This window comes from Carettochelys insculpta, chromosome 26, assembly GCF_033958435.1.
Source record: "Carettochelys insculpta isolate YL-2023 chromosome 26, ASM3395843v1, whole genome shotgun sequence".
NCBI classification, from domain to species: domain Eukaryota; kingdom Metazoa; phylum Chordata; order Testudines; family Carettochelyidae; genus Carettochelys; species Carettochelys insculpta.
The window spans coordinates 11,834,226-12,079,969 of record NC_134162.1 but is presented as its reverse complement, the minus strand read 5'-3'; the positions used below and the strand labels follow the sequence as shown (position 1 = coordinate 12,079,969).

The window sequence follows — 245,744 nt, the reverse complement described above, 5'->3', positions numbered from 1 at the left end:
GGCTGCCAGAAAGTGTGCTTGGCCCAGAGCGATAGTTTTCAACCTTTTTCTCCCCCGCCCCCCCCCCCCCATATTTGTGGCTGTCCCTAAACATGTTCAAATGGGGAGGTGGGGGGGTAGGCTGCTCTGGAAGGAAAGCCATGAGCAGCACACGTAAGTAAATTCTAATGACTCCCCCCCCCCCCCACCCAGTCTGTCTTTCACGGGCTTTTTAGACATTGTCCAGATCCCCCAGGGTACATGAACCACAGGTTGAAACCCACTGATTTAGAGGCAGGGTGCCTGCTGCTGGCGGGTTGGGCAGGAGTGCTAAATCATGCCTGTGCATTTGGGCGTCACCTATGCTGGGTTTGGCTGCTGGTGGTTCAGCCTGAGCATGGTGCAGAGCAGCCCCTGGTTTGGCTGCCTGCGTGTGGATGCAACAAATGGCATCAGAAACTGGTGTTCAGTGAAGTTGTGCTTCAGCTAAACCTCCACATCCCACCATATGCCTAGTACACACACTGCTCTGCAAATTCCTACAAGAATAGTAGTGGGGGGGAAGTAGACAGTCAGCTACCACCACTATACTGCTGAGAAGTGCAGGGGTGAATTGGGGTCTCCGATTCCTGTATGCTTCTACCATGGTTAAAGTTTGCCACACAGCACCATGGGTATACAAACAAGGCCCAGTGCTGGTGATCCCAGCAGTGGCCCCTGAGCTGCATGTGCTGCAGAGCTGGAATGCAAGCTCACCCTAAATGTCATGCATATAGACCAGGTTTGTGACGCTTGGTCAGCGAGCCATTGGGAGGCTCTCCAATCCCCCTGTTTAGTCACATTTAATTGGAAAGAGCTAGAAAAATAGCACAGGAAGCTGCGCTCAATGTAAGGTATTACTCAGCATGAGAAATGATGACTAGAGGCTCATCCTGACTTACTCTATGTCCTCTAGGTACATGTCAGCAGAGAAATCCTCATTTGTATCATAAACCCATGATGGGAGCGCAATAGAGCTGTAAGTGAAGTAAGGCTCAGTGAAATTAAATGTAGAGTCCACCCAGAATGGCAAAATGGTATTGAGGAAAGGGTTCACTACTTCGCCACTATACAAGTGGGACCGACAGACAGCTTGGTTAACCCCAAAAGTAGACTAGGCAGCCAGAAGTGGTCAAATTCATCTCTGTTATGTTGGCAAGCTGACTCAATATTTCCTGCTCTTTAAACACAAGTAGTGATTCCAGTGCAATAGTGCCATAGACTGATGTTTCCTGAAATTCCACAGACCAGGTACAGCACTGTAAGCAGCAAGACAAGTTGTCTTATATATATATATATGTTTCAACTTGAACTCTCCTAGCTGAGAGAAGCTAAGCCAGTCTTCATTGCTCACTGAGTCCTTGAAGGTTGAGACAGTTTCCCACTCATGAGGAAGAAATAAGGAGCCTTTAAACACAGCGGGGCTTTTTGTCTTTTAGCTAGTGGGATAAAGTTATAAAAACACAGACGCTTAGCAGTTATAACAATTGAATTTTATTGTAGCTCTGGAATACAGGAAAAATTAGTTGGCTCACAAAGGTACAGCTGCAACTTACTCCAAAATATCTGCTAAGAGCCCAGTAAGCAGTGGAAGTGTTGGTAATGCTGCTGGACAACTTATTAAGCAATTGGAAAAATGGCTCAGCAAGTTGTTTCTCTACAGTTAAATCTCTACCATCCATTGATTAGATATCAAAATGCTTCAGGCAATAACAAAGGTATCAAAGCTAGATCTGGTCTGATTGGGAAGAAAGGCTATGAGCTGACTTGGAATCAAGAGCACAACGAAGAGAGAATTGACAGTTGCCACTGAACGCCGCCCCCCCCCCGCCCCCCGTACGCCCACAGCAGGGCTTGCTGCCCCTGGAGGGGAGAGTCTCGCCTGGCGGCTAAGATGCATGAGGGCTTTCTGGCACTGTGGGCAAGTCTTCCCCATCACATACAGAGGCTTGCTGCCAGTCATTGCACTTGTGTTGGCAATATCTGTATAGTGAGTTAGGAAACAAAAACAAAAAAAAAAAATTCCTGCGCTTTTCTATCTTCTTTCTTCTCACTTTAAAATTCAGTCTGGGCCTCTGTATTATTTTCAGGGATCACATGCATGCAATGATGGAGATGGGACACTCAGTGAATAGCCAGTTGAGAACACAGTCATTGAACGGAAGCCTTAGAGTGCACTGGAAAGCCAAAGACTCTCCTCAACACCAACACAATAAACAGGGAAACCAAAAATTATTTTTTCCTACACTTTTCTATTCTTTATTCTCACTTTAAAATACAGGCTGGGACCCTGTATTTTCAGGGTTTACATGCAATGATGGGAGGTGGGACACTCACTGGAGAGCCAGTGGAGAATACAGTCACTGCACCCATGTTGGCAATGTAATATGGGGGAAAAACCAAAAATTCTTTTTTCCTACACTTTCCTATCCTCTTTCTTCTAACTTTGAGGGTCTCTGCATTATTTCCATGGATTGGGAGGGGAATGAGGAAAATGCAATGTGGACGATGTCAAGACCAATGAGCATACACAGAATGCTACGGGGATGAGGGAACTTTGGGATAGGTTCCCACAATGCACAACTGCAACAGTCGATGTTAGCCAATTTGAGCATGGCAGCAATGAGTCAACTTTGTGAGAATCACGTGGGAAGTGAGGCTGGTCAAATACGAACTTTTAAATTCCAGAATTACAAAACTGATATTCAAGAATTCGAATTTATCTCATAGCGTAGACACAGCCTTAGCTTTTCACCCTGCTGCACAGAGAGCTATAATCCTAAAGGTAGAGATGTTTAATGCACATGAAACAGTAGAACCACACACCCACTCTAACTATATGTGTTAGAATTCATAAATGCTAAATTTAAGCAGCAACTATGGGATGTTTGCAAAGCTGAAGGTAGGCGGCATAAATTTCCACATGCAGAAGGTCTGAAGTGTGTATGAAAATCAGCCTTCAGTTGATACAGTTCAATCTAATTCTGCGGTGTCCAGCCAGTTCTGAAGCAGCAGCCACTAGCAAACTTGCCCCATTATTCTGAAAATATATTTATTGTTTAGGCCAACAAGGCTCACTCAACTGGCCAAATAGCCATATGCAGCTAGTGGCTAGCATGTTAGACACCACAAACTGGTTCCTCTACTTGCTTTCACTTTCCTCACTAAAACAACCTCAATTTAATCACTTTGATTACAGTCCAAAACTTGCCAGAGGGCCTGAAATAACCAGCATAAGAAGAGCAGATTTATTAGATTATTTCTCCCACTTTCTCCCAGGGTTACTAGGCAGACAACTAAGTTCCCTATGAACAGTAAAAAAAAAAAAAAGCATCTCAAAAATATATTTGCATTAGAAAAAGTTCAAAAAGGGCAACTGACATGATTAGAGGTTTGGAATGGGTCCCAGATGAAGAGACATTAAAGAGACTAGGACTCTTCAGTTTAGAAAAGAGGAGATTAAGGGGGCAATATGATAGAGGTATATAAAGTCATGAGTGGTGTGGAGAAAGTCACAAGGAAAAATTATTTATTTGTTCTCATAATATCAGAACTAGAGGATAGCAAATGAAATTAATGGGCAGCAGGTTAAACCAAATAAAGGAAGTAGTTCTTTACACAGCTCACAGTCAACCTGTGGAACTCCTTGCCAGAGGAGGCTGTGAAGGCTAGGACTATAACAGGGTTTTAAAAAGAGCTAGATAAATTCCTGGAGGTAAGATACATTAATGGCTATTAGTCAGGATGGATAAGGAATGGTGTCCCTTGCCTCCGTCAGAAGCTGCAGATGGATGGCAGGAGAGAGAGATTGCTTAATTGGTACCTGTTCAATCCACTCCCTATACAATAGAATTACATAGGTTGAACCTCTCTAATCCAAAACTCTCTCACCCAGCAAACTCCATAATCCGGCATGATTTGAGTTAGCCAGACAACCACTTTCTCATGGGTGTGGCCAAGTTTCCTACTGTCCCATAAAGTTTGTTTACAGCCACCAGTCCTGGCTCTCACTGTTCTGTGCTATTATTTAGCTGTAAGTTATCCCTAAATGTTTTCTAAGAGCCCACCAAGCAGTGGAAGTGTGGATAATGTGCTAGACAATATGAACCTCCCATGGTTGGGCAAATTCTCTTGTCTGGCCCCAGTTAGGACCCCAGGGTGCTGGATATGACAGAGGTTCAACCTGTATAAACTGCACCTAAGGGAGACATTTTGTCACAGTTAGGATGGCAGATGCTAGCTATTCATTGCAAGTTTTTAATCTCCTTCTTCAGCTTCTGGATCTCCAGATACAGTTTCTTCACTTCCAGAAGGGTTCTCAGTTCTGTCAGAGGCACATCACAATGGAGAAACTCTTTACTCTCACGTACCCCGGTACATTCTTCAGAATTGCTGTGCTTTTTCTATGAAACAGAGAAAAACAGCATGAGATTTTCTTGAGAAAAGACCGATTTAAGTACTGAAGTGCACTTGCTGCTTTTGGAATTGGAACCCTCATTCAGCACGACACAGGTCTGATTCTTAAAAGGCCTCTACTCCCATAATTCTTATCAACTTTGTACAGGGGCTGGTCATGCTGAGCTACTTTGAGATGGTTCTGAACATCTTGCTGAATCAGGCACTTGGACTGTAAGGTTCATGAGCAGGAACTAGGCTTCCATTTACACTTGCATACTGCTGAGCACACTGGCTACTAATCACTACAATAGTCATAAGACAGGTTTATACTGTGCCCTAATGCATCAGTAGATATGGACTTTCATCACACTCTGGACTGCTTTATTTAATAATACGGCCAACTTTCATCCAGGGTGACTTTTACCTACCACATTTTATATTATTATGGCAAAAGTGCTACAGAGGATCTGAAAGAATGGGCTAGAGGAGGGACAGTATTCCTTCACTTCCAGACCCATACATTTTCCCCTTCTTTTAAATCAATGGCACGCTTCCCTAGCTGGTCACATTGTGTTCATTGTTTTAATGAATCAAAGTTTTAAGAAATTCCAAACTCCGTTATTACTATTTTTACACTAGAAATTGGGCAAAGTACTTCAAAAATCCACCTGGTGCACCATACTTACACATTTGGGTATTGCTGTCCAGTTGCCATTGGCTAAACAAATAATTCTAGAAGTGTCGGTTGTAGGAAGGTACCAAAGGTCTGAAAAGTGGTATCCAGAAGAGCATTTTAAAGTAACGCTTTCATTTACATTGTACCACATTTTCTCAGCAAACACACTGTCCACTCTTCCATTCTGCACATCTGGCTTTGCACACTGAACTGAAAGGAAAAAACACACAAGAAGGCAGTTCAGTGAGAGTTGTGCTGTGAGGGAGCTACTCATTGCCTGTAATGGAAAAAAATCAGCTCTATTTAAGACCAAATGCCCTTGGCTTACTTCATTGCAGCTGTTTTGGTTTAATCAGAGAAATAAACTGTAACATCAAAACTGCACTGACCCTCCAGAGAGACAAACATCATGAGTCAGTGAGAAAAGGGCGTGAGTTAAATCACATCCAGTTCTGTGTTTCATGAGCATTTCATGGGGTCATTGGCAGCTGAAAGTCCATGGTTGAAGCAGAGGGGACAGGTGCTTTGTTGATTCACTGAAGGAGGTTTAATTGGGGCAATTGTGACATTTACTCCCTTGGACACTTATAGCCTTCTTCTAAATAACCTCTTTGGTGTATTGCAGACTTTGCCTGCTCTGCAGTGAGGGACAACCGCAAGTCCATGGTGTTGGTTTGGATTTACACTGGTGGAACTGACAGCATAGCTTGATCCTAAACAGTGTCTTATACTTCTATCATGACTTGCATCCTGTAGGATGCCAAAGGCTTTGACTATATGCCACAGTGACTGCCTCTGTACAAGCCACTTAGATAATTGTAAGGAACCTCTTCCCCACTGAAACAGTCATCTCATGAAGTGCTACTTGAGGACAACCCACAGAACGCAGGCAGAAAAGGAGAACCTGATTCTCATGTGCACTAAGACCTCTGGCAATGCAGTGGGGCTGAGAATAGAATCACAGAATTATAGAACACTAGATCTGGAAGGGACCTCAAGAGGTCATCAGATCCAGGCCTGTGTCCTCACAGCAGTACCAAGCGGCATCTAGATCAGAGAGGTCAACAATCACTGGCATGGGTGCCAAGAATGGCACACGAGCAGATTTTCATCAGCATGTGACATGGAAGATCAGCCCCATTTGTCCTCCCTCATCAGCCAGGAGATAGCTCAAAGCCATGCCACTTGTGGAGTAACAAAAGACCAGCAAATGCTACCGACCACCACCTAAATGGTAAAGCTCTGCCTCTTAATGTCTTTATTAATGAAGGTGTTATTAATGGACTATTGCCAACTTTAAAAAGTATCACCGGCACTCTGACCATACATAGAGGTCAAAAGGTCACATTTTGACGCTCTGCCTTAGAAAGGTTGCTGTCCCCTGATCTATATCACCTCTGTTAGGTATTTATCTAACCTGTTCTTAATTATCTCCAGTCATGGAGATTCTACGACCACCCTGTGCAATATATTCCAGTACTTATCTACTTGGACAGTTAGGAAATTTTTCTTAATGTTTAACCTCAACCTTCCTTGCTGCAGTTTAAGCCCATTGCTCCTTTTCCTATTTCCAGGGGCTAAAGACTGTAAAACAAGACTCAGTCCTTGAGTTCCTATAGTTTAATTGGGAAATCAGCTCCCATTGCTGCTTCACCTCACACCCAGCCTCCACAGAGCACTCTCCACAGAACAATGTCTCCACCTCAGAAGGAAGAGAGGCTGAGTCTGCCTTGGAGAGCTTCAGGCCTGTGACCATAGAGCTGGGCTTGTCAAGTCTGAAGGTTAGCACACTTGGCCTTTCTTGCCAGGGCAGGGCTAAGCAAGAGCAAATTGATTAATGAACGATCAGAAGGTTTGTTTGTTTGTTTTGGCTGCAGGGGTGGGTGGTGGGAGTTAGCCTGGGAAATCATTGCTGTTTACTGGTGGTGACTAAGCTGGGAAGGCTAGGGCACCGTTTTTTAGATGTAGGTACAAGTTGCCTGGGGGCTTGGATAAGCACCGCTTCTAAATAGGAAAAATCCATCACTAAAACTGCTCCACTCCTGAAGAAAGCTGCTCTGACCTGAGCACTGGGGTTACTTGGTCATTAGCCTATTCAGTGTGTAGTCTGTTGATAAACACTGGCTTCTTCAGGTTCCCTTCCACAGTATGACCAGGAAAGTGTTAGCAATGCAGATGATTCATGGTTACCATCTTTCCTTGTAGTGCTTTCCCAATGAATTCTCATAACCCCATTTCAGGGGAGGCTAGAGCCACTATTTTCATCTCTACAGATGGGAAATGGAGGCAGAGAGGGCAAGTATGCTCAAGCGACATAGGGAGACTGGCTAGGGGTAGGAAGAGGGTTAGGAGGTCCTTGTTTCCAGTGCTGTCCTCAGACCACATCTCACCTATGGTGCTATTAGTAGGGCTCATCCTACTTGTGCTGGATCCGTCACATCTACACACTTACCTGGCTGACACATCGGCACAGGAGGATTCCAGGTGTTATCCCCCTGACACTGACTCATTCTGCTGCCATGGAGCAGGTAGCCTTGCTTGCAGGAAAAATGAACAGCGACCCCATATATAAACGCCTGCTTCAGAGTAGCGATTGCTCCATTTTCAACCTCTGGCTTTGGACAGCGAACCACTGAGGGAGAACAACAGCACTGGTAGTGTCACGTCCGTCTGAGACGGGGAATGAAGCAAAGCCAATACACTTCAATAGCAACTGATCTGTTTCCACACATGCTAAACGTGGGGAAAAGCCACGGCCACCTAAGAATGTCAAACCTTTGATCTCCTGGCAGACCACTGTGTGAAAACTTTATTGCCATGGGCACATGCAGCTCATGTTTCTCCCTGCAGTGGATTCTCAGTGAGACTATCAGCAGGGGATAGGGTGGGGGACTGCATGTGGCAGGTCGGCTTGTTAATATTGCTTTTCATGCTGGTCCCTGGCTTCCTAGTGAAAAGTCAAGCCACCCAGGGCTTATTCCATTTTCTGGAATCAGGCTGTTCCCTCAAACACTCTTTGATGTTGTATCCAGGAGGACCCAGACCTAAGAGGACAACCCAGAACAGCTGGGTTAGGTACCAGATCCAGGAAATGGGTAGGGGATTGGGGGAAATAAGTAACTACAGTGAAGCTCAGGCATCAGCAGGGGCAAAGGTCCAAAAAAAGGTGGCACCGGCCAGTGAGGAAAATCAGAGGTGGAGTGTAATTTTTATATGTTTGACAACAGGGGTATATGGTCAAGGAGGTTCAGAGGTGGTTTCTCGCCAATATTTCACGTAGGGCACATTAACCCTCCTTAGCTGTTCAGACTCCACCTGGGGGAGGTATCTCAGGGTCCACATGCTAGTTCCTGATGTACCTGCCAGGCTGTCCATGTTAAGCATCTTCTGCATGCAGAGCTGCAAGAACAGTTGCTCCTACTGGGATCCTTCCCATGGGCGTTGGCAGATCCATGAGGCTATTTAACAGTTACAGGATCTGTTCAGCTGTGGCTGTTTGCGGCTCCCATAGCAGTAGAGCTACTTGCACCCCTGAGTGGGGTTTGCCAGCAAACCAGGGGGCGTCATGTCCCATCTAAAGCGTTAGTTTCCTCCCAGGGTCCATATGGAGGGGATACCTTGGGTCAGTGCCACAGCCACACCCTCTCTTGGCTTTTCTCCACCCATGTCTGCGGTAATGCTGGTCTTCAAAGAGAACTGTGGAATGGAGATATAGGGAATAGGAGCAGCAGACAACTCTGCTCTTTATCAGGCCCACTTATAAAAACCATTGTGACATTACATCTGGGTCTCCAGAAGGTACCTTCTACCCTTTGTAAGTCAGAGTCATTACTGAACAACTTACCTTTGCACTGTGGGGCTGGTGCACTCCAGGTCAGATTTACCCCATCCGATGTACAATAAATGGCAGACTCTCCAATCAGTGATAAACCTTCTCCGCAGCTATAGTTCACTTGTGAGCCATAGGCGAAATATTCTTTGATCCCACCATTGTGCCGCCCATTCATTATAGCTGGAGGTCGGCCACAGGCTACAAAAGGATAGAAAAATGTAAGCCGGTTGCTCCTCTCCCTGACTCAGGTGCCAGCTAGTTACATGGGAATCCAGCACTTGGTATTTCTAAACATAGGTAAATTCTCTTTAATGGGGGCTGCTGATGCTTAGCTGCTTAAAGGATCAGGCCCAAGTCAGCACATCAACCAGACCACCCACCTAGAATGTTCATTCCTTCTAGAATCTCCTAGGCAAATATCTCAACCCTCCTGCTACCCACCAACCTTCCCTTAGTCTCCCGAAAAGTGTTTCCACCCCTCTACCCACTGCTGAGCCCTCCCACAGTGTAAACCACTATCCCAGTGCTGCTTCCCATCCATGCCTAATGAAGAAGGTGAACAATTCTCGAGGATGTTACAAGGAGGCTGAACCAGGACGTATTGGGAGGAAATTAAAAAAGGGAAATTTTAGGCTGAACTTTAGGCGGGGCTTAATGTGTAATTGAAGAGGTGTCAGGGCTCAAGAAAACATTTCCCCACAATTTTATAAGTGGTACAGCAAGCCCAGAGGCTTAGGCTGGCAAACACTGTCACAAATTAATCACTGACATTATGAAAACAAACAAACAAACAAACAAACAAACAAACCCACAACCTGAAAGTGAGATCTAAAACTCTTCAACGAAAATCATTCAAGGTCTAGAAAATGTGACCTCTGAGGAATGACTGAAACAATTGAGTTTGTTTAGTTTGGAAAAGAGAAGACAGAATGAACTAATAACAGCTTTCAAGTACCTAAAAGGGTGTTACAAGGAGGAGAGATAAAAATTATTCTCCTTAATTTCTGGCAATAGGACAAGAAGCAATAGGCTTTAACTGCAGCAAGGGAAATTTAGGCTGGACATTGGGAAAAACTTTCCAGCTGTCAGGGTGGTTAAGCAATGGAATAAATTGCCCTGGGAGGATGTGGAATCTCCGTCACTGGAGATATTTCAGAGCAGTTAGACAAACATCTGCCAGAGATGATGCTTCCAGATGCTGCTTGGTCCTGTTCTGAGTGCAGAAGACTGGACTTGATGAGTGCTTGAGCTCCCTTCCACTTCTAGTATGCTATGATCCTATGGGTCAATAGCCTAAGAAAAGGGGTGGAAGTCCCTTTGCCTGAGACACTTAACCTTCACTCAGAAGTGGTCCTGGGGATTAGAATCTAACTGTGTTGATTCCCCTCCCCCCAGAACTGAACAAAGTCATGGAGAGAAGATAGATGAACACACCCTTTGGCTATTTGTTAATGATCTATGGGGATCCTTCTAATAAATCTCCCTAGGTGTTGAGAAGCAGGGAGGCAGACTTCCCGCTACTTTTAATAAGACTTATGGCAGATCCTCTTCTTCTTTATACTTACTTTTGTCACAGAATGGCACAGGAGGGTACCATGACCCATCAGTCCGGCACACAATCTCCTCATGGCCTTGGAGGACGTAGCCAGGGTCACACTGAAACACAATATGGTTTGCATACGTATACACAGCTTTAGCCGCAGAGATTTGTCTTCCATTTTCAATCACGGGGGTTGGACAACGAACCTCTGAGGAACACCAATAAAGAGTTTTAGACTTTTTTTCAGAATCAGATAGAAGAAGAGAGTCATGGTAGAGATGTTTTCATGGTGGAGACTACCAGTAGTCTCTGGACCCCCTGTAACATTCTGAACCCAAACTTCAGTCTCCTTAACCTTTAAACCAAATATCCATCTCCTTAATATTTAAAAGGATGTCCTTGTTTGTTTGATGGGTGTCCCAAAAAGAGGTAAGTGGCTTCTAAGAGTGTCTTCCCCAGAAGGTCTGTATAATATATAACAGAAAGACATTGCATGATGACGTGGTGTGACAAGGTTTTACTGTTCTGAGTTTGGATTGCTTGAGACTCTTGAGTGGCAAAGACACAAGTGACTTAGACTATGTCCACATATTCCAGATGATTGACACGTTCAGGGTCGATCTTCTTTCCTGTTGACCTTCTTTAGTGAGGATGGCCAAGTAAGTTGATCACAGATACGTCTATTCTAGCTATGCAATTGCTGAAGCTAGAATTGCATATCTGCAATTGACTTACTTTCCCTAATGTAGACACAGCCATGCACAGGATATATTCAATGCTAAGAGAGTCTTTATACCCCAGTACACAGGCTGGAATTCAGGGTATGCCAGGTAATACAGCTCACCATTTAACCAGCACTATTTGTTTATCTTCCACCTGTAACACCAGCATCTTAGACTGTCTGCACTTGGACAAAAGACCCTTGGTGAACCCAGCATGGCCAATAGACTTGCCAGACCCTTAGGCAATGTGGGGGGATGTCTGGTTCCATTCCTGGAAGGGGCAGAGCCTCAGGCGGAATGGGGAGGGCTGAAGCTAGCCAGCCTTTAACACCATTCAGAGCATGCCACACCACAGCCCCCTCCACCAGGCAACCCTCAGAGCTGCCCAGACAACACTGCCCACCATTCCAGCAGCAATTTAAAGGGCCTGGGGCTGTGCCTGCTACCATTGCTGCAGTGACAGACCAGCCCTTTTCAATCAGAGGGCCCTGAGGCAGCTGCCCCCATCAGTGGGCCTGGGTTCAGCTATGCCTGGCCTGAGTCAGCGGTCTAGGGTGACCAGATGGCCCAGTTTCACAGGGAGAGTCCCAATATTCTGGACTTTTTCTTTTATAGGCACCTATTATCTCCTAGCCCTGACCTGATTTGTCACACTTGTTCTCTGGACACCCCACAGATGACTCAGGCTCTTGGTGGGGCTATGAAATGGCAGGGCAGAGATTTGGGTTTGGACTGAAACCTGGGTCTGAAGACTCTGTGAGGAGGGAGGGTCTGGGCTCCAGCCTGACCTTTAATGTCTACCTTGCCATTTTAGTCCCATAACTGGGGCCTGAATCAGACAGACTCAGTGCTGCAGAGTTGGGTTTTCATTTGTTTTTTAAACCAGCGGAGACCTATGCTATAAAGGGTAGGTCACCTCCAAATGACCCAGGAGAGCTAATAGAACTACAACAAGAAGTCTGATATCTCAGGACCTGTGAGGTTCTAACAGCAAGTGTTTGTCCCCACTAGAAAGGGGGCCCCTTGAGTTTTTAATGATATACAGAAATACCCACACTTGCCATTTCTAGCCCTAATAACTTATTAGACATTTCACTTCAGTCCATTCAGTGGTGGTGAATAGAATGCTGCCCACCTGACCCTCAATCCAGTGTCATTTTGAGGGGGTTTAGAGACACAGAAAATCCATATGACGGCAAAGGAAGGTGCGGGGAAAGAGAGAGAGATTGTCTGTCTGTCTGAGCTGTCTGGTGTTGCTCAGAAGACTGAGGTGTTGGTCGAGATCCTACTGGATGAGGGCTAATGGGCAGAATATAGCTGAGCAGGTGAAAAGTTGTATAGTTAATGCAGTCCATCCCATCACATTAGTTTCATGAGATCTATGGCACAGAGACATTCACACAATTGCTCAGTGTGTCCTGGGCCAGCTTTTCACAGATGCTGAGTACCCACAACTCCAACTGCAGTCAATGAAATCTGCAGGTGCTCAGCACCTCTGGGCTAAGCAGTCCCCAATGTACCTCCCCCAAATAAACTATTGAATTGTTCTTAAATTTGGGTTGTCAACTAAAGCTAAGAAAATTCACCCCAAAATTGAGTTACTTACTCTGACAAAATTCTGAGACTTTGGACCATGTAAAATTTGTATGACAAGTCAGATGGGGAGATACTCCAGGGATGAGTGTATAACCAGGTCTGCAGGAGTAGGTCACTCTGGAACCAACTAGATACTCTCTCTGATTGCTTCTGTCAGCGTACGGAAGTTCTGGTGGTTTGGAACATCTCCCTAACAACGCAAAGCAAGACAGGGATAGATAAAAGACACATTTAACCCTGAAGCCCATGGGGGATGAAAAGCCCTTATAAGAACAAGGCATGTGAGACCCAGCTGTGGAAGTTATTGGCCCACATTCTGCTCACCGCTGCCCTGTGTGCAGAATTTGGTTTGGTCCGTGATGACATAAAACAACAATGGCTGAAATGTGTGACAAGGCAGAGTTATGAGGGGGCACAAACTGCATCAATTACTTGCTTTGCAGGGGGCACTGAGAGTAAGCAATGAAAAACATGAGTAGCAGTAATCTGTAGTGATGCTAGCCCTGCATGGAATTACGAGGGAACCTGTTGAAGTGTTACATTCATCACATTTCTTGAAAACACAGACTTCTCTATGAAGAGATGGAATAGAGTCAATATCTTATAACGTTTCCTTTGTATAGCACCTTTTCTGAGGACCACCAAGTGCCTTACCCCACCCTTTGAAAGGCAGAATCAGCAATGTTTGGGCGTGTGGTGGGGGCGGAGAATAGCCTATTTAAGAAGCAAGCTATATCCATCTGTGCTTCGTTACTGGCCATCTACGGGGACTGGAGAGAAGACACTGGTCTGGCCTGTGGTGAGGGGGGAGGGGTGTAGAATTTGGAAGGAGAAGCTGATGGAGTTATCCAAGGAACAGCAGTGAAAAACTGTTGGGGGGAATAGGGAACAAGAACAGCTCAAGACTAAGAGCAGTGGAGGGCAGTTTGCCCCAGGGTAGGTGGACACAGCTTACTTTACCTGGTTTGGGTTCTGAGTTCAAGGCAGGGATATTGCGGAGAAATGCAGGAACCTAGCACTTTGATTCAAGGGGGATATTAAGAAGCATTTGTGGCTAATAAATTGGCCCTCAGCAGGAGTATTGTTGGACTGAAAAAGAATTGCTGGTGGAACATTAATGAGGGAAAACTGAGGCGGGGTGCTCATGTGACCACCTCCAGCCAGGAGGGCAAGCCAGGGGCACTTGTTACACGTATTCTACACCTGTGATAATAAGGAATCTCCATGCTATTTGTCACAGGGACACCTCAGCTAGCATATTTTGTAAAATGAAAATCACAGGCACTTTCTTGCACAAAAGCTGCTTTTTCATATCCCCACCCCCATTCTCCTCTGAGCTGGGAAAGGGCAGACACCAAAACATTGCATGTTCAAAACCCCAGAAGTCAAAATTCACCCCCTGCATTTCAATTTCCTCCCAAGCCCACTGTTGCTTTTATTAGATGATGGTTAGCCTCAGACTCCGCTTTCGGCAGCAAGTCTCACCTGGCCTTCCCCTCAGCTGGACACCCAACAAAGCACCACCCTCCTCTGTCACGCACTTACCCAGGTCACAGACTGGAACCAAAGGATACCACTTGCCATCCACTTGGCACTGAACCCTCTCATGGCCCATGAGGATGTAACCAGGATCACAACGAAATGTTACACTGGTTCTGTATGTATAGTTTTGTGGAAGTGGAGATATCAGGCTTCCGTGTTCAGTGTGTGGGGCTGGACAATGAGTCTCTGCAAGACATCAAACAAGACCGTCCAGATCCTTTTGTTACTTAGTGCACATGTATTGAAGAAGGAAACTATTTTACAAACAGAGAAACTGAGACAGGGAAGCAAAGAGACTTGCTCTAAACCTGAGAGAAAAACAGCAGCAAAACCAAAATTAGAACTCAGAGGTCTCCAGTGCTGGCACCAGACCACTTTTGCATATGTTGTAATTATGCTGGAGTTGAGCACATGTGCTAGAGAAGCATTCACGGTTTGGTCCATCAGTTGCATACATCCTACCCACAAGGTAAGGAAAATTCCATGTACAGGTTGAACCCCCTCTAGTCCAGCATACTCTCATCTGGCAACATCTGTCATCTGGCATGATTTTAGTTAGCCGGACAACCAGCTATCATGGTGCAATTCTGCAATCCCATGAAGCTTGTTTACAGCCACCAGTCCTGGCTTTCCATGCTGCTATTTAGCTGTAATTTACCCCTAAATGTCTTTGAAGAGCCCTGCAAGCAATGGAAATATTGGTAATGCTGCTAACAACATTGACCTCCTGTAGTCCTGCAAATATCTTGCTCGGCACTGGTCAGGTCCCAAGGGTGCCGGACTGGAGAGATTCAACCTGTACTGTCACCAGTCTTCCCTGTAAGCCGAGTGCTGGGGTGGCCACCCAGGAGAGATTCAGGCACTGCTCAGCTGATTAGCAGGAGTGCCCACAGCCATCCAGAGTGGGCAGCATGTGCTTCTACTGACGGTGCACATCCGCACATGCCTTGGTGCACATAACATTTATTCTGCCCTTGGACGGAAAAAATTAAATGGAACATGGACTGTCACTCAGGCATGGACTTTCTTTGCTGCAGTTGACATGGCAACTTTTGTTGTAAGAAAGCTCAAGAGTGAAGCTGTACACAAATACATATATTTTTGTAATCACCTTTCCATTTTTCACCACGGAGGAAAAACAAAGATGTTGGGGCTAAACATAAAAGAGAGAACAACAAAAGCCAAGCCACTTAAGAGGGTCACTGATCTACCTACCAACCCATCTGAAGACTGAAAAAACCTGGCCACAAAAGATCACATTTTCTTAATCTTTCTGTTGACCTTTGTGTTTAAGGAAAGTTCTTATTTCCACAGGCAGACACAACCGATCATTTCTTATTGCACTGAATTTCTGATGAATTTTGACATTTGAAAGTTCTCTTGGTGAAGATACATCTGGGAATTCTGAAGATGGGACAATGCAGCATTTAATGCATGAACACTTTCTCTCCTGCTCTCTCCACATGCATCTTCCTGCTACTAAGTCAAGCCACCAGGATTATTCTGATTTCAGATTGTTCATGCAAATTTAAGGCTATGGTGTGTAGGGAGGGCTAATAGTGGAAGGGAATGCGGTACACTTGTATGGGGAACCACTAGACGAAATAAGTTGTCAGGTGCAGGCAGTGGAGAAATGAGCCAGAAAGGAGGCCAAGTATTAGCGTGGATGGATCAAACAGCAGATCATGGGGGAGAGAGGAAGTTGGCAGCATGCTTGTTATGGAGTAGGTTGTTGGGAACACTTCAGGCACTGGAAAGGAGTGGTCAACAATGGGATAATAGAGGTGGATGGAATGAGGATATATTGCACCAGATCACTGAAAAAATCTTTTTCCAATATGAGGCATTTTAGGGTGATGCAGAATGTGTTACCTTCACACTGAGGGGTGGACTCGCCCCAGGTTGGAGTGTCCTCATCACCAGCCGTACAATGAATGGTGGCTCCTCCAACCAATGAGAAGCCCGTATCACATTTGTAAGTTACCAATGATCCAATAACAAAATTGCTCTTGCCCCATGTACTGTAATGGCCATGGGAGATGTTTGGAGGTGGGCCACAAACTATAATTGGAGAGAAAAATGTGTTATTTATACAGCAGGTTAAAAAAAAAAGAAACAGTGATGACAGATTCTTAGCATTTCTTGATGTCATTCTGGCAATATCCAATGTTACCATTATACATCAAAGAACACCCCAGTTGTGTCCAACCACTCACTAGCTGTGTGTGTAGCTCTTGCTGTGTCAGTTCAGTCTACACAAAAATGCTGTTGTCACTAGGTTGCTGGGACAGTCATTCACATGCTCAGTGTGCGGCATAGAAACAATGACGATGATCCAGGGAGATGTGTGATACCTGGAGCATCCATTGACAAGAACGTCAGGCCTTGACTCAGTGAATTGCCCCTTTTACACTTTTCCTCCAAATCCAGATCTGAACCTCTTCTAGTGGCTTAAAGTTCTCCCAGCATCCATATCTCCCCCAAAGCTACAAAACCCTCTGACAAATCCCTCAGCTCCACACCCATGACCGAACATTTCCTGTTGATGGAGAGAGCCACCCTCTCTCTCCAGCTCCTCAAACTAGCAAACAGGGAGATTATTTGCAAGGGATAAGAAAGGTTTTTTTGGTGGTTGACTTTAGTCGTTGGTGGTGACCTGTAAATTTAACACCCATTTTCCTAGCATGATGATAAATTAGCCCCAGAGCTGCTTATGCCCATATATCCACAGCTCTAAAAATGTCTTTGAATGATTAAAATCCTCACAAGGACTTTTGAAAATAACTGGATGCTTAAAACTCTTTCAGGTGCCAAACATTTGGACATGTGATTTCCTCCCCAGCCCCCAACTCAGAACTACAGTTTGTATATGCACCACTTTGCTGCCTTAAGAGGAGTGTAGGTGGGACAGGATCTTTTATCTGTACCAGGAGCTCCATACAAGGCCCAGTAACAGAAACTGCCGAGATGCACTGACTCTCAAGGTCCCCACCTGCACGAGCTGAGGACTGCCCCTCAGGGGCACAAGCTACCAGGCCAGAGTTGAAGGAATCACAAGGCCAGTCCTGTAAACAAAAGCTGAACTCAGAGATCAAAGACTGTACCCAGTTAGACTCAAGAGGCAGGAATCAGGGTCAAAGCCAGGAGACAAGGTGAACTCTATCACTGCAGCAGGCTAAAGTCTGTATAGCTCCCTAGAAAAACCTCCTGGCCCAAGCCTTGGGTTTAAGTAGCACCACTTGGCCAATGAAGAGGCTTGTAGGGTACTGTCATTCTGACTCTCTTGGGTGGTAATTCCTGTGGCACCTACTCTCCATACTGCTTCCTGGCTTTACCTTTGGATAACCCCCCAAGTAGCACTTTAGCTTTATCAATGGATCTTGACTCCACAGACTTAGGTTCTATTTCTTGGTCCTTAAGCAGTCAGCATTCCCCACATTTAAATGCTGGGTTTCATGAATCACTTTTTCTCCCTGACTATGAGGAAGAGGTTTTTGGATTCTTTTGGGGGGGGGGGTCCCTCTTTGTTTGGGTTTCTACAACACAGTGGGACCCTCAAACCTGACTGGGACCTCGGTGCGCGCCAATAAGATAAATGTGAAGATATGCAGCTATTACAGTGTATATGCCGCAGTTAAAGGTCTTTGCATGTTTAAAATCAGGGATTAAGAAGTCGCTAATCCTGTCACACTTCACTGTTTATACTGACCTGGTTCGCAGACTGGCATGGCAGGATCCCAGGTGCCATCATGTTTGCAGCGAATCTGAACACTGGCCTCAGTACTGCCTTTGATACCATACCCAGGCGCACATTCAATTGCAACAACGTCCCCAAATGCATGGGTCTCCTCTCCAGGTCTAAGCAAAAGGGTCCGTGTTCCATTGCTAACCTCTAGAGCCGGACAACGAACTTCTAAGAAAGACCAACAAGAGAAATGGCATTAAATCACAGCAAAGACAATTGCATGGCTGCAGGTTCTTTTTACCAGGGGGAGCAGAAAGCTTTGCAAGCTGTACAAAATGAGCATGTCTTTGACCTTGAAGAAGAGGCTTGGATTTTAGAGGAAGCTTTACCTCTTTTGCAGAAACAGCATATGGGCTGAGAGCTATCCTCTAAATCTTTCTGTGACAAAGACCAAAAATACTGTGCCAGTTGCAATCAGAATAGCTGTCCGTAAGAACAGTATTTTTGGTTTTCATTACAGGTTGACTTAGTGATGGCAGCTGCTGCCTTATGCCCACACTGCGCATAAAAAGGCAGGTGATATTGTGTGATCCATCTTGATCATCATCCACTTTAGGTGCAGAAGGAGATGATGCACGAGGGCAAGAGATTTGTCCATTGGCACAGGAAGCTGTAAAGGTGGCAGATATTTAGGAGGAACAGCAAGGAGTTCATAGCCCAGGAGTAGATGCAATCGTTAAGCTACCTTTATAGCTTCCCAGTACTGGGCTGCTCTCTGGCCCTGGCCTAATACAGACAGCCCTGGGACCTGTGCCCAGCTGCCTATGGGTTTGACTCCAGCTTTGCCCTGAATCTCTGCCGCACTAGGTGCTGTGGCCTGCCCTGACATACCCATCCCACCCACAGCCTTCTCATTGGCACACCACTTACCCCAGGGCTTACAAGAGGATGCCATCCTCTTCTGGCAGGATCCAGGACATTTAAAGACCTATTTTGCCACTCTGCACCTTTTACTTGGTGTAAAGAAGCTAGACTGGGAGTGAAGAGCACACCGCAAATTTCTAACCATAATCCTGCTCCCCACTATTAACTTAAGCAAACAGCGCAGACCCTGACTGGGCCTCCTTCTATGTTCCTCTCAGCTCTACACTTTACGCCACTCACCAGCCAATTATCAGCACAGCCTCCCTGTTGGTGTTAAATCTGCTTAATGAAAACAAGAAAATTTAGTAATATACTTACTCTGACAAAAGTTTGGAACTACAGACCATGTGGAATTCTGAAGACAAACAACATGCCCAGAGCTTTTTCCAGCAATCAGCTCATAACCTGGGCGGCAGCCATATGTAACCACCATCCCAATGGGACTCAATGTACCAATGTAAGTCTTTCGAAAGGCATTGGGAATGTTTGGAGGCTCACCACAGCTACCTAGGATGAAACATGAAAGGACATACTGAGCCAGGAAAATCTATTGAGAAGAAATCTCCTCTGTGGCAAGAGGCTGGAGACCTAGCTGGGAAAATCAGAGGTCCATATTCTACGCTCTTTTGCTCAGATCCATGCAATCCCGACACCCAGACTTTAGCTCAGTCCATCAGAAAACAAGGAGAATATGGGTAGCAGTCACTCTATATGATTCTAGTCTGTGTATGGAATTAGTGAGGGAAATGCAAGGCCCTACCTACCCTAAAGGGTGTTTCTGTTTGTCTGTAACATGCTGTGGCGGTGTCATTGTTGTGGCCCCAGGATATCAGAAAGAGACAACGTGAGTGTGGGCCGACCTTTTAGTGGTGAGAAACAGATGATTTTGGGCTTTTGTAGAGCTCTTCTTTACATTTAAAATCTAAAAAGGGGGGTTTGCCGGGTTTAAAAATCTTTGACTGAAGACATTTTGTTACTGAATGGAGTAACATCATCAGTGCCGAGCACTGTTTTTATTTTTATTTTAAAGCTCCTCTTTATGTTTGTAACATGCGAACTTCCGAACAACACATCCAATCAATTCAAAAATTTCTGGGAAAATGATAGGCACCAGTAGGTAGACTCCTATTGCTTAAAGTGACACCTGGACAATTGGAATGGGACATAAACAGAGGTTCTGGTAATTATCAATAGAGTAAAGAACTGATTGATCTCAGCCATAAATACCTTCTAGCGTAATACCCGCCAACTCAGCTCTGCCTCTTCTCTCAGTACCATTTAAAACAATGTCACCTGGGGGGACTTCTCTCCCAGATGGAAAGAAAAGAAGGAAAAATGGTTGTGGGAAGAGATGGTGCACCCTGAACCCTGGTCCAGAGAGGAGAGGGCACGAGAGCCATACCAAGCCTGGACAAGAGGGACAACGTTGCAAGGAGCCTGAGAAACAGCAGATGAGGGTGGCTGACAGGGACTGTGCTGGGGAATATGGAGGAAAGAAAGAAGCCCAGGACTGTGTGTGTGCAATGAACTTAGCATACAGAAGTACCTTGTCCAAACCACTTGTTAATTTCTAATGATAGAATGGCTTACCCCGGAATCCCTGTTTTCAACAGACAAGCCATTTAACAGCAGATTGTGAAGCTGTTGCAGCTCACTGAGATTCAGGGTGATACTGCACAGACAATTTCCTCTTTACAAAAAAAATAATAAAAAAAACATAAAACTGGTTGTGCACCTGTGACAGCTTCTTAGTTTTTCAGTTCAGCGCACAGCCGCTGTGGCAAGCCAGAGGTGCCCCTGTTCCTGAGCCACCCTGTATATCCAGCTTGAGTCCAGCTGGGCTGACTGCTGCAAATCCAGCATGGATATTGTCTCAATAACTGCACAAAGTCAGTCATGCCTCAGTGGCAATGACTTTAGCAGTGCTCCTGTTCCAGACATAGCCACACTGATCTGGCACCAGTGAAATGCTGGTCACCATTAGTAGTTAGAGCCCCTGATTCAAACACCACCTGGCAAAGACCTGTCATCCATGTAGTTCACATTGGTGAGTGGCTAACCTGTTAATCCCAGTAATGACCCTTCATGTTGATACCACTCTTATGACGGAGGTTGGGTGAACCTTGTGGAGTTTTCCAACAGTGTGCTGGCAGAAATGAGGATTAGAACTGTGAACAAAAATACCCTTGTCGCCTGGGTGACTTCTACCGTTGCAGGGCATGAGGACATGTGGCACCTGCTCTGTATCTAAACGAGAGTGCACCAAGACATCCAGAGCTCGATCATCCCATTCTCTTCCTCAACAGCCAGACAGCCTGTGTGTGTATTGGCTAACCGCTCAGGCCAAGAGGGTAACAGTACTTTGCAACCTGTTGCATTCAAACGCTTACAGGGTGAGCTCAACTTGCAACATAGGAGTACCCCCACAGAAGCCAGCTCTAAGTGTGTGCTTAAAAGCAAGCATACGTTCAAGAGCTTTGTGGAAGGGGGCCTTACAGGGAAACCAAACCAAAACAAAAAAACCTTCCCAGCCACCGAGAACAGCAGGAGACAGGTAGCAGGGTAGAGCTGGGATTTGGCCAGGAAACCAGGATCCATGCAATAACAACAATCTGGGATTTTCAAAAACCACATGGGTCTGTGAGCTTGGCAGAGGGAAGCAAATGGAGAGCTCGGGATGAGAGAGAAGGGGAAAGCTGGGAGAAGATGGGAATGGTGTTGAAGGGAAAGGCTCATCCTTCTACTCACTCAGAGCTTCTCCAGGTAGCAGCAGCAGGAATACCAGGGTCCCCAGGAGCCGCAGGGTCCGGCAAGAGGGAAGTGATACCATGGTGCCAGTTAAGCTTCTACGGAATGGTGGTGACAGTGCGGGCCAGGCAGAGTTGTGGCATAATGCAACACGGACCCCAGCCATGGCCACCTGCAGGCAGCAGGGCTGGGCTCATGTGGCAAGGGGAAGGAGGAGTCCGTGCCCTGCAGCTGCAGGGGCCCAGGAAGGGGATGGGCAGAGACTCAGTGTGCATGTGCTGCCCAGCCCACCCTGTGGTGTTGGACTCACGGCAAGCAGTGCAAGGGGCAGAAGCGGATACAGCTGCAGATGGCACCATAACAGAGGCAGAGTGCACTCACCCTCTCTGGCTAGGAAACACCTGGGGGTGAAAGCATTTCCTCCCTTGCCTCCTTCCCCAGGCTGGCCAGCATCATAAGACCAAGACACAGAGCAGTACGAATGTCTAGCACCCGCTTCAGGCTGTGCATGCTTGGATGCTCTTTGCAGAGGAGTTACTGGCCTGTCTAAGTTTGCAGAGACAGCCACCTGCCAGTGCAGTGCTGCACAGCTAAGGTTAATAACAGCAGAAGGTAATGCAGCACTGTTGTTCTTCTGATCTGGGGACAATGCCAAAGTCATGCTGCTGCAGCAGCCTTAGGCCAATCTGTCCTCAGCAGCATCCCCACAAGGTGAGGATTTCTGAAACAAAAGAGGATCCTTTCTACCCTCCCTGTGAGCCAGTTTCATCCCCACTGTACTCCTTCCCTCTTCGTTAATGTCAATACACTGGAGTTGAATCTGACTCACTGCTTCTTCTGGCTTAAAGAGGCAAACTGAACTGCCCTGCAAAAAGACATTCCCCGGTTATTCCACTGAAAGGTAACACTGGGAGCAGTACGACAAGCTTTCCCTGGCCAGATATGCTTCATCTCTGATCACTTCTAGGGGTGAGAGGAGGGGCTGTCCCATGCCCCTTGGAGTCCCTGATGAGACTACTTGCTGGGCTGTGGGCATATAGGTACTCCACTCCCCCTTGTGAGAGGGAGCCTTTATATGCATAGAATATCTCCTTGTCTTACAGTCAAAGGCACAAAGTAACAAAACCAAAGACATTTGGCAGCTTTTACAATTGCACTTTATCATAGCCTTGCAGGGCAGAAATAATTGCTTGATCACAAAGATGCACATTCGAGAACACCACTGGGCACCATGGAAATGACTCAGCTGGTTGCTGCTTTCCAGTGAAATTTTCACCAACTGTTCCTGGGAGCGTATGTGAGGACACAGAAATGGCATAGATCACATCAGTTCTGACATCAACCAAAAACAGATTGGTTCAGTTTGGGAAGGAAAACTGCACCACTGTGAAAACAAGGTGCTAACAGGCCTATTTTCAGCCCTAGCCTCTTATTTAAAAACTCAGCGGAGGGATCTGTGAACAGAATTGCCATTAATGTTTATGGGATTCAGGCAGTTAAAGGCCCATTCACAATTTTAAATATGCCAGGGTTATAATGCATCATACTTCAATGCGTACAAGATGTGAATGATTTCCGAAAGCTCAAGGTTGTTGGTGTAAGTTTCTCTCTCTCTGCATATGGTCTGAATCTTGCATAAAGTGAAGGTTTACTCTTGTACATAGTCTAGATTCTCTCACCTTGCTTTCCTAGTTGAAAGGAATCTGAATTCAACCCTTTTACCACAGCCCCCACAAACATTTAAGAAGATGAGATCCCTGATTTAGCAAGTGGGGAGTCACAGTTGTGAGCCTGAGAAGGGGAAAAAAAATCTTAACCACTGGCACAAAAAAATCTGAGGTACTGGCTGATCTCTTCCCAGATCACTAGAGGCACTAGCAAGTTCTCTGAAAATACAATCATCATATGTACAAAGTAATTATACAAATAGCATTCAAAGGAGACAGTTTGTCACAGTCATGGGTCACCAATTTTCAGGTATTCATTGTATTTTTGAAGGTCCCGCTTAAGTTTCTGAATCTCCAGATACAGTTTCTTAACTTCGAGCATGATTCTCAGTTCCGCCAGTGGCACACCACAGCGGAGAAACTTTACACTCTTATGAACCATCTTGCACAAAGGAAGAATGTTTTCTTTCGTCTGTAAAATTGAAACAGACAATGTGGTTATACTGAAGTAGACATTCTCACAAGTATACGCGCTCCTTTTTTAACTGAACTGTTCTCCAGTGTGTTATATGTGTCTGTCTCATACAGCCTGTGTCTGGCGCACTATATGATATATGATATATGTCTGTCTCATACAGCCTGTGTCTGGCGCACTATATGATATATGATATATGTCTGTCTCATACAGCCTGTGTCTGGCGCACTATATGACCCTGAAAGGAGCTGCACATTCTCAACTGAAGCTGACCAGAAAATGAAAGCGTCAAGTGAAATATACTGTGACGGACTCCTTGACCGCCCCTTAAGGGCTCTGCGCTTCTGTACGGCTCCTTCTGTGCATCAGAGACTCACAAAGGCCCCTTTTGTTGCCCTGGGACTTCCCAAAGGCAAGGGCCTCCCTTCACGGGGTCATTTTCATCACAGGCCAGTCTGACTTTGGGTGGAGCGGGTCCCTCTCTGCGAGCCTCGAGCTGCTCGGGCTCTGTCCCAGTTGGTCCACCCTCCAGGGGAAGTGATGGGAGGAGTCCAGACCCACCCACTGCCCTGGACTCTGGCCCAGAGACCCTAGGAAAGGAGGGAGCTGGTGGCGCTTTTTGCCCCTGCCCTACAGGAGTGGCCTTTCCCTGGGCCTCTTCACCCACCACTACCTTCTGGGGTCTTTCCCCCCATTATCGTGTTGCTGGGCTACCTGGCTGTGCTCTGCTCAGATCTGTTGTGTTGTGTTGTGTTGTGTTCGGGTCCACACTCCACCTCCAGACTCCTCTAGTGGCACCACTCTCCTCCTCTCCTGCTGCTACCTCGGGAAAGCCTTTTATAGAAAGCCTGGTGGCCTTAACTGGGCACAGCTGCTTTGATTACCACCTGTTGCTGGCTGACTCCTGATGAGCCCCAGCTGCCTATCCAGCCCACAGGACTACACTCTTTATAACCTTAGGAGGGGAACATAAAGGGGTTCCTCCAACCCCCAAAATGTTACCCCTCCTTCAGGCACCTGCCAGTTGCAGTCTGTGATCTGCCACAATTTTGTGTTTTTCAAAACAGTTTCATCCAGAACCAGAACAAAACCAAACCAAAAAAGACCCTGACATTTTTCATGGGAAAGGCTCTCAAGGAAAATGCTAATTCCAATAGATAGAGAGTGGCTACTCAGACTCCTCCTGATTCCAGGGACCAGGGCAACTGGGTTCTCGGGCCCTGGAGAGAGCAGAAGTTGGTGGCAGTGGCTGAGAGGCAAGGTGCTCAGCTTGGGCAGCCATCTTGGGAAGGCTTTGATCATTTACAATTTCTGCACATACACACAGAGTCTGTTATATGGGTCTGTCTCACACCATCTGTGCCTGATTTAGAGGTCCTTCCTCAACTGTTAACTTCTACAGCCTCTGAGAGCAACTTTGAGGTAGTTCTCAGCAATTTGTAGAATCAGGCATTGGACTATAAACTCCTGGGATAAGACATTATATTTGCCTTATACTGTGGACCTGACCAACAGAAGATAATACCGTGTGTCACACCAATCGGCTGCTTTGAAATCCTCTGCCTACCTATATTTTATGAACGAGCATAACATTTTTCTTCCTATTGTGATTTTTAACCACATTTTCCCTATTTTATTTTGGGCTTGGAGCAGCCACTGCAAAGGAAGAAAACTTCCTTCTTTAAAATACAAGAAAGGAATGGGGCAGGGGAGGGATGTAACGCCTTTGCTTTCAGGTCATCTTATTTTTTCCTCTCATGTCATATCAGTGGTGCACCTATCTCCCTCATCCCACAGGCCTTTATGTTTTCAAGAAGCAAAGGTGTATTCAGACAGCATTCTATTTTTACAGTAGAAATTGGACACGGTGCCTCGAGAAACCCAAATGGACTGTGATGCTTACACATTTGGGTAACACCGTCCAGGTGCCATTAGCTGAACATGTAATAGTCAACGTGTCTGTTGCAGACTGATACCAAGAGTCAGAAAATAGGTACCCAGGAGAGCATCTGAAAGTAATGCTTTCGCTCATTTTGTACCACATTTTTTTATCTAATCGACTGACCAGTTCTCCATTTGGTACATCTGGCTTTGGACAATCAGCTGAAAGGAAAATACAGAAGAAAAGACAGTTCAGTGACAGAGAGAAAGAGAGCTGCATGGTGAATGCTGTTTATTGCCTGTAAATCATGCCCTCTGCTCACTGTGTTGCTGCAGCTGTTTTGGTTGAGCAGAGGAATCAACTGTTTTGTAACACCAAACCCACAGTGCATCTCTCTCTGGGCAAACAAACATTATAAGTTCAACAGGAAAAGCGAGCAAAATCCCAACTAGTGCTGTGTATCATGGGCATTTCATGGATACATCTGCAGCTCCAAGTCCTGGAGCAGCAGAGCACAGATGCTTTGTAGATTCATTTAAGGAAGTCTTATTGGCAGCCTCAGGACAACCATGAAGATGTATAATTCCACAGGAATTCATCCCACGTGTACAAACAGGATCTTTTTAAAAATAGCCTGTTTGGCCTAGTGTAGAATTCATCTCCTCTGAAGTGAGGGAGATGTGTATGGAAGGCAGCGGAGCTACCTTGGATGTACACGGGTGGAACCAAGAGCAGAACTTGGTCCTGAACAGCGTCTTATGCTTCCATAGCAGGATGCCAAAGGTTTGCTTTAGATACCACAGCGCTTGGTTCTGTATGAATACCTCAGAGGGATAAAAGTAAGGCCCAACTGTCCTCTCCCTTACTCCACTGAGAACCAAGAGCAGGTTCAGGGAAGCCAGAGAAGTTACAGGAGAACCCAACACCTGCAGTGTTTACAGCCTAAAGTAAATTCTTTTTAAGGGGAGCTGCTGACAGATGAAGCCTCATGTCAGTACATTTGCCAGAACACCGCTCTCTCACACGTTGTTTTAGTCTTCCTGGAGCACCTAGGCAACCACCCCAACCTGCCTGCAACCCACCACCCCACCCAAATCCCCCACCTAGTGCCTTCATGAACCTTCCCACAATATCCCCTTGCAGTGTGATCACTGTCCCACCCCTGCAGCCCATCCATGCCGAACGAAGAAGGAGGAGAATTGTACAAGGGGACTGAGCCAGGCCTAATAACAGGAAATTAAGAAAAGGACATTTTAGGCTGAACATAAGGAAGTAGGCTCACAAGAGTGAGACCTAAGAGACTTTTAAACAGACTCCTAAGGAAAAGAATGTGATGCCCCATTGGGTGGGATATTTAAACCTTGATTAGAAAAAAGACTGGAGATTAGCCTATAGGAGATCTACTTGATTTTTTTCCAATCCTGCCCCACAGATGGAGGAAGTTATCTGACGGAAGGCAGGGATGGAAAAAGCCTTTATCAATCAATGCCCTGTGGGGACCCTTCTAATTATACCCCACTTAGAAGCAGATCTGATGGGTTTGCATCCTCTCTGATGCAGTTTTTTAGGTTTTAGATTGAGTCTGGTTTTCTCCTCAGCAAGAGGTTTTAGTTGGGCTTGTATTTATCCTCAATACAAGATGGCACTGATGGATGCCATGTCCCATTTTCCTGGCATTCAATCGACTCGTTGCCTTTGAGGATGTAGCCAACATTACTTTCCAATAAAATCCAGTTTCCATATTTATCATCGGTTTTCCATTTTCCATTTTTAATCTTTGCGATTGGACACAGAGGCCCTGAGAAACACCAACAAGTAAAAGGTTGAAAATATTTTCATTCAGACAAAGGGTCAGCTGTGAAGAATTTATCAGAAAACCAGGGTGAAATAGCAAGAGTGTGAATTAAAAGAGCAGTAGGTAATTCCAGAAGAATTCATCCTATGGACACTCTTCTTCCACACTAACAGGTCTACGCGAGACCTGAAAGTTGATCCTACATACGCAATTCCAACTACAATAATTATGTAGCTGAAATCAACGTATCTAGGATCAACTGATCTCGTTAACCTCCCTTATACCTCATGATAATGAGGAGCACAGGGGTCTGTCAGGCCCTGAAAGTTTGATTTTGCACATCTCTACTAGGCACGTGAACCCAAACCCTGGGAGATGGACCTTGACTGGGTTGTACTTTGTGCATTATGTACATTTTCTTCCAAAGTCACAGTAGAGGTGTTTTCTATTGTGGAGACTTGTTGCTGGGGCTGGGTGTCTGAACCTGGACACACTGACATCTAGAGACATCCATTTCCTAAATCATTTTATTTTACTTAAAGAGACGCTTGCTTTCTAGAGTAAGTTTTATTTAATGGGCAGTCACAAAAAATCTCTCTCTGATGTGGGTGTTGGAGGCATAAGCCAAGCGGGTGTTCTTTGTAAGCTGAGTGCTTGGGTGGCTGCCCGGAAGAGATTTAGGTGCTGCCCAGCCGATTAGCACAGGGTGAGCAAGCTTTTTATGTCAGACTCACCTTTTCATTCTTGCAATGAGCAGCCCCATGTCCCCACCCCAACCTGTTTAGTGTAATCCAAATTGATGTACTCAGCCTTTTATTATCAAACTTCCAGATCTCTCCAACAGTACCAATTTTACTGGGTGAGGTGCCTTCATCTCCTTTGGGCTAATGTGGCAGCTGAGTGGACAGAAGCCAAACATCTGGCATGGGTGGTAAAATTTCAGATTACTCCAACTCCTGCACTCTGCCAAATATGTCTAACTATGCAGGCTTCTACTGACTGTATAAGGAAACTAAAAAGGTTACCTGGAGATACCTAGGTAGTGATGATGATGTATTGACAGGTCAAACAGCTCAGAATTTACCAGCACTGTTGTTTGACCTGCTAGAAAGGAGATTCCTGGATTTTAATGGCAAAGAGCACCCAACTATTTCTCATCCCAATGGACTATCCTATTCCACTGCAACTCTTTCAGCAGGGCTGAGCCCACCATTGCTCATTCCAAACTTGAATCCAAAGTAAACTGGGGGCAGAAGAATGGTTAGAGAGGCTGGGTGAGGGGCAGTCACATTTGACATAGTATTTCTAAATTATATATACAGTATCAGCTCTCTGGAGCTGCACAAAGGTTTGGATTGTACAGCCAGGAGTGATTAGTTTGCTGCAAAGAAAGACTCTGCAGTGTGTTGGCCCATGGTGCTGCATAGGCTCAGCACTTAATACTTAGATGTTAAATAGCTCCAGGGACATTGCAACGTGCATGCCACCCTTTTCTAATCTCGGTCACTGCAGTGCAATGAAAAAAGAGGCACAGGTGTCTCCAACACTGCCAACAATAGGCCAGTTGGTTTCTGGCTGTGATTTAACATCATTCCCCATGGCAACACAGCACCGTGTCTATGGTACAGATACGGTCACACAGAGCCAACTGCTCAGCTTGTTCTTGGGCAGATCTTCAGAGGTGCTGAGCAACTGGCACAACTCCAGCTGAAGTCAGTAAGATCTGCAGATGCTCATTGCCTCTGAAAACCATGATCCAAGTGCAAAAAAGCAAATGCAAAATAAGAACCAAAGGACAGAGTGTTGACTGGGACAGCATGATCAACTTCTGGTGGACTGGAACAGCTCCCTGGCAATTTAAAACAAAACAAAACAAAACAAAAAACACAAAACTATAAAAAGAGCAACACCATTTAACTGCGAACCCACAGAGGCCAAAGCTGCTTCTACATCAAGGCGACAGGAGAGACCCAACTGTATATAAAAATGGCCTAACTTCTGCTCTCAGTGAAATTTAACTCCACTGCCAAAAGTGCAGAATTTGTCTTAAACATTGCACGAGTACAGAGTACACATAGCGAAGAAATGCAGCTTGGAGTATGTGGCAATGCAGGGTTAAGATGGCCCCCAGTGCACTCTTAACAATCATGTCACAAGCACAACCAAGCCCAAAGTGAGCCATCAAAAACATGGGTAGCAATAGCCCTGAACGTGGCCAGATGATGCTTGGATAGGGTTGGGATTGAAAGAGAAAATCTGCATTGTTTTCATGCAGAGTGATGGAATTACAAAAATTTCTCTTCAGAAAGGTGAGGACTTAGTCAAGAGATGAACATAAAAATTGTTTAAATCTGATAGTGGGGATATTAATAATTTTTGCCATATTCTATCACAAAAATGATTTATAAATGTTGAGTGAAGTTTCCCAAAACCCTTCTCAAGTGAGTCCCTATCGATACTCCGATTTTATAGATGGGAAAGTGAGGCAGCATGTATAAGGATAATTTCAGGTGTGTCCACTAATCGTAGGTGTGCCAGTTGAGACAAGAGGGATTTTGCTGTAATGACTCCATCTCTGCTTGTGGGTAGGTGCTGCTTGTGAAGTCAGGGAGAGAGATTTTGTATCAGAACTAAAATATATATATTTATCAATATTTAATTTCTAATGATTTAGTGGCAAAACAGAAGCCTACACAGGAACAAATAGGGATCTCCACAGTTTATACTTACCAAGCAAACAATCTGGAAACGAACTCCATTTACCATCGTCACCGCATTTGCTCCGTCCATTGCCTTTGAGCTCATAGCCACGGTTACAATTAAATATAACAGAGTCTCCTACTTTGTATTTTACTTGATGTGATGGATCTTTGTCTTCAGACCTTTCAATTTCGTATGTTCCATGTTCAATGTGTGGGCTGGGACACAGAATCTCTGCAAAACACCAGTAAATGTTTTCACATGATTCATAAAGCAAATATCTATCTAATCATTCTTGCATTTCAAACTATAGGCCTGTGACGGCAGACTTATGCAGAGAAATCACAAACATCTAAAAGTTTTTATTTATTAAAATTTTTATTTTATTTGTTAAAATTTTATTTATTAGGTTATGACCTTTCGTTGTTAAGACCCACTTCATCAGAAGCTCATAACGTAATAAATAAAATTGTTCATCACTAAGGTGTCACAGTACTGCTTGTTTTTGTGAAGCTACAGACTAGCACAGCTATCCCTCTACACCTGGATAGGATTTTCACATAAAAGTGTCATCTTGAACACAGCCGTATTGGGACACAGAAACCGAGAGACGGATCAGGTGTGGGGTGTGTATGTGGAAGGAATTCAGCAAGGTTGGAATGGGAGGATAAAGGGTTAGTGAGGGGATAGGTCAGGGCAGATCACAAACGCACTTGCCAGGGATAGAGAATGCAGGCAATAGGCATCACAGCCAGGGGAGATGAGTTTGCTGCAAAGAAAGACTCTGCAGTGTGTTGGCCCGTGGTGCTGCATAGGCTCAGCACTTAATACTTAGATGTTAAATAGCACAATGCGCCCTCCACCCTTTTCTAATCTCAATCACTGCAGTGTAATGAAAATGAATAACTCACCTCTGCATTCAGGAGCGTGTGGATCCCAGCGCGGCACTCCCCCATCACCAGCTATGCATTGAAGGGAGGCTTCTCCAAAAAGTGACCAACCTCTGGCACATGAGTAGGTCACAGTTGAGCCAATAGGGAAAGTCTGTTGCCATTCGTAGGTGACCTTTCCGTTAGGGATGCGTGCAGGTTGCTTACAAACTAAAAGATCAAAATACAGCATCTGTACTGGATGGGAACTCTCCCAGAAGAAGGGAGGTGCAAAACTACCTTGCAGTTTCCTGACACTACATTTACAAAAAGAGATGATTGAAGAGGCACCGGTCTCTCACACCACTGACAACTGGCCACTTAGTTTCTGGACGTGAGTTAGCATTATTCCCCACGGCATGGGGAGAGAAAAGGTAAAAACGAGCAACATGTAGAACAATCTGAAATGACTCTTTGACCCACAGGGGCCCCGTGGATCATTGGTCACATGCTTACCATCCTGAATAACTGCACTAGGTCAACTGTGTTGAACTACTGAGAATTACAGTCATCCCCTGAGAAGAACTGAAGGCCTGCAGCTCCAATCAACTTCAGCAGCAGGGTCCTCCTGAGTCATTAAACTAGCTCTGCTATGTTTGTGCCACCAAATTCCAGTTTTGAACCTCTTCAGCAGCCGTTGAGCTCTGTGTACCAAGCTTTTTCTGTCGCCCTCCAAGTGCCTCACACATCTCCATTAGCTATTCAACTTTTTCACCACACCACACTCGTCATGAGGAGGACTGTTTAGGGTGAAAGCCGGGGCCAGAGCTAGTTTCAGCACGAATATAATTTACATAGTGGTTAGGCTTCTGGCACTGCTCTGGGATCATCATGTGTCTGACAGTACCCATGTATAAAACAGTCCTTGTTCTGCCCTTTGAAATAGGCCTACAGCTCTGAAAAATCCTGAATAACTAAGCACTGACAATGAAAGCTTCTCTCTCTCGCACACAGAAGTTGGTCGAATTACAGGTATTACTTCCCTATCCCACCCCAATCTCTCTAAAATGTTTGGCTTTTTGAAAATTCACAGGTGCTTATAATTCTCTTTTCACATACTCATTGTTTTGAAAACCAACCCAACACTGACACAAGTGCCAGAAGCATTTGTAACACTGTTCCTGCTTAGTGGTTGCATAAGTGGGTGGCAACTTTAATCATAGGGTTGGAAGAGATTTCAGGGCCAGTTCCAATCAAATCATCCCAGCCGGGGCTTTGTCAAGCTGGGACTTAAAAACCTCTAGGGATGGAGATTCCATCACCTTCCTCGGTAACACATTTCAGTGCTTCACCTGCCTCCTAATGAAATAATCTGTGACAGCATCTTTATCATGGGTCACAGTGAAACTGGTTGGTAAGGGAGGCACTGAAGCAGATACTCCAGATGAGGTAAACACTAATCTGCAGGAAAAGATAAAAGCACCTTCCTGTGGTATAGTTGATAGTTAAAGCATTGGTATGCAATTGTTATTGTCCTAAAAAGGACGCAATGGGACAGACCCCATACTTTATGCGTTTGGCGACCACTCCTTGCTATCAATGGCTTTGTACATTGAAATCCAACAAAAAAGGACCTGAGATGCAGACTTTGTTATGCATATCATTTAGCTACTAAAGAAACAGAGAGAAATCAGCTGACAAACAAGTAGCAATGGGATGCCAAATTAAACATGTCTTCGGTAGAATTGCAAGACACACATTACATAATCTCAGTCCCATAGTAAAGGAGAAAATTGCATATAAGCAGGAGCCATTGTTCTGTGTGGTATTACGGCAATTGGAAAGCTAATTACATATCTGCAAGTACAGGCAGGGTTGGGAGAAGGTTCCATCCAACCTCTCACTGGGACATCATTTGTCCTTTTGGATTCACTTCTGCCTCCAGATCCATAGAGACAGAACTGTGGAAGACACTGCAGTAATCTGGAAAATGTGACTAAAAAGCAGCGAATGCAAGCATACACACTGAAAAAGGAAGTCAATCTTCATGTGATTCTATTCTACAATTAAACAAAAGCCAATAACAGGGGAATTTGACCCAATTGGAATAATTCATCCCATGAAGATCAAAGAGAAGGAGCTCAAAACACCAGGAAATTCCTCAGGTGAGCTTTCCACTGAGCTGGGGTGAATTTGCCCAATCCTGCCATCATCATAGAACTGGAAGGGACCTCAAGAGGTCACGAAATCCAGTCCCCAGCATTCATGTCAGGACTAAGCAACATCTAGACAGGTGTTTGTCTAACCTGCTCTTAAAAATCTCCGCTCATGGTGATTCCAGAACCTCCCTAGGCAATTTATTCCACTGCTTAACCACCCTGACAGTTAGAAAGCTTTTCCTAATGTTCAGTCTAAGCCTCTCTTGCTACAATTTAAGCCCTTTGCTCCTTGTCCTGTCCTCAGGTGTTTAGGAGAATATTTTTTCTTCCTCGTGTTGTCTTCTCTAAACTAAACAAAGAGTATTTTTTCCAGTCTTTTCTTACCAGTCGTGTTTTCTAGTTCTTTAATAAATTTTGTTGCCCTTCTCTGGACTTTGGGTAGCAATAGCCCTGAACGTGGCCAGATGATGCTTGGATAGGGTTGGGATTGAAAGAGAAAATCTGCATTGTTTTCATGCAAGGTGATGGAATTACAAAAATTTCTCTTTAGAAAGGTGAGGACTTAGTCAAGAGATGAACATAAAAATTGTTTAAATCTGATAGTGGGGATATTAATAATTTTTGCCATATTCTATCACAAAAATGATTTATAAACGTTGAGTGAAGTTTCCCAAAACCCTTCTCAAGTGAGTCCCTATCGATACTCCGATTTTATAGATGGGAAAGTGAGGCAGCATGTATAAGGATAATTTAAGGTGTGTCCACTAATCCTAGGTGTGCCAGTTGAGACAAGAGGGATTTTACTGTAATGACTCCATCTCTGCTTGTGGGTAGGTGCTGCTTGTGAAGTCAGGGAGAGAGATTTTGTATCAGAACTAAAATATATATATTTATCAATATTTAATTTCTAATGATTTAGTGGCAAAACAGAAGCCTACACAGGAACAAATAGGGATCTCCACAGTTTATACTTACCAGGCAAACAATCTGGAAATGAACTCCATTTACCATCGTCACCGCATTTGCTCCGTCCATTGCCTTTGAGATCATAGCCATGGTTACAATTAAATATAACAGAGTCTCCTACTTTGTATTTTACTTGATGTGATGGATCTTTGTCTTCAGACCTTTCAATTTCATATGTTCCATGTTCAATGTGTGGGCTGGGACACAGAATCTCTGCAAAACACCAGTCAATGTTTTCACGATTCATAAAGCAAATATTTATCTAATCATTCTTGCATTTCAAACTATAGGCCTGTGACGGCAGACTTATGCAGAGAAATCACAAACATCTAAAAGTTTTTATTTATTAAAATTTTTATTTTATTTGTTAAAATTTTATTTATTAGGTTATGACCTTTCGTGGTTAAGACCCACTTCATCAGAAGCTCATAAAGTAACAAATAAAATTGTTCATCACTAAGGTGTCACAGTACTGCTTGTTTTTGTGAAGCTACAGACTAGCACAGCTATCCCTCTACACCTGGATAGGATTTTCACATTAAAGTGTCATCTTGAACACAGCCGTATTGGGACACAGAAACCGAGAGACGGATCAGGTGTGGGGTGTGTATGTGGAAGGAATTCAGCAAGGTTGGAATGGGAGGATAAAGGGTTAGTGAGGGGATAGGTCAGGGCAGATCACAAACGCACTTGCCAGGGATAGAGAATGCAGGCAATAGGCATCACAGCCAGGGGTGATGAGTTTGCTGCAAAGAAAGACTCTGCAGTGTGTTGGCCCGTGGTGCTGCATAGGCTCAGCACTTAATACTTAGATGTTAAATAGCACAATGCGCCCTCCACCCTTTTCTAATCTCAATCACTGCAGTGTAATGAAAATGAATAACTCACCTCTGCATTCAGGAGCGTGTGGATCCCAGCGCGGCACTCCCCCATCACCAGCTATGCATTGAAGGGAGGCTTCTCCAAAAAGTGACCAACCTCTGGCACATGAGTAGGTCACAGTTGAGCCAATAGGGAAAGTCTGTTGCCATTCGTAGGTGACCTTTCCGTTAGGGATGCGTGCAGGTTGCTTACAAACTAAAAGATCAAAATACAGCATCTGTACTGGATGGGAACTCTCCCAGAAGAAGGGAGGTGCAAAACTACCTTGCAGTTTCCTGACACTACATTTACAAAAAGAGATGATTGAAGAGGCACCGGTCTCTCACACCACTGACAACTGGCTACTTAGTTTCTGGACGTGAGTTAGCATTATTCCCCACGGCATGGGGAGAGAAAAGGTAAAAACGAGCAACATGTAGAACAATCTGAAATGACTCTTTGACCCACAGGGGCCCCGTGGATCATTGGTCACATGCTTACCATCCTGAATAACTGCACTAGGTCAACTGTGTTGAACTACTGAGAATTACAGTCATCCCCTGAGAAGAACTGAAGGCCTTCAGCTCCAATCAACTTCAGCAGCAGGGTCCTCCTGAGTCATTAAACTAGCTCTGCTATGTTTGTGCCACCAAATTCCAGTTTTGAACCTCTTCAGCAGCCGTTGAGCTCTGTGTACCAAGCTTTTTCTGTCGCCCTCCAAGTGCCTCACACATCTCCATTAGCTATTCAACTTTTTCACCACACCACACTCGTCATGAGGAGGACTGTTTAGGGTGAAAGCCGGGGCCAGAGCTAGTTTCAGCACGAATATAATTTACATAGTGGTTAGTCTTCTGGCACTGCTCTGGGATCATCATGTGTCTGACAGTACCCATGTATAAAACAGTCCTTGTTCTGCCCTTTGAAATAGGCCTACAGCTCTGAAAAATCCTGAATAACTAAGCACTGACAATGAAAGCTTCTCTCTCTCACACACAGAAGTTGGTCGAATGACAGGTATTACTTCCCTATCCCACCCCAATCTCTCTAAAATGTTTGGCTTTTTGAAAATTCACAGGTGCTTATAATTCTCTTTTCACATACTCATTGTTTTGAAAACCAACCCAACACTGACACAAGTGCCAGAAGCATTTGTAACACTGTTCCTGCTTAGTGGTTGCATAAGTGGGTGGCAACTTTAATCATAGGGTAGGAAGAGACTTCAGGGCCAGTTCCAATCAAATCATCCCAGCCGGGGCTTTGTCAAGCTGGGACTTAAAAACCTCTAGGGATGGAGATTCCATCACCTTCCTCGGTAACACATTTCAGTGCTTCACCTGCCTCCTAATGAAATAATCTGTGACAGCATCTTTATCATGGGTCACAGTGAAACTGGTTGGTAAGGGAGGCACTGAAGCAGATACTCCAGATGAGGTAAACACTAATCTGCAGGAAAAGATAAAAGCACCTTCCTGTGGTATAGTTGATAGTTAAAGCATTGGTATGCAGTTGTTATTGTCCTAAAAAGGACGCAATGGGACAGACCCCATACTTTATGCGTTTGGCGACCACTCCTTGCTATCAATGGCTTTGTACATTGAAATCCAACAAAAAAGGACCTGAGATGCAGACTTTGTTATGCATATCATTTAGCTACTAAAGAAAGAGAGAAATCAGCTGACAAACAAGTAGCAATGGGATGTCAAAGTAAACATGTCTTCTGCAGAATTGCAAGACATAGATTACATAATCTCAGTCCCACAGTAATGGAGAAAATTGCATATAAGCAGGAGCCATTGTTCTGTGTGGTATTATGGCAATTGGAAAGCTAATTACATATCTGCAAGTACAGGCAGGGTTGGGAGAAGGTTCCATCCAACCTTGCACTGGGACATCATTTGTCCTTTTGGATTCACTTCTGCCTCCAGATCCATAGAGATAGAACTGTGGAAGACACTGCAGTAATCTGGAAAATGTGACTAAAAAGCAGCGAATGCAAGCATACACACTGAAAAAGGAAGTCAATCTTCATGTGATTCTATTCTACAATTAAACAAAAGCCAATAACAGGGGAATTTGACCCAATTGGAATAATTCATCCCATGAAGATCAAAGAGAAGGAGCTCAAAACACCAGGAAATTCCTCAGATGAGCTTTCCACTGAGCTGGGGTGAATTTGCCTAATCCTGTCATCATCATAGAACTGGAAGGGACCTCGAGAGGTCACGAAATCCAGTCCCCAGCATTCATGTCAGGACTAAGCAACATCTAGACAGGTGTTTGTCTAACCTGCTCTTAAAAATCTCCGCTCATGGTGATTCCAGAACCTCCCTAGGCATTTATTCCACTGCTTAACCACCCTGACAGTTAGAAAGCTTTTCCTAATGTTCAGCCTAAGCCTCTCTTGCTACAATTTAAGCCCTTTGTTCCTTGTCCTGTCCTCAGGGGTTAAGGAGAACATTTTTTCTTCCTCGTGTTGTCTTCTCTAAACTAAACAAAGAGTATTTTTTCCAGTCTTTTCTTACCAGTCGTGTTTTGTAGTTCTTTAATAAACTTTATTGCTCTTCTCTGGACTTTCTCCAATTAGTTATTCCTGAAATGTGGTGCCTAGAACTGGACACCATACTCCATTTCAGGCCTAATCAGTGTGGAACAGAATGAAATTGAAAGAATTTCTTCTCCTGTCTCACATACAACATCCCTGCTAATACAGCCCAGAACGGCAACAGGGTTAAGCTAAGTATGATTCAACAGTGTATGATCTACTATGACTCTCAAATCCCTTTCTGCAGCACTCCCTCCTAGGAAGCCGTTTCCCATTTTGTATGTGTGCCACTGAATGTTCCTTCCTAAGTGGAGTACTTTGCATTTGTCCTTACTGAATTACATGCTTGAATGGCAGCAATTAGTGATGTGAATAAGGGAAAAGGATGTGTCAACAGGGAGGACACACAGTTCTTGACTTCATTCTGGTGTACTCTCTGTGCTTATAGACTTGTCAGAGCCAAGTGGACAAGGTGACTGAGCAAGAGCACCAGAACCATCCAGAAATTTAGCATAGCAGGCACCATGCATGCTTATTAGCTGTTTGAAACTACTGGATGATTTCCATTGTGGGCAAGCAGCCTGGCTGAACACACCTGGAGTTGCTGTTCTGAGTGTGGAATCAATGGGAACTTGAGGGGAGGTGAGTTTATAAACAGTATGGGCAGGAACCAGGCTGAGAACCTCAGTGGTGGAGAAAATCAAGGACCAGAAGCGGGTGTAGAGACCTGCTAGCATTTAAACACCGTTCCCCAGAATCTGAGAAGGGTAAACCCTCCCAGAGAAAAGCTTGAAGGGAAGGTATATACAGCTATGTCTGCATGGCGGGAGCTATTTTGAGATACTGTGGTATCCCGAAATAGCTGCCTCGTGTATATGCAACATGCCTGTCATTTCAAAATATATTTCAAAATAACAGGCACTGTATTTTGGCATCCCTGTGCACCTCATTGCAGGAGGACTAAGGGATGCTTTGAAGCAGCGCTTTATTTAGACATGTGGAGCTGTTTGGACTGTACCACATACCAAAACCGCCTAGTTGTAATTGACTTGAAATAAGCTACGCAATTTGTGTAGCGTAAATTGTGTATCTTATTTCCAGTTTAGGCTGACGTGTAGACATAGCCTCAGTATAGTTATCATTTGAAGCCATAGGAGCAACGAAGCACTAAAAATGGTGAAAAGCCCCTGTAAGCAATAACTCTAAAGACTGACTAACAAGACTCTTACAGAGATGGTGAATGTTGTTCCATTAGAGACTGCCACTCGACTCAGATCTATACCCCAGCAGAGAAGTTAAGACAGATGCAAGAAAGGGGAAAGAAACAATATACCAGACATTGTCAGAGTGCTTTCCTCAGACTGGAAATATTTTCGTGTGGCGAGATAGATTCCATGCAGAAATGATATTATTTTCTTATAAATACTTGGATTTTCTAGGAAGCAAAAAGAATGGTGAGTGCTGAAGGCATATACCCAAGAAAACCTTATCCTTCTTCACCAGCCAAAAGTCATTTTTCACAATGAGAAATTGAACTTCATTTACTTGACACCTCAGCACTACAGACAACACCCCCAGCAACTTCTCACACAATAGGGTGCACAACATAGTGGCTAGTAGGGGTAGTAGTATAGGTTCCATTTTTCAAAGAGATTGCTAGCAAGAGCAGATGTTTGCGCCAATGCCATGGAACCTTAGATTTTTCACACAGACCAGACAATGTCTGTTTATTTCTAATTTGGGGTCTTATTATAGGAAGACTGGGGTCCAATTGTACCAGACGCCATACAAACACATAAGAGGAGGCAGGCCCTACCCTGAAGAGCTGACAAACTAAAACAGGACAGAAAAAAAATTGGAAGAGAAACAGAGGCTTAAATATGAAAAATTACTTGCCCAAAGCCATCCATTAGTCAATGGCTGATCCAAGAAAAGAAATGTAGTCTTCTGACACCATCTCTAGAGCCCTACCCATTAGGCTAGTTACCTCCTTGGGTATTCCAGCTTTTGTGCAAAAGACTTACATGCAGAACTCTCTCTCAGAAGGATGAAAGCAAGAGTTGTCCCTTGTACAATTTCCATATGTCAGTACAGAGAGAGTCTCAAGAATGCTGCTCAATATTAAAATCCAGGTGGTAGCAGAAAGAAATGACTCTGCAGCTCCCAGACAATGGCTGAGCTAATCAAAATATTGCACCTTTTTCTTTTCTTTTTTGCTACATGTTGGGTTCTTTGAATCACCTTTTCCAGAATGAACAGGAAGACATTTCTAGGAACACAAACTCATTGTGGCAGAGACCCGTGCATCTTAATCTATGTTTGTCCAACATCCAGCACAATGAGGAGCTTGGATAAGAAGCCTTGTGTGTGCTGCTGTAACGTAATTATACATATATGCAGGAATTACACCCCGTGAATGTTAGATGTTCCTTTCAAAATCAGAGATGAGAAGTCACTATTTCAGACTTCTTCACCATTTATACAAACTGGTTTGCAAACTGCAACAACAGCCTCTTAAAATAGAGGTGAACACCGATAAAGCGAGATTCATTTAAATCACTAAAAACATTCCAAGAAGGGTAATGGACAAGTCAAAGTCTGTGTGTGAAACTGGAGCTGGCTATTAACCATGTGGATCGATGCCTTTATTGGATGAAATACCCTCCATCACGTTTTGAAAAGAGATGCTGACTCCAGCCCTCACCTGTTTCTTTTTCACTTTTGTCACCAGAGCTCTGCTGACACCTCATTAGGCTAGTACCCTGCAATGAACCAGGGTGAGGTGGAGGAGCTGGAATGAACTGAAGCCTTATAAAAATATGACCCCACTCGCTCATGCAGTGTGGCCGCTCACCAAAGTTGTCCTTCTGTGATGCTAACAGCATACATTGAACCTGCTCTGTGTCCTCGCTACCTGACAGAAGAATGATGAAGAAAGGGACCAGAAAGAATGTTTGCGAAATACCTCTATGCCACTAGCATTTGGCCAGCCAGCCAGTCATGGCAATGACCTTCCATTTCTACCATAGTTTCCAACCTGTTACCCTCAGACCGACTCCATCTACCAGAAAAATGCAGCTGCTTCTCTGAGACCTTAGTTCAGCAAAGAATATAAGTGCGGACATGGTGAACGCTATGCTTGTGTTTAGAACTAAGCATGTGCTTGAGAACTTTGTGGACTGGGAGCCTACGTGAAGGAAAACACCCCGTCTTTTTGGAGCTGCAGGAGAAATAAAGGGAGCAATAGCAGAGCTGGAATTTGGCTCACTGTTCTAAGGACATGGGATTCTCAGGACCTTTCTGGAGACAACTTAAGGGGAGATAGAGGTTCAATATGATAAAGGCTGAAGAGGGAAAGCAAGAAGGGAGGAGGTGGGGGTGGAAGTGAAGGGAGAGGCCCTCTTTCCCATCTGGGGCCTCTGTGCCCCACCAGTATAGAAATATGCATTTGGTTGATCCTGCTTGAAGCAGGGGGCTGGACTAGATGACCTCCTGAGGTCCCTTCCAGCCCTGTGATTCTGTGATTCTGTTTGCAATTAGATCAGGTCACAAAATCAGAGTTCTTTACTATCTGTACATACCTGGTTCACAGACTGGTAATTCAGGATCCCATTCACCTTCATGTTTACACGTAGACCATGTGTTATAGGATTTGAGGACATAACCATCATTACATTCCACCTCAATCCTGTCTTCAAACTTATAAATTGCTTTGATGTACCTTTCTTTCACTTTTCCGTTGGTAATGTTTGGATCTGGACATGGAACTTCTGCAAAACACCACCCCCAAAGTTAAATCAGAGCAAAAACGATTCTGTAGCAGCAGATTCATTTACAAGCAGCAGCTGAAGATTTTACTAGCTACGGAAACTCAGCTTTGCCTTCACATTTTTGAAGAGGCTGGCTTTTGGTGGAAGTTTTACCTCATTGAGAGACACGGCAAATTATTTCTTCCTGCTATGATTGTTAGTGGGTATATCTTATGTGAACTAAGGAATACCACTGTCAGTTTTCTTTTGAGCAACTATCTGAATTGCTGCTGGTAGGATATATTGGCTTTCACCAGGATTCTGCACAATGCTGATTGATGTGTAAAATCCACCTTCATTCTAATCTGCTTTCAGAAATATAGAGATGGTGGCAGGGAGCAGCAGTTCATGAATAAATAAACTAAACTACTAACTCTGACCCTGCTTCATACTGTTAAATTAAGAATTCTCAGAAGAAACAAACTCTCTCTCTCTCGCGCGCACACACACACACACGTACATTAATTGGGTAACTCAGTTAAAACAAACAAAGCTAAACCAAATATTAATATGCTTACTCTGACAAAAGTTTTGGTGTCTAGACCATGTAAAATCTTCTTGACAAGTAACACTCGCAGAGGATATTCTAGGCATTAACTCATAACCCCTCACACACTTATATGTCACAACAGTCCCAGCTGGAAACAAAGTGCTTTCAGAGTCATTTCGAGAAGTATGATCAATGTGAGGTGGGTCATCACAGCTACCTAAAAGTAAAAATAAAAGTTAACAACATATGTAACCAAGAAATCCTACTGATAATGAATTCTCTACAAGAATGTGACACGGAAGACAATATATTGGGAGAAAAAAACCCTAAATCTCAAAACCTATCACAAAACAAAAAACTCAATGGCAAATGCTTTTCTCCTGAGGAGGCGTGGGGGAATCAAATCAAACTGGAAAAACACATGCTATAAACATGGTCACATTATTTAACACAATAGTGGAAGACACGCAGATATTATGGTGATGAGTACAATATAAGATCTATATAATAAATATATAAATAAAAAACAATAATCTACAGCTTTCCTTCAGCAGATTTCAAAATACTTTACAAAAAAGGTCAGTATCATCCCCAATTTATGGGAAAAACTGAGCAACAGAGTAAGTGACTTGCTCCTGGTCACCAGCAGAGTTAGGGATAGAACCCAAGTCTCCTGAATCTCACTCTTGTGCTCTATCCACTAGACAACATTGCCAGCAACAGAATCAAACTGAAATCCCTCTTTTCAAGCTATGAGTCATTTAATGGTACAGGTTGAATTTCTGTTGTATGGCACCCTTGGGACCTGACCAGTGCTGAATGAGAGAATTTGCTGGACCATGGGAGGTCAATATTGTCTAGCAGCATTACCAGCACTTTCACTGCTTACGGGGCTCTTAGAAGACATTCAGGGGTAAATTACACAGAACACAAAGTCAGGACTGGCAGCTGTAAGCAAACTTTATGGAGAAATGGGAAACTTGGCCACACCAATGATAAGCAGTCATGCAGCTAACTAAAATCATGCCAGATGCTGCTGGATGAGCAACCTGAAGTGTCATGCAGCTGCGTAAGCACAATGAGAAGCAGGTTTACATAGTGGTGACTGTTTCCTGTCGAAGCAAAAGGAACATAAAACTGGTGGCACTAACACAACAGCTGTTCAGTTCAATGCAGGTCCTCACTGACAAGCCAGAAGCACTCCTATTCTGAAGCCTACTGGCACATCTATCTTCTGGCATGGTGGGTGAGATGATATCTTCTGTAGGACAAGCAATTGTTGGTGAGAGAGAGAAGCTTTTGAACCACACGCTCTCACCATAAGTTGGGACAATAAAAGAATTCTTCGCCCACCTTGCCTCTGTAACATCCAGCAACCAAACTGGCTGTAAGGCCAGGCCTACACTAGGCAGCACAGTTGATTTCAGATATGCAATTCTAGCTACGGCAATTGCATAGCTTGAATGGACACATCTGAAATAAATCTACCTGACTGTCCTCAGTGAGGGAGATCGATGGGTGTGTTTCTCCCATCAACCTCCTTTACTCCTCACAATAGCAAGGAGTACCGGCGTTGACTGCTGTCGCCAGCCAGATCAATTTTGCACGTCTCTATCAGACGCACAGAATTGAACTCTGTAAGACCAACCCTGTCCAGGCTGATATTCCCAGAAGTGTAGATGTGCCCTACGTAACCTAGTTTCTCCATGGAGATTTTCTGAATAGCACCACACAGTTAATTAATTACATTAGCAGTGGTCCTATTCTTGATACTTTGTGCTGACGAGGCTGCAGTGAAGAGATGCTCAACACCACACGGTAGGGCAACAGCAGGAAATAGGAAATCAGGATCCTTTCAAACCATGGGGTGAAACCTTGTCCCCATTGTAGCTGATTGAAAAATAGCTACTGAAAGAAGCAGAACCAGGATTTCACCTTGGTCTTCAACAAGTCCAGTACCTGCCTCCCACTAAAGTCAATGGCAACACCCAATTGACATCAGTGGAAATCCACTGGAGCTGTCTCATGGCCCAGTTTCGCAGTGTTGTACATCTGTGGATTTGCCCTGATGTCATTTACCCAAGGTGAGGACATGGCTCTGTAGACATTTTTTATGTTATTACATACAGAAGGTTAACTTCTGGTTCTTTTTGAATTCAACAACACAACTCCCACTGGTCTGAATGGGACCAAGGTTTGGCCTATGTTATACTGCTTGTAATGATGGATTCCTGGAGCGATTTTCGCTTTCTGAGGGCAGTCAGGAACCATTTCTAGGAACAAAATTACATGCAAAGTGGAGATTACACACTCACATTTGTGCCAGGGGGTAACTAAAGGGCAAAGGTCCCAGATCTGCAGGCTCATCTCAAGAACCCTCCTTCTCAATCTCAGGAGAGCAAAAGCAGCAGTGGCAGTTTGAAGGCGATAGTAGCCCCTGTATGACACTTACTTCGTTCACAAACTGGTAACTCAGGGTCCCATCTATTGTGTTCATTGCACTGAAGTAGGCTACTGCCTTTGAGAGTGTAGCGGTGTTTACAAGCAAATGAAACAGAGGCTCTATAGGTATAGACAGGACTATATCCAGTCACCTGTATTCCATGGTCAACTTTTGGCTGTTCACAACGAACAACTGTGGAAATAAAAACAGTGTCAGTTTGGCAGGTTTTGGGTTAAATCAGAACATTGGGAAACTAAGTGAAGATACTGCAGTAGAATCAGATCTATTACTGGGAGCATATACAGATTTGAAAGCACTGGCACATGGGCTCATGGAGATTCATGATGTGTCTGAACACACCTGTCCCTGTCCTCTCAAATCCCCTCTCCCACAGACCCCTTTTATTTATTTGAAACATTGTGCGAAAGGAAAGCAGCAAAAAATATCAATGAGTATGATGCCATGTTCTCAGATTCCTTGAAGCATCAGTTTGGATGGAACCTAGCAGGCAAGTGAGAGTCTTCCTCAGGCGTCAAGTAAAATAACAAAGGACATCTGCCGAGTTAGTGACCACCAGCAATGACGACTGTGATTGTGGGCATATGGGATGGTGTTGGGGAGAGAGGGAGTATGCACGCACATAATTACAGACGAGAGGTTTTATTTGGCAGCAGAGGCTGTTGGAATGGCCCCAATTTATGGCTCATCGTTCATGAATATTATAAAATAATTTCTCCAACCAGTGTTCCAGCTGCACTCCTACAGGACACAGACACTGAGACTGGGTCTCCTGGGAAGAAGATACACATATATGCTCCTGGCTTTACCTACAGAAAACTCAACAGGAATATAATTTCCAGAGTGAATGGAAAATTAGAACCTATTTGCATAACAACTTCTGAAGTTGTTTTCATTTCTAAGTGTTCAGAATTGATCCATTTTACTTGCTTTTTAATTCCATCTATTGTTTTCAATTTGTTCTCCACATATAAAAATGTGATCAATTTTTTAAAATCCCTTAAAAGAGAGTTTTCATCCATTACCATTTCAAGAACGTCTGATACAAGTTTTCTGGAAGAGAACACATTCAGAAGTGGGTCTTACCCACGAAAGCTCATTAATTAACAAATAAAATTGTTAGTACTAAAGGACGGCTTGTTTTTGAATGCAGCTACAGACTAACATGGCTACCCCTCTGAAACATGCAAAACAAGGCCATGAAAAATAAAACATTTTTAAGAAAGCTTATCATTTTTCATAAAATACTTTTTTTTTAAAAAAGGACTTTTTTGACTTTGTTGAAAAAATTTCATTCCACTCCAGTATTCTTCTGAGGACTCTAAGGCTAGATCTACACAGCTGTGCTATTTCAGAATAAGCTATTGTGGAAGAACTTATTTCAAATTAGCCCCGATTGCCCATCTATACAGCCCAGTTCTGAAATATCTGTTTTGGAATAGGTGCTATGCCTCGTAGAATGAGGTTTACAGATCTCAAAAGAAAGCCATCTGCTATTTCGAAATTGTTTCAAAATAGCAGTTTTGCTGTGTAGACACAAAGTTATTTTGGAATAGCAGCCATTATTCTGAAATAACTTGGTGTGTAGACACACCCTAAGGCCGTTTCTACACGGACAACTTCCACTTCCTTCGCCGCACTTCGAAACGGCATTTTGGAGTCTGCAAGAACGGTCTTCCGGACTCCAAATCACGTGACGTTATGCTAATGAGGTGTGGGGAATTTGCATCCACACCTCCTTAGCATATTTCAGGCTGTGTATTACCATGCCACTTTAGAAGAAAGCGGCCTGTGTAGCAATGGCCTAAGTGAAAGAAGAAACCGAATAAACACCACTCTTCTGTCCTTCTCCTCTCCTTGCTCAACCAGCTGCAAGCCCTGACCCCACTTCTCTGCCTTGATGCTGCTTCTCAGTGGGAAGCAGACCTTGTCTGCCTCTCTTCTCCACATGAAGAGTCAGCTTCATCTTGCCAGTGTCTGCCTTCCCACAGGGAGCTTCTTTAGGGTTCCAAGTCACCCTTCCTCCCACACTGCAGCAAATGCTTTTTTCCCCATTATATACCTGGCTCCTTGCCTGAGGAGGGGTTGGAAGGAACACAGAGTATAGGTAGACCAAGGAAGTGAGCAGTAGCACCTGGCACAGTGTGGAAACAGGGGCCATTCTGGACACAGTACTTGCAGTTTCCTGCACCCCTTGAAGTCTGGGTTCTATATACCAGAGGGTGTCACTTATAACATGTGGTGAGGGGAGGGAATAAGATTAGGCATCTCCAGGATTAATCACTGGACAATGTGTTAAAGAATGGCACTATTATGACATAGGCTGCTAATTCGTACGTTCACACCACTACCTTGTTTTACAGGAATTGTATTCCATCACCTTTGCATTGAGGGGCAGGTCCACTCCAGTGGCCATTGACTTTGTCTGTGGATGTACAGTAAATGGAAGCTTCTCCGATAAGCGAGAAAGGAATCTGTCCTCTTTCGACAGAGTTACACTCGTAAGTGACAGCAGTTCCATAGTTGAATACCTCCATGATTGTCCCAGTGTGTCCCCCATGCTCGATTACTGGTGGAGGCATGCAAGGTATCACTGAAGAGGAAAAAACAAAAAAAAGGAAAGAAGGGAAGTGAGAGAGAATTTAATTCATATCACACTAGGAGATTTACCCTGTGCTTCTCGGGTCCTTAACTAACTTTTGTTTTTTGGAAAATAAAATGAAAATGTACATCGTTCATTTCAACCATTGCTCTGGCATGGGGCTGGGGATGAGCAATGAAAATGATCAGGGGGCTGGAGCACACGACCTATAAGGAGAGGCTGAGAGATCTAGGCTTATTTAGTTTGCAGAAGAGAAAACTGACGGGTGATTTAATAGCAGCCTTCAACTTCCTGAAAGGGAGCTCCAAAGAGGATGGAGAGAGACTGTTCTCAGTGGTGACAGATGGCAGAAGAAGGAGCAATGGTCTGAAGTTACAGAGCGAGAGGTGTAGGTTAGATATTAGGAAGAACTATTTCACCCGGAGGGTGGTGAAGCACTGGAATGTGTTACCACGAGAGGTGGTGGAATCTCCATCCCTCGAGGTTTTTAAGTCCCAGCTTGACATAGTCATGACTTGGATGATTTAGTTGGGGCTGATCCTGCTTTGGGCAGGGGGCTGGACTAGATGACTTCCTGAGGTCCCTTCCAGTCCTAGAATTCTATGAGGGATTCAGTACATAGGCTGCCTCGGGGAGAGAGGACTGATTACGCTTTCACCATGAAGCTATTAAGGGTCTCTACTCACACTGGCAGTATGGATTTGCTTTGTCCCATGTGACATCTGATCCTTGAAGCACACACTTACTTTGTGCACTTCCAATTAGTCTGTACCTGAATAAAGGGACAACAAAGTTACTATGCAAGCGGAGATTGGATGTATTGCCTAGTCCAGCATCAATCAGGCTTTGAACCTCTTATATACTCATTAGCAAGACTGGTAAAAAAATTTTCAACAAAACTATTTTTTCCAATAGTAAAATTGGATTTTCAACAGTTTTTTTTTGGAAAAAGCATCTGCTTTCTGCAGAACGTTCCCATGTTCAATGGAAAAACATGACACCAGCAAACGCAAACATTTTAATCCCAAAATGCTGCTGTAGTGCCACATTGGAGTTGGATGCTTCATTTTCCTATGTGAGGTTACATCTCCCATGATTCATCCTGGCCTTTACAAGGGTAGGTAGCATCATGGGAATCTCTGACTGGGTTGCTTGTGGGCTCAGGACAAATAATTGCCAGGTCCCTACTCAGGTGTCAGGAAACAAAAACGGTATTTTATTTAGCTGTTGCCTCCTTCAGCATGATGCCATCTTGCAGGGGACACTTTCGTATAAGTCAGGAGCAGGTATTACCTTTATATATAGCAGTGATGAGGCCACTACTAAAATACTGAATCCAATTCTGATATTCATACTTTAAAACAAGATATTAAACTGGGAAGCATACTGAAAAAAGGCAACAAGAAATGATGACTTGAGGCAAGGAAACTCTGCCTCCTCTTGGTGCAGGAGGTTCAATCTATTTAGCATTTCAAAGAGATGGGTAAGAGGAAACTTGATCATGGATGTTTTGTCATAACTACACCAGCAGAAAATTGATAAAAGAGGCCTTTTTAAATCAGCAGGAAAAGGCATAAACGGACCCCACAGCTGGAAGCTTAAAGGAGATGACAGTTTTTACTTGTCTGTAGGCTGAATTTAACAGTGGGGGTAATTAAATATTGGAACAATCTACTGAGGGATGTACTGGAGTCTCCAAATCATGACTGTAAGTATTTCAAAAATATCTTCTAGCAAGCTCAAATGCAGGCACCAGTGGGTGAATTGTTTAGGGCTGTGTTATACAGGAGGTCAGACTAGATAGTCATAGTGGTCCCTTGAGAAATTAACAACCAATAAAGCTATCAGTACAAGTGGCCCATACTCACCCGTCTTCACAGGTGAAGTGTATTGTTGCACCAAACATGAGATTTGTCTCAACAACAACTCTGCCATTTTCTGGCTCTCCGGGGTACGGGCATGATTTTGCTAGAAAGTAGTAAGACGGGAATTAGTCTTTATTCTTGTGTCTTGACTCAATAAAATGTAATCATTAAATGACCAAAGATTCTGTCTCTACCAAAGCTCTACTCACGTTTTGTCAGCACAGGATGCAAAGCCAGTGTTAATTTGGAATTTATGTATGTGTTTGTTTAAATCAAATGCTGTTGCATTACCACTTTTTTGTGTCCACATGAATATTCCACCTGTCACGGGCAGAACTTCCTCCAGTAGCGGAGTAGTCTATTATTTAAATTTTAAAATCCATTTTTAGCATGGTGTTTTAAAGCTTCAGAGTAAAAGGAAACCTTTGTAGACATCTTTGGAGTTAAGGAGCAGCCAGAGAGATATTTCAGTCTCTGCTGACCTGGTTTCAGATAGGAACTGGGAATTTATTTTGGAAAGCCTTCATATCACATCAGTGAACTTCTGCTGGTTTCCAGGCATACAGTCTTCTCATCGAACTCATTAACCAAAAATGGCTGATGAGAGTCAATTCGTTATTTAGAGAAGTAAAAAAAAAAAAAAACAAAATACTCACGCCAGCAAAAATCCGAGAGAGATGATGACCATTGAGAATTCCGGTTGCACCGAAGTGATGTTCTAGATACTCTGCGGTAACCAGGGCGACAGCTGTAGTCCACAATGCTACCAACAGGAAATGTATCTGTATATCTGTGCTCCTCCTTAAGCTCAGCAAAATTAAAACGTGGCGGCACACCACAATCACCTAGTAACAAAATAGAGGCACCAAAATATATAAATAAAATCTGCTAGAGTCCAGACCTCATTTACTAAAGTGTCCTTTATAGAAAAAGCAGAAGAGTCTCTATAAAGTTATCTCCTAACTGAGGCCCAGCAGAGATTTAGCTTACAAAAATTGGCATCAAACAAATCAAAGTTGTCTAATAGTTGGGAAGATAATCTTCCCATCTGCAGGAGGAAGATAAGGATGCAAGAATTATTTTCTCTGCAGTTTGTCGGGACAGAACAGAATACCTCCTTACCCGGGATCACTGTGATTGTTGCAGCATCTCAAACTGTCCCACAAGATACAGCAGGATGGGTCCTAGAAGGTGGATAAGCTGAACTGGAAGTGCTGAGGTAGACCCAAAGCTAATATCCTTGTGCTCAGTTTATTCTACAGTTTGAAACCAGATGGGAAAGGGGTAAATTATTGGAAAGGACACAGACCTAATGCTTATTTAGCTATTGACACAAGCTCATGGACAAGGAGGAAAGGAATGGTAAAAGGTGCATGGGGGAAGTGCTAGAATCAACTTGAGAAGAAATTGTTGCTGTCCAGCTGAGATCCTTAAAAAGCAAGTAAATCTTTGTGGGCTTCTTTTCTCACCAGTCATTCACCCCGTTATATATACCCTTGATTACGGAGGCCTCAAGAGTTCTGAGATCTTGGGAGCAACCCAGAGAAATCCTGCATCTCAAGTCACAAGGGCACATATGGTTCATCACCCCAAAAATACGCACACATGTCCAAACCTCTTACATCTCAACGTGTGCAAGGTTTCCCACTCAAAAGCTGATTTACACCTTGTGCAGTCATTTACACCAGTGCAAAGTGAATGTAATCCACTACAATCCTCATTTGGAAGCATTTCACAATCATTTTGCACAGCTGTAAAATGATTGCACAAGGTGTCGGGAGTGGAAAAAGTACCAAGCCCTAAGGGCACTATGAAAAAAGATTCTCATCTCTTGTAGGACTGCTGACAAACTTCCAGTGGAATTTTAGACTGTCCCGATCCAGCAGTGCAGAGGTAGCAAGAAAAATGATAGGTGGGAAAACAATGAAGTTACATAAAAGGGGTTCCTCACACTGAGATTTCACTGAATGTTCAGGTTGCTTGTTTTATCCCAAGAGATTTGCCTGATATTTATGTTTACTCACTATGCACAGCAACAACGAAGGAAGCCACAAGTAACAGTGGAATGGTGGCTAAGTAATAATGCTGTTTTCCAGGGTTTAGCGATGCCATCTTCCTTTATGTCACGTACTCTTCTTTGCAGATCTAACAAGGATGTTACCACAGTTCCTTCCAAGCTAAATATCTGTGAAGATAAGAGGATGGGAGAAGAAAAGGGTTGACTGCCATTTAGGATGAACATACATTGTAAGCTCCTGGGGACAGGAACTATCTTTTTTGGACTGTGTTTGTACAGTGGTGAGCACCTAGGGTCCCCACAGTGGACCAGAACTGAGGTTCCTAGCTGCTCTGGTTGCACAAGTAATAATGAACAGAATATTATATGCAGCTCCAGTATAGCACTGTTCAGCAGTAGATCTCAAAACACTTCACAACTGACATCAGTGAGAGACATCCTCAGCAGGTGTAGAGCGGGGTCACTCCATAGAAGCCCATGGAGCCATCCTGATTTACAACTGCTAATGATCTGGCCTGGGCTATTAAAAACAGAAGAAGAGTGGGGAAAGTCAAAAACTGGGGTGAAGTTAAATATTTCTGCAGCAAGAAAACAAGAGTTTAACAGCAAGTTTCTTACAGGCTTTAATCAGACATGTCTAGACTTTTTTTTTTTTTTTTTTTTTTTTATTAGAGGTCTTCAAATGAAAAATAAAATCCCAACAAATAGAAAATTGGAATTTAATTTTTCAATTTACTGAACCTTGCCTCACAGCTCACTTTCCCTGGGCACACATGGTAAACATCTCATATGGAACAAAGACATAAGTGCAGCTTACATGCTATGTTCATGATCCTGCACTCCTGATACAGACATAATTCTGATGGCACAAGGATAGCAGGACTGGGCCTCACAGCATCCTAGCAAAGCCAAATAATTATGCCTGTGCCCTTATTTAGGACAGGAATCTCTGATGTACAGCTTGGGACAACCCCTTTACCACCTCATATTTACATATTTAAGTATCTAAGACTACATCAAGCACCCATGTGCGCACACAAACACACACGCGCGCATTTAATTTACACAGCTTCATTTAATTTCTTCATCTCCGTAAGCCTTTTAAACATACTAATTACCCTGACACTTCACAGCTCAGACTACAAACATTTCACACAAGTGAAAACAAACATTTTACTTTTTTGAAAGCCATCATCAAACGAGGGGGTGGGGGAAAACAATCTGTGCAGCTCACCAAATGTAAAATAAGACAGCAATTGTATCTTAATGCAAGGTCCTTAGGGCTAGATGGTGTTTTAATACTGCAGGGTCATAGAATCACGCAATTCTAGAATTGGAAAGGAACTCAAGAGGTCATCTGTCCAGTCCCATGTTCTCATGGCAGGACCAGGCACCATTTAAATCATCCCTGACAGATATTTATCTAATCTGCTCATAAAGATCTCCAGTGCTTAACTACCTTGGCAGTTAGGAGGTTTTTCCTAATGTTCAACCTAAACCTCCCTTCAGCAATTTAACCCAATGCAGTGCTTTGCTATGTGTTAAAAGCTACTGGAGATAAAAGCTAGTGAAGATTAGAGGGGAAGAACCCAGCCCTTGGACAATACGAGGGAAGTCAATGAACCCCTTAGTCCCTGGCTAAACTGGCTTCTGAGAGAATGCCAAATTTCTGGAAATGTAGCTTACACCTGTTTAGAAGGCAGCAGCATGAAAATGGCGTCACTCCTTTGCTGCTTCTAACTGTTTTCTGCCAAAGCTAAAATCGCAAAAATGTAACTTTAACTACTAATAAATGTGTTCCCTAAGAACATACCAAAGGTACATTCAGTTTTGTTGTACTGGTGTGAGATAACTCAGTCGGCTTTTCAGACAAAGGACTTGCTGCAGATTGGCCTTGGTTACATCAGAATAGTTGTGCTTAGTCTTTACATAGGATTAAAATCACAAAACTCAGCCTCATGTTGGAGCATTCAATCACATGGTAGTACTTACTTAGAATGTGGCACACACAAAATGAAAAATTAGATCACAGGGTTCACCTCTGTCAAAACTCTTACCCTGACCTGCATATTTCTAGCACCAGCAAAATACGTTATGTCAGTAATGGTGGGAGGCAAAAATGCCTTTTTTAGTTATCTGTGCCAAGAAGTACTCCTACACATAAAAGCACATTTTTTACCTATTCTGTTATTCGCCTGTAACTAGACATGGAGCACAAGAATGTTATTGCAGGAGAAAGCTCAGCACGATGTTGCCATTACTAACATGTTTATAAAATTATTATCACTCTCTTTTGCAAGGTCCATTTAGGGAATTTGAGATGCACTGATTGACAAAAATATCGGACTTAACAAAAACATTTCAGGGCCCAAAAACAGACACACCACATTAGCCATGTAAATTCTGTGAATAAAATGGCTCAACCCAGACTCCAGGGCCACACAGCCATGGCTACTAATAAACATAATACAACACCCAGCACCTGTTCAGCACTGTTCATCAATAGACCTCAAAGCACTTCACACCAGAGGTCAGTGAGACTCATCCTCAGCAGGTGGAGTACAGGGTCACTCCATGGAAGCCCATGGAGCCATCCTGATGTACATCTGCTAAGGGTCTGGCCTGGGCTAGTAAAAACAGAAGCAGAGTAGGGAAAGTTGAGAACTGGGATCAAGTCAAACTCAGGGAAACATCTGTGAAGAGAAAAAAAAAACAAATTGTAAAACCTCTTTGTTTGTCAGTTGTGTTGTGGCGGATACTGCAACTGTGTGAATGATCTTCAGGATCCACATTGTATTCATTTGATAAATAGAATGTGTAACACCATGGGCTAAAAATAACATGCAGCTTGGGGATGGAGGAGTGAAGTTAAGCACAGTTCCTTTATATTTATGTTTATAAAGGTTCACATATGCTGGGTCAAATTAGTATTTGCTGCAAAGAAAGTGATTCTGGTGTACAAAGGCTGAGTTTTTAAACTGATTCACGGACTCTTTTTGATGTAGCAAATGGATGGGGTGTGGGAGGAACCTCCCTGCTTGTGAAAAGTTGGAAGAACTTTAGCTCACCGGGTCCCATAAGACAGAAGCACCTATGCATACTTTTAACACACGTACAGGCAATTTTATTTATTTTGGTATGTTTACTCTGTAATGCCTTTAACCTAAAAATAAATGAGTTTGGAGTGGTGAAAGCAGGTTGGTAACTAGTATACATTGTAGTAACCCCTTGGAAAAGGTTAATTACAGGCAAATAAGCCATGGCCAGACCTGCTATGGAAATCACAGCAAAGTGCAGTGACAAAAACCTCAACTTCTGATCTGTAGGGAAAGAGATACAGGTCTCCACCCGACAGAGGTGATGGCAAGGGGCCTAAAACCTTAAACGGGTGCCTGGGCAGAAGACTGGGATGGGGCAAAGGGGCAGCTAACTGAAACTGACACCATGTCACACCCTGACAAGAGGCCAACAAAGCACTCAAACTAGATGATGTCAGAGGAATAGTCATGCTAGTCTGTAGCTTCACAAAAAACAAGCAGTCCTGTCGCACTTGAAAGACTAACAAGTTTATTTATTAAGTCATGAGCTTTCATGGGTAAGACCCAGCAACAGTCTGAATGCAAGTTCAGTCTTGCCTGTTTCTTTTTGGCCACTCATAGGTAAGGCTTATGTTAATTTCCACTCCTTTACTAAACAATTAATTAGCTAGGTATATAGAACCATTGTATGGCCTGTGGCTGAAATTTGAAGGAAGAAAACAAAGTAAAGCATACCTGAAGTAAGGATTCAGGAGTTAAGAATGATTGAATATTGTTTTATACGGATGTGATTCACTGCATCTGTTTGGAAGTTTTGTTTTAACACTTCAGACCATCTTTGCCTAAAGTTACCCGACTCCTCACCTCTCAACTGAGTTTTCTGCATGATAAAAAGGTAACAAATTCACTGACCAAAGCACAGACCTATCTTCAGGACACATGCCAACTACTTTTAAATATTTGAAGGCTCTCTTTAAAACCCTTTTTTATTGCCAGGGCATGGACAATTCTCACCCTGGCAGCCAAATTAAAGCCTACAGTGACATAAGTTGATCTACCCTTTCCAGAGACTTCATATAGCCCTCTAAATCCATTAGAGCACACAGACAGGAAAAAAAAGTGTTCTATTTGTAAATCTCTGTGGAACATATCCACACATAGGCACTGAAGTCAGCAAAGCTGATGAGCAATATGGTGTACCAACAAGTCTGCACAAGTGTGTGAAAAGTACATACATAGGGTCATTTGGAGCTTGCTATAAGTCAGTGGCAACTGGGGTAAAAATTTCACAAGGACTCGAGTCCCATTTTCAAAATTGGGGTTCAGGCATGGATGGGCTTCTTGATCCTGCTCCCCAGGAAGTCAGTGGCAAAACTCCTGTTGATTTTAATGATCAGCCCCAAAGCGCCTGAGTCCCTTTTGAAAATGAGGCTTAGTCCCTTCGGAACTTTGGAAAAGACTCTCACCCCATGACTACAACATGTAGATGTACATCTTGCACATCTACAACATGCCCCATACAGACACCTGCAAGGGATTCATGTTGAACTTACTACCATCCAACCAGTAATTCTTTTTAAACATCCCCTGGAGTCACTTTTTGGCTATCTATATATCCTCTCCCCCTCCAACCCACACCTCACTCCCGTAACCTTAATCCTTCTAGCTGTTGTGCCATTTGCTAGCTCCTCTGCTAAGCATGGCTTACAGGTTGGCTTTATTTACCAATACCTGTGCACAGGGGAGTAAGTGCGAGCATAGATTATGTTTATGGTTAATAAATGGTTCTGGATTTCCTGCTTCTCCCCAAACCATTCCCCCCTGGCTTCTCTCAAAGCAACGTTGCCTTGTGTATCTAGGCTCCAAACACAGTCAACTTACCTGCAGTTTTGTCAGCAAGAGGCAGAGCGTGCTTAGGTCTATTTGGTTACCGAAGGATGAAATGGTATCTCTAACCTTTCCAGTCTAGCCTGTTCTGCACCCAGGTGTTACTGTGCTAAACAAGAAGTTAGCACAATATGCTTGCACTTACAGAAGTGCTGAGATACAGGGAAATTGAGATTCAATGTGGGGCTGGGGGGGAAGGGGAGGAGGGAGGATTGGGTGCACCAGATTATTTACAAATGATAAACTCCTCCTCTAAAATGACAAGGAAGCAAATATTCAACCTGCAATAAAATGTTAGATAATTCCTTTCGCCCCAAGCAGATGTCAAAATTGTTTACTTACTGTACTACTCTGCCAGCTCTTTACTGAAAATGATATGAATCAAGAGAGTTCCTCAGAATTTGGTTCAAATAGTTCATTGTTTGAACAGCAAACAAAGAATGGAGGGCACACCAGCTGGGATAAAACTACTGCACTACAAAGAGCAATCTATATTGCATTTATTGAAAGGGATCATTTCAGGGAAACTCCACAACACTTTGTGCATATGACACGATGAGATTAGAGGTTTTCTGAGTGATGGTATTTTAGGATGGAGGTTTTTTTTCAATAGTTTCTCTAAGTATCTCTGTATCATTCAAAAATGATGCAGACCAGGATTTTCAAAGAAGCTTGGTGCCGCTAGGCCCCCAAGTCTCAGTGAGTGTCAGTGGGAGCGGAGCATCTCCCTTGCTTTCCTGCTTCTGAAAACGCCAGCCATGCTGCCTACAATGTCAAATGCTGTGCTTTGTCTCCTGAATCAACTGTGCAATGTTTCTTCAAACATGGCAAATGACATTCTAAGGTATATTAACAGGTGATTTCTATGCAAGATAGAGGAGGGAATTATTCCACTCTACTCGCTGTTGGTGAGGCCTGCCTTGGCGGATTGGTGTCCCATTTTGGGCACCGTGCTTTGACGAAAAAGTGCACAAACTGGAAAATGCCCAGAGGAGGGCAACAAAAATAAGGTTGTGTCTACATTGCCAAGTTTCATTGCCAAAAGCTGCCTATTGGCAACAAAACAGTGAGAGGAGAGCCTACGGACTGTGACTTTTGTCAGGGAAAAGCACAGTTTTAGTGAATAAAAACTCCCACCCCGAGACTTTTCTCTTTTCCCCTCCATTTATCATCAACAAAGAGCCAGTATAGACACTGAGGATTGTTTTGTCAAAACAACTGGCTTCCACCAGTATCCCACAATGCCCATCCTGATAGCTCTGCTCAGTGTTTGTTCTCTACTGCCCTGTAAGCATGCACCACTGCCCTTTCAAAGGTCCAGGAAGTATGTGACAGCTGAGTGTGCTGCTCCATTAGGGGGAACTAACAAAGAAAAAAATAACTGGAATGCCCTTCAGCCCAAGCAGGCTGGTGCTGTGGAGAGTGGAGGCAGACTGTTGTGTTGCTTATTCCTCATCCTGGAGAGCTCACAGAGCTACTCATGCTGCTGGTCCCAGCAGATGAGAAAGCTGTGGGAGAACACAGAGGGAATTCCAAGATGCACAGGTGTCAGCTCTGCCTTCCCACAACACGGCACTGTGAGATACATACCCACAATGCATTGCTCACATGGTCAATGATGGTGGCGGCCCCAATGTGGACATGATCTTTCATTGGGACCAACTTGAACAACCTTTGGCAATTTTTGTTTTGTCAACTTCCGGGAGTTCACATAAATTGTGTTGACAAAATTTGGTAGTGTAGACATAGCCTAAGAGATTTACAAAACATGAACTATGAGGGGAAGTTGAAAGAACTGGACATGCTTAAACTAGAGGAGAAAGGACCGAGAGGAAGGAGAGAACATGAAATTAGTTTTCGAAGAGTTTGTTGTGAAGAGGACAATTGTTTTCCAAGTCATTTAATTAGGTCTCTTTGGGATATCTCAGCTGGTTGTCTGGCCTTCCCTCCTTCTGGAATATTAGCTTTTTCAGGCGGTTTTTTTCCATTTCCATTATGGACTTGAGTTCCATCCAGTTTGTCACACATGACAGGGACTCTTTGAGCTTACGCACATCCTCACAGACAGCAGCATGGAGGCTTTGACTGTTCTAAGAGAAATACAATGGAAAGTGCAACAGTTTAAGCCAGAGAGTACACAGACTCGTCTGTGTTTTTAAATTAGACTGAAGTGCCAAAAAGCTCTTTTCAGGGTTTTAAACTCATGACCTTTGACTCTAAGGGTATGAACCTCTAATGCCAAAGCTGAAGGGGTAGATCAATTAATCCAGAGAGCACAGCAGACCCATGAACCTCTACATGACATCTACTTAATGGGGGAGGCATGGAGATAATGAGCCACACTGTATTAGCTCACAGCAGACCCAATTCCCATATGGGCCAACACTGCTAGTTATAGCCTGTATGGATAGCTGAACTACTGTGAACATCTGACACCGTATATGAGCACTACAATGTCTGACAAAGACATTGGCACAAAAGGCCTAATATTTGCTGCGAAAAATAGGGGTGGAACAAGTGCAGTTTAGCAGGGAGGTCATCCTGCTGCCCTTGCCATGTCATACCAGTGCAGCGCATCTCCCCTGGAAGTTCCCACTGCTGTCACCACCTTGGTATTGATATTTTGGTGCAAATAAATCTGTGTGGTTGATTCAGAGCCTAAATTCATGCCAAAAATGTGGAATTTTAAACTCAAAGTTAAAAACTTCAGGTTTTTTTTTTTTTTTTTTTGCTTAGAGTGAGGGAGGTGCAGCAGCATCAGAATCTTCTGCTTATCTTTTCAACTCTTTTACATGCAAACTAAGCAGTTGATAAATCCAGCCACACAGACATTATTGCCTCTTACCAGAGCTGCAGAAATGGTCTGCCTTGTGGTCTCTGTTACCAGTGTTTCACTGTCTTCATCTTCTTCGTCAGGTTCTGAAGTTCTGGCACTCACAGCTGAAAGAACCATGTACAGGATTGGCAGGAAATTCAACAATGTTGTATTAACCCAATTTAAGCCTTACAACATTTCTGTGGCAACTATTAATCTGACCCGTTCACCGAATGGGGGGACTGAAGCACACAGAAGGGATGTGACTGGCCTGAGGGCACGTGGTGAATCACACCAGAACTAACAGATTTCAAGTCTGTATCTTAAAAAAAAAAAACTACCCCTTCATCTGCCATAAAACTACTCCTCCGATCTGACCTAATGACTACAAAGTAGGCCCAAGTGTACACAGGGTTAAAAAGGCACAACCGAGGTGCTGTGGTTCATTGGGTATTTGGATCATGCATCATGTGCAGCTCTGGTCACCTCCTCTTGAGACGCGTCAGGGAGCGGACTGTAGAAAGGCTCTACAATTAGGTAATGGTCTACAGCCAAGGTTTTCCAAAGCAACTCAATGCCCAACTTGTGAAACTTTAAAAAGAACTGGGTTTGGTTTGGTTCTCATTAAGAGCGAAGATGTGCAATATTTTCAGAAAGTTAGACTCCTCTGGGACATCTCTTGTTGGATCTCTAAAAGCACCAGTCCGTTTTGAAAATCTTGCCTAATGATTCTGCTTGGTAATAAGTGTCACAGGATCAGGCCTACGTGGATGTGACTCTCTCTCAAAAAAAAGGGGAGGGGCAGGGGGGAGAGAGGCAGATAGTGAGTTACCCTTGCAGATGGGTGCAGGGGCATGCCACTCCCCAGAAGATGTACAGAAGAGAGTTTTTTCTCCAAAAAGTTGGTAACCACGGGAACACATGAACGTGACTTCTTTTCCCGCATCATTTCCCCAAAAACTAGCGATGCTGTTGTCAACCTTAGGAATATCTCTGCATGTTTTAGCTTAAAAAACAAAACAAAACACATGCATGCAACAGGAAAACAATAAGGCAGTTCTCATTCCCCTGTGCAGAGAGAGAAAAGACCTTTGGCAAAAATCAACCAACCACAGACACCCCTGCAATAAGGAACTGAACTGTGCAATATTAACACTGGGTTTGCCTTGCCGGTCTTTGATGTAGAAAAGTAATTCTGCAGTGCTGAGCAGATTTACTTTGTAAGTGGGAATAACTCTAGGCTTTGCAGAAGTAGCCACATTAAAGGACAGGCTGCCACGGACGTGCTGCTGAAATTAAAATAAGGTCCCCCATATCTTACATTAGCTCCTGCACTACTACATTTTGTACCTCCCTTGTCTGGCACCCTTCGCACCTGAGTGGTCCCGCATGAAGTGATTTGCTGGGTGAGGGAGGTCAGGCAGCCAGGCTGCCTGGATCAGGGCTTAACTCCTACAGGGCTCTCCTGGCAGGCTGCTAGGATCCCCTGCTGCTGCGGGGCCACTGTGAGAGCTCTGGGCTCCTCCTGCCTGGTCAGGGATGCTGCAGCTGCAGGGTTGCTGGCAGGTCTCCCTGCTGGTGCTGGGCTCCCACAGTGGGGTTCCCCAGCCCCAGCCAGGCTCCTGTACTAGCTCCCAGTAATGGAGCTTCCTGACCTGACTCACTGCCCCAGAGCCTCCCTGTTGGCTCTGCTCTACCCCACACAGCCAGAAGCTTTCCAGTCCAGCAACATCCAGCCTACTGCATGGGTTTGTACAACTTGGCGCACAGATCTCAGAGTATAAGGGCAACTAGCAACCTCAGCGCTCTTGTGCATATCAAACTGAAGAGCTTAGTTCCGGTTATAGTGAGATGCACTTTATTTTTGAAGCTGATCATTGTGGGACGGTGGCCTTTATTTTTTTAGTTTCGCTTATTTGTTTGGTTTGGTTTGATTTTGCAGCCAGTTAAGTACTCTTGAAAGCGGGTAGGCAGGGGACTGTACATCTCTCTTCCTCTAAAAGAGGCACAGGCAGAAGTACTACAGACTTTCCAGGCCCTCCAAAAACTCTACGCTAAAAAGACTTACTCCAATAGACAAAATAGGATCTCGCTGGCTTCTTAGCTACTTCACGTACCAAAGCTAACCAGAACTAATCAGGGTGATTACTATGGTACAATCACCTGTCCACCAAGAACTAGTCAGAGACAATCAGTGGATAGTAACTACTCCAGGATCAGAGCTGGGTTTTTGTCAGCTGCCTATAGGGGGAAAAAGCTCCCTATCACATTACAAAACCCCGAGTTGTACCTATGCAATTATTTTTAGACTTCAAAATAAGCCCTAGGTCCTGTTTGATTGCGAAAGTTCAAACTGGAGTTCTTGATTTTTCTCATCCCTTCATTCTTCAGACCCCTTGTGCAGGAACATTTAGCAAAACAAAGCAACCCTCCCCTCACAATTTATAATAGGATTTGAAATGCCAAAACACCTTTTGCAATCTAAGCACCTTGAAGGCTTCTTCACAGAGGCCCTCACATTCAGCCCCATCTCCTGCATTACAGTTTTCATCTGCCTTCCTGGTTATTACTCACTCCACAAGTAGATTTAATGGATTTACCGAACAGAACAGCAAGCCAGGTGGCCTGAATGAAAAGCACGAACCCTGTCTTCATCTTTAAATTCCCTTCTTGCCCCAAAGGCTGGATTCTCAAAAGTATCACACAGCAGAGGGAAAGGATCCAGTAAGACCTAGAAATAGGAAGCAAAACCAGGAGCAACAGTTCAGTAAAATGAGTAGAGTATGATGAAATCATTCAGGAAACGTGTTCAGAACACAGGTGAACTATTCTTTTCCTATATCCCCCACTATTCACTGGGAAAATGTTCTTACAAATTGCAGCTCGCAAACAATGAAATATTTAGGCACAAAAACAAAGCAAACTAGGAGCAAGAGTCCAGAAGCAAAGGTTTTAAGAAATCAGGGAACATACAGTTTTAGGTAGAACTTGTTTTTTTTTACCCTATGCCCAGTTTTAAAAATAAAAAAGCAGCGAGTCAGCATTCATTTTCACCTTGTAGAATGCCTTTTTGCATATGGGTTTTATTTGGTTAGCAAGTCTGGGCAAGCTCAGAGACTCTTGTTTGCACAACAGAGACACGGACCTTGGTCAATATTTAACCACTAGTCCCTTACAGGAATCCAGCTACTGTCAGGCACAAACCATAGGCATTCCCCTCAATTTTCAGACACCATAAAAATATAAACAGGTGAAAATTATTTTGTGAAGCATATCAGCTCTTGCTGGTCTCTCTCTCCATGTACCCACTGCAGGGCCCAGAAGGAGGGAATCAGCCAGGTTCCATAAACGCCTGAACAAAAACACACACACATTTTGGCAGGCACAGAGCCCTATGCAGCTTTCTTAACCAATACTCTGGACCGAGTGTTATGCACAGTAGCTTGTGTGATGGAAGTGGATGGGGGGCAACACCAGGAGACAGGCAAACTGCCCTGTTTCTTAGTGCTCAACAGCTTCCCAGCCAGGAACCTGGTGTTTCTCCATAGCTCTTTACATATTTGGCTGCAGTTTGAAGTACTTCTTCCTGGATGTTATGATGGACTATTTATTCCTGTCTACAGCTTCAAGACAAGTGCCTGACTGCCCCCTTGCCATCCCTCTCGGAATTTCACACCTAAGTCACTGCTGCTGGACAGCTGCCAGACATCCAGGACTTAAACAGATTAAATATCCCCTCTGGCTAAATAGTTACTGAGTAACTGACCCCCAGGAGGCAGAAGATAAAGTGCACCTAGGAGAACAACAAGAAGTAGTCTTGTGGCACCTTATAGACTAACAGATATTTTGGAGCGTAAGCTTTCATGGGCAAAGACCTGCTTCATCAGATGTGTTCCCACTATGCAGGGAGGTTGCAATGCTGCTTGGGTTTACAAGGTCAAGTCACTGCTCGCACCAACCAAGTTTGCCTTGTGTAATGCCACTGAGCTTTCATTACCCTTCCATGTCAAACAGAATGACATTCACAAATATACCCACACAGGTCTTTGCAGTTTGTCCCATGGCTAGAGCAGCTCACTTGAAGTTTATTTATTTTTAGTTAATTTTTAAAATGTAGAAACACCCCTTTCTAAACACTCAAGGGCAGATTTTCACAATTGAAAGAAACGAATATTTTTCAAAACCATTACAGTAGAGTCTCCATATTCACAAACTTATGGTTTACGAATTCAATTATCCATGAGTGGCCAGCAACTGCCGCTTCCCCCAGGGCCCTGGGCAGGAGCGGCAGCAGCCGCTGCATCCCCTGGGGCCCCGGGCAGGAGCACTGGCAGCTGGGGGCTGCCATATTCGTGAAATTCAACATTTGCCAGGGTTCCCAACATGGAACCCTCGCAAATGTTGAGACCCTACTGTATTACAAAAACCTCCACTGACCTTCCTATCAAAAACCTACCAGACCCCCAACCCCTTCACACTCATTCAAATGCTGGGAGGAAATCTGAGCTTGGGTTTGTGTCTGAAAATTAAATAGACTTGGGCTGTCAAACTAATGGGGAAAGTGAATTTCTGAGCCCAAGGGACCCTCCACTAAGAGCTCCTGGCTCCTAGCTGTAGATGTTCAAATCTTGGGACTTGACAATGTTGTCGACTCTCATGATTTTATCATAAGTCTGGTAATACTAGTTGTTTTTCTTAAAGTACCCTCTCCTGGAATCATGTGATTCTGAGAGACTCTAGGTTTTCCTAAAAAGTTCACAATCCTTACAGTCGAGAAAATCTTGAACATGTGAGCTTTACATGCTCAAACACCAGAATGCAAGTAAAACAAACAAAAACAAACAAACAAACAAAAAAAACCCCCACTGATAAATATTGTTTAAACATAATGATTTTAAGCCAATTATCATTTTGGGGGGGAATTTTTGCAGCAAGTACAAGGCATGGATGCATGAACTAATTAATGTCATTCTCAAATCTTACCAATAATTGATTCACTTTGCATGGACCAGTCTTCTCTCATTTTTACATTTTAACTGTTACTCTCTTAATGGTTTTCAGACTCTCTATATTTGCAGACATTATGGTGTTGGTCAGCCTGCATACCACATAAAGCTCAAAATGTCAAAGGAGGCTCTGCCCACTACAGCCAATGCTGGAAGGAAAAATAGGGGAAAACAACATTTGTGACCAGTGACCTTTTATTACAAGCAAACATTCATGAATATCTGTGTGGCAACTGCAACCATCGCACAGAAAATGTGTCAATAAATATTTGCAAATATCCTAATCTTCACCCGTGACATGAAATCAAATATCAAAAGTTCCAAAATTCCAAATGTTCTTGAAACTAATAAAAGGAAATTTTTCTTCACACAGCGCACAGTCAACCTGTGGAACTCCTTGCCCGAGGAGGCTGTGAAGGCCAGGACTCTATTAGGGTTTAAAAAAGAGCTTGATAAATTTTTGCAGGTCAGGTCCATAAATGGCTATTAGCCAGGGATAAAGTATGGTGCCCTAGCCTTCATAACAAGGGCAGGAGATGGATGGCAGGAGATAAATCACTTGTCTTCTGTTCTCCTTCTCTGGGGCACCTGGCATTGGCCACCGTCGGCAGATGGGATGCTGGGCTTGATGGACCTTTGGTCTGACCCAGTATGGCCATTCTTATGTTCTTATGTTCTAACAAACACCTCATAAGATATGGAGCAAGGATGTAAGTGAATTTATTAACTATGTTCCTGACCCTGCACTCCTGATATAGACATAATTATGACTGCAAAAGAACAGCAGGATGGGTCCTCATAACATCCTATCAAAGCCAAATAACTATGCACATGGCTTTATTCATGACAGGAACCTCTGATGTATATCTTGGGGTAACCCTCTCCCCGCCTCACATTTATGTATTCATTGCAAGTATCTAAGATCACATCATGCATGCACACATTTAAGTGACCCAGATTCATTTAATGTTGGACTCCATAAGCCTTCAACCTTTTAATTACCCTGACACCTCACAGCTGAGGCAGAAAAAAATTTCACACAAGTGAAACAAACACACTTCTCTTTTGAAAGCTATCATCAAAAGAAAGAAAAAAAAAAGAACTCACCAAATATAAAATCAGACCGCAATTGTATCTTTAGCACAAGGTCCAGAGGAAAGAGACCAGGAAGCAGTGCCTGGTCATTTATTAAAAGCTATGGGAGATAAAAGCTAGTGAAGATTAGGGGCGGGGGGGGGGGGGGAACCCTTCCCTGGGACGAGGCCAGAGAAGTCAATGAGCCACTTAGTCCCTGGCTGAGCTGGCTCCAGAGAGAATACCAAGCTATTGGAAATGTAGCTTACACCTATACTGCAGGCAGTGGCATGAAAACAGTGCAACTGTTTTGCTGCTTGTAATTTGTTTTCTGATAAACTGACGTCACAAAAATGGAACTTTCACTCCTAAGAAATTTGTCCCCTAGGAATGTACCAAGGTTAGAGTCAACTCCATTACACTGGTGTGAGGTAACTCAGCTGGCTCTAATGACAACAGAGTTACCTCAAATTGCCTCTGATGTGACCAAGGCCAGAATAGTTGTGCTTAATCTTTAAGTAGGACTAAAGCTGAACAACCCACCCACATGTCAGAATGCTCACTCACACAAGTAGTATTTTATTTAGGCTGTATTGCTCACTGGAATGTCGGAATGCTCACTCACACGAGTAGTATTTCATATAGGATTCACCTGTCAGTTACTAATAAAACTCTGAACCTGCCTTGTATAATCCTGGCACCAGCAAAATATGCACATCAGCAATGGCTTGAAGCAAAAATGTATTTGGAAGTTCAGCTGTACCAAGAAGTACTCCTCCACATAACAGCAAGTTTTTTCACCTATTTTGTTAGTCATCTATAACTTGGCACAGAGCATGCAAATTTAATTGTAGAAGAAAGCTCAACACAATGTTGCTGGTACTAATACATCGTATTGCTCTTTTGCAAGCTGAATTTAAGATCAAACATTGATGTGTGTTGGTTGACAAAGATACTGGACTTGACTCAGACATGAGAGGCCACATTCTGATACCCCTACATATGCTTGGTAGCTCCTGACCTGGTAAGCAGGGGGACTACTGGCACAGTAAGGGGCTAGACTGAACTTCCTAAAACATATTTCCATCGTGGAACCAATCAATTGTATTGACTAAAAAGTCATGTCAGTATGTTAGCTGCTATTTTCATACATTCTGGCAGGTAAAAGGTATCAGTTATTTATTGATGCAACAAGAAGCTCACCCATCATAGAAAAATCATTAACTGCATTATATTGGGCAAAGCAATGACTGCATATTATAGCGCACTGCTATTTCCCTTTACCATATTATTTTAATCTTATGAAAACAAGTAAGCAAATGGTGCATTTGGATGAACGATCATGCACATAGACAGGAAGTGACCACAGATGCAAATTTGGGACAGACAACAGATGTCTTCTTCCAGCATGCTTTCTCTTCTTCATTTTTGCGGCTTGTCTCTAATTCATAAATAAAAGCAGGGGCATCCTGCTTCCCCAGAAGTCAAGAGCAAAATTGCACTTCAGTGAGGATCGAGGTACTCTGAACCAAAACAGGTGCTTGCACTCCTCTGCAGACTAGGCCTGTAAAGCACTGAAGCTCCCCTTAAGATCTCCAGAACGTACCAACCTTGCATGGGCTCCCTGCACAGTGAAGAATTACAGACTCACTCAGCTGCCCCTTACCGAATTCAAAGAAAGGAAAAGCTGCTGATTAATACTAGGTAATTGTTTCTGGGCAAGTGGTGCTGAGTTCTCAAACTTCCTGAGCTGCAGCCTCAGCCCTTAAAAGGATCAGCACTATGGCCGTCCTCATGGAGCTGAATTTATGGTCTCAACCTACAGCATTAAGAAACATACACCAATGACGCTGCTAGCCCTCAGACTGAGAAAGAGCAACAAATTCATCCCTGGCATAAGTCTTTGGATTTGTCCATGGAGCACAACATATCCCTATGGTGTCTTGGAAATAATAAATAAGAAAATTGTCTTACGGACTTGAGTCTTATGCCAACAATATGCTCATCAACATAGATGGCAGCTATGGAACAGGGTTTGGAACCAGAAGGAACCCTTTGGGATCAGATCCAAAATCAACTCCTCTACTGAAGAGAAATTTGTACAGCTGGGAGCAATGCTCCCTCCAATCCTTTCCATCCACGTGTGGATTCTTTCCATCCACATGTGAATTAAATTTTATGTGCACCAGGGCACGTGTGGATGCACACCACCAACAGGAATACAAAAGATAGCTGTGGGCACTCTGCTAATCAGCAGAGCAGCATCTGACTCTCTCCTGAGTGACTGCGGAAGTGCACAGCTTCCATGGAACACTGGAAAGGAGGAATCTCGCCCATTATATTTTCACGCCTGCTATACTTAAGGTCCTAGTCAGCTAAGCATGGAGGCCTGGTGCAAGAAATAATTTAAAAGATACAGAGCAAGATCAGCAGGGTCAGACCCAGGTCAGACACTAAGTTGGAGTGTTTGTTTTCATTCAGAAAGTGCAAAATTACCTTGGGCCCCACACATGTGCATATACAGTGACTTCAAAAGAGGCTCAGGCATGGCTCCTGTTCCAGCTGTGAGTCATTCTAGCATTTGCAACAAGGAACACTTTAATCACAGATCTTTTTAAAGATAGCTGAAAATATGTTATTGTCTCAAAGCGCATAGTTCGTTGCCTCACTCTACATCTACATACCCAGAGATTGCACAGACAGTTCCAGCTGACCTGCTTACTCCAGGTAATTGGCGATGCATTTTAATTCCAGGATGAGGTTTGTCTTTTCAAGTGTCCATTAAGTTTTCAGCCAAGTTCACGATGAAACCAGGACCTCTACATTGCCAACCCACAGGTATTCTACAAATGAGAAATCAAAAAGGTACAAATTATAACTGTACAAACTGATAGGAGAGAAACCACTCAAGTCATGGTGGACAATGTGGCTGTGGATGCCTATTACTAAGCACAGAGTATGACACAAGTTGAACCTCTCTAATCTGGAATGCTCTCACCCTGCAAACTCCATAATCCAGCATGATTTTAGTTAGCTGGATGACCACTTGATGTGGCCAAGTTTCCCACAGTCCCATACACTTTGTTTCCAGCCACCAGTCCTGGCTCTGTGTTCTGTGTTTATATTTAGATGTAATTTACCTCTGAATATTTTCTAAGAGACCAGTAAGCAGTGGAAGTGTGGGTTATAAGCTAGAAAATGTTGACCTCCGGTCACCTGGCAAATTCTCTCATCTGGCACCAGACATGTCCTGAGGGTGCCGGATGAGAGAGGTTCAACCTGTACTTTCATAGTGAGCCATAATGGCCAGCAGTTTTTTAAGACCATTCCTACTTACTTATTTTAGAGGGGTGTTTTGCTGACAGCAAATAACCTGTGACAACAACAGAGAAAACAAACTTCAGCCACTCCACCATCTTGTCCTTGTTAACTCTCACTTCAGATACATCTCTGTTTCAAACAGTAACATCTCTACACGTGTCCCATCGTCTTCTTCCTCTCAATGTACCACATCATTCTTGTCTGGACTATGATATCAAACATGTAGAGTTGGTGCCTTCAAGTGTCACAGTTAAAGGACACAGTTTTACTTGGAAAATGATGGAAGTGAACTTTTGGCGTATACAAGTCAAGTCTCCATTCACTGGAACGTGGCATCATTCTTTATTACTGGGTATAGCAGGTATCAACTGCAAAGCTGGCATTTCACATATGGAGTGTAGACAAGTTTGTTGGCAAATTCAATGAGAAGAAAAAACAATACTGAAGCAGTCCAGTGGTTCAAAGTTACTGAATTTTATTTATCTGATCCACAAGAAAGTTTACAATTCCAAACACAAGCATTCTGAAACAACATTACAATATCTATTTTGCAGGCCCATGTTTGAAAAAGGAAAATTAACCACGAGACACTTTGATAGTTTTGCACCTATGCTCCTTCTATACAGGAAATGTACTAACAATGTTCTGATGCCTTTGAAAAAGAGAATGTATTCATGCGAGCAAAACTTGCTGGTCACTTTACAGATACAGTTATATAAATTAAAATACAAAAGGCCAAGATTGTCAAAACGTGACCAATATATTTAGACGCCTAACATGAGTTACATTAAATGTGCCTGAATTGCAGATATTGCTGAGCTTCTGCCCTTCAGAAATAAAGGGCACTTCTGAAGATTGTGAACCAGGTCTTTCAAATCAGTCTGTGCAATTTTTCTTATGGTATCATCATCCACATTATTTCACAATCAAGAAAAATGAACCAAGTCATTGATTCAATGACAAAAATCAACAGTACATATTTACTCCTTTAAAAACAAAAACATTCAGAAAAATCAACAGACAGCATATTTCTCCATGTGTGATTTACAAACAATTCACATCTGATTTAAAAAAAGAAACAAAAACAAAAACAAAAAAAACCCAAAAACCTTCCTTCACCAAAAAGAACCCCAAACAGGAAAAAAAAACCCAATACATTTTTAAAACAAACCCCTAACAACAGAAGACGGTTAACCTTCTAGAATGAACATGTCTCCAGCAACACAATTCACAACGAGCCTTAGTGCAAAACAAAACCAATAGAAAAGGATGTACACTGAATTCCATGATGTGTTGACTACATTCCATCAGTTTGACTGCACACCCCTCCCCATCAGCTTAATTATACAGCGACTCAAAGTGCAATTATGGTTAGAAAACAGCATTGCTAAGATGGTGAGGGTTTGGGGGAGGAGAAGTTGCACGTTTATTTCCTCAGGGTGCAATTCATTTCTGTGCAAAGCACCAACATATTCTGTGCAAAGTAACAGCATAAAGAAGGTATAAGTGGCACATACGCCTTGTTCCTCCATCCAAGGGTAAATTTCACCCTTCTTGATTAAAAATCTTCGATGCTCAAATTTACCCATGGAAGAAGATTATTTACTTAATGGCCAGGAGACACAAGCTCCCACCTGGAGATCTAACTGGGACCCTTCTATTTCCTGTCTCATCTCCTACAGAAATCTGATCACTCTCCTGAGAGTTGGTCTGGTGCATGGGTTAGAGAAAAACTTTCACCAACTTTAGAGAGAACAAGAACAGCCCCACTGCAAACAAGAGAGATGGGGAGCAGAATAAAATCCATCTTGCTATCCTGTACATGTGTGTTTGGGATGGGACTTAGATACACCCAAGGAGTTAAGAAAGAAGATGCCATTTCTGCATAACAACTTTTCTGGCATACTCAAAAGATTCCATCAGTATGTAGCAAGAACCATTGACATTTTGAGAGTCATTGCAGCTTTGGCAAAACATTCATGGGAGCATGTTATCATTTAAATAACTTTTTTGTGGCACCTGTTATTTAAAAGGTTTGTTAAGTTAGAGAGAATAAAAGAGAAAAACAAGGCACATTCCCTAACATACCCATAACCCTGAGGAATGCGGTTTACAGATGCTATTTATAAACAGGGAGGTTACATAATCACAGTAAAAGTACTAACATTCAACTTAATTACAAAGTGCAATTCAAATTCCTATTGTTAGCTCCTGGACAGGCTCCTGGGTAGTAACTAAGTTCTGATCATGCCAGTAGATGAATGTTTATCACTTTTGTAGACATTCAGTGGAAGTTCAATTCTGGATGGAAATTTTGCTTCTCTTGTTTCAGCACGAAGTACAACCTTCCCTGCTTGAAAGAGGTATTTAAATGTCCTCTGAAAACAGTCTGACTGTAACATTCCATTTTTTGGGTACTGTCTTTGAGACTGGAATATGAATGGAGTCCCTTTTATAAAACCCTAATTTTTCATTCTTACAATTATGTTAGATGTCTGGAAAAATAATTGACCCAGCAACCGTTTTCCTTTCAAGCCACAGAACACAGTTTTACACAGAGACTTGTCATACAATTCCCAAGCATGAACTGTAAGTTAAGTAAGGCAGGTCAGCAAATGACAATTTTAAAAAAGCAGTTTTGATACAGCTCTACAATGAGCTCTCAAATAGCACAAAGCATCTAACCTCTGTTTCACAGGGGAAAAAATGCATGTCTCCTTCCCAGGTTTTTTTTCTACCAATGAAACTGAAAAAGACAAGTGCATTGCCCGTAAAATGGAGAAAGCTGTAGGATACCTGTTTTTCAGAGAATAATTGTTGTGAGTATCAAGAAGTATTTGCAACTGCAATGAATTGCAAACATGAATTTTCTATCTGGTGTGTTGGAGGGAGTGCACTAGAACACCCAAGAGGAATAGCCTGGAAGAGTGAAGACAATCCTAGGCACCTCTCTACATGAGGTAGTTCCTGGCCGCTGGATCCATGAAATCAAAATTTAAAAACCCAGATGTGTTTTTACAAAAGTTAAAAAGCAAATAAAACTTACCATCATAATCATCCTAAAAACAAGAAGCAGTCCTGTGGCACCTTACAGACTAACAGATTTTTTGGAGCATAAACTCTTGTGGGCAAAGACCCACTTCATCAGGGTTGAAAGTTTATGCTCCAAAAAATCTGTTAGTCTATATTGTCATCCTGAGCACCTGGCGTGTCCCCCCCCCCCCCATTAGAAAGCATCAGAAGCCAAAGTTTTTAAAAAGTGGTTTTAAGATCACTTCTCCAATTTAAAATCTATAGTTAAAAGGATCTCCTCTCAAATCCATGGCAATGATATTTTGCCCTTACACAGCATCTTTCATTAGACAATTTCAAAGCTTTTTATAAGCATAGTGGGATGTTTCCAGATGGGAAAGCAACCTACAGGAAGCTTAAGTAACTCGCTTCAAAGTATAAAAATTAGTCATTATGGAAACAATGGGATGGAACCCATATTGTCTGACTCCTAGACCCCAATTCTAAAATATTCCTCTGGCTGCCAAGATGGCCAATAAGGAGACAAAGCTTTATAAAGACCTTGTTCCAGTGCAAACATTTTTTTCTGCTTCTTTGGAAAATACTCCTTTGAAGCAAACCACTTTTTCAGCATAGCCACAGAAATGCTGTTAAGAATGAGAAGTGCATTTCAGGTGCAGTCAAAAATCACTGGCAAGGCAGATTTCATGCCAAATTGCTATAGCTGGACAGAAAGCACATTCCATTCCATAGCCAGATGGCAGTAGGCAGCCACAGTGCATAAAGCTCTCTAGGCAAAGAGTATTCAACAACTGGCAAATAAGTAATACTACGGGCATTTAAATGGAGTTGCAACAAATGCAAAGGGGGAAAAATACCCCTTTGCACAGGAGAAAGCAAAAAGTGCTGTGGGAACAGTAAACACACACACAAAACCCAAAGAGACACCTACTAAGAACCACAGCAAAATTAAATAAAACCAAATCTCACATTGTAAAGTCCATTTGACAAATAGGGTAAATAAAATGCAACATCAAAGTGATACAAGTTAATTTCACAGGTAAGGTATAAGCTGAAACATCAAGTACATCAAGAGATATGTGCAATAACATTTGCCAGTGACATTCAAAAAGGCATTTAAAGCAAGGACAAGGAAGGGTCTCGTGGTCGGCAGGGGTGGATCTGAGCAACATAGGCACAAAAGGAAGCAGCAAGGGTAATTTTCTGGCCATTCCGTACAGTGGGGTAGGAAAGGCCTCTTGCTCCACTGTCTCACTTGGTAGCTGAGATAGAAACCAAGGACTCATGGGTGATCTTGTTGGCTGGCTCCCTGGAGAGAAGGGATAATAGATTGTTTACGTCCTGTCTCACTGAGTGTGATGGTACAGTGAGATGCTACAGTACCCTGCAGCCCCATCCAATTCCCGCTCCAGTAAGATTATTGGATCCAACATCTAGTGAGCAGTACCAAATTTAAGAGGTTCATCCTGGACTATCTCATCTGGGAGGACCATGGATGTTGCAGGACCAGAGAGTTCTGGGGCTGGGGCCAGGGCAGTGGCCAGCAGTTTGGCCAGAGCCAGAGCCCACACCAGCTCTGCTGCAGCACAGGATTGGAGCTGGAGCCCCCATCTGCTGGAGCCCTGTGGCAACCCTGGGAGCACAGGGTCAGGAGCCAGAGTCCCAGGGGAGTGGGAGCCTGGGGATACCTGGAGCAGAAGTCCTGGACCTCCCCAGTCCAGCAAATTCTGTCATCTGAGACCTGTCAGGTCCCAACCATGTCAGACCAGGGAGGTGCAAGCTGTAATCATCACATGTAGCACTATCATAGCATTCTTCCCTGTCTAAGCTCTTTACAAACAATGTTCACAGTCCCGTGAGGTACCAAATTTCTCCTGTAAGGTGGGAAACTAATTCAACCCTCATCTGAAGTCAGTGGATGTTGATGGTGTCCAGCACTATTTGGCATAAGCTACTATCAAACAGATATCACACAAACTCTGAGACAGAGGTAACTATTATCACACGGAGGTGGAAGAGGGGGTAGTCAGGGTAAGAGATTCACCCAAAGCCCCCGAAAGTTGGTTTCCCAGCAGGACTTAGTACTCAAGAAGTTCCTAGTTCAGGCTGCCAGACTTCTGGCAAAACTCTCCCTCCTCCAATTTATGAAACTCTTCATGTCAACAGTTCTGAAGTCCTGCAGATAAGAGCTGCATTATGTCATTGACCCCGGGAGTAAGCTGCCATTTACGCACTGCAGTAGGGAATTTCACGAAGTGATCAACAGCAAACTATAGCTACTAGCACCTTGTGCTCTAGACAACAAGTAGAGCCAAGTTCTTCCGGTGTAATCATAGAATCACAGAACAATAGAGCTGGAAGAGACCTAAGAAGCCATCAAGTCCAGCCCCCTGTCCAAGGCAGGACCAAACCCCATCAGATCAGCCCAGCCAGGGCTTTGTTGAGCTGAGACTTAAACACCTCCAGGGATGAAGACTCCACTGCTTCCCTAGGAAGACCATTCCAATGCTTCACCACCCTCCTAGTGAAAAAGTTTTTCCTAATGTTCAACCTGGACCTTCCCGACCGCAACTTGAGACCATTGTTCTGTGTTCTGCCATCTGTGACCACTGTGAACAGCCTCTCTCCAGTCTCTTTGCAAACTCCCTTCCGTAAGTTGAAGGCTGTTATCAAGTCCCCCCTCAGTCTTCTCTTCTGCAGACTAAACAGACCCAATTCCCTCAACCTTTCTTCATAGGTCATATGCTCCAGCCCCCTAATTATTTTGGTTGCCGTCCGCTGGACCCTCTCCAGTGTGTCCACATCCTTCCTATAACTGGGGGCCCAGAACTGGACACAGTACTCCAGATGTGGCCTCATCAAAGCCGAATAAAGAGGAACAATCACTTCTCTGGATCTACTGGCAATGCTCCTCTTGATGCAACCTAATATGCCATTAGCCTTCTTGGCTGCTATAGCACACTGTTGACTCATATCCAACCTCTTGTCCACTACAACTCCCAGGTCCTTGTCTGCAGAACTATTACTAAGCCAGCCAGACCCCAGCCTGTAACAGTGTTTGGGATTCTTCTGGCCCAAGTGCATAAATACATTGAACAGAACAGGACCCAGAACTGAACCTTGGGGCACTCCACTAGAGACCAGCCGCCATCCTGACATCGAGCCGTTGATCGCTACCCGCTGGGCCCGGCCTTCTAGCCAGCTTTCTATCCATCTTACCGTCCATTTATCCAATCCACATTCCTTTAATTTGCTGACAAGAATATTGTGGGAAAAAGCTTTGTTAAAGTCAAGATAAATCACATCCATTGATTTTCCCCTATCCACAGAGCCAGTTATCTCATCGTAGAAATCAATCAGATTGGTCAGGCATGACTTGCCCTTCAGGAATCCATGCTGACTATTCCTGATCACTTTCCCCTCCTCCAAGTGCCTCAAAATGACTTCCTTGAGGAGTTCCTCCTCCTCCTTTCCTCCCTTGCCTGTTCCTCCTGAACAGTTTATACCCTTTCATGACAGCGCTAGAGTCATGCGAGTCATCCCACCAAGTCTCTGTTATCCCAATCAAGTCATAGTTCTTGGACTAGGCTAGGGCTTCTAATTCTTCCTGCTTGTTACCCAGCCTCCTGGCATTGGTGTATAAACCACTGATTGATTTCTATGGGGTTATATCCAGAATGTAATTGGGGCTTTACACACTATTTGTCTCTCCCAGTAATTCTGCTGATCTGTGGTGAAATTCACCCCCTGCAGATGGCCAACATTAAGTACCATTAAATTACATTTAAACTCTCACACTTGCCTTTGCAGATGACAAATTTCACCTATGGTAAATAGAGTTGCCATCAACAGAGGCTTCTTTGATTTGGGGGACTATTCCATGGAAAAATTAATTTTCTTCTGCCCCAAATATTCACTGTTTTCTTTTCTCCTCCTAAATGATTCCTATGCAATTATAATTAAGAGAATTCCTACTTACTAAACAAACCCAGAGAGAGAATACATACAAGCTGTGTTCAGTGATACTCACAAGCAAGCAGGTCCTATTTGATGCTGCAAAGAAAAAAAAAAAACGGCACAGGATAGTTCAGACTGCATATTAACAAAGACTAAAAAATAACAAAAGCAAAGCACCAAACAAAAACACTGAAACCACCCTCCAGAACTTCGTGCAAAGGAGGGACTTGTATCAGGTACTTGTTTGTGATACAAGCCAAGGAAAATGCATCTTAAAGCACCAATAAAGCGCAGCCAGCCAATCAGCTTGTCAGCTGAATGTTCATTTAAATGGCTCTGTCCAATTCAGTGCATTCCACATTAATAAGGTGTATCATTAATGTCAAGGTACAAGAAAGTGGTTTTTAAATACTAAGTTTAAAGGGAAATGTTGAGGTTTACAACATGTAGCTCAAATTTTCAAAAGTGCTAGATATTTTGGATATCCCCATTTTCATCAAGTGCCCTCTGAAGAGCAGCCTCCTTTAAAGCACCTTAAAATTGGGTATCCCACATCGGACACTTTTGAAAATTTAGGTCTGCGTTTTACCATTACCACTGCAAGATTATTAAAATTGAACTTGGGCCCAAACTGCCACATTATCTCTTTGACTGTGGAACTCAGCAAAGCAACACCAGGGTGAAAGCAGAGCTGCACTAGTGAATCAGGACCTCCACTTCTAAAATGTTCCTTACAATGCAGTAGTTATGCAGGATGAAGTGCAAAAACTAACCATGCAGCTTGGAACACAAAACCAGCCTAATCCATTTCCATCTACAATGTGGCAGAACTACTCTACCCACACCAAGATCATGCATGCATAGCTGCTGCTAACCAATTTCACTGACATTCAGACAAGCTGAGAATCAAAATCAACCTGTCTGGAAAGGGGTATTGTGTTTTAAAACAAACAAACCAGGAACTCAGTGGTATTCAGTGGTATTCACCCTGAAGGAAGCAGGGCGTTTTATGACTATGGGATTGGAGTTGCTCCCCAATTTGGTGATTCTTAAGGAGTTTGTAATCTGAAGCTATTCTGAAGCAGGAATGCTGATGATAAGGCATTCAAATGTTGAGAAGTTTCATTTGTGCATCACACAGAACCACTGCAAAATATCAGCAACAGTATGGTCATTAGTTCGGTGTTTGACTGGGGGAGGGGGCAAGGTAGAGAAGTTACCACTTGAACACTGACTTGTAGCTTCTGCTGATCAGCCCCATCTTGAGCCCCTGGGAACAGCAGAGACCCCGCTGGGTTGAGAGGCCTGCTCCCAACACTGTAATTTCGGGTGCGCTTTATTGTGTCCGGACTGGCCAGAGGCGTAAAGCTGTTTCTTCTCATCCTTACAGGGGTTTGGTTCTTGGGAAGATTGTTCTGATTGAAAACGGAGGATATTACAAGGAATGAAAAGCAGAAACACGATCTAAAAACAAAGTTGATGTCAAGAAATTCCTGATGCCAGAGACACTTTCCACCTATTTTAGCCAGAAGTCTCATCATGCAGACTGCCTTTTCAACCCAATTGAGGCCTCAGCCAAAGCCCAGGGAAGTTGGTGGAAAAATTCCTCTGTGCAAAGGATCAGCAAAAACTCTGTGTACCACTGAAGCCCTACTGTGAGAAACCACATAGATCTTGTCCTTCCTCTCTACATAGAGGTAAATTTAAAGTTTGGCGTGTTATCGAATCGGGCCTGTAAATTGTAAATTTTCACCAGTCAGCTTTTTTAAAAATTATACATTTCTAAACACTCCCTTTACCATATGCCCACTGCACATAGAACAGCTGAGATACTGCTTGAGCCCAATAACTGCTGACCCAGTGCAGTGACAAGAGTGCATTTTAAAAGCTTTATTTCCTTTAATTCTCTGTGTTCTAGACTGTTTTAAACACACTGCAGATAAAAAGTTGTATTACAGGTTGAATCTAGTCCAGCTCCCTCTCATCCAGCAACATCTGTAATCCGACATAATTTCAGTTAGCCAGACAACTGCTTATCATGGGTGCGGCCAAATTTCCTGTGGTCCCATAAAGTTTGTTTACAGCCACCAGTCCTGGCTCTCAGTGTTCCATGCTGTTATTTAGCTGTAATTCACCCCAAACATCTGAGAGCGCAGTAAGCAGTGGACATGTTGGTAATGTGCTAGACAATATTGACCTTCTGTGATCCAGCAAATTCTCTCGTTTTGAACCAGTAAGCTCTCAACAGTGCCACACAAGAGAGGTTCAATCTGTAATAGTAGAATTTCCCCAATCATTTGGGTTTCTTTTCGGTTGTTCTTTTTCAGTTCTGTCATACCTTGCCAGGGAAGCAAAGAATCAAACAGTTAACAGCTCCTATTATCTTCATGGATAATAGACTTACAGGGATAGCAGTATTAGTAGCTTCACAAATAACAAGCAATTCTGTAGCACCTTAAAAATTAACACACAGAATCAAAGAACACTAGGACTGGAAGGGACCTCGAGAGGCCATCGAGTCCAGCCCCCTGCCTCAATGGCAGGACCAAGTACTATCTAAACTATCCCTGATAGACATCTATCTAACTGTTCTTAAATATCTCCAGCAATGGAGATTCCACAACCTCCCTTGGCAATTTATTCCACTGTTTGACCGCCCTGACAGTTAGGAACTTTTTCCTAATGCCCAACCTAAACCTCCATTGCTGCAGTTTAAGCCCGTTGCCTCTTGTTCTATCCTCAGAGGCCAAGAAGAGCAAGTTCTCTCCTTCCTCCTTATGACTCCCTTTTAGATACCTGAAAACCGCTATCGTGTCTCCCCTCAATCTTCTCTTTTCCAAATTAAACAAGCCCAATTCTTTCAACCTTTTTTCATAGGTCACAGTCTCTAGACCTTTAATCATTCTTGTCGCTCTTTTCTGGACCCTCTCTAGTTTCTCCACATCTTTTTTGAACTGCGGTGCCCTGAACTGGACACAATACTCCAGCTGAGGCCTAACCAGCGCAGAGTAGAGCGGAAGAATGACTTCTTGTGTCTTGTTCACAACACACCCGTTAATGCATTCCAGAAGCATGTTTGCTTTTTTTGCAACAGCATCACACTGTTGACTCATATTTAGCTTGTGGTCCACTATAACCCCTAGATCCCTTTCTGCTGTAGTCGTTCCTAGATGGTCTCTCCCCATTCTGTATGCGTGAAACTGATTGTTCCTTCCCAAGTGGAGCACTTTGCATTTGTCCTTATTAAAGTTCATCCTGTTTACCTCAGACATTTATTTATTAAGTAATAAACTTTCAGGAAAGTGGGGTGGGTGGGTGGGAAGTGAGAAAGTAGGTCTTACCCACAAGCCTATTAGCTAATAAATAAATTTGTTAGTCTTTAAGGTGCTGTACAGGACTGCTTGTTATCTGCATGGAGGCAGTGCCCAGTGTCACACAGCAGCAATGTAAAAGTGAAATCTGGATGTAAATTATGAAGCACCATAATTGAGCAATAATTCAATGGTTAGAACAGATCAGTCTCCTCAGAGTGGTCTGTTCAATGCAGGTGTGGCCTTTGTAAGACACCTGCAAAACTTTATTCCCCAAACTTCCAAATTTGTCAGTCTGCGATTTGTCACATTACAGCACCAGCTCAATGAGACAATTTAGATGCCACAAATGTTTAACAAGATTAGAAATAGGCATGAATGACAGTCATCTTTTGAGCACTTTACAAACACTTTGCAAGGTGCCAACAAGTGATGATCCAAGTTTTCAAGTGTGTCTAAATTTAATGGATTCTACTCTAATTTACACTGGTCTAACTGGGCAGGATTTGGTAGCTGGACTTGAACTCTGAGTGCTGCAGTTTTTGAGTGCTCAGTTTGAGCATTCAGAGCCTGATTTCCAAAACATGATGACTAACCTGGACCCTACCAGCTGCAAATGACCAGCCCATCTGAAATGTCAGTCCCTGTGTCAGTGTTTAAAGGTGAACTCCCAAAAACTGCAGTAGCCTTTGAAAAATGTGGCCCTACCACCTCAATTCAGTGAATCACTTAAGCATGTGTTTAAGTGCTTGGCTGTACAAGGATGGACTGTTGAATGTGAGCCTTGCAGCGTGCTTACATGGCTTCTGGAAGCCAGGTCACTAGCTGTGCCAGACCCTAAGAGTGGCTGTATAGACCATGCTTTGGATGTATGTCTCAGGCTAGAACTTGTGCTCTGGAGCATAGGGAGCATCTGCATTTCAGAGACTGTGCTGCAACTTCAAGGTACTGTCCTCCCAGCTCTTTAACAGAGGCCAGCATGAGCCCCCTTATCCTGACCTGGTTGACCAAGGGTTGGAAGCTACCTTCCACAGGCTACGTATACATACCTTAGATGACCACGGATGCAGACCTCTACAAATAACACCAACACTGTGTACAGCAGCAGAGTCCATTACCCATTCACCACTGTTCTAACACCTGCATTTCAGCTGCCCGCACCAGGGCTGAAATGGAATCTTGCACAGCTACTATCTTCTGCTCCCTAATACACTGCTAACTAAGGCTGGTGCTCATACCCACTTCAGTCATAAGGAGTCATTCCCCATTAGCTGTGCCTAAGATACTGGGTCAGAATTTCAACTGCACATACTGCATAGATGTCTCAGTCCTGAGCATCCTAAAAAGTCAGCTTATAGGTAACACTGATGGAGAAATGCACTGTCGTAAATTAAAGATCACCCCAACGCTTAATAAGGCTGTAGCAATAAACTTTGCATTCAGCATTCCTAATACGGTTATTGAAACAGTTTTAAAAGTTCTCTCTCCCCAGTTCATGTCTGGAAAACTTATACCTTCAATAGTTCTGCTCAGAGAACCTCATTATTGTCATAAGGATGATACTTCAAAACCAGTTTTTGTGACGGCTGAAATGGATGGAAAATTCCTAGCAGGCATTCCACAGTGACTGTTCATATTTGCAATATTATCTCTGATGCAGACTCCAGCTTTGCAATTGGCCAAACCTGAATCAAGGGCAGGGATTTTCGGTCAAGACTTACAGTACTCCCAGAAGGCTTGTCTCGGTGAGTATTCACCGCTTCAACATTCAAGGTGATCGTTTCCACTTTACACCCTTCGCCAAATGATAAGAGAAACTTAAAAGGAGGAACTTGATTTTATTTCAGAATTAATTATTCTCAGTGTGAAATAACTGGCAACTTGACACAGTTTTCTTCTCTCTTGGTAAAAAGCTTGCACATAAGGTACTTTAAATTTAATATTAATCCTGGATTCTACATGAATATTGCATATGCAATATTCTAATTATGCTCTCCTGTACTTTTGGCTTCAGAAGCACAGCTCTACAGAGGGCTGTCATCAGACAAAGATATGTGCTACGTGGATTACACTTACAGACATGAAAACTAGTTCTAGCTCTGTTCATTCCCAGGTACAAATTCAAATTTGGTTTCCTGGCCAATAAATATAATGCAGAGATAATGGGTCTTCTTCAGAAGAAACTTGTTACTTACATTACAAAAATGTAACACACCCTATCTCTAATGTTACTTCCCCCTTATTTTATATTTTTACTTTTATAACAAATATATCCTTTAAATAGTTAACAGGGTGTAATTTTGCATGTGTATTTTCATAAACATTCAGTTAAGTGGAAAAAAAAGGAAGTACTTACCATAAGCCACAGGTGTGAGCTTGAATATGGTGTGAAGGGGGCACCTCAGATATGGCAACTCGTCTAAAATCAGACAGAGAGAAGTTAAATATCGCATCTACTAGGCAGAGCTTGGAACTTTGCAGCAATGGTATGGTCCCTCAGTTTGGCCTGGATCTACCAAGGACTTACAAATATGCTTAACTTTAAGCACATGAGAAGTCCTATGGGGTTCAAAAGGAGGGCTCACATGTGAAATTAAAATGCATGGGTCAGTCTGTGGAGAGTCAGGACCTTTTTCCCCCAAAAAAGCAGCTGTAGAAGGTAAATCACTTCATAATTCATCAACATTACTTTCTCTCTCCTGAAACCTACTGCTGCAATCCGGAGGGGCCCACTGCAATCAACTTTGTGCTCTCCCCTTCTGTTTGAAATTTGGCACTTCCAGCAGTCACCAAGTCATTGCTCCAATTATTCCATCTACAGGCACATTACTGCTGCTATTCAGTCTGCAGGTAGAGTTACTATGCAGAGCAGGTCTGCCTCCCCAACCTCTGATCACTCTGCTTTCACAAGTGTCAGTCCCTGCCGATTCTAGAGCGAGAGACCAGTAGTTGAACCTGGTGGCTAAAATCCTGGGCCCAGTGAAATCAATGGGCATTTTACCATGGACTTCACTGGGGCTAGGATTCCTCCCAGGGTCTATCCCACATAGCCACCCAAACAGTCCCAGCAGACAGGTTTTGTCCTTCCATAGGGTTTTTTTTTTTTGCACCTGTTCTGCCACCCAGTGGGAATCGCATGCAACAGCAGACACAGACATCCCTGAAAATTGGGTTATGTCAAAAATCCTCAGAGACCCACGCACCCAGGATCTGTCTACATCGCAGTTAAAAACCCACAGCTGACTTGTGCTAGCTGATGGGCTCGCAGGACTCAGGCTAAAGCAGCTGTTAATTGCAGTGCAGCTGTTCAGGGTTGGGCTGCAACATTTAGGTGTGGGTGTCTAATGGCTGTGTAGATGCAGCTTCTTGCAGTCCTATGGCTCTAAGGATATCACCCTGGGGATTTTAAAGATGATGGAAAACATTTCAGAAGTTTAGGAATTCACCTGTGTTCTCTGACATATTTTTCCTTCTCCATGCCATCCAGCCCCACAGCTGTCCAGAAACTGGCTGGGTGATGCTTTAAGTACTTACATCACCATTGCACTTGAGCATCTCATGATCATTAATGGATTTTATCCCCCTTGCACCAACCAAGTTAGGTGGCATCAACCCCCTCCTCCTGCCCATTTCCAGAAGGGAAACTGAAGCATAAGGCTGATAAGTGACTTGTTCGATACCATAGAAGTATCAGTGACAGAGAAAGGCACCAAATCCTTGTCTCTCAAGCCCCAATAACAGGGCCTATCCACAGACTTAAGCATCCCAAATGTACAAGAGCCTGCACTTCAATGGCATAGTGTTGATAACTGATTGTGAAGCACTTACAAACACTCTGGGCTAAAAGAGGCTTGGGAAGTTGTGAGCCGATGCCCAGGTGCCAGCTAAAGGTCTGGTGGGGCAAAGGGGGTGATGCCGCACCAGCAGCTACGCTAAGCAGTCAGGGCAGGTTGGGTTCTTTGGTTTGCGTTTAGTTCGGGTACAGCAGCAGGAGGAAAATTACACTTATTAGAGGCTTTAACAATTACTTTTTATTTATACAAAGACAAACAATTTAACTAAGACAAATGATAAAAGTACAAGTTAGTACTCATGGTTTTTAAAGGGGAAACAAAACAATTTAACTTAAAAGTTTTAGACAAACTAGCTAGCTTAAACTAATACAATTAATGCGTACACAAGAAAGGCACATTGCAGGTGTGATTTTCACCCCTGCCTCTTAGACCTGGTGGAACCAGAGTCTTTCCCTCACTTCCTATAGGAAAGAAGTGTAATACAGGTGTAATTCTTACCCCTGCCTCATAGATCCGGTGTGGCCCACAAGCTCTCTCTCAATCCCTCGGGAAGAAGTAAATACGAACCAGGCATCCCCAGTCTCAGGAGTCAATTCCAGACCTGGCCAGCAGGTGTAGGTGATTGGAACTCAAAGGGGGGTGGGCTGCCAAACCCCTCTTATACCCCTTTTGTCACGTAGACTTCTTCCTGGTCTCAAGTGGCCAATTGGGAGGAATGTGTTTGAACCCAGGTTTCCCAGGGAAGGTGCAAGGCTCAATTTGCACCTGTGAATTGTGGACAATTGGGCACCTTTGGAGGTGATGGGCAGAGATTCCCTGTTCTTCCTGGGGCAGTGATCAGGCGTGTCAATCACCGAGATTAGGCAGAAGGGCGGCCATTAGCTAGCCCATCCACTGTCTGATTTTTGTGTATAGTAGAGAGGCTGGGTGAGACAGCTCCCAGTGGGGGGGGGGAGAAGAAGAAAAGGCCAAATGGGGGGGTTCATGTCTGGCTACAGAAGTATAAAGTGGTATATTAGAACAGAATGAGTGAATTTATTCCCACACCTGCACTCTTGTCGAGAAAGTAGGCCAACAGGCACCGCATAACTGCCTGGTGAGCGATAACCAGGACATTGCCCTGACGCTCCAGCTCCATAATCACAGCCTCCAGACGCTGGACCAAGTCTTGATAGGACTAGAAATCAAGGCAAAGATTCAAGAGTGCAAGGATGTTAAGGGCTTTCGCAAGCGTGCAGAGATGCCAGAACCAAGAGCAAGGTTTAAAATTGCTCCACATTCAGCAAAACACAGGTTAAAAATCTTAAAATAAGGACCTTATAGAAAAGCTGACAGCAATGGGGAGGACCAGATATATGTTTAGTAATTGGTCCCTAAATTTGAGACTATTCAGATTTCCTGCACAATTGTCAATGGATTGTAACTAAAAAGAAATTAAATAGTAAACTAAATTAAATCATCGTGTCTGTGGCTCTCTTCCTGCAATGAGCTCCATGTCAAAGGACCTCTATGTCTTCCAGAGTCCCAACAAAATCGTAACATAGCCCTAATCTGTTTAACTACTGTGAAGTGGTTTCACTTGCTTGGTTCCATAAAGGCAGGATGGTCCCTACTAGTTCAGGTGCCCTAAGCACCCAGGCACCTGTTCCACCATGGTGGGGGGCAGACTGCCCACCAGGGCTGCAGAGCAGGCCCACATCTGTGTGGAGGGTAGGGAGGCAGCAGGGATCAGGCCTACCCAGCACTCACCACTGGCAGTGAGAAGTGGAACAAATTGGTCCCACCCCTGCTGCTGGAGCAGGGGCAGGAAGACGTGGGATGGGGCTCAGCGAAAGAGTTGGAGTGGAGGTGGGAGAAAGCTGGGGGAGAGGGGCTGTTCTGGGTCCAGCAACTGCCTAGAGATGGCCCTGCTGATGGAAGGTGGCTGGAGGATGAAGTTGGCCAGCAGAGCCGGCGCATAGGCTGCACACAGCCACCTAGGACACCATGAAATCTGGCGCACTTTGGTGCTGCACAAGGGTGTGGTGCCCTACGCAGCTGTGTATTCTGCACACCACTCTACACACGCAGTTACGTTATTGTTTTGAACCAATTCACCTCTCCTCCAGGATAGCGATAAAGATATTTCTCTTGATCCCGCAGGGCAAACTCGTCTGGATACCGAGATTCAATTTCCTGGTATGTCATCTCTTCACACACTCCCTGACGGAAAAGGGAATTGTTATGAGGTAATTCATTTCAATACATCTAAGCACTAGGGGAGAAAGGATTCACCAAATTTTCTGGGCTTATGTGGTGAATATTTTACATTTTATAATGGACTGACAGGCCCACTAATGGGTGGGGAGGGGTGAAAAAGGTAGTTGCCTTGGGGCCCAATGATTCCAAAGGGCCCTGGGCTTCTGGCCGCCCATGGGAATAAGGGGACTTAGAAGTAGGCGGGGTCCTTTCAAAAAGGAGCCCCGTCTGGACGCGCCGCGCGCCAGCAAGGACCATCAATTTCGAAGCATTCAATATGCATTTCAGCGCTTCATTAGTAAACTTCGAAATGGCCATTTGTGTGGCCATTTCGAAGTTTGGGGCACGTTCAGACACAGCCATACAGATGTACTTCAGGTAACTCAGATGGATGAACACAAGACACAAGCTCGCCACTGTGGGACTGAACCGCACACTGGAAATAACTCAGGTGAGGTTTTCTGGCCTGTGTTACGTGGTTCATCAGCCCTGATAATAAAAATATTGTCTTATAGCTTTAGAAAGTATGAATGCAACAGCAATGACCTCAGCAAAGGAGCAAAAGTTTCCCCCAAAACAACTGCAATATGTTTTCTCATGTGCATTTTAGATTAAATCTTTTATGTTCTATGGCTGTAGTTTTGGTTTCTTTATCTTTCTTTCCACTCAACAAATAAGGAAAAGAAGTCTCTCCAAGTTAACATCTTTACAGCTTATTTGCATGACAGAACTACAGTGGGGATCACTGAAAATCCAACATATGCTCTTTGTGCTGTTGTTCGTTGTTGCAGATAACGGAGATCTTCAAATATTGAATTTTTCCTGGTATCCGCTATAAAGAGCGCTGGGATACTTAGACGGGTCAAAATCCACAGGCATTTTTCAATTCAACACCAAGCAGTCCTAGAGTTCACAGAGAGTGAGGGGTTGTGATGCTCAGAAGGTGTTTAGACATTTTGGATGGAAGGGGAGAAAAAGACATTATTTCATGTTCATTTTTCTCATTTACAAATCCTGAAAAATTCAGTGTTTAGTTTTGCACCATTTCCCCATCCTACTTACTGCATCAATTTCATTCAGAATCTTCCACTGCTCATAGGGAACCCCCAAGGACTCAGCTGTCTGGATAGTACTCTTCAGCTGGCTCGTCCAAACCTTCAAATCCACAATATCCTGCTCAGCAATGAATTTTTTAAGGGCTTGAGCAAACTAGGAGAAATTGAAGGAGATTGGGAGACAATAAAAGTAACCACTGTGTTCCAAAAAGGGTCATTCTTCTTTGTGAAAGAACGTGGTAAACCTCATGACACACTGACATTAACAGATGTCATCCAAAGCCAATTAATGTCACACAAAGTCTATAGCTAAAATGTTCAAAGTTGTGAGCTGTATGGATGTTAACTATATATTGAATACATACTGGCAGTAAGCTATCTTGGCTCTCTCTTGGGCCCCTACAAACACAGCCATTAGAATTACAACTCATCACCCCTATACATACACACTCCCAATTTTAGCTCTCTCTTAGGACTAGACACATGGGGGTCAATATGTGGGTCATCTTGCCCAGGAAGCATCAGTTAAGGGAAAGCTGAAGTACATATTTCCCAGAAGAGCTCCAATGCTTGTTAAGGAGTCTCTTGGCTATTGTTAGACTCTCAAACCAAAAACTCCCATCATTTCCCATCTCAAACCAAAGACTCCCATCATTGTGGATGAGGCTTCCATCTCTCTTGGTCTAGCTAAAGAGAGTCCTTCTGAAGTGACAGACAAGCAATTGCTTGTTTTCCTTTGCTGAATGCTCTACTGTTTCCTATTACAAACCAGAGATCTGTGTAGAAACTGGGTTACATCAGTTAAGAATTCTTGCTAGGTGACCTCCAGAAATACAAACAACATATTTTGGTCAAGCTTCCTGGTACCCCATGGAATCAAAACCAGCTATCTTCATCCAAATTAGGAATGGCACATTTATCTGCTTTACGAACTAAAGGTGTCAGCTCTCTACATTTTATAAACTTGTCTCTTTTCTTTTCAAAATAATGCTTCTTGTGCCAGTTTAAGCATCAAAAGATGTGAATTAAAAAGTATTAGATACAATCAAAGAATTTATGGACTAGGGCCACTAAATATAGAGGAATTGCAAGAGGATTTTGTTTGCTTTCTCTCTAAATAATTGCTGAAGTAGGTGGTATGGGCTGTATGGCACAAAAAAGAAAAGAACACCAAAAGGTACATGCTGTGTGTTGCTGGTCCCAGGCTATTAGAAAGACAAGATGGGGACATGATATCTTCTATTGTATGTACTTCTGTTGGTGAGACAAACAAGCTTCTCAGCTCCAGGTCAGGATCTGAGGAAGAGTACTGTGTAAGCTCAGAAGTTGTCTTAGCCTCAACAGAAGATGGTCCACTGAAAGCTGTTACCTCACCCACCTTATCACACTACGGCTATGTTCACACTAGACAAAGCAGTCACCATGGATGCTTAATTTTAGCTATATCAATTGCACAGCGAAAATCAACTCATCAGTGGTCAACTACTAGGGCTGTCCTCACAGAAGACAGTCAATGAGAGCGTTTCTCCCATGGACCTTCCTTAATTCTTGAAACTCGTGAAGAGTTCCAGGGTTGACACTGACTCCAGAAAGCACGATTTTGCACATATGTGAAACAAAGCCCTGGAGATGACCCTGAATGGGTCAATCTTCCATCGCAGTAAAGGCATAAGAGAAAAGATATAAGCAGCTAACAAAGGCATGACTTTCAAACTTTAAAAGAAATAGCTTGAAGAGCAGAAATTCCAAATCACACCTTAAATAACACAGAAAAAAAATCTTTGAAATGAATGAAACATCAACTTTTAAGGATTAAACAAATGTGTTCTATACCAGTGCCATCTGCTGGATGTCAATGGAAGCAAGGGAGAACCAGAGAGCCAAAAGCCATTCAACAAGTAGCCATAAAACTAGAGTTTGGAACTGACATTTCCCGTGGTGAATCTGTGCTCTCTCTTGTGAAAGCCCCTTAAAGGAGGTTCCACTTATCAAGAACACCTCTCCTCTGGGTCACGCATGGCAGAGCAGCTTTCTCCTCATTTGGCACCCCATTCTGTGGTCACTCCATCAATGTGGTGTCCTCTCCATAATTCAGTTCTCTCTCTTCACAACTCAGTCCTCCATGTAGCACCTACGACATCCTCCCTTCTGGGGTGTCAAAGTCTCATTGGGCCAGCTGTCTGGACAGTCCTGCACCCATACCCAGCAGGTGGCTAGGGAACTAAGGCCACCCATCTGAGTTCCAGCCCAAGGACTCTATGACCAGCAGTGAAGGTTCACAGTCTCTCTCTCTCTCCTTGCTACTGTTTCCCTGGGCTTTTTCCTACTATGCCTTTTCAGACTTTTTTTTCATAACTCCTCTGAAGCCGACCCTTCTTCCAGGACTCGCACCCGTGGGCTTATTGTTCCCCTGTGTTTCCCTACTTCTCTGATCTCAGCAAGTGACTGCAACCACAAAAACTTAATTTCTTTAGATTTCCTACCCAGCTTCTCCCCACTGCTGGGCTCCAGCAGACATGCGACTTTAGCAGTCCCTGTCTTTACTCCAGGTTAATTGGCCTATTTTACCTGTTCAGACTTTGGGTGGGGTGGACAGCTTGTCACACCCACCTAGTAACCATACTCTGGATTTTAACTAATGCAATATTGGTGTTTCTCCTTCAAGAATCTGAGCACACTGGCCTCAGAACTTCAAAAATTAAGTTTAAGCAATTGTTTTCAGAGTTTCATACTAGCCCCTATTAAAACACATGCAAGAAATAGCAAGGACCAAATTCATAAGAGAGAGAATCATATGAAAACCACATTCTTATTCTTCAGGAGAATTACTTGATGGGTGATAAATGTGTTTGCTGACAGACCGATAACTGATGGCAGTGAGTGAATGTAATAAGATTTGGGGCTATTTCTTCTGTTCCTCGGAATAGTTGCTAGACTCAAAAACTGGGTCTGAATTAATCACACTGATGACTGCACATGTATTTTGTATTCAGCATAAACCAGAACATCTGGTGTCTTTACATTTGATCATTAAACTGTTTATACACCAATGAGGTTCTGGGAGAATTGAAAAACTGTTGATTGGTTAAGAACAACAAAATATCCTGGGCTAAGAAATACAACTGAATAACCTGGTATTCAGACCTGTACACTAGTGCTCCCTGGTTTCAACAAAGAGGGGAGATCCTAATTAAACTGCATCCCAACGCTGGCAGTGACATGTATCTAGTCCATCAGACTTGAGCGTTCCAACCTAACTGGCACCTTGGCAAAGTCACAAAATATTTACCCCCATTCCTATTTGTGCAACAAAGAATGAAACTTTTGCAGAATGAACCCCCCACATTGGCAGGCAGCATTGCCCCAAGACAGCAGGGAGCGGGACTGCTCAAGGTGCAAGAGGAAAATTCATCTCCAGGCCAAAGAGAAATCACACACCCCTGAGACTCAGATTCAGGACAATTTTCCTGCTGTCATAAATGGCCAGAACTCTGTTGAAGATCATGCAACTGAGCCCATTTACACCAGCCCTCAATCCAATCCACATCTGGATTCCTGTTATAATGATACTGATGCTTTTAAAAGTACGTGCATCCATTCTGACAGAGCTGAGAACATACCTGCTTGCCACGTGGAGACAGCCCAGAATCCCCACCAATCTTGCCAACGAGGTTATATTCACACTCGCCATGTCGGCAGAGATAGATGGTGCGTGGCTGGACATGAATGTTCATGAGATAATAGACAATTTTACTCTGGATGTAATCCCGCACACGGTTTACCAGGAACCGTTGTCCCACATTGATCACTTTAATGAAGGAAAGGTCTCTACGGTCAACACAGAACAAAGCACATTTAGCAACTTAAAAGCAAAATATGTGCGACTCTTTTTGTAATATTGCTACTATTGCTGCTACGACTTAGCAATGAGGCAACTCAGTGATAGGTGCCTTAGAGAACTCCTAGAAAGAGAGAATAGAGACTACACGTTGAACTTCTCTCATCCGGCACCTTCAGGACCTGACTAGTGCAGAACTAGAGAATTTGCCATGTCATGGGAGGTCAATATTTTAGTGAGTGGGTCTCTATTTTTATTTCAGCAAAGTGAATAAATGGAAGACTGCTTGCTATACTGCTTCATAATATATGACTGTACTGATTCACCCGATATAAGCCTACACCAAGCCAAAGCTCATCAGTTCTCTTCATAACTAAGTGTTAGTGCTGTTATGCAATTTTATTGTATTGTCACAAGGAAATAAGGAGCTAAAGCATAAAAACCCATGCCTATGCGCAGCAACATTACCAGCGCTTCCACTGCTTGCTGGTCTATTAGAAGACAGTTAGCAATAACAGAGAGCTACATAACAACACAGAAAAATGACAGCCAGGACTGGGATCTATAAACGAACTTTCTGGGACAGTGTGAAACTTGGCCACACCCATGATAAGCAGACATCTGGCTAACTAAAATCGTGCTGAACCAAAGGGTGCCCAACCACAGAGGTTCAACCTATTCAAACATTACTATTTCATATACTAGAGAGAAACCTTGGCAAATAATTTTGGCCATGAATCTGCATGCCTCACACAAGCCAGTCTTCCCTATTGCAAAGTCAAGGAGAGTTTTGCCAGAACAACAACTGCAGCACGTTAGGTCAGGAAACTGTAGAGGAGTCTGCGCAACTCCAACTTGACCACAATAATAATGTCTGCCATGATCCCCCTGCTCAGCATAAAGATTTGTGCCTGAAATAAAACACCAGCCTGTTTCAAAGTCTAGAGCTTAGCTCGCAGGCTCAGGCTGGGGGAGAACCTGGGGGAGGAACAGTCTGAGGAAAGAATAGTCAGAAAAAGTTCTCTTGTACACCATTTATCTTCCCTATGGAACAATGGAATGTGCTGGGAGTAGGGGTAACATTCATTTTTGGATCAGCAAAAACTTTCAGATGCAGGCATAAAATTGATAATTAAGCACAATAGTTCTGCAACATTCTAACTGATAAGTTGTATCCTAGGTATATGCCCAATAGATACTTTACATAGTCAGTATTTGACTGGTAGATGCTATTAAAGTGACCAAGTCAAGTATAAATATAGATTAAAAAGAAATAATTAATTGGAAGGGATTGAATAAGGTAACCCATTACCTTATTCGTTGTAACCAGAAGCTGCGACCTGCTCTTACCTGCAATTGCATTGTGAATGCTTCTGTATGTCAGAAAGGAAAGAGGCTACAACCTTCCGCCTAACAATTATAAGTCTGCTAATCGTAGAACTACGTATGACTTATAAAAATCAGCTCTATGTTTGCTTGTCACTTATCCTCTGTATTGAAACAGATTTACATAACTCTGCATTTACTTGCCTGTACTGTTTTGGGTACCAACAAAAGCTAAAATAAGAGTTTACCCTGGCTGTCTACTGGCTCCTCTTGAATCTAAAAGCTCAACACATGACATGAACATAACTGGTAAAAGAAAGCAGCCCACGTGTCTGCTTCCGTAGCATATCCAGTATATAAACATGCTGATAAATCTCTCCTCTTACCTGTCATAATTATCAGGATCAAGGGGCTGATACGTAACTTTATAGCACTCTATCCTCTTCAGGAAGTCATCCATCACATTTTCTCTATTTCTCTCTGGGTAGTCAGGACTGGAGACCTTCACTTCCTGATCAAGGACAAGAGGTTTTATAAAAGTTAAGCAAACTGGGTGTAAATCAGAATGAGTGATGCTATTGTTTAATTTCCAGACCAACACAGTTTGCATTTCCACTTCCCATCTGCCCTGTGAAGAACCACCTCCTGGCAATGAAACAAACAAACAAAAAAAAAACTCCAAGTGTCGCATGGTAGCATCCGGCCTGGGGACAGATGCAGCTGTCTTGACTTTCGACTTCCCACACAAACCACTTATTGAAGATCTGCTCATGGATCAAGCTCCAGGGTAAAATAATTCATGACTTAAGCTTGGTTTCCAAATTCCCACATAAATAACCCATCTGTCTTGGTTGCCATGCATCCACAAATATTAACCACTTATCTCAGAGTTGAAACAGAAGAATAAGGCTACAGAACTGCATACAGTATTGGAAAGGGAACTCCTCCCCAGGCAGTTTGCACAGTGACAGGGCTGCCCCAGAGTAAGAAATGCAGAGTTACACTTATTTCAGTTTCTTCCTGTTGAGATAAAGCCAAGCTTTTTGCGCTGTGGGCAGAAACTACACTAACGCAGGGTAAGAGAATGTTGGGTGAGTTAACTTGGGATGCCCTTCATGATTATAGAAAGGAAAATTGGAAAGAAAGAACTCTATCTTTGAGACAGGCTCTGTCACTTTTAGGACAGTATAAATTCAGTGTAACTCATCTTACTCCAACTGGGTTATTCTGAGTTTACACTGGAGTAACCAACACCACCAACTGGCTCAGGCATGTAGAACAGGGGTCTGCAACCTTTCCAAGGTGGAGCGCCGAAAGTTGACCCTTATGTATAGTCTGAGTACCGGTGATACTTTTTAAAGTCACTAATAGTCCTAATTACAACAGCTTCTTTAACAAATGAAGATGCAGAGCATTACTGTTTACATGGCAGCTGGTAACATTAGCTGGTCCTTTATGAGTTCACAGGCGGTGCGGCTTTGAGCAAGCTCCCAGCTGCCTCGGGGAGGGGCTGAGCTCCTGCCTCATGTGCTGATGGAAGCCTACTCGCATACCAATCTTGGCACCCATGCCAATGGTTGCTGACCCCTCATGTAGAACATTCAGTATGACTTCACAGAATGACCTGACCCAAGGGAGGTACACCTGAATGAGAGAGAATGAAAGCTTTTAAGACCCGAATCCCCCAAGATTTGTGGATCGGACTTATCTTTACTGCAAGGCTTTTTAATAACAATGAATTGCCACCATTATGGAGAGCCATTATAATGGTCTGTGACATTCTATGACAAATATAAAGTGCTCTACTGAAGAACGCTACAGACTAACATTCCCTGTAAGTTGGGTACTTGGGCAGCCACACAGCAGAGATTCAGGTGCTGCCCAGCTCATTAGCAAAGAGCCCACAGCAGGCAACATGTGTTTCTGTTGGTGGTACACATCCACACATCCCTTGGTGCACACAAAATTTATTCTACCTATAGGTGGGAAAAAGTTTGAGAGAATGCTGCAATGGATTGAGCCTGCCAATATTCATCACCCACCAGGATATTGGCAGCAATGACTTCTGGATCATCACAGACTGACTCCACAAAGAACACCTAGAGAGGAAGCAATGAAGCACATTTAGTAGAATTCAGAGTCTTTAGAGTAATGTAAACAGGCCATATGAATTTCCAGTATATCTGCAAATTAAATTTGAGTGATGCAAGGGATGGATTCAGCCAGACACGTTTGCTGAGGAATTAACCTTGCCCCTCACTTTAAAAACTTAGTGAGCTGCTGTTATCTGTCTATCTAGAAATGCACATCACAGTCATCGTCATGATCTCTGGGCATCAGAGAGATAAGGCCTGAGCGACACAGAATATCCCAAAAGCCAATTCACGAAAACAGAGCACTCCCAAATCAGACATATGCACAGAAAGGTGCTGATTCTTTCCACCTTAAATATTCAGTGACACCACAGCAGAGAGTGGAAGTGACAACACAAGCCATGGAACTACAATGGCTCTATACAAAGATACAGAGCCCATTTCTGCCACCCGATGCATTGATGACAGTGGCCAAGGGCTACGTTCAAGGGAGACATTCAGCCCTACAGTTCTCATTCCAAATCAATAAAAATTACCTTATAAGCATTTTCTTTAGCAAAATTTAGGATCAAGTCCCTCCTCTCTCGAGTCGTGTTGGTTGCATCGAATACCTGGCAGGAAACAAAAAACCCAACAATATTAGCTACAATTTTGAAAGCTGCCAGAAGGGTTTTGGATGAAAAGTTAATACTTTTTTGAGTTAAATTTTGCTTCAGTAAGCGTCCTCTTACAGCTATCTGCCCGCATTCCTCTGTGACATAAGTTTTCACATCTTCCAGGGCCACCAAAGCACACTGCCTGTAAGGAGAGATATTAACAGCATTGCAGGCAGCATAAAGCATTCAGATTCCAAGCCTCACAAATCACAGCACCGAAGCTCACAGTGGGACACACTTGAAATATGACATTTTTCTTTCCTGAAGAACATTCTCTGTAAGCTTCACAGAGCCCTGGGGGTTCTGCCAACTGGTTAAATCCCATTTTCACGAAGCATTCTATCTTTCCAGCCCAGGAGTCTGTTACCACATATCCTTAGAGAAACAAATGGCTCACTGTGGAGTCAGATTCTCTGGAGACAAATGTAGTGCCTACCAGAGAAGGTAGATGCTGGGAGCAGATTCTGCTTCCCCAGAACCAAATGACAAAAATTCCCCGCTGACTTCAGTGAAGCAGGTTCTGATCCTTTATTAGATTTATTGCTTTAGCATTATCTAAGACCTCTCCCTAGGACATCTCCTGTCACTACACAGCCACTACTGTATGTGTGGAGTGAAATCCTGCCCTCCATCCCAGAAACATCGATGGGACTTTGGTCATGGACTTTAGTGGAGTAAAGATTTTACCACTAACATTCATCTATATGGATAAACTTTCCTTTAAAGAACAAGAGGGGTCAGAGAGCACTGCAGCTCATAAACATGCCCATTCAAGGTTCAAAGTGCCCGTGTTGGAGAGAGAGTTATCCCTCTGCTAACTTTATGAAGAGGATGTGAAGTTTGTTACCTGCTCATTAGCAGGAGGCCTCTTGCCCACTCTGAAGAGACAGCTTCTAGAGCAGTTGTTTCAATGGCACACATTCAATACCCAACAAAGCACACAGAGTCCCTACTCCCCCAGATATGTGATTTTTAGGGAATAAGGCTGCTTGCCACCTTGAACTCATACTATAGGTTTGATGCACTGCTGCATGCAAAAAATTGTGAGAAAAAAAATCTCTGTTCTTGTGAAAAAGCGCACAGTCATGGAAATGGCATGAGTTTTAGACTGATATGACTTGAGATAGGCAAATGCCAGTGCAATGCAGAATTCAGGGGGAAAAAAATTAGCCACTAAGCTGTGATCCTAATAGATATGGGAACACCATAATACTGTTGCCATTATAATCAATGGGAGTTTTGTCATAAATACTGGTGGGAGGATGAGCCCTAAATATTTTACCATATTGGAAGGTATGGAGAAATACAGATTATAGGGACTATAAAATGGTATGTTCTAGTATGCCTGTCACCACAGACAAGTCCAAATTACTAAAGAGGTTAACAACAATGTCCTCTCCTTTGTAAGAGCCACAAGCAAGCACATATGGTTGGAAACTTTCCCCTGCTCTGCCTGCTTAAATAATTTAACAACCAGAGTTAATATACTTATCCCCCTATAGAATTCCAGGAATTCATTTAAGAACATGCTAGGAGTTTCTAATACTCCTAAACCAGCATAGCGATAGCTGTATCATTAAATGGGCAACGATCAACAGCCTTTGTGCCTCCTTCTCAAAGTGCCGGCAAGCAGAAGAAAAATGGAAGTGGGAAAATGAGGAGCTAAGAAAAAGAAGTATACTTTTGAAGTGCACTTGTTCACACAACGATTATTTTTATTGCATGCTCCCAAGGCAGTTTTTAAAAACTCATAATCTGGAATTTCCTCAAATCGAACAAATTATTAATCCACTCCACAAAACATTCACTGAAGTCTGCTATCTCTACTCAGATAGTGCAATACCTTACTTTGTGAGTAATTTCCATTGAAATCAGTGTGAGCACTGATGTAGTATAGTCCTTCTCAACCTAAACCAGGTTGGCAGAACTTAGCCCCATATTTATCTACAGACATTAAATGTTACTTCCCACAATCTGAGACATCATTTGAAACCAGCTGCGAAGACCTTAGAATGAGATAAACCTTTTCCTCTACTACTCATGTGGGGTTCCATCCTTTGACAGAGACTTACTTCCGAATCTCCATGGCTTCTTTGTTATCATGCCTGAAAAAATCATAGGACTTGTACGACCGCACTGCTTCACGACGATATACTCCTAGATTAAACACTTCACAAAGACAAACGAAGATGGGTGATTTGCAGCATCTCACAAACACATGTGACCTGATTGTGAGCCAACAGGAGAATCACATCCTTATCTTGATTAATCTAGCAATTTATGAGCTCCCTCCACCTAAAACCTTCCAGCAATTATAATTCAACTTAACTTTTGCAAATCCTCTGAGAATTCCCTATGATTGAAAACTGAACAACTTAAACTGTGCCACAGAATTTTGGAATATCTTATTTTCCTTATGAACTTTTTCAAGGTAATACATATTTTGGTATCTACCCTCTTAGTTAATGGGTATATTCCTGTGTAATTCCTATCCCCATTAAGCAGATGGGATTCCATCATTTCTTGTGCACTCTGCTAAACAATAATTTAGTTGTCACAAAAGATAGCTAATTGGCAGCCCTGGAAGCCAAAGGCCTTGCTGTGCAATTAACCTTCATGCAGAGGGGCAGCTCAAGGGTCTATGAAGCCCTTAAGACCTACTCTGAGGACTCAAGTAATGCATAGGTATTGTGGTGGCCCTTTGCACATGGGTGATGCCCCCTCTGTAAATACAGAAGGGATACAGCTTGAGTAGCACTAGTACTGGCCCCAACTCAACATACTCACCCTTGTCAATCTGCCTGGAGAAACCACCTCTAAGGGGTCAAGTGGAATTCAGGTGCTATGGATAATTGAAACTTTGGACTCCGTCAGCACTGCCAGCAAGGTTTTATAATGTAAACTCTTGTTCACAAGGGACACCTCAGAAACTACCACCCCATGAAGTAGCTACCAAGTAATATATTTAATGACTAGAAACCCGGGCTGGATTAATACAAACGTTTCATTGTCAGCTGTGTGACCCATCCACCACTCTGTGCGAGCACAAACAAAAATGCATACAGACCTTTTGTAGGCACGCCAATCCAGTTGAGGTAGCGGGTTAGTTTCTTGGACATATAAGTCTTGCCTCGGGCAGGAAGGCCAATCATTACAATCAAAGTTGGGGAGTTTGTCATATAGGAAGCCCACGCTGCAAAGAAGAGGAGGTGAAATCATTAAATTAATTAAAACAGCTCTGTAAAACCCAAGCAGGGCACCAAATTCATCTCTAGTTAACTCACTGCCTCAGCCCACCTATTAGCCACACAAAAGATTGCTAACAGTGTTATTTACACAACAGATTCATTACCATGTCCTTCCATCCAATTAAGCATTCATAACAATCATTGGACAACAGCACAGGTCTCCCAGGTATTAGCTAATGAACTACGTTAACAGCTGATAAGCCTCCAGAAACGAGAAAAATAAATGTGACTAATATATCAGCCAAAATACATCCATAAGATTATAAATATTTACCAATTAAACAATAACTGTCAAGAATACAAGAAAAAAATATTTTATGAAAAAGAAGATTTTTCTCTACTGAGAGCAGGCAGGAAGCTAACTTCTTTCCATAACGTACTGAATAAATAATCTGAGACATTAAAGTGGTAAAGTTCAGCCTGTTGTTGAAAAGCAGAATTGTTTGACCATTATTGTTTCTGCATAAAATGTCTAGTATCTTTTAAAAAAAAAAAAGATCAGCCCATTTCCCAAAAAGCAATAGATTAATTAATCCACTAATTAAGTAAAGCTTTCAGTTTTACAGAATAATATGAAAGACAATAATTATAGATAGGAATATGGAAGCATGTGTTGCCATAATTAAACTGGGCAGAGCAAGTGAATATAAATGTAATGGAACACAGAATGAACCAGATAGGACTCTCGATGGCTGAAATCCCTGATGAGACAGTTTTGTCACACAAGAAAAATTTCAAAGCTAACTGCAACACTTTGATAGCTGTCTACCACTGTTACTGCCCTTCTCTCAGTGGTTGCTGTGTATGAAATCCTGCACAAACAAGAGAGAAACGGACTCTGGGGAAGCCATCTGAACCACGTGCTGTCATATGCACAAAGTAAACAAATGGAAAAATAAATAATTTTCCTCAGTCTCTTCCAGTTGGAGTCGTTTTAAAGACTTCTTGAAACAGGTAAAACATTGTCAGACACGAGCATAACCTTTCAATTGATGATGTCCCTTTACATGGTCTTATAAAGAATCTGGAAGAAGAAGTAAACAAGACATCACATTTAAATTCACAGAGTGACCTAGACAGAGAGATTTTGAAAAAAAGTTCAGTAAAGATTCTGAGTTATGGGCAGTGTTGCCTCTAATTTTTTCCATGCATGTGCAGAATAAATTTTTGTTATGTGCACCACCAAGACATGTGCAAATGTGCACCACCAGAAGAAACTCTCAGCACTCACTGTGCGTGCCCTGCTAATCAGATATGTGGCATTTGAACCTCTCCTATATGGCTCAGTATGCAGGCAACCCTGGCTATGGGATCCAGAAGCCTTAGACATGCGAACTGGAAATAAGAAAATGAGTGCACAAGCGCAACTTGTAGGTGTGGAGAAAAAGTAATCCTTTTTGAAAATATTGAACAGAAACAAAAATCAGTTGGGAAGAGCTACCCACAAAGCAGTAAAAGCCAAATTCAACCTCTGGTGCTTATGCAGCCCTAAATCATATTATTGTGTGTGTGCATCCTTCCTGCTGAGGAAATAGAACTTTGTGGTTCTTTTTTGAGATCTGTCCTTCACCTATGACGACAAAAGACAGGGGGTTCAGTGAAGATTGGCAGACAGTAGATTTGGCATCAGCTCAACACATCATGCATGTAAAATGCCCAAACCACTACATGACAAAGCACATTAGATGAAAATACAGAAGAATGTTTCTTGGTGAGCTATTTTAAATGACTTGAGTAGAGTTGTGCTACTTGTTTTCTTGAAAGCTACCTGCTTTCACTCCGCAGCTTTCAAGAAGAGATGTTCCCTTTGAACTCCAATCCACATTAAAATAGATTTCCTTTAAAAACAACGGACTTGCAAAATGTTCTTATCTTAAAAGGTAAATATTTGTCCAGAAGAGCAAAACATACAACTATGACTAGATAAAGGTGATACAAACAAACTTTTTAAACAGTTATAAACCTACCAAGTCCTAATTTAGGAGCCTACGTGAAATAATTTCTAGGCATCTCTGTTCCAAGGAGATTTCCTAAAAACATACCATGCTGTTTCCCTTTGTTGGCAGCCTCAGCAAAGACTGCAAGAACTGAACTGAATGGGATGCAAAAAAAACAAACAGCCCTCCAAATCAGAGATGAAGCACTTTTGGTGAGGTGGCATGATAGAAGCCAGAACTGCCATTGTTGTTCAGGGGATTGCAAGGGAAATACAATTTAGGTATCAAGTCAGAAAAAAGTAAAATAATTCAAGATTTTATGTTAAAAACTTAAATGAAAATCCAGCATTTTGGGTGTTTTTTTTTTTAAAGTCCTAATCCCGCACTCACATGCAGCTCATTTCAGAATTCTGGATAGGCATAAATTCATCCTTGGTGGAATGCCATCAAGTTGAATCAAGGATGAAATTGTATTTGAAATGATATTTGTTTTCACTGCTCCCTTAAGCTAGAAGAAATAAAGCATGACTGACTGCCTACTTCTTTTTATAAACAGCTAAAAGAGAAATTCATTGCAAGACACAACATCTCTTTTCCTAAGACTGTCACAAATACTCACAGCCCTTTTTTTCAGAGGCACGGAGATTTGAAGTTTTGTTTTCCTGGCTGCTGTTGTTGTTCTGCTCTGGGACTGACAATGTATGTCCTGACATTGCTGCTAATCAGACACTTTGTGTTGGACCTTCAAGAAAAGAGCCAAAAACAAATCCTTAGGAAATCCAGTAGATAAAACAAAATAAGATGCACAGCCACTTCTCTAGGTTGTTCCTGGTGGCAGGGAAAGGAAGCCATACAAGAGTCTCCAAGCTGCAGTCCAAGGTCAACCGTAGGTTATAACATACGTAGTTGGCATAAAAAAATGCAAATCACAGCAAAGTGAAACCAAGCAGGAAAAAAAAATACAGCCCTCAACTGGGATGTTGTTGAACTATCTCAGCCAGGGAATGAGGGGAGTGCACTTAACTTGCACGTAAATCACTAAAAGTATAGCGCAACAGCTCTCATCCCAACTCCCCAAGTCGTTCTGCAGTCGCCTGGGCACTTTTTTTTTTTTAAATAGAGGGTCCATGCAAACCCCAAGGGCCCAGCTACGATTATTGCCAAGCTGGCTGGGCAGCATCCTCTGAGCACTCAAAATCCCCGCTCTAGGACTTCTGCCATTCATCAGGTGCTCACCTCCACAACCCCCGCTTCTCCCTCCTCTTCTTCACTGCCCCCCGACAGATCCCATGCTAGAGGGAGGAAAGCCAGGCACCGTACCGGGAAGGGGCAAGAAGCCAGCTCGCGGCTGCACCTGGCAAGCGCTGTGAGCCTCGGGCACCGGCCAGGAGCCTCCCCGCTGTGGCCAGGGCATGGACACACCGGCAGGTGTCGCAAGCCCGCACTGCAGCAACGCTACCCCGCGCCGTCCCGCGGACGCCCCAAGCTGGCAGAAGCTGAGCTAGTCGGAAGGCGGGCGGCGGCAAGGAACAAGACGCAGAGGATATGCTAATGAAGTGCTCACGTAACTAAAACGCACCTCCGCAGCTCGGCGGGGAAAAGACGTCCAGCCGCAGAGCTGCGGAACCTGACGAGTGGGACCAAGCGAGGCAACATGAACATGCACCATTGCAATAGGCGTAGGACTTGCCACTGCTGGTTTAGCGCGCTCATAAGCCAAAGATCAAGAGTATGCAAATGAGCTCATTCCACTTCCTTTCCAAATGAGCGGAACAGGTATTTCTGGCACGCAAATGGGAACACTGCAGAGCCCCACGTCTATTCCACCTTGACCGCAGGCAGCCAGAACACGGTGACGTATCACCCTCAACTGTGAGAGTCCACCTCGTGCACGCGTGACGGCACCAAGGGCATCTCCACCCCAGGCTCCGGATTGGCGGCGCCCTGGGCGCGCGAGGGAAATACGATAGTTCCGGTGGGGGCCGGGCCTGGAGCTCGCAGCCAATAGCGAGCCGTGGCGCCGAGTCGCCCAAGTAGGGGCTGTCGGCCCAGCCGGCCATTTTGCTCGGGGAGCAGCTGAGCCGCGGGAGGTCTGGGCCGGTGGAGGATGCTGAGGCTGCGCTGCAAGGCCCGGAGCGGCTCCCACCCGCTGCCCGGCCTCACGGCGCATTCCCGCCTCCGAGAGCTGCAGGCTGCCCTGGCCGCCCTCACCGGGGTCCCCGCCTCGGCCCAGCGTCTCCTGCTCGGCTTCCCGCCGCGGAGCCTGGACCTGAGCGATGCGGAGCGGCGGCTGGGGGAGCTCGGCATCCACTCAGGTGAGGAGCGCGGGGCCGCCGCCCCCATTTGCCTGGCGGGTGGGCCTGGGGGGCGCTGCTGCTGCCCGTCCTCGAGTGGGTCTGGCTGCCTCCCCAGCTTCCCTTCCCCTCGCCCCCCATCGTCGTCTCCTCTGCCCGTGAGATAGTGGGAGGAGTGGTAACGTATCTAACCCTAAAGAACGAACCCACGCTGGCGCGGGGGGGGGGGGGGGGGGGAGTCGGATCCAACTGACACCACCACCACCCCACCCGGTGCAAGCTGTGGCCGCAGTGGGTCCCACAGTGCAAGAAGGCTTTTGGGTGCCCCACGGACAAAGGTGGCCTGAGGAGGCGGTTGTATGCGTCGTCCCCTCTTCAAGATGCACAGAGAGCAGACTCAGGACAAGGTGGGTGTAGAAGAAAGGATCATGCACGGGAACGTGTTTATTGACAGTGTATTATATTGCACTTTATAGAGATTGCTAGGGTAAGAGTAAGTTCATGTTATGCCTCTGACTTGGGTTTTGGGCACCCTGAAAAAGTTTTTTGCCTGAGCCTAGGGTTACTTTCCTCTGCAACTATGACTGATGAACCCTTTTCGGACATAGTGTACAAACACCACAGAAGTCCTGGGCCTTGCTGGTGTAAAACATAGTCGGCTAAAGGCACCATGTTAATATTCTCTAGTGTCCAGGGTAGTTCCATAGCTGAAAACAGGATGAGTCAAAGAATGCTGCCCATAATTGAAACTGTTTCAGCAGATAATTAGCTTAATGAAACTTGGTTGAGGCAATGTAGTTACCACCCTTTAATTTAAAATAATTGCAAAATAATGCTGTCAGTGACTGTTAAATCTGTTCATCTTTTTCTGTGAATGTGAACATATTGTACCAGTCAGAGATGTAGTCATGTTAGTCTGTACCTTTACAAAACAAAAAAAAAGTCTTGTAGCACTTCAAAGACTAACAAAATAATTTATTAGGTGTTGAGCTTTCATGGGTAAGACCCGCTTCATCAGATCAGGCTCTGCCACTATTTCTAAATTAGGGCCAGCATTTTGCAGTTTGAGACTGTCAGCTGAAAGGGAATGGAGTATCTCTTCTCTTGTGCCAAAGATACACAGTAAACTTGAAAACATTACCTACTTTGCTAATTTGGAGATTTTAGTACAAACTCTCTCTACCTGAGCTAGCACTACAAAAAGCCCCAGTTTTCTATATCTTGCTGTGGTTTCTCACATAATTTATCAAATGGGTAGTACTTTCTATTGTGCTGATCTGACTATGTCAGCAAACTGAGGCATGGAACAGTTGAGAACTTAAATGACTAGCTTCTCTATGTGCATTTGTTCCTTTAATGCATGATGATGAAACACTGGATTTTTTCTCAATTTTTGATTCTTTATTTTTGACAGGTGATACTCTAATAGTTGAAGAGGACACAACCAAAGCCAAGACTGAGTCACCTATAGTTGCAAAAAGGAGTGTCCCTAATTTTGTCAGGGGAGCAGTGCCTGTACTTGCAAGGAGGGTTGTTCCAGCAGATAACTCCTGTCTCTTCAGTAGCATATTCTATGTGGTAGAGGGAGGCATTTATGATCCAGCATGTGCTCCAGAGATGCGTAGTCTAATAGCCCAGATAGTGGCAAGTGATCCCGAGTCCTATTGTGAGGCAGTACTGGGGAAAACCAATGAAGATTATTGTGAGTGGATCAAAAGAGAAGATACGTGGGGAGGAGCTATCGAAGTGTCCATTCTGTCTAAGTTTTATCAGTGTGAAATCTGTGTAGTGGATACACAGACAGTCAGAATTGACCGCTTTGGGGAAGATGCTGGCTATGCGAGGCGAGTCCTTCTGATTTATGATGGGATTCATTATGATCCACTTGAACGTAAAATGCCAGACTCTGACATCCCGCCCCTGACCATTTTCTCCACAAATGATGACGTTGTTCTTGCACAAGCATTGGAATTAGCAGATGAAGCCAGACGAAAGAGGCAGTTTACTGATGTAAACCGCTTTACGCTGAGATGCATGGTGTGCCAGAAGGGGTTAACTGGACAAGTGGAAGCCAGAGAACATGCCAAGGAGACTGGGCACACAAACTTTGGGGAAGTGTGACATCTACTTGATGGTTATATTTACTACCTCACTGATCCAGAATAAGATTCTGGATTTTCAAATAAGCTGTATGTAAGCATAAAAAGCTCCCTTCACAAAGCTTGAAAAGCCCTATTAACTTAATGATTGAGACGCACAGGTTTGTTATGGTTAGTGTGCAGGTTTACAGATAGGTATATAGTAGTATACTCTTCCCAGTTAGTTTGAAATAGATAATGTCTTGTATGCCAAATTGCATGCTGATTTTAAAGTGGCAGCTGTTCCTTGTATGTTAACAGCTAGAAGTCCTGATTCCTGAAGAACCTTGCTTTCTGATGGAGAAGCTGCTGAGAATCATGGCTGCACACACACAAAATACTACAGAGTTACAAAGACTTACAGAATAACACTGAACTGAAATCCTGAACTCTGAATTCTTGGGTTAAAATTTTTCAAGACAGCTAAACTGATCTTACAGGTTGGCATATTCAAGTGCCTGGCTGCGTTTTGTACAAAAAGTGTTGTGTAGTAATTCTTGTATGTTTAAGCAGCAGTCATGTCGAGAGTGCACACTTCCTATAGAAATGGTAACATCAAAGTTTCTCTGTGTTAGGTAACAATGAACAAAAGTAGAATGTGCAGTCTAATAGTGGAGTTCTGGCTGTCATGTGAGATAATTTTAAGAAGTTTAACAAGTAGATGGCGAGGTACCCAATTGACTTAATATTTTCCCATAGTTGCTTGAAAATTAACTGGTAACCCCTTTGTTTACACTATATCAGGATGTTGGTGTGTTTCTTGAAATACTTGGATCCTTAATTATCTCAATTAATTAGAGCAAGGAATTACAGTAGTTCAGATTCAAATTACAGAGTGTATCAATTAAACACTAAAATCTAGTTGTGCTAAAATGTGGCTGATCTGGTGGCCACTGAAAGTGTTAAGCTATACCAGGCTCCAAATAGTGTTGGCACTTTTTAATCTTTGGTTCTCTTTTTTTTTTTTTTTTTTTTTTTAAAACAAGTCAGAGTTCTTTTTTTCCTTCAGAAAGAGCATTTATCCAAAAGGGGAAAAACTTGAAGTTTTTGTATGTATTCTACGAGAGATCCTTTAACTTGCTTGATTTCTCCCCACTGAATAAGTAGCAAGAGCTCTATTCTAATAAGGAATGGAGCTTTTTATTTCACAAAATAAGCTAGATGAAATGCTCTACTTCTGTAACAACATAAAAACAGGGACGCTGAAACTGGTACAATAAAGAAATTAACTTTATCGGGGATTGTGAGGCTTACTAATCAAGTGCTGTGAGATAATCAAAAATGCTGTAGGTGTGCATATTACTGAAAGACTGTTTTAGAATAAATGCCTTAACGCAATGTATTGAGGCATTAACTTTTTTAGCCATGTTATGTTACTTTGGTTTGGGTTTGAGACCTTTCTGAACAGTCATGCAAACAGGGATGATATACATATTCATAATTAATATTTCAGTTTTGAGAATGGAAACTTTACTAGTTATTGGAACAATTTACTTATTAAGGGGATCCTAGCTAAAGCCATGATCCAGGAAAGCCTCTTGCTTAAGTAATTTTCTGAATTGGGAGATCTCACACATATCTAACTACAGGCGTAGTTCTATGGGTCTCAGTGGAAGTAGAAATGTGCTTGTAGTTTTGTACCTAGGTATTGTGCTGGATTAAGACCTAAATGCTCAGCAAGAGTATAAATGGACCAGAATTCTTTTACTCGTTATGAAGTGACATTGCTCTCATAAGTTTGTTACAGAAATAAAGTTGGCTGTCTGCGTCAAGCCCGCTTAGCTTTTATATTTCTTTTAAATGGTTTTTAAAGCTTTGATAGAAGCAGATGCTTAAAGCTACTTTGAGATAGTAGTTTGAGGGAACATGAAAAATGTTGTATTATAAATACTTGATGAAATGGATTCATTACTAGACTTACACTACACTCACAACTTTGTCAGTGAATGAGTGATATACATCCTGGACAATTGTTACATCTCAGCCTGTTAATCTATAAAATGGTCAATATTCACCTCAGTTACTGTAGGGTTAAAAGGTTGGTTTTTTTGTGAGTTTTTTTTGTGAAGTGCTCAGATGAAAGGTGCTATATAAGTGCAAAGTACAATTATATGCCATGTTTGGAAACGTATTCTTGGCTTATTCTATACTACAAAATCCTTTAGTTTTGTGCTTTGCAATGTGAGACAGGATAAGTCTTTGCAAACATTAATAGAGTCCAAATTTCATCTGCCATGGATCTCTAAAGTGGACAGGATGGTCAAATGTTCATTTGCCCTGTTCTAATTTGTAACAAAAACCCTGATTTAATTTTCTGCTATGTTGTGTTTAATGCCATGTGTCACTGTCTTTTGTTAATCCTGGAAACTAGATGGATTTGGGTCTAAAATTATGACTGCTGCAATACCTCAGACTTTTTAGTGTAACTGTTAGCTTTTGTTAAAATTCAACATCTTAGTATTTCAAAGAGCAGAGCAATTTACAGAATCTAAATTGACTGAAAGTGTCAGTTATTTTCATTGCAGACAGAGTCTAAATTTCCTGGGGTGATATATTTTATAAACTTATTTGACAAAACTACACTTGTTTTTTTTTCTTTTCCTCATTAAGACCTTGTACATCTGTTCTAGCTTCTTTGTTTGATTGTTACGAGCATCAGTACGCTTTTTTTTTTTTTTTTTAAAGCAGGACAGGGAAATATCATGAGTGATTTCCTTCTCTCAGGGAATCACTGACTTTTTCCAATACCTCTGTTAATTGACTTGCACTGAAGCATTACTAGTTGTAGCTCCAAGATATTAATTGTAGACATTTTCTAAATTTATTTCAAGATAGCATGGAACTTAAACTCAGGTAACTGGCATTTGGTGATGAAGCTTGTCATCTGTCCATGACGACCCAAAATTGCCAGCAGATATGAAGTCAACCTTTCACTTGCCTCACAATGTCAGCACTAATTTCCATGAATGTTTCAGTGGAGTCAAGTATTGTGAAGGGGTTTGGAGACTGAACTTCCTACCCCTATATACAGATTCCTTATTTTTAAAAAAAATGAGGCGTGCTAGTGTTTTGAAGCTGACTCGTACAGGACTAGTTCTGTGATTAAGTATAGGACTTCCATCTTCCAGTCTGCCTATTTGGCCCTTTTCACCAGCACTCAAGTTCCTTTTTGTGAAGGGAGGCAAGAAGCTTAACATACTCTAATCATGTGGCCTTTCACAAATATTTTATATTGCATGACAATATACATCTCGTGATTTTTTTAAGAGCACTTTAAAACCTTGTCAAAGTTTACATGTTTAGCAGTGTTTTGCAGGGACCTAGTCTGAAATAAGTTTGGTGTTTCAGTAAAATAACTGACAGTGAACAATTTGTTGAAATCTTGATCTTAAAAACGTACCCATGTATTCCGGTGACATAACATCCTGTTATTATTTTATCATTAGCATAGATTATTTTTAAGTAAATTTCTTTAAACATGTGCCCTGTATTGCAGAACTCATTATTGCACCAATAAAAAGGTGATTAGTGCATGCATATTTTTGGTGTAGTGTTGATTTGTGGTTTGGGACTAGGGGTTTAATTACAGGGGAAATTCCTGAATAATTGAATGGAGTGTGAACCTGTTTTTACAAGCCCCTAACAAACACCACACCACATGCTGTTATTTAGTTCCAAAGGCAAATAAGCAACAAAACTAGATCATGCTGGAAGGGGAATGACACGATATGTGAGAAAAGTAGAGAATCAGATGAAGTAAATATCTTAAGTGAACCAAAGAGTTCCATAGAATCTATGGATAGTGATTCCATCTTGTAATATGAGTATAGCAGTAGGGATATATTAATGACCAACTGACCAGGAAAGTGACAAATGTTAAAGGAGGTTAATAGGTGTCCAATATGTTTGCCACTTGCCAAATGGTGAATAGGACACTGCATTGTGACAAATATGGGGGTTGGCCAACCCACTTCTCTCAAGTAGCATGCAGCTCTTGGAGACTTTAAAGCCACACAGAGGGAGTACCATCCACCCTGTCCTCCCAAACAAGCGGTGGGATGCATGCATGAAGTATGTGGTGGCAGCAGCAGCTCTGGGGAATTGCTGGCACTAAACTAAATGCAGGGGGGCCGGGAGTGCCTGGCTCTGGGGAAAGGAGGGCATTTATTTAGAGTGCTGGGGGCAGCTAAGAGTGCCTGGCTTTATAAAGTTTTGTATCATCTAATATTGTGAATATGGAAAGGCAACAAGTGTGACAATCTTTGAATTCCTCCTGGACATTGCTGGGCTGTAAAATAATCTCAATAGTAGACCTTAGCTATCTCTATATTGACCTCAGGACAGCATTTAGAGATAGTTTGATACCTTAGAAGCTGGGCCTGGAAACCACAAAGAGAAGCAGGTCTTGATTTAGTCCTAAGTGGAGCACAGGATCTGGTCCCTGAGGTAAATGTAACTGGACTGCCTGCAAATAATGACCATAATATAATATTTGATATAATTAAATTTAAAATCTCTTGTGGGAGGGACACCACAGCAGTCCAAACACTGCTATTTAATTTCAGGAAGTGGAACTACATAAAAATGAGGTTAAACAAATTAAAAAGGTACAGTACCAAAAGTGAAATCCCTGCAAGCTGCCTGGAAACTTTTCAAAGACATAAGAGGCTGAACTTAAATGTATACTTCAAAATAGAAAAAAAATTAAAAGTGCCAATATGATTTAACCAAGTGAAAGAAGCAGTGAGAAAGAAAAAAAAGACATTTAAAAATTGGAAGTTAAATCCTAGTGAGGAAAATAGAAAGGAGCATGAACTCTGTCAAATGAAGTGTAAAAATATAGTTAGGAAGTCCAAAAAGATATTTGAAGAACAGCTGCCCAAAAACTTAAAAAAATTGGAGTACTTCAGAAGTATGAAGCCACTGGACCATCAAGATGCTAAAGAGTATACAAGGAACATAGGATACCTGTGGGGAAACTTAATTCTTTGCATCTGCCTTCGTGGCTGAGGATGAGGGAGATTCCCAAACTTAAGACAGTGTTTAGGTGACAAATCAGAGGAACTGTCCCACATTGAAGTATCAGAGGACATTTTGGAACAAATTGATAAAAAAGTAGTAAGTCACCAGGACAAGATGCCACTCACCCAGAGTTCTTTGAGAACGCAAATGTGAAATTGCAGAACTTAACTGTGGTTAGTAACAAATCCTGTAAATCAGGTTCTGTACCAAATGACTGGAAGATAGCTAATGTGACACCAATTTTCAAGTAGTCTTCAAGAGGTGATCCTGGGTAAGTAACTTCAGTATCTGGCAAATTGGTTGAAACTGTAATAAGAACATAATTGTGAGATACAGATGAACATCATTAGTTGGGGAAACATCAGCATGGTTTCTGTGAAGGGAAATCATGCCTTACAAAATCTACTAGAACTCTAAGGGAGTCAACAAGCATGTGGACAAGGGGCAATACAGTGGATACAGTGTGCCTAGATTTCCAGAAAGCCTTTGACATGATCCCTCACCAAAGGCTCTGTAAGCTACCCTGGGCCAAGAGGGAAGGTTGTCTCCTGGATTAGTAACTGGTTAAAAAGATAGGAAACAACAAATAGGAAAAAAAATTGTTAGTTTTCAGAATGGAGAGATATAAATAGTGGTTGGGCCAATACTAGTCAATGTATTCCTAAGTGATCTGGAGAAAGGGGTAAACAGACATGGCAAAATTTGCAGATGCTACAAAACTGCTCAAGATGCTTAAGTCCAAAGCAGATGGTGAAAAGCTTCAAAAGGATGTCTCAACATTACATGACCAGGCAGCAAAATGGCAAATTAATTTCAATGTTGATAAATGCAAAGTAATGCATTACTGGAAAACAATCCCAACTACACATATAAAACGATGGGGATTAAATTAGCTGTTACCATTCAACAGATTATGGCTAGTTCTCCAAAAATATCCACTCAATGTGCAGCAGCACTTACAAAAAATGTTAGCAATCATGAAGAAAGGGATCTTATTGCCTGTATATTAATCCATGGTATCCTGATCTTGAATATTGCATGCAGATATAGTCACCTCATTTCAAAGATATTTTGGCATTAAGAAAAAGTTGAGAAAAGGGCAACAAAAATGGGTAGGTGTATGGAACAGCTGCCATATGAACAGATTAATAAAATGAACTTTTCAACTTGGAAAAGAGATGTAGGGGAGTGTCAGAGGTCTATAAAAATCACAAATGATGTGGAGAAAGTGAATAAGGAAGTTACTTGTTCCTAAAACACAAGGACTAGTGGTCACCAAATGAAATTAATAGGTAGGTTTAAAACAAGCAAAAGAAAGTACTTCACACAATGCACAGTCAACCTGTGGCTCTGCCTGCTAGTGCATGTTGGAAAGGCCAAGACTATCTAGCTCTTTTTTTGAAACCTATTGTAAATTCATGGAGTTTAGGTCCATCAGTGACTATTAGCCAAGATGAGGAGGTATGGTGTCCCCAGTCTCTTAGGCCTGGTGGCTGGCAACAAACCTTATGAGACCACAGGAAAACTTGGCGACATCCGTGATAAGTGTTCATCCGGCAAGCTAAAAATCATGCCCAATTATGGAGGTTGCCAGACAGTGTTCCAGTTTGGAGAGGTTCAACCTGTACATGGATAATAGCATGAAGCACTACACAACACTCAAATTTCAGTAATGTATCCTTTTTATAATAGTTTCCCACTCTTGCTTGCAAACAATTAAATACACAACAGTTAAATTCAAATAGTTAGAATACTTTACCAGCCTATTGGGCACTCTTACCTTTATGAATAAATGCAGGCTATTATAGGGAAAGGATATCAATCAAAAAGGTCTCTGGGATGCAGTCAAAGTAGAAGGGCAAGGTTTTCAGGTTGGAGAGGGATGGTGGGAGACAGAAAAGGAGGCTTTTGGTGTCTCAAAGTATCATTGTAATAACCTGAGTCTCTTCTATGCACCCAAGATCACATCAGAATCCAGTCACTACTTGTGGCATGTTGTTTATCCAACTCTTTTCCAGCTCTCATTCAGTAGATCATTGCTGGGAGGACTATACAGAAAGCAATTTATAAATCTTCTGAAGCCTTCTGCATTTTCAATTTTGAACATTATTGTTGCTTTTAAATTTGTATAACTGACACCACATTTATTTATAGTGGGAAAAATAAAGAGAACAAAGCATCTGGTAAACCATTTGTCATCTGTATAAGATTTTCATTGGTTGCTTGGTATATAAAAACCCATGCAATGGATATACTGTACGGCAGTTATGAAATATGAGGTCTGTTTTCAAAAGTTTCAGCATGCTTAGTAAATTTCATACACTTGATGTATTTCTCATTTCTTAACACCAGAGGGAGTGTGAACATCTTCCCATCAATTTAGGAATTTCATGTATAGTCTGTGTGATGGATAGTCTTTGTGTTCAGTCTGTTTTGAACTAAAACTACACTTGATCTTAGCCACAAAGGTCAAGAAATTCCCCACAATAATTTTTGGCAAGTAAACGTAAGTCTGGTTAATTGTAAGGACAGTTTTACAAGGCTAAACAAGTACTAGGAAGGTATTAATTTTCAAATTGCAACTAGATTAGGGCACTTATTCTTCCCTTGGTGCACAGATCATTTACACTAATGAGCTTTCAAAACTACATAAGTTCTTATATGGCCAGTAGGAGAAAAGTTATGTCTAACTTGTGTTGACTAGCTACGTGCTACAAAGCTTGCGGCAACAAGGCAGTTGCCGTTTTAACCCATTTCTGCTGGCTTTGATAAACCTGTTGGGGAATCTTTCCATTGCCAGGGGTTTTGTATGCAGCCCTATTTTCCTTGTAGCAGAAAGGAGTTAGCAAAATGCTATATTTCCATGTGTTGCAGGTGAAATTTGCACTACAACTCTTTACCTTGTCAAGAACCTGGTACTGTAATTTTGCTAGTTGACTGCCTATATTGTTCTGAAAACAATGTACAGGTTGCACCTGCCTATTCCATCCTGGTTTGGACCTGACTGGTCTTGAACAAGAAAATGTGTTGGACTAAGTGGTTCCCTGCATTGGCCCTCAAGCCACCAACTATCCCCCATCCCCTCCACAAGGCTGCTCACCTGTCGGCTGCTGGGCTGGCTGGACTCCACCCAGGTCCGTGCTGATACAGAGGTTTCTAACCACCTGCCCCCTGCGCAGCTGCCAGCTCCAGCTTCCCACTTGCTTGGCTCTCTGGACCAGGAACATCCCTGGTCCTGCCAGATGAGGGATGTTGCTGGACCAGGGAGTGCTATTCTCAGGTGGCGCAACCCATATATCAACCAATTGGATGTGTGTGTGGAAGGGAGTGACATACAAGTCATGGTCAAGTCATTTCCTCATACAGAACTATATTTTTACAGCAAGGATTATATTGCCTCCCAAAATTGTCTCCCTCTTGACTAAACATCCTGGGCAGTTGGGTGCCCCACAACATTGGGAACCAGCTGCTATTTCTAGCAGAACTGTCATTCTGTAATTTAAAAGGGTGCTGCTTAAAACAGACACATTTATTTTCATACAATGTGTTCATAAAAGCTGCAGTTCCCTTCTTAACAGGACATAACTCGTTTTGAAAACTTAGCTACACCCTAAATGTAAGCAACATATCTTTCCTACTTTCTCTTTTAAATGAGGTTGGGCCTCCACTTTTCACCACTACTTTCCTGTTCTGGCTTGGACTGAGTGGAGTGGAAGTAAACTGCATTGGAGGGATGGGGAGAAGGACCAAGCACCTTCTGTATCCCTGATACATGTCTAACTTGCTCTTAAATATCTCCAGTGATAATGATTCTACAACATCGCTAGGCAATTTATTCAGTGTTTAACCATTAATTCCTACAAAGCCAAGTGAAAAGAGCATTACAGGTCAGCAACTAGCTCAGTCTGATAAGCCACCTCATTGATAAGAGCCTTCTAATTCCCTGCAGCCCCACAACACACAGGCTACATCTACACTACAAGACAAATTTGACTTCAAGGCAGTTAGCTTGATATTACCACATGACTGTCTTCACTGTAAATACCATTAGCTTGATTTAGAGAGCACTAAAATCAATAGCATGATATAGTCAGAATGGGCTGGGCATCAAGCTTGAATTTAACAGTTCACATGAAGGGTAGTGTGGAAGCACCATGTCTTTGAATCAAAGTCATTATCCTCCAGAGGCTGACTGGCACTGCTGCAACCTGGCTCCCAGCTCCCAGCCACTCGCAGGAGCTGGGAAACTTACCAGTACTGAAAATGATCTGGTAGTGTAGAGGTAGCCACAGTGTCTATACTGAATTATTTGTGTTTCTGTATAGGGTGAAGTAAATTGAACCTGTTAACCAGTCCAAAGTCCTTTTGCATTGGGAGTGATGTTTGTCTATATCCTTGTGTGCGCTTCATACTGCGCATATAAAAATCACCCACAGTTTTAGATTGCCTTTGCCTTTACTGTTGGAGGGAGGACATGAAAAACCAACCTCAGGTTCTGTATAATGTATTAATCCCATGGCTCTTATTTCTGTGCAATCAAACAGGGTCTTGGGAAGGGCCTACTCTGTAGGGGTGCTGAGCACCTGAGCCTTTAATGAGAGTTGACAGTATTAGTCCTCTTGCAGATCAGGACCTACATGAACAGATATTAATGTGTGTTTAATTCATATATAGGCTTCCAGGGGTCAGGCCACAAAGAGTTCTCTGTTCAAGAAGTTAGAACTATTTTGAGTATTTGTGCTATCAGCATATCTACTGATTTTACTAGAACACATGGCTGGGAATATCTACAAAACAAAATTCTATTTGCACTTGCAGTGGGTAAATACGCTTCTTACTTATCTTGCCTACCTAGAGAGGAAAAATGGGCAAGTACCTGCCAGAACCTTGTCACAGAACAAATCACCAAAATGGAATGTACAGGACTGTCATTTGCAGAGCTGAATATTCTGATGATACTTTGGGAGTGCCTGTCAAGTGTTAAAATAAGTCACATTTTTCTGCAAAAGGTAATTAATATCCAGCCATTAGATATTTATAGATTTAGTAGGGTCAATGTTTGTGCCTCTTCCCCCAAAGGAACCTTTTTGTTAATGATTAAGCAAGTGGAATGTATGCTCTTGGAAAGCTGTTACGTATTCTACCTTATTAACAAACCCACAGTAATACTTCAGCACTGGGGGGAAAAAAACAAAACTATCAAGTAGAAGACAAGGAGGAATCGTGAGCAGTTTGTTTTTCAAATAGGGTTGCCAATTCTGTGTGGATGTATCCCTAGAAGTTTTATCACGACAGTCTTTAAACAGTAATCTTTATTAAAGTCTTGGAGACTCCAGGACAACCCTGGAGGGCTGTTAACCTCTTCTAAATGTTATTTTTCTTGCAAGGAAACTGCCAAAACACAAACAAGTAAAATTATTTGAAAAAAGTTTTTCTAAATTTAAGAGAATTTCCATAAAACACCTTCTGATTAAGGGCTTTGGGAAGAAACTTTGCCAAGGGACAAATTATTCCATGACTGTCCACTACAGAGTTTCTTGCATCTTCCTCTAAAGCATCTGGTCAGTGCTGGCCACTCTTGGAAACAGCATTAGAATAACCACTTATCCAGTTCTGCAATCCCTGTTTTCCTAACTAGAAAGTGACTATAAACAAGAGTGATGAGATACATCCGTTCATTTTAGTGAAATGTAAACAACTTGAAAGTTTTACATATAGTTTGCTATCTCATACGAGAACTAGAGTGAAGGATTTTTTTTTTAATAAACAAATTTAATGCAATCACGGTGTTACAGGTTAAACACCTGGAGACAGTAGAAATTTCATGACTTGACTATTGGACTGGACTACAATTAATTATGTCCCTCATCTGTGTGGCATATATGAAATAGTGTGGCCTTCATATGTTTGTGTATAGGACAACACTGCTGCAGAGTATGAATCCTGAGAGCACATAGTTTATATATACAGTGTTGGACACCACCAAACAAACATCAGCCCAAACTCAGCACACGAATGTTTAGAAACTAACATTAAGTGTTATGTACCAATAATTCCGGAAAAATATCCTCTCTTTGCTACAATTTTCTGCTCAAGACAAGGCAAGATACTGTTTGCAGAAAAACGAAGTATGCATCTGATTGCATTTGGACAGGTCTATTTCCCTTAGTTTCAGGAGAAGTGCTAAAATATATAAACCTTTTCCAAAGCATTCTGGTCATCTGCTCCCAGAGGCAGCACTGGGTATTTTATGATGTATTTCAATAGCAACAGCATTAGGCCAATGCTGAGTGCTTTTCAAAATCTCACCCCAGACCTTTAAAATGATATTCATTTTCCAAATCATGGTTAGGAGTGAGGAATTGGTGGGCAGAAGGAAGAAATCTTTAGTTCCTTACACACAACCTACAATACACCTCTTTATGAATCACCAACATCTTTAACTAACAGATACATAAAATGCCAATGCTATATTAGGGGAAAAATATGAACATTAAATCCACTTAATTACACAGGCTAGTGGTGTTTTAAGGATAGCACACAGGACCAGCACTTCTGACAAGCCTGGCTCACTCAACTGGTCTTAATGGTGAACTGGCACTAATTCCTGCAGGTAGCTTCTCTGCAACTGCCCTCGGGGTCTCAGACATAAGGCACCAATGGGTGATAGCCATTGTGTTCCTGTGTGTGCTCGGAGGGGATTGGCCTCTCTTTTTACACCCATGGTTTAGGGAGGCTACTGCCCTTGCTCTCTGACCCACATCTCCCAGTGGAGGATGACCTGGTAATGCTAAGAAGCAAATCTGTGCTGTCTGGCACAGCTGTCTCTCTGCCTTAAATTTTATCCTATATGGCTCTGAATGGCTAAGTGCCATTTTCACCTCACTATTCAGGGTAGTGCTCGGGGAATACATGTTGGAATAGGAGCAGCCCCTTTGATAACTGAAGTTTGCATCCCCAAGTGAGCCTGTCACCTGATGCAGCCAGTGGATTTACACAATGAGAGTTGGCTACTGGGATTATGCTTGGATTTTTTTGTGAACTGTTTGAAGCATGGGAAGGTAGAAATGAGCCCCATGCTGCTCAGCAGTAAGAAGGGGTGTAACTTAGATTGCAGCCTCACACTGTAAAATCAGGGAAGCACAAAGGAAAGCGAAAAAACTGGTTTCTTATTAACAGTTTCTACTGCATAGCATAGAGCCAGCTGCGTGATGCAATGGAATCCTTGGTCTGAAAATAATAGCCAGACACTACCTGCCTAATGGCAACAGACAGTGATGACAACATGCTTGTTTGCAGAGGGGACCCTGCTAACAAAGGAGATGCCTAGCAGCTTCAGATGACAATTTACTTTGAACGAAAAGTAGGTGGCATTTGGGCAAGAGGGGGGAGCAAAACCCTGAGAAGCATAGAAAGTATCCTGAGTCAATTCAGCTTAGAAGAGGACCCAGGCCTCAGCATTCAAACCTGCCACTAGAGACACTGCAGAGAGACATGTGAATGCCTAGTTTTGAGAAGGGGATTTGACCCTGCAGATGTCCCATGCACCGCCTTCTTGCTGACCAACTCACATGGTCATTGGGGCAAAAACATATCCAGTGAACTGAAAATTTAAAATGTATGCTATTCATGATGCTCAGTTTATTATGTTAATTCAGTTGGCCCGGGATCATAAGGAATCAGTCCCCCTCCCCTCTTACAGAAATTTTTTAGTATCTTTAGCAGTGGAACTCTCAAATGTAGCTTTGTGATCTCTTCAAAAAGAATTCTGTGGCACGTGCATAGGTGTAAGCAGGGATCTATTTGCACCTCTGAAGCAAAAGGGAACAACGTGTTGTAAAATGGGTAATTCCAACAGACAGTTTATTGTGCACTTCTATGGTCTCAGCCATGTTAATCTAGTTCCTGACCATCCAAGACTACTTTATTAATGTTTCACTGAATTCAGTTAATTATTAGGAAAATATGTCTGTGCTTGTCACCACCTGAGAGTGCTGCAAGAGTTCTTTAACACCATTTGTAAACCGTTGGGCCTTTTTTTGTTTGTTTTTCCCTTATATTATAACCATCTACAAACTGCAAATTGCAGAAATAAAGGGATGGTATGTGTTCATTCTTACTCTGTCTTATGCTGGAAAAAATACATAATAAAATAGAGACTACATATTCATTCTGTCGGGGCTAACACTGGGTTTGAGTTCTGCAAGCTCTCCACCAATGGAATTCCCAAAGGACTAAGGTCTGACCTTGATGCAGCAGCCATAAATTGCATTAAAGGGAGTTTTGTCAATAAATGGCTTGCACTTAGAATTGAGTCTGCAAGCCGTTATTTGTGTGAGTAGCTGTCACTCACAGCAATGATACCATGGAGGTCAGGGCTACTCGCATGGGCAAGAGTTGGGTAGACTCAGACTCTAAGACTGCCTGCTGCAGTCACTGGGCGTTTAAGGCACACAGCAGGGTCAATGGACAATGTCAAATTCAAGACGCTGATTTCAGTGGAAAAACAATGAGAAGTCCTTTGGCATCTTATAGGCCAGCACTTCTGACAACAAGCCTGCATCTGACAGAGTGGGTCTTTGCCCATGAAAGCTTATGCTCCAAAAAAAAAAAAAATAAAGAAATAAAAATGATAATAGAAAATGTTTTAAATTAATTGCAAAGTTATTATCAATTATTTTTAAATTAAGTATCTTCCAGTAATGTTATTGATTGCTGTCCAAAAATCAATGTTGCGGTTTCCTTTTTCATTTAGTCTAGAACTGGCTTTGATGGGCAGTGATTGGAGGTCCATACTACTGAGAAGATTAGTTGCTCATATGGCTGAGGGAAAGTTTCCCGTTTGATTGGTGTTCACAAAACAGGGAATAAAAATGTAGATAGCATGCACTCATTGAGGTGGGTGCTAGTTTTACAACAATACTGTGCTAATGCAGATGATTGGGATATCTGTAGGAGTAGTCCAGTCTGGGAAGCATTTAGAGATATACAGGGACTTCGTTGTTTCACTAGCAGGCCACACTTCAAAAGCAGTTTTAAAAAAAAAAAAAAGTCACCCTATTAAAACTCTTCTGAACTTAGCAGAAAAATCTAAGCTACTGAATCACAAGAGAATAAACTTGCTAGGAACTAATATATTCACTGCCACACACCAACAGCTCATAGAAAGAGCTAATTTTGTGAAAACTCATTTTTGTCAAAGCTATTGAGTGTGACTCCTCCAAATATCGCTAACTATGCAGGAGAACAGATTACAGTGTCTCCTGTGAGATCTATAATATATAATTTTTTTAAGACAGGGCCAGCAGGTTACAAGGATGGTGGTGGGTGCAATAGAAATCAGTGGGCCGCTCAGCATTCTGTCAGAGATGACTTGGTTGTCTCAGTCTAGTAGAGAGAGGGACGATGACCTTATAACAAACACCATAACAGCAGGCATGCCTGTTCAGTCTCAGGAAAACTCCACTCTACTGGCTGAAGCAAAAGATAGTAAGTCAGAACTTCAGAGTTCTTTTCCTAGCTCTGCCCCTGAATCACTTTGCCTTTTTCTCCCTTAGTTTCCCCAGCAATAAGAGAATGGAGATAGCACCTCTCACACACATAATTATGGAATGTTCCCAAAGCGCTTACCCTCAGAGGAAAGTTGCTCTAGACGGGCAAAGTTGCAGCATTCTAAAGAGTACGTCTTACTAAAACTGGCCTCCTTAGGTGAAATCAAGGGGCATTTTGGTAGCATAAAGCAATGCAAAGCCTGCTTAACTGGACCTGTTTTGTAGACAGGGGACTAGTGTGCTGTCTGCACACCTGAGCTACACTCTGCAATTGAAAAAGGAAAGGGAGAGAAAATAGCCTCACTTAGAAGCAGCGAAGAAGCTTCTCATTACAGTTGAGAAATTAGTTTAACTTGTCTTGCTTCACCTGTCTCATTACCCTCCCCTCAGCTGACTATCAGAATTCTTTTGCCACATACGCAGCGCCTCTCCAGCTGCCACACCGTGCACCCTGTCTTCCGAGCCCATTGGCTGCCATGGTGTGAGGCTGAGAGCTCTGGTTGGTTGAAGACAGCTTTTATCCAACCCAATGTTAAGCCCCTCCCTCCCTCCTTCCTTTTGAGAACAGCTGGAGTGAGAAGTTGGGAGGAGAGTTTATGACTGGGTGGCAGTGAACACCAAGGGTGGGTGAGGCATTTACCTGCCCAGGTAAGTTAGTGATAAGTCATAAGCAGAGCAGCAGAGGTGGTGTCTCTCTCGGGTTTTGGTCCCTTGCTTAGGGAAGCAGAGGCTTTTGATCCTTTTCTCTCTTCTAGTTAAGGTGAGTTAATCTGTAACTGAACTGTATTTGTTTCAAGGTGAAGCGGAGGGATTCTCTCCAACTGGTTATGGCTAGGGAGGAATGGGGTGGATAGATGGTGAGTTTAGGAAAGAGTCTCGCATGAATTTTATTCAGATTTCCTTTAGGCCATTTCAGTTTCTGCAGCAGCAGTTGTATTCTGCCTGCAATGAAGGGGCTACAACCCAGGTGAAATTCTCTGGAGTGGAATTACTGGTATCTGTAGAGCTGCTCTAGATTTTCTTGCTGCTTTTTCTTTTAATAGTGCTGGGGGGAAATCCTTTGCAACCAACTTTGTCAGAAATAAAAAGCTTTAATGAATGAAAAGTAACTTATTTTGCCTGGTTTCTAAGGAGAAAGTGAAAGAGTAGGGGATACATTTAACTATTATCAGTTACGTCCTATTGACTAAGGATTTTTACTACTGATTTTTAGCTTTTATACCCTAAAAACTAAACTAGCTTTATGATCAGTAGATGTGGGGGTGGGGAGGGTCATTTTTTAAGCTTCTAACTTAGACATACTTGGTGTTAATACAGCTCCTATCTAGCATGGGAAATTGAGAAACTATCAGTTAGATTTATATAACCAAGAGAAATTGTGACAGCACTTCTCTCCTCTCAGCCCCTTATAAAACTAAGGGAGCTGAAACCTTTGAAGTCAAGAATTTTAGTTAACTTTTTTGTGCCTGTGGAAGTGGGCTGTTGAACAGGCTTGTGTCCTTTGCACCTTTGTGTAAAGTGCATGTGCTGTACTTGCTTTGACCTAGCAAACTAAACCTTCAGTGTGTTGCCCACATAGTTGTGCCACAAAATTCTGTACAACAAGGCTGCTTTTAACCACAGCTGCTAACACAAGTTTAACTGTTGATGTTGCTGATGGGAATTTAAGCTTTAAAGGGCAGTTGTAACAATATAGCTTGCTGCACTTATTTGTAAAACTTGTTTCCTTTTGGCAAAATGGATTTTTCTTCATGAAACAGAAAAGCTGGGCTTTCTCAAAATTTTCCCGTACTTTCTAATATCAACACAGTTCCTGAAGTGTGTACTTTACTGGTACCCTTTTGGCAAAATGAGAGTTTTGGATAACTCTTGCAGCCTGGCAATCCTAGTCGCTTTTTTGAATAGCCTTAGTAGGTTGAAGTTCATGATGATAGAATGTGAAAGCAAGGGAAGGGAAACTAAGAAGTGAAATCAGATTCTTCTCTTTTCCATTTTGGCACCTTTTGAGCTGTCCTGTGTGTGTCCTTGTAGTCCTGAATACTCTTCTTCCTTAACTTTGCCAGAGAACTTGTCAGAGAGCATAATCCTGCAACTCTGTGATGATTAGCTGTATATTTATGTTTCTTATTTGTGACTGATACAGAGCCAGAAATGGTTTTTTTAGATCCTAATAATAATTTTGATCTCTTCCCAAACAGAGATTTTTATATGGAACTTAAAGCCCTTGTGCTCAAGTTTAGGAACCTGTATTTTGTTGTTTGATGTGTAACTGATCACAGGGCATGGTTTCTACGGTGTGGATGACAAACTCTTGTAAACAGGTTGCTGGCTTGAACCAGCCCCTTCAGGATTTTGCCATCACACAAGCCTATGTAAGATTGACTTCCCGTAAACAGCAATTAACACTTAAATGTTTGTGGCTGGGAAACTAATGGAAAAAGTTACAAATACCACTGAAGCCAACTTGAGTCTTACTCCATCTGAAAGCACATTGCTTCTTGCATTGTTAGCATTACGACATTACTAAATCATAGATGGAACCCATAATATGCTGGGGTCCCTTACCTCCACAATGTGGTCTTTGCCAGCTATTTTAGACCAAAGTGTGGTACTTTAGTTCATTTAATGCTTTATCAAATATTAAATTCAGACTTCCATCTGTAATGATGGCTCCTACCTCCTACAGCAGGTAGTGGAATTTTATTCTCTATTCAAGAAAGTTTCTTTAGAAGGCTCTGACTAATTGTGCACTAACAGATGTGGCTTCCTGATTTTTTTTTTTTTGAGGGGGGAAGAAAGCCAGCTGCCACATTGCTGAAAGCCACACCAGGTAATACAGGTTGAACCTCTCTACTCCAGTGCACACTCATCTGGCAATGGCCATAATCTGGCAGGATTTTAGTTAGCTGGACAACCAGTTATCATGGGTGTGGCAGAGCTTCCCCACAGTCCCATAAAGTTGGTTTACAGCCACCTGTCCTGGCTCTTAGTGCTCTGTGCTGTTGTTTAGCTGTAATTTACCCCTAAATGTCTTCTAAGAGCCCAGTAAGCCGTGGAAGTGTTGGTAATGCTGCTAGACAATATTGACCAGCAAATTCTCTAATTCGGCACCAGTCAGCTCCCAAGGGTGCTGGACTAGAGGTTCAATCTGTATCATAAAGAGTTGCTCTGCCTTCCCTTCTGATGGGTAATACAGACTATAGTTTTTAGTGAAATTGAGAGTAGCATGCTTAGAGGATGCAGGGGGGGGGAGGGCAGGGGGTGTTAATTTTTTTTATTGTAGCCCACCTCTCCTGTTCTCATGTTCTCTGAATAGGCAGCGTGTGCCTGGAAATATTGTCACTCTCTGCAAATATGCAGTATCACTACCTCCTCAGAATGTTAAGATTTTATGGCTATAAATAACTATTCATTTTGTAAGCTAAACTTAGCTTTTCTTAACCTGAATTAATCACATCACCTAAGTACTTAGTGGTGCAGGTTAGGGTTAAGCTTATAACAGGCCATTTTGTTCTCAGTAAACATTTGACCTTGGGGGAGGAATATCTGTGGTTAGAACGCTGGCCTTTTAAATCCAGGGTTGTGAGTTCAATCCTTAAGGGGGCCTTTCAATGGTCTGGCATAGGTTGTTTGTGGTTTTTCTAAATCTAAACTGTCAGGGATGGTGATAGGTCCTGCTGTGAGTGCAGGAGACTGGACTTTATGACCTGTCAAGATCCCTTCCAGTTCTGAGATGTGTATCTCCATGATTTTCCATTTCAAATGCCCTATCTCCACTTGGCCGAAAGACTCAGGGCTTTTTATGACTGTCTTCAGAATATTTTTGTTGCTGGATTGTGTGCATACAAACTTGTCTAAAAGCCATGGTTTCAAAACAACCTGCTCCTCTAAAGTTGCCACCAGGAACTGGAAGTCTCTTGTTGGGGGAGGGGAGGGGCGGTTTGCAATTAGTGATGATAATACGGATGGGTTTCAGCCTTGCAATTTTAGCCTAGAAATGTTCAAATACTACTGGCCAATCAGGAAGAAATTACCTCTAAAAAAGGCAGCCATTGCATAGTGGCTGTGCATCCATCAGTTACAACTTCCTACCTATTTCTAATTACCTGGATCAGAGTTTCTGTAGTAGTCATTTTGACATGTTGGATGTCAGGGGCTGGATGCAATTCACAAAAGAAACAATATTTGTACCTCACTAACTTAAAGGGCCTAAAAATATGGATCACAGATCAGACTGAAAAAAAAAAAATCACAATACCAGATGCCCATGATGGGAAGGAAAGATATTGCTGCTGTTGGATGAGTTTTAGGATGTGACCTAGGGAGAGGGTGGCATTGGTAAAAAGATCTATGATGCAGGTCAGGTCACAGATTTAATGGGTTTGAGACAGCACTGGCTAGTGGTTAGAGAAGAACAGTGTCTCTCCCTAATCTCAGCTCAGCTACTGACTTGCTGTGTGATTGGGCAAGTTGCTTAGCCTCTGATTCTTCCTGTGGAAAATGGGGATGTCGTCTCATCTGAGGATTTCAAGCACCATGCAGAGCTGGGAATAATACAAGTTCAGTGTTTCCTACGTAACAAACATCTCTCTCTCTCTGAATTCAAACATCTAAAAAAGAGCTTCCAAAGATCTCACTACAACAACAGTCCCATTACACAAGTTACTACAGTTTCCTCCTAATCCCTGGATCCAGTTTCAGAGAGACCCTCAGCAAGTTTAGCAGTGTCTAAATCAAAACCTGTTCCTCTTGGCATTCCTGGCACGTCTTTTTCTCCAGTGAGAATTAAAAAAAAAACAACCAAAAACAAAAAACCACCACCCTCTGCTCTTCTTTACACAGGCTATGCTGTGAACACACCCACCCAAACTTAGGTAAACAAGCACCTCTCCCTATGGCAGCCAATAAACTTGCATCATTTAGAGGTGTGGAGTGTTAGAAAACAAGCACCTTGTAAAGAAGAAGCTCTTACAAAACTGGCTAGCACATTGCTTTGGCTATTAGGATGGTTAAAATTGAGCCCAGCCTATTACATGCTCCAAAATGCCTTCCCCCTGCCCTGGGAGGGCAGGGGGTTGTCTTCTCTAGGCAAAATTTTGCCTTGCTCCGGCAATGAATGTAATTGATGCAATACTAAACCGTTTAGCCAGCAAGTGGAGGAAGCAGTTAGTGCAATTTCAGAAACTGCTTCATCCCATCCCAGCACATAGATGGAGCCTAGCTGAGAACAAACCATTGCATTAGCTCTCTGGCTTTCTTTTCATTTACCCACTGACTACCACCTTACCCATGTTGAAGAGACACCCGCCCCCACCAACAGTTTTTCTAAAACTATGTTCTGTGGAACGCTGCTTCTGTGAACAACTCACTGTGTAATGCAGAAATAAAATTGTTTCAGAATTTTCTGTCCCACGAGATTGGTAATAGTTTGACAACACCGCAAAGTCAACTAACAGTGTGCTAGCCTTGCCTCGCCTCTCCTCTCCTAACTATACAGCAGCAGAGCAACTAGCAATGACATGCAGCGCATACACTACACCAGTGTGGCAGGTAAGCTGTCATTCCGCTGCTTGATGTCAGCCACAGCACGGCTGTCTTTACACTACAAAAATAAACTTTGAAGTTCCTTAATTTGAAGTAAACAAAATGAAAGTTGAGCGTCTACACACACCCTACTTTGAAGTAAGGCACTACTCCATTCCCAGGAATGGAGTAAGGACTTAAGTTGAGCTCCCTACTTCAACGTTAACTTTGAAGAAAGGGAAAATGTGGGTAGACCCTCTGCTGGCAGCTTCCAAGTAGTGCCTTACTTTGAAGTTAATTCCTAGCGTAGACACACCCCATGTGTGTGGAGTGTGGTGATTTTATTTTCAAAGGTGTTTCACATAAAAAAAAAGTTGTTTGGTGTTCTGTGATCTCAAATGAAGAAATACCCCCTTAAAATGTCAGAATAGTGACAGCTTGTGGTCACTACCCAAATGGGTTTATTTGAATTGGTGGCTTAGCTGTTAACTCATTATTGATCCTGGAGTCTTCCAGATTACTTCAGCTTTTTAAAAATCAGCCACTAAATTAGAAGAATCTTTAGAACCAAAAGGTGACCAAATTGAACAGATCTGAAGTCTTCCTTGACTCCTGATAGGTGAATGCTAATACACGTGTCTGAATTGGCAAGTGTGTGCTTTTAAACATAGCACATGTAACTCTTAACACACCTTGCTCTTTCTCCAGCCAGAGTGGGAACCACCCAATACTGTGGTGAGAACTTACAGGAGCAGGAGATTGTGATATGCCTAAAGAGGATTTGTGGCTCGGGGCAGCTGGGCAAGATTCAGGCAGGTGTGACAGCATGGTCAGCACTAACTCAAGCTGCTCTGAATTGGTAAGTAAACTGAGTGTGTTTTTGTTTTTGTTTTTTATTTTCCAGTGCTAGCAGCTGGTAGCCCGTAAGTTTTGAAGGTGAGATTCTAGGTAGGTAGAAAGTGCTTTATCTAAAATAAAAAGATATTTTATAGTGGGGTAGCACAATGAAGCCCCTCTCACAGATTAGGGTCCCTTTGTATTAGTTATCATATAAACATGGAACAAAAGGATAGTTCCTGCCCCAAGGAATTTGCAGTTTCACTAATTCTCTCAGGTATATTCCATCTCGGAAACCCTGGTGCAGTGCAAATGTCAGAAGATCACTTGGCGTAAGCAAACAGAACAAACCTCAGCACTGTAAAAGACTAGGTGCCACAGGCAGGCACCAGTACAGCAGAATAGTCATGCCAGACTGAAAAGCAACCTTAACACTGCTGCTTTCCTGCACGTATGCTGGGCAGTTGAACTGGAGTGGTCTTGCTTAAGATCCATACCATACAGAGCCTCTAGATGGTAGTATAATGGAAGAGTGCATTGAGACCTATTTGGGGCAGACAAGCCAAGCAAATCACTTGCGCCCAGCTGATGCACAGATTGGCTCAGTCTCTGGTGAATAAAGTGTAGCTCAGAATGGCTGAGTCTGGGTGGGGTGGTTATTTTGACTTTTCTAAATTGCTAGAGCCCTTAATCCAGCCAGAGGTGTGTCAGGGTGCAGGACAGAAGCACTCTACTCTTTGGTAGGTGGCTGGATATCTTGAGAATTCACTCCTAGTTAATCAAAGCAGATGTGTTTTAAACCACACTGTGCAGAAAAATCCGAGTGTCAGTAATGAAACCAGTGACAAATCTGGCCCAGTAGGTGGTGAAAATCCCACAATTGCACCTGACCATTTACGTTAGTTTGTATCAAACACATCCCAGGATTAGTAACAGAGAGGAAGCTGTGCTAGTCTATACACTATCAAAACAAAAAGCAGTCAAGTAGCACCTTAAAGAATAGCAAAATAGTTTATTAGTGGGACAGACCCACTTCTTCAGACCATAGCCAGACCAGAGCAGACTCCTTATAATAATATTGGGGGTGAGTGGCAGAGCTGTCTCTAGGAAAACTGGCAGCTTTTACATGATTGATATTTAGACTCTGTGGGTGAGCACCCAGAAGGAAGATCCATCCTTGGCTTTGTTGACACTACAGATATGGTTGTAAGTGTCTAATGCCTAATGTCCCCATTTGTGGTTTGCTTTTCATTTAGAGTGATAACAGCTATGACTACTTATCTGTGGAGGAAAAGGAATGTTTGTTGTTCCTAGAAGAAACTCTTGAGTCTCTCGATGCCGAAGACGACAGTGGGGTTTCTGCTGATGAGACAGACTCTGCTGAACGGTCTAAGCTCCCCAGAACATGGCCCAAGAGAGGAGATGTTCCAAAGAGTAAGACTAAAACTTGCAATCTGAACCTCAGAACTCCTTGCATTTTGTGGCCATGAAGTTCTGTGACTTGGTAAAACTTAGTGGGAGATAGAATATTGTCCCATTTTCCCCTGCACATTAAACACACACCAGGTGCTAGTGCATAGTTGACTAGAAGAATCTGTTCTGGGATGAAGAGAAGGGACAGTTTCTTTCTCTAGTGTGCCTAGTGCAGATTCTTTCAGTTTGCCTTTCTGAAGGTGAACAGTTATTCTGCAAAACTGCAGGACAGAATATCTGTGCTGTTTCACATAGAATCTTTAAGTGTAATATCTAGGACTCATCAGCAATCTATCACTCAGTGCAAAATTAATATCTTTGCAATAAGAATTAGCTTCCCTTCCATTAATGCATGCTCACCTGCTTAGAAAAATCTTTAAATTTGGGTGTTCTGGCTCTGTTGTATTATCAGCCTTGTTAAAGTTAGTTCTGTACATAAATAGCAGGTAGTCTCGGTGCCCTGCTCTGCTTATAGCTGCGTACTTAACACTTGGCTTTTTTGGTCTAGATTTGGACAGGGGGTCTCCCACTGGCCGTTTGGGTCAGCGACATGCAGTAGAACAAAACAATGATCAATGTGGATCTCTGCTCTCAAGTTCTGCTCCAGAAATGGTTCGAAGCTCAGGCTATTACAGCCTTCCAAGGAGCATCAATGCAGCAAGCCTTCCAACCACTAAGGTTTTGGTCAACAAAACAGCAGACCTCACTGATGGGCCAGCTCCAACAGCTCAAGAGACAGTGGGGCATTCATGGAAGATGCTCAAGACCCAGTTGAATAACCAGCCCAGTGAAAATAATCAACTAAAGCCACCACACTTGGCTTCTGTAATTATCCAGCCCCCTGAACCCTTCAGGGATCCTAGAGAGGCAAATACCAGGTGGCTTGCCAAGAACCAGAAAGCAAATGGCCATGGTGAAGAGCTGTTCCCTAATGATTTGGAGGCAAAGGGAAAACTGACTGAAGCAATAGGAAATAAGGCTAGAGCAGCATCGCTGCATTCTGCTCCAGAGAATGCAGGGTTGCTGCTCAAAGAAGAATCGAAACCTCTTGAGACAGGAAGAGAGAGAGCCACCATTCATGGCAGCCAAGAGAAACTAGACTCGGAAGCTTCTCCAGATTCAAATGCCAAGCAACGGCCTCCAACAGCCCCAAAGCCAAGAAAACTGCCACCCAATATTATCCTTAAACCCAGCAAAATCAGCCCAGCACCAGTCAGAGACCCCCCTCACACTAAAGGGGTTTCTCCATCTTCACCAAAGCAGAAATCCAGCCCTACTGAGTGTTCACTGGAAAAGCAGGAAAGAGCCCGGCAGGAGGCTCTGGCAAAGTTGGGACTCTTACAGGATAAAGGAAGGGAGTCTAAAGTGCATGTTGTCAGACCTCCTACTGCTCCCAAACCAAAGAGTGTCCATGTCCTGACTTCTAGGGCTGGCAGTAGGGATAACTTGAAGAGTGATGATGGAACCAGTGTTCCTGCTCATGAGAAGCCTGACAAACTTGCTCCAAATTTGAGTCTAGCAGACCAGGCTGCTTCTGGCTCAAGACAGATGATCAAATCCAACTCCATGGAGCATTCAGGCATAGGTCTGAGCAGTGAGGACCAGGCTGGAGACAGCCGCTCACTTGACAAAGCTCCAGTCCCTGAGAGAACGATCCCTAGTGCTATCAGGAATAGTCGACCACGCCCTCTTTCCCTGGGCACTGGGAAAGACTTTGTTGATCTCAAGGCATCCAAAACAGATGAGGAGTTGGAGAAAGGTGAAAAGCACAGATCTTACTTGAAATTTCCTCGGCCTACAAGTGTCAGTGTAAAAATCACCCCTAAAGGAGCTACAGACCAACACCGGCGGGAGGCACTGAAAAAACTTGGTCTGCTGAAGGAATAAACAATCTGACACTTGGTGTAAACCCACCTCTGTGTTTTATGCAGTTACACAAACATTTTTATGCTATGGATACGGGAACTTCTGTCCTTCCTCTTAAGCAAAATGGGATGAACTGCTGTACTCAACCACACAATGTCTTGTAACAGGGTTTTAGGCACAAGCAGATTAATTTTGTGCATGGGCAATATGAAAAATCAACCTTCAGCTTGGTGTTCTTTTTGGGTTTTTTCCCCCTCCTTCCTCCGGGCCTCAGAAGGACAGGCCTGAATTAAGGCTGTCATTAAAGTTACTCAAAGCTGCATGCTAAATAGACATCACATGTACATAGTGTATATAATTATTTATATGTAATAGGAATAAGTATATGGATGGGAATATTGCCCCCTCACAGTGTTGCATTTATTCTCCTACATGCTCACTATTTGGAAACATTGAACTCCTAGTGGGTGGTGAGATCTTTTCTGGAAAGCCAAAGGGGTAGGGAAAAAGCTGAAGAGGGGGTGTTCAGGGTCCCTCCCAGTCTCTTTACATTTATTCAAAGCTTTCAGGTACCTGATCATATGCCTGATGGGTTGCACATACCTCCTTGACGCCAATGGGAGTGATGCATAGGAAACAGCTGGTGTGATCAGGAGCTGCATATTAGTCTGGCTAGCGGTAAGTAGAAAAGTGAGCTTAAAACTGCTCTGCCAGAAAGGTGACCCACAATAGAACTTGCGTAGGTATTGGAGGCATAACTGCCACCCAATCAGAGAAATACAGATCTGAGTCATGTTTGGTTTTTTGCTTTCGTGAACTTTTATCTGCAATCTAGTTCAATGTATCCAGCTGTACGAGCAACCTCCTACTGCTGCCTCATGTCAGCTTTTATGTTGTATGATTTTTATCGAAGGATTTTTATTTTGGTAATAAACTATTTTAAATGACTGTCGCCTGGGCTTCCTCTTTTCAGTGTTGGAAGGCTAGGAAGAATGTGTGTGTGTTTTTTAATTCTGAAAGGTCACCTCAACCTGGTGCAGTGAACCCGTAAAGAAATGGTTACCCCGGCACTGGAGTGGTAGAACGTGACAAGGTAGCACTATTTTAATGTGACATTTACTTCAATTTATGTAATAGGAAGGCATTGGCTGGTCTTGGTGTGATACTGAGTGCAACCCACTAAAGTAAACAGGGTTGCCCTTAATGGCATGCAGAGCATAGCTCTTTCAACTTCTGAACTGGCTTTCTGATTCTGGTCTGTCAGTTGGCTTTTCTAGCACACTAGGCTGTAGAAAAGGGGTAACTACCACGAAGGTGAAACCTCTCTAAGGCTAGGCTACCTCCTCCCAGCTCATTTCATACGCTTTACTTTTTAAATTTGCTAGGTTATTTGGATCTGTTCACAAGCAACGAGGCCTTGCCCTGACTTGGCAAAATTTGAGAGGATGCCATATCCCAGGACAACAGTCAACTCCTTAATCACTGGGCACATGCCATTATGGCAACAGAGTCCTATATGGTTATGCATTAGTTACCATGGAAGACAATGTTCTCTTCAGTGGCCTGGCTGCCTGATGTCAGAGGAAGAGCTGCTCCAGCTTCTGTAGCTGCATCATAGCTACAGAAGATCTGGCATGGCCCTGAGTGGAAGAGCATGACCACTACAGTTAGGACTGTCAGAGCTCAGTGCTGCAGCACTAACCTTTGCAGAATCAGAGCTTGTGTCTTGTGCTACACTCAGGTGACCTTGGTGTTGCAGAGAGCTATTAGTAGTAAACATTACAGCTGAGCCAGGAGCAATGCCTGCCCCTCCAAACTGGATCAAGGTACTAAGAGGGCTACCTCTCTGTCTCATTTAAGTTACCTCCTCCTCAAAAGCAGAGAGAATTTCAGAGGACTGCACACAGATTACCCTCCAGCTATTCTGTGACTTGCTGAGTTACTCTTGACTTATTCTGAGCAAGTGAACTACAATTCTCTGGTTCTATCGTGCTTCATCCCTTTTAACTTCTTCACTCAGAAGCATTTTTGCTGTTTTGGGTTTGTTTCATAAAGCTAAAGAGCAAGACCTCTGCCAAGACTGCAGTCACAGGTAGACTCTATTTGAATAGCAAGACCCAGACACAGGGAGACCCTTTTAAAAAAGCTTGTTGCATCTTGCCTGCTCCAGCAAGATGGAATACTACGTATGCTTCATATCTGTTTAGGAATACCATCCCAGGCAGTTTGAGCAGATTCCCTGCAATAGCAGGGAGCTTGATTTTTGAGCTATTGTGTGGAAGAGAACTCCTTGGTGCTCACTACTTCCTTGGAAGAGGATTCCCTGATTTTAATAGGTGTGCTGGGAGAAGATTTTTTTCCCCCTTTTCTCTAGAGCTTCTCTCACCTAAGCTAGTGTCTGCATATTGCTAGGGTTGGCATCTGTTACTTTAAACTCCTCAAGGTGTTGTCCCTTGGCTTTTTCTACAAAACAATGCAACTCTAAAGGAGAGCTGACCAGAAATGATTGCCAAAAAAAAGTTGCTTCCAGTTTACAAGACTGGACAAGCAAGTGCCTTCAAGGGACATTTTCACCTTTTTCATAAAAAGTCACCTTCTGTTACGGCAAAGCCCTTTTACTCATTCATTTTTGAGAAGAAGGACACAGCCCTTTCATTTGTAACAGAGGTAAGCTTTTTATTTATCTGCCTACTTTACCTTGCCATAGTTCTTCTCCTGCCCTGTGTAGGCATAGGTTATACTCTGAGCCCTCCAAGAAATGCATACTAACTCTCTGATCCGAAAGTCACAGGCTGTAGCTATCGCATACTGATTGGCTTAGGCCTCCTATGATCTTCTGCCACTCTACTGTTAACACCTGTAAACCTGAGCAGCTCTTCCTGTAGCTGTGGGCAGCCACATTCGTGGGAGGGGAAAATACCATCTCCACTAGCAACTAGACAAAATTAATTGGGAGGCCCTCTTTTGGGCATTACTCCTTCAATGCATTGGTTTTGTAGAAGTCCAAATTGCTGTCACCTTGTCAGAGGCTGGCCTGCCCTGGAGCTTCCTGCTGCTGCCTATAGCCTGGGCACAGCAGGCCCTCTGGCCCTGATGCACAGCCCCCTCAGCTTTTCCCTGGTAAAGCCCCTCATCTCAGATAAATAGCAGCAGCAGGGAGGAATTGTAAATGGTAGGGGAGGGGCAGCTATTCTCCAGGGCTGTGTCTACACATGCCCCAAATTGGAAATGGCCACGCAAATGGCCATTTCAAAGTTTACTAATGAAGCACTGAAATGCATATTCAGCACTTCATTAGCATGCAGGCGGCCGCTGCACTTCAAAATTGACATGCCTTGCTGCCATGTGGCTCGTCCCAATGGGGCTCCTTTTCGAAAGGACGCCGCCTACTTCAAAGTCCCCTTATTCCCATGAGCTGATGGGAAAAAGGGGACTTCAAAGTAGGCGGGGTCCTTTCGAAAAGGAGCCCTGTCTGGACGAGACATGCGGCAGCGAGGCGTGTCAATTTCAAAGTGCTGTGGCTGCCCGCATGTCCAGCCCAGTGTGCAATCATTTGCACCTCTCTGCAGAGGGTAAGATGCTAACTCTGAGTGGAGGGAGTTTATGCAGGTGCAAATGACGAGAGAAGCTGCATGGCAGTGGGGAACTAGGTCCTGAATGGAGAGGTGAGAGGTTTGTATCTTCTGAGTCCCTCTTAGAGCTATCACAATTAGTTTTCCCTCCAGAAAGTGATTAGAGCAGAGGACTGGGACTCCTGCCCGGCACTTTATGCTCTTTCACTCATGCCCTGTATGATCTTCATCTAGCCTCAGCATATCAGCAGGTCCATCAGTCAAGTGCATATCTTAGCTGACATGGGGCAGAACGAATTAATTTTAGTCAGTGACCTGACACCCTGGGAAGAAGGATGGGGGAGTAGCACTGTGTGTTTTCATTCTACATGGGAGGTCTTGACAATATTCCTGCTGGAACCCCTCAGCACTCTCCACTAATCTGTGCAGTGTTTCAGCAGAAGGCACTGCAAAATGCTATCAGTCTGAGTCTTCCTGTTAGTGCCCTGTCTGGTTTACAGTCTTTGGGCTAGATCCAGAGCATGCGCAGATGGGTGCAGATCCTCTGAAACGTCAGCCCAGTCATGTAACCTTTGGATGGGAGTTTTCCCAACCCACTGGTAGCTAGGGACACACCCTACTGATAAGAACTCAAGCCTACCAGCTTTTCCTTATTTATTGGGGTTCAAAAAGCAAACAAAAAAAAGAGCCAGGTCAGTAAAGTGCCCTTGTGATCAAGCAGGCAGGGTGGAGAGAGGTGGATTCCATTTTGCTTTATGTTTCCCTCAGCAAAAAGCCCAGAGATCCCGCAGGCAGACTAACTACAACGGGTGATTATATAAAGGGACAGGCTGGACCAGTCTTGATTTTTTGTTGTATCCTAGGTAGGGAAGGAGCAGATGTCAGCTTCAGACTTGGCAGGTGAGGAAATTTGCCTTGAAACATGGAGTGTCAATAAAGACAGACCCCTGTGATATCTTCTTAAGAGGATCCTGTTTCAGAACATGAATGTGTCTTAATAAGCACTAGTAACCTTGGCCTGAAACATCTTGACATTTCTCTTAGTTGGTTATCTTCCTGCCTTTTCGTTTAAGGCAACCCTTTGCCTTTTACAGTAAATGGTGCAAAGAGTTCATAACTGGGTGGAAACTTCTTTTGCTGCTGTTTGTGCCCCAGACCAGTTTAAACCTGCTGGGCTCAGAAGACAGTTTACACACAGAGCAACAAATACTCTGTTAGCAATGTTTACTGTAGGGGCTGGGAAATACAGTGTCCATCATGACTTTCTTACACTTACATTGATGTAATTGTTCCATAAACATTAGCAGGATGCGTTGTTGGGAGCCAAAAGTTTGTTATACCCCTTATGCAACATTATGCATCTAAGTATTATGAATTAATTTGCTGTCACTCTACCTTACTTGCCTGTATGGGACACTTATTAAAACTCCTGCTCAATTAATTTTAAGCTAGAATATTCTCATCAAATATTAATTCAAAACTTGTTAGAAGTTACATGCATCACTTCAATGTCACTAAAATACAGCAACACTACACTGCTTTGTTACCATCTGTCCTATTTCTACAGGACCTTGAGAGATCATAAAACCCTTCCCATTCTGAATGTAGTGTCATAAATACCTCTGCAAGGTAGGGAAGTATTAGCCTGTTTTCACACGGGGAAAGTGAGTCAGAGAAATTAGTTGATGTGCCCAGGTACAGCCACAAAATGGGCAGCAGAGGCAGGAATAGAAACTAAGTTGCCTGGCTTCTGTTTGTGTCTTAAGGACAAGATCCTCAGCCGAACAGGAGTTGGAATTTGGCCAGAGTATGGGGGTGAATAGAGAACTCAGTGAAGGATCACCCAAAGAATGGGTTACTGTAATCTCAACAACTTTAATATAGATGGACAAAGAGGAGCATCTCACTGTGGGCAGTAAGGGTCTCCCTATGAATTAGAATAAAGGTTTGTTGGACGATTTAATCTTATTTCCTTGCAGAGATTGTGCACGGTCATATCAGGGCTGCATTGGCTCAGACAGATTCTGTTTCTCATGTGAGTTTACCACGACTTGTCACTCAAATGAACAGCCCAGCTCAAAAGATAGGACAAGTGGTCTATTAAAATCTAACGACATCAAAGATGATGCCCTTGTATTAATTAATCTGGATGTTAAATCCTGATTTCCTTTTGATGCCTGATTTCATTAACCCTTGTAATAGAGGCACATGGTAGTGTTTAGTATTTAAGGAACCTCAAAACAACTGGCATCAGTGACTTGTGTTGGCAAAATGCATTGCAATCACCAGTCCAGCTGCACCATATTCTCAGTGGGAACTTGTACAACTTCTACAGCTATACTGTAAGATATGATAGATGCAGTTATTACTGGGTGGAATTCCCTGGCCTGTGTTATAGATGAGCAGAGCTACCCTTAGGCATACGTACAGTATGCAATTGCATTGGGCACTAGTATATTTCAGACACCACTTTGTGCCCCTGTGCTGTGCCCTTGTATGCCTAGTACAGCTGGAGGGCAATGTTGCCTCAAGCAGCCTAATGTCTTGGCTCCCAATCTGCCTGCCTCCTGGCTCATAGAGCAGGGAGAGACAACTACCTTCCTCATGTGTCTGTTGGAAGGAAGCCAGCCCCTGTACCTGAGTAGAAAGATGTGCCTGCACTCTTGCCAAAAGAAGGTAGTGCTGGCTGCCAAGTAGATCATGCTCTTGGAAGTGTTAACTAAGAGTTAGGAACTAGAGAACTGATTCAGGAAACATAAATGGAACTTTAAGCACCTACATCATTTTGGTGACTTCAGAGTAGCTGATTTCAGTGTGTCACTTTGCACGTTTTGAGGAGCTTGCTGAATTACAGTCCTAAACTACAAGACCTACTGAAGCTGGTTTCCCAGCATGGCTCATTATACCACCCTAGGCAAGTCACTCTTTTGGCCTTGGCCTACTCCTTGGTAAAATAGGGATGATTATACCTTCCTCTCACCAGTAGTGTGAGGCTTAATTAATGCCTTTAGAGAGTATTCTTGATTAAACATAATTTCCCACTGTACTTGTGGCTCAGGATATTCTAGGACTGCTATGCCAGTCAGTATGGGAACCAGCTACCAGTCAAATAAGAGTGACTTTGAACCAACATGAAATTAGACCTTTACCTCACACTTAGAAGTGTCATTTGATACTACTAAGCCATCTGTTCTGGATCTGAACAAGGCAATAAAAGGCCTATGGCATAGGTTTTGTTGGGTGAGATGTTCTAGTAAACTCCCACAGACAAATTACTATACAATCTATAAACCAAGGCTGGGCTCACTTGTGATAATTAGGGATCTTGGGCCATTTTTCAATGGAAGGTGCAGCAAACACTAAGTGGACAAGAATGGGATGACAGTCTCATAAACTAAGTTTATTCCCAACCCTCTTCAGCCCTGAAGCTAGAACATTTAGAGCTCTTCCATCTTTTTAAAACATGGGTGGTTCTAACCACCTCAGTCTCCTCTGAATCCACCTCTTCTGAATCATGCCATGTTGCTGGTCCCAATAACATCTCATGGTGAGAATTCCTCATGCTAAGCAAGCATAGGAGAGTGCATTGTGCAACACAAATGTTTGCTGTTTCTCTCCAACGCTTTTTTCCTGGCTTGTACTTTGTTTTAAGTACTAAAAAACAAAACATATAAAAAAGCCCCTATCACTCTGAAGTTGCCATTCTGGCAGCAGCGGGGTGCTTGGAAAATGCAGCTGTACTTAGGCAAGGTAGCAAAAGACAAGCTCCATGAAGGACATGGGACATTTCATTACAGGCTGTTCCTGCTCAAAGGCAATCAAGGTTACAAGTGAAGCCATGGTTTATCACCTGGAATCTTAAAACCCAAACCAGATTCCTTTGCCCTCATTGCTGGTAACAGAATCCGTGTTCTGACCAAGACCAGTCCTTTTAAATTATGGGGTCCAATTGGATTATCATGACAAATTTTGAGTCAACTCTGGCAAGCAAAGGGTGCAGATCTATACCATTTTCTATTAACTACCTGCAGCCACATTCTGCTTGTAAATGCCTGACGACTTTGCAGCTCAACAGAGACAGGAGGGGTAGCCATGCTGCTTCATGCAGGAAGCATTACAGAGCAATAGCTTATCTGGGTTGTTTCGCAAGAGCACCTCTCTGGCTAGGATTCCATTTTTATTTCCTACTGGTTTGCAGAATTGGTAGGAGGTGGCTGCAGCTTGCTAAGAGCGCTGGAGATGGGATGTGTGGAAGTGCTGATAATATGGCCCTGACAACTACAGATGGATAGGGCAGATTCAATGTAATGCCCCATAGTGCTGTTACTGGCCCCACATACCCTATGGTATGACTTGTGAGTCTTTTCTCTTTATACTTGAAATAAAACCACTTGTCACCAGCTACTCGTTATGTATGAATGAAGGCTATTTCCATAACAAGGCAAGCCTGGTGGCATGAAATCTGTTACACTCCTGTAACATAGCTCTTTTATGATGCACACAGCAAGCTGCAAGCAAATGGTGATGAAACCCCATCAGTCTCGAGGCATTGGACAGTGCCCAGTATACTTGTTTGCCTGTCTCTCTCACCCACCTGCTGGAGTGTCTCATAGGAGGCCACAAGGGACCATGAGGCTCACCAAGCTTGACTTCCTGCACTTGTTCTAAGTGAGATCCAAAAGTACTAAAAAAACCCAAGTAACGCCCCCAAACAAACACCCTGCCATTACTCTACGCTCGCTTTCTCCCACTGTAAACAGTGTGAGATAGAGTTCAAATCCAAGAACCACCATTAGATCATCTAGTCAGGCCTCCATTTGTTAGATAACAATAGCAATGTCAAACGATAAAAATAGGGAGGGCTTTCTAAGATTATGTTGTACCATTCTCTGCAGAATGCTGCAGGCTCTCTGGACAGTTTGTGGAGCCTCATAGCCACTCACTGTATGAGCAACTATGTTGGAAATGGTTCTGTTACACAGTGCCTGTGTAATGCTTTCACTGCCTCAACTATCTTACATGTAACCTGCCTGCTCTTACTAGCGCACTCCCCCATGGAGCACACAATACAGGCTTCATAATGTAGCATTACAGTAGTCTAGCTAAACAACAGCACAGACAACTGAAAGCCAGGACTGGTGGCTGTGAACAAACCTTATGGGACCATGGGAAACTTGGCCACATCCCAATAAATGTTTTTCCAGCTAACTAAAATCATGCTGGATTATGGCTGTTGCTGGACCAGAGTGTGCAGGTTCAACCTATAGTATGATTGACTAAAGAATCTGATGTCAAGTCACCAGGGCCTGATGAAATGCATCCTGGAATACTCAAGGAGCTGATAGAGGAGGTATCTGAGCCTTTAGCTATCATCTTTGGAAAATCATGGGAGACAGGAGAGATTCCAGAAGACTGGAAAAGGGCAAATATAGTGCCCATCTATAAAAGGGGAATAAGAATAACCCAGGAAACTTTAGGCCAGTCAGCTTAACTTCTGTGCCAGGAAAGATAATGGAGCAGGTAATTAAAGAAATCATCTGCAAGCACTTGGAGGTGGTAAGGTGATAGGGAACAGCCAGCAAGGATTTGTAAAGAACAAATCATGTCAAACTAATCTGATAGCTTTCTTTGATAGGATAACGAGCCTTGTGGATAGGGGAGAAGCAGTAGATGTGGTATATCTAGACTTTAGTAAAGCACTTGATACAGTCTTGCATGATATTCTTATAAAAAATAGGCAAATACAATTTAGATGAGGCTATTATAAGGCGGGTGCATAACTGGCTGGATAACCATACTCAGAGACAGCAACGACCCGAACAGACTAACAGAAAAGCACTTGGAGGTGGTAAGGTGATAGGGAACAGCCAGCATGGATTTGTATGGATTGTTAGTCTAATAGACTAACAGAAAAGTTTTGAGCATGAGCTTTCGTGGGCACAGACTCACTTCAGTAGTTCTTAATGGTTCTCAATCCTGTCGGAAAAGTATAACAAGTGGGGTTCTGCAGTGGTGTGTGTTAGGACTGGTTCTGTTCAGTATCTTCAATGATTTAGGTATTGGCATAGAAAGTACACTTATTAAGTTTGCAGATGGTACCAAGCTGGGAGGCGTTGCAACTGCTTTGGAGGATAGGGTCATATTCAAAATGATCTGGATAAATTGGAGAAGTGGTCTGAGGTAAACAGGATGAAGTTTAATAAGGACAAATGCAAAGCACTCCACTTGGGAAGGAACAATCAGTTTCACGCATACAGAATGGGCAGAGACCGTCTAGGAATGACTACAGCAGAAAGGGATCTAGGGATTATACTGGACCACAAGCTAAATATGAGTCAGTGTGATGCTGTTGCAAAAAAAAAAAAGCAAGCATGATTCTGGGATGTATTAACAGGTGTGTTGTGAACAAGACACAAAAGTCATTCTTCCGCTCTACTCTGCGCTGGGATAGGCCTCAGCTGGAGTACTGCGTCCAGTTCTGGGTACTGCATTTCAAGAAAGATGTGGAGAAATTAGAGAGGGTATAGAAAAGAGCAACAAGACTGATTAAAGGTCTAGAGAACGTGACCTATGAAGAAAGGCTGAAAGAATTGGGCTTGTTTAGTTTGGAAAAGAGAAGATTGAGGGGCAACATGATAGCAGTTTTCAGGTATCTAAACGGATGTCATAAGGAGGAGGGAGAAAACTTGTTGTTGTTGGCCTCTGAGGATAGGAGGAAGAGGCAATTGACTTACACTGCAGCAAGGGAGGTTTAGGTTGGACATTAGGAAAAAGTTCCTAACTGTCAGGGTGGTCAAACAGTGGAATAAACTGCCAAGGGAGGTTGTGGAATCTCCATCACTGGAGATACTTAAGAACAGGTTAGATAGATGTCTATCAGGGATAGTTTAGACAGTACTTGGTCCTGCCATTGGGGTAGGGGGCTGGACTTGATGGCCTCTCGAGGTCCCTTCCAGTTCTAGTATTCTATGATTCTGTTTACAGGCATGTGCTGCTGAATGATCAAAACATACAAACAAGGGAACAGAGAAGGAGCTGCTCTTTTTCATTAGAGATGGGGTAAATGCCCACAGAAAATCAGTTCCTAGTTTCAATTTTCCATGGGCCCCTTTTTTATGTTCAAGGCTTAGAGAAGAGCCCGTGGAACCAATGCTAATGTTCGGGGCAGCTATTGGTCATCAAGATCCTCAGGTCTGTTTCCATGATGTTTCTGTCGCTGCTGCAGTGGCTTTACAAACGTCATATGGACCACGTCTCATGTTCCTCCCAGTATTGCTCCTGCGGTTGGTTTTTAAAGTATTTTAAATATTTGACCATCCTCATTTCTACCACAAAAGCAATCTGACTCCACCCAAAGGACCTGGCCATCTCTACTCATGTTCTTTTTATTAGGCTCGACTGACTTTGGCTCGTCAAGCCAGTTTGACAGCAATCCTTAATGGCCACCTGTCAGTACCTGTGATCCTCTCCCAACCCACAGACAGGAAGTCCTGTTGCAAAACTCTGCTTTCCATTGATTCTGCTTCCAGAGGGTTGTGCAGCGTGGAGATGCATGCTGAGATCTGCAGAGTATATACCTTACATAGAAATGAACTGAGTTCCCAACACCCCTTTGTGGGAAGTTTGGCTCTAGTTCCAGACCCAGCCCTATGTCTTTGTTCTGTTTCCCTCATTGCCGTTACAGGGTTTTCGGGAGCATGGGTGACTCTTCTTCTCTCAGAGGCTACCATCGGTTTGGATGTTCCCCTCCTTTCGCAAAAAAGCTGCATTCTCTGTCTAGATACTGACTACTGTGCGGAGTTTAGAGGGGAGAAGAGAAGAGGTGCTGCTGAGTTTCAAGCCAGCCAGCTTGGGAAGGCAAGATATGTGGCTGCAGACATAGCACCCCAAGCAGTGCTCTCAGTAGCTCTCATCTATGAATCAGTATAGGGCTGGGCCACTGCCCAAACAGGAAGTGTTTGGAATTCATGAGCCCAATGTGCTCTCATTCCTTGCACCCATTGTATATCATTTACGCATGCAAAAGTCAAAATGTGGTCAGCCTGAACCATAGGGTTGCCAGATTTGCAGAAGAGTCATTTGGGACATGCCCAGCCAGCAGCCCCAGCCAGAAGATCCCTGGCCGGGCACAGGGAATTTTTCCCTGACAATTGCTGAGGCCCCCTTTATGCAAAAATTAGTCTGGCGGAACATCTTTGCATAAATGGGGAACAAGGGACTTGTCAGGGAAATTCAGGACTGTCCCACACATTCTGGGACATCCTGCAACCTTACTGAGTGGGCAGAGTATGGGGCACAGGTGTAAACAATGAGGCTGTTTTAGGCAGCAAAGAGTCAGGCCCAAATGGCGCACTTCCTTTCAGGGCATGACCAGCGTTCCGGAATGGTGATAGTGCCACCTTTCGGCTGAGATGCAAACTCCTAGGTTGTCACTCAAGTTCCCATGGCACTGATTTCCAGTGCAGTCTCACTCCTCTCAGTTCCCTCCCACAACTGGAGATGGACACATTATTCTTCACATCTCCCCCTAAACATGCCTGTTTCCTGAGGAAGGTGAACAACAACTGCTGGGTTCCACCCCAGGAGTGAGCGTATTTCAGCAGTGAAACGTTCCGAGGGAGAGGAGGTTAGGGTTCTTTGAGACAGAAAGCTCTGCTTCTTCCTCAGGTGATATAGGGCACAGAGTGCAGTGCAAACTCAGCTTTCTGTGTTCGACGCACAAGAAGATATCATTAATTTTGATTTACCTCACTCCATACCCCAGGCGCAGAGCTCCAGCTGCTCACGTAGTGGCAGCAGTACTTGGCGCTCTGGACCCCTTTGAAATGCCACAGCAACACTGGGCTGCTGCTCCAGGCCTGACCCTGAGGAAACATGTGGGGTTATAGGGCTGACTGCCCTAAGCCCCACTCCTTTCTGCCCTTGGCCCCTCCCCTTATGTCTGGGGGAGAGCTGGGCTCTGCTCACCACCTGCCCCTGGGCTCAGTGTGGCTGTCAGCTCTATTGCTGTACCCTTATGGTAAGAGAAGCAGTGTCACGTTTACCTAGTGAGAGCAATTAAAAACAAAATGATTATTGCAAATTATGGATTGCATCCCTGCTAAGGCTGCCTTGCTTCAATGTATCAGCACGTGGTGGATGCAAAGGGCACCATCCCATGACATCCACTAGTGACTTTTCTACTGTTACGGATTTTACCCCGACATTACAGTGATGGCTGGGAGTAGAGCCCAAAGGTTTTATGCATACAACTTTTAACAACACGGTTTCTCTTGCCTGGAATAGTCAAGATGTTAAATACCTTTGATGCTTTCTCTTTCTTGCTTCCCCCATCTATCACAATGTAGAGCCCTCCACTGTATATGTGCAGAAGAGTGAGCCAACCGCACTTTCCCCCACGCCCTGCCACTCACCAAACTGAGCATTGCTCAATTGGAGTGCATTGGAATCTGCCTCTGAATTCTGCAACTCAACCCCAGGTCTAAATAAAAAGCAAGGAAACCTGCTAGAAACAAACAATCACTGAAGCTCAAAGGTCTGATCCCTGAAGGATGCAGTGCTGTTGAAGCAATGTTAGTCCCAGGATAAAATAGTCAGAAGCTGGGAATGGGTGACAGGGGATGGATTACTTGAGGACTCCCTGTTCTTGTTCTGTTCATTCCTTCAGGGGTACCTGGCATTGGCCACTGCAGAAGATGGGATACAGAGCTAGATGGACCTTTGGTCTCACCCAGTATGGCTGTTCTTATGTTCTGAATTCCCACTTCCACGATCCACTTCCTTGCGGACTAGTCTTCTTGTGCCTTGAGGGTGGATGTGGGGGAGAGGGAGAAGTGCAGACATTTTCTCCTCCATGGAGCTGCTTCACCTCCAGACCATGTTAGCAGCATAAGTGTTCCTTGTCACCTGAGGTGGGCTTTGCTGGCCAGTGTGTAATACGCTTGGTCAATCTCAGTCTACTGCAGCAGCCAGAGCCGCACATCCCACAAGTTACAGTTGCTGTGGGCACCAGGGTTGGCAGCCTCCACCCAGACAACAAAGACTGAAAGTCCCAGAGAAACCAAAACTATGTTTTCACCCCATTGTGCCCAGGATGCCCACTGCTGCTGGCACACAATGGCCAGTCCCCACCCAGTCACAGCAGAACTGGTTACCTAGATTTACAGGAATGTGATCCTGCACATGCTGCTTCTATGATGAGAGGAAGTGGAGCATGCAGCTCTTGGTATGCCTGGCTGCTAGACAATGCACCATTTGTTGTATTACATAAACCATGGTGACTCTCAGTAGCAATATCCCTGCCCTTTTGTCCCTACTAGGCTTGCACAGATTCCTTGTGTGTGTGGACGGCTTACCAAACACCACCTGTCAGAGGATTTTGGGCACCTTGAAGAGCTATGGGAGGATGTCTCTTTCTTTGGCCAGGGGGTGGCAGTGTTGTTCCACAACTGCAAGAGTCTGGAGGCCTATCCTACCTGGCAGAGCATGCCTCAGTCACTTGGGGCTTCAGAGACCTGTGCTGAACTAGCTTGCACTGATGGGCTGAGATGTGCACCTGCAGATCTATACCTGGGTGCTGCTTCAATGATATGCTTTAGGTAAGGGTTCCTTGTAGAAACACACAGGGAAGGCAAATGACCGCCAACCAACCAGTCTAAGAGTCCGATCACTAGTACTGCTGCTATTGTGCAGTCTAACAGATACCTTTGTTTCTACCCCCAGTACCATTCAGCCTACATGTGCCTCTGATCCCTTTATTTCTGCATTTGCTGTCCACAGTGGCCATTTTCCATGTTGTATGAACAGATCCTTAATTTCAAAGTTCCTGGTTTCGGTGGTCTCTCATTCAGATCCAAGGCTGTGCCTATGCATTGTTTTGGTGCTAGCTAAAGATAGCTTTGAACCACTCAGTACATCTTAAACCTAGTTTAGAATAACCAGTCCTGTAGCATCTGAAAAACTAAATTTTATTTATTAGGTCATGAGCTTTTGTGGCTAAGACTCACTTCATCAGACTGATGAGTCTGAAGAAGTCAGTCTTCTTCAGACTCAGTCTGATGAAGTGAGTCTTACCCACAAAAGCTCATGACCTAATAAATAAAATTGTTAGTTTTTCAGATGCTACAGGACTGCTTGTTTTTTTTGTGAAGCTACAGACTAAAACGACGACCACTCTGATACTTAGTTAAGAATGTCCTTTAGGCAGGCTGTACAGCTGGATGTTTGTGGCTAAAACTTTCAACTCAGTATAAAAATCATACCTAGAAGGGAAAGTGCAGCAAAAGCAAGTGACACAGCACATCTGCTTTCACCACCTTGTGCTTAGAAACTGCTGCTCAGTAAAATAAAATGGTGGTGTCTAGTGTGACAATTATGACACAAAAGCTGATGAGACAGATACGTTAGAAGCCAGGGCCCCTACCTTGCTCTGCATCAGTTGCTCCATACTTATTGTGCCTTGAGCCTATTTCTTGGCTTTGGACAAATGAAATATACCTGTTGGTTGAGTCCAGGAAGGCTCTAGAATCATGTTCTATAAGAGTGTGATAAAGTTCACACCTTGAATGCATGTAGGTCTGGGTCCATTTGAGGACCACATCCCAAATGAGGACTTTGGCTGACTTGCTAGCAAGGACTGGAAGCAGAGCAACACTTATGCCTGATACCACAAAGATTAACAAAGGGCAGAATCTGACAGAGAGAATCCAGTGCTTCCAACGTTTAAACATTCTCCAACCTGAGTTGTGGGGAGTCAGCCACTTGGGAGGCTTGCTTAAGCAAAGGGAAATTCTCAGTGCGAAGAGGTCAGTTCTGCAAAACGAACTGCTATTTCCAGTTCAAGATAGGAAGGGAGGGAAGTCAGGGAAAAAACAGGAAGAGGCAGCTTGACACGAGCAGCGTGAACAGGACTCTCTCTGTCTGTGCTAAAGCCAGGTGCTCAGATGCAGAAGCAGAACTCTCAGCTGGAACTACCCAATTACCCACAAGGTCAAAAAAATCAGAAGACAAATACAGCCCTATCACCACTTTGTGGAGGGCATTTCTGTTGTAGTTACAGCACCCGTGGCAGAACAGGCCATTAAGCGCGGTACGGAGGGTGGGAACTGCACCTTTTAAACTGAACTCAATTCCTTTCACACGGCTGCAATGAAACACACCCAGGTGAAGATTTCTCTTCACTCATGCTCAACCTGTTCAGTGAACAACTGGAAGGTCAGCCCAGCACTTTCCCAGCTCAAACTTCAGTCTAGCTGTTTAAGAATGGAGAAAATTGAGAATGGGAAGTGTGATTGTTTGGCATCACGATCAAAGGGAACAATTTGAATACTGAAGAAATAATTAGGCTTTGCCTTATCAGAAGCAATAAGACAATTATAATCCTAACCTTTGAGCAGATCAAATGCTCTCCAAGAGGAGTAAATAAGAAAAAAAAACACCCCAAAGGAGTTCAGTTTGCCAGCAGGTCTCTGATGGGTTAATTGTAGCTCTGCACCTATCCAGGATACCTACACGTCCCCCATTACTGTGATATTTTAGCATCTCAGTGATTGTTAATGCATTCATCCTCCAGGCATCCCTGCATAGAGGGAACTGAGGCACAGAGTCACTACGTGACTTGCCCAAGGCCACACAGGTAGTTTGTGACAGCAGAGAATTGAATCCAGGTCTCTGGCTGACACTCAAATCACTGCACTCTCCTCCCTAGTACGACTACTGGGGACCTATGGGGAGAATAATTAATTGGTCACAAGTTAAAGTCTGAAGGGAGCAAAAAGCACGTGCGCTCTGCAGGATGGGCTGGAAAAAGGGTGGGACAAGGGAACTTGGATGAGACTTTGCTTCAGTTTCCCCTGTGCAAATGGACGTAATGAGCTGCATTTCCCTACCTCTCAGGGACAGCAGGAGGATGGATGCATTAATGAGGGGCATCCCCGGAAGGCTGGAAATGGGGGTGTGGGGAAGAACAAAGTGCATCAGAGCCTACTATTTCCCAGCAACACCAAAAAAACCCAACTTTCAACTGACTGGGCCTTGGGCCCCCTACTTCCCTTCTCACCCAGGGAGCTTGTCTCCCCTATGGCCAGTACTGAGACACATTGGCAGGCATGAGGTAAGCGCCCACATCGGCACCCCTTTGATGGATAAAGGCCACAATTCAGCTCCAGAGCAGCGCAGACACAGAGATGAGGAACAGACTGTGGCTTTGTTACCTTTGGGCCACACTCTGCTGCAAGGCAGAGCATACTTGAGGGCTGCAATGGCCTTGGTGAACCATCAATATTACTTAGAACAGGTTGAACCTCTCTAGTCCAGCACCCTCGGAACCTGATCCATGGGGAACAAGAGAATTTGCTGGACCCCCGGAGGCCAGTATTGTCTAGCAGCATTATCAACACTTCCATTGTTTACCAGGTGCTGAGAAAATAATTTAGGGTAAATAATAGCTCAGAACACTGAGAGCAAGGACTGGCAGCTGTAAACAAACTTTATGGGACCACAGAAAACTTGGCCACACCTATGATAAGAGGTCATTTGCCTAACTAAAATCATGCCAGATTACAGATGTTGCTGGATCAGAGTGCCAGACAAGAGGTTCAACCTGTATTTCATCAGAACTCCAGCGGTCCCATAGTGGTTGGTGCCTTACAAATGCAAAAAACAACAAACCAAACAACAGAATTTTGATCCACTGCAGAACTCCACCACACCCACTGTTCACATCAGCATGCTCCTGGTTCAGAACTATCAGTCTATCCTTTGGATTAACCATTGCTGGGTGCACAACACAACCGTACCTCTCCCTCACCGCAAGGGCATTTTAGGAAATTTTAGGCCCATGTTCCCCTCCATCCCCACACAGAATGGGTATTATCTGTACATTATTGACACACACAATGTGAAGTCAGGGAACATGCACAAAGATACCTTTTCATGTATCTTAAAGAAAGGAACCACATCTCTCTCCTAGCTTCCTCTTCTGCATTCTTCTAGGGAGGTCTAGTCAAATGTTTCAGACTCAGCACTGACTATCCCACCACAAAATACAGAATTTGCCTATAGAAGAAATTAAACCTTTGCACTGGACTTCTCTGCAAAGTCTGTGAGGGATCTTCCCACACCTCAACCATTCTTTTGAGGTGACAAATTTAAAGACTTATTCCATTCTGAGGTGTCAGGAGAGGAGGTTCAGGAACCAACTGATAAATTTAATAGTAAAAAGGCACTAGGATCAGACAGAGCCTCATCTAAGAGTTCTGAAGAAACTCAGGCATGAAATTGCAGAACAACTAACTGTGATACATAATCTACTGTCACTTAAATCAGCCCATCACTGGATAGACAGATAGGTAATTTAACACTGATTTTTTTCAAAAAAGCTCCAAAGGCAGTCCAGGCAATTACAGACCTGTAAGCCCAGCTTCAGTTTAGACAGTAATAGCACCAATGGTAAGGAACAGAATTATTAGATGCAGATGAATACAATATGTTAGGGAAGAGTCAACACAGTTTTTGTAAAGTGAAATTGTGCCTCACCAATCTATTAGAAATGTTTGAGGTCAATTGCTATGTGGGCAAGGGAGAATGTTGTATATACGATGCTTGGACTTTCAGTAAGCCTTTGACAAAGTCCATCTCCAAAGACTCTTAACCAAAGTACCAATAGGATAAGAAAAAAGAAGGTGAGCTCACAGATCAGTAACTGGTTAAAAGGATGAGAAACAAAGGATAGGAATAAATCGTCTGTTTTCAGAATGGAGAGAAGTAAATAGCAGGGATCCAGAAGGATCCGTGCTGGGACCAGGCTTTTCAACATAATCATCAATTTAACAAGCAAAAGGAATAAACAGCAAGGTGGCAAAGTTTGCAGATGATACAAAATTTCCAAAGCTAATTATGCCCAAAGCTGATTGCAAAGTTACAAAAGGATCTCACAGAACTGGGCAACTGGGCAACAGATCCATGTTCATAAATGCAAACTGATGCACATAGTAAAACAACCTGAATTATACACACATAAAGTGAGGAATTCTAAGTTAGCTGCTGCCACTCCAGAGACACACCCTGGAAGCATTGTGGAAAATTTACTGAAAAAAATGCCAATCAGTGTGCAGCAGTAGCCAAAAAAGTTAATGGGCTGTTCAGAACCATTAGGAAAAGAGATATGAGACAGAAAATATCATAATATCACTATATAAATCCATGAATGCAGCAAAGTTGCAGTCACTCCCTCTCCAAAAAAAAAAAAAATAGAATAATGGCAACAAAAATGATGACGTATGTGGCACAGCTTCCTTCTGAGGAGAGAGGAGAGATAAAAAGGGACTGGGATTGGTCATTTTAGAAAAGATATGTGAGATGACAGAGAGAGCTATGAAACCACATCATGGGGCTCACACCACTCACTGTTGTGTCGCATCCTGGGGATTAGCTCATCGCTAGGTTGATGTCTTGTGGGTTCCTCAGCCTCTTGTCCCAGTGTCACACTCAGCAGCTTCTCACATGCAAGACAAGTTGTGGTGCTTCCTCTTCATGGCTTTGCCCTTTAAACAGGTCACCATAGTTTCCTCTTTCTGGGGTATCAATGTTTCTTTGAATCAGCTACCCAGACAGTCTTCAAAAGACTACTGCCCTGTCTGTACTATTTTGTTGGGCCCAGTCTCTCCAGTGGCTTCTAACCTAGATGCCTTATAGTCAACAGCTAAGGTCTACTCAGCCTCACCCTTGCTGTTATTTTCTCTAAGCGTTTTCATTTTTTTTTCCAGGTGTGAGAATGACTGCAGACTGACGCTCTCCCCCCAAACCCTTTACAATTCTTCTGTCCCTGGCTTTATAGATGCCCTTCCTCCTCCTGCCCAGCTGGGCTTCAGGTTTAATTAGGGCTGTGTCTTCAGCCTACACCTCACCCAGGTGCAGCCCATCCTATCAAATAGCCCCTTCTGAGCCATTTTAAGCCACTTATGGTGTGTGTGGGGGGTGACCTCACCACAAATCATGAATGGGGTGGAGAAAGTGAAGGTGTTATTTACCAGTTCACATAACACAAGAAGCAGAGTCACTCAATGAAATTAATAGGCAGCAGGTTTAACAGTAACACAAGGAAGTACTTCACACATTGCACAGTCAGCCCGTGGAATTCATTAGTGGGGATATTATGAAGAGTGAAAATATAACTGTGTCCAGATGAAGGTTAGACACATTCAGGGAAGACAGGCGCCATCGAGGGCTATAACACAAGGTGATCAGAGATGCAACCCCATGTTCTAAGGTTAGAGTATAAAGAAGAGGGAGTGTATCTGTATCAGTATCTACCAATTCACAATATATTTATGTGGAACAGCCACGGAGTCCAAGAGTAATTCTAGGATCACTGCACTTGTGGTTGTCGCCCTTGCATATTTGCCACAGTCTTCCCCCTGCCACCCCAGTATATGCCCTCTCCCAGAGCCAGGTATCCTCACCCCCACCCCCACCCCAAACAATGTTGGTGATTCACTGGAGCCACAGCCACTAAAGCTGCATGGGGCTACCACTGCTAGAGCCACACTGGGACCTCTGGAGCTGTGAGTGCTAGAGCTGCACAGGAGCCACACTGGGGCCAGAGCCACGGGGATCGCCACTGTGCACTTGTACCACCAAGTGGTGGGGTGTACGTGTGGAGGGGGTGGTGGACATGCTATATGTGCGGCTCTGAGAAGCCGCATTTAAAGGACCCAAAGTGTCACATTTAAGGGCTCCAAGGTGGCTCCAAAGCCTGGGAATTGCCACACTGCAGCGTCCTGTTGGCCGAATGTGGCGAACCTGTTGGGCACTGTGGTGTTATAGCATATGGTACGTTAATGAAATGTGAGTTGGTAGCTATGGATGCAGATACACTCCCTGTCAGGGGTGTCCTCTTTTTTGAAAGGTCAAATAGGTTTTGGGTGCCTCTAAACTGCTGACTGCCAGCATCTGGGACTGTATTGTGTGCTAAAGTTTCCCTTGTTCTGTTCATTCTCTCTGAAGCATGTGACATCAGCCCCTGCCAGAAGACAGGACTCTGGGGTAGACACATTAGTCTGACTCAACATAAACATTCTTATGTTCAGCTCCCAGATGCTCCCTGTGTTTGCTTTGGAGAATTGCTAATCCACAGAAAGCCTCCCCTGGATGAATGGCTAGTTGACCAACAGGATGTATTTATTGCTCATGGGGTTAGTCAGAGCCCAAGAGGTGTCTATTGATTTTGGGAGCCAACTTAAGACCTTACAGGGGCTTCATTTTCAGAGAGTAGGTGCTCCCCACTAGGGAAAAGAAATACCTTTGGGATAAGAACTTATTTGTGACAAAAGCTGACAATGGGAAGGTGTAAACCCCAGTGTGAAAGGGAACTGCTTCTCATCCCAGAAGAGAGAGCTTGGTGTAATAGAGTGAAAAAGACAATCCAATCACAATCTCTAACATCTGAGGAAAAACAACAGCAGACGAGCTAGTACAAAGCCCACGCTCTTCTTAATCCCTCAAAATACGGCTTAAATGTTACCTAGGTTTTTCTGCAGAGGGGCAAATCTCACTCAGACTGTGGAAGAGATTGCTATGGGAATTGGTAGAAGCCACAATGCTCCAGCACTTTATAACAAGATTGAGCAAGACTAAAATGATCACGTGCCCAGATGGTGGTTAGAAGTGAACTGAGCTATTCTTTAACCTCTCATTTCAGTGGGACAAATGCCCTGGCTGTTTATGTGCTCGCCAAGGCTCCCATTGGAGATTTAGGAGTTTGCCTGAGTCAGGACCAAGGGACAACTGAGGCCATGACTTAAGGATTTAGCTTTTTGGTTTAACGTTTTGATAATTCATCTCCTCTGCTCACAGATGCTTTTCCCTCCATTCTGGGTTGCCTGCCTGGGCTGCACCAGCTGCAGGGCCAGACAGGGAACTTGACTCTACGAGGTTGTCAACTTGGCATTAATTTAAGAAGGGGATAACGTGTACTTGAGTCTCCTTTCAGATCTACTGGTTTAACTCTGTTCATTTTCAGTGACCTCCGAGGGTCACTCATTTGCTCTAGTGAAAGGCACCACATGCACATAATGCAATGGTATCTGTGGTACGCTATGTCTGAAAAGTATTACTGGAAAGAGAGCTCTTGACCTGGGGGACTCAAAAGCCTGAAGCCTGTAAGTTCCTCATCCAGTCATTACGCTGGGGTCCATAAAGGCATGCAGGAAGACATTCCTGAAATGGATACTGTGACTAGATAGACGCCAGACTCCTTTGGTTTGTCTTGTGTGCATAGTGCGCCAAGGGCTGCACACAGAACTTGATGGGGAAGAACATAAGAATGGCCATACTGGGTCAGACCAAAGGTCCATCAAGCCCAGCATCCCATCTGCCGACGGTGGCCAATGCCAGGCGCCCCAGAGAAGGAGAACAGAAGACAAGTGATTTATCTCCTGCCATCCATCTCCTGCCCTTGTTATGAAGGCTAGGGCACCATACTTTATCCCTGGCTAATAGCCATTTATGGACCTGACCTGCAAAAATTTATCAAGCTCTTTTTTAAACCCTAATAGAGTCCTGGCCTTCACAGCCGCCTCGGGCAAGGAGTTCCACTGTGAGGAAATCTCTGTTGTCTCTATTGCCTCACAATTTATGGAGCAATAAATAGCTTCTGAAGGTGAGCAGTTGCTGAGCTTTTTGATCAATTTCGAAAGTGGTTTACTTTGCAGATTCAGCACAGAGCAATAGAGATTATCACCTCTGCACAACTAATCATTGCATGATAAGGAATGCAAATCTGCTCAATGAAGATTTGCCTTCATCTCTCAGGGTTCCAGAGAGCTTCATAGGCTGAATTGCAAACCATGTGGAGGCAGTTTTCAAAGAACCTCAAAAATGAGGAGGGTACAATCAGAACCTTTGAAACCCTTTTATCACTTTAAAAAAGAAGACAGAACAAACCTTCTTATGACCAGATCACATCAACTCTTCCACATGTTCACGAATGCTGGGTAATTTCTCACAATACTGTTGCTAACAACCTCATGAAAATAAGAGGTATCAGGCCTACGTTCTATTCCGGAGCAGTCTAGACATGTCTAAAGGACTTTTTCCATTCCCACAGCTTCCCTTGAAGAGCTGAGGAAAACCTCCAGCGAAAGCATAGCATGTGCGCACACATTTGAGGTACTTTCCCCTTTTTAATTAAGGCAATTTATTCAGTGCTAATCTGAAATTATGTGCCTATAAATGGCTCATTCTGAATGCCATCTTCACTTCCCAGTGGGACAAGTATTAGTATTACTATCACTACAACCACACATTAAAATCAAATTGCTACAGTAACCATGTTACTCCTGGTGTTAAAAATGTCTGGGCTGTGTCAGTGCAGCAAGGTAGCAGCCACCTTGATTTTTTACTTACAAATGACTAAATACAATTTCTTTGCAATGTGAACCTGTCCCACAAAACAACATTAAAGCCATCAAACAGGCAACGTATAAAATGTACTAGGAGAAAAATAATATGAGTAATTCAAACTAAGTTACTGAGCCACAAAAAAGGATATTTTCAAATGAAGTCCATGGCACTTTGAGATATTGATTTTTTGCTTCACGTATTTCTGAACCCCATCATCTGGCAATTGGCTCAGTCTGGCTCTGTTGCAATCCTCTAATACAATTTTCTCACATTAGCATGACTATAATGGAGTGGAGGTGCAGTAGGGGCAGAGCCTGGGGAAAGGGGTGGGATGGGAGTAAGGTAGAACAGAGGCAGGGTGGGAGTGGGCCTTGCAATGGTGTGTTGCCCTGTACACTGCACCTGGTGCCTGGGTGGGAGGCTCTCCCAGGCCCCACACCCCGCTAGATACAGCCCTGACCAGTGGGACATAAATAGTCAATGCTTATACTACTGCATGATTTGCTGCAAAATAAAGAGAAATTTATAACCAAGAAGGAGGGGGAAAAAAACCAGAGCGCTAAGCCCTGGTGGCTCATTAGTTTCAGTTTAAAGATTTCAGTCCATATTGTTCTGTGTTCGCAGTGGAGTTTAGGTTCACCTGAATTTACCGGGCGTTTCAGTTAATAATGGCAAGGCACTTGGCTTTGGCTTTGATTGAAGCCTGCACTTGTATGCTAGGCATACCTGAACATAGGCTTGAATTGCTCAGTAAAAGGGGCTCTTTCCAGGTACTTGTGTTTATCATGCAGCATCTGTGATCTCAAGAGGCAGTATTCATGCTGAGCTCTCAATGGAGTAAGTCACTCTGGTAGATTATGAGCTCTTTGGGAAAATCATAGACTCCTAGGGCTCGAAGGGACCTTAGGAGGTCATCTTGCACAGCCCCAGGACAGTGGAGCGCTGTTCCAGGGGAATGACGATACTAATGGTGCACTTTGGTAAGCTACTACCATTTGTTAACACCAGGTTCATTTGAGCTGCAGATTTCAGAGGTGGGGTGAGGCAAAAGATGCATAAAAATTCCATTAAACAAGGTTAATATGTGAATTCACTTTAGCGTCTTGCTAACACATCATCAGATCTAAAAGGATATTATTAGGTGCTATAAAGCAGAATGAGCTGCTTTGTATTAAAATGTTGGCTAGTTGCCTAGAGTGCAGGGGGATTCCTTTCCCACATCCCAGTCGTTTCCGACTATAACTTCTCTTTAAAAACTATGTATGTATATATTATCTCATTAACACTTGTGAACTAAGGAGCTGAATACCTAAGAAGCAGCTGACTGGTGCTTCTTACATCCCTTTCAAGTTCTTCCATCTCTTCTGATACCTTCTTGGTGGGAAGCTGTGACAGCAGCCTTAAGAGAAAACTATTAGCGGGGACTAGAGGTAAAAAGAATAAAATCTCAGTGGGTCCCTCCCTGTTTTGGACATTTTTAAAGAATTGGAAGAAACATCATGATCTGAACACATGATAACTGGGCTGCAAGGTGAGAGACCCTCCACTGTCTAAATCCAGCCTGGAATGTAGCAGAGGAGAAAGTCCATAGGAAAGATTCACTGTAACCTAAGGTAAGTAAAATCATTTTGCTCCTGAAGCAGTGTGTTAACTTCATGGCAATCTGCATAGAAGAGTGTTTCCTTAGGGTAGACAGCTGCTATCTACTGTATTTTTAGTCCAATGGCCTAGATGCCACTATAAAATTTGCATCCTTTCATCTATACACTTTCATTATCAGACATCACTAACTAGTAATACACTATGAAATGGAAATGAGAAACAAATGATGAGAAGTAATTCTTCTGCTCTACTCAGCACTGATTAGGCCTCAGTTGGAGTATTAGGTCCATTTCTGGGTGCCACGTTTCAAGAAAGATGTGGAGAAATTGGAAAAGGTCCAGAGAAGAGCAACAAGAATGATTAAAAGTCTAGAGAGTATGAGCTAAGAGGGAAGACTGAAAGAACTGGGCTTGTTGCGTTTAGCAAAGAGAAGGCTGAGGGGGGCATGAGAGCGGTTTTCAAGTACCTCAAAGAGGGTTACAAGGAAGAGGGGAAAAATTGTTCTACTTGGACTCTGAAGATAGGAAAAGAAGCAATGGGCTTCAACTGCAGCAAGGAAGGTTTAGGTTGGACATTCAGAAAAACTCCTTACTGTCAGAGTGGTTAAACAATGGAACAAATTGCCGTGGGAGATTGTGGAATCTTCATCACTGGAGATATTTAAGAGCAGGTCAGATAGACGACTATCAGGAATGGTCTAGATGGTGCTTGATCCTGCCATGATGTGTACAGTAATGTGTACTATATATATGTATGTATATATAGGCAGATAAATCATAGTAAGCTTCAGGAATGGCACATTAGCGATTTTTTATAGCGTTAGTTCCATTTTTCTAAGAAAATTACCCTGATACTTTAAGCTCTTGTGCAAAGCATCATGTAGAATTACTGAACATCCACAGTACTGTCAGTAGTGCTAGAATAATTTTTAGGTGGGGGCACTGAGCTGCACCCTTGCCCATCCCCCCATCTGCCCATTTCATGCCTCTCACTGACCCAAGCTGGGGCCACAGCTGGGGGGAGCTGAGGAACCCAGGCTGGAGCTAGGAATGGAGCCCCAGGGCCAGTGGTAGTGACCCCAGAAGGCAGCAGAGCCTCCAGGGATGGGGGCTGTGGTAGGCAGAGGAGCCCACAAGCATGGGGACAGTAGCTGGAACCTAGGCAGCAGCAGAGGGCTCAATGGCTGGGACCCTGGGGCTAGTAGCTGGGACCCCATGTGGCAGCAAAGTCACCAGGCACATACTGGCAGTTGGGACCTTGGTATGAGGCCACATTAAGCACAAAGCTAGGGGGTGCTGTCGCACTCCTGCCCCTCTATTTCCATGGCCATGGGTGCTCTCTAGTAATAAGGACTTATTTACATAAAATTTTTCATGACAACTGTTTTGCAAGTTGACTAAGTAGTTTTGTAGTAGCCCAAACCCACGGTTGGTTTCCACCATGGATTTCTTAACCTTCTCGTTTCCCTTTTCTTGACTCCAGCAATGCTTTGAGGTGACCCAACTAACCTCACAACTACACATATTCTCCACTGAGCGCCTGTAGGGAGCAGTGTTTTTAGCTGCATCAGTTGAGAAACTCCTCAGCTCAGAATTGTCATAAAGCCTGTTCAGAATCAAATGCCAACATAATCAAAAGTGAATTTTTAACCTGAGTCGGGAAGTAGCTAAAGGCCGTCTGTCTTGAGGTGGACAGTTAGACTAATGTACAGTGTCTCGATTTAGAGCTAAAATTGGCAGTAAAGCTGTCCAAAAACTTTAATTCAGAAGTGAAGAGGAGGAAGAGAGGGCTGTCCCCCCCCCAGATCTTAAATAAAAAGACAACCACCCCCTTGATACAGAACTTTTGGGGAATCCCAAAGCACCACCTGCACGTTTGCTGTGTCGATAAACATCTTTAACTTCTTCTCTACAGCTTTGGCCACTTGAGGACTCAGAAAAGCCTGTTTGAGCCCTTACTTAGGCAGATTTGTGCTTCCCCAAGAAACCAAACATCACTCAGTGTCAGGATCATACAAGTTCAGCCTGTTTATCTCTCACTGTGCTTACTTCCTGTCCTAATACAACCTTCCATTGTAATGTTGCTTAGTAGTTATAGCATTTGACTGCACTTCATCAGGTCTGGGTGCTAGCTCTGTCTCTACCACTGACCTGTTGGGTGACGGCCCCTTGTGGTGGCTCAGTTTCCCCTTCTGGAAAATGGGGAGAACAATACTCATTTCCTTTGTCACTCTCTGGATGAAAAATACCATGCGAAAGCTAGATATCACTATTGCTCAATATTTAGCAGGGTACATCTCTTGCCTTCAGAACAGTCCTGGAAACTCACTATCCTTCCCCTGCTTTATTTGTTCTGCATGTTTTGTACTATGCCCAGCTCTTGCCCTCACTTTGTAAATATGCAGCACCATGTTGCTTAGTTCCTAGTTGGTAGAATTTGCATACTGCCCACTTGCATCACTGTACAAATAACTGAAGTTATTTATTTTTCTAAATTGAACCTGCAATAAGACTTAGAATCTGATATGGAGATCACAGGGCTGGATTCTGCCAGGATTCCAGCTCTGGGGCCACAGAACAAGACCACGGCCTGCACTGTAGAAGACCTGAGAATGGGGGTCCCAATTCAGTCTAGAGGGTCAAGGCCAAAAGCACCAATACATACCCGTTTCATATAATCAGATCAGGTTGGAGTTGAAATCAAGGCACTGTGCTGGAGCCACATGAACCTGCTAAAGCTGGGTGAGTGGAACAGATAGAGGGAGAAGGTCAGATGCAGAGCAAGGGACTGGGGATTGTGGCTAGGTATCAAGAGCATGCAGTAGAGGCTGTTGCAGCTGCAACGCAGGCAGTCTGCTAGAGGCACAGGCTCCAGGTGTTTTCCTTGAGCCTAAAATAGCATGCTTGGGCCAATCAGGGAACACGGAGGGCTCCACCTATCAGCTCTGCTGGTGGAACTTTAATTTGTAGGGCTTATAGGCGGCCGGTCCCTCCTTCACTGTAGCTATTGGATGGCATGGCGGACACACAGGTGTCCAAAACCAAGCAGACCCATGAAGACCCATGGAGCCCCATAGACTGGGAGGCAGGATACTTGGATTCGAGTCCCAAGTCTGCAACTGCCTCACCGTGGGACTTCGGGCAAGTTGCTTGTCGATGCAAAAATCACCAAGATCTTGGCAGGGAAGCACTAAAGCGTTTTTGTCTTCCTCAAATGTCCTCCCATTCGGTCTGCGAAATTTCACCCTGGCTTGGATTTTCAATGCACTGGGAGTTAGACAAAATTTCTCCGCAATTCCAGGGTACCATTTCCAGACTGTTCCTGGAAAATCCCACTCTCACTCCTATATATATTTTATGTCTGACAGGTAAAAGGCAAAAAAGAGTTAGATTTGGCACCTGAATCTGAAAGAACATCTTGAGTTCAACAGCCGAAGTCCAGTTCCAATGACCACCTTGTGAACATTTTGGGAGATTGAACATGGCTGTATTCATTGTTTTATTAACTTTGCTGCAAGGTGAGTAGCTGAGAACCACATTCCTGAGGCAAATCACAGTCACAAGAGTGAGAGAGCACCCCATGGGCAGGAGACAAAAGTAAGAGGTGTAAAAAATGACAGAACATCCCTCCTTATGCAGAGAAGCTGGAGTGTTATGGCCCTGTCTGCACAGTGGAGACACAAATACCTGTCCAACAGGCAGGAGTGACTACAGAGAGGACACCCTGCAGGGGCCACCTGCCATGCAGCCCTCCCTTTAAACCCAGGGAAGGGCCAGGACAGGGCCTCTCTGCCGCATACCCTGCCTCTTTCCACCCCTGCGCCATCACTTCCCACCCCCCACTCCCACTCCCTCCCCTTCCTGCAACTGAGGTGGTCCCAGGGAAACAGTGGGGCTGGGGTGCTGGTGAGCCCTGCACTAAATGGCAGTGGAAGTGGAGCAATGCGGTTTGGCTTGCTCCAGCTGCACCCGTGAGCATGGGGCAGCCTCACCCTTTCCCCAAGTGGCACACTAGGAGAACTGTGCAAGCTGGGTCTGCCTTGTTCTGCTTTCCCTGCTGCAGGCAGTCCGTATTGGGGAGGGGGTGGCAACTCCTGCTGTGGGCACCAGGCCCCTCTGGCATCCCCCTCAAGATGCGCGGGGATTCTGGCCCCACTGGCTGCTGACCAGCCACTTTCCCCTTTCACCAACAGCATTTGGGAGGGAAGGCATGTGCCCCCTTGGACCTCCACCTACCAACACGCACATTGTACAGTGTTGGCACGGCTGTGTCAGCCCCCGGATATGAGTCAGACAAGGCGGATGAGGTACTGTCTTTTATTGGACCCACTTCTGTTGATGCGAGACAAACTTTTGAGCTAGACCGAGCTCTGCAGAAGTTGGTCCAAGCAAAGCTATTACCTCACCCAGCGTCGCGCGTTAACAGGGGTGCTGTGAAAATTAGCTCATTGTAAAGTGCTTTCAGGGTTCAATGCCTGAGTCCAGCCCTTTGTGCAGCCAATAATATCAGTGCAAAGTGAGTGCAGAGGGGCGTGAAGAGCTTTTCATATCAGAAGGATCATGTGCTACACCCATGTTACATGGGTGCAAATGACGACACAAGATGGGGGTAACAGTGTCTGCCTTTAAGGCCTGACCAAAAAGCCCACAAGCCCTTGGAATGACACATTTGCAAAGTAGGTGTGAAATACTATTAGTACCTGGAGTGGAGCACTCAAATTTGGAAGAATTTTACACAGATGCCATTGACTACACTGCCTGCACTGCAGGGTGACAATGAGCCTGGTAAAGTACAGTAACCTCTTTCATATCCAGCATTCTACCCTCTGGCACTCTCAGCTAACCAGCCTTTTAACCATAAGTAAATTTTAGTTACATTTTCCATAAGTGAAAGTAAATACAAATAAATACAGCAAATACAGTGTACAATACTCTTGTTGGTAAATAAATTACTCTGCACACATTTTTGTTTCTTAATATCTAATCTTGTTTGTCTTTGGTGTCATGCATTGGTAGGTGTTCCTCTCTGTTATCCAGAATATTTAAATCTCTGGCAACATCCTGGTTCCAGGGCCACTGGATAAGAAAGAGTTTACTGTACTAAGTATTTCGGGATTTGCTTGCCACCAAATAGAGCCCAAAATACTGCATGCATTGCACAGCTTTTAACTCAGGCAAAATTCCTGTTGGCAATGACAGGCGTTTTGCCTGGCTAAGAGCTGTGCAGTATCTGAGTAGGAGCTCACAGCTTCTTTCTGAGTGCTGATGCACAGTGCAAACAAAGGTTTTTATCCAAGTTTTTAATCTACTCAAGCACAGTACAATGAACAGGAGGTTTGAGAGCCTTGGATATGACCTACAGTAGCACATGCTATCCAGAATGAATATTACCCTTTGTGGGACAGATCTTTGGCAGTTGATAATCAGTAAGACTCTAGTGATTTCCATGCCGTCTTATTCCCAGCTGAGGGTCTGGCCTTCCATTTGCCTTATCCATGTTCTACATTTTTTAAAACAGTTTCGAATGCCTTATATGGACCAAGGCTATTGATAGGTGAAGTTGGAGGATCAGTCACTATCACATGCTTCTATCCTGCCACTCAAGTTAACAGACATGACAGAAAATATTGGTGTAAACTATCAGAAGACAGAAGAGTTTGCAGCACCATCATTTCTACTAGCTATTTCGTCTCTAAAGACTATGAAGACAGAACCTCCATCACAGACTGCCCTAAGAATGGCTCGTTCACAGTGCAAATGACACAGCTGGAGCAGAAGGACACAGGAGCTTACAGATGTGGCATTGGCAGGAACAACAAAGCTTTATTTGCCAATGTGAAACTAACTGTGTGGGAAGGTACAGTACCTGGGGGCTGGTTTATACAACAGGCTGATTGCAAAGGTAGAGACCCAGAGCTCTCTTCTGAGTCTGTAAAGCCAGCTTTGTAATATTCTGGTGGCCCATTTACTGTGAGTCATTTGGAAACACTGTTCTAATTGTTGGCTCATGAGCATTTCAATCAAAGATAGACATTCATATCTCCCCATTCCCTTGTTAAGCTGTTACTTACCTATAGGACTTTTTTCTTCAAAGCAACAGGTATTCAGAAATTTTAAATGAAGAAAAGGTGAAATAGGTCCAAGTTAAATAGGTCAAAGCCCTGTTTGGGATTGGTCCTATTTTCAGCAGTGGGCTGGATTTGAGACTTCCTGAGATCTCTTCCAGCCCTATGATTCTATGAAATAGGAGTTGTATTAAGAGGCTTTGGTATGTTCTATTCAAACAGGCTCTAATGTACCTGAATTGCCAGAATTTGTGCTTGGGAAGCTCAGAGGATCTGTGATTATACATTGCCACTCTGGAAACACCAATTGGCATGGAAGGAAATTCTGGTGCAAACTGGGAAGAACTAACTGTGCTGTTGTAGCAGACTCGGTTGGTTATGTGGACAGGAAGTACGAGGGCAGGATCTCTATTAAACCTACAGAACGCTCTGGAGCTTTCAAAATCTTGATAAACAGACTAAGAAAAGAGGACTCTGGACTGTATCAGTGCGGGACAGGCATGGTTGGTGACTCTGGAAATGCAAGAATCATTGACTTACAAGTGACCGAAGGTAAGTCTAGAAGAGTGGTGCCCCACCTGGGGTCCGCAGCTAGAGCTTGCTAACAAGATGTGTATGTATCAGCTGAGGAGTTGGTGAGGCTAACCCCATATCTTTTCCATCTGTAGAGTCAACCACACTCAGAGAACTCAGGTTTTTGAACGCAGTGGAAGGAGGCTCGGTGTCTGCCAAGTGCTACTTCAATCCACAACGGAATTATGAGACGAAATACTGGTGTAGGTGGAAGGAAGCTGAATGCTCTCTCATGGTGGATACCAGTGGGTTTGTGCAGGAGGCATTTGAAGGAAGAATTCAGATAATCAGCGATAACCAGGAAAATGGGACTTTCACAATAGTGATGAACCAGCTGGAAGAAAAGGATGCAGGATGGTACTGGTGTGGGGCTAAAGATGGAGAGATAGAGCAAACATCTTCCGTGAAGTTATACGTTCAAAAGCGTATGTGATTTGAGGGGCTTTGCCCATTGAGATTAACACCTTCTTCTTTCTCTGTCTTCTGTTCTGCTCTGTCATAGTCCATGTGTCCCTCTCAGCCACAGGTGATAAGATCTTTGCTCTGCAAAAGTCTTATCCTGTTCCTGATCATAGAATGGCAGCCTAATAATAAACAATTAATGCACAGAACTGTAGATATTTGGCAGAGTCAAAATGAAAATCTCCCCCTTCAATTGCACAGACCAGTTTGGTGCCTAATTCCCATAGATTTGTAATGCAAGCTGTTTATCCACACTTCATGCTTTTCAATTTTTTCATGCTTTTTATGTTTTGTGTTATGGTAGTGCCTGGTAAGATCAGGGTTCCACTGTATTACATGCGGTATGAACACAGAGACATGCACAGTTCTTGCTTTGAAGAGTACCTGACAAACTTATTTCTTAACCTTAGTGTTTTTTTTTTTTAAACTAAATTCCCTTATTGGGCCAGTGAGTTAGGCTTTCACTTAAATTTAAGGCCCAAATACCACAAACTTTGTCAGAAAAATACAGTCTTTAGACCTTCCATATGGAAATAGACGGAGATGTTTCCCAGCATTCGGGTACTGAACCCTCCAGTAAAACAGAAAAACAAAAAACAAATAGTTGGAGGTCACTACTTCAGCATTTTATATTTCTACACAGCCCATTATGTCTTTATGCAGACTCCAGCATTTGCAAGGAAGAAGTAGTGACCTTTAGCAAAAGTGTCTGACTTGCCAAAAATCATCATGGGTTTCATTAATATTTGCACCTAATATTCCATACAGCCAAAGGCTACAGTGAAAAACGCATGGTTCCTTTTGTACTGCATGTTTGTCCATGACACAGATCGCAAGGTGCAATGAAAGAGGTGGCAGAATGCTACCAGGAACGATGTGCTTTGTAATTCACAGGTAAAAATTGCCAGCCCTGCACAGGGTAAATATTCAAGCCTTGAAATAATTTATTTGCTTTGTTATGCTCATGCTCTTCACTAGGGCCAGTACCAGCTGCACCCGGGAGCACAGTCTCACCCACGTCTGCTCTCCACAGCATCCCCAGTCATGTAAATATCAGAAATCAGACAGATATCACCAGCAGAGTCACAGAGAGAATATTGGAAAAAGCAACACCTGAAGTTGTAACCTTTAGCAACGCTATCTACGACAGGTGAGTTTGTGAATGTGTTTTTTTTCCAATCACCTTTGCCAGTGTTAGCTTACATCAAGATTATGCAGAGCCTTTGGATTCAGTCTGGAGTGGGACTGAAAAAGGAATAATTAAGGGTATGTCTACTCCACAGAGCTTATAGCAACAAGGCTGCATCGACACAGCCCTGTCACTAAAAGTCAGTGTGTGTGACTCCTGTTCGTTAGCTCTTTTGCCAGCAAAATACTTCTAACCCCCCATAGGTGCACAAAGCGATGTTCACACTTGCACGTGCTGCAGCAATACTTTTGTCATTTGGGGGGACGGAGAGGGTATTGCCCATAAATGACAAAAGTTTGCAAGTGTAGACATAGCCTGAGAAGAGATATGATAAAAGTCTATCAAGTAACAAATATCAGAGGAGGCACCTGAAGAGTTTCTATGCTCCCTGCCTCAGAACAAGGGTGCCTTCAACGAAGCCAAAAGATGGCAAATTCAAAATTAATAACAAGAAACACTTTTTCACACCAGGTGTAAGCTGACTGTGGAACGTTCCACCACAGGATGTTGTTGAGACAAAATAAGTTAGCAAGATCCAAAAAAGGGATTGGACATTTATACCAATATCAGGATAATTAATATAAACTGATTTTTAAAAAAAGAGATATGAAACATCACACATACCTTGGGCCTAAATCAAGCTCTAACTTTAATGGATTAAGGAAGAGAAGACCTAAAATGCTGAAGTGGAGCAATTATCCCATGTCTTCCCACAGCAATGTTCTTGCATCTTCCTCTGAAACATCTGCAGGGATCAGAAACAGATCAGTGGATTTGATGGACCACACGTCGTACCTATGCAAGCCATTAGCATGTTCTTATGGTTAGCACCAGGAGAGGAACTCTCCAAAGAAACTTCCATATCGCAGGGAGTAAGGTGGATGATTCTGAAGATGCCATGCCTCTCTTGGAGTCAGTAGCTAATCTGTAACCAGTAAGGTTGCTGTGCTGAGACAGCATTTGCTTCAGAGGAAGAGCCACAATTGTCAGCAATGATTCCATGTCATTTTCCTGCAAAACTAGGATTGCTAATAAACTCTGTGCCCTTGCTAACACGTCCTCTCAGTAATTTTAATTGGGTGCACATTTTTTTCCACTTCCCATTCTAATCTGTTCAGGTAGTACTTCTGTGAGCAGCTGCTACTGATTCCACCTATAGTTTTGTTTATCTGTTTGTAAGCAACCTGGGGGAGAAAAAGTCTATGGTAGCAACATATATAGAGTCTCCAAATGGAAGGAGGCAAGAACACTGTCTCATCACATAATGTAGACAGAGCCTTGTGCCACATCTCTTGCCTCTCCCAGAGCTGTGTACGGGCGGTGTCATCCTTCCAAAAGGACCCTATTTCCATTCCCATTCCCCTCTATCTCAAACCGCACCCATCCAGCCAGGGTGTGCAACTGGGGTAGTCCATTACAACAAACATTTAAGAGATCCCTTTTATCTACTGAAGTCCCAAGTTTCTGTTTAATGGCCAGTGTGATGTATTCTCAGGATCTGGAGTTCTGAAGATTTCTAGTCTGATTGCACCTCCGTAGGTCTTGCTCAGAGACTGTACTCAGAGACACTTGGATACCATGGTAAGGGGAACCGTGCCAGCACTTAGCCAAACAAAGGTGTAACCAAACCTTTGCACTTGCACAATGAGAGCAGTTACCCCCTTTCAGAATGAAAGTTAATTCAGACAACTCTATAAATTCCACTGAGTTGGGGCACAATCATAAGTAGCTACAACTCAGACTTCCTCAGAATCCAGCTCCAGGTCTGATGACTTGACCTTGCAGACTAGTCTCTCTTGATCCACTTTTTGGTTTCATACTCCAGCAAGGAGATACGTTACATGCAAACCCAGCCCATGCAAAGGCACTTTGTGTCCACAGTCCCTCTCACTACATCCCATTTCATCCTGAGGTTTTATTTTTCCAGCTCATCAACAAGCCAACTGCAGCTGCTTCCGGTTGTGATGCCAGTCCTCATTGTGCTGCTGCTTCTTGTTGCTGTTATTAGTTTTACGTTCATTAAAGTAAAGCTGCAAAAGAGGATGGGTAAGTCAGAGCAGCAACCTTCCGCTGATGGTTTTTGAGTTGTGTTGAGCCAGGTGCTTTTGTTTTGTTTCACCTCTACCTCTCCCCAAACTGCCCTCTGGGGCGACAGGCATTTTACATTTAGCTGAGTGCCACCTGTCAGAGCAGACACCACCTCCGTGAACTTTTCCCAAGAGAGCTGTTCACTTTTTTCTTTCTTGTTTCTAAAGCGAAGATCGCTGAGATTAAAAGTAAAGCCTGCTTGTCATGGGTTGCACTCACCGCCATGGCACCTCCTGCTGGTCAGTGAGGGAATTAGCTCATTCTCCTCAGCAAGGCACCTCCCTCTAGCCAGTGTGTCGTCCACCACCGCTCCTGGCTCTGGTTTGTGCTCTGCTCGGGATCTGCATCACACCCAGGAGTGCCGGGTCCTCTTTGGGACACTTTCCTCAAGCAGTGCCCACCACAGCCCCTTGCCCCTTCCATGGGTCTTAACAGTCTTTCTTCAGGGCACCACCAAGGTGGCCAACTGCAGTGTCTATGTAGCCCCCACCTCAGGGGCAACCCACAGCCCACATTGGCCACAATTGGTGCGGCTAGGTACAGTGCAAGGAGGGAGGGAAGGGACTCAGGCCCAGCAAAGGGACCCTGTGGCAGCAGCCTTGTCTTGCCCTCCTCTTTCCTCCCCTTCCCCGCCTTACTTGCTGGACCACTTCCCCTTGTGACTTCTTGCACCTTCTGGGCCTCACTATTGGGGCCCGAAGACTGACAGGCATCGGGCTGGAGCCTCTCCATAGCTCTCCTTCGCCTGCCCTGTACTGCTCTCCTGAGGTGTTTGCTCTTATAGGGAGCTGGTCCTGCACCTTCTCTGGTCAGGATCTAACTGTTGTGCCTTACTGGCCCATGGCTCTGAGCCAGCAGTCTGACAGGTGCTGGGCTGAGGCTTTTCCCAAGCTCCCCTCTGTCTGCCTTCTGTGTAAGGTACTGGCACACACTGGGAGCTGGTCCCGCACCTTCTCTGGCCAGGACCAAACACACTCAGCTCTGCTGGAGCAGCTCCTTAAATGCAAGGCTGCTCCAGCAAGCGGTCCTCTGATTGGCTCCTCCCAGGAGTCCTTCCCTCATTGGCTGGAGTTGCTGCACAGGCTCCCTCCAGCCGGTCCTAACCCCTTCCTTGCAAGAATGGGGTATTCATCCCACTCTTTGCATTTTGGACTTTAATGGTGCAAGATGAAGATCATGTGGCTTGCTGTTGTATACACTTTCATAGTGCAGCAGCTCTGTACTGAACTGTACAATGATTTACTAGAAAAATCATTACCTGCTGGTGTCCATCATCATGACATGAAAATGCTGTTAAATCTCGCTGAAGAATATATTGTCTTAGAGGAGATGAACTTGGAAACAAAGAGAACAGTAATGAATACATTGTCTGGCATATCTATCTTATTCATTCCCAAGGAACACAACAGAAACTATAGGCCTGAGTGTATGCCTACTGAAGTCAATGGGAGTTTGTCTTTTTATCTTTTGTTAGACACAAGCAGAGGTTCAAAGAGAAACCTTGAAGCAGGAGTAAACTTGACTGATTTAAAGTGCTTAGAAGAGCAATTGATGGAGGAAAGCGTGGGTCCAGCAGAGCAACATGAACCCGAGTTGGGCCATGACAAAGGTAGATACATATTCTGTACTACAAATATCACCTCCCTGGTTAGAGGACAGCTTAAAAATGAAGCTAATGTCTGTGAGAGTAGGTTAAAAAAATGTAGAAACTTTCTCATATGAACTGACACATGCACACTTAAGTAAAGGCCCACCCCCAAAACTTTTTAGTACATTTTTCCATGAAATTTCAGCCTTTTAAAAAATGTTGACCACTCCACAAGAGGGTTGGAGGGAAAAAAACCAAAAAACCAAAAACAATCCTAGACAAACTTTTTATTGCCAAGTGTTTCCATTGGAATATCAAAAACTTACATTTTTGACCACCTTGAGTATCTTGTAGTTGATTCTACTTTTTACCTGGTCACATTAGCCTGATTCAACTTTTGAGCATTGATATAGTTTAATATATCCCCACTTTTACTGATTAGCCTGAGATTTTAATGGGATCCACAAGGTACTGAAATCCAATCAGTTTCCATGACAGCTGAATGGACTCACCTGAACTCTTTTTTCCAGCCTTAGTATATGTCTAGCTAGTTTAGGATGTTCTATAGCACCACATGTGTGGCATCAAGTGTTCCTTGTAAGCTGAGCACTTGACCCGACACCCAGGAATGATTCAAATGCTACAGTTGATTTGCAGAGCACCCCCAGCACCAAAAGCCAGTAGCATGTGTTTCAACTGGTGGTGCACATCCACACGTCTCAGTGCATATAAAATTTATTCTGCACAATCATGGAAAAAATTAGAGAGAACACTGGCCCAGTGTCTTATACTAAATTGTAGGTGATTTCCCCAGTTTAATCACCAATAAATATATCTAAGGGTAAAATTCTCTTGGAAGACTAACAGTAATGGAAGTTCTGTGCTGAGAGTTTGCCATATTATCCCTTAATTGATTATTATATATTTGTACAGTACTCATACAGCATAGGCTGTAGATGTCTGCACACAACAGGTGTCACAATGCTGGTCAAAGAATATAACTTTATATCCTGAACAGAACCAAAAAAAAAAAAAAGACTCCTTTTCTTTGCCTAATTACATTACTTTAGCCATTGATTTTAACAGACTTTGGATCATACACCTTGTTCAGTTTATAAAGTTAGCATTACATTGCTTACTCCAAGAGAATAAGTTCTCGCTTTTCCTTTGTGCAGTCATTTTGCTCATGACCTGTCCCAGGGCTACACAGAAACTGTTTTTGTTCATTATTTCACAATCATTTCAGTCTCTTCTGTTCCATGTGTGCAGAACATTCTTCACAACTTATGAGAGATCCAGGCAGCCCAGATGAAAACCTCTAAATGATTCTCAGAAGGTAACAAACATTGGGTCTTTCTCAGACTGTTAGTGGCCTTGGGTGGGGAACTCCTGTGGGAAGCAGTTAGAACAACTGGAAAACCTTCAGAGATCCCTAATTTGTGGCATTTGAGATCAGTAAAATTTGTTCCACTGCATCGAGAAACAGCCAACTCAGGAAGAAAGTTACAATTATTTGATGACATTTTGGGGGAAATGGTAGGGCTAAATTCCATGCTAGCATAAATTGGTGAAATGGTCAAAAGAGTTGTACCATTCATACCAGCAGAGAATTAGGCCCCTCCAGTGCAAAATTTCATAAGGCTGACCCAACCACTGATTTAGGCAAACCACAGCTGCCTGCTCATGTTTCTGCTCCTAATGAAGCCAATGGCAAAACTACCACTGACTTCAACAAGTAGATACCAGTTCTTCTATTGATGTATGCTGGGATTCTTAAAACTGTTATGAGAATCTGGATATGGAATTCCTATTAGTTTTAGTGGGAACTAGCCATTCAAATCCCTTGAAAATGGGCTTTGGAAAATTTCAGTCATAATGTCCGAGATCTAGAAAATACTGCATGTGGTAACATAACTCTGAAGAAAAATTTGGAAATTACCATTGTTTGTGTACTTTTACTTTAGACTGATACAGTATTTTTAACAAGGGATTTTTATTCAATGTAATGTTTCAGGTGTCTAATATCTGAAAGAGAGAGAAAGAGGAATTTATTTAGCATTGGGGGAAAGCAATAAGGCATTTTAAAAGTTTGAGAGCCCAAGATTTTCACAAATTCTCACTGATTTTGGCTACCCATTTTGAAATAAAAGGACCTGGTTTTTTAGATCTTGGACACATAGCTCTTTCTGAAAAAAAAGCCTGCTTTTGTTCAAGTGCTTTAAATTAGTTAGAGACAATAGCAGCTAATATTTTCTCTCTCTGCTTTTCCAGGGATCCTATGGAAAATGTTGCTCCCCCATTTACATCTGCCCTCCACACAAAATGAAGTACAAGTTCTTGAAGTCTCAAGGGAAATAGGGCAGGATTCCCTGCCTTTGAAATCAGGCCATGCACACACTCAGTAGCTGACTCAAAATAGATGTCACTATAAACTGCAAATTGTACAGCTGAATTCTTAGCTTATTCCCAGCCTCAGAAGGGATGCTTTTCATTTAGTAGGCAATGATAATGCAGAAGAACTACAAACTGTACAGTTAGAACTGTTTGTTAAACAAAAAAAGAAATGTATAATTTACAGCCAAGATATTGCTATATGCAACTCTTATTGAGCAACATGTCTCTTTCATATGTGTCCCAAAGGCAGAATATTAATGATTGAAGGCTATCAACTAATTAGGGACTGCAAGAGGCACATAGAAGCACCCAAGTGACTATTAAAAATGTATAGGTAGGAAGCCTGAATGACCAACAGACTGAAATGCTGCTTATTTATCTTAGAGCTGTGCAATTATGGAGCTTTGTTTTTGGCTTTTGAAACTCCTTGCTTATTGTGTTTTGTTTTGAAAAACTAAAACCAGGGGCAGTTTATATCATAGACTCACTAGAGCTAAACCACACAAGCACATGGAGATCTGGATAACTAGCCTCAGTTTTAATTCACCTTTGCCTCAGATCTAATCAAACCATTTCAGCTGGACTTTAGCTCAAACCCAAATAAATGTCCTTGATTCTAATGGGTGAGCTATATGCTGTGTTACACGCTGTACTTGGGACTGGGAAGTAACATCCATGGTTTGCTGTCTGAGAAACCAGAATGCACTGGAAGCCTGTAGTTTGGCAGAAGGACACTTCCTTATCAGTTAAAGTCACTTAAATATACTTGTGTAATTCCAGCTAATTTTGAGTCACTAGGCCAGTTTCACTGATGATTTTAATTGAAGGCTAAATAGTTCAGTTAACAAGGTGAAAAGTAATGTTGCTTGAACCAAATTGCATCTAGTTGATGTGTAAAATATTGCAAACTACAAGTGCTTTAACTTAAGCCTCCGCTGGGTTGTTTTTCTAGCAAAATCCCTTTCATACAGCCCACTGTGTGCGTTGCATTCATCCTGCATGCGCTCCAAATGCCAAATTCATGTCAATTACAAACTATTCAATCACAAATGCTCTTGAAAACTAGCTCAGGGCAAACACAAAGAAAGAAAGAAAAACAGCCCGGGATTGGGTCATGCGGCCATCCAAAAAAAGACGGATTAGAAATGGCTAATAGAAGGTGCTAACAAGGACACATGTAAGGAAGTAACGTGTGGCTATGTAGCTACAAAATTAATAATCTTTGCATGAAGACAGAACAGAATAACCCTGAAGACAACCTCTGCCCTGGCAACAGTGGATGTGAAGACAGGATGGCTGCTTTGAATGCTCATCAATCTGTTACTCTTTTGACACTCAGATCCTGAATATCTCACTTTCAGTGCCTAAATGGCCCATTTAGGGGTAATGTCTACGCTACAGTGTGGATCAAAGCTGCAGCGATTGATCTACTGGCCGCCGCTTTACCGTGTCTGCTTAGACACGACAAATCGATCTCCCAGTGCTCTCCTACTGATGCTGATACTCCACCAAAAAGGGAAGAGCATCCAGCATCGACTGGAAAGCAGCCCCCCACCAACCTTACCGCATGCAAGACACTGCGCTATGTTGACACCAGCCATGCAGTTTGCATAGCTGAAGGACACTGATGATGCTGCTTAGTGTAGACCAGGACATAGACCCTCCTCACTCTAGACAACAGCTAATCCCGTGTAGGTCATATAGAAACGTAACAAGAGTTTGACTGTTACCTGCAGATGCAACGCTATTGTATGGAAGGTGAGTTGGTGCCCAATCCACAGGAAAAGTCATTTCTTCCTTTTTCCCACCTGGTTGGGGGTGGGCAACCTAACATCCCAACCACATTCTTAACTCCAAAAAGGGACTGCAAAGTCTGCTGCCAGGACAAAACTGCCTGAAGCCAAGATCCTACAAAAACCAATTAAGAGATGAAAACAGCAGCAGTCTGCTTCCCCTCTGTATTAAATGGTTGGCAGCATTAACAGCAGTCATCCCTGGTCAGGTCTTGAATCAGAGCCCAGAACCCAAAGTCTTCCTGTGTCTTTTGCCTTCTGTTAATACTGCTGATCATTTCACAGCCATGTGGGATTAACAGATTTTTTTTTTTTTTGTTGGCCTAAAAGGACCAGGACAATGACAGTCCTCTTTGCCCTCCTGCATAACACAGGCCAGGGAATCCCATTCCACGATTCCTGTATCAAGCCTGTAATGGCTGAGCTGAGCTAAAGCATCTCTTTATGTGACATACTTGGTTATCTTAAAGAGGCCCCAGTTTTCAAATGGCACAAAGAAATTTCACCTTCTCTCATCATCATCAAGATGCAACTCCAACAAATTCTTATGTGTAACCAGAAGGAGTCAGCAGCAACCAGGGCCGGGTACAACATCTAGGGGTTCCTTTTCATCCATCTCACACAGAACTGGCTCGAGCCCTGACCCAGTAGCCTGAGAAATTCACATCCCCATGGGCGCCTCGGAGAGGCAATGCTTTTCCATTTGCAAGCACAGAGTGAGAGTGTAGGAAAGAAACTTTTAATGAAAGAGGCAGAAAAGTCAATTGGCATAAGCTTGGGAAAATACCACACCCAGAGTTCATAACCAATCCTCAAGGAACTGTCCCAGCTCAAATGGATTGAGCAGTGTCCTTGGCCTCTCAGGCTCACCAGTCCAATACTGTAAACAGACATTCCACATACCCAACTTTCTCTGTACCCCCACTTCAAATGCCCCACTTACAACTCAGTCCTGTCTGTGCAGGCTCTGACGCCTCACGTTGATTCATTCCCTCACTGAACCTGAGGCAATGCCACCTTGCGCTGGTCCGGCATTCTGCTTGCTCCCTGCCAACTGCCCCACTGGCTGCCCGCCAGTCGCGCTGTCCATCCACTGCTGGTTCTACTGGCCATCCACTGGTCGTGCCATCTTTCTGCACTGTCTGTCTGCTGCTCCTCCTACTGGCCAGCTGCCAGTCGCACTGTCTGCTGTGGGCTTGGCCTGAGGCAAAACCCTGTGATTTCAGCTCTCAGCATCTACTAAAGTAGAGTCTCATAAAAGATACAAACACTAGTATCCAGCTCTACTTTGAACAGGTGTGGAGGGCTAGTCAAACCAGGCTTAGAGTTATATGGCCAAGGCTTAGGCAGGGCCAAGGCACTCAGCTAGCTGGTTCAACCCATATCCCTCCCCTTCTGCTTTACAATGCTTTAAACCAGGGGAGCCCTGTGCAATGCATGTCCCATGCAGCCATGATGACTGCTCTGTCCCCCACAAGGGCCTGGAGCACTGGTGAGATTTCACAATTATTATACTGAGTGTGAGCATAAATTGTGATTTTACAACAATGTATTTACAATAGACAAAACCTCATTGCTTCCTACCCATCAGGCTTTGTTTGCAAGGTATCACATATGCACACCTTTGTACTCTCATGCAAATGATCTCTGGGCGACACATTCCTCCCAGCCTTCAGCAGCATTGAGTTCCTGCTGGCCCATTCCTTACACATGTAAAGACAAAAACCTCTTTAAAAAAAAAAAAATCAGGTATTTTAGTGGAAACACTACTAGGCCCATAACTGTCACAAAGAATACGACAAAGGGATTCAGATGTTTTGAAAATTTAGAAATAATTCCCCATGCAGGGTCCCCTCCAGCTCACAGCTGCGGCACACCACATATCATCTACATTACAAAGGTGAGTCTAGTTTGGTCTGCCCTAGAATGGGCAAATCTACTTAGCATGGCACTTTGCAGGTGGTCTTTTCCACGGTTTGTGCCTCTTCTGGACAGCTCCTTGGAAACCTAAAATTTCCTTATGTTTTTAAGTAAAAATTAGAAGCCATCTGGTTTTGATTCATGTCTGTTAACCTTTAAACCAGAGGAAAGCTTGCCCTGTAAAACTGAAACTAAAGTTGCACTGCAGACCTCGGCCTCTAAAATCCTGGCAGCTTTAAGTTCATGACCACAGAGTAATGAGCCTAGATTCTGGTAATAGTGAAACTAGACAAGATGTTTAGATGTTGTTCATAAAATTAAGCTACCCTCCCATCGTGCCATGGCAATTCCTCTGCTGCATCTGAGCAACTATTTGCTTACAACTCTGTGGAAATGAATAATAATAATAATAATAATAATAATAATTTCAGCTTAAATGAAATTGTTGTTTTTGAGCCATTAATGATTGCTCTTGGAAATTCTGATCCAGTGGATATAATGCACTTGGATGTTCAAGGTCCCTCACCAAAGGTTTTTAAGGAAAGTTGGCAGTCATGGGATCAGAGGAAAGGCCATCTCATGGATCAATAATGGACTAAAAGGTAGTGGGTAACCATAGATAGTCAGTTTGCAGAATGGAGAGGGAGAAATAGTGATGTCCCCCCAGTGACCTCGCTGGATTTAAGGGCACTGGCTAGGTCTTGGGAAGTTAAGAGGTTCAGATTTTGCATATGGAAAAGGGATAGAGGGACAGGACTGTCAGTGGCTAAAAAGGTCAGGGATGCAACCCCATGACCAGAGTATCCCTAGCTTCTGACTGCTGGGAGCGGACGACAGGGAATGGCTCACACAGCGATAGCCTGTTCAGCCCGGGCTCTCTGGAGAATCAAGCATTGGCCAATGTCTGAGCACAGGGTCCTGGGTTAGAGGGACCATTAGTCTGACCCACTATGGTCATTTTTATGTTGTTTCTTTTACTTCAGTGAAATGACAAAGAGGAACTAAACATCATGCAGTCAGCCAGCTCCCTGCAGACCTCCAGCATGTGCCCCCATTTGTGAACTCGGTGGCAGATGAAAGGAGAAGACATTCCGTTTTCCTGTAGCTGGCCCAGAACAGCCTGCACTGTGGAAACCTAGTGGGGAAAGGAGAAGACAGGGCATTATTGTGTTGGTGGGACCAGTTAAGTCCAGTTAAGCCCCTCCAGCAAACACCTAGCAAGAGAGGCCTAGGAATTTCCTTTAAGTGTGGCTCAGAAACCCCCTCCAAGAGTCCTTCCCGTATTCATGAGTGTCAAGAGATGTTGGGTTACACCCAGAGTAGCCAGGTAGTTCGATAGTTACTGCACAGTCTCTATAGCGTTATTGCAGCACTTAATGAAAAAGCAAATGACAACATAAACAAAAAAAACCCTGGGAAAACTGCAATGTGGCTTGGGTAAACAAACAATCACCTGGGATAGTCCTACCTGCCTGCATATTTGGACGCTATTCCTTTAAGAAGGCTCAACAGGTAGAAGTTGAGGGGAGTATTTAAATCACTTTCATTTCTTACAGAATTCAGTGTCCTGTTGGCTACAGAGGAGGAGGCAGGACACATACCCACACACAGAAGATCCTCAGAGGTCAGGTGCCTGAAATGGAAGCAGAGTTCAAGTGACCAGTCTAACAGAGAAAAGAAGTCACCCAAACAGTCTGCGCAACCGTCTGTGAGTAATGATTATTATTTGTTTCCCTAAAATATGAAATCCCTTGTAAGCTACATAGGGGAGATGGAGAAGCAGAATTTAAGTATGAGTAAGCTGAATTTACAGCTGGACTTTGAAAACTCAACCAGTCTTATTCATAAGACAGACAGGCAGATGCACTGTAAATTTCAAAGGACTTGTTTGTTTTGCAGAAGTTAGGACAGTAGAGTTGGCCTCAGGATTTTTATAGCATTTTGTCTGCAGGAAATATTTGGTACATTTCCCTTGTGGAAAAGTGCTACTGTATTCTACAGGAACGATATCAAACACTGCAGCTCAATATCAGATTACCATTTCAGACCATCAGTGCAGAAAGGTGTAATACATTTTTGTAAGAGCCAAGTTTTTCAAAATATTCTAACAAAATTATTAACCTGTGTTCTCATTTACAGTACGGAGAAGTAGCAAATATATACTTTTATTTAATCCTAAAATATATGCATTGGTGCAATATCTACTTTTGCGAAACTTTCTGTTGTACAATCAGCAGTGGTACAGCGAGTATTTTTGGATTAAAACAACTCCCTGCTAGAGGTTTTAATGGCATTCAACAATAATTTTGTTCCCTTTGCAACTAAGGGAGCTCAAATGCAACAAATAGAAAACTAGAGACATGGAGTGTAAGAATTCAACAAATCTGAAATGGGGCTACATGGAATACATATTGTATTTTAGCTTAAACATGAGACTTTTCCATCTGAGACTTTTCCTTGTGGTACTGTGACTCCAGCGGTGTGTTTGACATTAATCACTTCACATTCCATGCTGAATACCATCTTCTGAGTTTAATTCTTAAGACACACTTTGATGGTTATACATATTGCAGTGATTCCAAATATTTGACTGTGTACTTTAGCACATACCTGTGTAGATACTACGGTTCTGGGTGCTATAGAAAACCCTAAAACAGACAGGCAAATAGGAGATTTTATTATAAATCCTGGAGCACTTTCTGTTCAGCATATCACAATTTAATGATGATTATTTATTCTCTATGCATTCAAAGCCACAAAGGGACTTTGGTTCAGAACTTGAAGCATTTCCTCACTTTCAGAGGTGCTCATGTAAGTGGAGATTACCTAAGATTTCAAATAGTGAATTGCTCACTCACAGCCCCCCCAATACACATTGGGGATGTTCTGTCCCTGTAGACTTGATGCATTTCCTTCCCACGGCAATAAAAATCCCTCACTCTAGTGAACGTGGCAGTGGTCCCATTGAAATATCCAATATTGTGTTACATTAAAGCCTGATATTACCAGTTCAAACTATTGTCTGAATTCTCACAATCTAACAATGTTACAATGCATAGAGGGGGATGTGGGTTACTACTTACAGTCAAGAATGAGGAGTCAAGCTTCCCTGGTGATCCACCAGTGCCTTCCAATGTGACCATTGCTTTGTGCTTCAGTTTTCCTATCTGTAAAATGTCTAGAATATTTACCTTCAGAAAGGTGCAGAAATTCTGCGTGTGCATACAAAAGCCATTGAGATTACCTGAACAGTCACTACCAATACAGATATGCTAGATGTTAGTAACTTCAGAAAAGTTGCTTCACCTGATTTTGATTGTCCCATTTCTGCTCTAGCTTCTCAGTATCAGCAAACTGAACCTTCTACTCCTTTCATGTCACTCAGTCTTCCACTGTCCCTTTTTACTTAGTCATTTATTCTCATTATCTCTTTTGTGAAATGCTGCAATGTTATAATTCAGAGTAGATTTTACTTAGGTAAACTCTGCTAAAGTGTGACTAAGACATTCAGCATTCAGTTTGAGGTGAAAACCCCTGTTCTCCTGTATAGCTGGCAAATGTGATTCTTAGATAGCTCTTTGTTATAAATCGTTAGGGCAAAATTTTGTTTGCTAAATATAAATTTACACATGCAGTAAAGTCAGTGTCTCTCAAGAATGTTCCCTTATTGCACTTCAAACTTGCATTTAATGTGCTTGCCGCAGATCATCTGCAGCCACTGAATTTGGCTACTCACATGCATAAAATCTAGTTGTGCTTGTAAAGGTTTGCAGGGTCAGGCTTTGGTTTTCTTCCTTAGTTATCATCCTACTTCTTTCTTTTGCAACAAAAGGACTCAACAAGGCAGCTATATAATCAAAACCCTTCTGTACAGAAGAGAAGTTTACCTCTGACCAGTTCCAGTGACTTCATATAGGGAAAGTGAAGAGCCAGTGGTGGCTTTCAGAAAAGGTCAGGGAATTGCCCCCAATTCCTACTCAATATCTCTACTCCTGACTAAGGCTACAATTTTGTCACAGAGGTTGCATAATTGATGGAATCGGTGATTTTTCAGAGACCTCCATGACCCCAGCCTGCAGAGCTCTGAGCTACTGCAGACAGTGTGAGTACCTCGCAGATTTCTGCTGCCATGGGGAGAGCCAATGTGGTCGAGGCAGGAGCCTTTGAGCTGAGCATCTGCTACAAGCAGTGGGGGACCCCAGAGTTCTGAGCCACCAAGGGTGACAGAGGACCCAGAAGCTCTGAGCATCAGTGGGTGGTTCAGGTGCCCAGCCACTGCAGTTCCACATTTGTCATTGATATTGTCAGTAAAAGTTAGGCACCAGTCATGGACTTCCGTAAATTTTTCTTCCTAGTCTGTGACTTTTACTAAAAATATAGGCTACAGCTCAGCAAACAATGGCCACTGACTGTGTCTGTACCAAGCATTGTATAGCAATAAGTGACATTGCATTTGTGGAGCATTGGTTTGAAATGCATTGGGGGGGAATAATCTTGTTCTGTTAATTCTCTGTCAGTTGTTAAACTTTCTGAATGATGTTAAAGGAGCCTATAAACACAAGACTGTCTAAAAATAGTATCTTCCATGACATTTGTAAATCCACATTATACTGACTTTGTCTGGAACAGGTCTTGCTTTGGAAAAAGGAGTGAAAGACCAAAAGATGCTAATGCTGTAGGATGCAAAAATTCATTTTTGCCTCATCCTCTTTCAAGGTGCAATAAAGCACAATTTCCATTTTCACCTGAAGCAAAGTGTGGGACGGGAAAGTCTGAATTTTGCCCAATGATAACGTTTTAAAACTCAGGAAAGTTGTCACCACCATCATCAGCTCCTTTTTGGCTGGGAAGGAGCTGATTTGTAACCACCAATCCCTGTGTTCCCGGCTTGTGCTATTCAACACTTTTGAGTGGATACAAAAAGTCTATTCCAAAAGGGACATCCTTTTTCTGCACAGAGGTGACCAGTTCTGTTCATGAACTTGGTGAACGTAACCAGCTTGAGTGCAGCAATTTTTTTTTTTTAAGTACATTTGGTAAAATTACAAACCATGCACTGCATTTTTAATGCTTTAATGATCAAGTAATGTTCCCTTGACAATGGCCATTGTTAAGAGCAAATGTTAATGACTACCAGATTAGACTGTACAGTGTGCTGACCCCAGGCTCTATGTACTGCTAGTATATACCTATTCTTTAGGGTCATTCACAGAGCTCTGCCGATTGAATTTGGGAAAGGAGCTTTGGCACTTTCCTCTCCAGCAAGAGCAGCTGATTGCTAGCTCTTGTGTAATCCACCAATTAGCTCTTGAGCTCAGTTACAACCAGTGCAAATCCTGAGCATCTCCAATGGAATTATAATGGTATAACTGAGGTCAGCCCCTTGGAGAGGCTTTTAAAAAGTTTCTTACTCTTTTGCTTGAGCAAGAAGAAATATCCAAAGATAGAAACGACTGCCAAGTGAGGAAAGAAAAAAAAAAGTCACAGAAAGATGCATTTCCCCATTTCTATATTTTTAAACCGAGAATCTCAAAAGCACTGCAAAAGTATTCACGCATTCAGACTTGCAACACTCTCATAGGGAGGACAGTCTATTCTTAGTCACCCATTTCAGTTTCTTATGCTGCCTACATCCTGTATGCCTTACTGTTGCCATGTTACAGGCAAGGAAACTGAAGGACACAGATGTATTTGCAGTTCGTACAAAGGCAGTGGCAGAGCTGGGAGAAAACAGGAGTCCCGACACCTCATCCCTTGCTCTAACCACGGCAACACTCACTCTTCCTGTATCTCGAATCAGCTCTAGGGTACTGGGCTACCTCCCACACAGTGCTTCATTCCAACTGGAAGCTGCCCTTCCCCATTCTGGGCAGTGCCCTCACAATTTTCTTTTGTCCCGTTTTCACCACTGCCTACAATTATTCTCTTGTGCCACGGCAGAGGTGATGCATGTCTGTCTTGTGACTGGGCAGCCCAGCAATTTGCACCATGGGGGAGCTGGGCCTAGCGAATGAAGCATCCTTGGGATCAGGGAGACCTGATAGACCTCAAAGATTCCACAAATAGTGCCACTGGACAGTGGAGCAGTTGACCAGCTTCCCTCACTTTAAACGCACCTGCAATTGGAAAGATACAAATGTGGGTTTTTTCCCCCCTGAAACGCAGTACTTCATACTCAGAGACCTCCAGTCACAGATGGAGTTACTCGTAAGTCTTTATATTCCACCAATACCAAGAAGCTTTGAAAATTGGTGCTTCTAATAGCACACTGGTGACAGACCCTACAATTTTAGCGGCCCATCTGAGCCACTACTCTTAAGGAGGGAATTATCCTTTTGTTTTTGGGGGGAGGGGGGGGCTAATAGAGTGAGGAGAGGTTTTGATGCAAACACAAATCCAGAGGCTGTTCTGACAGATGATCTGCATGCGTGGACACCTTGTAAGAGCCTAGATTATTTATCAGTAGCAGAGGTGAACTCTTGCATTTCACCCAAGGTGGGTTTAATGTGGAGAGGGAGGTTAATTAGATCCCAGACATACACAGGGATGGTCTTTTTGCAGGGGTCAGTAACATTTCCAAGGCAGAGTGCTGAAATTTGATCATTTGACCTCTATGTATAGTCTGAGTGCTGGTGATACTTTTTAAAGTCACTAATAGTCCTACTTAAAACAGCTTCATTATTAATTATATTTAGATGCAGAGCTTTACTGTTTAGGTGATAGTTGGTAGCATTAGTTGGTCTTTTCTTAATCCACAGGTAGCATGACTTTGAGTAAGCTGCCAGCTGCATGAGGGAGGAGGGAGTAGAGCTGGGCTCTGGCCTTGCGTGTCAATGAAAAGAGGCTCACGTGCATGCGTGCTGGTGGTTACTGGCCCCCGGTCTTTTTGTGTCAGCACAATGGGAAGCAGGTCCAGGGCTCAGATGCACTAATGCAATGTAAGTAATATTTAATAACCAGACCATGGACAGTCACTGGGGAAATTATTTCCAACTGATGAAAATACAATGTTTCGTGCAAGTGTAAATTTCATTTTGGCTAAGGGGGATTCAGTGACTCATTCTCCCAAGGGAACAATCTCTGGAAGGTAAAAGTACCCTACATGAAGGTATGGATTCACACTCTGACAATCCAAGGCAGCAGTATGCTTTACAAGAAGTACACTTTTCTCTCCCTCTGTGGATATTGCACTTTTCACTGTTTAAAAGCTGTCTGGACTGGAGTCCCAATTTTTGCCCTTAACCAGGAAGAGATCAGAATGTTTCTTATGCAAATATCCAACTGGCCCTTTGCCTTCTTGCACAGCAAAACAAACTTCAGTCTAATCCAAGAAAAACTACGCGCAGAGAGGCATATTACAGGCTGTTATAATCAAGGCTCACAGCAATGGCTTGATCTGTTTAAAAAGAGTGACTCATTCTCCTTACATCAGCCTTTTATCCATCCTTGCTGATGTCCGGATTTGCTAGCAAGGGTGGAGGATGGGGCAAATCTCGTCACATAGTCTCATTTGCCTTTTTTGCATGATTTTTCTCTGGAGATCTCAGCATGGTATCACAGGTGGGAATCATCCCAGTGCTTTAAAAAAAAATGATAATTGCGGATGAACAGCAGAATAAATCCATTCCTTTGTGGAACACAGGCATGTGAGAAGTCCTTGCCAAAGGAGATACAGAGGCCATTGCCTGCTGCGGTTAAAACTAGATTGATCAAATCAACAGAAAACATGTAGTCAGGAATAGTCCTGCATGGGCCAGGAGAGTGAGCGGGTTGAACTAGATGATCCAAATGGTCTGGTTCTCGGTTTTGTTAATATTATAGGGTCCAGAAGCCTCACTCAGGATCAGAGACTCATTGTGTTGGGAGCTTTACATACACATATAGGCTACGTCCACACTAGAAGCACCCATTGATAGAAGTTACTGTTTAAAGAGATGTTCTGACAAAACTTATGCCAACAGATTGCAACTACACTTAAAAGCAGATGGATCTTTTGACCTGCTCTGTCAACAAAAGCGCCCCCCGGAGCATCTATGCAGCCTTTTTTGTTGACCGTTTCTGTTGACAAAAGGCATTATGTATAGACATGCTGCGCATTGTGTCAACCCCCCGCCACCAGTTTTGACCACAAAACTCTGTATTGTAGGCATAGCCATAGAGAAATAGTGCCAGCCTCGTCTGGTAGCATGAATCCAAAGCTTTGGTATTGTGGAAAATACTTAGTTCTAGCATCTGCCACTATTGGAATGGAATTAGTTAAAATAGAAGCACAAGCCAACTCCCCTCTCCACCTAAATCAAAGAACTGGAAGACACCCGCAGAGGTCATCAAATCCAGTCCTCTACACTGATGGCAGCACCAAGCACCATCTTGGTCATCTCTGACAGGTGATTGTCTAACCAGCTCTTAAATCTCTGCAATGATGGAGGGCTCACAACCTCTCTAGGCAATTTATTCCAGTGCTTAACCACTCTGGCAATTAGGAAGTTTTTCCTAATGTTTAACTCAAACCTCCCTTGCTGCAGTTTAAACCCATTGATCCCTATCCTATCATCGGAGAGTCAAGAAAATAAACTTTTCTCGCACCTGTTTGTAACAACTTTCTAGATACTTGAAAACTGTTACCATGGTCCTCTAAGTCTTTTCTTTTCCACACTAAACAATCCCAGTTCTTTCAATCTTCCCTCATAGGTTACGTTTTCTAGACCTTTATATTTGTTGATCTTCTCTGGACCTTCTCCAGTTTGTTCACATCTTTCCTGAAATGTGGTGCCCAGAACAGGACACAATACTCCAACTGAGGCCTAATCAGTGCAGAGTAGAGTGAAAGAATGACTTCTCATGTCTTGCTCATATAAATGAGAATAGTTTATTTACTTCACTGAAGCGTTGCCAAATTAGACCAGCTGCAGACTTTGTCCTTTGAATTTTGCAAAGGGGAATGTCTAAGCTGGCCCTACTCACTCCTGTGCAGTGCTAAATAATACAACTCTACCCATGTGTTTTTTTTCCATGCCAGTTATGTGACCAGAAGCAAAGATTACCAGCAGGAACTGGCACAACCTGTTTTTCCTTCAGACACTTACCTTTCTTTTTATAGATACAATGAAAAAGAAAGCAGCTCCCAATCAGCTGTGCATCCAGGCAGTGCAGAACAGCAGCACCTGCAAGGGAATGTGGATAGACTTTCAGGGGGGCAGCCCCAGAGCTGCTGCTTCCTGCATCACAGCTTCCTCCTGCTGCACTGTGTGCATTTGGGTCCCATTTCCCCAGCACAGTGGCTGCTCTGCTGTCTCCCACTACAGTGGGGATACGCTCAGTCTTTTCATTTCATCCTTTCTCCAGCCTCTTTCACTCTCTCCATGCACATTCTCTCAGTGATTTTAATATTTCTCTTTTTAAGTGCCTTTGGGACAAGTGATTTTAATGCTGGTCTGGAGGCCAATACCCTCAGTCCCCGTGTAACAATACAGCACAACCAGTGGCAGTCCAAGCTCCTCTCCACCCACCCAGTATTTTCCTACATTTCTCATACCTGGCCTAGAATCAGAACTGCTGTGGAGGGCAGGGGTCAACGGGGTTAATTGCACCAGGACCCGGCAATTCAAAGGAACCCAGGGCTCTCGGCTGCCACGACTACTACTGTGGCCGTGATGGCAGCTGGAGACTCTGGCCTTTTAAAAAAAAAAATCACACCTGGAGCACCACTCCATGTAGCACTGAGGGCTGGAGAGACTTGAAGGGGCCATTGCAGTGGTCCAGGTGCACTCAGGGCTGGCTGCCCCCAGCCCACCCTTTTTGTCCCTTCTAAGGCCACAGAGCCGCACCCTCACATCTTGCCTTGGGGCCCATGGAAGCTGTTGCCCACACTGTCTAGAGTAATAAGTAACAGAGAGGGAGCTGTGCTAGTCTATATACTATCAAAACAAAAGAGAAGTCAAGTAGCACTTTAAAGACTAACATAATTCATTAGGTGATGAGCTTTCGTGGGACAGACCCACTTCTTCAGACCACAGCCACCCCAGAACAGATTCAACATTTAAGGCACAGAGATCCAAAACCAGGAATCAAGGTGGACAAATCAGAAAAAAAAAATGGTCAAGGTGAGTCTAGAGAGAGCCCACCAATGTGGGATAGCACAGTCCAGCTTTCAGGGTACCTTCAGTCTCGGGCCTCTCCTTTACAAACAATGAGGGCAGCTCGGCTGATGGGCTTTCATGCTTTTCTTCACCAATAGCTGGACTGAGCCGTTGATCTGATGACCCATGGGTGACAGGGTCTCTATCTCCTTAACAATTGCTTGGGCAACCTGGTCTGCCCTGCCTATGCTCTTCCTTATCTGACGAGGATCAGAATCGCTCTGGAGAATTGGTGCAGCTGGACAGGTGGGTTATTGCTAAGGAGAAGCTGGGGTCAGCATGAGAAAAACAAAAGAGACACCCCACTTAATTGCACAGCACAGATGGCAACCATCAGCATATTGTAACTAAACTCATATCAAACACCAATAGAAATAATAGACGTTTGCAGAGTGCCATGAGAGCTTTGAATCAAAGTGCCAAGTAGAGTTATTAATTACAATGCATAATCGTTTGCACATCTCACTGCAATCAAGGGCTTCTTTCCATCGAAGCAGCTGTAAGGAATACAAGCCCTCATGCTTCAGGGCATCAGCCGTCCTCTAAGGAAGACTTTGGCAGAAACGTCTCCTGTGGGCAGGTGATCCCAACACTACCTATTGTGGAGTTTCTCCCACCTGCTTCTAAAGCAGCCAGCGCTGTCCAATGTTGGAGATAGGATATTGGACTGGATAGGCCTTGGTTCTGATCCGGACTAGCTATTCTTCCATTCACCATGGAGGTGCAGGTGAAATCAATGGGAGTTTTACTGTTGACTTTAGAAGGGTCAAGATTGCATCCTGAATTGCATTAACAAAGAAAGGTGATTTTTTCCCCTTTTGCACTCCTCTAACCCCACAACAAAAATCCTTATGAGAGATCTATGCAAATGAGCTGTTGTGTAAAGACTGGACACAAAGACACCTTGCTAGCCTGAAACCAATCTGAACACTCTACCATGGCATTCATTAGGCTTAGCCAAGTATTCAAGTTGGTGCACTTCTCAATAGGTGCCAATTTCTTTAAGTGCTGGCCCAGCAGCAAAAATAAAACCAGAGTGTACTCACTGTTTTAAACCACACCTGCACCATGGATATTTTAAACCTTCTACACCACTGGTCAAAATGCAAAATATATGGCCCATCATTTTGCTTTTATCCTCGTAAGTCCTCTGGACAGTACCTGGCAAACAGTAATTGTCTTCTTGCCCTCCTTCTCCTTCAAGGGCTTCTTGTCTGCACAAGCTGTAAAGTTTAGTGAATTTCAATAGTACTTACTGGAATTCTCCTTCACACCAGTACTATATTAATTTCTCTTCCGAGGGTGATATCACACTGTACCTGCAAATTTCGAAGAACCATGAAGCAAGGTCCTGTCAGCAACAGAGTTTGATAAAATTCTCTTCCAGCCTCTGGGACAATGCCTAGGTTTTGTAGACGTAGCAGCTAAGCTTGTTCGTGCCATTGTCTTGACCTATGAAACAGCAGTCTTCCTGGGTACAGCGCATAAAATGCAGCAGGCGAAAAGGGGGTTTCCAGTGAGATAGTCTTCAGTCTGGCTATGAAGGTGAGGCTCAGACCTATCAGACAAAGAGCAATTTATGCAACAGCTGATTGTTCATTCTGGGACTTGTTACGGAGGGAAATTTTCTGCACAAATGCCATGTTTGCTGAGAAGGAGTTGAACAACATCTTAACAGGATTTGACTGCAAGTAACCTGGTGGATGGTTTCAGTGGTCACCAATGTCTTTGCCGACACATATGAACACAGTTGTGCTCACATGTACACAAACACATGCAGATGAAGTTGTGCTGATATGCATGCATGGGTGCTTGCATAACCTTATGCACCCATGTGCAATTTCACACACATGCACAAACCAGAACATGCGCCTCTTTTCTCTCTCTCCTTGGACAAGGCTACAGCTGTATTCCAAGGAGTTCCCAGACAAAAGCTGCTATCCCTTTGTCACTTAACAACAAGTACCGACCATAAAGAACCACAGAACGATTGACTGCAATGAAGCTGGCCTAGCTGCTGATTCCACAGAGATATTACCACTCTGCCGCTACCTGTTCCTTGTCCAAGGAGGAGGAGGAGGAGGAGGAAGGATATGTTTGGGGGGTCCCCAGCCTTTCCCGACATTTCCTGGGCTGGCAAACAGACACAGAGCTGGTCCTTAGGCTACAAGGCCACTTAGGCCAGCTCCAATAAAACACAGTACCAGTTGCAAAATGCAAGACCCATTATTGTGTTGATTTGGTTTTCTGTAGCGGAGGGGGTCATGTTTACCTTACCAGCTTCTTCTGGGGGTGGATAGTTAAGGGCATCTTTTTCCCATTATCCCTGAGTTAATTATTAGCTACACACAAGTAGCCATTGAGCAATTAGGCAACACAGCAAGGGGAAGAAAGCTCAACAGAACACTTTTTATCTGAAGGAGGAAATAAAACCCTGTCTTTGCTGGGAAATACCCCTTATAAAATTAACTTGTCACCTGATGCCCAGAAAATAAACCAGTTTGGCTCTTTGTACAAACTTTTCTTGGCACCCGTCATATTCTTGGTAACTGAACAATCCAACTTGGGTCATTGATCATGTATTGCACAGGTACACACACATACCTCCCAGTACGCTCAGTAACACATTCATAGGCACCCATGCTTAAAATATTAAGAACCCCTCAGTTTCCTCCAGCCCATTGCTCAAAAGCCTATCCAAATCAGTCAGGGTTTGGAAGGTTTGAGAAATGTATGAATTATAAGCATCAGAGGAGTAGCCGAGTTAGTCTGTATCTTCAAAAACAACAAGAAGTCCTGTGGCACCTCATAGACTAATAGATATTTTGGAGTGTAAGCTTTTGTGGGTGAAGAGCTGCTTTCTCAAATACGTCTCACAAAGCAAGTCTTTGTCCACAAAAGCTTATGCTCCAAAATATCTGTTAGTCTATAAAGGTGCCACAGGACTACTTGTATGAATCAACTGCGCACATTTTAATCTGAGAGTTCTGAGGCTGCCACCACCAAATGAGAAAACTCCTCTTTAAAACCCAGAAAGACACACTTGGTTGTCTCCCTGTGGGGTAATCCCAAGCTTCACTCCTCCCTCAGGAGAGAACTTGGAAACAAAGAGATGTTATAAAGCTGAATTCGCATAGCTGACCTTTCAGTCTAGGCAAGAATATACAAAGACACTTCTCTAGGACATAGAAATCAAATCAAAGCCTAAAAAAATAACTCACTAACAAAAGATAAAAATATACTAGAAAGCATACTTGGTCACTAGAGGTTACAAAAACAACTAAAACCATCAAGGTTGGAGCATAGAGGATTACTTCCCTGGCATTCAGTTTAGAAGTTACCGTGTATAGGGGAACAATGCATCAACCAGTGTAACAAGTCCCACACCAAACCCAAAATAAAAATGGGCTGATTGCATCTAACTAAAAATTTCCTTTCTACTTATATATCTGTACCTTCTGATTATGATGTGGCCAGGAAATTTGCTGGATTCACTAAGTCTGCTCAGGATTAAGTATCTAAGTCTCTCCCTTTCTCTACACCAGCCATAGGACAAAGACCCCCTCAGCCTGGAACTGCTTCAGTTAAAAAATGATCCCTCTACCCCCTCATTGTCTCACTTGGCTGTTGGCCAGCTGAGAACCCACTCTCTCTGGGTTTAACCTTTTACATACAAAGCCTAACAGCTGTCATGTAGCATTTTAAAGACTAACAAAAGATTTATTAGGCGATAAGCTTTGGACAGACCCAATTCAGATCTATAGCAAGTCCAGTTACAGAGCACAGTGTTCCGAAAAAATTGCAATAAAACTGACAAATCAAATACATGGAAACTGAAAGAGGGGGGTGAGGGGTGGGGGAAGTTAAGTGTCTTGCCTGAGATAATTAGGAACAGAAAAGGAAGGGAAACAGTCCTTGTATGTGTAAGATAATTACCATCTTTGTTCGTATCAAGTGTTAATGTGTTGAATTTGAGTATGAACCCCAGGTCACAAATGTCCCTATGTAATCTGCTTCTAAAGTTACTTTGTTGTAGGACGCATATTTTCAGGTCTTTAACAGAATGGCCCACTCCACTGGAATTCTCATCAACAGGCATATGTGTATTGAGATTCCTAATGTCTGCTCTGTGTCCATTCATTCTCTGGCAAAGTGTTTGCACAATGAACATTGTAGAGGGGCATTGCTGGCACATGATGGCATATATATTATTGGTCAAGGTACAGGCAAATGAGCCCCTGATCTTTTAATTAACTTGGTTAGGTCCAGTGACGGTGTTCCCAGAATAAATATGTGGACAAAGTTGACAGTGGGGTTTGTTGCAAGGAGCATAAGCTTGTCAGTGAGCATGTCTATGTCCACGCCTGGAAGGGGAGAGAAGTTTGGTCTGGGCTTTTTCTTTCCAGAGACTTTGCCCTGGGCAGTAGTTTAGCCAAATGATATCCTTACTCACAGTAGGCCCGAGATGATCTTCAGAACAAAAGAACGAAGAGGGGCAGAGGGGAACATGAAGGAAGGTAATCCTGCAGTGCAAGCCATCGTCTGGCATGTAAGACTATGCCTTACAAATACTGAATTGGTGAAGAAAAGTGTTGGCATTTACAGCTTCTTGGGTTACAAAATCCAGGCATCTCACTCATACTGGAGATGGTACAGCGAACAAAGGCCAATAGATGAATCTATTCTCCAGATAAAGATTGTATCAAGAGTCAAAAAATAATTCACATCAAATTGTGGAATGATGTGATCCACACCTGGTCCTCCAGAACTACTTATGCAATGGGAACCTTTGTTGGGGCAGACATTGACAGTACATTTATTCTCATATAATTCATTTCTACATCAACTCATGAGCTAATGCTGCCAACACTGGATTGTTTCCGGATGCCAACACACTGTAGATAGGAATAGGCACTACAAGGTACTTTCTATAGGATACCAGTGCCCTCTAATGGAAGGAAATAAGATATTTGCAACCAATCTTTCTTGCAGAAGGCCCACAAATTATAGTGACTTTTAAGCAAAGATAATTAGAGCCCTATGCAGATACAACATTGGCACACACTTCTGCAAAAGAGGCGTGGATATCTGCAGCCACATGCACAGATATTAAAGTAGATATTGGCAAATTTAAAGGGTTCTAGTTACAAAATCTGTATCTGCATTTGCATCTGTATCCACAAAAATGAGCCATGGATATCCACACCCACAGACGTGGATGCCCACAAATATAAAACAGTTACCTATGGATTTGCAGGGCTCTGAAGATAATAAATTTCAAAAAGACTTTAATTTAACATAACAAAACCCATGGGAGGCAGCTAAGTATGATTTATCCTCATATGACTCTGGGAACATCCTGATGCCAGATGCCTGGAGGCCTAATGAGGTTGTGGCCATGCCAAAATTAGGTCTAAGCTTTTACTTTCCAAAGACTACATGGTGAAGGTTCACCAGTCTATAAGAGACCGGAACTTACATGATAACCAGCGGAATCAGTTGATGGCATATGATATTATTGAATCCTTCAAGTGTATCATGTAGATGTTTTACGAAAAACTAATGATGCATTGGCACAATATCACAAACTGCAAGCAGTAAGACTATATAAGGAATTATGGACACTGAGTAACATAAAGCTTCCCAGTTCATATGTAAATTAAGCATGGTGGACTCAAAACAATGGAAGCCCTATTTAACCATAGAGAAATGGAAAGCCCACAGGAAGAGAAGAATGAAGTCATCCTGTCTCAAAGCAACATCACATTTTGGGAGACATAAGCAGAGATAGGAGTGTATTGACACACGGGAACAGAGCTCTGGGGAGCAGAGAAAGAGGAGTCCTTCAACCCAGGGCTGCGGGGGAGGGTGTGCTTGAAATCTCAAGGACCTAAATGGTAGTTAGGCAAAGACCTTTCACCAAGGCACACAAGGGAAGCCATCATCTTGCACTTCAGTGAAGATCCTGACAGAGGACAAATCTCCCATGGCTGAAGCAAGTGAATAATTGGTGAGACAAAACATTTTAAACCAAGCCTGTACCTTGCTAGACTAAATTTTAGACATTTAGATATTTGTCTTCACTTTTGTTTGTTGGTAATGCTTTCTAACTTTATGTCTTCTGCTGGATATCATTTCATGCATGTCCTGTTGTTAATTCATTTTTTTCCTATAAACAAACTCAGTGCTGTGTTTTAATGCCAGGGTGTATTTGCCCCAGTGAAGTAAAGGTTGTTCTTTTGTGTTCTATGATGTCCTTTTGTGACTTTAGAGGGAAAAATAAACATTATTTTCTTCTGAACTGTGCAAAAGAAGACTGGACAGACTACATGAATTTGGAAAATTCAGGACAGCATGTGTGTTGGGGTCTCTCTGCAAGTGGTGACCAAAGCTGATAAAGATCAGGAGTGCCACTGGTGTTTTGTTGGTGGACGGATCGGGGTGATCTTAGGCAGAGGCACTCCAGGTGTGATCTGTGTGCTTGCTGCCAACTGAACACCCCGGCAGGCAGTTACAGGAGCATAGCATCTGAGGCACCCACAGTTACACGTCTCACTGGTCTGGACTGCACCCCAAATAGCCTGACGCTGCATTTTACTCAGAAGGAAACTAGGATCCAGGGATATTAGCTAACTTATTTGTCGCACAATGAGTCGACAGTAGAGCTAAGAACACAAATACCGTGAGTTCCAATTGTGTGCTGTGAACATCGGATTACTGTCTATCCATTAGTACAAATGTCCGTAGAGCTATGTTTCTGGGAACACTCCATGCCAGTGGCTTCACTTTTGGCACTAATGGATCTGTTTCACAGCTGGTTTTTAAAAAAAAAAAAAAAAAAGTTCAGTGGTGACCTTCTGGATGTCGTTATTTGCAGATTTCAGGAGAGGTGGGAGGTACCAAGCCCTGGAAAGGAAAATGACGTTCTTGGTGCTCATCTTCTTGCTCTCCTTCCTCCAAGCTGAGTCTGCGAAAAGTAAGTATCTAAACCAGTGTTCAGAGTGCGAGAGGTGTGCTGGTGCTTAGAACAAACCAACAATCAGTGTAAGGCCAATCTTTGATAGCACATTGGAGACCATCATGACCAAAAACTGAATGTCCTTTATACCTACGCTGGTCTCTCGAGGCCATTCAGACTGGAGGCAGTTCAGCCAATACATCAGATTTCCTGGATCTCATTTGCTGTTTTTTTCCTCTTTGATGTGGTGTTTGGTCTGAAAGCTACTGGGAACTAGGCTTGTATAATGCTTTGCAGTTTTTGTCCATGAGAGCTCCCAGAAGCCTTTCTACAATTTTGTTGTTTGGGTTCAATGCTCCAAGTTTCAGGTTCAAATGCACCTAAAATTTCAATGGAAAGCTTAGGCTAATCAATTTGCCTGGGCTTGGTACAAAATAATATAGTACTTGTCATGTTTCTCATTGTTTCTTATAGAAGATAAAATCAGGCTCAGGTATCTCTCCAAACTGAGCCCCCCTCCCACTCCTCAAAGGTTCCTGAACCTCAGTGAAACAATGAACCAAACCGAAGTTTGGGGTCTGCAACAAACTCAGCTGATGAAGCCATCTTTAAAGGACGAGTTGCCCAGATCTGACAGGGACACAGTGCTTTGCAAGATTTCAGATCTATGCTGGTTTGAGCCAGGATGGAATAATCAGAGCAGTGACTGTTTTCACAACTATTCAGTATTTCTGCCTATAAATTGAAATCCAGGGTTGCAAGAAAATTAAAAGAATTTAAAAAAAAAAAAAAAGCCAAGTGAGCTAAAACAGTGTGGTTCACTTCAAGTTTGATGCCCAGGTTTGAATTAGTTCTTACTTCATAAAAACCAGTTTAACAATAACATATAACTACCACTCTGATTCTGCAGAAATTTCAGGGCACTTTCAAAATGAAGAGAGGTTTGGGACTATGACACTAGAATGGGACACAGGAGATTAATTTTTGGCTTGGCCTTAGAATCCTTGTGTGACCTTGGGCAAGTCATTTCATTTGTTTGTCCTGGCTATTTTGACTGAAAACTGTTCCTTACTATGTGTTTGTAGCTATGTCCAGCTAAATGAAGCCCTGATTTCAGCTGGAGCCTGAAGTTGCTAAAATAATCATCACTTGACTTGGGGTGAATAACATGAAACACGTTTCCTCTTGCTAGTTTCTAGTTCAAGTCCCATATTCGGACCGAGACAAGTGACTGGTTTGGTGGGAGGATCAGTTACTGTGAAATGCTTCTACCCCCGCACCAGTGTGAACCGGCATGACAGGAAGTATTTGTGCAAGGAATCAGCTAGGCAATGTGCAACCATAGTTTCTTCCACTGGCTACACTGGTCCAGATTTCACTGGCAGAGTGAACATCACAGACTTCCCAGAGCAAGGCATATTCACCATGCAGATCTCGAAGCTAGAGCTAAAGGACATCAGCTTTTATAAATGTGGCATTGGTCTCAATGATCGAGGGCTCTCCTTCAAAGTCAAGCTGGATGTTTCCAAAGGTAAATTATTTTTCTTTTGTAATAATTGCGTTTGGGATTGAGAAATCTACCCAACTGACAATATCCAGAGAAAGAGAGGTGATCAGTACCTTAGCAATAATCAAGATCTCTGCATTTCTAGTGCTCCTGTTGCAGTAATATAAGGGTACAACAGGTTGAACCTCTCTAATCTGGAACTCTTGTCTGGCAACATCTGTAATGCGGCATGGTTTTAGTTAGCTGGATGGCGATTTATCACAGGTATAGCCAAGTTTGATGTGGTCCCATAAAGTTTGTTTGCAGACAGCAGTCCTGGCTTTCAGTGTTCTGTGCTGTTATTTAGCTCCAATTTACCCCTAAACATCTTCTAACAGCCCAGTAAGCAGGGCAAGTGTTGGCAATGTGCTAGACAATACTGACCTCCTCACAAGGTGTCATTCAACACCAGTCAGGTCCTAAGGTTGCTGGATGAGAGTGTTCAACTTATATACGACCTACATATACACACTGATTCAAAACAGCCAAAATTCTCACTGTTCCTTGGTTTAATCACTCTCCTCAATGGGAGGTGTTAACTCAGACGAAATAAAGGTTGTTTGCATTTGACACCACCATATGGCTGGGTCTATATGTGCCCCTTCCTTTCGAAAGGGGCATGTTAATGAGTGGGTTCGAAAGATGCTAATGAAGCATTGCAATGAATATGCAGCGCCTCATTAGCATAATGGTGGCTGCGGCAATTTGAAAGTGTGGCTTTTTGAATCGCGCACTGCCCGTGGAGATGGGACCTTCCGAAAGGACCCCCCCCGTTTTCAAAAGCCCTTCTTCCTATCACCAGATCTCCACGTACGGCACGTGATTCGAAAAGCCGCACTTTCGAGTTGCCGCGGCTGCCATTATGCTAATGAGGCACTGCATATTCATTGCAGTGCCTCACTGTCATCTTTCGAACCCACTCATTAACATGCCCCTTCTGAAAGTAAGGGGCTTGTGTAGACACAGCAGATGTGACCACATGGCACAACATTGCATAGTCCACAACTGTCTCATTGAAGAGTAAGCAGTGCCATGTGGCAGTGTTCCTCAAACTTTTTTATATTAAAAATATATATTTTTGAAAAAATATTTTTTTCAAAAAAAAAATTCTAAGTACCCTCAGACTTCTCTTGTGAACCCCTCCGGGTATGCATGCCACTGGTTAAGAAACAGGCTCTTAAGGTAGTCTGAGGTCATGAAACAAGTGTCATTCAACCTTTCCAGATTACTGCACTCTTTTCAGGAGGCAGATTTGTTTCGCATACCACCAAGTTACACCTCACTTAAAAACTACTTCCTTACAAAATCACGCAAAAATATCACAGAAGACAACAATTGAGAACTTGCTGACTTTCAACCATCTTATTATCCAATAAATGAATTGGAATAGAAATATTGTACTTACATTTCAATGTAAGGCATATGCAGCAGTAGAAAAAAAGCTGTTCTCTGAAGGAGCTTTTTGATTATACAGACTTTACTAGTGTTTTTACGTAGCCTATTGTAAAACGAGGCAGATATCTACATGAATTGATGTATCCCCCAGAAACCTTGGTGAACCACCAAGAGTATTTGTACCACTGGTTGAGAAACACTGCTGTGTGACATCAGGTGGAGGTATGTTGTAGTATACAGAGGCATGGTACATCAAGATATCTTACAATGCAGTGCGCGTGGGGTGGCCTGGCACAAAATGATGCAGGGTTGAAGAGTATGCTAATTTATTTAGCGGTATGGTAGAGTAAGGTATGGAAGACTGGAATAAAGTCTGGGACAATAGAGAGAAGTTAGGAGTATGATGACTGTACTGCAAGGCAGCAAGATATTGAAGAGGGTGGTAAACCACAATACAGTATGGGTTTTGGATACTGACTTGAACTATCATTCACACAGGTCCAGACGTGCCTGAAGAAGCTGAGCTCTATTACATTGAGCTGGGAGGTTCGGTGAGCATAAACTGCATGTTTGGTGCGCAGTATGCTAGTGAAAGGAAGTATTTCTGCAGAATGGGGAAAACCGGCTGCGTTACTGTCATCGACACCTACGGGAATGTCGACCCGGCCTACAAAGGGAGAGTGTTGCTAAGTCCACAGGAAATTCCTGGGGCATTCACGATCTATATGACCCAGCTGAGGAAGGAGGATTCAGGGTTATATCTGTGTGGGGCTGGAAGTTATGGGGAGAGAGGAGAAACCAAGGAAGTGGATATGCATGTTTACCAAGGTAAGCGATGGGTAGGGTGTGTAGATATCAGCCGTCCCAACAGTCCAAAGAGACTCATGTTTAACTTCCTAAGGCTCAGGGTTTTCCTTGGAAGTCCCACTGATGGTCTTCACTTTAAGTAGAGGGGATAAGAATTTTACTTAGTTTTGTTTCCCCCCATCTATAAAGTTATCAAGAATGTCTTATGTCACAGACAAAGAAGACAAAGTACCTTTCCCAAAGACTCTCTGTTGCAATCTCCATGGTGTGTTGACAGGAGGAGATTTAAACTTGAACTGACATCAGAAAAACAATCAGGAGTTGAAGGAATAATTCTATTACAGTACTAGGCAGCATGGGTAGGTTGTAATCCTGCCTGTGAAGCCTTCATAGAAGGTCACCATCAACATTCCCCTAACCTCTTCCATCCACATGTGCATTTTTTCCATCCTTGGGCACTGAGGCCTATTCAAATATGCACCACCAGTAGAAACAAAACACTAGCTATGGGCACATTGCTAATCGGGTGGGCAGCATTGGACTCACTCTTGAGTGGCCACAAAAGTGCACAGCTTACAGGGAATACCAGTGTGGCAGGGTCAGTCTCATTCCTGGGCCTCGGGTCTTTCATTCAGTCCACTGGCCCCAACATATGAACCCTGTTACCCTTGCTGGGGCAGGTGGTGGTCTGGAGGGAAACCTGGTCCCCACCCACTCATTCCAGGTTCTGTCCCAGGGGCACTGGATGGCCACTACCAGTGAGGTCTGACTCCCTTCGCCCTTGGCACTGCAGCTCCTCTACCTGGGCTACTTCCCCAGATGATTCCCCTGGTACCTCTTTGTGCTAGTGGTAGCCCTGGCAGCAAGTCCCCTCCTTTGTTTGGCTCCTCCATCTGATCAGTTCCCCACAGTCTCTGGTTGAACTTCCAGTGCCCCTGGACTGGGGCAGTCCAGCCCCCTGGGTTGCTGAGGCTCCTCTCCTCTTTCGTGGTCTCTGGTGTTGCTCTAAATTTCCTTCCATCTCCTCACTCACCTTCCAAACTCTCCTTTACCACCCTCCCCTTGCCCTGTGTGGAGACAGGCTTATAAAGGTAGCCCTGAGTGGGATCAGCTGGCTCCAGTTGATTTAGGTCAACCTACTCCTCAGCTGCTCCCACTTTGATTGTCAGCTCCATCTCTGCCTGGTTTTTCCTTCTGCCTCTCCTCTCCTGGCCCCACCCCGCCACCCTGGCTATGACGACACATGCAAAAGGCCAATTCTCTTATCAAATTTGGGATGAGCAAACTTTTGCTTGACCCATTTAAACTGGGTATCTTAAATGCAGACTATATAAGAAAAAAAGAAAACCACAGGCATTTTCCCAACCAATAGAAACACTGCCCGCCTAAGCAATTTTTAGAAATACTAGAGGCCCTGTTGCAGCTCCACTTGCAAGCAGAAGTCAGGCTGGAAGAAAGTTCTGGACAGAAACCTATTGTAATACACATCCAAAGTGTATGCGCCAGGCCCTGCGCTGGCCGAGGGAGGAGGACTGTAAGGTGCTGAGCCAGGCCCCATGCTGAACGGGGTTGGGTCTGGGTCTGACACAGTGTGGGAACCAAGGTAGAACCTTGCCTGGACAGAAAGATGGATGGACACAGCACAAATAATATATACGACTGATCCAATAGGCATAGAAATACCTACAGAATTTAGAAAAGGAAAGATCTATTAGATCCCCCATACAGTTTAGGCCCTCAGCCATCCCAGAAAAGCTCCCTACAATCTATTCCCTGGTCTAGTTTTAAAAGTTTCTTCCATGATGGGCCTTCTGCCACTTTCTTTAGGAGAATACTGCATAGTCATATAGAATAATCTGTGTGCTGAAAATTAGCCTCATTGCTTCATTCTGGATTAGTTTTCAAAGTACAAAGGCAAAAAGCAGATGCTACAGGCAATAAGACAAAGGTATTTCTATGCTTAGTTAACACTTTCTTACCCTAAAAGAACTGGGGATTTTAAGGAAACACTAGCAGTCCACTTCATGATTTTTGAATAGTTAAGGCAAACACTTAGTTGAAAGTGCACTAACATACTTAGGGCAGATTTCCAAAACTGCATAAGATGGATTTAAGTTATGATGCTCAGGGGTGTGAAAATGTCATCCCCCCATCTCCCATCCTGAGTGACCACATCAGCTGCATGTTGGCAGGAGACACTTTCCCACTGACATAACTTATGTCTCTTGCCAAGGTATAGTAAGAGCTTATAGGGTAGCCTTACCTGTAATGGCTGCTGTTCCTCTTGGGATACATGTGCTATTATTGTTCCACTTGTCAGGGAATCTAGAGACATTTGGAGAATGTCCTACCATTGTGCGCAGGTTTCTCCATAGGTTCCAAATGAAGGGGACACCAAAACTTCTCACGAAAACATTCATGTAAAAACTTAACCAACAAGGAAATACCTGTTGATATCCTTGCTGGCGCTCCGAGCCGAATGACAGGTCATTGACTTCTAGCGGGAGTCCCTCCAGTTCAGGATTGAGGCACAAGGGCCACAGAAGTCAGGGAAAAGATTCCCATTGATCCACGGAATCCTGGGGGCTGGCAGCCTGTTACATTTCATCCCTCCAACTAACTTTACTTTTAAATATTTTTTACAAGGAACAGGCCCGACAAAACAACCAACCACAAAAGGCACATGCTGCATGCACTCGAGACCAACGTGAAACATCTGAGAGGAGCCTAACATCACATATTGTATTTTGTACCTCCAGAGACAGCTGCTTCTCAGGGACGACACACAATAAATGGAGTTGTAGGAGGTTCAGTATCTGTCGAATGCCACTACAATCCACGAATGAATTACACACTCAAGTACTGGTGCAAATGGAGACAGAATGGGTGCGCTGAGATAATAAACAATCTGGGGGTGATGACAAGTGCATACGAAGGAAGAATAGTCATGCACGATAACTCAAAAAATGGAACCTTCACTATAACAATGAACCAACTGACCACAGACGACGCAGGATATTACTGGTGTATGACAGGTGGAGATGTAGAAAAGAAATCTGCGAAGCAGCTGAAGATTATAGACGGTATGCAAGGGGGTGTAGTGATTAGTGTCTCTTCCAGGACAAGAAATATGGTGACTTGATCTTTGTTCATCCCAAAGCAGCAACCAACAACAGAGCCTCATTTTCCTCAGAACTATTTTCTAATTCTTAGCTTCATAATCTTAATGGGTAAAGTGTGACATTTCCAGGCACAAATGTATGCTGGTAGAAATTTCTCGTAAGTACAAGATTTCAACAGAAAGTTTTCTGAACAACATTTGAATTTGTGAAAACAAAAAGCAGTCAAGTAGCACTTTAAAGATTAGCAAAATAGTTTGTTGGGTGAGCTTTCGTGGGACAGACCCACTTCTTCAGACCATAGCCAGACCAGAACAGACTCAATATTTAAGACACAGAGAACCAAAAACAGTAAGCAAGGAGGACAAATCAGAAAAAGATAATCAAGGTGAGCAAATCAGAGAGTGGAGGAGTGGGGGGGGGGAAAGATCAAGAATTAGATTGAGTTCAGTATGGAGACGAGCCCCTATAGTGACTCAAAGTTCACATCACGATTTAAACCATGTGTTAATGTTCCGAATTTGATTATAAATGTCAGTTCGTCCACTTCCCTTTCTACAAAGGAGCAATAATTTCTTTTCAGTAACACACATACCTTGAGGTCATTGACAGAATGCCCCATTCCATTAAAATGTTGACTAACTGGTTTGTGGATCTGGAGTGTTTTGATGTCTGTTTTGTGCCCGTTGACCCTTTGTCTAAGGGAGTTAGAAGTCTGTCCAGTATACAAAGCATCTGGGCATTGTTGGCACATGATGGCATACACGATGTTAGTAGAGGAGCATGAGAAAGTGCCCGTGATTCTGTGAGTAACCTGGCTAGGTCCAGTGATGGTATTTCCAGAGAAGAGATGTGGACAAAGCTGGCAGAGGGCTTTGTTGCAGGGAAAGGTTCCAGGACTGGTGTTCCTGGGGTATAGACTGTGGCTGTTAGTAAGGATCCTCATGAGGTTGGGAGGTTGTCTGTAGGAGAGAACAGGCATGTCACCAGGGCCTTCTGGAGTGTAGCATCCTGATTAAGAATAGGTTGTAGGTCTTTAATAATTCGTTGCAGTGGTCTGAGTTGGGGGCTGTAAGTGATGACCAGTGGTGTTCTGTTCTTGGCTTTTTTGGGCTGATCTTGGAGCAGCTGGTTTCTGGGTATGCGTCAAATTCAGAACATTAACACATGGTTTAAATCGTGATGTGAACTTTGAGTCACTATAGGGGCTCGTCTGCATACTTAACTCAGTCTAATTCTTGATCTCCCCCCCCCCACCCCTCCACTCTCTGATTTGCTCACCTTGATTATCTTTTTCTGATTTGTCCTCCTTGCTTACTGTTTTTGGTTCTCTGTGTCTTAAATATTGAGTCTGTTCTGGTCTGGATATGGTCTGAAGAAGTGGGTCTGTCCCACGAAAGCTCACCTAGTAAACTATTTTGCTAGTCTTTAAAGTGCTACTAGACTGCTTTTTGTTTTGATAGTGTATAGACTAGCACGGCTTACTCTCTGTTACTATTTGAATTTGTGTTTTTTTGGAAAGTAATGTGCCGCAAAACATTTTCATTGTTTTGCAAGCTTTACAGACACAAATGTTATTTAAATCATCATCTAGGCACATGTAAGTACATAGGGCAGGGGTGGGCAATAAGGAGCCCACGGACCAGATGTCATTCACTGGGATAAGTCCCTGGCAGGCCGCTTGCACTTTATTTATTTGCATGTCTACAAGTTGCAGCTCCCTTTGGCTGTGAATTGCTGTTCACAGCCAATGGTTGCTGCATGAAATGGTGTCCTGGTCTGTATGACTTATGGCAGCTCCCATTGGCAGGGAATGGCAATCCTCACCTGATGGGAGCTGCAAGTGGCAGTACCTCTGGAGACACAGGTAAATAAAGCACTGGAAGTCTGCCTGGTACTAGCCATGGCATGCCATCTCTGGCTTATTGCCCACCCCGACTTAGGGAGATATGTTTGCACACACACGATACATTTATATGTTATGATAGCAATACACAGCAGGTTTACCCTCTTAGATACATTCTGTACACTGTAGCTACCTAGTAATTATATGTTCTTATTAACACTTTGTTGGTATTGGTACTTTTGCATTTTAATTGTTCTCATCATTAACTTCAGGCTCACTCTTTTCCTCCTAACAGGACAACCTGGTTTAAGTGGAAAGAAAGAAATTAATGCTGTCATTGGCACACCGGTCATTTTGTCATGCTCTTATCCATGCAAATATTATTCTTACCAGAAATACTGGTGCAAGTGGAAAAATACGGGCTGCAACCCTCTCGTCTCCTATGAGCAAAACCACACTGTCAGCTGTGATGAGGAGAACAGAACATTCTACTTAACTTTTGTGCAAGTACAACAGGCAGATCAAGGGTGGTATTGGTGTGGAGTGAATCATTCTGGTCGCTATGGGGAAACCATGGCAGTGTTCCTGAGAGTAAATGGAGGTGAGTTTCAGAATTTACTGCAGGACAAAACTGGGCAGGTTTTCTCTGTAGCAATGGTGCTCACCCCCAAAAGACACTAAAGGTTGAACCTCTCTAATGTGGCACTCTCTGGTCTGGCAACATCTGTGGTCTGACATGATTTTCGTTAGCTGGATGACCACTTATCATGGGTGTGGCCAAGTTTCCCCAAGGTCCCATAAAGTTAGTTTACATCCACCAGTGCTGGTCTTCAGTGTTCTGTGCTGTTATTTAGCTCTATTTTACCGGTAAGTGTCTTCTAAGAGTCCAGTAACCAGTGGGAATGTTAGTAATGCTGCTAGATAATATTGGTCTTCTGTGGTCCAGCAAATTCTCTCATTCAGCACCAATCAGGTCCTGAGGGTGCCAGAAGAGAGACATTCAACCTGTACTCTCAACTACGACAAACTGGTGGCATTTAAAAAAAATCAAATTCCCCTGTCTTGGCAGAACAAAACAGCAGTAGTGTAGCACTTTAAAAGACAAACAAAATGATTTATTTGGTGATGAGCTTTCATGGGACAGACCCATGGAACAACCCAAACCAAATACTGCTGTGTTAACTAATATATGAGAACCAGGAAGAGCTACTGGCTAAAAATAAAAGGGAAGCACATCCTTGATATGTGAAATGTAAAAAGTAACATGCATTATAAATAGGGTTAAGCAAACCAAAATTAGTGCCATATTCTGGAGAGTACTAGTAATATAACTAGGGATTAAAACAAAATATGTTTACTATATGGCTAAAAAGACCATGCCAGATTTTCTGACAAGGTCATGGAGTCAAGTGACTTGCATTTGAAACAGTCACTTAGGAGCCAAAATCCCACTGAAAAAGAGATGTAGGCACTTTTGAAGACTGCTGACAATACATTGGTTTTCTCTTTCTCTGCTGTGATTCTGGATGCTCATAACACACTCCTATCTACTACTTGTTTGAAACTGAAAATGCAGTCCTTCGCAATGAAGGCTATGAGGACGCTACTTTTTCCAATGAAGATCCTGCAAACATTGATCCCCAAAAGAGAGACCAAGGCTCAGGTGGCAGCGCTTCAGTAAGGTCAGTCCCTTGAAGAATTCCTCTGCCTCTTCCAATCTGTGTCCCGTTTACAGCTGCATTTATTTTTATGGTTCTCACGTATTCTGATATGTTCAATTTCATTGAGTACTAAATACAATCAAAGATGGTCATGTTTCCCAGGAAACTTTTGAGCATATCAAAGTTTTAGATCAGCTTTGGCTAATGTGACAGGATCAGGTCAGATAGTTACAAGAAAGTTACAGAAAGCAAGTATATTATCCCCCCCACCATTAAACAAACAAGACAAGGTCTACCCCTGGTTAATTAAGGCACCTGGAGTTAATCAAGACCCTACTGAAGCAGCTAGGTTTTATTGGGACACCTGGAGCCAATCAAGGACTGGCTGGTGCTTGTCAAAAGCCTCCCTTGTAGTCAGTTTAATGGCAGGAGGACACACTACATATGAGCAAAACCTGAAGAGATGCTGTGAGGTACCAGGAGGCAACCCAGCAGGTACAGAGGCAAGGAAAGCCCTGTCTAGGAAACAGCCCCTTTAGACCCCAGAAGTCTGAGGCAGGTAAATCCTTGCTCGAGGTGGAGAGACTCAGATAAGAAATCTAGTCTATTGCCTCCATGTCTGGAGAGGTCACTAGAGACACAAGATTTTTTTTTCCTGCCCTTTTCCCTCTCCTGTGCTAATAATGAGAGAGTGGCTGCCTCAGCCCATGGCTTGTCCCTGAAGTAAAGGCATTAGATGGAGAGCTGTAGTGAGCTGCTGAGGTGAGCAATAAGCCCAGGAGATGCTGCTTTCCCCAAATGCAGGAAGAGAATATTTAGCCTACTACTGCTCAGAAGTTCAGGACCCGCTTTGTGAAATCAGAGTCATCAGTCAAACTGAGAATCCACTCTGAACTCCATGTTGAATTTTCTCCATCATTTCTCCTAGTGCCATTTCTCAAATGCTGATTCTTGTAAGGCTTCTGTTGGTACAAAGGTTGCAACATGCCATAGAACAGCACACTGAGGGGCTAGAAACCCGGGAGTCTATTCTCAGTGGTGGTGCTCACTCCCTTTGGGATTGAGAAGCCAATTCATCTTCCGTGCCTCAGCTACCTCCTCTACAAAACAGAGAAAAGGAGATGTACCTGCCTCACTGGGGTGTTGAGAGGCTTTACTAATGACTGATGAACAGCTCTGACATCTGTAAATGAATGGCATTAGGTGAATGCAATGATTATGTTCTTGAAAAAAATCCCAGTGCATTCAGAATTTCATGATTTTTTTCCATTGCTAAGCATTTCTGAGTATGTAACTGTGCACAACAGGGCCGACAGCCACTGCGGGCCTGAGGCAAAGTGGAAGGGGCCCAAGCTTCATGCCCCTGGAAGAGGTGAGGCCAGGGTTTCATTTCATGCATGCACAAAATGACACTCCCAGGGGTCAACATTGACCCCTGTACTCCCTGCGAGGAATAAGAAAGTTCAAAGAAAGTTCAGCCTTCTGCCATGTAGACCGAAATGGAAGTCAGCTGCAGATAATCTATTTTAACTGCGCAACTGGCATAGCTAAAATTGCATATTAGCAGTTAACTTCTATGCCTAGTGTGGACACAGCCCATATAGATTTTCTAGCCTAGGCCAGTTCTACTAGGTTTCGCATAGCTCAATACAAAGTCACATGATGACACATGCATATTACTACATTGCTCCCTTTCCAGCTCTCAAGAACACGAGACAAAGGTGATTCTCTCAGTCCTGCTCCCTATCGCTGCCGTGTGTCTGCTCCTTGCTACAGTCTTCATTGTTGTTAAATTTAGGCTCCTGAAGCGCTCGGGTGAGTCCTAACAATTTTCTTCATTAGCCTCCTAGAGAGCATTGGGAATACTGGAAGGTTTGGGGGTAAAGGGTGTGAGACGTAAACAACGCTCTTGCTACCGGTCGAAGCAGGTCCTGTGAGCCTGCCCCTATCAGCGCACTCAGATTGCAATGGTGGAGAACAGCATCACAGCCTTTTACCCCAGAATAAAGCAACTTCATATAAAAAAAAAGTGTTGGCAAAATATAGTGTGAGGCCTGGCCATAATAATATCATTGTGCTTCATGGTGCTTTTCAGTTTGTTGATTGAGGTGCCCACCATCCATGAAAGGGAGGTAAAGTGAGAATTTTCATGCCCATTTTACAGACAAGGAAAATGAGTCTGCAAAGGGGGATTGTCATTCCTGGCATTAGAACTTCCACTCGTTCAGCCCTGGGCATGTTGCTCCAGGCTTCGGTCTTTAAAAGTCAGGCAGTAGCAGAAAGCTTGAAGAAAGCCTGTTCTCCTGAGACATCTAGGTCAGATAACTATTTGAATGCTACAGTCTCCCCACTGGAGAAGAGGAAGAGCTCAGTGTTTAAAGCACTGGCCCCGTAAGCCAGGATTTGTGAATTCAGTTCTTGTTGGGGCCTCAAATGTGTTTCGTGAAGACTGCTTTCAAGTACCTAGGAGCAGGTTAGATAAACACCTATCAGGGATGATGCAGATGGTGCTTGGTCCTGCTGTGAGGGTAGGGGACTGGACTTGATGACCACTCAAGGTCTGTTCCAGTTCTATGATTCTATAGATTTTGCAGGTCATCCTGTACTAAAAATGTGTGTTAGGGGATGGAGCAGGTAGGGCGACTATTGAGATATTTGCCTTGAAAATATACAGCAGAGGTGCTCATTGCATTAAATAATGTTGGGTGTATATGTCTGCTCCACACCTCCTCCCTTTAACAGATTTGGTTTCGGTTGGAAGCTACAGAACAAACATCAGCATGTCTGAATTTGAGAATTCCAGAGGGTTGGGAGCCAATGACAATAAGGGCATGAAGGATGCTCAGGAGACCCACTTAGGGGGAGTGGATGGTAAGTTCCATATTAAATCTCTACCACTCATCATGTAACTGGAGGTAGAGAAACAACTGGCCTAAGGGATTTTGCATATCAAAAGTATTCTGCATTGAGTCTGGTGGTTTCTGGAAGAGACACTGGGATCTTTTTTCACTTAATTGTGAAAAGCAAAATATATTAAAATGGATCTAGCAAGTATATGCAAACTGGATGGTTTCTACAATGTGCTAAATGTATTGCACATAAACAGATAATCTCAGAAAATTTTATAATTTAAAATCTCAACAGTGTATACCAAAGTAATTAAATTAGCTATTGCTACTCAGGAAAGATCTTGGAATCCTCATGGAGAGTTCTTTGAAAACATCTGCTGAGTGTTCAGTGGTAGTCAACAAAAATCTAACAGGATGCTCAGAACCATTAGGAAAGGAATAGAGAGGTAAAAAGAAAATATCATAATGCCGCTAGACAAATGCTTGCTAGTCCAATGCCTTGAATCCTGTGGGCAGTTCTGGCTGAATAAGGTTGCATTATTTACCTCTTTGCATAACATGCTAGAATGAAGGATCACCCAATTAAATCATCATAAGATCTAGAACAGACTAAAAGAACTTCTTCACACTACATAGGACCCTCTGGAACTTGTTGACATGGGGTGTGGTGAAGGCCAAAAGTATAATTAGTCTCAAAAAAGAGCTAGGCAAGTTCATGGAAGAGAGATCCATCAATGGCTATTAGCCAGGATGGGCAGGGCAACCTCATGCTCCCAGTGTTCCTAAGCTTCCACCTGTCAGAAAGGTTCATCACTTGAAGTTGCCCTGTTTGGTTCATTCCCTGTGAAGCGTCTGGTACCAGCCAAAGTCAGAAGACAGGATATTGGGCTACAAGGACCACTGGGCTGACTCACTATAGCTATTCTTATGTAAAAGCATAAATAGAAGTAATAGAGACTTGGTCTCCAGGTCTCTTTCACCAACACTAAATTCATGAGCAATGTCTAAAATAACCTCTTTTGGTATTTGGGGTTACTGTTTGAATAGAAGTCTAAAAGATCCAGTACCTAGGACATCACATGGCTCGCATGGACAGCAGAGCAGCTGGCAATTGTCAGCTTTGAAAAGAGAGAATAAAACTTCTTAAAAGAAACATGAAAGATGTTTGTTCTTCTCTAGAAATCTAGATCTGTGTTTCCCAACCTTTTCACTAGTGTGGACCCCCCAGTCACCCCCAAACTGTTCACAGACCCCCCATCAACGCCAATTCTAGCTGCTTTGCACACGTCATTCAATGAAAAAGGAAACCACAACATAGATTTTTGGACAGCAGTTAACAACATTATTTGGAAGATATTTAATTTAAAAATAATAGAGTATAACTTTGCAATTTTTTAAAAACTTATTTTTATGATCATTTTTATTTATTTTCTATATTTTCACGGACCCCCTGCAATACCGTTGTGGACCCCCAGGGATCCACAGACCCCTTGTTGGGAACCATGGATCTAGAATATTCCCTGGCTCTGTAAGCAGGGATGCTTGGCATGTAATGCAGTTGCAGCACAGTCGGTTAACAGGAAAGCAGGAGTAGCAACTGCATTTGCCAAAGCCTGACTCTACTAGTAGCGCAGCCCAACACCCAGCTCACATAAGCTGCTGCTGATTTTTCAGGGTACAGGTCAGTCATGCAATAGTCACTGAATAATTGGGGGCTGGCCCACAATACATGGCTGTCTACGCCCAGTTCTTTAACATCTCCTGTGCTTTTCAGAATTTGTAACTACTCCTGACAATGCTGAAGGTGCAGAAGAACCATCTGTGGTGAAAAGGGTAAGAACAGCTAGGATATATAATCTAGGGTGCTGCAGCATGTTTTTCTTTCCAATTACGGCTTTGTCCCCTGGACCTCTGGGGCAGATGGGGGCTTCAGCACTGCCCCATCCCAATACTCTCTTGTCCTGGAACATCTGTGGTCTGGACCATGGATGGTACAGGCGAGAGAGCACCAGGTTTGAGAGGAGCAACCTGTAAAAGCCTGGAGTCCTGTGATTTATTGCAAAGTCTACCACTGACTGTGTGATCGCCGGCAAGACACTTTGACCAACTGTAGCATGACATCATGATACTCTCCATCCCCCAGGAGTGCTGTAAGCTTGTGTTATGTATTATAATTCTTCTAGCTGGCAACAACTATTTAAAAAAAAAGTCCACAACAAACAGGTCTAAGTGCCCTAAAAATTATTGGCACCAGGAGCATATTCAGTAAATCAAAACATCTGAAAAGCTCCTTACACCTTTAGGATCTTGCCCCGCACCAAAAAAACAAACAAACAAACAACCCCCCCACCCACCAACAAATATAGAATAAATAGATTTTGCAGTATTCCCATAAGGCCAAATTTGGGCTTTTCTGGACCAAGAGGGTGAGAATAGGGAGTAAGTTCCAAAGTCCTCATGAAGATGTATCTTTGAATTAACTAAGATTTGTGAATTTCTTTGAGACGTTTAGTTGAACATCACTTGAGAGAGGTGCCAAGTGTCTTTATATGGTGAGCAAAATTTCAAAATACAACTGCTTGCAAAATATGAAATAAAGCAGTTTCCTTCAGAACAGGCAAATCTATTGGTCTTTTAAAGAGCAATAAAACTGGGCTGCAGTAAAGGGCGTAGAGCAAAGAATTCCACGTTTCCAACATTTTGGACTCTTCTCTGAAATTGACCCAAAGGTCCTTCAGCTCTTGAGTAGACAAGAGTATGACCAAAGGGTTTTCTCAGTGAGATGCTTATTTGACATGCCAATCTCTTGTACATGGGCTCTGTATAGCACCTTTGTGTGTCACTTTCTCATATCTCCTTGGTTCTTCTGGGGAAGTCTGAATAATGTAATTCCTCTCCTTTTACTCAGGGTTCCAAGGAGGATGTTGATAGGGCTTACACCACATTTCTGCTTCAGGCCAACAAACTAGCCCAAGGAAATGCTTAGCAAGCTCCTCAGCGGTTCCAGGATAATTACTTCTGAAGATGGCACAAGCAAGAAGCACTAATGATTTAAAACAATATGGTGTTCTGAATCAGTGAACAATAAATCTGCACACTGCACTAGTTCTTACTGTCAAACATTCTGCTGTATCTAGATCTTTCAGTTCCTCAAAAGATTTTTTAATGATATTGTGAGTAGTGATAAAATAAGAATCTTCTGTGTCAAAAATAAGTTGCCTTGAGGAAGTTGAACCCTCAGAAGTTTGATTTTTAAAAGATTTCAAGGCAAAGGTTGTCCTTTCAAGCAGACTTGACCTGAAGTGTCAATACTGCTGTAATGCATTTGCTTTCCTGAAGGCTGAGTTCCCAGCTGCTGGAGTTCACTAAGTCTCAGGGATGACAATGACCTAAGGATGCATTTAAGATTCAAATCTTAATTTGATTTTAAAACATGAGGAAATATTTTAGAACAATATGACTGATTCAGATGAGCTTTTTCATCTCTAAAACACTCCTGGTAAATCAGACAAGTAGCCTGATTTTTTTTCTTCAAAACCAATAAAGAATATGATTGTATTTTAGCACAAAAGTGATTCTGTTCAGTTTCTGGCCCTGCACAGGGTGAATTGCCATGGGAGGAGGCACATTTTTTTTGCCAGGGTTAAATGGGATTTTGGATTATCGCCTACCTTTTGGTGCTCAAAACCAGAACCCCCTGCAGACACCAGGTACATTTATATCATCCTGCAACATGTACATTAAGGACCAGATTCTCTTCTCTGCTGAGATTGCTCATTACAGTGAATTAAGGATGTGGATTGTCTGTGAGCCAGTCTGTGCCACTGAAGATCTCAGGCTAAATTACACCAGCCCAGGGGAATTAGAAAGACTGGCCACTTAACACTTCTGTCTTGTTCTGTCCTCTAGATGCAAAGAGCCCTGAGGTTAAGCCCTCCAATGTCCCTCCCAGCCCAGGAGATACACTAACCTAACTCACAGCCAGCTAGCTGTGGTCCCCAAGGAGCCCTACACCAACTAAGAGTTGGCAGAGCCCTCCCTCTCCTGTAACCAGTATTCCTCTTGCACCAGAGATGGGGGATTACTGGCACAAGAGATGGAGGTGCCTGGCTCTTCACTGAGGATTTCTCATCCTGCCAGGGTCTGGCTTCTTTATGCCCTTTGCATAGTGCAAAGGAGTGGGTTTGAGGAAGAAAATCTGACCCATAATGAACACTTATCTCTTGCCATCCTGACTGCTGGATGCCGGCATCCCCTCTGGCAGACCTTTCAGGCTATCTCCCTTCTGAGACCATGAGAGTGCAGATCCCCAGCACTGGCTCTCAGATGAATTCCAGTGGCTGTCTGAGATAGGGAGATGGGTTAAAGTAGAGGGAACAAACAGCTACTTTTTTACTCTCAGTAGAATCCCTCATTGAGAGAGCCAAAAGATCTGGCACAGATCATGGGATACTGATCTTCCTCATTCATAGCATTCAGTACAGAAAAAAAACACTCAACCAGTCAGAAATCTATTGACACAATCCTGTCACATCTCAGTGGAGGGTAGCTGGGACAGCAGCAAACCTAGGGCAAAAAGACCTTGTACTTGAAACATTTAGAATTAATCCAGGGTTGCTGCAACTTCTGGGGCCACAGGTGTTGCTTCTGACACTTGGAAAAGCCATGGGAGATATTAATAAAAAGAACAGCGCAAAGCACAAACCTGTCAGATTTTTGGCTAGTGCCTAGCTCCTTGTACTTCAAAAACCTCTCTGTTCTCTTCCTGCCCTATTTGTGAACTATTAAAGCTTAATAACTGTTATTTCTTTTATTGGCTGCCTAAGGACCATAGTCATAGGTCAAGTCCAGTGCTCCTGCTAATTTTTTCCATCTGTGGATGGAATAAATTTTGTTATGTGCACCAAGACATGTGCAGATGTGCACCACCATATAAACACACACTGTGGATGGCTGTTGGCATGCTGACACCTGAAGCTCCCCTGGGTGGCCGCCCAAGAGCCCAGCTTACAGTGAGCACTGGCCAGGTCCATCGAAGCACTTACGGTCTAAGTGTAAGAGGAGGAACAAGACGTGGAGATGGGAACAAAGTAACCCAAGACGAAACTGGTCAGCGTGCAAATCAGCTGCCTAAGCACATTCATTAGCTCGCGTGGTGACTGTACAGGCTGTTCTTTGCCGAAGATGTTAGATATGGCTTTTGCCCCAACAAGGTTCCAATCAAACAGAGACTAATGAAAAACAAGGGACAGTGGTTCACATCTGAGACAGTACAAAGGAAAACACTGGAGAGTTTCAGGGGTGGTTGTGAGAAGGGGGTGCTTGACACATGGGAAGTGGGCAGCCCTTTGAGCAAGAGGAGGCATGACACACAGCAAGGGAAAAAGGAGAAGGAAGAGTTTTAAACCCTACTCAAAAGTTTGGAACGTGGATCCGGATCCAAACAATACTGGAATCAATGGGAATCTTTCCACTGACTTTGATGGGCTTTGCTTCAGGTCTCGGTGGGCTTAGTCTCCTCTTGGTAACTCCCTGAAGTCAGTGGCATTGCCATGGTGTGAAACTGCTGTAAACAGGAAGAACCTGGTATAAGCAGAAAGAATCAGGCCCATCATCTTCATGCAATGTTCTGACTTGTTCTCAGCTCCACGGGTGCCATGACGACACCCACACCGTGGGCTGTGATATTTCCTGAGCTCACCATCTGCCTGCGTAAAAGATAGTCCTTGTGGTTTGTCATCAGAGCAGGGGGGAAGCGGGAGCGCTTTGCTCAACTTCTCGAGGCAGGGGGTAATGCGAGTGATAACAATGAAGCCAGCAAAAGGGGCAGACCCTGCTTCACACCACCTGTTCGGAGATGCACGACCACTTCCGGTATTGTGATGCCACACACGACAAGCAAAAATATGCTGCTTTTTTAAGTAACACCGGCTGGGTTCTCACACCTTAAAAAAGGGATATAAATACGTACCGATGAAAGGAAGGGCGTGCCTATCGTGGGGCACTCACTGGCAAACCCTTCAGTGAGAGCACTGGGCAGAGCTCAGTGGTGCTGTCTCTCTCTGTTTTAATAACGTGCTGCTGAAAGGTCAGACTTGGAACCATGGAAGATTTCCAATAAGGGCAGCAGAAGAGCAAGGCTATCTCCTTCCACAACCTCATGTGCCACATTCAATATTATACAGTTAGGTCTCAATAAGGATCTTAACTGGTAATACTCTACAGAGGACAATCACATCAACTACATTGAATAGCCACAATCACCCTGACTGAGCCCCCTAATTTACAAAGGATAGTAAAGTTTTTGGCAGTAATTTTCTTACGGCTACATCTGCCTTTTTAATTCTGCTTCATTCCATCTGATGAAGTGAGTTTTACAGATGAAAGCTAGTAAATCCCTCAGAGTACGTCCATTTCGACATAAATTATTCTAGAACAATTTCAAAATAACACTGCTATGCACAAAAATACACTTTAAAATCGCACTTAGGTATTTGAAAATATGGCATCCACACACATAGAGCCTATTTCAAAATAGGCTCTATTCCTTGTCTTCACAGCACCTATTTAGAAATAGCTATTTCAAAGTAGGCATTATTCCTCTTAGAATGAAGTTTACCAGCTTCAAAATAAGCCAACTGCGTTTTCAAAATTATTTTGAATGAGTGGCTGCATTGTGTAGATTCTAGGATAGTTATTTTGAAATAACTTTGCTGTGTAGACCTACCCCAAGTCTCCAAGGTGCTTCAGGACTCCTTGGTGTTCTTACAGCAAAGAGAGAGCATTTGCTGCCAGTATTCAGGCTCGTTTCTAGTGCTTTCTTCCCCTCCCACACTCTCTCCTCCAGTTTTGCTCGTTATTTTTTCTTCACTGGATTGTCTCTCTCCCTTCCCCTCAGTGCTCCTCCCTTTCCCGCAGTCCCGCTCATGCAGAACATGAAAGCAGAACCAAGCCAAAGTTGATCTGAACACTGGGACTCTGGCACCTCAAGGAAAGTTGAAAGAAGCACATGCTGTATGGGTTATGTTAGGCACAATGGGCCTCACTCCATGGCGGCAGAGGCACCACTGCAGCATCTGTGGATGTACCTAAAACAGATATCTAGCAAGCTGCAAAAATGGCAGCTAAGAAGCCATGGCAGTGCAGGGTGCAGTTTGGGCTAGTCAGTTGAGTTCCTATTCGGAGTCCCAGAGGGACTTTTGCAGTCTGTGCTGACTTGTGCTATTGTGGAGTTGGCTAGATCACAGCTAGTCTACACAGGCTGCAGCCACCCCAGGACTCAGAGGGCCTTTGGGGGTGTGAGCTTAACCTTGGGAAGCAGTTAAGCTGAAGGCAGAGTAAGAGAGCAGACAGAGCACCCACACAGAGATAACAAAAACTAGCTTGTGCACACTAGCTAATGCACAGCTGCAACAGCGGCTTTTGCTCCATGTAAACAAGCCCAGAGTGTTATAGAGCCTTTAAGCTGCACTGGTCACATGACTGAGGATCAGCTGACATCCAGTCAATTAAGTGCTAGAAGTGCTGTGCTGCTATGGGTTGGTTTTTACTTTGCATCTGCTTTGTTTTTAAACTCTCTCTAAAAGCCCCCAGAGCACTGGAGGGTGGGGGAAGGATGCCCTTTGATATGGGGTTCAGATAAGACAGCAATCTAAATATAGAAAACAATTCAGCCCAGGTGCAGCCTCACAACAGGGTTACTCCTGCGATCAATTTGGTCCTGTATGTGTTGCAGCCTCCTACAAAACTTCCTTTACGGTTTGCATACCATTTGTAGAGCGAGAAATGGTCTGACACAAAACCTGAAGCACAGCGAGTACTTATTGCTACTTTACTCCTTTCTGTTACTGGAAATACATGCCACCGAGAAATCAGCTCCCACCCCTGACTGTGCTCCAACTATTGTGGTAGAGGCACAGGCTTCCTTTTTACAAGGGGAGAAGATGGAATTCCTCAGTATGTTACTTTTCTTGCTGCAAGGTAAGAGTTGTATAGATTAAAAAGTGGGACTGGGAGTCCAAATGGAAATAACTGTTAAGAGCAAAGAAGATGCCTTTGAACTTTGTTTTCAGGCTTGAGGCATCAATGGTTAAACAGTTGTCTGGGCCTGTTTTCTTTTATCATCAACTACAGATGGTTTTTTTACCCTTGAAGAACTGCCAGTGTGATTTTTAAAACGGTACATTTCTTTTGGGGGAAAAACACCTAGGATCTGACAGCTGAGAAAACCTGAAAAGTCAGGCATTGTTTGACTCTGGACTGTGTAAGATTTCTGTAGTTTTCCAAGAATAACAGCTAGCTTGGGAAGTTTTAATTTTGCAGAATAAAAACATTTTCAGTTCATAGGTATTTGTCATGTGAGCCTTGTTTCTAAAGCAGAGTGATTTACAAACCTAAGTTAGTTAGCTGGACACACAATATCAATTTAAATGTTAAGTAAAATGAGATACTGGGTACCTTAAAATCTATCAGATGAACTCGTGTTGTAAATTTGATCCAGTAAGTTAAAGATATAAGGATGAAATCCTTACTCCACTGAATTCAATGAGTTTTGCTATTGACTTCCAAAAAGCCAGGATTTCACCAATAAGGTCAAATCCAGCCATCCATCCTCACTCAAGCAAAACCCCTAATTTGACCATACCCAGTCAGAGATTGCCAGATATTGTGCATTATCATAAGCAGTCCTACAGGTTGTTGTTTTGTGATTAACAAGCCATTAGCTTCCTCCCTTTAGAGTGTGGAATTTATTGTGCCATTTTTGTGGAGGTAGGCCCTGGCAGACAGCAAGGGATTATGGTACAGATGATGGAAGGAGAACCCTGCCCATATCCAGAGGTTTTATTTTATTGCATTAGTGATTGATTGATTAACTGTGCCCTCTCTTACCTAGCTCAGAGCATGTGAATGACATGCAATATAAACACGGGACCTGATTTACCCCCCCAACCCCCCGCCCCCGTTTTCATTCACTTCAGTTGAAGCTGTCAGTACTTCATGCACCACAAAGATCAGTCCTTATTTCCAAAAAGCCAACAGAAAAGGGCATTACCAAGCCAGAAAACAATTCCCACCCATTCAGATCCACACTCCACCTCAATTGCTGGCAAACACCTAACAGAAAGACACTGCATTGTACACTGAAGGTTAGACAGGTCTGAGTACTCTCACACTACAAAGGTAGTGAAGTCCAGAGTTGGAAACCGTCATGTTTAAATGCAAGGAGAGTTTAAACAAGTGCCCAGTGGAATTCAGACTCTGTAGTACAGAAGGGGTGAAAGGCAGGCCAGCCAAAGACTACCTTACACTTCAAGGACAGTCAACCTTGTCAAGGTTGTTACAAGGAGGAGTGTGAAAAATTGTTCTCCTTAACCTCTGAGAACAAGACAAGAAGGAATCGACTTAAATTGCCCCAAAAATTACACAGCAGGAAAAAATTCATGTCAGGATAGTTAAGTACCTGAACAAATTGCCTACGGAGATTGTGTGTGTGTGTGTATGTCTTTCTTTTAATAATATGCTGCTGAAAGGTACTGGGCAGATAGACCTGGAGATCTGGAACCATGACATTTTTTAGGAACAGGTCACACAAACTCCTGCCAGCAATGTCCTGGGTTGTTTGTTGTTGGTTTTTTTTTTTTTTTTTTTTTTTTTTTTTGGAGTGCTGCCCTGTATGTAGGAGACTGAACTAGCTGACCTATTGGGGTCCCTTCCAGTCCTACACTTCTACAGCCTTCTAAGGCCTAGGCTTCACTCAGATTTTACCTTGTGTCCGGTATCACCTGGGATGGATCCACTTTTTTTTTGCTTAGTGAAGCCAAGGCCCTTTAGCACAAATGCAGCTCAGGCCCTATGACTTCTTTCTCTGTGTCATCAGTTTCGAGTGCAAGACGGCGCATTCAAGTGACAGGTGATGTTGGAGGAGCCATCACCATCGAGTGTCCTGTGAAGGACATTTCCAAGCGAAAATTCTGGTGCAAGGAGCTCAAGACAAATGCCTGTGTCACCATCGTCTCTACCTCTCCCTACGTCAATGACGATTACAAAGACAGAATATCCATCATGGAGGGGCCCCAGGAAGGGCTATTTCAAATTACAATCAGAAGGCTGGAAGAGGATGATGCTGGATTGTACGCATGTGGGACAGGAAGTCACAATGACAGAAACAGTGGAAAGACCCTGCAAGTGGAGCTGAAGGTTTCTAATGGTAGATCACTCGGTATGAAACAGAGCCACTGTATACAGTATCTTCCCTCTATTTAGTGCAGTCCCATGTCACTGATGCTACTGTATTACTCCAATGGTACAGTTTCACTTCTAATCCAGTACCACTCCTGATGCAGTGCCATTGAGGTGAAGTGGTATATCACTCAGTACATGGTATCACTCGAGTTGTGCTGGACCACTGGTGATGCACTAATCCTCTGTGCAGCGTCTCAGACAGGCTAGCTCTGATAACAAAAATCGCATGGGGGCGTTTTAGCACATGATCTAGAAACACATCTGGGTTATGTTCCATGCAGGGAGAGTTCCACACATGTTGTCTGCTGAAAACCTGAGACATGACAGCCCTGTTGTGGCACCAGAAGCATCTGCTAACAAAGGTGCTGAGGCTCAAGATGAGGTTTGCTGCATCCCTCTGGACAGCACCACTGGAGGGGAGGAAAGGGAAAGAACACGCACTGGTGCTCATCTGTCCCCGGGGGGTGGGAGGAGGGGAAGTCTCAAGTTCACTGACACGGTGATGCACATGGGCGTCTTATGCCACAGCTACCTCTGCTCTGCCTGTCTGGTAGATTTCAGAGCACCTTTTGGCACTGGATTTGCTCATGTATGTATGTTTATTTATTATTGTATGTAAAAATTATTGGTCTCATCTAGGAATTTATCTGCTTCCCCCCAGTCATTGTGGTATCAGATCCCCTTAGAATTATTAATGGCTTTTTTATCCTCCCTGTGAGCTGGGAGAAACATCCTCCCTCCTTGACAGATGGGGAGCTCAGGCACAGAGTAGTCTAAGTAACTTGCCCATGGTCACACAGGAAGTCTGTGGCAGACTAATATCTCCAGCTCTCCTGAGCTGATTTCTCTGCAGAGTGTCTTTCCTCGCTAAAAGAGAACCACCAACAAATCTTAAATACCAACACATTTATTTTTGACTGTTCCCAACAAGATTAAGCCCCTCGGGGTACAAATTCACTACAGGAAAGATCGACTCTGCTGTGGTTGACCTTTCCCTGTAGTGTAGGCCTGCCCTTAGGACTCAACAAGCTGTTGTATCTTTTTGTTATTCTCTCTGACTAAAGCCAAATGCACAGTAGTTGCCACTGAATATGTTCAGAGTGCTGGGCTCCTGGGTCTTAGTTCACAGGGCTTCATGTGGGGCCCCTGACTGCTGCTGCCACCCTGATCCTTAAGGCCAAACAAAGGCTAACTCTTAACCTCGGTTACACCCACATTGCTGCCCTGCTGGTTATGGTATGAGGAAATGAGAGCAGTGTGTTGTGCAAGGACTTTACAGTTTAAAAAGTAAAAAGCCCATGCCAAGTTTTGGTCCCACTCTAATCAGTGTAAATCCACACAACTCCACTGATGTGTCTCCAGATTTACATACATATGTGATCAGCATTTACACCTCACACTCGTGATACCAACACCTGGAATCCAACCTGTGATCTCCAGAGCTCAGTACATGGGTCTCTACCCCATCAACTAAAAGGCAGTGGCCTGCTAGCTAAGCCTGTAGAGGAGACTCATTCTTCCTCTCTGTAAGTGGCTTGAGTGCCACTACATTGGACAATGAACCACACACAGTAGTTGCATAGGTTACACACTCATTCCTAGTTCTGAGCATAAAATTTGCTTTGTTAAAGAGTGTTCAAGAATGGGACATGTAGCAACAGTTCTATTTTAATTTATTTTCCCCCAGAAGTCATACCATCACAGACGCCTAATGGAGATGCGTCTTATACCACACTTGGCATACAGTTCCCTGTGAGTAGGACAATCACACCTGAAAAAGCCCTAGACAGCACTTTTATCTATGCAAGAACTGGAAGTACGACTAAGGGGATTCCAAAGAACTCCAGGACAAGTGGTGATGCACAGCCCATGCCTACACAGCGGTGAGCTCCACAAGCTTTCCCCTCAGCCATGATTTTCGTGCATTAATTCTTTCCTAGGTCCCTTCGTTTCCTCTCAAGCATACAAACATGGCTTGGCCAACCCAGCTGCTTGTGCAAGGAGTGAATCTGCAGGTCAGAACTGGCAGTGAAACCACTTCCCCTTCTTGACTCAATATTTTCCAGATCTTTGAGAAGCAGTTATGGGAATGATGCCTTTCAAATCCTGATACCAATTCTCCTGATAATACTGCTGCTTGTGGCTTCTGTGATACTTGTTAGAAAACAGCTACAAGGGAAGAAAGGTAAGAGAAAAGGTCATAGACTTCTACGTGGAGGTGAGTGGTTCTATTAGGAGGAGCATTTTGAGCAGATCTAGAGTAGTTATTCCTCTTTATTCGGCACTGGTGAGGACACATCTGGAATATTGTGTCCAGTTTGGGCCCCCCACTATAAAAAGGATGTGGATTTGCTAGAGCACGTTCAGCGAAGGGCAACAAAAATGATTAAGGGTCTGGAACACAAGACCTATGAGGATAGGCTGAGGGATTTGGGCTTGTTTAGTTTACACAAGAGAAGACTTAGAGGTGATTTAATAGCAGCCTTCAGCTTCCTGAAGGGGAACTCTAAAAAGGAGGGTGAGAAACTGTTCTCAGTGGTGTCAGATGGCAGAACAAGGAGTAATGGTCAGAAGTTGAAGAGGGAAAGGTGTAGGTTGGATATTAGCAAAAATTACTTCACTAGGTGGGTGGTGAAGCATTGGAATGCGTTGCCTAGAGAGGTGGTGGATTCTCCATCCCTTGAAGTTTTTAAGTCCCGGCTGGACAAGGTCCTGGCTGGGATGACTTAGGAGGGGTTGATCCTGCTTGAAGCAGGGGGCTGGACTAGATGACCTCCTGAGGTCCCTTCCAGCCCTGTGAATTCTGTATGTTGGTACCTGGCCCTCGGGGTAAAAAGAAAGGAAGATACTGTTTCCACACTTGGAGAATGATAATTTCTCTCAGAAAAAGATGGATTTCTTTTCTGGATAAACTCACATAGTTCTTTGCCTCTTGACAATAATGTTCTTACTTGTCCCTATGATAACTGCAGGTAGCTGCAAAAGCATAATGGTAATCTGGATCAAATTCACAAAAACTCATGGAAATAGCTTACATTTGCAGAAATATTTTATTCTATTCTACATGGATTCTTGACCTCCACCCAGCACCCTTGGAACCGTTGCATTAAGGGGGAAATTACCAGTGAGCTAAATTCGTTTCTCAAAAAGCGAAAAACCAGACCAAAGCAAACCCAAACCCCCTCAAACAGCTAGCTGGGAAATAAAACAATTTCAGATGAAATATAAAATTTACATCCTGACCAGGATTAGGATTATCCTCCTAACTTTTTCCATCTATAGGCAGAATAAATTTTGTTTTGTGCACCAAGACATGTGTAGACATGCATCATCAACAGTAACACAGGGTGCCCACTGTAAGCACTCTGCTATTCAGCTGGGAGGCACCTGAATCTCTCTTGAGCAGCCACCCAAGCACTCAGTTCTCAGGGAACACTGACCATGACCGTCCATATCGATGTGTGTTAGTTGCCATGTCCTGGCCAAATTCTGATTTGACTGTATTACATTCTGCCTGCATAAAATTGCACTATGGTTTCAATCCATGCTTTTTCATTTACTTAACCTATTGCAATTGCTCACCTGACTTCTTGTGTTACCTGTCAGGACATCTGCCTTTTATCGCAGAGAGGTCTGCATTTCAGGGAAGACAATGGAAGCACCTTGTCATCCATTTTGGAAAGTTTGGTGAACAGACTCTTTGTCTGAACATTGCTAGCAAAGCACCATGTTTATAACTATTTTAGAGTCTGATTTACAGAGGTGACAGATAGGCCCATTTTCGCTGGTGGGAGATGCAGCCACTCAACACCTCTCAAAATCCAGCCGTTAGTTTACTACCTCGGAGGACAGGGTCATAATTCAGGATGATCTAGATAAATTAGAGAAATGGTCTGAAGTAAACAGGATGAAGTTTAATAAAGATAAATGTAAGGTGCTGCACTTAGGAAGGAATAATCTGTTTCACACATACAGAATGGGAAAAGACTGTCTAGGAAGGAGTACAGCAGAAAGGGACCTAGGGGTTCTAGATGATCACAAGTTAAATATGAGTCAACAGTGTGATGCTGTTGCAAAAAAAGCAAACATGATTCTGGGCTGCATTAGCAGGTGTGTTGTGAACAAGACACGAGAAATCATTCTACCGCTCTACTCTGCGCTGGTTAGACCTCAGCTGGAATATTGTGTCCAGTTCTGAGCACCCCAATTCAAGAAAGATGTGGAGAAATTAGAGAAGGTCCAGAGAAGAGCAACTAGAATGATAAAAGGTCTGGAGAACATGACTTATGAAGAAAGGCTGAAAGAATTGGGCTTGTTTAGCTTGGAAAAAAGAAGATTGAGGGGGGACATGATAGCGGTTTTCAGATATCTTAAAGGGTGTCATAAGGAGGAGGGAGAAAACTTGTTCTTCTTGGCCTCTGAGGAGAGAACAAGAGGCAATGGACTTAAACTGCAGCAAGGAAAGTTTAGGTTGGACATTAGGAAAAAGTTCCTAACTGTCAGGGTGGTCAAGTACTGGAATAAGTTGCCAAGGGAGGTTGTGGAATCTCCCTCGCTGGAGATATTTAAGAACAGATTAGATAGATGTCTATCAGGGATGGTGTAGATAGTGGTCGGTCCTGCCGTCGGGGCAGGGGACTGGACTCGATGGCCTCTCGAGGCCCTTTCCGGTCCTAGTGTTCTATGATTCTATGATTCAGGGTCACTGCAACAAATCATAACTGTGAAATGTATTTAGCCTGTAGACTACTGATATCCATTGGTTTGTAGGCACTTCAATCTATACGCTTGGATGTTCTGGAGAAGCAGCTTCCTGTGAAACCTATGGAATAAACCTGAGGCTGAGTGCACTTGAAGAGGTCCAAGGACACAATCACATGGAAAATATCTACAGTGCATGTCCCCTCAGGTTTGAGAGAGCTGACAAGAGCAGTAAGTTCACCTACAACTATTCAAGCTCTAATTATTCTCCCCCCATCTATAGATGCTCCCTAATGACAGGGGGCAAGAGTCTACTCTCATTTACACCAGTATAGTATTGAAGTAACACCACTGAATGCCCTGAATGGAGTTACTTTGTATTTTCACCAGCCCTACTATTCTCATTCAGTCTAGTTGCCTCTATTCAGGTTCTTATACTGAGCTAGCATATCTGTGTACCTCCCAGTAGTTGATTAAATATAGTGACCAACATCTGTCACTTGTTGTCTAGAAGCACCTGCAGGGCAGTGCCTTGTTTTGGTTGGGGTTTAGATCTGTTTGCTTTTAAATATACATGTCTCTAACCGTGTTAGAGAAAGCCAAGTCAAAGAAACACACTTTGCCCTTGGAGTGAAAAGCAGAGGTGGAAAAACTACCCCAAAAGTTACTTGAGTAAAAGTGCAACTGCTTTCACTTCTGGGTACTTGAGTGCACATGGCTATGCTTTTACTCAGGTAGTTTTCCAGAGGGACACTGGTGCCTTGTACGTAAGTACATTCTCCCAAATCAGCCATACTTCTACTCAAGTAACTTTTTGGATATTTTCCCCACCTCTGGAAAAAAGATGAAGTTTGTGAAGGCTGTTAGTTTCCAACCTTTTCACTAGTGTGGCTCACCAATCACCCCGCAAACCGTTCACAGACCCCGTAAAAGCCAACTCTAGCTGCTATGTACACTTCATTCAATGAAAAAGGAAACCACAACATAGATTTTCGGATCACAAATTGATAAGATTATTGGGACACATTTAATTTAAAAATAATTGATTGTAACTTTGCAATTTATTTAAAACTTATTGTCTGTGATGATTTTTATTTATCTGTTATTTTTTCACGGACCTGCTGCAATACTCGTTTGGACCACATGTTGGGAACCACTGCCTTTGGCCACAGGATCAGCCTCCGTGGCAGATTCCAATCCAAAAGGTAGCAGATAATCCTAGGAAATGAAACTAGCCTCATGCATATCAGGGCACGGCACTAACCAACAAGCCACTATAGCCCAGAACACTGATCTTAAATGAATTGGGGTTGGGTGAGGGGCACATATACACTATTAGCTAGCAATACCCATACAGATCAAGAGTGGCTTCTGCTCCATTTTCCCTTCCTTAGGCAAAGCTCGCATAAACCATTAAGCCTTGCAGCAGGCACTGCAGATCAGAAACTTCAGGCGCTTTCTGATCAAAAGAGGGAATACATTCCCTGTCCCACCCCTGAGAATGTCAGAGCTGACAGTAAAAGCATGCCCAGCTCATGCCACCTGCCTGGAGGACACACAGGGAGGTAGACTGTTAGGTATGCAATCCACCTAAACAGAAGAATTGCAGCTGCTAGAAACACAGGGGAAGCCAGTGCAGTCTTTGCAGAGCTGGGGCAATGTACTCCAATGACACCCTACCATGGAACTGGGCAGATTATTTCCACACCAGCTTGTGTGCACAGGTTAGACAGGTGTGAGCAAGAGCCCTTTCATAGCAGGCCTTAAGGAGTCTGAGGCCCTAGTCACACTTACATTTTGGTGCTCTGCCTTCTTCAACTTCTGGCATCACCCCTGCTGCTGTCCTCTGGAGAAGCAGCTTCCAGGGAAACCTACGGAATAAACCTGAAGTTGAGTGCACTTGGACAGGTGCAAGGACAAATGCCTGTGGAAAATATCAATGGCATGTGTTTCTGCAGGCTTGGGGAAGCTGTAATCTCCCTCCACACAGTGCCCCAAGCTCCCTTCTGCTACCTTGTACCCTAGGTCTGCCCTGCTCCTTGCCTCAACCATGGCAGTCCACTACCCCCACCCACCAGCTCAGCTCTAAGACCATCAAATACTGAAAACATCCCAGATACACCCCAATTGCATCATCCGGCTGGATGGGACAACCTTGTGCTGCTGGCATGATCTAAAAACTAGTGGGTGATGTAAGGAGCTCCTGCTGCTGCAAAAAGGAGAAATAGGATGAATGCCATGAGCAGTCAGGTTGGACTCCCAACTCTGAGCCCTTATAGCAAGTTGCTGCTTATTACACAGTTGCTCTGTTAAGCAGGACTTCAGTCCAGCTTCTCATCCCTGAGCTGAGAACTAGCACAAAAGTGGGGGGTGCCAGGAAATCTAGTTGTTTCACAGCTGAGCTTAGACCAACCAGCCCACCCGCCAGGAGAAAGGAATAATGTGGACACAGCAGGAAACATATAAATAGATTCAGTCTATTTTAAGGCCTTTCTTGCTCTTTAACTCCTCTCATTGCAGTAGGAAATTCTTCCTCAAATATAATTAGGCTGATCGAGTCATCCACAATTACCTGAACTGTCAGCAGCAGCTGCCTGATGATGAAATCCAGATGCTCTGGCCTCATACCAAAGCTGGCCCCTTTGAAGTTTTTCCAACCCAGCATGCAACAGTAGCTGCATTGCATCATCGGCACTATTCTTTTAGATGAGAGTGAAATTTCATCACACAGCTCGGAAGTGGCACAGGTGTCAGAAACCCGGCAACTCTTTGCACACATACAAGAGGCTGGAATGAAGGATCCTGTAGTCTGTTAGGGCTGCAGCAGCTGTTCCATTCCAGCCAAGGAAAAGGAGATCAGAGTTGCTATGTACTGTGGGACTTTGCATGGTGAATCAGACCCCTCCTCCCCAGAGAACACAGTCCTGGCTTAAGTCAAGTGAAACTCCATTGACTTCAGTGAAGCTGTAACCACTTATATTGACTCTAGATTTGACTCTAGTACTACTATTAACTGGCAATCCACTTAAGGAACCCCTTAGGGGACTAAAAGTACAGCCCAACCCTTTGACTATGTCCAGTGTCTTGTTAGACAGAGCATATGTTCCATTTTTCATGCTTTAGGCCAAACCCATCCCTGATATAGCTCCCTTGAAGTTACACTGGAGGTGAAATTGATCAAACAATGCTAAATTAACACTATGTTGAACTAGTTGGGTTAATTTCATTCCCTCACATGGCTCTTTAATTTCATGTCCTCTGCATTTGTTCAAACTGGCAGCACGGATGGAGCAGCTGAAATACATCACTTGGTGCTTGTGAGATTTCTAGACCTGATTTTCAGTCCTGAAAGGTTTGGCCAATTAGCCCAATAGAATCTGCAAACCTTTTGAGGGGCACTCGCTAAAACATAGACCATAAAGCTTCAGCTATTAAACCCACCTTTTAATACTGCTGTCAGAATTACACCCCCTCCCCTGCAGGAGGAAACAATTAACTCCTGAAGGGGCATTTAGAGGGTTTTTCTGCTTAGTAAAGGAGCTAAACAATCACACTTTATATTCATATGTCCCGGGATCCAGCGCTTGACTCAAAAACAATTACACCATGCGCCCTTCACGGTGGGTGATAGTTGCCCCTTTTTACAGTTGGAGAAAGTAGAACCCAGGCCAGCTAAATGATTTGCCCAAGATCATGCAGAGAGTGGAGACAGCCTCCAGAATAAAATCTAGGGCTGGGATTTGGCGCAGGGCTTCTCAGAGGCACAATACCAGAACTCGCAGGTCAGAGAGAAGCTAAGGTAGTTTGAAGTAGCTTTAGAACCTTCCCAGGCTGCTCTGGTAGTTGCAGTGGCCTCACTAGGTTACAGCAGCCTCTCTGAATTATCCTCTGGGCTTCAGCGTTGACCCGAATTTCCCACTGCAATATATCACTCCCCAGCACATCCACCACAATCAACCTTATGATGGGGCCTCAGAAGGCAGCCTTATGGCAGTGTTCTGCAGTGCCTGTCATGGGACAATCAAATTTCTACAGGTATGAAGGCTTTTAGAACACTTCCGGTTAGCTTGGCACTTATCCCTAGCATGGAGAGGCTGGAAAGAGGATTAGGGCAGGTCTCATTACAGACATTTAGTTCCAGTTTCCAACCAGCAGTGGCTAGGGTGTGTCTGAATTTCAGGCCAGCAGAGCTGGTCCAAAAGAGGGAGAAACCATGCAGCAAACATGCTCAAATGCAGATCTTTCCTTTATTACTGCAAACTACCCATTTGCAGGTCCACCTGTATCATCCCCTACCAGCCAGCGCTGACTGACCAGTCCCACAGGTGTAAGAGCCTTCAAAAAACTCTTCTCTCAGCAGTAATGGGTGGAAAGGCAGGCTCAGGTTTGTTCTTTCTTCCTCTCTACGGGATGACTGGCTCCATTTTCTTCTCCTAGAGCAAAGTCAGCTAGGCAACATCCTAAGAGAGAATGAGCTATAGGGGGCTGTCCAGGATGAGCTCATCTTATTCAATAAACTGCAACACTAGGAAATAATTTGCAAGACGTGAGTTAACTGATATTTTATTTTTGTCTGGTAGGTTTAACTTCTATAATACTGACATTTTTCAGGATGTGTGTCAGATCAACATCTGGGTGGGTATGAATAAAATAAGATGGTAATAATAGCTAGTCCCTGGATGGGCTGTTTTATTGGTAGGTGTCAAAGCACTTTACAAAGGACGTAAATAGGGAAACTGAGGCAGCAGTGTGTACCATGGAAATCTGGGATAGCGTGGTTATCTAGGCCTACACAGAATGCTTGTTGGCTAGCACAGGGTGTTACTGATGCACTTCTCTAAGCTTGTTTAACTATCCCCAATGATAAGCATGTCAGCTTTTCTTAGGTTACTTCAATGCCCGCCTAACAGATCTCACAGTGAGGCCATGTTCCTGATATGCCGACAGTTTCTCCTTTTAAAGGTCATCTAACCCCTTGAAATGTTCTGAATAGGCATTTGTCTGTGGTTAACTATTTAATAGCAATGCTAGAAAACTGTAAACAAATTGTGAACTGAAACATTTAATATAATTTAACAACTGACCCACACATAGAGGAGTGATCAGATGGCTCTGCCAGAGATAGTGGCTGTGATAGGTAATGAGCAGCATAAAGAGTGTGATGAGGGGTATTTCCAGAGTTAGTTTACAGGAAGGGGTGTAATAGTCCGTCCTCAACCGGGCAGGGTCTGCATTACACATCCTAATCCTTTATTCTTTTGTCTCAGTCAAGTTGAATACATATTCAGGTAGTGATGCTATGAGAAGCAACAGCAGGAAATGCTTTTCCAGGGAAAAAACACAGAGCTTGCATCATGTACAAGCCTTAGCATTTTTGCGCTGACAATAGCTGAAAGAAGATGCTAGATCACTGGATGTTCGGCGAGGCTTTTTCAGGCATTGATGAGACAGGAGCAACCTGCCTTTTCACAAAACTCTCCAGCCAGCTGGAAAAATACAGCTACATTCACTAAAGACGTCATAATTTGCGTTGGCCTTTTTTTCCGCCCCCCCCTTTGCAGGCATGTCCAGTCAGACACCGGGAGGATTTTTTTTTCCCATGCTTGCAAAACCTGTAATAGTTACTCATCTAGTCAGGGAGGCATTGCTTAGAGTCCTGGACTGGGCTGCAGAAGCCCTCTCTTCTGTTCCCAGCTCCGGCTCGGGTCAATTCCCCCTCTCTGTAGCAGTATCTCCTGCCCGCCCCCCCACCCCCCCCAGCTGTAAAACATGGATGACTAACTTGCATTCTTTTGGCAGGTACATTGAGCTGCTACTGTTGAAACACATGGTATAAAAGATAGCTAGTCTGATGTGCCTGCTGATTGTTTCCAACAATGTCACACTAGTACCAGGAATCTTTAGTGAGACCAAACGGTTGCTACAGTTTAATTCGTTTGACTGTGTTCCCACTACACTATGAAGCTGTCCAGGCGCTCTTAGACCTTAGGGCTTAAACCTCAGGCTCCATCAACACCAAAGGCAGGGTTTGCGGGTCACTTGGGCAGACTGGTTCCACTGCCTGTCAGTGGGCTGTTGTGAGGAAGCTTTTTGAAGTCACACAGGGCCATGCAATGCAGTGCTCCCTGTCAATGCCTTTGAAAAAAAATGCGCCAGTGACAAGCTCTGCCTGTGTGCCTCGCTCACTAAAGCCTGTGCTATATTGAGCCCATTTAAGGTCATAGGTGACTTGTGTTAGCACTTGGGTGTTGCACCGCACCTTATGCCCTGAAGAAATGTTACTTGCTCAATGGGGTACTCCCACGGGCCCCCCCACCCCACTCCGCTTGGTGCCCCATGCCCCTGCACCTCTGCAGGCTCTAGTCCCTTAAATTTATGGTACAAATTGAACGTTTCTCATCTGGCACTCGCTCATCTGGCAAAAAAAGCTGTACACCAGCATGATTTTAGTTAGCCAGACAACCACATCATGGGTGTGGCCACATTTCCTGCTGGGCCATAAACTTTGTTCAGGCCACCAGTCCTGGCTCTCCACGTGCTGTACTTTTATTTAGCTGGCTGTTATCCCAAATGTCTTCTAAGAGCCCAGTAAGCCATGGAAATGTTCGTAATGCTGCTTGACGATATTGACCTCCTGTGGTTTGGCAAAAATCTTTCATTTGGCACCAGTCAGGTCCCCAGGCTGTTGGACTAGAGCAGTTCCCTCTATGTAACTAAGTTGCTGAGAGGTGAGGGTTGGAGGTGGTTTGGCCAAAACAGTTGTGCCTCTATAATGCCTTGCAGGGACAGTGGCACGTGACCAGGCTCTATGCCTCCATAAATGCATGCCCAGCATGGGGCTTCAAGGTCAGAGCAGGACCCAGGTGGGCAGGACCAGCTGCACTGGGGCCCAGGCATGACCTGGGACACAAAAAGTGGGATCTGGAGAGGCTGGAGCAACAGCCATGGGGCCTGGGTGTGTGTTGGGAAGAAAGGTGTGGGAGCCAGTGGGTCTGGAGCAGGTATTGGGACACCTGCGATCAGGCCAGGGAGCAGGGAATGGACATGGGAGCAGATAGAAACCCCCACAATTCTTCTCCCTAACCTGTAGCACCCACACCCCTGCCCCACAGAATCTCAATAACTCCCCTAACATCCGTGTAAGTCCTCCCCAGACCGCTTGGTGAGCACAGTTCACTGAAGGTGACTTTACCTGTATACTCATTCCCCACTTATAGGACTCATGCAAAAGGCTGAGGGTATATTCCGCTGTCTCTAATTCTAATTGAGATAAATAAGTAGTTATAATATGCCTCACTGCCTCATTCCAGTGCATTATGTTAGTCCCATTGCGAGATGTAGTGTTTTATTAAAAAGACTTATGGCTTACGTACCACCTCCTTTCTCTGATTTTTTTTCCTTAGGGTCTCATGTACCTCACGAGTCAGATCATTACAGAATTGACTTATAAGAGCTGCTGTGCTTGTACAGCTGTGCATTGATCACCAGGCACAGATGATGAAGGACTTGATGCACTGTTAAAGCCACATCAGTCAGCATCTGAATCCTACATACCAAAGCCATACTTTGATGCGCTGTGACTGCGGAAGCTGGTGTACATGCTTTTTTAACATAGTGTGCTAGAGTGTGACAGGTACACTGGACTTCCTGCTATGAGTTTTGCTGCTTTGTTCTGTAGATCTTTTGATGTAGTGTCTGTACAGATTACCAAAACAGAGTAGGTGCAGATAATTGTAAGCAGAGATGCCCTTTTCTCCTCAATGTTTATTTCTCCTATGCAGAGTCAGTGCAGGAGCTAGGTACCACTTAAATCCTCAATTTGGATTAATAGCCTGAAGTGTTGCCTGGATTTTGTGATCTTTGCACAAGAATGAAGTTCACCCGATCAGCACATTGCCATTTTGACTATAATGTTAAAATTCATTGTCAGCTGAAACTAGGTGACTGTAGTCCATAATCCAGTGCCCAGTAAAAGAAGGGGAATGGCTTTGCAAAGATTTCTCATGTTTCATCAAATGTAATATTTGCTGCTAAATTTCTCATCAGCTGTGAAACTGGCTGGAAAACCAGGTTCGTGTGTTTTTACCTTTACAACCACGCTATATGCATTCTTTGTTAAAATTAAAAAAAAATGTTTTGGGGAAATTTTTAAGTGGGTGCTTATTCCTTCTATTGGTCTTGAGAACACAAGCTTGTACCTTCTACAAACAGATATTGATCCAACAGAAGATATGATCTCACTCAGCTTGTCTGTTTTAATGATAGCAGTGTGAGTGAAATCAGAGTCAGACCCTAAGCTACTATCACAGACCTAGCATAGGTCCCTCTGTGTGTACCCCTACAAGTGTGGTGGGGGTGAGGGGAGGTTATGCTGTCACTGTCCAGGCAGAAGCTATCATCCCAAACTTCTTCACAGTGACTCTGGAATCTGCTCTATAGCCACAACTCCTTGCCATGGCGTTGAATTCTTGGCCAGGGTTTAATATGACCCCATGTAGGTACTCTGGACCAAATGCTGTTTGTGTTAGTGTGGGAGTGAAAGACAACCATGGGGCTCATCTCTGGCCAGTAGCTTCAATGAAGAATCCTCCTTATATTCCTCAGGGCTGAGTCCCATCTGTTCTGCATACAGGAGGACAGAACAGACCCTTTCACCCTTCTCAGGTGCTGTTCTTCCCCTAATATCCGATAGAAAGATATTACCTACATCTGTTTTGAAATGAACCATTGAACTTTTATTAGCTGAAAAGAATGCTGACCACACACCTTAAATACAATGAGACATAGAAAAATTGCAAGAACAAATACTGTCATTACATCTGATATTGGTTTCTCTGACATTATTCACTCCTAGCTTGTACAATATGTACATACTGAATAACGGACAATATGAGCGTGCCATATTAGTTATAGAAGAACAAATCCACCTTAAATACATTTGACTATAAATACATATTAAATAAAACAGATAATTTAAATAGAGCTTATTTAAAATAAATAACATTTGAAACTTTCATAGCACCTTTCATCAGAAAGTCTCAAAGAACTTTACCAGGTGACGTTTGGGATGGAAACGTAGTTTTAGTCCTAAGATACTTTTGTCAGTAAACAAGCTCATGTCAGGGCTTTGCATCTTGTCATTTATACCAGTGCCTAACGCAATGAGGGAAGCCTAAGAGGTTCTGCTGTGGGTTAATGCTTATCTAAGAGTATGTCTTCACTAAGCGGAAGATCGACAAGGTAAGGGTTGATCTTCCTAAGTTTGATTTCATGCACCTAGTGGAAGGGTGCATGAAAACGAACTTTCAGGGGTCGACATTCAACCTCTGTACTCTTCAACATTGTGAGAGTAAGAGAGGTCAACAAAAAAGTTTCTCCTGCTGACTACCCTCTGTGAGGACGGCCAAGTAAGCTGATTGTAGATAGGTCGATTCTAGCTACTCAATTGCTGTAGCTAGAATTGCGTGTGTACAATTGACTTTCAGATCTAGTGTAGACATGGTTTAAGTTTATCTAAAGCTCTTGGGACTGAGTCTTACCTCACTGACACCAACAGTGAAGTCCTGGCTTCTTTTACAGCCAATGGCTAAACTTCCTTTTGATTTTAGGAGAGCCAGGATTTTACCTCAGTGATATAGCTACATGGTTCCATCTACCACAGTAGGGTTACTCCTAACCTATATGAGGGTAAGTGAAAGGAGAATCTGGCCACTTCAATGGGAAAGCATGGTGCCCGATCTTGTACTAAGAGAAAGAGTCCCATTCAAATTAACAGGACTATTCAGTTAGGTATGGGTTATAGCTTTGAGGATGACCTTCAGCTGGAAAGAAAAGAGGTTTTAAGAGGTTTCTGGTACCTGCTCCTTCTAGATGAGCTAAAAATGCTTTTGGAAGAGTATTTCTTACAGCATTCAGGTACTTCCATTTCTAGCCCTGATTGGGACTGAGCACACACAGGCAAAGAACAATTTTAAAAAAATAACTTTGGTTGAAGATTTTGGCTTCCTAGTATAACTGGTGCAACAATATTGCAGAAAGATGCTCTTGAGCTGATTTGGCTCAAGGGTTTGGTTCAGCCTCATCATTAGTAGTAAGTACCAGAAAAGCAGTGATGTAACATTGTTGGGCCACATAAAATGGAAGCATCAGTTTCTTCGCAATGTGACATCTCCAATCCCATAGTTTGGGGCTGAGAAGCAAGGAGTGCCAACAATTCCAGGATAAAGTCATCTGCTTTAGCTACTCAGCTCTGTCAGGTGAAAGTAGCCTGCAGACTATATCACCAAATCTCTTGAGATGCTAAAGGCAAACGTCTTGGAGAATTTGTCTTTGAGCCATGCTGACATCTGCCTCTTTCAGGAACAAATTATTAACATATACAGACGATCCTCAGCTGATGGAAACTGTCACAACTCCCTGTTTACGCATGGAGCTACATCAGGTTAAACCATCAGACGTTATTCCACAGGACAACAGAAAGCAAAAGCCACAAGAATTGTACATAGTTTTTAAATAAAATAAATAAATTATTGAAATAAAAAGGCCATTGTTCTAGATTTTCTCCATGTTCCTAATCCCTTCCATCCAGACCAAGAGAATGTCCATCTCGCCCAGTGCTTTGTTTGCTGCAGCGTTTCTATCCAGCTAAAGAGATAAAAGCAAGTTATGACATTAGTACCTTCATAAGGAAAACTGCAGATAACAATTAAAGGTTGATCATATTGATTTGGTTTTGCATATGTCAGTTTTACTTACGTAATCAATGCTACCTTGCAGGACTTTACTAAAGTTGCTACTCATTGTAGTATTAACGGATTTTCTCAATCTTCTAAATTGCAGAGACTGAAATGGGTAGTTACTGTAAAAATACAGTGCCTTGCATGGTGTCAAGTATTGGATGGTGCAGCATCTGATGAAGTGAGTCTGTGCTCACGAAAGTTCATGCTCAAAACTTTTCTGTTAGTCTATAAGGTGCCACAGGACCTTTCGTTGCTGTAAAAATAGTTACCACAGCTAATTTCTAAATATAATCTGGAGCAAAACTGTGGTGCCTTGGGCATAAATATGTGGCAACTGCTTACAAATTCAGATTCTTAAAAACAATGGGCAGCATTTTCAACAAACCCTCAAGTGCTGTAGGAACGTAATTCCCATTTTCATTAATGATTTGGCATCAGTTGATGGGATTTGGACTTCTAAATTTTTGAAAATTAGATTTAGGCTCTAAATCACTTGGATGTTGCAACACTGAGTTCAACAAGACTTGAAACCTTTGAAAATCTGGATCTAAGCTCTTTGGGGCAGGCATTGTCCCTCTGTCTGTGGAACATCAAGTACAATGAGGCCCTATCTTGGTTGCAGCTTCAAGCTGCTATGATAATACAAATTAACAACAACAACAACAACAAGGTAGTGTGTTGTTTTTTCCCTCTCCTCCCCCAAACAAAGACTGAAATCCATTGCGAGATTGATGACTGGGAAAATCCTCCATATTACCTTTTCATATTCCTCTCTGATGAGTTGAAATCTCCTGTTTGATTCTTCCCCACAGGAACACTTCTTCTGATCATGCTACATAAAAGAAAACACAAATACACTGTTTGAACTATTGGGCAAAGCAAACAAATGTGCATGGGGGGGTGGATTAAGGGCTCCTTATTGCCTATTTTTGAAAGTGGATTAAGGGCCATCCTGGAGACTGAAGTCAACGCTTTGAGCAAAGCAGGCTACCTATGTTGCCCCCACCCTGGCTTGCAAAGTAAGCTCATTAAGTGTCTGTGGGCCTGTTAGTCTTTTTCCACCTTGCTTAAACTGCAGAAGAATGGAAACTGGCACTGGTTACGGTGCTGGTTTTCTCATCAAGGTCCACTGGGAGCTAAATGGAGATGCACCCGCTCATTTCTGAAAAGATGTCAGACCCCGCCCCCCGCATGGTAGACACGTACTACCAGATGCCCTAGAGGTGAAGAGCCCCATGACTCCCATCCTTTAAGTCCTAACGCATATTGAAATTCATGAAATATTAAGTGCCTAAGTATCTTTGAGGGTCTGGGCCTACGTCCCACTTCGAATATCTAACTCATTCCATCAACCAGCGGACACGTGTTGTTCAGACAGACAGTACGGGCTGCGCTAGCTGGTTTTATTCAAGGTTTGATTTTTGAACATACTTCCACCCTCCGTTCCCGTAACTACTGGACCCAGGTCTCCGTCTTCTCAGAAGGTTATTGACCCCTGTTTTATTAAAGAAATCTGTTCTAGCCTCCTTGCTCAGGACGGATTAAGAACAGGTGAGGCCCTGGCACAACACAGCCACAAGGGGCCCTGCCAATATATTAAAATATTAATGTAACCATTGTTTATGCTTTAAAATCTATTCATGCTTATTATTACTCATAATGCATAATACAATTATACTTAATTTAAAATAAGAATGACATGACACTTTTGTTACATTAAAGCAAATTGTTTAAACAAAATGGAATTATGGAGCCTTGGTGTCCCTCACACCTGGGGCAGTTATCCCTTTTGCCTTTACATTAATCCATCCCTGTCCATGCTTACACAGTGTCTCAGTTTCCCCTTAATGCTGAGGAAGGAGTTAGACAGCCTACTGGTTCTTCTGCGCAGCAGGGAGTTTGTTGCTTCATAGTGCCTGAAGACACTTTCAATGTAGAACCTCAACAGGTGGCGGAGTAAGCAGCAGCTCTCTGAAATCTAAGTCAAGAGGAGAAGACATGAGGCTAATTGCAAAGTCTCATGCTGTGCGTGTTGACTTAAATGAAAGATTCGCATGTATATTTACAAACTTTGAGGTCATAGGCAATGCAGACCAATGCTGAACCAGTTTGACTGTGTAAGATGGTTATCATGCCCACATGGAGCCCTGATACCCCAGCCCATTTCCCAAGATTATTCTCACATATTCATTCTGATATTTCATGTAGCATGCTCTCAATGGGCTTTTGTCTATACAATCATTGCAACGTAACCTGGAAGACCTTCTTTTTCAGCCCAGCTTTGGGTTCTATGGCAAGTGACTACAGTGGTACCAGAACTCTAATGCATGTATGATACAAGAAACTCCAATAGAGACCCATGGAAGTTCCATACCAAGCAGGAGAAAAGCATAGGAAATTAATCTGGGAGCAGTGAAAAGGGAGAAAATCTAGTCTTTATAAAGTGTATTTCTGAATTCATTAAGGAAAATACTCCTCATGCTACAGAGGCAGCTCTTATCGTAAGATCTTTAGCCAGCAAATAATAAACTGTTTTGGAGAGACGATCTTTCGGTGTAGATGTTGCAGAAATGAAAAGAGTGCCCTCAGCTGTGGAGAGTCACGGGCATGGGGCAGGACATTCTGAAGGAAGACGAAAAGCAGGTGGCATGTGTCTTTTAGACACACAACCTGTGAAAGGTGGACATTTGGGATGAAAAATAACTCCAAGATTTTTGGTCTTGAGGGCAAAGTGAGAGACATGGGACAAGGAGAGTAGATGGGTGGTAAAGTAACGATTGATAGTTAAAATTCTCCTCCAGGGAAATTGCAAATTGAAGATATGAAAACTCTGCTAGAAATTAAAGCAAAACAAACTCTGTGTGTGTGTGTGTGTGTGTGTGTGTGTGTGTGTGTGTGTGTGTGTGTGTGTGTGTGTGTGTGTGTGTGTGTGTGTGTGTGTGTGTGAAGATGAACTCAAGTCAGGAGAGGAGAGGGCAGGAAATGCTCAGAGTAGGGAAGCTCTCAAGTCAACAGGACTTATTGACAAATTACTGCATTTACCGGGACTCCTTGCAGAGCAGCTCTCTTCAGCAATACAATGTCAGTCATGTGATCTTCGATTTGCTGCAATTACAAAAAGAAGAGGCATAATTTAAATGAAAGCATGAAAGGCGGGAGATTAGTTTCCATTATTTTGATTTACAGTAAAGCCACATGAGAAGTTTCCTCGGGACTACTCTTTCTTTTTTACATTGGTTTCAAATACCATTGATTGGGGTATCTATGGGCATTTGTTAGAACCTAATAATTATGATAAATGGTAGAGGCAGCAGAATGTTGGCTCCAATTTCCTTTCACTTTCTACAGGAATAATTCAAGGTGGTATTCAGTTCATGAGTTAGCAAGTGTTCTGCCTCTTAACTTTCCTGTAGATATCATGTTAGTCCAATGTTTTGTGTGGTCTTGTTTAATTCAGACTTCTCAAGAAAGATGTGGAGAAATTGGAGAAGGTCCAGAGAACAGCAACAAGAATAATTAAAGGTCTAGAGAACATGAGCTATAAGGGAAGACTGAAAGAACTGGGCTTGTTTAGTTTAGAAAAGAGAAGACTTAGCGGGGACATGATAGCAGTTTTCAGGTACCCCAAAGAGGGTCATAAGGAGGAAAAAAATTTCTTCTTGGCCTCTGAGGATAGGACAAGGAGCAATGGGCTTCAACTGCAGCAAGGGAAGCTTAGATTAGACATTAGGAAAAACTTCCTGTCAGGGTGGTTAAACACTGGAATAAGTTACGTAGGGAGGTTGTAGAATCTCCATCGCTGGAGATATTTAAGAGCAGGGTAGACAGCCATCTATCGGGGATGGTCTAGATGGTGTTTGGTGCTGCTGAGAGTCAGGGAACTGCACTTGATCACCTCTTGAGGTCCCTTCCAGATCTAGTGTTCCATGATTCTAATACACACTCGTGATTTCCCATGAGCAGATAAGAAGCCAACAAGCTTTTCCAAGTGGTACTTACAGTGGCTCCTCTGATTGCACCAAAGTAGTCCCGTAGCTCATGAAAAGACACCCCACTCAGTTCACAGGCCCCAAAGCGGAGCGTTCTGCCTTCCATCATCAGAATCCCAGGAAAGAAAAATGGAAGCAAAGCCAGGCAAGAGAAACGCATCACAGTCATCATCATTCAACAGAACACACAAGCTGAACTTCTCCTGTACAAAAGAAATGGGGATTGTCATGTTATTTTCATTTTGAGCCTGAATTTCAGAGGTGTTGAGCTGGAGTTACAGGTAATTGGCACCTGTGAAACCAAGTAATTGCTTAGCATAATTTCCACTTTATACAAAAATAATTCAATGTGTTCTCCACTTGTTCATTTGTCTCTGTTATGCCTTCCAAATGTACCCCACTTTGCCATTTTCAAATGTTATTAGAAATGAATGATTCAGTTTCTGTCAAACATACACTGTTGTAGCCTCACCGTCCTTATCTCCCAATATCTTTCGCTATTTTCTCATGTTTCTTTGGACATTATTTTCAGCAGATTGACTCAGGAGAACAGAGCCTCAGCAGGTAGAAGTCAGCACAGGAATATATAATATGCTTAAGAACTTTGCTGAATAGCGAAGGAGTAATGTGTCTACTTACAGGCTTTGCTGAATCACAGTCTTAAGCTGAATGATGGGACTTCCATGACTTCCCTGGAGCCAATATACCATTCATTTTGCTCACCCACTAGAACTCTTAAATGTTATTAAATGCCAAGTATGTTGTTTATGGAAAACAAGAACAAAGTGCCTATGCTACCAAGAAAAGTAAGTTTGTTTAATTTTACCAGTAATTGGTCAAATTCACCCTTGAAATCACCCTTTTCATTCTATTTCACTTGGATTCTGAAGCATCTATAAACCCGAGGGCATGAGTCTGCTCTGTAATGATAGAGTCCTTCCTGATCACATTATACACCAGGATCTCAAAGTGCTTTATGAACATAAATTAATGTATCCACAAAGCACTGCTGAAAGGCGCATAAGAGATCTATGTATGTGGAACTAGAGGGGCATAGGTGTGCTGACTTTCTGCACAGGCTTGTTGGGGCAAAACTGGGAATTAGAACCAGAGGTTTAATAGATTCCAAGGCCAGAAGGGATCAACTACTCTATCGTTTTGCATAACACAAAGTATAAACTCCCCCACCCCAAATAATTCCTAGAGCGAAGTTTTTAGAAAACCACCCCAATCTTGATTTAACAATTGTCAGTGATGGAGACTCTGCCATCATCACCCTTGGTAAATTGTTTCAATGGCTAATCACTCTCACTGGTAAAATTTACATCTACTTTCCAGGCTGAATTTGTTTCAACTTCCAATTATTGGATTGTGGTATACCTTTCTCTGATAGACCGATGAGTCCTTATTAAACATCTGTTCCCCATATGGGTAATTGCAGATTGTATTCAAGTAACCCCTTTAAGTTCTGATTCCCAGTCCTCTTACTTGAGCACAAGATCATCCTTTCTACTTTAATGTAACATAACCTAACAATCTTTTGGGTAGTCCACATGAAGAGCAAGTTCTCCAAGTAACCAATATCATTATTAATGACCTACTAATTCTTCCAAAGGTTATTTTAAATTACTTTTCTAGGCTGTTTTATCAGATTTTATATGGGAAAATATTTAAATGTCAGTCTAATTTCTCCTTGTATATAAATGGTCTAGCACAGAATCTAGATTTTGCTGGACCAAAAAAATATGATCAGTCTTAAAATTTGATTTCATGTTCAAGAAGAGGTTTTTAGCTTGTTTTTCAAGCACAGTTTTGAGTTGTTTTGTTGTGATTGAAAGTGTTCATAAACTAAAGTAAAATAATTTAAATTCTTCTAGCTGTAGACCATCCATGTTCAATGTCTAAACCTGTTTAACATGTACCCTATGAAGTTTTCTGCCATTCTATAGCTCTTTTCATCCAGAGAGCTGAAAATACTGTACAAAGACAATCTATAACATCACCATTCTACAGAATGGGAAACTGGGGCACAGAGAAATGGCAGTGACATTCCCACACTTACATGTGTCAAGTCCACAGTGGCAGGATATATAAAACCCAGTTTTCTTCAATCTTTACCCCACACTCTAGCCACTAGACCATGTTGGTTTTTAACATAGAGTTCGTTAAAAATATAGCATCATTATTTTCTGTTAGCATAGAGTATTCAGTTCCATTTCTTACCTGAGTTCCTTAGAGACAGTAGTTTGGTGTCGATGGGTTTGTGCTTCTAACTGTGGGGTTTTTCGTCCTTTTTATGCAGGTGAAAGGAAATATCCTGCAAAGTCTTTCAGCTGGTAGGTATTCTAGTGTGGGGGTGGCTCCTCCTACCTTCCTGTCTAGGCTGCATTTGCATATTTCAACAGTTTCACAAAAGTGCCCCCCCAACAATACCCTAGCCATGACTAATTAGAAAGTGACTTCATGTGCTTGCAGATTTATAATGATTTTGAAATTGAATAGGAGATGGCTTCATGGATGGACTTCCTTCGCAATCATGCAATTGCCAAAGTTTCACACCATTGTTTCTTTAGTCCAAGACAGTAAAACATCTGTTTAGTTTCTAAGTATCTAAGACTGATGAACAGAATAGCCGACAATAGAAGTTAGTTTCTTATGAGTGCCGAAATGTGATACAGAACAAGAGAGAAAGAAGCCAGATCTAGCAATATAACTCTTAAACCACTGGTTTCCAACCTTCTCAATAGTGCGCATCCCCTGTCACCTCCCCAGACCATTCACAGATCCCCAGTCTCCCCCAAAACCATTCGCTGACCCCCATCAAAGCCAATTCTAGCCACTGTGCACAAGTCATTAAATGAAAATGGAAACCACAACATAGATAATAGATAAAAACATTATTGGAAGATATTTAATTGCAAATAATAATTGATTGCAACTTTGCAATGTATTTAAAACTTATTTTCTCTGATCATTTTTATTAATCTTTAAGCTTTTTTACAGACCTCTAGCAATATCTTTGTGGACCCTCACGGGCCCATGGACCCCAGGTTGGGAACCACTGTCTTAGAAGCCTCAACAGCACAGCACGAGACAGAAATAAATGCTGGAATTGGTGGCTGCCCTGAGCAGGCAGAAGGATAAAGAAAGATAAAGAAGAAACATTTACCTTAGAAAGAAGTTCCAGGTATATGCTTTATACCACATGTGTAAATGGACTGGGTGTAAGTTACCTCTAGCTATCTGAAACAGTGACCAAGAAGGTGAGGGGGTTTTTTTTTTCATTTTTAAAATTGTCTGCCTGCCTAGATCTTGATTCAGCCACATGCTTAAGACCTTGCTTCAGCCCATCCTTATGAGAGAAGCACTTAGCAGGTACTTTAGTTTTATTGAAGAAAAGTTGACTCAGGACCAAGCTAAGGAAAAAAGTGATATAACAAGAGCCCTGCAAGGAAATATTTAAGAGCAGGTTAGACAGACACCTATCAGGGATGGTGTTTGGTGCTGCCAAGAGGGCAGGGAACTGGACTCGATGACATCTCAAGTTCCCTTCCAGTTCTAGTGTTCTATGATTCTATGACACAAAATTGGTATGTGCATCCACACCTTCATCTGTCAAATGATCCATGGATAGCGGCATCCAGATGCACAAATGTGAACGCCCACATATATAAAGCTGAGCCCTGCATATTTGCAGAGATCTAGATACAAAATTTGTACGTGCATCCACATCTGCAAAAATGCATCTGCAAAAATGAGGTGCAGATATCAGCATTCACATCTGGATGGGGAATCCCTGTGGATGAAGCAGATCTCCATGGATCTGAAGGGCTCTAGATACAATCTACCCTTGCTCAGTACAGGGAAAGGAACCAAAATAGAAGCCAAAAGAATAATCAAAACTAACATCAAGACATTAGGGCTATGTCTACTCTGCAGCGATCCTTCAAAAGAAATTCTTCCAGAAGATCCCTTCCAAAAAAACATCTTTTGAAAGATCATGACCACGCACAATAGAGTGGCCACACAGCCCCACCACTTTCTTTTGAAAGAACAGGCCAGGAAACGCCACAGATCAAAAAATCTAGTGCCATGGAAGACTGCTCTTTCAAAAAAGGGCCCCTGGGGTGTCTACGCACTTTTTTTTTCTTATCTTTCCGAAAATGGCGCTCTTCCTCATCTGGGAGGAGAACAGGGCCACCAGAAAAAGTGCAGCATTCTTCTGATTTAATATCAAAAGAACGCATTTTGTGTGTAGATGCTCTGTGGGATTTTTCAAAAGAGCCTTGGCTTTTTCGAAAAAACATGCTAGTATAGACATAGCCTAGGAGAGCTGCAGAAAAAAATAGATTTATTTTCCCCCTTTGGTTCACTGGCAATCCTTAACAATACAACAATTATTTGGGATTAGAACAAAAAAATGTTTTCCCAACATTTTCAGCAAATCAAAATGCACAAAAGCTTATTTTGGGTCAAAGTATACATTTTGTTTGACCAACACAGTTTTTAACATTTAAACATTTCTGAAGCCATTACATTTTGAAACAGTTAGTTGTTTCAAATCAAAACATTGGAAACACTGAATTTTTCTTCTTCATTTTTCCAGCAAAAATGTACACAAATTCACAATAGCTATGAATATGCTAGCATTCCTCTTTCAAAAGAGACACTCCAATGAGATACAGATTTACATATCTGGTACCTTATTTGCATATTCTTTCAAAAGAAGAAAAGCAACGTAGATGTGGCTCTTTCATAAGTAAACTCCATCTTTGAAAAAACCCTTCTTCCTACTTCCTAGTGTAGACATAGCCAAAGTGTTTCAGAGTCACTGAAGCTGCACTTTTCACACAAAATGTGGTCAGAAAAATTTCACCCAGCTCTGGTCTTAAGCCCAGCAGTTGTATGAGACTCACTAACTAAAACCTCAGAGCTCCCTAGACTTGTAAGGTTTCTTATACTCCCTGAGTGCCCTGATTCCCAATATGCTGCACCTGCAATTTAGTTAAGGATGAACAAATGAAAATGCCATGAACAGTTGGCAATCTACCGGCACCCAGACTCCTTAGTTATTTATTCAGATTCAAAATGATTAACAAAAGTTGCTTCTCCAAACACCCAAACATCCCTTTAATTACACTATGTAATAAAAATCCAGCAGCTCTGCAATCATCATTCCACTGGGAACTCTGCCAGCCAGACAACTACAGAAACTCCCTTCCACTCCATTAAGATTACGGGATATTGCTCAGGAATATTTATTTACATATTAGGGCAAGATTTTCCAATGTGCTTGGTGCGTGGTAACTTTCGTTGTGATACTGATAGCCAGATTTTCGAAAGAGATTAACCTTCAGAATTTTGGGTGTTGAAGGCTCCTTAAAATCAGACTTTAAACCCTGTTGCTTAAGTGCAGTTCCACAATGGAATCTCGTTTCTTGATCCCAGATGATGCCAAGGTTCTTGGACACCAAAACCCATTAACAATATGAGTGATTCTCATAGCTCCTGGCCTAAGGTTGAAAAAGGGTCAGAAGGCAGGAAGAAGAAATTTATCAATGCAGGGGTTTAAAAATAGCTGAGTTTACATTATTATCTTGTCAATGAGATGTTGGAGTAGGTAACCAGAATGGTTTGTAGAAAAAACAAATTAGGAAATAGCTCTGATGAAATAGTTTCCACAAAGTGGGAGTGTAAGATTCCCTGGGACACAAGCTTTTCACTTTTTGCTTCTGGAACAAGTGGGAGGTGGAGGAGTCTGATCAGTTAGTTTGGTGGAGATGTCAAACAAGGGGCAGAGGTGTTTGGATGGTAGAATAGATAGAAATTCATATTCTGATATCCCCTTGGGTTCAGTGTCTTTATGATGTATACATGGGATGGACTGTGATGGAGTAAAATAAAGAGAAGAACATACATCTAGCCTTATTCTCTGGAATTATTTAAAAAAAATTATCGGTTGAGCATTTTCCATTAATGGCACCCTCTGTAAGTGTACTATAAAATGTTAAGGAGGTTCTGTGACTTTTAATTCTCTGGCTGTGTATGTATTTACACACAGAAGGGAAAGAGTGTGTTTATATGTATATCTACACACATATACACACACACACACACACACAAATATACTTATGCGCATAAGCACACAGATGTTATTAAAACAATATTAATTATTATTATTATGAGAGAAAAAGCAATTCATCCACTGGTGACATCCACTCTTTCCTGCGAAGAGTCAGGCTGGATGAGGTAATATCTTTTACGGGACCTACTTGTGTTTGGTGAGAAAACAGAAGTTGGTCCAAGTCTCTCACCCACCTACTGTAGGCCCGAAAGACTTGGGCAAGGGGACAGTGGCTGACTCTGCACTCCCAGAAGAGGTGGGTCCTCAAGTGGAAGGGGCAGGGTGGGAGAGCCAGCGCTCAGTACTGCCTGGACCCACCACACATCACCTCCTCCATGGCAGCCCATACAGCCAACAGAGCATGCCATGGGGGCACTCCAGTGGTGATCTAAAGGGCAGGAACAACTGCCCCCTGTGCGCTCCCTCCCTCCATCCACAGGCCTGCACGCCTGGTCTCCCTAATGTCCTAGGATTGACCCGTGAACAAAAAACACTGAAATACCACAATGAATGATTTTTTTCCCCCCAAGTCAGGGTTCTGGCCTTTCTGCATTGAGACCCAGACTGGAGCCTTCCTGGAGTGTGGAAGTCATAGAGACAGATTTATTCCTGAGTTTACTCCACTCCCTTGCATCACCCTTGAGAGGAGTCTGGCCCATACTGCACAGGACTGTGGTTAAACACTTTTCTCTGAAAACTGTTCAAGTGCTAATTTTGAGTTTTCCCTTGTGGCCTCAGGGCACTCTTCCATCACAGTTGCATTAGCTGTCTCCTAAGTTATCAGTCCTAAAAGCTGGAAACATCCAGAAGTAAAGAATACAGGTCATACTTCTACAATGGGGTGGGGAGGGACTTTCTGTGGGGTTGCAGTGATTCTGGAAAAGACTTTGGGAGAGATGCTGGACAATCTGCTGTGCTGTAACCAAAGGACTAATACAATCCTTAGCAATATAAATAGGTAGGAAGAAGGATGTTATATTGCCTCTTTTTTTGGGCACTGGTGCAACAGCTACAGGAATACTGTGTCCATTTCTGGTGTCCACCTCCAAGACGGTGTTGGAATATTGGAGAGAGTTCAAGGGAGAGCCGTCAGTATAAATAAAGGATTCGAAAACATGCTGACAGTAGAAGACTCTCTTATGTATCTTAACAAATGGAAGATTAAAGGAATTAGACAAGGGATGAATTTGTCCCATTCCTCATAGAAAAAAGTCTACAGAGTTTAACAAAAACTGAAATCCCTTCTTTATGTCCCACCAAAGCTATAGAATGTTTAGCATTTTCTATTGAATTCCATAGGAGTTCAAGTGATCCAAACTCTGTCATCCATTCCCAGTGTCTGACAAACAGAGGCTGGGGACACCATCCCTTATGGCTATCCCCCATGAATTTATCTAGCTCTTTTCTGAACCCTGTTATAGTCTTGGCCTTCATGACACCCTCTGGCAAGGAGTTCCACAGGTTAACTGTGCATTGTGGTAAAGAACTACTTCCTTCTGTTTTAAATCTGCTAACTATTGATTGCATTTAATAACCCTCGTTCTTGCATTATGGGTAGGAGTAAAATAAGTCTTTATTCACTTTTCCAAAACCATCACAACTTTGTAGACATCTATCATATCCTCTCCCACTTATCTCTTTTCCAAGATGTAAAGTCCCACTCATATTAATCTCTTCTCATACAGCAGCAGTTCCATTCCCCTAATGATTTTTGTTGCCCTTTTCTGAACTTCCTCCAATGCCAAGATATGTTTTTTGAGATGAGGCAACCACATCAGCATGCAGTATTCAGAGTCATTTCTGTAAACCCCTGTGGGTTTCATTAGATCAATGTTAATATTAGGTTAACTCTAATTTTTATAAGTCTCAGAGGGGTAACCATGTTAGTCTGTTTTTGCAAAAACAAATGAGGAAGCCTGTGGTTTCTTAAAGACTAAACAGATTTATTTGAGCATAAACTTTCCTGGGTAAAAATCCACTTCTGACAAAGTGGCTTTTACTCACAAAATAAATGTCCAAATAAATCAGTTAGTCTTTAAGATGTCACAGGACTCCTCTAATTTTTTATAAAGCTCTCGTCTGCACCCTATAAAATCCTGTAGCTCTTCCAGGGATCCAAGCTGTTCAATTAAATACTAACAGAGAGATAGAATCACAGAATCATAGGGCTGGAAGAGACCTCACGAGGTTGTCTAGTCCAGCCCCCCACTTCAAGCAGGATGAACCCCAACTAAGTCATCCCAGCCAGGACCTTGTCAAGCCTGGACTTAAAAACCCCTAGAGATAGTCCTGTTAGTCTGTATTCTATCTAAACAAAATAGCAGTCATGTAGCACTTTAAAGACTAACAAAATAATTTATTAGGTGATCAACTTTTGTGGGACAGACCCACTTCTTCTGATCATATACTTTGATGTTTGATCGAATACTTACTTCCCAACCCCTCCTTTCTCTGCTCTTCCATCTGATTTGCCAGCAAGGATAACAATTTTTCTGATTCGTCAACCCTGATAACAATTTTTGGACCTCTAGGCTTTATATACTGAGTCTGTTCTGGGATGCCTATGATCTGAAGAAGTGGGTCTGTCCCACAAAAGCTCATCACCTAATAAATCATTTTGTTAGTCTTTAACGTGAAACACAACTGCTTTTTTGTTTCAATTAAAATACTGCTGATCCTGAACATAGCATTAAAAGTGACAATATTTAATCTTTTCAATAGAAAAATTGTACACGTAATCTATATTCCCTATTCTTCACCAGCTGGGGTGACTACTGCTTGGAACTGTTTCTTTCATTGCTCTGTAATTTCACATTGTAAAAAGGATGTAATGGACCATGTACTTAGACACAGACAGGAATGAGCAGGGTGTAGCACAGGCCCAAACCTGCAGAGAGTTGCTGGAAATGAGCAAATGGCACTGGTGCAACAGAAAAAGGTGTGTGAATGGAAAGTGTCCTCCAGGGAGTGGCAAGCAAGGAAGCTGGAGGGAAGTGCTTCAGGCTGGGAATTTCCTGAGAAGAAAAAAAAAGGTACCTCCATCCTCAGGAAGCATCTCCCTCTCTGGCCTGTTATTGCCCCCATTCCTGTGCAGTGGCTCTCTGCAAAAAAGAGAGTGAGCTAAATTCTAGTGAAAATGAGGGGTGGATAGCACCAGTGCTTTTTTTTTGTGCCTGTGCCAAGTACCAGCACCTCCACAGCCCTAGCCATGGGTTTGGCTAGGGGTGGGGGGCAGAGAGCCAGCTGCGTACTGGCTCCTCTCTCTCTCTCTCTCATTTTAACAAAAAAGGCACTGGGTAGCACTGATCAGAGAGAACTGTCTCGATGAAGCGAGTCTTACTCACAAAAGCTCACTACTGAATAAAGAAAATGTGTTAGTCTCTAAGGCGGTGCAGGAGTGCTTGTTATTTGTGAAGCTACAGACTAACAAGGTGACCCCTCAGAGACTATTAGCTGTTTACCAGCACACATGCTATTCCAGTCCTGGGACCCCAATGCACAGCTTGATCAATACAACAGTCCACATTAAGTGATTGAAATCTCAGTTTGCCATCTCATCTGAAACAAGGCACAGTACCTGGTCCTCAGTCTGGTCATTGGCTCAGCATGGACTCAAAAGAGAAAGTACCAGTTATGGAGCCACCAGCATGTCTTCCTTAGACATTTCCCATTAAATTACTCACCTTGGTTAGCCATTGCCTCGAATTTGACATGAGGGGAGTGGAATACCAAAGAACCTGCTAAACAAATTACACACATACAATTGCACTGCAAGCAGAGGGGAATTATAGTACCAGAGAATGCAGTGTGACTTTTTTCTGTTGAATAATAAACTCCCCAAATATACAATTTTGGGTCAACATTTGGTGAATAATTTAAGCCAAGTAACAAACAAGGGTGTTTTGGAAGGCCAAAACATTTTGTTTCGACATGAACTCTTTTGACACTTCCAGACAGTTTCATTTTGAAATGCCATTTTGTAATCGCCCTGAAAACGTTTTGTTCATTCCCTAATGAAAATTGCTTGGGTTTTTAGTTTTTGTTTCAACAGGACAAACTATTGAGTGTAGGTTCAAAATGAAATGGGAAACCACATATATTTTGGTTTTCCCTCCCAACACAGCCAATCATTATTCACTCAGTGCTGCTTGACGCTGTTCTCACCCCGAACCTATGGGTGTCAAAGTACCCTATTGCATTTCCCAACATGCCACGGAACTAAGTATTTTTTTTCAAATGGGTGAAATGGAGGGACATGAAAATGTATAAGTGACTTCCAGAAAGTATCACAGGAACTCAGAGGAGTTTGTTTTCAAATCCCATAGAGGAACTTGGACTCACATTAAGTATATTTTACAAAGCATCTGGGCATTGTTGGCACATGATGGCATATATGATGTTAGTTATTTGTGACACATGTACAATCATGTGTGATGCTCTATATCTTGAGGAAGTGCCCTGCACCCTCTATACTGTAAGGTCCCAACATTCACGAGTTTAATGTTTGCGGATTCATTTATTCGTGAGCAGCTGCCACCGGGGCTCCAGGCTGAGAGCGCCAGCAGCCACCGCCTCCCAGGGCCCCAGCAGAAGTGCCAGCAGCCACCCTTTCACTGGAGCTCCAGGCAGGAGTGACAGTGGCTGCTGCTTCACTGGGGTTCCAGGCAAAGGATATTCATCATTTGTGAAATTCAACATTTGCAAGCGTTCTCAACATGGAACCCTCCTGAATGGTGCAACCCTACCATGTTCCTCATTTATATATAAGTATAATATTGCATGTAAGGCAGGCCATAAGAAGTATCAGAGGAGAAGTTATGATCTGCTTCTTTCTTCCATCCACCCTCACTCCCCTGCACCCATCCACCCGTCTCCATTCACCCTCTCCATCTGTCCCCATGTACTCCCTATACCTCCAGAGACCATGATGATAGTAACCAAAGTAACCAACACCTGGGTGGGTGCTGAAAAGAAACCACCAGCCATTGTCCAGCCAGGGAGCTACAAGTCAATGACTAACCTTCATAAGGCCCACGGATTTACCCACACCAACTTGCAGAGGTCACAGTAGTAGATGACAGCAGGTAACGGTGCAAGGACATTGCCAATAGAGTGCTGTAGTGAACAGTGGCCCAAGAAACAAGATGCCTCCACTTCCCCACCTGGGAGGTGAGCTAACGTAGAAGCACCTCTGAACTCTAAGTCTCCATTCACTAAGGACAACAGTGCATGAGGTGTGGTGGAGAGAAAAGTGAGGGGCACATTAAAGAAACATCAGTTTGTTGGACTCTATTTTACTGACTTTGCTCCAGAATGGTAGATGTGAGTGGGAAACTTCTATAAATATACATTTCCTCATAGGCCAGGATATTTAGAATATGTGCTTTGCCGAGGCTGTTTTCTCACTTGTAACCATTGATGGACCTGTCCTCCAGGAACTTAACTAGTTGTTTTTGAATAGTATTACAGTTTTGGCCAGAATCCCTTGGCAAAGAATTCCATAGATTCACTGGGTGTTATGTGAAGAAATACTTCCTTTTGGGTTTTTAACCTGCTGCTTATTCATTTCATTGGGTGGCACCTAGTTCTTGTGTAATGTGAAGGATTAAATACCACTTCCTCATTTGCTTTCTCTATGCCAATGAAGATTGTATAGACCTCTAATATATCCCCACTTAGTTGTCTCTTTTCCAAGCTGAAAAGTCCCTAATCATTTCAGTAGCCTCTCTCTGTACATTTTCCAATCCATTAATTTTTTTTTCCTGGAATGAATGACCCTCTGCACATGGTATTCAAGATATGAGCAAAATTTTGAGGAGTAAAGTGACTTTGAAGTACCCATGGGTTAGCCGCAGTTTCACGCAAGCCGGCACTTCGAAGTTTGCCACTTCAAAGTTGCCACAGGGGAGAATTAGCTTAATGCAGCGCTGCACATGCACCACAGCACTTCATTAGTAATCTCCTGACACCCTGCTTACTATGCTCCCTTCAAAGGTAGGAACTACTGTAGACACAGCCTAACACAAGTATGTAGGTATAGGAAAAAAAAACTATTTGAAGAAGGAAAGGTATTGTTTTGTAGACCAGAAATTCAGATTTAATGTTTAAATTAAAAAAAAAATCTAGCTAACTAGCTAGATGTTAAATGCATTTTTGTGTTAATTTAGTGTTGGCGACTGATGCTCCTGTTTATCTCAAGGGTGGAACAATCATAGGCAGTATCATGCAAATTTTTTCCACCATGCTTCCCAAGCAATGTAGTACAAATCAGCCCTTACCTGTACAAAATTCACAAGCTCATACCTGTTGTCACCTGATAGCCTCTGGTTCATGACACTTTTCTGTTGCCTTTTATGCTGTGATGATAGTAAACATGGCCTGCTACATATTCCAAGCGAAATCTGTACTTAAAAGAAATGCATAATTACTGGGAGATGAAGCCAATGCTATTTTTGGAAGGGCCAGATTTTAAGATGTTTAGGCACCTAAAGATGCATACTGGCATCTTCAAAAGCAAATAAGCAACTTAGGCACCTAACTCCAGTTGATTTCAATGAGAGGTGAGACATCTCATTATAATGGATGTTTGTAGTATATTTGGTGAGCAGCAAAAACCTTATCTGCTGTCTCATGCCCCATGTGAAAGCCACAGTGAGAAGCACCTACCAAGTTTAGGAGCTTTTGAAAATCCCACACAGTGCTTATCTGTATCTTTAAATGCCTAAATACCTTTGCAAAGATAGCCCAAAGCATTGCAAAGAAGGGTGTCTGGGCCAGATTCTGCATTCCATTACACCAGTGACAAGCTGACTATCTATGGAGTTACAATGTTGGGAAGGAGAGCAAAGTTTGGGCCCATGTTCTCTTGTGAGAGCACAGTCTGCACACAACTAATATATTCTTTACTTGAATTATTGCAACATCAGGATGGCCATTAGATGGCAGCAATGTATGATTTTTAAAATATTTTAATATCCTTTCTTTCAACTTGAAGCAGCAGTCGGTCTTCCAGCATTCTATTGCTATTACCTGAGTAAGCCACGGTTTGGCCACCCTGGACCTCATATGTTCACACACCTTGAAGCAGATTTTATGGATGACCCTTTAGCCACTGGAACCATCCTTGCACCAGCAGTTCATGAAAACTAAAATCGGCATGAGATCATCATTCTCTTCCCGTCCTAGGAAAAGCAGACCAGTCTTTTGTTTTAAGAGGCCCCTCTTATTCTAGATGTTTTTGAGGGGGAGCTTTTCCTCTGCAGAACTAAATGCCATACCCATATCCTATATATAGCTGCCACCCCTGAGGTGAACTTTCCAGCCTGTGACAAGTTCTGCCAAGGAAATTTCAACATCCGAAACATTCAGATGACTGTGATACCAGGAACATAAATTATATGGTTGTTCTGGCAAAATGCCTGTGCTAATCTGGTACACCCACTCACCACAGCCCTGAAACCACAAAATTCCTCTGGGCTGCACAGAGGGCACACACTGATGGATGCCCTCAGTAAAAGCAAATCTTGACTCACTGATTCATGAAGGAAGGGGAACCGACATCACTGTGATGAAAGCGTATGAATGTTTATGCAGGTGAGACACGCCAGGGTGATTTGCTGAGGCGGTGGGTGACAGCAGCCGCTTTTCGACAGGTGAGATAAGAACGAGAGTGGAGACATTTGGGGGGACACTTAGAAGGAAAAACGCCTCACTGAGATAAAGTGGCCACCACAGGCTACACATCAACATCACCAAGCTGCGGCTAAATATACAAAACATCTCATCAATGGAAATCAAAAGGAGCAAATAGACTGCAGCACCTGTGGCATCCAACTAAATGCCCTTACTTTCCCTGGGATCACACAGTTCTTCTCTTCTAACAGTGACACTTCTCATAGGCCATAGCCACCAACCGTCCATGGATACTATTCCAGCCCATGACTGGAACGATAACTGAAGCCTATCCTGGGCCCAGGATTGGACAGGGTGAGTTCCATCTCCACCATCTCCCTGCACCCCACCAGCATGGACCCCAGATACTCAGCCTTTATGTGGCTGCAGTGAATCTAGAGCCTCTCAGTGTGGGTAATAAATGCTTCCTGCACTTGACAGACATCAACAGATAGCCATTTTGGTCACCTTCATGTGGGGTGACCAGAGAGAAAGCAGGAAAAATCAGGAGAGGGGGGTGAGATGTTATCAGCAGCTTCGTAAGAAAAAGCCCTTAATGTAGGAGTGTGCATATAAAAGCAGGACATCTGGTCACCCTACTTTTATAACCCTACCTGTCGTCAGACCACTGTACCCACTCCCACCGTTGGGACAGGTAAGGACAAGAGAAATAGCCATGTTTCCCATTGCAGTCGGCATTCCAGTAAAAGGATTGTGAAGTGTTTTTCCTATCAAGGCTGGTTACACTTCATGGCCGTTGCCTAAGGCAGCAATGGACTATGCCATCCTTTGGGTATGCATCTCCTTAGGACAAATTCCCCCACTGCAAATCAACGAATAATCCAAAAAAAAAAAAAAATCATGCTGATTGCATATACCCTAAGTTATAGGGGGTGAAATTTTTCCCCAGGCAGAGGCCCCATGTAACAACAACAAACATTTGTGCACCACTTAAATCTCACCTAAATTCTATGCTGGGCATTTCCATGGGACTTGAGCAGTAAAGCCCTGCACTAGGTGAATTTCAACTCTCGCGCATGTCCTGCTCCCTTCACAGACGCAGTTGACATAAAAACAAGCCACATGCAAGGCACAGAACTCTCTAAGACGCCCTGTTGTTAGCTCTCATAACTCCAGATTAAATCTTTTGATAGTTACAGTTTGTTATAATCCTAGATTCTAACATTATAAAGATGAGAGAATCTTAGCTCTCATGTCTACAACCCACGTAAAAGAAGTTTCTTGCACTTGTGATTGAAAACATGACACCTCAAAACCAGAAGGCAAACAAAAAGCATTTAATTTTTTCCAAAGTTTCAGGATTCTAAAGACAATCTCACTGGGATTGCAACAGAGTGCTCTACCCATCACAAGGCTGGTGCCTCTTCTAATTACTCTGGGGGTTCGTTTGTTAGGATGACATCCATTCCTACAGTTACATACCATCACTCTGACACCCTCTCTGGGCCCCAGGTCCTCTCTTGCTCCAGGAATCACATCCTCCTCTTCATGACTCAGCCTTCTGGCCAGGTCACTCAGCGTTCCCCTCTTCTGGGGTTTATCAGAGTAGTTCCCTCAGCAGTCCTTGGCAGTTTTCCCATTAGCTGCCTCAGGGACCATTCCTTCAGTAGCTGGTAGGAGAACCTAGACCCTTTCCTCTACTCTGTGTTCCGGTCTCAGGACCCCTCCACCCAGCACTTTTGGGCTTGACTCTCCCAGCCAGCCCCCACTTCTCCTTCCCTGGTTCCCCCACCACTCCACTGGCAGTTCCAGCCCCAAACCCTCATTTCAGGGAGTGACTGAAATCCCTGTCTGTTGCTAGCTTCCTGGCTTTATAGGCCTCCTTTGTTCCTGCCCAGCTGAGCCTTCTTTGAGTCAATTCCCTGCTCTCTGATTCTTCCTCCAATTAGTGTAGTTAACAAGTTGACCTGGCCACCTTAATTACTTCCAGTTCTGTGTGGGAAGGACTCAGGAATTTTGAATGTGTGAGGCTGGCAACAGCAAATATATATCATCAAAGAAAACATATCAAATAAGTCCCAATAAGAAGTTCACCAACACAGGCAGGGCAGAGTTAGCATCATTCTGAGATGTTTATTTAAGATGAGTGCAATTGTTCAGTACAATGTATACTTAC

The 245,744-nt window shown here is 43.3% G+C and overlaps 7 protein-coding genes and 2 long non-coding RNA genes across 20 annotated transcripts; 5 read left to right on the top strand and 4 right to left on the bottom strand.

Moving 5' to 3' along the window:
• Positions 1–3,279: 3,279 nt before the first annotated feature.
• On the bottom strand, positions 3,280–51,009 carry LOC142002052 (zona pellucida sperm-binding protein 3 receptor-like). The gene is made up of 15 exons (XM_074977856.1): positions 50,852–51,009; positions 49,484–49,672; positions 48,831–48,930; positions 47,649–47,734; positions 46,741–46,953; positions 44,352–44,534; positions 41,928–42,116; positions 41,182–41,370; positions 35,083–35,271; positions 31,112–31,300; positions 18,034–18,237; positions 16,197–16,385; positions 10,490–10,672; positions 5,103–5,302; positions 3,280–4,421 (listed from the first exon to the last, which is right to left on the bottom strand). Exons 1-15 carry the CDS (start codon positions 50,937–50,939, stop codon positions 4,263–4,265), a joined length of 2,550 nt encoding a protein of 849 aa, XP_074833957.1. The 5' UTR covers positions 50,940–51,009; the 3' UTR covers positions 3,280–4,262.
• Positions 51,010–56,286: 5,277 nt separating this feature from the next.
• C4BPB (complement component 4 binding protein beta) lies at positions 56,287–61,617 on the bottom strand. Its single transcript, XM_074977857.1, has 5 exons — positions 61,587–61,617; positions 61,185–61,315; positions 59,417–59,590; positions 58,615–58,709; positions 56,287–57,859 (listed from the first exon to the last, which is right to left on the bottom strand). The coding sequence occupies exons 2-5, from the start codon at positions 61,237–61,239 to the stop codon at positions 57,674–57,676; spliced, it is 510 nt and encodes a 169-aa protein (XP_074833958.1). The 5' UTR covers positions 61,240–61,315; positions 61,587–61,617; the 3' UTR covers positions 56,287–57,673.
• Positions 61,618–68,444: 6,827 nt separating this feature from the next.
• PFKFB2 (6-phosphofructo-2-kinase/fructose-2,6-biphosphatase 2) lies at positions 68,445–100,407 on the bottom strand. Of its 9 annotated transcripts, none has more exons than XM_074977611.1 (17): positions 100,051–100,407; positions 99,091–99,213; positions 96,354–96,479; positions 95,359–95,455; positions 93,362–93,428; positions 93,167–93,241; positions 92,580–92,636; positions 90,924–91,048; positions 88,994–89,201; positions 85,381–85,527; positions 84,178–84,282; positions 83,128–83,257; positions 80,643–80,705; positions 80,008–80,081; positions 76,211–76,390; positions 75,049–75,071; positions 68,445–72,327 (listed from the first exon to the last, which is right to left on the bottom strand). In XM_074977611.1, the coding sequence occupies exons 2-17, from the start codon at positions 99,182–99,184 to the stop codon at positions 72,270–72,272; spliced, it is 1,629 nt and encodes a 542-aa protein (XP_074833712.1). In that variant the 5' UTR covers positions 99,185–99,213; positions 100,051–100,407; the 3' UTR covers positions 68,445–72,269. The 9 variants fall into 9 exon arrangements, with proteins under 9 accessions (XP_074833712.1, XP_074833715.1, XP_074833713.1 ...); XM_074977614.1 differs by having other exon boundaries at positions 100,162–100,407; XM_074977612.1 differs by lacking the exon at positions 100,051–100,407 and adding an exon at positions 99,792–99,914.
• A 112-nt stretch (positions 100,408–100,519) lies between these two features.
• YOD1 (YOD1 deubiquitinase) lies at positions 100,520–106,434 on the top strand. Its single transcript, XM_074977620.1, has 2 exons — positions 100,520–100,786; positions 102,180–106,434. Exons 1-2 carry the CDS (start codon positions 100,579–100,581, stop codon positions 102,884–102,886), a joined length of 915 nt encoding a protein of 304 aa, XP_074833721.1. The 5' UTR covers positions 100,520–100,578; the 3' UTR covers positions 102,887–106,434.
• An 11,654-nt stretch (positions 106,435–118,088) lies between these two features.
• On the top strand, positions 118,089–128,117 carry C26H1orf116 (chromosome 26 C1orf116 homolog). Of its 2 annotated transcripts, none has more exons than XM_074977579.1 (4): positions 118,089–118,124; positions 123,708–123,858; positions 125,093–125,270; positions 125,818–128,117. In XM_074977579.1, exons 2-4 carry the CDS (start codon positions 123,766–123,768, stop codon positions 127,194–127,196), a joined length of 1,650 nt encoding a protein of 549 aa, XP_074833680.1. In that variant the 5' UTR covers positions 118,089–118,124; positions 123,708–123,765; the 3' UTR covers positions 127,197–128,117. The 2 variants fall into 2 exon arrangements, with proteins under 2 accessions (XP_074833680.1, XP_074833679.1); XM_074977578.1 differs by lacking the exon at positions 118,089–118,124 and adding an exon at positions 118,168–118,236.
• Positions 128,118–162,026: 33,909 nt separating this feature from the next.
• Positions 162,027–166,561, top strand: LOC142001972 (uncharacterized). The gene is made up of 4 exons (XR_012642597.1): positions 162,027–162,084; positions 163,601–163,735; positions 164,984–165,050; positions 165,986–166,561. It is a non-coding gene; the product is annotated as an uncharacterized LOC142001972 (long non-coding RNA).
• Positions 166,562–170,854: 4,293 nt separating this feature from the next.
• Positions 170,855–173,027, bottom strand: LOC142001872 (uncharacterized). The gene is made up of 4 exons (XR_012642579.1): positions 172,905–173,027; positions 172,432–172,469; positions 171,290–171,454; positions 170,855–170,956 (listed from the first exon to the last, which is right to left on the bottom strand). It is a non-coding gene; the product is annotated as an uncharacterized LOC142001872 (long non-coding RNA).
• On the top strand, positions 171,408–203,712 carry PIGR (polymeric immunoglobulin receptor). 2 transcript variants are annotated; one of them, XM_074977498.1, is made up of 11 exons: positions 171,408–171,529; positions 186,838–186,936; positions 188,111–188,449; positions 190,358–190,687; positions 193,426–193,749; positions 195,927–196,232; positions 197,208–197,313; positions 198,992–199,107; positions 200,035–200,163; positions 201,916–201,974; positions 203,050–203,712. In XM_074977498.1, exons 2-11 carry the CDS (start codon positions 186,879–186,881, stop codon positions 203,125–203,127), a joined length of 1,845 nt encoding a protein of 614 aa, XP_074833599.1. In that variant the 5' UTR covers positions 171,408–171,529; positions 186,838–186,878; the 3' UTR covers positions 203,128–203,712. The 2 variants fall into 2 exon arrangements, with proteins under 2 accessions (XP_074833599.1, XP_074833600.1); XM_074977499.1 differs by lacking the exon at positions 201,916–201,974.
• A 6,253-nt stretch (positions 203,713–209,965) lies between these two features.
• On the top strand, positions 209,966–223,219 carry LOC142001980 (high affinity immunoglobulin alpha and immunoglobulin mu Fc receptor-like). 2 transcript variants are annotated; one of them, XM_074977684.1, is made up of 5 exons: positions 209,966–210,348; positions 212,071–212,266; positions 212,450–212,568; positions 215,154–215,315; positions 222,488–223,219. In XM_074977684.1, the coding sequence occupies exons 1-5, from the start codon at positions 209,994–209,996 to the stop codon at positions 222,532–222,534; spliced, it is 879 nt and encodes a 292-aa protein (XP_074833785.1). In that variant the 5' UTR covers positions 209,966–209,993; the 3' UTR covers positions 222,535–223,219. The 2 variants fall into 2 exon arrangements, with proteins under 2 accessions (XP_074833785.1, XP_074833784.1); XM_074977683.1 differs by having other exon boundaries at positions 209,966–210,360.
• Positions 223,220–245,744: the final 22,525 nt, after the last annotated feature.

Bases quoted from the DNA above. Each gene is read 5' to 3' on its own strand.
- LOC142002052 (XM_074977856.1), bottom strand. From the start codon at position 50,939: ATGGCATCGCTAAACCCTGGAAAACAGCATTATTACTTAGCCACCATT. The intron at 41,371-41,927 runs GTAAGCATATTA...GGTGTTTTGCAG, and splicing joins ACACCAAAACTTTTGTCAGA to AAGTTCCATGTCCAGATCCA. The intron at 35,272-41,181 runs GTATGTACAGAT...TTGATCTTTTAG, and splicing joins ATTACCAGTCTGTGAACCAG to TTTGTAAGCAACCTGCACGC.
- PIGR (XM_074977498.1), top strand. From the start codon at position 186,879: ATGACGTTCTTGGTGCTCATCTTCTTGCTCTCCTTCCTCCAAGCTGAG. The intron at 193,750-195,926 runs GTATGCAAGGGG...TCCTCCTAACAG, and splicing joins GCAGCTGAAGATTATAGACG to GACAACCTGGTTTAAGTGGA. The intron at 199,108-200,034 runs GTGAGTCCTAAC...TCCCTTTAACAG, and splicing joins TAGGCTCCTGAAGCGCTCGG to ATTTGGTTTCGGTTGGAAGC.
- C26H1orf116 (XM_074977579.1), top strand. From the start codon at position 123,766: ATGCCTAAAGAGGATTTGTGGCTCGGGGCAGCTGGGCAAGATTCAGGC. The intron at 123,859-125,092 runs GTAAGTAAACTG...CTTTTCATTTAG, and splicing joins ACTCAAGCTGCTCTGAATTG to AGTGATAACAGCTATGACTA. The intron at 125,271-125,817 runs GTAAGACTAAAA...TTTTTGGTCTAG, and splicing joins GAGAGGAGATGTTCCAAAGA to ATTTGGACAGGGGGTCTCCC.
- LOC142001980 (XM_074977683.1), top strand. From the start codon at position 209,994: ATGACTTCTTTCTCTGTGTCATCAGTTTCGAGTGCAAGACGGCGCATT. The intron at 210,361-212,070 runs GTATGAAACAGA...ATTTTCCCCCAG, and splicing joins TTCTAATGGTAGATCACTCG to AAGTCATACCATCACAGACG. The intron at 215,316-222,487 runs GTAAGTTCACCT...TTTTTTCCTTAG, and splicing joins TGAGAGAGCTGACAAGAGCA to GGTCTCATGTACCTCACGAG.
- PFKFB2 (XM_074977611.1), bottom strand. From the start codon at position 99,184: ATGTCAGGACATACATTGTCAGTCCCAGAGCAGAACAACAACAGCAGC. The intron at 76,391-80,007 runs GTAAGTCTTGAC...GTTTTCAATCAG, and splicing joins ACAAGCCTTCTGGGAGTACT to AACAATCTTCCCAAGAACCA. The intron at 75,072-76,210 runs GTCAGTGTTCAA...TTTTCTTTGCAG, and splicing joins CTGATCAGCAGAAGCTACAA to CATCAAATAGGACCTGCTTG.
- YOD1 (XM_074977620.1), top strand. From the start codon at position 100,579: ATGCTGAGGCTGCGCTGCAAGGCCCGGAGCGGCTCCCACCCGCTGCCC. The intron at 100,787-102,179 runs GTGAGGAGCGCG...TATTTTTGACAG, and splicing joins GGAGCTCGGCATCCACTCAG to GTGATACTCTAATAGTTGAA.
- C4BPB (XM_074977857.1), bottom strand. From the start codon at position 61,239: ATGAAGACAGGGTTCGTGCTTTTCATTCAGGCCACCTGGCTTGCTGTT. The intron at 59,591-61,184 runs GTAAATCCATTA...TTGTTTTTTAAG, and splicing joins CTGGCTTGCTGTTCTGTTCG to CTAAAACATGCAGAGATATT. The intron at 57,860-58,614 runs GTAAGAGGCAAT...TATTTCTCTTAG, and splicing joins AGACCATTTCTGCAGCTCTG to AACAGTCAAAGCCTCCATGC.